Source organism: Rhinoderma darwinii, chromosome 5, assembly GCF_050947455.1.
Source record: "Rhinoderma darwinii isolate aRhiDar2 chromosome 5, aRhiDar2.hap1, whole genome shotgun sequence".
In the NCBI taxonomy this organism is placed as follows: domain Eukaryota; kingdom Metazoa; phylum Chordata; class Amphibia; order Anura; family Rhinodermatidae; genus Rhinoderma; species Rhinoderma darwinii.
In genome coordinates, this window is record NC_134691.1 from 281,186,318 (window position 1) to 281,474,675 (window position 288,358).

Sequence of the window (288,358 nt, forward strand, 5' to 3'; positions counted from 1 at the left end):
CCATATAACCTTTTTCATGGTCGAAATTCACCTGATTCAGCCACAACACAGAGCGGCAGAGCGGGGTTTAGGGGGCCCCATTCTGGAGATAGGTGTGGGTCCCAGAGATGGGACACGCATCTAACTGACATTTATGACATATCCTGTGGATATGTCATAAATGTTTCTCATGGGAAAACCCCTTTAATGTTATGTCTGATCGGTGTATAAATGTATACATAGTCTATATTCTTTTTAAGGCTTATGTATTGCTGAAAAATTTATTTCTTCCTCTGGTATTATAACTTATGATATAGAGACAAAGACGTAACTTGAAGCTTCTGTACCCCAATGCAAAATTTAGAAAAAGGTTCCCCAAGTCTTATGAGTAATTTATTGTACTGGTCTCCTCGGATGCTACAAATAACGGCAAACTAGTCAGATGAAGCAGGACTTGTATCTCAGGTTTACTCACTGTAACTCTTACACACGCGACTCAGAGATGCTGTGCTACATGGTTCCAATTGTTCACGGAACAGATTGCAGCATGGTGAGTGTCTGTTGAAACCGGGATTTAAAATCGCACAGGGATCAGGCAGAGGGATCTATTAGGCTTGAGGCCTGGGTATGAATGTAATCTTCGCACCCTCTATAATCATGTACCCTCTATAAACATGTTAATGCTACAGTACATCTTTGCGAAATATACCTAGGAATATATCTCTCTATCAGTTAAAAGCGAGAGCTTCATCCAGAATGGCAGCAATAAAAAGGATCAGTGCCCATTAATGTGTAGAGCAAAATGTGGTTACCATACTGAACACAGTGGTGTTATCTCTATCTATCTATCTATCTATCTATCTATCTATCTATCTATCTATCTATCTATCTATCTATCTATCTATCTATCTATCTATCTATCTATCTATCTATCGTTCTATTTTTCTATCGAGTAGCGTAGCTAGCAGTGGCCCCGGGCTCCTGAGATTGTGGGCCCACTGATCCTGCCGCTCCCGCCTCTCCGCCGCTCTCACCATGACCGCGCATTGCCACACTGTATTATTATTCAAGCTAGACTGCTAGACCTGCTAGGTCTGCTAGACCAAACTTCTGATGTTGTCCGCCAGGAGAAGAAGAAACCTGCATGTGAGGAGACGGTGAAAAAGCACCCCACCCCAAAGGATCCAGTTATGATGGGATTTATATACAGGGATAATGGCTGCTTTAAACAGGGATGATGGGGTTTATACAGGGATGATGGCTGGACTACCCATCATCCCTGTATATAACCCCCATTATCTCTGTATATATTAACCATCATACATGTATATGCCAGCCATCATTCCTGTGTATAATTCCCATCATCCCTGTATATACCAGCCAGGCTGGTATATACAGGGATGTTATATACAGTGATGATGGCTGGTATATATAGCGATGATGGCTGGTATATACAGGAATGATAGCTGGTATATAAAGGGATGATGGGAATTATATACATGTATGATGGGGGTTATATACATGGATGATGGGGTTATATACAGTGATGATGGCTGGTTTATGCATGAATGATGGGGGTTATATACAGGGATGATGGGGGTTATATACGGGGATGATAGCTGGAGCAGCCATCATCCATGTATATAACCCCCATCATCCCTGCACAAAACCCCCATAATCCCTCTATATAACCCCCATCATCCCTCTATATAACCCCATCATCCCTGTATATACCAGCCATCAGCCCTGTATATAACCCCCTATCATCACTGTATATACCAGCCTGGTTGGTATATACAGGGATGATGGGGGTTATATACAGCGATGATGGCGTTACACAATGCCCTATCATCCCTGCATATACGTGCCATCATCCCTGTATATACCAGCCATTATCCCTGCATATAACCCCCATCATCCCTGCATATAACCTCTATCATTCCTGTATATAACTTCCATCATCCCTTGATATACCAACCAGGCTGGTATATACAGGGATGATGGGGGTTATATATTCTTTCATTCACTTTCAGAGAGGTCTGCAATACTTTCTAATGCAAACTCCTTTGTCAGAGAAAAGATTAAACTTCAGTAAGAATGGATAATATAGCAGCATATACAGTACTCTTACTCATGCGCCTCTTCTGTTGTAAACATGCTTTGAGGGTTCAGGGGGCTCACTGGGTAAGGGTCCACTCGGATGTTTTGCCCCCCTGTGCTTAACCCCTAGCTACGCCTCTGATCTATCTATCTATCTATCTATCTATCTATCTATCTATCTATCTATCTATCTATCTATCTATCTATCTATCTATCTATCTATCTATCTATCTATCTATCTATCTATCTATCTACTGTATCTGATTTGTAAATTGAGAATAAAACAACATGAACATGTGGAGCTTTATATACATTTTAGGGAGGAATCAGTCTGGGATGTTGTACAAAATAAATCTTATTTTACAATTTCCCAGAAAACATAGATCTCTTTAATAAAATATACAATTGCTTCAAGATGGAATTTTTTCTAGAACCACATCAATTTAATTTCAAAAGATATTTGTGAATATACCTGAGCTATTTTACAATTACCATATTCAATCTTTTGATTTCTAGACCAAATAAAGCCTTCAAATGTAATTTACATTGACAGTGAACTAAAATTATGTTTCCGGAATGTTTTAACTATGTACATCAAGAACTAACTAAATACACATAATATGGTGGATATATAAAGTGGATATATAAAATGGATCTATAAAGGGTGAATTTGATTACAAAGTGTTGATTGGCAGATTTATCTTGTATGCAAGATATTTTGTCTTGTCAGATATATTGTACGCAATATATATTGTCTTACCAGGACATTTATGACTACATAAAATATATAGCAAATAATAAAAGGTCTATGTAAATTTACTGAATTAGTCAAATGGTTATGATCATGCAGCAAGGAGGAGCACAGGCTGTGATAGGGGCAAGCTTATAGGAGTAATCCTGATGAGTAACTGAGATAAAGAGTGAGGAAATCAACTCAAAGAAACCAGAGATTGAAAATATGTTTAAAAAGACAAAACACATATACAGATGTAGCCAAGATAAATTTGTCTTTTGACTACTAAGGTGTATTTTCTGTGCCATCTTATAAAGTGATGGCCTATCCCTAGGATATGCCATCACCTTATGATCAATGGGGGTCCGACCTCTGAGACCCCCACCGGTCCTGAAAATGAGGAAGCTGCAGCACTCCTTTAGTGCTGCAGCCACTTCACTGTATTTCCCTGCACTGTGGCTACCAACTGTGCAATTGAAATTGGCCGGCTACAGTTCCCTCTCTACACAGCCTGGAAGCCAGGAGCGCCACTGTGCAGGAAAATCTTAGAGGGGTCTCAGGAGGTCAGACCCTCACTGATCAAAAAGAGGATATGGATATGTTGTAGGATAAATATAAAAATACAACACCAGTGGAAAGACAAAGTTAATAACTAAATTGGCCAGAAAAAGCGTCAAATGAGCACACAAAAGGCAAAGATGTAGTCGAGTTAAAATTAGAAAACAATTTAAAAAAACACACAATATAATATTAAAAGCTGTATCTTCTTAGACAACCATTAGGTTATCTATTCGCTAAGCTGCCGGGAGAGCCTTGGTTTTGGATAGACTCATTAAAGTTTAATACTTCGTAAAAATATCCACGGCCGTATTCAACATAAGATTTAATTCAATGCTCTTTCAGTTTTTTTAACCCAAATTATCTATGTTTCCATGGCAATGAAAAACAAATTCTTCATATGTGTAATGTTAAATAGCTTCTCAGGAAATACAAAATTTGATGTACTCTAACATAAATAATACTCATAGATCAGTTGCACCACGGACACTAATGGCACCCGACGGAACCCATTAACTTTAATGGATTGCGTTGGGTTTCCATGAAGTAGTCCGTGGTTTTACCGAAATAAATATCACAGCATGCTGCGCTATTTCTTTCCACATTTTTCACTGGTACATCGATGAAGGCCCCTAATGATCCTCCGATGCAGATGTGAACGGAGAATAACATAGGTGCCTAGACAGAATATTGATAGTACTTTTAATGTATTCTTGGATAACCCTTTTAATGCCCTTATTTAAGGACTTACTCATTAAATTTTTCCAAGTAAGTATAGTATACTGTATATGTATTATTTTGTATACTGCATAATTCATGAAGCCGTAAATCTACATTTCCAATCTTTTGTTAAAACGTCTGCAATCAACATATGGGAAAAAAACAAAACCCACAGTAAACATTAATTGTAAGTACATTTTTGTTTAAACCAACTGTGGCACTTTTAGATTTTGAAATAATTTGTGCCTTTAAACACAAACTAACACTAAGAGAAGAAAAGAAAACATTGAACCTTTACCCTTGACATTTAAATTGTTTTCAATCAGATAATTTTACTCTTAATGGTATTTCATGGTAAAGCAAATTATGCAGTTCATTACGGAACAGCACATTATAATAGTTACAAATGATATTTAAAAGCTCAATAAAAAGCCTGGGACGGTAATAACAGATTAATAGGATAATTTATTAGGGTTTTTGTAGCCCTGTTGCCCTGTAATGAATGAAAACTGGTAGGTAAGCATCTTAATGTTGTCCATGTCGTTGCCTTATAAATATAGGTTTAATTTATCACTAAATAACTAGCTGTCAAGCTATACACTGAAAATAAGCATACGTTACATCTTGTTATAATACAGTCACCCTCATTATTCTATGTGTTTTGTTAGAATTGTAATCACTACTTTATGTTTTTAATATTAATTAGCATTTATTTTTTTATATATATATTAGGTGGTCCCTATTATTTATTCTATGTGCTCTAAAAATTGCATCTTATAAAGACATTATGCGAGATTTGTAAAATTAAGTTAATTTTCATTACATGCAATTTCTGTGAAATTGCTGCTCATTATTGCTTCTTGATGGCTTCTTGATGGCTCTAGTTATATTTGTATGTAAATTAAGTCCTAATGGCCGTACTTTGGAAGAAACATGGTAGACTTAATTTGCATATTTTCAAATTATTGCAACAAATATACTACAACATGAAATAATTTGACTGTATATTACTAAATGGCATTTGTTAATTCACTGGTAGGCACAGTCTGGGTGGTACAGACTAGCTGTAAAGGAGAGTACTAAGCTTAAGTAGACATTTAAATAGCGTCTAGAAAGTAAGATACGGCTGTGTTCACATCACGTTACAGCCCTACATCAGAGGTATATTTCAAGAAAATCTCTAATAGGCTCCCACAGTAAAAAAAACAAAAAAATGTATACCATGTGGTATGTATTTTTTTATGGTATCCATTTGTATAGAATAGCGTAGTCTACTACGCTATTCTATACAGCAAAAGAAAAGGTGTGCCGACACATATTTCTAAAGGACACTTATTTAACATATGTGGGGTGAATGGGGGCCTATATACATGCTCAGCATATGCTACAGTAGCTTTTCCAGTGCATACGCCGAACATACGTGGTATGAATACAGCCGTGTTTTATTACATTGCTTTTACAAAAAGGGTTATTCCAAACTCAGACATTTATAGCACATCCACTTGATATGCCATAAATATCTGACAGATGCGGGTCCCAGCTCTAGGGCCTGCACCTATATCAGGCATGGCAATTACTCGACCCTTGTCCTACCTGGTGAAGCGACTGCTGGCTGACGATTTTTGGCAGGGACTAAGTGGAGAGGGGGCTGCGCATGCGCGAGGCTCTCTCCATTATATTCTATCAGAGTTACGGAACAGTTGAGCAGCACTCCCCTCTCCACTTAATTTCCACCTGGAATTGGTAGCCAGCAGCTGCCTCACCGGGCGAAATTATGTTCTCAATATAGGTGCGCGTTAGAGAACTGGGACCCGCATCTATCAGACATTTATAGCACATCCTGTGGATATGACATAGCTGTCTGAGTTGGGGAAAACCCCTTTAACAGGTTCCCGACCGCTGGCCGTAAATATACGGCCAGCGGTCAGGGTCTCTAAAGTCCGCCATATAGACTATTTACGGCGGCACTTCAGAGACTGTGCACGCGCGATCGCGTGCACACAGCTCTGTGCCCTGGCTGTTGCTAACAGCCATGGGCACTGGGCAGAATGTCAGGGGTCAATCTTTTGGCCCCTGAACATGTGATCGCTGTGACAACCAATCACAGCGATCACATGCATTTCTGCATAGAAAACACTGTGCACGCGATCGCGTGCACACAGCCCTGTGCCCACGCTGTTACCAACAGCTCTGGGCACTGGGCAGAGTATCAGGGACCAATCTGATGGTCCCTGAACATGTGGTCGCTGTGAAAACCTATCACAGCGACCACATTTGTTTTATTTTGACTTTTCTGGCAGTAAATCTCCTGCCTCTTTTCTTCTCCTCAAACATTGTTTCAGTTTGAGGAGAAGAAGAGACTCGGGAGAATTGCTGCCAGAAGATTACAGTGAAACAAAATACAGTTATAACTCTAAAACATTCTCTGTATAGATAGATTTCTATCTATCTATACAATCTATCTATCCATCTATCTTTTTTTCTATATATCTACCTTTCTATCTTTTATTCTATTAGAATAGGCAGGTAGGGAGTATATAATTATATATATATCCACATATATATAATATATATAGCAATAGCGGTTTATTTTTTTGTTAGCGGTAGTGTAGATATATATAGCAGTTAGTTTGTGTGTTTTATATAAAAAAATAAAACAAAAAACAATTTGTTTAGTTAGTGTTAGTGTTAGTTACGTTATGGCGAGGAAGTTGTTTAGCGCCGAGGAGGCATACGCCATGCTGTGGTCTGAGTCGGAGACCGCATCAGAGATGGCGTCCGAGATGGAACCTGTTTTAGGTAGTGACGATGACAGCGTCACTTCAGGTTCATCTTCAGGGGACGTTGTCCCTGATGCAGTTGAAACTGCAGAACTTGAAAGCGCAGGGCCAAGTAGCGCTGTAGCACGGGACAGCCTGGTCCCTTCAGTCCAGGCTCTTGTATGGGCACCTGCCCCATCTTTTGGGCCTAGAATCCACGGATTTACTGCCACTCCTGGCATAACCGTGGACAATACAAATTTTGTCCAAATGGATTACTTCCATTTATTTATAACGGACGACATCCTAAATCAGATTGTCCATGAAACTAATTTATATGCCACTCAATATATAAGGCAGAAACCTTCATCCACCCATGCCAGAGATTGGACGCCCACCAATTTGCTGGAATTAAAAAAAAATTTGGGGCTCACCCTAAATATGGGTATTGTCAAAAAGCCCTCCATTAGGTCTTACTGGTCAACAAGACCCGCCCAAGCCACCCCAGTATATTCTGCAGTAATGCCCAGGTCTCGTTATGAGACAATAATGAGGTTCCTCCACTTCAATGACAACGCACAGGCCCCCCCAAGTACCGATGCAAACCGGGATCGGTTGTTCAAAATAAGACCGCTAATAAATTCCCTGAATAATTTATTTCTGCAACTCTACACCCCTGAGCAGAATGTAAGTGTGGACGAATCCCTCCTCAACTTTCATGGCAGACTTAGCTTTCGCCAATATCTACCTTCAAAAAGGGCAAGATATGGCGTTAAGCTCTACAAATTGTGTGAAAGCGGGTCAGGATATACCACCGCCTTCAGAATTTATGAAGGGCGGGACCGCACAATAAATGTTCCTGGATGCCCCCCTGATCTTTCCACCAGCAGTAAGATCGTGTGGGAGATAATGCAGCCTCTGCTTCACAAGGGGTACCACCTGTACTGTGATAATTTTTATTCCAGTGTGCCCCTGTTTAGGCATTTGCATGCTGCAAGGACTGGGGCATGTGGTACCATGCGCAAAAACAGAATTGGTTTTCCACAGCAATTAGTGGGGAAGCGCATGGTAAAGGGGGACTCCTGTGCTTATGCATCTGAGGAATTGCTGGCGGTCAAGTTCAGGGATCGCAAAGATGTGTATGTGCTAAGCACGATTCATACCGCAGGAACAGTGGCAGTGAGGGAAAGGGGGGCAACATCGGACAAGCACAAACCAGTGAGCGTGTCCGAATATAACAAGTACATGGGGGGGGGGGGGGTGGATTTAAGCGACCAGGTTTTACAGCCCTATTTAGTAAAACGCAAAACTAAAACCTGGTACAAAAAAGTGGCCATTTATTTGTTACAGGTGGCCATCCACAACTCATTTGTGCTCTACAAAAAAAACAGAGGCAGAGACACATACCTGGATTTCCAGGAAAAAATTATTGAAGGCCTCATTTTTGATGTTCAGGACACCCGAGAATGCCCCCAGTCTGAGGATGTCACGCGACTGACTGAAAGACACTTCATCAGTCGGATTCCCCCAACACCAACCAGAAGCAACCCTCAGAAAAAGTGCCGCGTCTGCAGAAAAGACGGGCACCGCAAAGATTCCCGATATTTCTGTCCCTCATGTCCCTCACAACCAGGCCTGTGCATTGAGCCATGTTTTAAAAAATACCACACTGTTCTGAATTATTAGATTTTAGTTAATTCGTTGAAAATATATTTGCCCTACATTACGTTTTTATTTTTCCCCTGATTTTACTCCAAGGGTGAGGGAGGGAATGGGTGGGTGGGGGGTGGATGTCATGTTTGCATATTCTCTAAAGTTCATCTGCTGGAGAGCTCCATTTGCATAAACCTGCAATTTCTTATTTTAGAAAACCCCAAAAAATTAATTCCCATTATACCCCTAGATGAATATTTTGGGATTTCTGCTTCAAGAGCAGATATTTTGGAAGTGCTATAGAAACTCTGTTGAGTTTTGTAAAACCAGCTTTGAAAAAAAGCGATTTGTGAAATAAGCTTCTTCTATCGTCCGCCCTCCTACTTCTCTATGTGATAAATAAGACACACATATTTGGTATCCCCATGCTCAGGAGAAGTGGAAGAATGTGAAAGGAGATTAATTTTGGCCGTGGTCTATGCCGTGTGTGAAAAATGCTGGTATAAACTGACGCATTTGCTAAAAAATTGCTAATTTTATTTTGATCCATCTTATTCAAGAAACTTTCAGAAGAAAACTGGACTGTCTAAAAATATGATAAACCCCTTGAAGAAAACCTTGTGGGGTCTACTTGCGTGAATGAAGTAATTTATGGGGTGATTCTAATCTTTCAGCAGCATTAGGCCCCCCAGAAAACAGTATGCGGCTATAAAATCAAGTGCAGAATTCCTGGACCGAAAAGGCCAAAAAGCCTCCTTTTATGCCAAGCCCTGGCACATGCCCGTGAATAAAGCACACATATTTGGTATCCCCATGCACAGGAGAAGTGGAAGAATGTGAAATGCGATGAATTTTGTCCGTGGTCCATTTTGTGTGTGAAAAAGCTAGCATAAACTGACGCATTTGTTAACAAAAAAGGTAATTTTATTTTGTTCCATCTTATTCAAGAAACTTTCAGAAGAAAACTGGACTGTCTAAAAATATGATAAACCCCTTGAAGGAAACCTTGTGGGGTCTACTTGTGTGAATGAAGTCATTTATGGGGTGATTCTAATGTTTCAGCAGCATTACACCCCCCAGAAAACAGTATGCTGCTATAAAGTCAAATGCAAAATTCCTGGACCGAAAAGCCTCCTTTTATGCCAAGCCCTGGCACATGCCCGCACAGTGAATAAGGCACACATATTTGGTATCCCCATGCACGGGAGAAGTGTAAGAATGTGAAAGGAGATGAATTTTGTCCGTGGTCTATACCGTGTGTGAAAAATACTAGCCTAAACTGACGCATTTGCTAAAAAATAGCTGATTTTTTTTTGTTCCATCTTATTCAAGAAACTTTCAGAAGAAAACTGGACTTGCTAAAAATATGATAAACCCCTTGAAGGAAACCTTGTGGGGTCTACTTGTGTGAATGAAGTAATTTATGGGGTAATTCTAATGTTTCAGCAGCATTACGCCCCCCAGAAAACAGTATGCTGCTATAAAATCAAATTCAAAATTCCTGGACCGAAAAGGCCGAAAAGCCTCCTTTTATGCCAAGCCCTGGCACATGCCCGCACAGTGAATAAGGCACACATATTTGGTATCCCCATGCACGGGAGAAGTGAAAGAATGTGAAAGGAGATGAATTTTGTCCGTGGTCTATGCCGTATGTGAAAAATACTAGCCTAAACTGACGCATTTGCTAAAAAATAGCTGATTTTTTTTTGTTCCATCTTATTCAAGAAACTTTCAGAAGAAAACTGGACTTGCTAAAAATATGATAAACCCCTTGAAGGAAACCTTGTGGGGTCTACTTGTGTGAATGAAGTAATTTATGGGGTGTTTCTAATGTTTCAGCAGCATTACACCCCCCAGAAAACAGTATGCTGCTATAAAATCAAATTCAAAATTCCTGGACCGAAAAGGCCGAAAAGCCTCCTTTTATGCCAAGCCCTGGCACATGCCCGCACAGTGAATAAGGCACACATATTTGGTATCCCCATGCACGGGAGAAGTGGAAGAATGTGAAAGGAGATGAATTTTGTCCGTGGTCTATACCGTGTGTGAAAAATACTAGCCTAAACTGACGCATTTGCTAAAAAATAGCTGATTTTTTTTTGTTCCATCTTATTCAAGAAACTTTCAGAAGAAAACTGGACTTGCTAAAAATATGATAAACCCCTTGAAGGAAACCTTGTGGGGTCTACTTGTGTGAATTAAGTAATTTATGGGGTGTTTCTAATGTTTCAGCAGCATTACACCCCCCAGAAAACAGTATGCTGCTATAAAATCAAATTCAAAATTCCTGGACCGAAAAGGCCGAAAAGCCTCCTTTTATGCCAAGCCCTGGCACATGCCCGCACAGTGAATAAGGCACACATATTTGGTATCCCCATGCACGGGAGAAGTGGAAGAATGTGAAAGGAGATGAATTTTGTCCGTGGTCTATACCGTGTGTGAAAAATACTAGCCTAAACTGACGCATTTGCTAAAAAATAGCTGATTTTTTTTTGTTCCATCTTATTCAAGAAACTTTCAGAAGAAAACTGGACTTGCTAAAAATATGATAAACCCCTTGAAGGAAACCTTGTGGGGTCTACTTGTGCGAATGAAGTCATTTATGGGGTGATTCTAATGTTTCAGCAGCATTACACCCCCCAGAAAACAGTATGCGGCTATAAAATCAAATGCAAAATTCCTGGACCGAAAAGGCCGAAAAGCCTCCTTTTATGCCAAGCCCTGGCACATGCCCGCACAGTGAATAAGGCACACATATTTGGTATCCCCATGCACGGGAGAAGTGGAAGAATGTGAAAGGAGATCAATTTTGTCCGTGGTCCATACCGTGTGTGAAAAATGCTAGCATAAACTGGCGCAATTGCTAAATTCTTGCATTTTTTTCCAATTTTGCCCACTTTAGAGAAAAAAATAAAAATGATATATACTGACAAATGCCACTAAAACAAAGCCCTATCTGTCCTTTAAAAAGAGTGTAAAATTCAAAGATGAACTTTATTCACCTGCTGAGTTATAGTCATCTAAAGAAGCGCATAGCAAAATTGTGAAATTTGCTCTGGTCATTTAGCTGTAAAACAGCCTAGTCCTTAACCGGTTAATATATGTTTCCATTGATCCCATTTCAGTAGGATTTCTCTTATGCCATCATTTCTCTTTAATTTTTCTTCTGTCAGATTCCCTTTTTTATTTTTTTTGGAGGGCAGAATGGCATAGACTTTATTTTTAGCACTGAAGTCAATGGAGTCAATAAGCAGCATGGTGGCTCAGTGGTTAGCACTGTTGCCTTGCAAATCTGGAAAAGGAAAACATCTGCACAGAGTTTGTTCTGCTTGTGTTTGCATAGTTTTCTTCCCACACTCCAAAAACACATACTGGTAGATTAATTGGGTTCCTACAAATTGGCCCAAATGTATGTGCAGCTGAGGGAAAATTAGATTGTGAGCCCAATTATTAACAGGGGGTTGTGGAAATAGTGACAATCTCTGTACAGCGCTGCGGAAAAGGTTCGTGCTATATAAGCAACAATAAATAAATGGAACAATGCATTGGTTAGCTTTTCAAGTAAATTCTCTGCCTAGGGTGGTCTCTCCTACTTGCCCTAAGTTTAGGAGTTTCCCGGCGTCACCGGATAATCACTTATAAAATGGCTCTTGCCTCTGCAATACAAATACGGATTAGTGGTACGCTTTCTTTGGCGTTCCTCTAAAAAGAGTTTTAGCCTTTCCACCAGAATAGGCTTGTCAGCATGAGTAGGAGCGGGGTCTAGTAGAGGTTTCTGAAAATAGGTTTAGCAGTCGAGGTACTCGACAGACACCATCTGTTTCACATTGCCTTCCACAAATCAATTGTCTATAGGGTTGGCTAAGGAGATAAAATGATCTAATGAAGCAGGTTAATCCCGACCTGCCAATTCAACCTTAATACGGACTGCCTGACCTTCCCAATAATTGGCCACAAGTGCCTCGTTACATTGCAACTTAGTAGGCATGGTACAGATGTAGCTGTCTTTACCTTGACTTTTGACGCATTAAATAAACAATGGCTAGATCTTGACTTTTTCAATGACTTTTCAATGGCTTTTGTTGTGTGATATCACGCTGCAGCAAGTTAAAGATGGCTACATCTGTATGGAGCCGGATGGCATATTGTCCAACAGATAAAGTTCCTTGACAGAGTCTGAGTAAGGAGCAAGATGCAGAAAAAGCCTGACCTAGACCAAAGACTTTTTCAAGTGGGGATAGGAACGTTTGTATATTAGATGGGATTAGGTTGCTTGGTTCCCATAAAGACAAGGCCCAGGCCATCACTTTTTCAGACAGTAGTGACAAGATGGAGGCCACCTTGGCCCTATCTGTAATGTCGGGGTAGGGAGACAGACAGGTGAGCCCTAATCTACCCGCCACTCAGTCATTGCCTATTTGCACGGCCCGTCCTAGGCGACGGCGTACAACTGGGCGACGGTCCCTACGCTCAATAAGTGCACGACAGACAAACAGACAAGGGTACACAGATGCTAAGGGAAATGGGGAAGTTGCCCACCGTGAGCAACAAGAGTAGTGAATGAGCCGAGTCAAACCAGGAGTGTACGAGGTACCAAACGCAGAGCAGGAGCGTAGTCAGTAAAGCCAGGGTCAATTTGAAGTAGAGGTCAATAGTACTAGCAGGAACAGCAGAGCCAGGAAACCAGACAGAATCACAGGCAAAGGAAGAGCAGGAAATGAAGGTATAAATAGACCGAGGGCGGGAGCTAGCTCCGTCTGGCCAGGCTGTGATAGGTTCTCCCACTCCTCAGCCTACCAGCCTGAGTGGTAGCAGATCAAGTCACTCTATCAGACCTAGAAGCAGATTCAGACTGATTAACCATGGGCGTCGACACAGAAGCTGTGTCTGGCTTATCCTTTATACTATCAAAAGCAAACTGATGCGCCATCACTTCAAAATAAATTGTGGTTTTCAGCCTTTAAAATTCGCACGGAGATGTGGAGTTGGCTGCTAGAATTCTCAGGTTGCTACCCCCAGAGTAGTCTACGTTGACAACAGCTGACTTGGACAGGCGAGGTATAAATAGCAGTAGACTAAGTGCAAGGTCATCATCACGATAATCAGGCAAAAGGTAAGGGCAGGCGGCAGAAAGGACAATAAAAAGTTTAAGAAGGGTTTGCAACAGATAATCCAATAGTATAAACAGCAGAGTAGACCTAGCAAGCTAGGCTAAAGAAACTAATTGCTCCGGCACAGAGCAAAGCAGGAGGGTACCTTTTGTACCCAGAAAAGCTTGGTGAATTGGCTTGCGCTGGCTCATTAAGAGAGGAAGAGTCAGAGCTCTCGCACCAGCAGCAACTCTGGGGAGCAGTGTTGCGGGAGCGGCAGGTTTCGGCCATGATACAAGGACAGTCTAGACTAATGTGTCTGTAGATGGTGGTTAATTAATAGGTGGCGTGTGTACTAATACATTTGAAATGTGTATATCTCAATAGTAGAATGTGTTGTTTAATAAGCATACATCATTTTATTATTGAAATATCATTCTTCAATCCATATGAGAACTGGTAAAAAAAAATATCTGGTTTAATTGTAGTCTTACTTTTATTCACTACCACCTATGAGAAAGGGGCTTGTACTAGCTCCAATAAGAAAAACAGGTGCGGTCCAAATATTAAATACCTCCTATTATATGGCAGCAACACTCACAAAATAATTATACATTTAAGGAAAACTTTATTGTTACATATAAACGGATAAAAATATATGAAAATATAAACATACCCACGATGAAGGATTAACCCCAAGGTCTATAATCAATCATATACAGTACATATAAAAAATGGAAAGTGCAAATGCTACAATCAATGTAAGCCAGATAGGTGTACTAGAACTAGAGCTAAGTATACAGTGCAAAATGCATACAATAAGTCAATCAAATACCTAGATAAGGAGAAGTGGAACATACAGACCAAGGAGACATTTAGTTGGAGGCACTTTTATTCACAATAAAAATGTTAAGTCTTTTGAGAAGTTGTCCCATCATGACAACCCATTCTCTAAATGTAGACCTGCTGGTGGGCACATGAAACCCTAGTGATTACGTTGTTATGGCCATTGAAACTGAAGGCCACACATTTTTCCTACCGCAACTGTTGCAGGAGAAAAGAGGTATTACATGTTTCTTTTTAAATTAATGATAGGTTCAAATAGCATATGTTTGAGGCAGTAAAATACGAGGCTGATGCGAAGAGAAAACAACCTCTGAATCCAGGCGTTTATCGAGCTTATTTTTTTTTTTGATCAAATATTTTTTATTGATGTTTCAAAAATTATACAATACAAAAATGATACGAAACATACAAAACCCTCCCCTAACCCTCCCCCGAGGCACCATCATATATGACAGAAAAGACGTATGCGGTTATAAATATTCCAAACAGCAAGTAAGCAAGTCACATGAGAATATTTACAGTACATTTTCAAGTCAGACATATATCTCCCTTGGACCCCCCATTCCTAGCCCCCCCAGTACGCAAGTTTAATCAGGGTACAATACAAAGCATCTTTATTTAGGAAATACATGTGATCATAACTATCATCCCATCAGCATTAAAGGTGCAAGTTCCGATACGCACAACCATGGACCCCATATGGATTAAAAAATTTTAATAGCTTATTTTAAAAGCGTTTTTTATTTTTGCAAGCATTGTTGTACCGTATTCAGAAGATTTGTTAAGTTTTGAACTTTTATTAAGAGTATTCTAAAGCATATTTTGAGGCATATTTTCGAAGTGTTTGTTGTAGTGTCAATGAAAAATTAGCTTGTAAAACATTTCAAAAAGTGACATGTCACTTCTTTTTTACGAAGCTTATTTTACGGAGGCATTTTTTAATTCATCAGTGCTAAAATATGCCTCATAGTGGGTAACGCAGGCGGCGGGTGCTGCTCCTGCTGGCGGTCACCACCACTGGGTTGCTTACCTTCTCCGTCGGCGTTCTGGTCCCTTTGCTACTCATGGCCGCCGGCGCTACTGGTCTGCCTACCATGGCAGCGCTCCTCCTCTTCTACTTGCTTGCTGCTGCTCTTCATGCATGCCCCAAAGGTGGCGCGCGTGTGCTCCCTGGATCTCTTATAATGCCATCCTGTACATTCACAATCCACCCCAACCAATCCCTGATGCCCTAGGCTTATTTAAGACAGCCCCTCTGGCCACTTGGTGTCTGAGCAACTTTGGTGAAACTTAGTTTGTTCCTGTATCCTGTTACCTGCTACCAGTTTGTATCCTGCTACCTGTCCGTATTCTGCTAACTGCTGCCAGTCCGTATTCTGACACCTGCTGTCAGTCTATATCCTGCTACCTCATACGAGCCCGTGTCCTACTACCTGTTCACAATCTGTGTCCTGCTGCAAGCCAGAGAACCTGCTACCTGCTATGAACTGTGACCTACCTGACTGCCATGAGTTTCTTCTGCCGGTGCCTGAACCCACAGTGTACTTCACAGTTATCTCCTAATCCACTGGGCCAGCTGCTACTCACAAGAGATCACCTTAAGAGGTAGCTACCCTGTAGTCTCCTCGCAGTTAAGTCCAGATCCACATACAGGGGTTAAAGGGTGAATACCATGGAGGGTACTTAGACAATGCCCTTAGAAGTGGCCCAAAGTCAAATCAGTTGAGTAGCACAATGGGTCCTCAACTTACTGTTCATTACAGTTTTCTCAGGGCATGGATCCCGCTGGCAATCCCAAACCTGTGTTGCAGGCCCTCTATGATGCCATCAATAACCTTAGCGAACGTCATGATCAGATGCTGCAGTTTATGAACACTCTGGCTGCGCAACTGGTAGTTAGTCCACCTCCAGCATCTCCCATCCCGCAGGCTGCAGTCAGGGCTGATTCGAGCTTTTCTGCTGCCTGTGGCGAAAATTGAAGTGGCGCCCCCTAGATCTTGAATGGCCTCCCCCTGGCTGTTCTACATCACTAGCAGCCTCCTCCAATACTTACGGATGCGCTGTTGCCTTGTACTGGCAAGCGCGGTGCAGCTGGGCAGAGTATACCTCGCTGCACAGTGTGTGCCCAAGTATTACAAGGCAATGCCGTATCCGAGAGAGATGGAGGAGACTGGTAGTGATGTATAACAGCTAGAGGGATGTCAATCAAACATGGAAAGGTGGGTTTGGAGGCAGTACTATGTGACTCTTCAGGATTGCGGCACCGCCCCATGACCCTTTAATGAGTAATTAGCATATAGTGTGCGCTGTTTTCAAAGTCGATTTTATAGATTTTGCTGCATCTGAAAAAAAAAAACATACAGGGAACTGTTTGGTCATATTGTCAGGTCATGTATTACTGTATGGTGGCGGTTCAAGGGGTAAAAACTACCCGACAGGTTCCCATTAAATAAACAATGAATTGAAAACAATTCCATCTTCCCTGCAATTTTGTTATTATAAATATATTCTATATAACTACAGCTCCACAACCAAATTCAGTACATACATACAGAATCAGAACCAAGCGCTGACATATACGGCTCTAGAACCAAGCTCAATACATATATACAGTGCCAGAACCATGCTCAGTACTCATATACAGCACCAGACCCAAGCTCAGTACATAAATACAACACCAGAACCAAGCTCAGTGCTTAAATACAACACCAGAACCAAGCTCTGTGCATATATACAGCACCAGACACAAGCTCAGTACATATATACAACACCAGAACATAGCTCATACATATACTGTATACAGTACTAGAACCAAGCTCAGTACATAAATACAACACCAGAACAATGCTCAGTGCATTAATACAACACCTGAACCAAGCTCTGACGGCTCCAGAACCAAGCTTAATATGTATATATAACACCAGAAGCAAGCTCAGGACATAATTACAGCTTCAGAACCAAACTCAATACATATATACAGCTCGAGAACAGTGGCGGATCATCATTAGGGTGGTTCGGGCGGCCGCCCGGGACCCATAGCCGCCCGAACCGCACATGACCGCACGGGTCTCCTCATGCCCGGTGGTGTCGCTAGTTACGGAGGGCGCCCCGGTGCTAGCGACAGCCACATTCACTTGTATCTGAATCCTCAAGAACTCAGATACAAATGGCGCTGGGAAGACTCCTTGCTCAGGTCGGCGTGATGATGTACTGCATCACGCCGGTCTGCACATGCGTCCTGCCCGGAGGATGCGCATGCGTCTGGTCGGAGTGTCCGTCGCGGGAACGGGGCAAGGTAAGTAAAATGTATTTTTTTATAGGGGGTAGCGCGGTGTGGCCCTATATACAAGAGGGCAAAGTGCTCTGTGACACTATACAAGGGGGAGGAGTTATACGTGACACTAAATACAAGGGAGGGGGGCAGTGCTGTGTGGCCCTATATAAATGGGGGGAGTGCTGTGTGGCCCTATATACAAGGGAGGGGGAGTGCTGCATGGCCCTATATACAAGGGAAGGGGGAAGTGCTGTGTGGCCCTATATACAAGGGGGAGTGCTGTGTGGCCCTATATACAAGGGAGGGGGAGTGCTGCATGGCCCTATATACAAGGGAAGGGGGGAGTGCTGTGTGGCCCTATATACAAGGGAAGGGGAGTGCTGAGTGGCCCCATATACAAAGAGGGAGTGCTGTGTGATGCTATGTACAAAGGGGAGGACTGTGTGACACTATGTACGAAGGGGGGATGGCTGTGTAGCACTTTATACAAAAGGGAGGGCTGTGTGGCGCTATCCACAGAGGTATGTGTGGGGCGCTCTCTACAGGTGGGCTGTATGGCGCTGTATATAGGAGGCCATGTGTAATGCTCTCCATGGGGGGATGTGTGTGGTACTAGCTAGAGGGGGATGTGTGCTATCTACAGGGAGGGTGTGTGTGACGCTGTCATTCAGGGGGCTGTGTGTAACGCTCTATACGGGGGGATGTTTGTGGCGCTATCTATGGTGTGTGATATCTACAGGGGCTGTGTGTTGCACTATGCACAGGGGGCTGTGTATATGGGGTCTTTACAGTGTATGGTATTATTATATTCAGCACCGGTTGAGCGGAAGGGGGGCCCAAGTTTGGGTAACAGCCCAGGGCCTATGGTCTATGTAATCCACCACTGCTCCAGAACCAAGCTCAGTACATAATTACAGCACCAAAACAAAGCTCAGTACATAAATACAGAACCAGAACAAAGCTCAGTACATATATACAGCACCAGCACAAATACAGCTCAATTTAGTGCAACCCCTGTCGTATAGGTTACAACGGCGTAAAACTACATCTCCCAGCATTGCCTGGACAATGGTATGTCCCATAGGGTGCACACCTTCTGGCCGTCTCTTAAAGGGCCGGCGCGCATTCACTATCCTCACCAGCCAATCCCTGATGCTCTTGGATTATTTAAGGCAACTCCTCTGGTCACCTGGTGCCGGAGCAACTTTGGTGCAACTTAGTTTATTCCGGCAAAGGTTCCTGTCTATATCCTTCTAGCAGTCCGCATTCTGTTACCTGATACCAGTCTGTATCCTATTACCCACTTCCAGTCTGTATCCTGCTATGAACTGTGACCGCTGATTCATACCTGCCTGCCATGGTATTATCTGCCAGTGCCTGAACCCACGGGGTGCTTCACCTTTGTCTTCTGATCTGCTGGGCCAGCTGCTACTCACATCAGGGAACCACTTCAAGAGAAAGCGATGTGGTAGTTTCCCTGCACAGGGGTTAAAAGCGAAATACCGGGGAGGCTACTTACACAGCTCCCTTATAGGTGGCCCAAAGTCAAACCGGTTCTGTAGCACAGTGGGTCCACAACCTGCTCATCATTACAGTATATTTTTAATTGAAATCAATGGGAAGCTGTTTCCAGGCGTACTTCAAGTGTTTTTCAGGGAGTAATGAAAGCATTTAAAACACTTTGAAATACGCCTGAAAATAAGCAGTGTGAGCATGCCATAAGTCCTCCAGAGGGGAAGCCATGCAGTAGATCACCCTCTATGATGTCCATTTGCCTTAATAGTATATTCAATGGACGGCACTCTGGTTGAATTGTGGTGCTATATGGTAGGGACTTCGACCATCACTTGTAACAATAGAAAGAACCACAGCACTCATTCCTTTGTACATAAAACATATTTCTTTATTCATAGGATATAGTAAATTCCATCAACGTAATCTACAATTATTGTCTTTGACATATATCATAGCAAATAAGGTTTGCCACATAGGTTTTCCAATGTTTCAGTCCTGCCAGGACTTTTCTCAAGGTAGCGACCCTAAAAAGTGCTTCGAAAGGTTTAAAGCAAAAGAGAACAGCACAGGTAACCGTCCAGAAATAGGACTCCTGCTTGTTACATATGCCATAATGGGGCGTAACCTTCACATGGTTATGTTATGCTGGGACGTTCATAGCCACAGATAAAACTAAACTTCTTGCAATAAAGTGAAACAAACCGAGTTTCTTCTCGAACATGGAAATTTGCCATTTAGGAAATCACTTTAGCTGTGTTATGACTAAAAATTCAGCTGCCAATCTACCTGCTGCTGCAGATTGGCAGCTGAATTTGCTTTGAAAATACTGATTATATGATTTCTACTAAATATTCACAATTCTAAATGGGTGGCAGATTAGTATTGAAGGGGTAAGTTTTTCCTGTACTATCCCTTTTAGTCTATTTCAGTCTGATGAAAACAAGGAGGTAACAGGTGTCTACAAAGTCTGTTATTTCCCAGAAATCTGCATTAAAATAAGTAGTTACCAAAAACTTTCAAGATGTATGTTTGAAAGGGCAGGCATATGTTTTACATAATCCTTTACTGCTTTCTAGACAAGCGCTATCTCACATAAAACACAATTCTTTGAAAACCAATTTTTGATGCCATTTAGAGAACATTAGGAATAAATTAAGATCTAAAAGACAAAGCATTTGGGTTTTAGCTCACAGCAAAGATACACTTTAAAGTCAAAATCTGTTTTTGAATCTCTCTTTGGGATTCACAGCTGGGCAGTTCAATAACTCCAGAAGGGAATGCACAGAAAGGCCTTATCAGGCACTTGCTTCTATTGCTTTCATCTCTTTGGCACTTAGTTCACTGAGACTGTACATAGAGAAGACAGATTGGTGTTTAAGTTCCCTGTGGACTCCACAATATTGCTCTTTCTGCTCTTTTCAGTGACTTCAATGAAGAAATCCTGACAGTTTCTTTCTTGCAATGATTCAGTGACAAATGCTGTTTGAAGAGTGAGCCAGGAAGGCCTTTTAAGATTTGGCATCTAAAATAATAATAGATTGTTCATAGCCATCATACGTCAACAATAGTTAGATCAGCAGGTAAATAAATGCATATGTGACATAGGCATAACTAAACTAGATGATTATATAAGACGACACTATTAGTTTATTTATATCTCGCTTATTTTCTCGAGGAACATATAAAACTGACCACATAGACTTGAATAATATTGTTCAATTACTCTTCTGAAGTAAATGATGAGCGACAAACCTTAAAGAACCACATGTCTAGCTGATCTGAATCTACAATAAACTTTGCTATATAAATACCCCAGTCACATAATATAGATTTCAGACTGCTGTCATTTCTATGAGTCTGACTGGGAGAGGGGAACATAAGAAGTTTGAATTTTCCTATAGCCAGGTCAACGATTTTGTATTTTTGTGTCTCTGTAACATTGCAACTGCAATTGCGGGAAAACACATAATATAAATACATACGTTTCTGGTACAGGTGAATATACCCTAACTTATCTTTTGGTTACACTTATTTTCAGGTCGTTCTCAATATGTGCAATATGTGAAAATATCTCCTGCCGCTACCTGCAGTGTATGGGCAGGTTTCACTCACTTTCTGCATCTTCCACTGCTGATTGATTACTTTTTAAATTTTGACAGGTGATTTATTGCTAAAATAAAAATTTCACATCAACCTTTTTGTTGAAAACACAGCTGATATTTTAAGCACAGTGTTCATTTTCTACCAAAACCAAACCGTTAATTAGTTTGATGAATGAGCTTCTTAGAAACCTTAATACTCATGGTACCGTCGAACATTAATAATCATTGTTCTTCTTTCAGAAATACTGTTTAAAACAATTAAGAACTTAAATAATGTATGTCATCCACGATTGTACAATTTATCAAGCTGACAGTTTTTGAATCCAAGTATGTGATTGGTCTATGATTCAGCTGAGCTGAAGAAGTTACCACGTTGCAAAGTGATCTTTTTATTATTGATTAAGTAATTTTAAAGGAGAACTGAAATCACAACATACTTCTGATATTTTATATCATAGAATAATTACAAAGACTTTTAGCTCAAAGGCTTTCAATACTGATAGGCTTTATATCAGGTAATAAAGCCTGTAGGTAAACGCCATTACTGTGTGTTGGGAAGCAAGAGAAGCAGTTCAGTGATGGACCTCCTCCCACCATGGTCCCCGTAACAATTGTATGTTCTGCTTATGGAAGGTACGCTACGAATAAAAGAGAAAACTTTTCTATATACGGTATGTTTTTTCTGTGATCTTGTGCTAATTTGTTTTTTTCTGAAGTAAGATTTTAGAAAAAACCTTAGAATGTTTTCTATTGAAGCTTCATATGTGGTACTGCATGTAGAAACCAGACATTACTACATTATGCAGTGGTTAGTACCTACCCAAACTGGACCAAGGTAGGACAACCGGTGAATCGGCAATAGGATCATGGGCGCACACGGCTCATTGATGCGCATGAGGAGTGAAGGCAAGCCCCACCTGGTCCAATCCCCCAGAAGAGCTACTGTAGCACAAATTGATGAAAAAGTTACTGCTGTCTCTGATGAAAAAGTTTTCAGAATACACTGTGTATCACAGCTGACTGCTTATGGGACTGCGTAGCTGCAGACTAATTAGAGTTTCCCTGCTGACTGCTGTCTACCGCAGAGAGCGCCTACGATAAGCAAATGAGCATTAGAACTAGACCAGTTCTGGAATAAGGTAGCCTGCTCTGGTGAATCACATTTTATTTTACATCATGTGGGTGGTTGGCTTTGTATGTATTGCTTACCTTGGGAAAACATGGCAGCACAATGCACTATGGGAAGAAGGCAAGCCGGTGGAGGCAGTGTGATGCTCTGGGGAATTGTAACGGTCACAGACCGCCGCCTTTTTCCTTCGGCAGGGACCGCAGACCTCTGTCTTCTTGCTGGCATCTCCCTCCCTGGAGACGCCAGTACACACGGCCGCACTGCTCTGCAGTGTCTGCTAGGGTGTGCACGTGCTCTTCCCCCGGGCCTTAAAGGGCCAGAGCGTGCACATGTAAAAAGATACCTAGCCAATACCCAGATCATCCTGGACTATAAAAAGGGCTCTGCCCTTCCACTCCTTGCCTGAGTGTTATTGTTGTATTCCCATGTTAGTTTAAGCAAATGGTCTTTTAGTTGCTCCCAGGGTTCCCGTATCCTGCTTCCTGCATCCTGTATCCCATAACTGTGTTTATTCCTGAGCTTTAAGCTAGTGTTGGAGTCGTCCAGTGTCATCTGCCACATCCAGTGTCATCTACCATGGCAAGCATTATCTGTGCCAAGTGTCTGCTACAGTACTTGCCTGCTACTCCGAGTATCTGCCTGATCATCTTCCCAGATACTCTTACCCCAGAGACTGTTATTCACTGTTGTTTGGCCAGCTGCTACTCCGCTACGGTGGAGCGGCCTAGTGGGTCCACATACCCCACAGGTGTGACAGGAATGTTCTGCTGGGAAACCTTGGATCCTGGGATTCATGTGGATGTTACTTTGACACGTACCATCTATCTAAACATTCTTACAGACTATTTACACCCCTTCATAACAGTGGTATTTCCTAATGGCAGTAACCTCTTTCAGCAGGATAATGCGCCCTGCTTCACTGCAAAAATAGTTCAGGAATGGTTTGAGGAACGTGACAAAGAGTTCAAGGTGTTGTCTAGGCCTCCAAATTCCCCAGCTCACAATCCGATCGAGCATCTGTGGGATGTGCTGGAAAAGTAATTCCAATCCATGAAGGACCCACCTCACAATTTACAGGATTTATCAGATGTGCTGCTAACGGCTTGATGCCAGATACCACAGGAATTCCATAGAGGTCTTTTGGAGTCCATGCCTGAAAGGGTCACAGCTGTTTTGGTTGCATTAGAGGTACCTACACAATATTAGGCAGGTGGTTTTAATGTTAGGGCTGAACTGTGTATAAAGTCAATTACAATGTGTAAATGGGATTTTCATAACCTTCTGTCTACTTATATTGTATATCTGGTCAATGCTGTAAGATACTCGACCAGCTAGATTGTTTTGAAAACACCTTGTGTAAGCATAATCTTAAAGGGGTTGTTCTATTTGTAAACCCCACTCCATATACCCCATTAGGACAAATGCAATTAATAGAAGGTTAGTCCTGGGAGTACCCTATATTATCTTGGCTAGAGAGCTGCAGCGATTATTTTTTAATGGGCATTGTGTAATGCTTCATTACCCCTAAAACAGAGGGATTACCCTAACTATAACAGTTTATCGGGGGTGAGGACAGGGGTTTCCAATAGCAGCAATCTCTTTGATCAGCTAGCCGCAGGGATTCATTCATAATTAAAAGAACTTGTCCACTTTGGTTGTCTAGAGGGGATAACCCTTTTTACACCTTGGTGACTTAGTGTCTTAAAGAAAGTTCTATTAATCTCTGATCCAAAATTGAAATAATAAAATATAGCTGCTGGAGTTGTGTTACTACCTGTATGCTTTAAAAAAACAAAACAGCGCTGTCCGATAAAACATAATAATTATTAATAATTGCATCTGAGCTTGTACATTTCTACAGTAATCAGCCATCTGTAGCAGATCTACCTCCAAGACATCAACAAAAATGTCAAATGCCTTCAAAGGAAAATCACAGCAGAACTGAAATGGTTTTGCAGATACATTTCTTATTGGAAATTTAAACAGCATTTTTACAATCAGTGTTATCATAAAGTTTTGGTGCTTCAGGGTGACTCATCAAGATTTTAATGTGGTAGCACATCCTCAAGTCACAAATCTCATTTAGAGTGGGCTGAAGCCTTTATGAAATGGATTCCCTCCTAAACTTTCAGTGCTACAATTGAGATGAAATTGATACAAAGTTTCACGAAGAGTTTATGTATACCTGAAAATTAAATTGTCAACAAGAAACATAATATACCAGTGAGTCGAAAATAAGATTTCAACCCTATGTTTCTTACATTTACACAATAATTGTTTATGAAGTATATCAATTAATGTACAAATTTACAATTAAGGATTAAACTTCTTAAGGGCACACCTTTGAAAACGTTTTTAAAAAATAAATACAAACTGTACACGGAGCAGCTGTATCTAGAGCTGAAATCTGTTATTGATCACATCTAAGTTATGAACTTTGACGTGATCTGTAACAGCTAGATATGACTTGCAGGACAGGCTGTTAGCCCACCTGCCACGACAAGACGACCTCTATAAGGGGGGTCCCTACGCTGCACATACATCCAGAACTGGGACTATGCCTTCATATTCTTGGGGATTATAGGAACCAGCATTAAACTAATTAAAATCACCCAGGGCAGAATGGGAGGAGTGCAAGATCAAGAAATGGAGGGACCCACCTTATAGAGGTTGCTGTGTCGTGGCAGGTGGGCTCACACAATTTGATCAAATTGTGCCCTAAGAACCTCACTATTGTTAGTAGATTCAGTAGCAATGCTTATTTATTTATAGTGTTTAGGTGGCATTGGTGTTCGCAGTATGCTGTTGCCATTTTCTTGTGTGATGTATAATAGTTTTCAAAGCTGTACATAGCCTTTAATATTTAGTTCCATAGGCTGAAGAAAAATTAACAGCTGTAATACTTTGGACAGCTTAGAATTTACTACACTTGTATCCAGTCTAGGCAAACCATATGTGATTTAAGGACCTCTTCCCAACTGCGTTAGTATTTTCGTTGCTCTGCTCCATCAGAATCGCAGAACAACAAAAATACAGGAAGCGCCAATTTTCGTTGTATGACGGACACCACCGGTGGCCAACAGAGCCTCCAACGCACATGTGAAGAGGTCCTAGGTACATCTACAACACAAATCTCTATCCTGTATAGTTTGCTACAGTGTATCAGTATAAGTAAAATGCAACAGCACTGAGAAGATTGCTTAGAATGGTTACAATTGTTACAAACCCTCAGCTGTGAGAAGTATTAGGTCAGGATGAGTTGTTAACCTCTTGTAAACAAAAATATTTATACTCCAGCAAACAGAGATCTCGACAATGATGATAAATGTAAATATAAACTGTATTAGTAAGTTGCAGAATTTGTATTATACAATGAATAAAGAGTACAGTACCTATTGTTCCACACAAAAAAAATCACCATCACTTACTAAGCAGCTGTTTATTTGCTGTATTGCAACCAAAAATGTTGGGCCCAACCTGCATTTTTTGGGTGTGTTTCCTACTCTCTTCTGTATTCTGTAAATGTTACTTTGTTCTCTCGGTGTGGGCTGAGCTTGTGGGCTCTTCCTGGTGTGATGAATTTTGCTCCCTAAGCCAATTAGATGTCTCCCTCCTGCTTCTCCTCCTCCCCTCTCACAGCATGCAAGACTCCAATTTCTCGTGAAACCAATTCAATGCAATATAATGACATGCTAGCAAAACCCTAGACAGGCTGTAACTCTCACCACAACCACTGGGTGGCTACACATATAGCACAGATACCATGTGACATAGTATCGCAAAATTATATTGTTTTTTTTAACTTGTTATCTCGCACCACACATCTCAGGATATGTTGAGTCAAGAGGAAAGGTAAGGAAAGACATCTGTATATTAGTGATTTGCTTCTACAGCAATTCTTTAATACATGTCTAATATTAAAATTACTCCCGTTATGAGAGTTATTCGATAATCCATAAGCAGAATTAATTTTTTTGTTAGAGTTTAACCCCTTCCCGCCGCAGCCATTTTTTGGATTTTCACTTTTGTTATTTCCTCTCCACCTTTCAAAAGCCATAACTCTTATTTTTCCATCAATATTGCCGTATGAGGGCTTGTTTTTTGCGGGACGAGTTGTAGACTTTCACAGCACCGTTTTTTGTACCATATAATGTAGTGGTAAACGAGAAAAAATATATATGTGGGGTGGAATAGGAAAAAAACAGCGATTCCTCAACCTTTTGGGTGGTTTTGTTTTTACGGTGTTCACCGTATGGTAAAAACGGCATGTTAACTTTATTCTGCGGGTCAATACGAATACAGTGATACTAAATTTATATTGTTTTCTTTATGTTTTACTACTTTTACAAGGAAAAAACTGATTGTTAAAAATAAAATTTGAGTTTTGTCGCCACATTCTGAGAGCCATAACGTTTTTATTTTTTTGTCAATTTAGCTGTGTGAGGGCTTATTTTTTGCGGGGCGAGCTGCAGTTTATATTGGTACCATTTTGGGGTACCTGAGACGTTTTGATCACTTTTTATTTCATTTTTTGTGGGAGAAGAAGGGACCAAAAAACAACAATTCTGATGTTCTTAATTTTTTATTTTTTACGGCGTTCACCGTGCGGACTAAGTAATGATATATTGTAATAGTTCAGACTTTTACGGACGCGTCGATACCAGTTATGTTAGCTTTTTAATTTTTTTACATTGTGCTTGAGGGAAAATGGGAAAAGGTTTTTTTTTTGAGCCTTTAATATTTTTTTTTTTTATTTGTTAAAAAACTTTCTTTTACTGTCTTTTACTTTTTTTACTTGTCCCCCTAGGGGACTTTAACTAATGTATTGCAGTATATCGCGTTTCCGACAGTCTCCTATGAAGCCGTGCCGGAGGCAGAGCTTCATAGGAGTACAAAGATGGCAGACCTGAGGGACTTCGTCAGGCCCCCAGGCAGCTGTGCCAACTAACGGCTCCCCCCGATCTCGCCCCGGGGGGGGGGGGGGGCGTTGGGACGTTACAGGGGGTCGCCCCCCTGTTTATAGTAATTTAAATGGCGCGATCACTATTGAAAGTGGCATTTAATGGGTTAAACAAGCGGGATCGTGCTCGAACGGGATCCCGTTCGTTACCCGGAAGTGTCGACTGTAACACATAGCCTACACACTCGCTCTATGGAGCGGGCTCAGCCCGTGAGCCCGCTCCATATTCCCCCACACGGCGTGCGCCATATATATACGGCGGATGTCGGGAAGGGGTTAATGCAATTATACTAAAATTCCTATAGAACAGCACATGATTGATAAATATAAGGTTATGCACTTAGGGAGGGAAAATACATGTCACCATTGCATACTAAAAACACTGGGTAAAACTGACATACAATAGAGCTTACTGTAGGAATTTTAGTTGACAGAAAACTTAACTGTAGCAACCAGTGTCAGCAGCTGCTGCCAAGGCAAAAAGGTCGTAAGGTGCATCAAAAGGGGCATAGATGCACATGATGAGAACGTAGTTCTATCACTTTATAAATCACTTATAAGACCACACATGGAATATTTTATACAGATTTGGGCACCATTTTATAAGAAAGACATAGTAGAGTTTAAGTGATTTTTAAGATGGGCAACTAAACTAATAAATGAAATGGTTGGACTACAGTTCCCAGAAAGATTACTAAAATGATGGTTATTTAGTTTAGAAAAAAGAGTGTCGGGGGGGGGGGTTACCTAATAACTGTGTATAAATATATCAAAGGTCAATACAGAAATTTCTCTCATGATGTATTCATACCCAGGACTGTTGTAAATTTAACAAGGTGGTATTGTCTTTGTTTAGAGGAACGAAGGTTTCTACTCAAATATAGAAGGGGATTATTTAGTGTAAGAGCAGTGACACTATGGAACCCTCTACCAAAGGAAATTGTTAAAGTAAATTACCTCAAAGACTTCAAGAAATGCTTGGATGTCTTTCTTAATTATAATAACATTACAAGTTATTTTCGCTAGATTACTGGAGATCAGTCGATGATCCCGAGATTTAATCTGATTCTAATATTGGAGTTGGGGAAGAGTTCTTCATTAAAATGAGGAAAATTGGCTTTTGCCTCACAGGATTTAACATACCTGTGGATCAAAATCGCAAATTAATAGGCGGAACTGGATTAACATATGTATTTTTTTTTAGCCTTTTAAACTATGATACTATGATACTCTGTCATTTCATGAAAATATTTCCAAGGTCACAATGGGGAACTCAAGAAGGTCAAAAGTGGCAAAGCACAGGTAATCTTTTGATCTGCCGAAGGATTCGCAGTCCATTAATTGCTGAAACATTATCTGCTCCAGACTGATAGGAGCATCGTGACCCCCAGAGGACTGGCAGTTTTTGTTCTAGGGTTTATTGAATATTAGTAATCTGTGAAATCTGATGATCTGTAGATCTTATATTTATGTCACAACCAGAAAGCTTTACTATCTATAGCATGTATTATGAATGATGTTGACTTTGGTTCTTTGCTAGTTCAGACTTCACATATGGGATATTATGATTCAAGCTCTGAGTTTGCAGGTTACTCAACCATAATAAAATAGACCATTATTATTACATATTTTGCAATTTCGCTTACAATCTCCATATTGATTCATATGAAAAGTTTGCAATAAATGTTAGTATAGAATGTACATTTTTAAAAATGAAGCCTGAGGCATAAGCATGGTTTTTAAAGTGGGGTTACTAATACGTTGATGCCTTAGGACAGAGATCGTAAAATTTCCCTACATCCAAATCTACTTAAATTATACTCATCAACAAATTGTGCACACAAAATTTAAAATAGTGTTTTGTTTTTTTAGAAGGTTAGTAAAAGTATTCCTGTAACATCCCAGTTCTAGAGTGGCTTAGTGGTTAATACCTAATATCTCTGCTAGTCTGGTGTGATGAAGAGGTTAATATTGGTATCTATTATACAAGGTGGTCTACAATAGTTATGGGTGAATATCTAATATACCCGGAGGTCTAGCCTGGTTTAGTGGTTAATACTTTTATTATTATATCATAATTTAGACATATGGTTCATTATTATTAAACTTAAATAAATTAAATACTTTCTAGGGCAAGAAAATATAAATATAATTTAACATGTAATTTGTAACATAAAAATGTACAGAATTTTTATAGAAGTTGGAGCTCTGTTTTTCTGACACAGAGCTCCAATTTTTATTTTCCTTTACACAACAATTTTGTCGACCTACAGCCACCACTAGGGGAAGCTCCCTGCAAAGGGATTGATACAGCCTAATTAAACGCAATAATACATCAGTATGTAGTAAGCTCCCTCTAGTAGCGACAGAAATAATTTGTTAATTTAACTTAATGTTTCTCCTAAATTAATCTGAGAGGGATTTCCGGGTAACCCACCTACTGTAAGTTTGTCCATGGAAGATATATATATATATATATATATATCAATCTTTTATTTTTGCAAGTTTAATGAAGATTATTGTATTTCTCTGGAAATGCATAGCACACTGACTGCATATTCTAAATGATGTATATGTTTACTTACGATTCAGACACTCATCCTACCTGCCCCATGACTGGTTTCTATTTATTCAGAGCAAAAACAAAAAAATGATATGATAAATGGGGAATATTACAACTTATAAATTTTTGTATAATTACAGTACAAGTTAATGTAGTTCACATGTCGTCCACAGCAAATATCTCAAATTTCTGTATATATTAACATATCATCATAAATTAAGCTAAACCGTAGTGCAAAACTCATAAACCATTTTGATGAAATACATATATAAACTTTATATGTAATGGGGCTATACACTGTATCGTACAGATAAAAATTCAACACACTGTCTCCAGGAAAAGTTCCTCACCATCCCCAATATCAAGGAGGTTAATTGTGGTAGATAAAGTATCAGAACACGCTTGGTGTTTCTACTGCATGGTGTCCCAGCCTTCACATAAAGGGGTTCTGCAGAGGATAAAAGCAGACAAACAAAGCGCAGACTGCAGCGTTGGATAAATTATTTCGGTATAATCCATTTACTCACAAAGTGACAACGTAAAAAGCGCTCATAAATTTTAAAATATCTTCGTTGTACTCCATGCCTCTCCTGCCCGACCCTGGGTTTCGCTTTTTTCGGCTTCTTCCGGACATAATCTAAAAAATAATTAAACATTTATTGGTCCTGTGATTTGGTTCTGTAGTAGTGGTACGGCTAAGACTATGTTCACACTGGCGTTTAGAGTCTCCATTTGCCATTTCAATTCCTTTTTGGTAAGAATAGCACAGTGTGCAGCGTTTTTCTTGATATTAATAATAGTAGAGCCGCTGTGGACCCAAATAAAGGTCTATGTGTTCCGTGAGTGTTAGGGTATGTGCACACACACTAATTACGTCCGTAATTGACGGACGTATTTCGGCCGCAAGTACCGGACCGAACTCAGTGCAGGGAGCCGGGCTCCTAGCATCATACATATGTACGATGCTAGGAGTCCCTGCCTCTCCGTGGAACTACTGTCCCGTACTGAAAACATGATTACAGTACGGGACAGTTTTCCTGCAGAGAGGCAGGGACTCCTAGCATCGTATATAACTATGATGCTAGGAGCCCGGCTCCCTGCACTGTGTTCGGTCCGGTACTTGCGGCCGAAATACGTCCGTAAATTACGGACGTAATTAGTGTGTGTGCACATACCCTTAGTTGGATCCATTGTTTAATGGATCTGTCAAATTGTCATGGGCTCCATTATGAATGTAAAAATACATAAGAATTCTATTCTAGTTCTTTGTGTGAACACCTATAGAATATGTAAGGGAATTGTACAGATGTAGTCAAGTTTACCTTGACTCTGATAACTTGCTGCAGCGTGATATCACCTAACAAGCCATTGAAAACCCACTGAAAAAGTCAATTTAAAGTTTCTTGCCACTGTGTATTTAATGCGTTAAAAGTCAAGATAAAGACGGCTACATCTGTATATAAAGGTATTATCAGATTTGCTTCCTTTAGCCATGAGGGCTATCTAATAAGATACAGAGGTGCTTTGAATTTCCCATTTCTAGCCCTGAAAATTATATCTATGCATTATAGATTACATGTGTCAGAAAGTAGGACTTACCTAATGATTTACTATTCTCATGAAACTATTAATGTATTAACAGTTCCCTTATTTATTCCGTAAATCTGTTTAAAAAATGTACCTTGATTTTTAAAAATGAAAACAATTCAGTTGTATTGCCAATTTTAAAAATGTTATACTAAAGTTTTATGTATTTTGATTTCACTTTCTTGAGTTTTCATTCAGTTACTGCTTTTATTTATTGTAATAGTGTTTAAGAAGTATACATACAGTAGCTCTTCTTCTCCCACCCTGCAACATTACCTATTGATAACATTGCAAATATAAGAATTCTATCACTGGAGTTTGCATACACTGTAGTCATTTATTTATATTTCTGAAGAAAGTGTGCAAAATAGATAAAACAAACAGAGCGTGTTTGCTAAACATTTCCATATCTCTGTAAAAGCTATTGCCATAGTTTGAGACTGACATTCACACCAGTCTTCATTGCTTCATACCGCTGAACTAAATCCAGTCTAATCTTTGCTGAGCAGGCTTATTCCTATATACAAACTGTGGCAGCCAATTACTTAGAAAAAAAAATTCAGGTCCCAAAACACCAGAAGGTCACACGATTGAGCACCAGCGGGAAAGCATATTATACAAGCAAATAGCATTTTTGAGGTTTGATATAGAAATGTGAATTATAGGCCAGATTAGTATTGGCAGTAAGTACACATATGGCTGTAAGGGCTCTGTCAGCAACAATCTCAGTTTTACTCAAGTTCATAGGCTAATCTTCAATGAATGTCTTATATTGGGTTTACAAAGTCATAGTGTTGTAGCTTACAATTCATTTGTATCAGAAGCAATTCATAATATGGATTATTTTTCCCAATTCTTTCCAGTTATCAGCTGTTAAATAGGAGAATACCAATCTAGTTTCCTACAAAATATATCGGAAAAATCATCTTTCAGCCTCTGCCTCTTAGGCAGACCTACTGTGGAGATAATGAGGTTAAAGGCTATGTGCACATTTGAAACCGTTTTTATTTTTTTAATAAAAATGTGTGACTTTGTGCAACTTTCTAGTTACATTTTATGAAAAATTATTTTTACTTTTTGAGATACAGCTGCTTTGAATTCCCGTATACAGAGCATCTGTATCTTGCGCTGAGACCGGAATCTGTTGGGTCAGCGTAATTGACGGGTTCAGTGACAGCGGGTCCTGCATGTCTCTGACATGCAGGATTGAGCTGTTACCGATCACATCTAAGTTATGAACGAAGTCAGAGACACGCAGAACCCTCTGCCAATGAACCCGTCAGTCCCGCTGACCTGACGGATTCAGGTCTCAGCGCAAGATACAGCTGCTCTGTCTACAGGCTACACAGCAGCTGTATCTCAAAGAGTAAAAAGAATTTTTAAGAAAATGTAAATAGAAAGTTGCACCAAACACACTGATACACATTTTTTTTTTTTAATAAAGAACATTTTCAAAAGTGTAGATAGCCTTAAAACAGAAATTCCGGTTTTACTCCCAGGACTAAACTTACAAATGTTGTTTTGACATATTTAAATAAATAAAAAGCATCATTGCCAGTCATATAAAAATGTCAGTGTAGTAGTGCCAGCAACATAGTACTGCCTGTTCAGTAATGCCAGCCTGTACAATTGGTATAATCTCATTGCAATGGCCACGGTCGCAAACCGTCAGCATTACTTACCCGCCAACGGTTGCGATCACTGGCGTCTGAGCTCTTGCCGGCGTCTCACTCGTCTGAGACGCCGGCATACAAGAGTGTCCTTGGCTGCTGTACTTAAGGTGCACGGGCTCGCTCTCTGCCTTAAAGGGCCGGCGCGCGCACTTGTATCAAGCTCCCTATCCAGTCCCTACTCACCCCTTTTATATAAAGGACCCTGCCCTCTTCCTCCTTGCCTGAGCATTGTTGTTTACTTCCCATGTTAGTTTAAGAAAATGGTCCCTTAGTTTTATCCTGATCCCAGTGTTCCTGTATCCTGCTTCCTGTATCCTGTATCCTGTAACTGTGTTTGTTCCTGAGCTGAAGTCTAGTGTTGGAGTCATGTTCATTCCATCTGCCACATCCAGTGTCATCTGCAACGTCCAGTGTCATCTGCCATATCCAGTGTCATCTGTGTCACGATTCATCTGTGCCAAAGCGTCTGCTACATCTAGTGTCTGTCTGGACTCTCATACAGGTACTCTTGTGCTAGAATTTACATTGACTGTAGTTTGGCCAGCTGCCACTCCGGCGGATCGGTCTTTTGGGTCAACATACCCCAGAATCGTGACACTCATACACCTCTTTTTAGCATAGTGAGAGACATGAAAATGTAACGCTCATGATCCTCCAGAATCTCCTGCCTTTCCCTTTGTGATTGTAGAGGGCACAAGCAGGTGAGAATATGAGATATACAGACTACCCACGTCATTGGCTTTAATACCTTGAAGACACAATCAATTTTTTATTTTTCTTGTCTTTCCATCGTCGCATTCCAAGAGCCATAACCTTTTTATTTTTTCATCAACAAAGCCATATTAGAGTTTGTTTTTTTGCAGGATGAGCTGTAGTTTTTAATGGCACCGTTTAAACGGGTTGTCCAGGCATGGGGCGTTTTTTCATACTGAAGACCTATCCACTGCAGCGCAGCCGCTATACTGTGACCAGAGCCATCTGCTTCTGGGACTGACCACTGCATAACATCCAGTACTCGGCAGCAGGAACAGCTGATCGGTGCGAGGTCCATGTGTCGGGCCCTTACCGATCATATACTGGTGACCTATTCTGTGGATAGGTCATTAGAATGAAAAACTGCCTCATGTACTGGGAAACTGAAAAAAATCTCTCAGTTATTCTTTCATTATTTTTTTGTTTTTGTTTTTACGGCGTTCACTGTACGGTAAAAACTATGTATTAACTTAACTCTGCTGATCTTTGTGGGGTGGAATGGGAAAAAAACAGTGATTCCTCCATTGTTTTTTTGGTTTAGCTTTTACAACATTCACTGTGCAGTAAAAACTATATGTTATCCTAATTCTGTGAATCAATACGATTGCAACGATACCAAATTTATATAGTTTTTTTTATGTTTTACTCCTTTTACAAATGATTGAGTAGAGTGAGGGTTTACTTTTTGCCGAGCAAGATGTCATTTCTATTGGCATAGTACCCTTTTGGGATGCATGCGACTTTTTGATCACTTTTTATTCCATTTTTATGGGGAAGCGAGCCGACCAAAAAACAGCAATGCTTGCATTGGGAATTTGCGTTTTTTAACATTTTTTTTTTTTTTTGCCCAAAGGCGCCTCTTCCACATCAGAAGACAGCAGTATTATAAATGGCACATAATAGGTGGGGCCCTGTTACAGATTTTGCATAGGGGTCCAGGAGCTTCAAGTTACACCTCTGGATTTATCATCATATTTTCAAATACTTTAAATACTCTTCTACAATGGTAGGTCAATGATGCAGATATGGCAACAATACCAGTGTTGAGGAATTTTAGAGACATCAAGTGGTGATGTTATAAAGATGTTTTTCTGCTTTGTGATAGTTTTAAGAAGATTTTTGAATCACATCACCAAGTAATTTGTATTAATTGCTTTACACGGAATCCGTCAGTCCCACGGACCTGACAAGTTCAGTGTCGACAGGACCTGCATGCTTGTGACATGCAGAATCCACCTGTAAACGATCACATCTAAGTTCATATTGGATCCTGATTGTCAGAGACACACACCGGAACCGCCAACACTGAACTTGTTAGGTCCGCAGGACTGACAGGTTCAGTGTAAAACGAGAGATACAGCTGTTCTGTATAGAGAATACAGAACAGCTATATTTCCAGAAGTAAAACGATTTTTTAATAAAGACTGTATATAAATGACTCCGCTTTAGCAGCCACCATCATCAGTGGCAGATCATCATAAGGGCGGTTCGGGAAGCCACCCGCGGTCCAAGGCTCCCAGCGGGCCCATGGCCACGCGGCGCATAACATTTATGGGCCAGCCGACATAGGCCCCCTCATGCCGGTGGCATCGCTAGCACCGAAGGGGACCCTGGTGCTAGCGACAGCCACATTCACTTGTATCTACATCCTAAGGATGCAGATACAAATGAATACTATAAACATTAGGCCTGCAGCCTATAAGGCGCTGGGAAGACTCCCTGCGCAGGCCTGTGTGATGACGTCACTTCATCACACTGGTCAACGCAAGCATCCCGCTTGGAGGCTGTGCAGCGCTCTGTCTGTCGCGGTAACAGGGCAAGGTAAATAAAACATTTTTTTGGGGGGGAAATGTGCCACTATATACAGGGGGAGGCTGTGTGGCACTACAAACAAGGGGGGCTGTGTGGCACTATATACAAGAGGGGGCTGTGTGGCACTATATACAAGGGAGGCTGTGGCACTATTTACAAGAGGAGGGGCTGTGTGGCACGATATACAAGGGGGGCTGTGTGGCAGTATATACAAGAGGGGGCTGTGTGGCATTATTTACAAGGGCGGGCTGTGTGGTATTATATACAAGGGGGAGCTGTTATGGCACTATATACAAGGGGTGCTGTGTGTTGCACTATTTACAAGGTTGGGAGAGTTGTGTGGTGCTATCTACAGGAGGCTGTGTGTGATGCAATCTACAGGGGGTCTGTGTTTGGCGCATCTATAGGAGGTCTGTGTGGTTCTATCTACAGGGGGTCTTTGTTGTGCATCTATAGGGGGTATGTGTGGCGCTATATACATGGGAGGGGTGCTGTCTGGCACTATCTACAATGGGAGGGCTGTGTGGCACTATATAAAAGAGGGGGCTGTGTGGCACTATATACAAGGGGGGCTGTGTGGCACTATATACAAGAGGCGGCTGTGTGGCACTATTTACAAGAGGGGGCTGTGTGGCACTATATACAAGAGGGGCTGTGTGGCAGTATATACAAGAGGGGGCTGTGTGGCACTATTTACAAGGGGGGATGTTGTGGTACTATATACAAGGGGAGCTGTGTGTGGCACTACTTACAAGATTGGGAGAGTTGTGTGGTGCTATCTACAGGGGGCTGTGTGTAACGCAATCTACAGGGGGTCTGTGTGGCGCTATCTACAGAGGGCTTTGTGTGGCGCTATCTACAGGGGCCTGTGTGTGGCGCTATCCACGGGAGGGGGGGTGGCACTATTTACAAGATTGAGAGAGTTGTGTGGTGCTATCTACAGGGGGCTGTGTGTGACGCAATCTACAGGGGGTCTGTGTGGCACATCTAAAGGGGATCTGTGTGTCGCTATCTACAGGGGGTCTTTGTGGCGCATCTATAAGGGGTATGTGTGCCCCTATATACATGGGAGGGGTGCTGTCTGACCCTATCTACAAGGGGAGGGCTGTGTGGCCAAGCAGCTTCAGGGCCTTATACGCGATGCAGCACTCAATGTCATCAGTACTGTGTCACATACAATATCCTGATGCTTCCCAGCTTTATTACGTTGTCGAAGCCGCAGCATGCGAAGCAAACGAAAATGAAGAAGAGCAGTGAGATGATGTATACATTTTTTTTTTTATTGTCTGACGGTCGAGTAATCTGGTGGGGGTAGTCTGATAGTGGGACAAGGTACAAGGCCCAGCATGGGCATCTATCTTGCTACACCCCACAGAGTGAAATCCGTAGATTTCAGCTATAATTTACACATTATTTCTGGCATAAATTCTAAAAATTTGTTGTGGCGTGGTAACCCCTTTTGTATGCCACACCCCTTTTGCAAAAACTAGCTAGGGTGACGTAAAAGTTGCAATTTTTAACCAAAACCTGGCGTAGATAGGTTGACAAATTCCTCCTTAAGTTTTGAAGCAGAGAACCTAGATGACCAGAATTCTATAGATTCATGCAAGAATGGTTGCCTCTATGTAGATATTCCTAATAAATGGCAACCCAATTTATAATCAAACCTACCCAAGCCATCATTATTGTTTTCAGGGTTGCTTATTTACAGTATCTTTATATTTTCTAGTTTACCTTTGTATTGTGTTGTATTCTCATATACCTAGTTTATCATATAGCATATATTTAAATTGTTATTGGAAAATGTTATGTTCTTATGTCTCAACATCAAAGCGATGAGCAGCTAGCAGAAATATGTACTATTAGCTGGATTTGCGGTATATGTTCACCACCCTTATCATTTAAATCTGAATTTAATTATGGCTTTAATTAAAGCACTCACAGCCATCTGGTTCAAATATTAAATATAATTGTGGGTGAAAATGCATCTTTTCAGAATCCACATAGAGCGAGTAATTGCTGGGGACAGCAGCACATTATCTTCTTGCTCTCAGAATGCTGCATGCACAATTTTTCCATGAGTTAATAGTGAGATTATATCTGGAACAAGAATTTGACATAAACTTCTGTTAGACCTTCATGCTTTCTGATTTCTTGCTAAACTTTTCACTGATATTTATACTGAAGCAGCAATGTCATTTCGTTTTCATTGTACATACAATTATACAGTAGAAAACAAAAAATACATTGTATTATAATTTTTTTATGCTGCAACAGGTGACACAATCTAAGAAAAAGTAATAAATAATGGAAGTGGACATACTGAACATAAATTGCACCATTTTTTTTTTAATTTAAATTTGATCTCAAATAATGTAAAAATTATGTGCTGATTAATTTTATAAGATTTTTTTTAATACATATGATGAAAGCATAGCAGTCCAGAGTCATGACTATGGGGAGTTTACTAAAGAAGGAATTTTATTTTGTTTTTAAAGGGCCAGTTCACACTAAGTTTTTTTTTAGCGCTGACTTTGGCGCAGAAACCGAATTATCGTCAAAAAACTTCTGAAACTGCCTGTCATTGATTTCAATGGGAGACAGAGGGGTTCCTTTCTGCGGCGGCTTTTAGCCGCTCGCGGGGAAAAAAAGCGGCATGTCCTTTCTTGTTGCAGTTCCGCCTCTGACCTCCCATTGAAATCAATGGGAGGCAGAAAAAGCGTTTTTTGCTGTGTTTTTCCTTCAGGAATTTTGAGGCAGATTTTGACCTGCCTGCACTTTCTTGCCGCAGTTTTCGCTGCGCTTTACACTGCATTTTTCGCCTGCGGACATTGAGGATTTCTGAAGGAATTTTGAGGCAGATTTTTTCTGCATGCAAATTCCTTCGTGTGAACTAGGCCAAATGGAGACTCTCTAAATCTATCTTCACTGAGCTCCCCTTAGTGGCGGCTGCAGGCAGCCAAAATGTTATCATTGAACTCTAGGTCTATTCAGGGGATTTAAAGATCTGTATTATGAAAAAAATGAGATCTGGCATCTATAAAGATCTATTACAAAATTAATCAGCACAAAATGTATTTATATTGATGAAAAACGCCTCACAAAACGATTTGTATTTTAAAGCAATGTTACTATGTCTATAGGGCTTTTTTTTTTTAAGGCTAAGCAGATGATATGCGGAAACCATGTAATTGAATTGAAATTGGTCTACAAGGTCAGATCGGAAAAAATATGTTTTCCCCTAATAATGGGCAATTTCCATTCACCTCATAGAAGTCTTGCCTTCCTCTAGATCAACAATGTAAGATTATAGGTTGGATTTGATGTACCTGTGTCTTTTTTTCAACCTTATCAACTATGTAGAGAATTTAATTGGGTCCTATTGTATTAAGAATTGATCTTGTGCTGGTCAGAAGCAGATCTAAAATTTTCATTTTGGGGTGAAACTTTCCACATTACCCACATTTTTTAATATTAAGGATTCTAACTGTTAAGCAGATGTTCGGCCTTTTCCTTAATACTAAAGTATCTATGTGGTTGTCACCCGATAATCTTTTTGTCACTGGTGGATTAATTGCTTGTAGTATATAACCTATAATTTCTTTAATGGAAATCAACTTTCTGTGCACTGATTCATAGTAAGCTTTTGCGTATCTATAGCAACCAAACTCAGGAGGCAGAGCTGCAGTATAAAGTTTGGGGGAGACAGAGAAGGATCATAAATTCCCTTTAGACAATGCATCTTGTCACTGATAACAGTTGTTTCATAATGGAATAAACATAAAAAGCAGTTAAGCAGCCTAATAGAAAAAAGTAAACTAATAAAAGATAAGCATTTTCTAGGTAGTGGTTTGCTTATGAAATATTAGGGTATGTTCACACGCAGAGTTTTCAGGCGTATTTCGGGGTGTTTACGCCTCGAAAAATATCTGAAAAAACTGAAGCAGAACCCCTACAAACATCTGCCCATTAATTTCAATGGGAAATACGGCGTTCTGTTCCCACGGGACGTAATTTTACGCCTCTTTTTCAAAAAACAGCGCATAAAAAAACGCCCCATTAAAAGAAGTGCTGGTCACTTCTTCAGGCGTATTTTACGGACCTAATTCCCATTGAAGTTTATGGAAGGCGTAAAAACAAGTTTGTAGGTGTTTGGCACACATTTGGAGCGTAATTTGTGCCATTTTGAAAGGACATTTTATGGTTCAAGCAAGGTGCTTTAAAAGCAAAGCTGAAGGAGCTTCCCAATGGCACCCAGAGCATACAGGCGGATGCATATTTATGTTGATGCAATGTTCTCCGAGGTAAGGACCACATTAAACTTATTATGTTGTTTGTTTTTGTGTATCCATGTTTTTAGGGCTAAAAATGTTTGTTTAAAGCTGCAAAGTCCAAATATGTGTCTAACCAATTTTATTAATTTAATGTAATGTGTTCCTTAAATGTGCGTGTATTCCTATACTTTCTTCAAATTTAGATGCCACAATGCAGCGTATACAATGTTAGCAACGGTTTGGAAGCATGCATCTACAGATGTCATTTTACACACTCAGACCTCACGGCGTATGTGTCCCAGTTATTAACTTTAGTCTCTGCGTTTTAATGTCGTTATTGTATATATTTCTAAACTCTATACCAGGATTCCCTTCGTTTAACTGGCTAGGCACAGTATTTTTTTACTTTTCGGAACATATTTGTGACAATTTTTTGGTGTGGTAAAGATTGTCCCAAATGTTCACTCTATGTATGTGCTTATTTTAAATTAGGAATTGAGCTAGTTTGCTCTGTGTTTGGAGCAGAGCAACGCGTAAACACGACACAATCGATCCTTTGTTTAGTTTAGTCGCACGTACAACCCCAGTGGCCGACATTACGCATTTTACAACACTAACCTTAGAAGGTTTAAAGTTTATTAAAGTGTTTGTGGTATTATGATAAACAAATCAATAGCTTAGCATGTTGCACAAATATTTGTGATTGTGTTTTGCGCCAGTCCAATAAAGAATCCCTGAGGATACAAAACTGGCCTTTGCTTACGCTTGTTTGTGAATTGTGAATTTATTTGTGAATTGTTGTTATATTTTTTTTTTTATTTTTTTTAGGTGCAGGCCTGCCCCAATCTCTGGGACAAAGGGATATCCGGGTACAGCAACAGAGCGCAAAGACAGGAGTCATGGGAGGAAATATGTGTTGCGCTGTACCTGGACTGTGTGGGCCGCACAAGCAAGGACTAGGGGGAAATTGGTGAGTGTTCATAATATGTACACATAGGTTATTATAATAATGAATAAAAGTCCTTTGAACAGCAAATGGTGTGTATCTGCGAAACAATGTTTTAGTGATGACAGTCTGGAACGCCTTTGAGGAGCAACCAAAATGTACATGCATACACACGCATCTTAGCAGTGTTTTGTTTATGCAACACTTATCTTTAAAACCAAACCAACAAATAAAGTGTGACTTCCAGAAAGGGATAGTATCATGTTTTGGTATTGAGTTTCTTGTATTTTTATTTGACAGAGAAAGACCTTCAGAATCGCTGGAAGAGTGTCCGTGACTGCTTCCAGAGGCATCTGAAAAAGGCTGAGAGGAGTGGGTCCTCCCCCTCACAAGGTGCACAGTGTCCATTCCATCAGCAGCTGCTGCTCCTCCTGCCCAACAGGGCACTCTGCCAGTAAGTTTTTGGCCAATTCAATTGTAAAGCAAAATTTTTTGTTAGGATGTCATGCTGGTTTTTTGTAGGCATACCTTTACATGAATACGTATTGCTCTCATATATGGCAGGTTTAGGAAAAACCAAACCATTTATTAATGTAGACTTTAAGAACCTTAAGGGCATGCCCACACGTGGCGGATTTCCTCCGCAACTGTCCGCATCAATGCCGCACAGAATCTGCGTTGCAGATTCTGCGGCGGATCTGCCCAAAATGTGCAGTAAATTGATGCGGACTAGCTGCTGCGGACTGCGGGAAAAGTGCTTCCCTTCTCTCTATCAGTGCAGGATAGAGAGAAGGGACAGCACTTTCCCTAGTGAAAGTAAACGAATTTCATACTTACCGGCCGTTGTCTTGGTGACGCGTCCCTCTTTCGGCATCCAGCCCGACCTCCCTGGATGACGCGTCAGTCCATGTGACCGCTGCAGCCTGTGATTGGCTGCAGCCGTCACTTAGACTGAAACGTCATCCTGGGAAGCTGGACTGGAGACAGAAGCAGGGAGTTCTCGGTAAGTATGAACTTCTATTTTTTTGACAGGTTGCTGTATATTGGGATCGGTAGTCACTGTCCAGGGTGCAGAAACAGTTACTGCCGATCGCTTAACTCTTTCAGCACCCTGGACAGTGACTATTTACTGACGTCTCCTAGCAACGCTCCCGTAATTACGGGAGCCTCATTGACTTCCTCAGTCTGGCTGTAGACCTAGAAATACATAGGTCCAGCCAGAATGAAGAAATGTCATGTCAAAAAAGCAAGACGCATCCGCAGCACATATAACATTTTCATGACAGCTGCGGACTTCATTGCGGAATTTAGAATCTCCATTGAAGTCAATGGAAAAATTCCGCCATGAGTCCGCAACCAGTCCGCCACAACTCCGCAACAGCCCTAGCATGCTGCGGACACCAAATTCCGCTCCGCAGCCTATGCTCCGCAGCGGAATTTTACGCATCGTCTAAACGAACACTGCTAAATAAAAGTGGAAGTCAATGGACAAACGGCTCCGCTGCGGATTAACGCTGTGGAGTGTCCGCTGCGGAATTCAAGAGGAATTCCGCCACGTGTGGCTTTGCCCTAAGACAGCTGTTGTTTGTCCTTTTGTGCTTTCTTCATGATCGCGACCTTGGAACTGTGTCTTCACAAAATGCAATGTGTGTGTGTGTGTGTGTATATATACATATATATGATCCATATATGTGGGTTTAGTGACTGCCTCCATTTTTGTTCTTGCACTCCTCCCATTCTGCCCTGGGTGATTTTAATTAGTTCAATGCTGTATCCTACCATCCCCAGGTATATATATGTAGGCTTAGTCCCAGTTCTGGGTGTATGTGCAGCGTAGGTTCCCACCTTACAGAGGTTGCCTTGTCGTGGCAGGTGGGCAAACACTTTTTGATCAAAATGTGCACTAAGAACCTCCCTATTATAAGTAGATCTAGCTTTAGTGCATATTTATTTATATTTAGTGGTTTAGGTGGAATTAGTGTCGCAGTGTGCTGTCGCCATTCTTTTTCTGCTGTATATTTGCAGTCACAGGTGATCCTGCACCTGCATACACATTTTATATCATTTAGTTGGAATGTGCTGTTCAAATTTTTGTTGTTTATGTGATCCATATATGTGGGGTTAGTGACTGCCTCCATTTTTGTTCTTGCACTCCTCCCATTCTGCCCTGGGTGATTTTAATTAGTTCAATGCTGGATCCTACCATACCCAGGTATATATATGTAGGCTTAGTCCCAGTTCTGGGTGTATGTGCAGCGTAGGTTCCCACCTTACAGAGGTCGCCTTGTCGTGGCAGGTGGGCAAACACTTTTTGATCAAAATGTGCACTAAGAACCTCCCTATTATAACTAGATTTAGCTTTAGTGCATATTTATTTATATTTAGTGGTTTAGGTGGCATTAGTGTCGCAGTGTGCTGTCGCCATTCTTTTTCTGCTGTATATTTGCAGTCACAGGTGATCCTGCACCTGCATACACATTTTATATCATTTAGTTGGAACGTGCTGTTCAAATTTTTGTTGTTGATGTGATCCATTTATGTGGGGTTAGTGACTGCCTCCATTTTTGTTCTTGCACTCCTCCCATTCTGCCCTGGGTGATTTTAATTAGTTCAATGCTGGATCCTACCATCCCCAGGTATATATATGTAGGCTTAGTCCCAGTTCTGGGTGTATGTGCAGCGTAGGTTCCCACCTTACAGAGGTCGCCTTGTCGTGGCATTTTGGGCAAACACTTTTTTATCAAAATGTGCACTAAGAACCTCCCTATTATAAGTAGATTTAGCTTTAGTGCATATTTATTTATATTTAGTGGTTTAGGTGGCATCAGTGTCGCAGTGTGCTGTCGCCATTCTTTTTCTGCTATATATATATATATATATATATATATATATATATATATATATATATATATATATATATATATATATATATATATATATATATACACAGTGAAGGAAATAAGTATTTGATCCCTTGCTGATTTTGTAAGTTTGCCCACTGTCAAAAACATGAACAGTCTAGAATTTTTAGGCTAGGTTAATTTTACCAGTGAGAGATAGATTATATTTAAAAAAAAAACAGAAAATCACATTGTCAAAATTATATATATTTATTTGCATTGTGCACAGAGAAATAAGTATTTGATCCCTTTGGCAAACAAGACTTAATACTTGGTGGCAAAACCCTTGTTGGCAAGCACAGCAGTCAGACATTTTTTGTAGTTGATGATGAGGTTTGCACACATGTTAGATGGAATTTTGTCCCACTCCTCTTTGCAGATCATCTGTAAATCATTACGATTTCGAGGCTGTCGCATGGCAACTCGGATCTTCAGCTCCCTCCATAAGTTTTCGATGGGATTAAGGTCTGGAGACTGGCTAGGCCACTCCATGACCTTAATGTGCTTCTTTTTGAGCCACTCCTTTGTTGCCTTCGGGTCATTGTCGTGCTGGAAGACCCAGCCACGAGCCATTTTTAATGTCCTGGTGGAGGGAAGGAGGTTGTCGTTCAGGATTTGACGGTAAATGGCTCCATCCATTCTCCCATTGATGCGATGAAGTAGTCCTGTGCCCTTAGCAGAGAAACACCCCCAAAACATAATGTTTCCACCTCCATGCTTGACAGTGGGGACGGTGCTCTTTGGGTCATAGGCAGCATTTCTCTTCCTCCAAACACGGCGAGTTGAGTTAATGCCAAAGAGCTCAATTTTAGTCTCATCTGACCACAGCACCTTCTCCCAATCACTCTCAGAATCATCCAGATTTTCATTTGCAAACTTCAGACGGGCCTGTACATGTGCCTTCTTGAACAGGGGGACCTTGCAGGCACTGCAGGATTTTAATCCATTACGGCGTAATGTGTTACCAATGGTTTTCTTGGTGACTGTGGTCCCAGCTGCCTTGAGATCATTAACAAGTTCCCCCCGTGTAGTTTTCGGCTGAGCTCTCACCTTCCTCAGGATCAAGGATACCCCACGAGGTGAGATTTTGCATGGAGCCCCAGATCGATGTCGATTGACAGTCATTTTGTATGTCTTCCATTTTCTTACTATTGCACCAACAGTTGTCTCCTTCTCACCCAGCGTCTTACTTATGGTTTTGTATCCCATTCCAGCCTTGTGCAGGTCTATGATCTTGTCCCTGACATCCTTAGAAAGCTCTTTGGTCTTGCCCATGTTGTAGAGGTTAGAGTCAGACTGATTAATTGAGTCTGTGGACAGGAGTCTTTTATACAGGTGACCATTTAAGACAGCTGTCTTTAATGCAGGCACCAAGTTGATTTGGAGCGTGTAACTGGTCTGGAGGAGGCTGAACTCTTAATGGTTGGTAGGGGATCAAATACTTATTTCTCTGTGCACAATGCAAATAAATATATATAATTTTAAATATGTGATTTTCTGTTTTTTTTTAAATATAATCTATCTCTCACTGGTAAAATTAACCTAGCCTAAAAATTCTAGACTGCTCATGTCTTTGACAGTGGGCAAACTTACAAAATCAGCAAGGGATTAAATACTTATTTCCTTCACTATATATATATATATATATATATATATATATATATATATATATATATATATATATATATTTTAGATATCAAACATGCTCATGTCACCCCCTCAGTGGCATGCTCACTAGAACCTAGGTATTGACGTGCTTAGAAACACCAGGTGTTCCCCCTTTAAACATTGTACCACAACCCTGGCAGTCTCATGAAGGAGCAGAGGTTTTCCTTTTTATAACCATTCAAACAAATAGTAATTTGGGCACTACATTCGTCATGCAAGTTGTCATTCTAGCAAACTAGAATTTGCTGGTCCTTCTCCCCTAGGTGTTTGTTTTGGGAAAGTTTTTCATTAGTGATTAAGTTACATATCTTATTTAGGATTTTGGGTTATGGTGGGAAGGCCAAAATTTATTAGCTCAAAGAAACATGTCAGTAGCGGGAATGGATGAAAGTGATCTAAGCTCACAACGACCATCATATTATTTTTGGACATTCTCATAGATCCTCTGGAAATGTAGCAGGAAGTAGGGAAGAGCGACTTGCTGAACAAAAGGAACAGCAGCAGAGGGAGAGGGAACCCAATCCATCTACATCTCAGCAAGAACCTCTGGAAGGCAAGGGCCACTCGCAAGATCAGGCCAGACCTTCATGGACGGCCACAGCAGCATAGGGGGACGAAGAAACTTCAGGAGCACCTACTGCCGCCCCTTTGCCTGTGGCCACCCCAACATGTCCCCCCCCCCCACCCGGACACCTTCCACCCGACAGCAGACTCGGAGAACTCTCCGAACAATGGACAGGCAACTAGAGGTAGAGACAGATGCCATGTTCTTTATCCGGAGCGTCGACGGTGATGTCGAGTATGATTTTTTTGCCTATGGGATTGCATCTTGCTGCCTCCAGCTGCAACCGCAACTAGGGCAGTACTTAATGTCTTATGTTCACGCCGCGGTGGCAGTATTCAAGTCTGCTGACCCCCTGCCCGAACTCGGACATCCAATCACCAGCCTCCATATGACCTCTGGCCTTAGGGAGGCTTCTTCCCAAATGCCCCATAGCCCAAGATGTCTAAACGCCTCCACCCAGACCGAGCAACCCAACCCCTCGCCCTCCCATTCCATTCCCTCTGCTGTTTCCCAGTTTCTACAATCATTGTACCCTAACCCACCCTCCCAAAACACAAGCACTGGTTATCCCCCAAGTTATCCACAAACTTATCTCCCTATAGACAAAGGAAGAACAGAGTCTGTAGCCAGTATTATCAAAAAGTATCAATACAAAACTTTATTCAAATATGCAAAATGACAAACATTTAAAAGGATATATCAATTAGGAGAAACTCCAATAAAATGACATAGAGACAGAACAGGAAAGCCAAGATAAGTATAAAGAACCCTTATAAAGTATAGGTTTATGGCAAGACCATCACTAGTATGGCATAACATAGTAACATCTCATATCCTACTTTGACACTGTTTGAAAGGAGTAAGTATTCCTAAAAACAAGCATCAGGTGATGTGGGTAACGGGTCTAAACCAGGCCCTGAATGTAAAGATAACTATGATGATCTTACCCGTAGGCGTCCTAGGCTAAGTCCCGATCGTCACTGTGTGCGCCCCGACGCGCGTTTCGCGAGTGTCCGCTTCCTCAAGGGGGTGTAGTGTGTCTGACCAGGAGGCACCCTATATACCCTGTCTATCCAGGTGTATTCCATTACATTCTATTCCACTCAAAAGTATGTGGCGCGCACCCGACGGCGAAACCGGAAGTGTGGCGTGCCCCACTTCCGTCCTCCAGCGCTGCGGCGCACATCCAGTCTCTGGTCGCGTACCAGAAGATCCGGACATGCGCACCGCACTATTGGAGGTACGGGCGTGGCCTCACCCAGTCCCGGCCTCGGAAGTCGGGAGCGCGCACCCGATTGGGCGGAGCAGAACGAGATAAGGTAAGTGAATTAAAGAATCCAGTGACCCATTCAATGTTGCAAGATCTCTAATTCTCGCAGTTCAATGTAATCAAACTAACCAGGGAATACAAGTGTTTTACATCTGATTCGTTTTTTTATTTAAAAGGGCAGTTATAATTTGTACCTGAATAAAAACGGAAATCGAGAAGAACATTGCTCATATGACATAAGAGAAAAAAGGAAAAAAGGAAAGGAAGCATTTAATAATTAGAGTGATGAATGTCAACAAATATCCCAATTAAGTTGGGTGCATAGATAATTAGTTATATGTATTCCACTACGAAGGTAATATATTCAGTATACATCCACAGATCGAAATGTTTAATTTGATGTAACATTCATAAACATACCGATACCTCACATTTCATAATATAAAAACCTTCAACATTGTAGGTACATAAATCTCCAAAACGCATATGAAAAATAACACATGTAGTAAAGAAGTGCACAAAATATTAATATGTTAGAGACTGTTATCAAAAGGGACAGTCATGTAAGGTTGTCTGTAGAGAAACAGGCAACTATAGAGTGCTTGTATGAACATAGAAAGAGAAATAGTAAACTAGTTGCAAAAAATAATGTATAGGAGACTGTTACAACCAAGAACAGTCTTGTGAAGTTGTCTGAAAAGAAGACAGGCAACTATGCGGTGCATTATTAGACCATACCGACGAGAAAATAGAGCTTATAGTCAAAAATTATGGAAATATATAAATTTTATTACACAAAATAACACACATTTAAAAACACATGATAATAAAGACTCTAGTACTAACACTGTGGTACATGGTTCAGCACGGAGACATAATAGTTAAACGTTATATTGGCATAGAATGCAGGCTATATACACTGCCCACATAGATACTGCACTATCACATCAGATGGATTGTGTATTGGTAGCCCATAGTGACCTCACAATCTTATAAAGTTTAAAGGCAAATGCCGGGTATAGGGAGGATCAACAGGGGCCAAACAATTGTTTAAGGTGGGCACTATAGCAATGCAAACTTACCCATTTTGAAGGGATGAAAAATATCTATGCACATCCGTGCAGGATCCACCACAGGGAACCCCAACGCGCGTTTCGCTGTTAATGGTTGCTTCCTCAGGGGGTACATAACACCCAGCATGTATATGGTCCTTATATAGTGTGTATGTTGTGTCTCAATTGAGTCCACGTCAGCGCCGAGACAAGGAGCGGCGCCTGCCCGCTGACGCGGCCGGAAGCGAGGCAGGCCCCACATCCGCCCCCACATGCTGGAGCGCATATCCGGAGTCCCGACGCGTAACGGGAGCTCCGGACACGCGCAGTGCATGTATTGGAGACGGAGGGGGCCAAGCGTCGCCGCAAGCCACAGCAGCACGCATGCGCACGTCATCACGGAGGTGAGTGGACTCCAAGTGGAAAGATCAGAGTCCCGAGCATAATGCATAATCAGATCCACTATTCTCAATAGTTCTGTCCGAAATTTAATGTGACCCTAAGATAACCTAATAAAGTACCGTATGTAGGGTATGGATCATCAATTAGTGAAAAACTAATAATATGCGAGGATACATAGACAATGAAGCAATAAAACAATAAAAGAGTTGTGTAAATAGACAGAATATATATATATATATATATAGAGCATCAAAAAAGTTTTAATATTATATAGGATGAGTACTACACAAGTAAACAAATAACTAGTTATGATATGGCAGCGCACATACTCAGTATTGCGCTGTCATAAATTAAGTGAGTGCAAAAAATAATAACAACATATACTACCCCTAACGGTAACATAATTGTGATAGTGTGGTTAAAGAATTATTGCCAAATAAATCATAATATAATACCCCAAATGAAGTGTAGGGTCAAAGAAAGAAAGAAAGTGTAGGGTCAAAAAAAGGGTATAATTTTTTGTACCTGAAAACCGTATTTGAATATATGGGGAAGTGAAGAAAATTCCTTTCCCCACTATATCAAACATAATAGTAGAATATATAATACTACATATACAGATGTATCTAGATCGTTAAAAAGTTTTCACATAACAGATTTAGCATAACTTTTGGCCCTGTTGTAATTGAAGACAGATTAACATCATAATAAGCCATTAGATGCATTATACAGGGGACATTACCTACACAAGCGTAATAAGACACATTAGCGCCATCTACAGATAATATTACATCACTGCATAGCAATAGTTGTATCAAGGAGAGTCACTGTATCTTCATTATTCGTAGTCTTTTGTTCTCCTAGAAATTAGATGGGTCGCATCATACTTCCACCATACACGGTGATCAGACATATGGGAAAAGTAGAAAAATATCTAAAAAGTTAAAATATAAAAACATATAATTAATAGCAGATAAACTCAGCAGTAGGAATTAGAGGAAAGGGGCAAAGCTCAATGTCTCATTCAGTCCATCAGGTTTCATTGATCCCAGTAGGACAATCCACTTGCACTCCTTTTGTGCAAGTGTCTTCTTCATATTACCCCCCCTGATGCCACAGTGTACTTTCTCAATCCCCCGTATTTGTAATGTTCTGGGGCTACAGTCATGGAATATTTTAAAGTGTCTTGGTAGTGTCTTTAATTGTGTTAGGTCCTCAACCTCTCTTGCCCCCATAATGTCACGTACGTGTTCCCTCGTGCGGACCCGTAATTCTCTGGATGTGAGTCCTATATAAATCTTGGAGCATCCGCATGTGGCGTAATACACCACATGGGTAGTGCTGCACGAGATGTACTCCCTAATTTCAAAAAGCCTTTTGCCATCAGCCGTTGAGAAGTCAGTTGCACGGCAAATATTGGCACAGGATTTACAGTCTCCGCATGGAAAACAGCCCTTTCTAGGTCCTCGCGAACCAAATGGGCAGGTTTGTTTAGGTACATAGTGGCTATTGACAAGAAGATCCTTAAGATTTCTTGCTCTTCTTGCTGTCATTAGAGGTCTTTCAGGTAATCCCTGTGCCAGCTGTGGTTCTGATCTCAAAATAGGCCAGTGTCTAGTTAGGATGGTTCTCATTGCATCCCATTGCCCATTGACAGTTGATATGAATCGTACATTTTGCTCACCAATATTTCGTTGTTTAGATTTAAAGAGGTCGGTACGTGGAGTAGATCTTGCTCTCCTGTATCCTCGCTTGATGTTCCTATTGCTATATCCTCTTTCTCTAAATCTATTGGTGAGAACAGTTGACTGTTGTTCAAATAAAGTCTCTGAGGAGCAGATCCGCCTCATCCTGAGAAACTGGCCAACCGGGATGGCTTTAATGGTGGATGGGGTGTGGGCCGATGAAGCATGCAGCAACGCATTGACCGATGTAGTCTTGCGAAACACATCTGTGTGTAGAAAGCCCACAGTATCTGTGAAAATCTGTATATCTAGAAATTCTACACGATGTAAGTGATGTTTATACGTCAATTTAATATTGAATGGATTATCATTCAGATGCTGCATAAACTCCATCAGCCCAGACTCAGATCCTTGCCAAATAAAGAAAATGTCGTCAATATATCGTGTCCAGGAAAGCACATGGTCAGCGGCGCAGGCCCCGTCCTCATGAAAAACCTGCCTCTCCCAAAATCCGAGAAACAGGTTCGCATAGGACGGAGCGCACGCCGCCCCCATTGCAGTACCCTGTTTCTGTAAATAAAAAGAATCTTTAAACACAAAAAAATTGTGACTCAAAATAAATTGTAATAATTCTATGACCAGATCGCATAATTGGCCATCCCGGTTGCTGGTCCCCAGGAAGAAGCAGACCGCCCCCAGCCCATCATGATGTTTAATGCTGGTATATAACGATTCTATGTCAGCAGTCACAAGATACATATCTTGTTCGATTTGGATCCCATCGATCCTCCTCAGGACGTCCGTCGTATCCCCGACATATGAAGGTAGCTCTGCGACCAATGGTTTTAGGTAGTAGTCGATAAATTTACATATCGGGTCACAGAGTCCATCAATGCCGGAGACGATCGGACGTCCCGGGGGGTCGGTGGGATTCTTATGTATTTTGGGCAAAAAATATAAGGTCGGTATTTTTGGATCTAAAGTCATCAGCCCATCATATATTTTTTTAGGGATGATACCTTTTTCATAGGCTATATTGAGGATCTTAACAAGGTCCCGTGAGAAGGAGACTAATGGATTGTATGACAGTTTCACATACGTCTGCTTGTCCCGTAGCTGTCTGAATGCCTCTTTCTCATATTTGATTGTTGGCCAAATTACCACATTTCCCCCCTTGTCCGCGGATTTAATAACAATATCGTCAATTGCTTGTAATTCGCTTAATGCTGTCCTTTGATTAAATGTTAGATTGTCATTGGTCCTGTATGTAGATAGCTTTTTAAAATCATCAATAACTAGTTTGGTGAAAATTTCCACCTGAGGACACAGGGACAAGGGGGGAAACTTGGCAGATTTCGGCACAACAGATGTTGGGAATGTACCTGATACATCAGTACTTTGTTCCCGTAGTAAATCTTCTAAAGCTAGAAGTGCTTCCCTCTCCATCAGGCTACTGAGTTCCATAGGTATATCTCCCCTACTGTGCAGCTTTTTAAGCACCAATTTCCTTGCAAATAAATGTAGGTCTTTTAAGGCTGTAAAGAAATTAAAGGGATTTGTAGGTGAGAAAGTTAGACCTCTGCCCAGAACCTCACACTGGGCATCAGAGAGGGTATGTGAAGATAGATTTATTACCTCAAGATTACGCCTGGGTTTCTTGTCCCACAAGAAACCCAGGCGTAATCTTGAGGTAATAAATCTATCTTCACATACCCTCTCTGATGCCCAGTGTGAGGCTTTAGAAGATTTACTACGGGAACAAAGTACTGATGTATCAGGTACGTTCCCAACATCTGTTGTGCCGAAATCTGCCAAGTTTCCCCCCTTGTCCCTGTGTCCTCAGGTGGAAATTTTCACCAAACTAGTTATTGATGATTTTAAAAAGCTATCTACATACAGGACTAGAGATGAGCGAACTTATCAAAAGTTCGGTTCGGCTAGTTCGCCGAATTTCACAAAAAAGTTCGGTTCGGACCGAACTAGTTCTGACCGAACCTGTCACTTACGTGCGCCGAGCATGCTACTGTCCAGGGTGCTGATAGAGTTAATGGGCTGCACTAACTCTTTCAGCAACCTTCACAGTACATGCTCGGCGCGCGGAAAATACCATTTAAATGTAATAAAAAAATAAAAATTATACGTTCGTACTTACTTTCCTCCTGTCCGGCCTCCAGCGATGACGTTTCATCCCTTTCGCCGCTGCAGCCAATCACAGGCTGTAGTGGCGGTCACGTACGTCAGGATGACGCTTCATCCCACGTGACCGCCTCTGCAGCCAATCACAGGCTGCAGCGGCGACATGAATGAAACGTCATCGCTGGAGGCCGGACAGGAGGAAAGTAAGTATGAACGTATTATTATTATTTTTTGGCATGTATGTATGTTGGCATGTATGTATGTATGTATATCTGTGCATGTATGTTTGCATGTATGTTGGCATGTATGTATATATGTGCATGTTTGTATGTATATTTGCATGTATGTATGTATGTATGTATGTTTGCATGTATGTATTTTTGCATGTATGTTGTCATGTATGTATGTATGTTGTCATGTATGTATATATGTGCATGTGTGTATGTATATTTGTATGTATGTATGTTTGCATGTATGTTTGCATGAATGTATGTTTGCATGTATGTATGCATGTTTGTATGTATATTTGCATGTGTGTATATATATATATGTATGTATGTATGTTGTCATGTATGTATGTATGTATATATGTGCATGTATGTTGGCATGTATGTGCATGTGTGTATGTATGTATGTATATTTGCATGTATGTATGTATATATGTGCATGTATGTTTGCATGTATGTTGGCATGTATGTATACATGTGCATGTTTGTATGTATATTTGCATGTATATATGTTTGCATGTGTGTATGTATGTTTGCATGTATGTATGTTTGCATGTATGTATGTTGTCATGTATGTTTGTATGTATGTTGTCATGTATGTATGTATATATGTGCATGTATGTATGTTTGCATGTTTTTATTTTTGCATGTATGTTTGCATGTATGTTTATATATATATATGTGCATGTATTTATGTTTGCATGTATATTTGTGCATGCTTGTATATATGTATTATGTATCTTTGCATGTTTGTTTGTATGTATGTTTTCATGTGTGTGTGTGTATGCATGTATGTATGATAGTTTGCATGTATATATGTGTGTATGTTTGCATGTATGTATATTTGCATGTATATATGTGCATGCTTGTATATATGTATGTATGTATGTTTGTATATATGTATGTATATTTGTATATATGTATGTATGTATGGCCATGTATGATACTGTCTGCTGGCGCCCTGTATCTAAGTCAACTTCACGGCAGGCTTCTATACATGGTATAACAGTCAGTATCACACATTAAACTGAATCTAAGCCTACGACATGTTTTATTTCATTATTTTATTTTTTTACAGGTTTGGTGTTTGGACTACGTCGGTTTCGAGGACTACTTCGATGACGTTTTTTTTTCTACAATAAAATGGTTAATGAGGGTTGTGTTGGGGGTGCTTTATTTCAATAAAATATTTTATCTATATCTTTGTCTTTTTCTTTTCAAATTTTATTATTACCACTTTAGTAATGGCCGCTGTCTGAGTGACAACATCCATTACTAAGGCGAGGCTTAGTGTTAGCCGGTGCAGAGGCTAACACTAACCACCATTATTACCCCGGTACCCACCACCAGCAGGGGTGCTGGGAAGAGCCAGGTACGATCCAGTACCCGACCATCTGTTGTGATGGTCGGGCTCTGGGGCGGCCGCAGGCTGGTATTATGAGGCTGGGAAGGGCCAAAAACAGTGGACCTTCCCACCCTTGTAATGCTAGGCTGCTGCTGCTGTGTTGTATCTGGCTGGTTATAAAAGTGGGGGGGACCCCACGTCATTTTTTTAAATTATTTATTTATTTACATTTTTTTTTTTTAAAAAGACATGGGGTTCCACCCAATTTATCATAACCAGCCACATACAACACAGTGTTATTAGCCTGGGAATGGACAAAACCAGTGGCCCTTCCCACCCATGTAATGCCAGACTGCTGCGGCCTTGTATATGGCTGGTTATTAAAAATGTGGGGGACCCGTCTATTGCTAAATTTGTTAAATTCCAAAAAAAAAACGACGTGGGGGTCCCCCCCATTTTTATAACCAGCCCGATACAACACAGCAGCAGCAGCCTAGCATTACAAGGGTGGGAAGGTCCACTGATTTTGGCCCTTCCCAGCCTCATAATACCAGCCTACGGCCGCCCCAGTACCCGACCATCACAACAGATGGTCGGGTACTGGATCGTACCAAGCTCTTCCCGGCACCCCTGGTGGTGGTGGGTACCGGGGTAATAATGGGTGGTTAGTGCTAGCCTCTGCACCGGCTAACACTAAGTACCGCCTTAATAATGGACGCTGTCAATCAGCCAACTGCCATTATCTAGGCACTAATAAAGTTTGAAAAAAAAACACAAAGACAATTCTTTTTTATTGAAATAAGAAATCCCCAACAAAACCCTCGTTAACCATTTTATTAAAATTTGAAAAAACGCAGATCTACGCAGTAGTCCAACGAATCGAAGATGTAGTCCAATCGGTACATCAAAATCTGCAACAACATAAAAAAACAGTTATCAATGTGAACAATACCAATACTTCTACTCTCCTACACACACATATATACACGCACACACACACAAACAACCATACACAGACACACATATATACACAAACACAACAAGATATACACACACACATAAACAGACAAACACATATACACGAACTCACACATATCCAAACACACACACACACACACACACAGTTATACACACATACACGAACACATATACACAAACACATATACAAACAAAAACACACATACCCAAACACACATATACACAAACACATATACACAAACACACCCATATATACACACAAACACACACCCATATACACACATATACACATATACAAAAACACACACAAACATCTACACACAAACATATACACAAATACACCCATATATACACAAACATATACACAAAACACATATACACAAACACACCCATATATACACACACACATATAAAAACAAAAACAGACAAAGTCACATACCCAAACACACATATATACACAAACACACATACACAAACACAGTTTCTTTTAAATGCTGCTGGGGAACCCGCTCGATCCACTATATAAGGCTGCGCTACAGTGCAGCATTTAAAAGAAACAGGATCCTGACCTGTCCATAGAGTTTAAGGCAGCACAGAGTATTTCAGGAGATGAGCGTGCAGATTCAGTGCTGCTGCGAACTCTGCTCTTACCATTACGTAGCTCTCAGTCTGTTACCTCTCCTCCACTCCTGTCCTCCAGAACACCTTCACATGATTGGCAAGTCACCACGTAATGGTAAGAGCAGAGTTCACAGCAGCACAGAGTATTTCAGGAGATGAGCGTGCGGATCTTGTGCGGGGTGGTGACTTGCCAATCATGTGAAGGTGTTATTGAGGACAGGAGTGGAGGAGAGGTAACAGACTGAGCTACGTAATGGTAAGAGCAGAGTTCACAGCAGCACTGAATCTGCACGCTCCTCTCCTGAAATACTCTGTGCTGCTGTGAACTCTGTTCTTACCATTACGTAGCTCAGTCTGTTACATCTCCTCCACTCCTGTCCTCTATAACACGTTCACATGATTGGCAAGTCACCACCACGCACAAGATCCGCACGCTCATCTCCTGAAATACTCTGTGCTGCTGTGAACTCTGCTCTTACCATTACGTGGTGACTTGGCAATCATGTGAAGGTGTTCTTGAGGACAGGAGTGGAGGAGAGATAACAGACTGAGAGCTACGTAATGGTAAGAGCAGAGTTCACAACAGCACTGAATCTGCACGCTCATCTCCTGAAATACTCTGTGCTGCCTTAAACTCTGTGGACAGGTCAGGATCCTGTTTCTTTTAAATGCTGCACTGTAGCGTAGCCTTATATAGTGGATCGAGCGGGTTCCCTAGCAGCATTTAAAAGAAACAGGATCCTGACCTGTCCACAGAGTTTAAGGCAGCACAGAGTATTTCAGGAGATGAGCACGGGCAGCCGTTCGTTTTTCCGAGCCGTGCTCCCATCATGCACACGACCGTAAAAACACCCGTTATTGCGGGTCGTAATTACGACCCGCAATAACGGGCTCATAGACTTCTGTTACCCACGGGTACCTTTCCGTATTCTCACGGGAAGGTGCCCGTGCCGTTAAAAAAATAGAACATGTTCTATTTTTCTATTTTACGGTTCGCAAAAGCGGCCGGCTGCCCGTGGCCGGCCGGCCGTGCTCGTAGTTACGAGTCGTAATTACGAGCACGGCCCGTAAAATAAAAAAATAGAACATGTTCTATCTTTTTAACGGCACGGGCACCTTCCCGTGAGAAAACGGGAAGGTACCCGTGGCTAACAGAAGTCTATGGGCCCGCTATTTCGGGTCGTAATTACGACCCGTGATAACGGGTGTTTTTATGGTCGACTCGTGTGCATGAGGCCCCGTAATGACGGGTGGCTACATGTGTGCACCCATCATTACGGCAGCGTTGCTAGGTGACGTCAGTAAGGGTATGTGCACACACACTAATTACGTCCGTAATTGACGGACGTATTTCGGCCGCAAGTACCGGACCGAACACCCTGCAGGGAGCCGGGCTCCTAGCATCATATTTATGTACGATGCTAGGAGTCCCTGCCTCTCCGTGGAACTACTGTCCCGTACTGAAAACATGATTACAGTACGGGACAGTTGTCCTGCAGAGAGGCAGGGACTCCTAGCATCGTACATAAGTATGATGCTAGGAGCCCGGCTCCCTGCACTGTGTTCGGTCCGGTACTTGCGGCCGAAATACGTCCGTCATTTACGGACGTAATTAGTGTGTGTGCACATACACTAAATAGTCACTGTTCAGGGTGCTGAAAGAGTTAACTGATCGGCAGTAACTGTTTCAGTACCCTGGACAGTGACTACCGATCACAGTACCTGTAAAAAAAAAGACGTTCATACTTACCGAGAACTTTCTGCTTCCTCCAGTCCGGTCTCCTGGCCGTTGCCTTGGTGACGCGTCCCTCTCGACATCCGGCCCGACATTCCTTGATGACGATGCAGCCTTGTGAGCGCTGCAGCCAATCACAGGCTGCCGCGGCCTCTGCAGCCAATCACAGGCTGCAGAGGCCTCTGCAGCCAATCACAGGCTGCCGCGTCAGAAAAGGTCGGACTGGAGGAAGAAGAGGGACTCGTTAACAAGACAACGACCGGGTACGTATGAAATGCTTTTTATTTTATTTTTAATCAGCAGCCTCTTTTCTCTATCAGTGATTGATAGAGATAAGTGGCTGCCGATTTGTATAATGTTTTTGACCGGGTTCGGTCAAAACGGGTTCGGCCGAACCCGGTGAAGTTCGGATTCGCTGCGAACCGAACTTTACCGGAAGTTCGGACCGAAACCGGGTTCGGTTGTCCCGGTTCGCTCATCTCTATACAGGACCAATGACAATCTAACATTTAATCAAAGGACAGCATTAAGCGAATTACAAGCAATTGACGATATTGTTATTAAATCCGCGGACAAGGGGGGAAATGTGGTAATTTGGCCAACAATCAAATATGAGAAAGAGGCATTCAGACAGCTACGGGACAAGCAGACGTATGTGAAACTGTCATACAATCCATTAGTCTCCTTCTCACGGGACCTTGTTAAGATCCTCAATATAGCCTATGAAAAAGGTATCATCCCTAAAAAAATATATGATGGGCTGATGACTTTAGATCCAAAAATACCGACCTTATATTTTTTGCCCAAAATACATAAGAATCCCACCGACCCCCCGGGACGTCCGATCGTCTCCGGCATTGATGGACTCTGTGACCCGATATGTAAATTTATCGACTACTACCTAAAACCATTGGTCGCAGAGCTACCTTCATATGTCGGGGATACGACGGACGTCCTGAGGAGGATCGATGGGATCCAAATCGAACAAGATATGTATCTTGTGACTGCTGACATAGAATCGTTATATACCAGCATTAAACATCATGATGGGCTGGGGGCGGTCCGCTTCTTCCTGGGGACCAGCAACCGGGATGGCCAATTATGTGATCTGGTCATAGAATTATTACAATTTATTTTGAGTCACAATTTTTTTGTGTTTAAAGATTCTTTTTATTTACAGAAACAGGGTACTGCAATGGGGGCGGCGTGCGCTCCGTCCTATGCGAACCTGTTTCTCGGATTTTGGGAGAGGCAGGTTTTTCATGAGGACGGGGCCTGCGCCGCTGACCATGTGCTTTCCTGGACACGATATATTGACGACATTTTCTTTATTTGGCAAGGATCTGAGTCTGGGCTGATGGAGTTTATGCAGCATCTGAATGATAATCCATTCAATATTAAATTGACGTATAAACATCACTTACATCGTGTAGAATTTCTAGATATACAGATTTTCACAGATACTGTGGGCTTTCTACACACAGATGTGTTTCGCAAGACTACATCTGTCAATGCGTTGCTGCATGCTTCATCGGCCCACACCCCATCCACCATTAAAGCCATCCCGGTTGGCCAGTTTCTCAGGATGAGGCGGATCTGCTCCTCAGAGACTTTATTTGAACAACAGTCAACTGATCTCACCAATAGATTTAGAGAAAGAGGATATAGCAATAGGAACATCAAGCGAGGATACAGGAGAGCAAGATCTACTCCACGTACCGACCTCTTTAAATCTAAACAACGAAATATTGGTGAGCAACATGTACGATTCATATCAACTTTCAATGGGCAATGGGATGCAATGAGAACCATCCTAACTAGACACTGGCCTATTTTGAGATCAGAACCACAGCTGGCACAGGGATTACCTGAAAGACCTCTAATGACAGCAAGAAGAGCAAGAAATCTTAAGGATCTTCTTGTCAATAGCCACTATGTACCTAAACAAACCTGCCCATTTGGTTCGCGAGGACCTAGAAAGGGCTGTTTTCCATGCGGAGACTGTAAATCCTGTGCCAATATTTGCCGTGCAACTGACTTCTCAACGGCTGATGGCAAAAGGCTTTTTGAAATTAGGGAGTACATCTCGTGCAGCACTACCCATTTGGTGTATTACGCCACATGCGGATGCTCCAAGATTTATATAGGACTCACATCCAGAGAATTACGGGTCCGCACGAGGGAACACGTACGTGACATTATGGGGGCAAGAGAGGTTGAGGACCTAACACAATTAAAGACACTACCAAGACACTTTAAAATATTCCATGACTGTAGCCCCAGAACATTACAAATACGGGGGATTGAGAAAGTACACTGTGGCATCAGGGGGGGTAATATGAAGAAGACACTTGCACAAAAGGAGTGCAAGTGGATTGTCCTACTGGGATCAATGAAACCTGATGGACTGAATGAGACATTGAGCTTTGCCCCTTTCCTCTAATTCCTACTGCTGAGTTTATCTGCTATTAATTATATGTTTTTATATTTTAACTTTTTAGATATTTTTCTACTTTTCCCATATGTCTGGTCACCGTGTATGGTGGAAGTATGATGCGACCCATCTAATTTCTAGGAGAACAAAAGACTACGAATAATGAAGATACAGTGACTCTCCTTGATACAACTATTGCTATGCAGTGATGTAATATTATCTGTAGATGGCGCTAATGTGTCTTATTACGCTTGTGTAGGTAATGTCCCCTGTATAATGCATCTAATGGCTTATTATGATGTTAATCTGTCTTCAATTACAACAGGGCCAAAAGTTATGCTAAATCTGTTATGTGAAAACTTTTTAACGATCTAGATACATCTGTATATGTAGTATTATATATTCTACTATTATGTTTGATATAGTGGGGAAAGGAATTTTCTTCACTTCCCCATATATTCAAATACGGTTTTCAGGTACAAAAAATTATACCCTTTTTTTGACCCTACACTTTCTTTCTTTCTTTGACCCTACACTTCATTTGGGGTATTATATTATGATTTATTTGGCAATAATTCTTTAACCACACTATCACAATTATGTTACCGTTAGGGGTAGTATATGTTGTTATTATTTTTTGCACTCACTTAATTTATGACAGCGCAATACTGAGTATGTGCGCTGCCATATCATAACTAGTTATTTGTTTACTTGTGTAGTACTCATCCTATATAATATTAAAACTTTTTTGATGCTCTATATATATATATATATATATATTCTGTCTATTTACACAACTCTTTTATTGTTTTATTGCTTCATTGTCTATGTATCCTCGCATATTATTAGTTTTTCACTAATTGATGATCCATACCCTACATACTTTATTAGGTTATCTTAGGGTCACATTAAATTTCGGACAGAACTATTGAGAATAGTGGATCTGATTATGCATTATGCTCGGGACTCTGATCTTTCCACTTGGAGTCCACTCACCTCCGTGATGACGTGCGCATGCGTGCTGCTGTGGCTTGCGGCGACGCTTGGCCCCCTCCGTCTCCAATACATGCACTGCGCGTGTCCGGAGCTCCCGTTACGCGTCGGGACTCCGGATATGCGCTCCAGCATGTGGGGGCGGATGTGGGGCCTGCCTCGCTTCCGGCCACGTCAGCGGGCAGGCGCCGCTCCTTGTCTCGGCGCTGACGTGGACTCAATTGAGACACAACATACACACTATATAAGGACCATATACATGCTGGGTGTTATGTACCCCCTGAGGAAGCAACCATTAACAGCGAAACGCGCGTTGGGGTTCCCTGTGGTGGATCCTGCACGGATGTGCATAGATATTTTTCATCCCTTCAAAATGGGTAAGTTTGCATTGCTATAGTGCCCACCTTAAACAATTGTTTGGCCCCTGTTGATCCTCCCTATACCCGGCATTTGCCTTTAAACTTTATAAGATTGTGAGGTCACTATGGGCTACCAATACACAATCCATCTGATGTGATAGAGCAGTATCTATGTGGGCAGTGTATATAGCCTGCATTCTATGCCAATATAACGTTTAACTATTATGTCTCCGTGCTGAACCATGTACCACAGTGTTAGTACTAGAGTCTTTATTATCATGTGTTTTTAAATGTGTGTTATTTTGTGTAATAAAATTTATATATTTCCATAATTTTTGACTATAAGCTCTATTTTCTCGTCGGTATGGTCTAATAACTATGGAGTAGTCGATCCGATAAATTATGGGGGGAAGTTGGTGTCTTAAACTTTACCCAGCCTGTAACAAATATGTGGTCATAGTCTATTTTCTCATGCGGTGCATTATACGGACATAAGAGCAATGTCATCAACAGGTTGCACAGATGAAGTCCAGGGTATGCACTATCCACATCGAAATTCACAACTTTGGAGGGTCGTCGAATTATACGAAATTTTGATCAGGGACACAGGGATGCCTTTACTGGAAACTGGTCAGTAAATCTCATGCCTACTAAAAAATATATATGTTAAAAACTAAACACAAAAAAAATGCACAGTTTAAAAGTCATAAAATATTCTGCAGGCAGTGTGGTGGTTACGACTTCCTCATAGGAAGCGTGCAAAACTCAACTGTTCGTTAAGTCCAGCCGGTGACATAGATCCTAATTGCACAATCCACCTACATTCTTTTTGTGCTAGGACCTTCTTCACATTACCCCCCCTGATGCCACAACGGATGCGTTCAATCCCCCGAATTTTAAGGGATCTTGGATTACACCCATGATACGTTTTGAAGTGTCTGGGCAGGGTTTTGAGTTCAGTGGGGTCATCGATCGCTCCTGCTGCAATAATGTCTCGCACGTGTTCTCTAGTGCGTACTCGTAGTTCCCTCGACGTCAGACCTATGTAAACCTTTGGACACCCACATACAGCGTAATACACTACGTGTGTGGTACTACACGATATGTAGTCTTTGATCTCAAAAGACTTGGTACCATCCACTGATTCGAACTTAGTAGTTCTACTGATATTGGGGCATGCAACACAATTGCCACATGGGTAACAGCCCTTTCTTTGTCCCTGGGGATATAGTGACTTTGAACCAGGATATCACGGAGGTTCCTACTCCGCCTGGCCGTCATCGTTGGTTTATCACTTAGACACAGGGACAAAGTGGGTTCAGACCTCAAAATTGGCCAGTGTCGCCCTAAGATGGTCCTCACTTCATCCCATCTACTGTTGTAGGTGGAGATGAACCTAACGACTGTTTTTCCCACTGTAGGGATCTTATTCCTCAGCAAATTTGCACGGGGAGTCTTTCTGGCTCTCCGGTACCCTGCCTTAATGGACCTATTACTGTACCCCCTGTCTTGAAATCTATGTCTCAGATCCTGAGAGTGGTGTTCGAACAGGTGGTCAGTGGAGCAGATCCGCCTCATCCTGAGGAATTGGCCAACCGGGATGGCTTTGATGGTAGAAGGAGTGTGAGAAGATGATGCATGCAGCAATGAATTGACGGATGTTGACTTGCGATAGACATGCGTCTGCAAGAAGCCACTTGCATCCGTAAATATCGATAAATCCAAAAACTCAATCCTGGATGAGTGGAATGAGTAAGTCAATTTTACGTTCATCTGGTTAGTATTGAGTTGCTGCATGAATTTCCTCAGCTCACACTCCGAACCCTGCCACACAAACAGTATGTCATCAAAGTAGCGGAGCCAGCACTGCACATGGTCCGCGGCGCGAGCGCCATCCCCATGGAAAACCTGCCTCTCCCAGAGACCGAGAAACAGGTTTGCATAGGATGGCGCACACACCAGAGACCGGATGTGCGCCGCAGCGCTGGAGGACGGAAGTGGGGCACGCCACACTTCCGGTTTCGCCGTCGGGTGTGCGCCACATACTTTTGAGTGGAATAGAATGTAATGGAATACACCTGGATAGACAGGGTATATAGGGTGGCTCCTGGTCAGACACACTACACCCCCTTGAGGAAGCGGACACTCGCGAAACGCGCGTCGGGGCGCACACAGTGACGATCGGGACTTAGCCTAGGACGCGTATGGGTAAGATCATCATAGTTATCTTTACATTCAGGGCCTGGTTTAGACCCGTTACCCACATCACCTGATGCTTGTTTTCAGGAATACTTACTCCTTTCAAACAGTGTCAAAGTAGGATATGAGATGTTACTATGTTATGCCATGCTATAGGATATGAGATGTTACTATGTTATGCCATGCTAGTGATGGTCTTGCCATAAACCTATACTTTATAAGGGTTCTTTATACTTATCTTGGCTTTCCTGTTCTGTCTCTATGTCATTTTATTGGAGTTTCTCCTAATTGATATATCCTTTTAAATGTTTGTCATTTTGCATATTTGAATAAAGTTTTGTATTGATACTTTTTGATAATACTGGCTACAGACTCTGTTCTTCCTTTGTCTATATGTGTATTATAGAGTTGCCTCATTAACATATGTGGGAGGATGTTCTTTGGAACACAACCTAGCCCAATAACATTGTTTGCTCTTGGAGACCACTAGTTATAAAACTTATCTCCCTGCCTCAAACTATGATTCTCCTACCCGTTTTACCCAAATCTAAATTGACATTGTGTCTTGGTGGAGGTGCTGTAAATATGCCAAATTGTATTTACATTTCCTAAAAATTTCAAATGGGTTTGTTGTTTTAAATGGTGATTGTGAGGGTGGGGGTGGGGGGGGGGGAAGTGTTTAAAGAATAATCATGCTAAGTTGTTTATGTTCTAATGACTAAAATTATTTTACGTTCTTAAACATGTGAGTTGAGTTTTATTTCAAACAACAAGGGACACAAGAAGAAACCTAGCAAAGTAACGTCCAAGGAACAATTGACACAATACATACATTTAGCTGTCTGAAGAAATTTACTTCATTTAGTAAGAAATGTCAAAAGTAAAGTAAACAAATGTATTCACTTTCAAAGTAACATAAGACATGGCAAATATATACAACACATAGTGGATACAAAGGGGGGAAGGATAAACAGTTTGCATTGGGGACAAAATTGAAAATGAATCCAAACAATACAAATTTTTACCTAGTCTTGGATCGGCTGCTGAACACTGTGGATGGAATCCTGCTGGGGCACTGCACCTTCAGGACTCATGAAGTAGTTTGTGAAGTCATCTCTCACCTGTACTCCATGGTTGGATGGTCTTCATAAGCCGCAGTTGATGTGGGGATCACGGAAAGCTGTAGGTGTCTCCACCTCCACGTCAGCTCGCTCGTGATCACGAACATAGTTGTGAAGAACACAGGCAGCTTTAAAGTTTCCATCAACTGTGGATGCATCCAACTGAAGTGCACAGGTGAAGACCCTCCACTTACTCACCATGATCCCAAAGGTGCACTCCACGAAGTGTCGTGCCTGGCCCAGCCTCTCATTGAAGACTCTCCTCTCCGGGCACCTAGTCTCCTCCATGGGTATGGGCGCAGCAGGTTGGGTATCAGTGGAAAAGCCTCATCCGATACCATCATGAAGGGAACTGGATGTGTGGTACCCGGAAGAGGTTGAGGAGGAGGTAGAGTTACCTGATATAGCAGGATTTGCTTCCCTAAATCCCATGTCAGTAGCGCCCGGGAGTCACCAGAGCTTCCATATGCGCCAACATCAATAGCCACAAACTTGTACGAGGCATCAGCCACCGCCATCAGGACCACAGAAAAATACTTCTTGTAGTTGAAGCAATGTGATCCTGACCGCGGTGGCTGCTGCACACGTACATGCTTACCGTTGACGGCGCCTATGCAATTTGGGAAATTAGCCACAGATTGAAATCTCCCACGTCGGACTGGGCATCGCGATGGGCTGCAAATAATGCCAGATCACCTGGCATGCGCTCCTGACAATTACGCGGATGGTTGATATTCCAACCCGGAATTGCAGGTGCAGGGATAAATAACTCTCCCCTGTTGCAAGTAATCTGTAAAGAAAAGAAAACAAAAATTAGTATCAACTAATTACAAGGAACAGCAGCATAACTTTCACATTAATATTACAAAAACATGATTGACTTTTAAATAGATTCACATCCACCATTATGTTAAATGGTGAAACAATAGCTTTAAAGAAATACAAACACACCGCAACGTGATCAGCAGCCTCTCTGCAGGACTAACGGCCGTCCTCATCACTGTATCCTGCCTCCTTAGATGAACGGACAGAATATCCTCCAGACTGTCAAATGCGGGTATTGACATCCTCCAGAAGTCTTGGAATTTCTCCAGGTACCTGTAGATACATAGACATTACAACACACACACACACACACACACACACACACACACACACACACACACACACACACACACACACACACACACACTCTAAAGTACCTGAACTAAGCTTTAAAAATAAATAAATGGGACATTCCAATCCAAATTGAAGAACATACCATGTGCAGCATACATACATGAATGCTTACAAAATGAACCATATGTACCCAGATTTTACTAATTGAATATGTATTCTGAACGTAACTTCACATTTAAAAATTATTGGTTAAACAATGAATAAGGTAGTTTTGAATAACCACTGTTGTAAGCCATGTAAATTAAGGTTAATTTCTTACACATTTGTCGTTAGAAACTAAAACACATTGTCTGATGCAACAATTGTAGCCTGATGCAAGGCAGAATTTACATTAAGTAAAAAATAAATTGTGAAGAAATATCATCAATGTACTTTTGCTTCAAACACCCCCAAAAAAACTCACCGTCTTAATTCTAGGTAAAGGTGGCCAATGTGTCCCCTTTCATTATGGAGGAGATCAATGGGGTGCACCCAATACCTCCATTGCCTTTCATGCCCCTGAGAAACATCAAGTGTGACCAAATGTCCATTATAATGTTCAATAAAATAAAAACCAAAAACATTCACAATATTATCCCTAAATTAAGAAACATACCTCACGAATTCTTCTCCGTCGTATTACATTGACCACAATTTGCATCAATGCCGCCATATGGCGGCGGCGAACTTAAATTCACCTTTCGGGCACATGTTCTCCCTGCTGCTCCTGCTGGGATGGCCCTGGTAAGTTCTGGGAACTCATTTTACAATCAAAATGCAATAGGATAAACTGTGTGCTGCTCCTCAATAAACACTGCTAAGCCAAAATAGAGAAGTTGATGATTTTGGGCTGAGTTTTTGTAGGCCTGGGCCAGAAGTACAGCCCCTAGCAGGCTGTTTTTTTAAACTCCTGGATTACGCCTCAAAAAACGCCTTGGAAATCTGCTCAATTATGCGTAAAAAAACATTGCAAAATACGCCTCGAAATGAAAAACGCTCGCAAATACGCTTCACAAACGCCTCAAATTCAGAGGTTGATTTTCTCAAAACAGCTCCGTAATTTACAGACGTTTTTTGCTAAGCATGTGAACATACCCTGAGGGAATTTTCAAACGTAAACTCAAAAACGTCTGAAAATACGGAGCTGCTTTCAAGGGAAAACAGCTCCTGATTTTCAGACGTTTTTTAAGCCACTCGCGTTTTTTGCCTAGTTTTCGCAGCGTTTTTTTATGGCCACTTTTGGAGCTATTTTTCTATAGAGTCTATGAAAAATGGCCGTGTAAAAAAACAGCCCATCGGAACAGAACACAGTTTTTCCCATTGAAATCAATGGGCAGATGTTTGGAGGCATTCTACTTCCGACTTTTCGGCAGTTTTTCTGGCATTTACGGCCCGTAAAACGGTCGAAAATAGGTCGTGTGAACATACCCTTAGGGTTAGATGGCCAAGGATGAATTTATACAGGGGCCAATCTAATTAACCCCATATGCTCATTGTTCTTGAATTCCACAATATGTTCCTCAGGATGTTGAGGCTTTGAAAGCTGCAAGAGAAATGAATGTGGTGAACAATGGGGCCATGGAGACAGAAATACAATACTTACAATAGGCTAATGAAAGAAAATATTTATAATTGTATTATTAAAAAAAACAAACATTCTTATTCCTTGTTTTTTTTTTATATAACTCAGATTAACAGATGAAGTGTCATGCATACCCTTAGAGTGAGACTAGAAGTCATATTGAAGCAATTCAACATTTCAGTACGATGATAAATGTATGTTACATAGTGAAATAATTAACGTGAGAGAATTTTGACAGGCAAAAGAAGGCAAAATGACCTAGGGCATGGTCAGAAATATTATTTTAGCTTTGATTTATTTCAGTTTGGTGTTTGACTTTGTTAGTATTACACTAGATGACATCACTTCTCCATAGTGGGTAGAAAATGAAGAATTTTTTTCACTTAGCTTTCCAACTTGCATTCTTGGTTGAATGTTTTTATTGGAGATGTGTATGTACTAAAAAACATTTGGGTATAAGGCACATTCCTATATTAATTATATTATAAGATTCACAAAGTATTGCTGTTGGTCATATATGCAGCTATATTAATAAACTCTTCTACCTCTAATTTTAAAGAACAAAAAAAACAGACTTTTTTTTTATACATTTAGACAAATTTTTATATTGTTTTGTTTTGTATGGAGTCGTAATAGGGGTTACATGAGGTATCTACTGTTCCTGGAGGTTTATTTGTATGAATCCGACAAAAGAAATTGTGGCATACTCCTGCAGATGCTTTATGCATTCTGACCCCTTTTACTGCAATACAGGCTTCGTGCCGTGGGCTCTACTGTGTTCTTGAGTAGTGATGAGCAAATCTCCCGAAATTCGTTTCAGGGCCGATTCTATCGAGTTGGCCCTGAAATTCGCTTCAGTCTGAATAAATGTGCCGCAAATCGCAAAGCTCACTGATAGCCTTGTCAGACTCAGAGAGTCAAACAAGACAATGGGGGCACCTTCAATTCCACACATTTTTTTTTTAAAAATCCCTACATCCCAAACACAGGTTGCAACAATCACATGGAACAGCTACATCATCTCACCTGTCAGCAGGGACACATCACTACAGAAGACCAGGGAAGGTGGTGAGTATGGTATTTGTTTTTTTTTAAATCTCCTCCTCTCCCCTTTTTTTCTATGATCTGCAGAATGGCAGCAGGCGTGTGCCGCGAACCCCAAAAGTTTGGGTTTTTGGCGAAACTGAAACTTTGGAAATACAGACCGAATTCGATTGTGCAGAATAAGTTTGCACATCTCTGTTCAGGAGGATAGGTGATCAATACCTGAATGGTGGGTGTCCGACTCTCGGCACCCCCGCCAATCAGCTGTTTTGATGGGACCACGGCACACGTGTGAGCGCTGCTTTCCCTTTATTCCTTACCTGCTCCTACTGTGCTCCTTCCGCCGTAGCCCTTTATAGCTGCCGATAGGCGGGGGTGCCGGGAGTCGTACCCCCACTGATCAGGTATTGATGGCCTATCCTGAAGATAGGCCATCAATTCCTTAGGACTGGAAAACCCCTTTAAGTGGATAACTAGATAGGAAAAGAAAGAAGTGTTAATGTGCTTTAGGCCTCATTCACATATGGGAACGTATTATTAAGTCATATTATTTTCATATATTTGGAAATCTAAGAATATGGAACTAATCAATTCATTTGTTAATGCAGGTATTTACGCAGCTATATTTTTTTCAGCTCTTTATAAAGATATATAGCACATATTCCAAAGGCTGGTCCCATACAAACGTATTTTGGTCAGTACTTTGTATCAATGTGTGCATGCCAAAACCAGGAGCATAAAATGCAGCATGATCCGTCTTTGTTCATATTCAACCCATATTCTGCTCATACGGCCATTTTAAGCCTATATTCACACAGAGTTTTTTGTAGGCAGAAATTCTCCCTCAAAATTCCGTCTGGAATTTTAAAAGCAGATTTTCATCTCCCTGTAAGCGTTTTTTTGCGTCGTTTTTCACTTTCTCTGCCTCCCATTGCTGTCAATGGGAGGTCAGAGACGTAAACGCCCGAAGATAGGGCATGTCGCTTCATGTTACCGCTAGACGGTTTTTCCGCTCGCGTTTTCCGTAAAAAAAAACGTGGAAAAAAAACTGTGTGAACTGGCCCTAACACGTCAGTATTTTGGTTAGTATTTTGCTTCAGTACTTGTAAGCAAAAACCAGGAGTGGATCCTGGAAAAAGTATAATAGAAACATTTTCTCCACTTCCATGTTTTAGACCCATTCATAGTTTTGGCTTTGTAAGCAATATTTTAGGCAAGCACACTTTTAGAGCACACACTTACACATTTTGAAACGTCTAATTACAAAACTTAAAACTACATAAATTGGTATTCAATTTATTAAGCATTTAAATGATTAGGCAGTACAAAGAAAACGTATAAAAAATGTACAGTATAGCTAGCAAAAACGAAACATTTACATAAACCTTTAATAGATCTTTGTTTTTGTTTTTTGCATATAAGAGGCAATTTATTAATAATGATACATCAAATCTGTTTTGTATTTCAAACCGTTCGAATAACTAGTATTAAGTATAAAAATCCCTCCAATCACCTCACTTCTTGAGCTTATGACTCTTTTTATGCCAAAAAATCCCAAAGTTGAAATGCTTCTATCATGTACAGAGTGAAAATGCTTTGCTGCTCTTATGCCTGCGGTCGCTGACCGCCGGCTTGTCCCACTTACCGCCAGCCATGACCGCATCTCCCTCCTCAGAGACACTGACACACATGGCTGAAATGCTCTCCTGTGTCCTGTAGGGTGCGCGCGCGTGCTCACTCACGGCCTTAAAGGGCCAGCGAGCACCCCTATCTAAAGTTTCCCAATCAACCCAGTAACACCCTGAACTTTAAAAAGGGCTCTGTCCTGCCTCTCCTTGCCTGAGCGTTGTTTGTATCCCTGTGTTCTTCTATGCAAATTAGTCCCTTAGTTGTATCCTGCTCCTAGTGTTCCCATTTCCTGCTTCCCGTATCCTGTTGTGTTTGTTCCCGAGCCTAACTTTATTGTTGGAGTAGTGTGTGCCTCATCTGCCCCGTCTGTTGCCATTTGCCACATCTGGTGTGATCTGCCACGCTCAGTATCATCTGCTACGTCAAGCATCATCTGTGCCTGCTTCACCACGTGTCTGCTACTTCGAGTATCTGCCTGATCATCTACCCAGGTACTCATATCCGAGAGACTGTTATTGACTGTTGTTTGGCCAGCTGCTTCTCCGCTATCGCGGAGCGGCCTAGTGAGTTCACATACCCTAAAGCCAGGACAGCTGCACCCAAGACATTACCATTCATTTCACCAGTGGCGTCTGAAATGTGCTCCGTGATGCAATTTTTTTATTAACTGATGGTGTAACCAACATACAAAAGATTATAGGTAATGCATTTAATGAGATATATCACATGATGAATGGTATTTAAATGGACAGGAACTTTCATTGTGCAGTATACATTTAGTGCTATATAAAGCGTTGAGCAAAAAAGCAGAACTTCAAAACATCATAAAAGGCTATGGTAATGATTCACCAGCGCATTTGCTCTGGTGAATAAACAACATATTTTTTTTTAGCTGTTTTAAACTGCTGAGAATATCCACTGACCGGGACGTTGACTGCTATGCAACCCCTCACAGAATAGACTTCTGTGGTTGTGCTGCTGACTTCTGTTACACTGATAAAAACCCTTAAATTCAAGACAAGTCAGAGTTTTGGTCTAGCTAGAAAAGAGGATAGGCATCAACATGTTACCCATGAAATTGCCTTTTTTGAGAAAATACGACAACCTTCCTGAAGAATAACATGCAATAAGTCATACTGTTATAGAAACAGTAAATATTCTTAATAATTTGTATGATCTGTGTATACTCTGTACTATAGCATGTTGAAAATTCAATCAGTGAGTCAGTGACCAATTTTTTGGGTTGGCCATTCTTTTCTGTATTAAAACAGATTGACTGGTTTCCCCAGAAATATTGGACCCTCTCTATAACATCTATTTAAGATACCCGCTAACTCTGAGATGATGTTCTATTTTTTAAATTGAATATCAAATGTCACATTGTGTGAACATGTACATTTAGCTCTAATAAGTTCCTTAACTGGAACAGATTTAAATTGAATCCTTCTTAACCCCTTAAGGACGCAGCCTAGTTTGGGCCTTAAGGCTCAGAGCCCATTTTTCAAATCTGACATATTTCACTTTATGTGGTAATAACGTCGGAATGCTTAAACCTATCCAAGCGATTCTGAGATTGTTTTCTCGTGACACTTTGGGCTTCATGTTCGTGGTAAAATTTGGTCGATATATTCAGTCTTTATTTGTGAAAAATTGCAAAATGTAGAGAAAATTTACAAAAAATAGCATTTTTCAGAATTTAAATGCATCTGCTTGAAAAACAGACGGTTATACCACCCAAAATAGTTACTAGTTCACATTTCCCATATGTCTACTTTAGATTGGCATCGTTTTTTGAACATTATTTTATTTTTCTTGGACGTTACAAGGTTTAGAACATAAACAGCAATTTCTCATATTCTTAAGAAAATTTCAAAAGCCTTTTTTTGAAGGTGCCAGTTCAGTTCTGAAGTGGATTTGAGGGGCCTATCTATTAGAAACCCCCATAAAACACCCCATTTTAAAAACTAGACCCCTCAAAGTATTCAAAACAGCATATAGAAAGTTTTTTAACCCTTCAGGCATTTCACAGGAATTAAAGCAATGTGGAAATGAAATTTGCAAATTTCATTTTTTCTGCTGAATTTCAATTTTATTCAATTTTTTTTTAGTAACAGAGAAGGTTTTACCAGAGAAACACTACTAAATATGTATTGTCCAGATTCTGCAGTTTTTAGAAATGTCCCACATGTGGCTCTAGTGCGCTCGTGGACTAAAACACAAGCCCTAGAAGCAAAGAAGCACCTAGTGCATTTTGAGGCCTCTTTTTTATTAGAATATATTTTAGGCAGCATGCCAGGTTTGAAGAGGCGTTGAGGTATCAAAACAATGGAAACCCACCAGAAGTGACCCCATTTTGGAAATTACACCCCTCAAGGAATTCATTTATGGTTTTTGTTATCATTTTGACCGCACAGTTTTTTCACAGCACCTATTTGAATTGGGCTGTGAAATGAAAAAAATGATATTTTTTCCAATAAAATGTCATTTTTGATCAAATTTTCTTATTTTCACAGGGAACAACATACCCCATTTTGTTGCCCAATTTGTCCTTAGTGCGGCAATACCCCATTTGTGGTGATAAACTGCCGTTTGGGCCCATGGGAGGGCTCAGAAGGAAAGGAGCGCTATGTGTTTGTTGGAGTCCAGATTTTGCTGGATTGGTTTTCGGGTGCCATGTCGCATTTGCAGAGCCCCAGAGGTATCAAAGCAATGGAAACCCACCAGAAGTGACCCCATTTTGGAAACTACACCCCTCAAGGAATTCATTTATGGTTTTTGTTATCATTTTGACCGCACAGGTTTTTCACAGCACCTATTTGAATTGGGCTGTGAAATGAAAAAAATTATATTTTTTCCAATAAGATGTCATTTTTGATCAAAATTTCTTATTTTCACAGGGAACAACATACCCCATTTTGTTGCCCAATTTGTCCTTAGTGCGGCAATACCCCATTTGTGGTGATAAACTGCCATTTGGGCCCATGGGAGGGGTCAGACGGAAAAGAGCGCTATGTGTTTGTTGGAGTCCAGATTTTGCTGGATTGGTTTTCGGGTGCCATGTCGCATTTGCAGAGCCCCAGAGGTATCAAAGCAATGGAAACCCACCAGAAGTGACCCCATTTTGGAAACTACACCCCTCAAGGAATTCATTTATGGTTTTTGTTATCATTTTGACCGCACAGTTTTTTCACAGCACCTATTTGAATTGGGCTGTGAAATGAAAAAAATGATATTTTTTCCAATAAGATGTCATTTTTGATCAAAATTTCTTATTTTCACAAGGAACAACATACCCCATTTTGTTGCCCAATTTGTCCTTAGTGCGGCAATACCCCATTTGTGGTGATAAACTGCCGTTTGGGCCCATGGGAGGGCTCAGAAGAAAAGGACCACCATTTGGCCTACTGGAGCTTTTCTGGTGCTAAGTCATGTATGCAGAAGCCCCTGAGGTACCAGTACAGTTGAAACCCCCGAGAAGTGACCCCATTTTAAAAACTACACCCTTAAGACATTCATCTAGAGGTGTAGTGAGCATTTTGACCCCACAGGTACTGTGTAAAAGATAATGCGCAGCAGATGGTGCAGTGTGAGATTTGCAATTTTATATATGTATATGCCATTTCAGTGTCCAATATAGTGTGCCCAGCATGCGCCACCGGAGATATACACCCCTTAAATTGTAATGTGGGTTCTCCTGGGTACGACAATACCCTACATGTGGCTGTTATCAGCTGCCTGGGCATACGGCAGGGCTCAGAAGGGAAAGATGAGGGCGGTAAGCTGTGCGGAGTGCATCAGGGTAAATTAAAAATCAAGGGATGTATGATACATTTTAAAACAATCTTTTATACAGAGCCCTGGTTTTTCGGGACACGTGTCACATTGGTATATTGTGACTTTCCTTATCCCCCTCTTATAGCAGACTCTGCACCTCTTTTGACTCTTTCCCTTTCCACCGGTTTGGGGAACTTCTCCTGGAAAGTGTTGCCCTGGTACGATGCGTGTGGCCTCGCTTCCAGAAGTACTGGGTGCCCCCCCTTCCTGGTCCCTAAAGATTAGATCTTGAAATTCCAGGAAAGTTCCCCTCTGGCCTGCACATCGACGTAGCACATACGAATTGTACAAAGCCATCTGTATGATGTGCCCGGCCAGCTTCTTATACCACACCGCATGGCGCTGTAGGGCTTCAGGACTTGATTTGACAAGTCCATCCCTCCCATGTACCTATTGTAGTCCAGGATGCAGTCTGGTTTGGGGGTGGCCTTTCCTTCATATATCCTAAACCTGTAGGTATACCCTGATGCACTCTCGCACAGCTTATACATCTTCACGCCATACCTTGCCCTCTTACCTGGCAGGTACTGGCGGAATTGAACCCTCCCTTTAAAATGTACCAGGGACTCATCAATAGAAAAACACTTCTCGGGGGTGTATGCTTGGGAAAACCGGGCACTGGAACGGTCTAATAGGGGTCTCCGTTTATACAAACGGTCAAAACTGGGGTCATCTCGGAGTGGGCACTGCTCATTATCAGTATAATGCAAGAAGCGAAGTATTGCCTCATTTATTTATTTTTTTAGGTTCCAGTTCATTTCTGAAGTTGCTTTGAGGGGCCCATATATTAGAAACCCCTATCAAACACCCCATTTTAGAAAATAGACCCCTCAAAGTATTCACAACAGCATGTAGAAAGTTTATGAACCCTTTAGGTGTTTCACAGAAATTTAGAGCAAAGTAGAGGTGAAATTTACTCTTTTTATACCATTTTTTTTATAACACAAAAGGATTTATCAGAGAAACGCAACTCAATACTTATTGCCCAGATTCTGCAGTTTAGAGAAATATCCCACATGTTGCCCTCGGGCGGTAATGGACTGAAGCACCGGCCTCCGAAGCAAAGGAGCACCTAGCGGATTTTGAGCCCTCTTTTTTATTAGGCACCATGTCCGGTTTGAAGAGGTCTTGTGGTGCCAAAACATTGGAAACCCCCCAAAAGTGACCCCAATTTGGAAACTAGACCCCTTGAGGAATCCATTGTAGTTTTCATGGGGTGCATGCGGCTTTTTGATCAGTTTTTATTCCATTTTTAGGTGGCGTGGTGACTAATAAACAGCAATTCTACTATTGTTTTTGTATACTTTTTTTTTTACAGCGTTCACCGTGCGCTATAAATGATATATTCACTTTATTCTGCGGGGCGATACGATTACGGCGATACCAGATGTTTATAGTTTTTTTTTATGTCTTATGGCGTTTGCACAATAAAATACGTTTTGTAAACAATCATTCACTTTTGGTGTTACCTTATTCTAAGAGCCAGAACGTTTTTATTTTTCAATCAATAAAGCCGTGCGAGGACTTATTTTTTGCGTAACGAACTGTATTTTCCATCAGTACCATTTTTAGGTACATGCGACTTTTTGATCTCTTTTTATTCCATTTTTTGGGAGGTGAAGTGACCAAACAATTGTGATTGTGGTACGGTTTATTAATATTTTTTTTTACGGCGTTCACCGTGCGGGATAAATAACAAAATAATTTTGTAGTTCAGGCCGTTACGGACGCGGCGATACCAATTATGTATAGTTTATTTGTTTGTTTATATATTTTTATTAATAATAAATGACTGATAAGGGAAAAAGTGGGACTTTTACTTTTATTACTTTTAAAACTTTTATTTTCTTATTTTTACACATCTTTTTTTAACTTTTTTTTAACTTTATTACTTTGTCCCACTAGGGGACATGAGGGCAGGAGGCCCTGATCGCTATTCTAATACACTGCACTACATGCGTAGTGCAGTGTATTAGAACTGTCAGCTACTCACTGACAGCAAGCATAGTGGGTCCTGACGTTGTCAGGACCCACTAGGCTTCCGTCTATGGCATAGCCGGACGCCATTGTTTGGTGTCCGGTTGCCATAGTCACCATCGCCGGCCGCTGTCGCGTAGCAGGCCGGCGATGGCAGCTTAACCCCTAAAAAGCTGCGATCTCTATAGAACGCAGCTTTTAAGGGGTTAATCAGCGGGGACACAGCGATCGGTCCCCGCTGTAGGAGCTGTGACAGCTGCTGAACAAGACAGCAGCGTCACAGCTCCTGTATGTGTCGAGAGGACGGCCGAAACGGCCGTTACTCCTGAGACGTACTATTACGGCATGGAGCGCGAACGATACAGCTGCCATGACGTAATAGTACGTCAAGGAGCGGGAAGGGGTTAAATTAAATTCATTATGATTGATGTATTAAATAAATGCAGGTATGGATGCTAGATCACCATCCCAAATGGTTAGGATTTCATTTATGTAGCATCCATACCATCGTAACCTCAGGAAGAGGGATTGTCAATACTGTAAATTAATTTTTCTTCCCACCATGACATGTTTAAATTTTTTAAGGACGGAAACAACTTGCCGAGCATTCTTGTGTCCGTAAAACTCTGGAACTAATTGCACGCCAATACTGGCGGCCCACGCTTTCTAAAGATATTGTGGACTTTGCCTCCTCTTGCACTGTCTGTTCCTCTAATAAAGCTGCTCATTCCAGACCTGCTGGCCTGCTCCAGCCCCTACCAGTGCCCGATGCTCCCTGGCAACATATTGCAATGGACCTTATTATGGATCGTCGGCCTTCGGCTGTATCCACTACTGTCTGGGTGGTGGTGGACCATTTTTCTAAGATGTCACATTTCATCCCACTAACACCTTCAATTTGTTAATAGAATTGTCCATCAAAACTGAAAAACATGCATTAATAAAAAAAATTAGTGACACTTAAAATAAATATAGTTAAATCAGTAAAATATTTACAATACATTTTCAGATAATAGGAAACCGCCATAAGGGCATTGTAATGGGAAATACCCGAATACAAGGACGTCACATCACACATGACCCACATGTATTCACCAGACCATTCAAAAGTTCTCCGAATTTATCCAAATCTGCTTGTTTTTGTTGAAACCCCCAAACTCACTCCCTCTCCCACTATACTCCTTTCTGAAATAATCCATTGGATTACTCATCAATTTTCTGTATGTTCTGGTATCTATTAAAACATTTAAATTTAGTGCAACACTACTACTGCTCCCCCTTTGTCAGCGATTCTAACCCCCAGACGAAGGCAAGTGTGCCGAAACACGCGTCAGGGTGGACGCTTATCAAACTACTCCAGCACCTTTTGGGTCAGTATGGTTACTTTTCCTCTTGCATTATCTTCTAATGTAGACCTATATTGAATATGCATTCATAGCATTGTTATGTATAATTTCTGTCTGCATTTGTATGTTACATCCTATTTTTTCTGACCTTTGTAGACATTGTTCATTACTCTATGTGCAGGACTTTTTTGATTTGTGTCTTTTCTTTAGTGTGTCTGTGGCCCTTTTAAAATGTTACATTTTTTTAACACAATTTTTATTAAAGGTTTTTCAAAGTTATACAAAAATAAACAAGACATTAACATTGGAAATATTGAAATGTTTTTTTCCAAATTTATGAGATCGCAAAAAGCATAAAGATTTAAAGTTAATCTAATAGTCAGTATACACATACATGTATTAGAAACATACTGGGTACATAATAAGATAATCATAGTGTCGTTAATTAATAATGTAACCAGAGTTGACCTTCCATAAGTTTAATTTTTACTATTTTACACCTATCTAATGTAAAAAAAAAAACAAAACACAAAAAACATAAAAACATACAGACAAACGTAAAGTCCCTGCTCTAGGATTTAGAATATACATAAGGACCCTAATACACTTTTATGAGGTCTTTCTATAAATGAAGCTGTGAGCCATTAAAAGCAAGCCATTTAGACAATTTGTAAACAAATTCCTGTGTCTTATGTAGTCTTGTGGAAATTAAATGTTCCATAATACAATTGTACTGAACCTTGTCCAAGATTTCTACCTTAGACGGAATAGAAGCGCTTTTCCATCTCTGAGCAATACTTGTTCTCGCTACATATAGCACATGTACCATAACCGTACTATTCTCAATGCCTATATCCTCTAATTTCAAAGAAAGCAGTGCTACTTCTGGTCCCCAAAGAACCGGAAAACCGATTATGCTGGTTAACATTCGTTGTATCTCTACCCAAAACGGAGCGATGACATCACAACTCCACCAAATATGTAATAATGAGCCAACAGAAGCGTTGCATCGCCAACAGATATAGGACACCATAGGAAACATTTTAGATAGGCGGTATGGAGTCATGTACCATCTATAAAGCAATTTTTGAGAGGCTTCCAGATGATTTACACAGTGGGAAGACTTAGAACAGATTTTAAAAGCTGCCTCCCACTGTTCAATACTATATGTACCTTCCAACTCCAATTCCTATTTTTGTATAAAATTAAGGGTAGGCAAAGAAGATTCATCCTGATGAATTGCCTCATAGGCTTTAGATATTCCTTTAGTTATCAACTTGGGGTTATAAAAATATTTTTCATAATTAGAAGTGGGGGCATTGACTGTAAACTTAACAGTGGAAAGAAAATGTCTCAACTGAAAATATTTATAAAAATCCTTAGGGTTTAGATCATATTTAGAAGAAATTATAGAATAGGGTAACAATAAATTGTTATCGTATAATAATTCCAATGAACTAATACCTTTAGGGCGGGTTCACACATAGCGGAATTTCACTTAAATTCCGCTGCGGACACTCCGCAGCGTTAATCCGCAGCGGAGCCGTTTCTCCATTGACTTTCACTTTAATTTAGCAGTGTTCGTTTACACGATGCGTACAATTCCGCTGCGGAGCATAGGCTGCGGAGCGGAATTTGGTGTCCGCAGCATGCTCTGTCTGTTGCGGAGCAGTGGCGGACTGGTTGCGGACTCATGGCGGAATTTCTCCATTGACTTCAATGGAGAGTCAAAATTCCGCAATGAAGTCCGCAGATCTTATGTGTGCTGCGGAGCGTATTGTTTTTACTACCATGACATTTCTTCATTCTGGCTGGACCTATGTATTTCTAGGTCTACAGCCAGACTGAGGAAGTCAATGGGGCTCCCGTAATGACGGGAGCGTTGCTAGGAGACGTCTGTAAATAGTCACTGTCCAGGGTGCTGAAAGAGTTACGCGATCGGCAGTAACTGTTTCTGCACCCGGGACAGTGACTACCGATCTCAATATACATGTATCTGTAAAAAAAAATATAAGTTCATACTTACCGAGAACTCCCTGCGTCTGTCTACAGTCCGGCCTCCCAGGATGACGTTTCAGTGTAAGTGATGGCTGCAGCCAATCACAGGCCAAGCACAGGCTGCAGCGGTCACATGGACTGGAGCGTCATCCAGGGAGGTCGGGCCGGATGCCGAAAGAGGGACGCGTCACCAAGACAACGGGCGGTAAGTATGAATTTCTTTGACTTTCACTAGGGAAAGTGCTGTCCCTTCTCTCTATCCTGCACTGATAGGGAGAAGAGAAGCACTTTTCCTGCAGTCCGCAGCGGCCAGTCCGCATCAATTTTCTGCACATTTTGTGCAGATCCGCTGCAGAATCTGCAACGCAGATTCTGTGCGGCATTGATGCGGACAGTTGCGGAGGAATTCCGCCATGTGTGGTCATGCCCTTAGTAGTCCATTCTGAAAAATTTGAATTAGGTATGCAACGTTGCACCATAGCTAAGGAAACCATACTACGTCTAAGAGGAAGAATAGAGGCATTATCAGACACACCCTTCCAAATCTGAATAGATGCTTTAATTGTAGGGGATAATTTACCCAATATGTGTTCCCCCATCCTCACAGAGCCCAACACATCCTTTAAGTCTGAACTGTGTAATATATGCGCTTCTAACTCCACCCAGCGCTTATTTTTATCATATGACCAGCAATGTTTTAATTGGTCCAGAATAGCCGCATTATAGTAAGCAACAATATTCGGATATCCCAGACCTCCTTTAGCTACAGACAAATGCAGTATTTTTGCTGCAACCCTTGGCTTCTTCCCATTCCAAATGAATCTTGTAAACACCATTTGAATACGTCTTAGAATAGATTTGGGAATTGGGATTGGGAGGTTTCGAAAGTAATACAACACTTTTGGGAGAAGTAGCATTTTAGAGGCTGCAATACGGCCCATCCAAGATAAAGGAAATCTAGAGTAGGATATGATGTCCTTATTCAAAACCTGCAGTAAAGTGTTATAGTTAACCGACATCAACTTACCACATGGGTAGGTAAGAGAAATCCCTAAATAAGTAATTGTTCCTTCAGCCCATTTAAAGGGAAATTCCTTTTGTAATTGCAACTGTGTATATTTTGGAATGCCCATGTTTAAAATTAAAGATTTTGATGTATTGATTTTATAATAACTGATCTCCCCAAATTCCTGGATGAGTCGGAGTATATAAGGCAAAGTGTCTCCAGGAGAGGACAAACACAATATAACGTCATCCGCAAAGAGACCTATACGATGTTCAGTGTGTCCTATGGAGACTCCTCTAATACAGGATGATATTTTGACCGCCGCAGCAAAGGGCTCCATCGCCAATGTAAATATCATGGGCGATAAAGGGCATCCCTGTCTTGTACCATTGGTTATAAAAAAGGGACTTGATAACGCACCTGTGCTATAAACCTGAGCCGAGGGAGAGAAAAAGAATTTCGGATCCCAAACTTCCCCAATACCTCCCTTAAGTACCCCCAATGAACCCGATCGAATGCCTTCTCCGCATCCAAGGTAAGAAGCAGAGAAGGCATTCGCCTAACCTCAACCTCATAAATAATATCTATAAACCGTCTGGTACTATCCACTGTTTGTCTCCCTTTTACAAATCCCACTTGATCAGGACTGATCAGCTGGGGAAGAATATCTGCCAGTCTACAGGACAAAATCTTTGCATAGATTTTTAGAACTGTATTTAGCAAAGAAATAGGTCGAAAATTAGAGGGGACGTCCGAGGGTTTACCCGGCTTAGGTATGGGGACCACAAGGGCCTTTAACATTTCAGAGGGAAAGGCTTCATTTTTAATTGCCTCATTAAAAGTTTTAACCATATAGGGGGCTAAGATCGTTTTATAAAGTTTAAAATATTCACCAGTTAGCCCATCAGGCCCAGGGGATTTATGGGCTTTAAGTGACATAATAGCTTTAAGAATCTCTCCCTCCGTTATAGGTATAGAGAGGCTTTGTAATTGGGTCTGAGAAATAGAAGGAAGATCTATTTGAGCTAAAAAACTCTTAATATTATCTAGTTGAGGCTGCACAGTAAGAGGGTCATTTCTTAAATTATAAAGTGATTCATAATATTCTGCCAAAGTATTAGCTATCCCCTTGGGATCCATGATACGGTTTTTCCCCGCGTTATACATAAAGGGGATTCGAGATTTTACATCCCTTGTTTTAAGTTGCCTAGCCAATAATGCCCCAGCTTTATTACCACTCCAATAGAATGTCATTTTTAATTTTCGTAAGGCCAAGTCATATTTATAAATATTCAGCTCATGTAATTGATGAGTAAGCTCTGAAATTTCGGCTGCCTGTTCTACTGAGTAAGAATTTTTATTTAATCTATGTAAAGTGCTTAGCCTAAGAAGTAGCTGACTTTCAGTATTTTTTGTCGATTTTTTAATATGTGAGGCTATTTTGATAAAGTGGCCTCTAATAGTTGCCTTATGGGCACACCACACAGTAGTATCTTTGACTTGACCATTATCATTATAAAGGAAGTATTCTTCTAACTGAGATCTAGATTGAGAGGCATATTTAGGATGACTGAGGACAAAATTATTTAGTCTCCATACAGAGTCCTGCGGCCGAGTAAACTGCTCTTGTATAGACAGTGATATTGGGGCATGGTTCTATCGAGACAGAGTGGATATGGTCTAAAAGATCCCTATTTATAAGAAAAAAGTAAATCCTCGTGTATATTTTATGAGGATTTGAAAAAAAGGTGTAGTCACGGTCACTATAGTGATGCACTCTCCAAATGTCAAAAAGGCCATGTTTGTGTAATAAAGAAAAAGCCGACGTAGGTTCCTTACATTTTACAGTAGATGTTGAATCCATAGTAGGCCATAATGTCAAATTAAAGTCACCCACTAGTATCATTGAGCCCTTTTTGTATTGATTTGCTAATTTAATCATCTTTCGCAGAAACCTGTCTTGTTTACAATTAGGGGCATATACCGATAGGATAGTGTACTGAATATTGTTCAGAAGACAATTTAACAAAACATAACGACCATTTTCATCCACAATTTCATTTTGCAAGTTAAAATGCAACCGAGTCCCTTATTGCTATAGAGACCCCACATTTTTTGCCTACCGCTAGGTGCTGAAAATATATGTGGAAATTTTTTATGTTTAAGTCTGCAGGCGTCTTCTTTATTAAGGTGTGTTTCTTGAATACATAACACATCCGCTTGAGAAAGTGAGGCCTCAGACCATAATTTTGAACGTTTAAAAATGGGGAATTTAACCCCTTAACATTATGGGAAACAATTTTGAAAACCATTCCTAACAAAGAAGGGTTGTTTACCCCTTATTAAGCACCTAGCTCTTAAAGAAGGAGAAATCTCCACAGCAGACCCAGTTCTAATTTCGTATACAATGTTTACACATTTCCCAGAAATAAGATAGATTATCCATGAACAGAAGGACCACATACCACAACATAACAACAGAGAAAAAATAAATAAAAAAATAATAACAAAATAAGAGAAAAAATAAATAAATAAATAATAAACGGGGTTCTTGGCGTTCCCACACCAAGAGTCCCTACATATAGGGTTACGTTCCAAATCGGGGTCCAAGTATAACATACCTGGAAAGAAAAAATATATAATATGCCATTCACGGCTTTTAGCTTCGTGCCTTTATACAGATTTATACAGATCTAAAAAATAAAAAAATAGATGAGCTGAAAAACCCCTTTCCGTACAGACATCTACAAATATGATTCAGAATGATTCAGAATAAGCAACATTGGTTCAAGGAGTCATCTTGACATTACGATCTACAGTGTCCCACTCCTTAGGTAAAGTAAGAAGAGCCGACCCAGTTCTTTTAGGAGAAGATCCGGGGCTGCTCATTAACCCCCATTCTTGACATAGACGCTCGGCATCCCTTGGAGATGTAGCCACAATTTTTGTTCCGTTTTTTGAAATGACAAGTTTAACCGGAAATCCCCATTTGTACGATATACCTTTATCTCGTAGAATCTTAGTACTGTGAACAAATGCTCACCTCTTAGCCAAGGTAGCTGCAGATAGATCCGCAAATATAGAAATCAGATGGAATTTTGCAGGCAGGGTAGGTTCAGAGCGTGATGCTTCCACCAACTTTTCTTTAATATGGAAAAAGTGAATACGTACTATGACGTCCCTCGGAACTGTGGCAGGCAAGCTTTTAGGCTTTGGTAAGCGATGAGCTCTATCAATGGTTAAATCAGTGGGAGAGGCAAGCGGTAGTAAATTTTTAAAGAAATCCACCATAAATTCTACCAACTGATCTGCCTTAATTTGCTCAGAAATACCTCTGAACCTCAGGTTGTTCCTCCTGGAACGATCCTCGATATCAGCAAGTTTTGCTTTAACAAATTCAAGTTCCTTTTCCATAGCAGTAGATGCATCCACAAGATCATTATGGGCTATAGTAAGCTCAGACATTTTATACTCTATATGGGAAGTCCGTTTTCCTATTGAAGTGACCTCAGTTTGACGTTTCCCCATAGCTTTAAATAGATCAGTGTGCAGTGATTTATGCAGATCTGCCAATAAATTTTTCATAGTGGCTACAGTGACAAGATCATCTGAACCAGGGTCTGTATTATACTGTAATGGGGAGGAAGGAGAGCTTGAACTATCATCCCCCATAGTTATAGGCAAAGCAGAGACAGAGGATACCTGAGCACATGAGCGACCATGTGCGACAGCAGTAGTAGCAGCAGTCCCACACTTCGTCTCAGCCAACAATCCTGGACGTGCAGGAGGGCCCAAAGTCGGACTCCAAGCCAGGTCCAATAAGGCTTCAGGTAAGAGGGGATCCCCCTCTGCTTGTACAGTCCACCGGTACCTTTGAAAAGGTGATTTATCTTCCTGTCCTCGGGTCTCAGCGTCATCTTGGAGTGAATCTGAAGCTGGAAAGAAGCTTGTGAGCTTCAGAGGGCTCTTTCTTTTCTGACCTCTCACCATGCTGTCTCTCTCCCCCTCTGGTCGTCTGATAGCAGGAAAAGGGCTAAAGCAATGCAGAGATCTGCAAGATCTGTAAGGCTAACGAGCCGGGTGGTGCTGCTTAGTATGCTGTCCAGCAGGAGGTCAGACCTCACATGTCGACCTCATGCACTGAGAGCCACACCCCCCAAAATGTTACATTTTAATATTATTCAATAAATTTATATATATATATTTATATATTTGATACTGTACTATTGTGTTTTGCATCTTTTTTCGTTTGTGGTTTGGTCATTCAGTTTGGATGCAGGCAAACATATATTGAATTAGGTAGGCTTATTCCACATCACAGACCAAGATCATGAATAAACAATAATCTGTTGCCAAGTCGGTAAATGCCTCGATACTTTCTATCTTTGATATATTGAATTACTTTCTCTTGACCAACCCCCCTAACAAAACTATTTTTTGATATATAAATTATATATAAATGTATTTGGTGGGTGATCACTACTATTCTCTTTGGTTAAAAGCTGTCACAAATTATTTAGCTAGGCACTGAGACTTTCACTTAAAGATATGATTCTTAATATTAAAATGCACAATGTTGGAGAAAACACATCTTTATGGACTTTAGAGAGCTCATGAAATATTGGTATAGCCAGGTGTTCCAGTATTAGAAAATCTGCTTGTTTTTGTTGAAACCCCCAAACTCACTCCCTCTCCCACTATACTTCTTTCTGAAATCATCGATTGGATTACTCATCAATTTTCTGCATGTTCTGGTATCTATTAATAGATTTAAATTTAGTCCACTAAACACTACTATTGCTCCCCCTTTGTCAGACATTCTAATAACACATTTGTATGCTTAGATATATCGTCCATTGCTTTACTTTGTTCAAGCAATGAGTTATAAGTGAGGACGTTATGTCTGAGTTCGCAATTCTGGCTTGAAAAACTTTCATACAGTATCTCTTTCAACTAGCTGCTGTAAACAGTCCAATGTCAAAACTTTGTAACTGAGCAGGGCAAAATTAAAGATTAGGATCTGGTTAGTATCAAATGCATTATCATGAATCTCATCTTTAAATTCTTGTAAATTGAAAATACACAGTTGTTCAGAAAGATGTAAACGTAAAAACTCATTATTGTAAACTAAGTCCATAGATGTTTTCGTATTTACTGGCACATTGTCATAAATTGTGATAGAATGTCTCTTTGTAATAAATAACCTAGCAAACCTATTTACGTCCCGTATTATTTGAAATTATTTAAAATAACATGATGGAACAAAATCATGTCATTTGACAAAACCTCAATTTGCTCACATGAAAGCACAGTAGCAGATAAGATGATAACACTGTTGAAATTTACATCTATGTTGTTTCTTTTCTCTTGAGGACAGTGTATCTTTAGTTTTTTTTACATTTCCTCCCTACACGGGGGCCTTCAAGTTTTTTGGCAGAATTGTTCTAGGAGATCGACAGATATGTGTTGAACTTGCAGCACATTGAATCTCATGAAATATCTGTATTAGTATCAGAAGTTTCCATATCAGATGAGGTGGTATAAAGATCTGTTCTTGTTGGATTAAATATGTCAAATCATTTGATAGACTTCTTTAAAGAGGCTCTGTCACCAGATTTTGCAACCCCTATCTGCTATTGCAGCAGATAGGCGCTGCAATGTAGATTACAGTAACGTTTTTATTTTTTAAAAACGAGCATTTTTGGCCAAGTTATGGCCATTTTTGTATTTATGCAAATGAGGCTTGCAAAAGTACAAGTGGGCGTGTTGAAAAGTAAAAGTACAACTGGGCGTGTATTATGTGCGTACATCGGGGCGTTTTTACTACTTTTACTAGCTGGGCGTTCTGATGAGAAGTATCATCCACTTCTCTTCAGAACGCCCAGCTTCTGGCAGTGCAGATCTGTGACGTCACTCACAGGTCCTGCATCGTGTCGGCCACATCGGCACCAGAGGCTACAGTTGATTCTGCAGCAGCATCAGCGTTTGCAGGTAAGTAGCTACATCGATTTACCTTCAAACGCCGATGCTGCTGCAGAATCATCTGTAGCCTCTGGTGCCGATGTGTCCTCGCTCGTCTGACACGATGCAGGACCTGGGGAAGTGACGTCACAGCGTGATCTCTCGAGAACACGGCTGTGTCTGCACTGCCAGAATCTGGGCGTTCTGAAGAGAAGTGGATGATACTTCTCATCAGAACGCCCAGCTAGTAAAAGTAGTAAAAACGCCCCGATGTACGCACATAATACACGCCCAGTTGTACTTTTACTTTTCAACACGCCCAGTTGTACTTTTGCAAGCCTCATTTGCATAAATACAAAAATGGTCATAACTTGGCCAAAAATGCTCGTTTTTTATAAATAAACACGTTACTGTAATCTACATTGCAGCGCCTATCTGCTGCAATAGCAGATAGGGGTTGCAAAATCTGGTGACAGAGCCTCTTTAAGGCTATGTGTAAAGGATCTGCCAGGCACTACGTCTGTGGATACTCCCAGGATTAATCAGTCGACACCTGAGGCCAGACCTCTTAGACTGACACCAGCTCCCACCAATCAGGCTGGCAGGCTCAGGAGTGGGAGAGCCTATCGCGGCCTGGTCAGTCGGAGTTAGCTCCGCCCCCTGTCCATTTATACCTGCCGTTTTCTCTTCCTCATTGCTTGTTATTCTTCTTGGATTCCTGGCCCCACTGCTGCCTTGCTCCAGCCTGCTTCTGCCGTGCTTCTGCCTTGCTTCAGTTCCCGCTTATCCTGCTTCGCTCTGCCCCTGGCTTGCTTCCTGCTCCGTGCTCTGCGTTTGTATACTCCACTACATCCTGATCCTGACTGGCTCGTTCACCACTCCGTTTCCTCACGGTGTTCCGTGGGCTACTGCCCCTTCCCTTGCTTGTTCCCTGTTTGTATCCCCTTGCATTTAGTCAGCGTAGGGACCGCCGCCAAGTTGTACCCTGTCGCCTAGGGCGGGTCGTTGCAAGTAGGCAGGGACAGGGCGGTGGGTAGATTAGGGCTCAGTTGTTCCCTTCACCTCCTTCCTGCCATAACACTATGTTCACATGTTCAGGATTTGCCATAGGCAAATATGACGTGGATTTTTTATTTTCTGACATGGATGTGCTAGTGGATCTGCCTTTGGATTAGTCATATTGCAATTTAATAAGTCTATTGCAGAGCTTTTCCTTGCAGAATTTGTGACACTAAGTAGCATGCTACTTATTTTCTTTATCTTGAGTGGAAAATATCTACACATATTTACAAATATGGATCACTTGTATTGGAGGGGAATTTGCAAAATCCATGCCAAAATCCTCATCAAATCTTCAGTTTTTGAACTTAGCATAAGATAGACTTAGGTGTTATATTCATACATTTTTATCTACCAGTTTGTAAGGAGGGTGAATGGAGAACACGCATTTACAGCCTATGGACTGTCTATGTATCCTTTTGAAAATAGTTGCCTGCCACTTTAGAGGGAATGTGTCGCTAGAAAATTATTATTATTTTTTTTTAGTTGAACAATTATTATTGAAGTGATTACACATTGTTTTAATTTTTTAATTTTTTCACAAGTCAGGAAATATTATAATTTAAATTCTAATTTATAACATTTCCATGTGCTGAGCACTAGAGGGAGCAGTTCCCAAAATTGCAGCATGGTCAATGTGTAAAAGCAACCACATTGATTTATGTTGCAAATTTGGGGTGGACACACTCTCTCTAGTGTCCTCACACAATCCCCCCTCCCTTCTTCTGGCTAGTGCCAGGAGAAGGAGGGGTTTGAATCTTCAAACCTCCTACACTGTGTGCCGCCATTTTCTGAGCGACTGCACAGTGTAGGAGGATTAGATACAGTGCTCAGCAGACAGTATAACATGAACATACACGAACATAATACACACATCACATACACGAACATAAATTACCTTCTCCTGCCGCCAGTGCCGCCTCTGCTCCTATTCCTTGCGCCTTCTCTTCCTTGAACATATGGCCGGAAGCTGCGGCCGGAAGTCGTCATCATACTGTCCGGCCGCTTCTGGTCCACATGAAAAAGGCGCCGGATTTAGCTCTGCGAACGAGCTTCGTTTTGGTCTGTGTGGGATCGGCACATGTGCCGTTCCCACACAGACGGTGTACGCTTCAGAGAATGGAACGGCTCCCGTTCGCATTCTCTATGGGGTTGTATGTGCCGTATTCCATCTCTGTATGTGTTGTTAATCGACACATACAGAGATGAAAAAAAATGGCAGCCCCATAGAGAAGTAAAAATAAGAAGTGTAGTGTGTGGTTTTGTAACTGGACAAGGAATAAGAGTCTTCTAGATGACAGTTACAGGGGTGGTTCGCAGGACTGGCCAGGTCTAGGAAGAGCCTGTAGCCGACAGGGGATGGAGTGTGGTGACTACGCTTACAGGAGGTGGCAAAGTTGAGCCCATATAGAGAAGAGTTTTGGCCTCAATAAAAAGGAGAGCGAAAGAACCGCGTGAGGTGTTAAGTGCTGTTGGTCTGTGTTGAAGTCAGGCACGAACCTGGTTTCCAACATTAGAGCCCTATCCCTTTGCGTTAAATCAAGGGAATCTGGAGGCTGCAGCTGCAAGGGTAGTGAACCAAAGGTTGGGAGATGTGACAGGGATCTATGCAGAGCTAAGATGTTGGTCACCTGCTGTGAAGTGAGCGAGTCCTTGGATGAAACACTATGGCTGCTTTGCCGAGCAGTGCCTGGAGCGTTTGTCCCATAGCAGACGGTGAGCTAGCAAAATGACCCTTAGTAGTCTGGGGGAGATAGAGGCCATACGTGGATGAGGGTGTCTTGCAACTGTTCCGAGGAGGTCACCAATGAAGCCATGAAGGTTGCAGTGCATCGTTGACCTAAAGGGTTAGCTCTGGGGTGTCTGCTGAGTCTCTTAGACTATGTTCTATACATATGAGGCACTGTGAAACTCTGTGGGGGCACAAAGGAGTACTATTACTGTTTGATACCCAACAGAGGGCACTATTACTGTGTGGGGGCATAAAGAAAACTGGGTGTGTATGGACAAAAGATTGGGCGGGTGAAAGGCGTGGCTTAACATTAAAACATTTTAGTAATGGTACTGATCAGACGAAATCACAGGCAGTAGAATAAGTGTCCTCTACAGTTATCAGTGCCACACAAAGTGTTCTCAAAATAATTGTGCCCAGTAAAAAGTGCTCTTGACAGTAATAATGCCACATACATAGTGTCCCCAGAAATATTTGTGCCAAGCACAGTGCTTCCCTTCAATTCCCCTAAAATTAACTGTCAACCAGAATGCTCTGAACATTATTAATGCACAGTGCCCCAAACCTAACTTGCCTTGGTTCCACTCCATAGTAATAGTGCTCACCTATAGTGCTCCTGAGCTTTAAAAATAACTGTGCCAGGCAATATCTATAGTAATACTTCTACCCCATAGTGCCTACAAAGTATCTATGCCAGAGTATCACCCATAGTGACCCCAATAGAGGAAATAAATCCAATAGTAACCGAACTTCCATTCTATGTGGATTCCAGTGGTGCGTGCAGGCCGAAAGCCTCTTCCGGGATGTGGCATGAGCTGTCTGTGGCTCAGCACAGAAAATCCATCCTCTCATAGGCAACAGGCATAAAAAAAAAGCCTGTGGCTTAGGAGGGTGAATGGCAGGGAGTCTAAGGCTTCCCTACCCCATGGCAGTATTACACTGTATCTGCAGCCGTAGATTCAGAGGACTAGGCAAAAAATCAGTTGCTAGCGACACCGCTGACAGGATGTATCACTATGTAACTAGGCAGATTTGCCATTTAGAAGTATAACAAAGTTGGGTGGCAATCTAATATGGAGTCTTATATGAGGACAATAAACCCAGCCTTCCCAGAAACAAATACTTATTACTAGAAATTTAGAAACAAATTACTTATATTTACATATTTAAGTTTTTTGTGGCGGTAAAGTATATTGTTTCTATCGATTATTATTAGTAAAGTAAAAAACTGGCATCACTCCAGGATGTCAAGGTAAAAATCAAGTGTAGAACTTTTATTCCATAGAAGGCAACTTTCCGTTTCAACACAAGTGAACCTTCCTCAAGCAAACAATGAGTAAGTATATATATATATAGGGCATCACCAAAGGGGCGGTCCAGCAAGTAATTAAGTGTATATCATAAAATAGAATTATATACATATCCAATACAGTGTAAAAATAAAGTGGTGCATGGTCAAAAATATCCGCACGCGCCCTGCGGGAGACAGTTTCGGATCCAGGAAGTGAGTGCCGATGTCTCACAGGAGGGAGATGCCGCAGAGAACTCACGTGTCCATGGCCGCGGCCATCGGAGGGTAAGTCAGAACGACGGGCCGCGTCCGTAGACGTAACACTTACTGCTAGGAGATGTGCAGTTTAACGTTTAGAATGTCAGGTTAATGTGCACTGATTGCACCAATTAAGAAATTAACTGTATTTTATGTATTATTTGCACTGTCTATGCTGATTCACTTGCTGAATACTGTATTTTGTATATTTTTGACCATGCACCACTTTATTTTTACACTGAATTGGATATGTATACGATGCTACTGTTTGATATGCACTTAATTATAGTATGAAAAAGGGAGGAAACCTCCAGCTCACCGGTCTGTTGCGTCTCCGGACTCCTCGCTCGGATCCCCGCTACGGCATTTCTCTGCCATGAGTAAGAGCACGGTACGTGCTTGAAACGCGTAGGCTAGGGCAACGGACCACAACCATCATACGTCTTGGGACTGCGTCTCCTTTCAATTTTTAACTTCATCTCTCCAATAAAAGTGGGAATATTTCTTCCTTTTTAAACAAGAGCACGACTCAGCGCTGGATCATTTTCTCGTTTCCTCCATGCACTTAATTACTTTCTGGACTGCCCCTTTGATGATCCCATATATATACTTTGTATGTACACTTATTGTTTGCTTGAGAAAGGTTCACTTGTGTTGAACCGGAACGTCACCTTCTAAGGAAAAAATGTTTTTTACTTTATACATGGAGGTTCTATAGCCTGGATACTGAGGCTTGCACCCAACCTTTTACTTTATACACAGTGCTGCTTTGGAGTTTTCATTTGATGTACTATTATTATTACATAGAATTGTTTTTTTTATAGGCCATGTGTTGTCAAATTTCTACATTTAGACCTTAGTGAACTTGCAGGTCTTGTGGTTAAAATGTACCCCATATTTAAAGGATTTCATGTTAATTTATGAAACATGAATGAGGAAAAGTTTAAAAGTTCAACTGTCGAATAAAACCGTAACTGAATTGCATCAGCCGGTTTCATCACAATCAGAGTCGTAATTCTAGCAGAGAAAAGACAACCCGGATTTAATCCCTATAGATAATGAGTTCTAGAGCAGTATTGTACTCGGTGATAAATTTGTAATTAATTTTAGATTTTGCACAGCCATTCATATTATCATTTAATTACCTTTACCTCAATATTAATAAGTCCTATTATATCGTACATTTAATTTTATTTGCACAGCCTTATTGGTCATACGGAATGTTCATTCTTGCATTGCTTAAAATTTAGTTTTGCTCTGTTGGGATTCCAAGCAATTGCACAAATTTAATTGATGCTACATCAAAGCATTTTCATCAATCTTGTTTTGTTTATATTATCTGTGCTTGAATATAGAAGAATTAAGGAATAATATTTTATGCAAGCAGAAGAACAATGACTGCTCAATATCATTTATGATTTTTATTAAGTAAGTTAAATATGAAAGTTAATTATTTGGCATAGTGTATAAACCTGCTAAGCATAGTTAATATCCAAGCAGTGAATCATAAAATTTCAAATAAGATAGTTTGGTAATACCTCATATAGGACTAATCATGCCTCATTTTGCAGGTTCTATGTGGATTCTACTGAACTTATTGATAGAGATGAAATGATGAATGGGGAATGAACATCTTTCCTGACACAGATATACAGATATTTTTACTATCACATTGATTATAATATTTATATACATTTTTATTACATTTTCAAAACAAACATAAAAACATATAAAATATGTTTTTACATATTTATCATGTTGGTTACCTTTGCACAGCCAGAGCATGATCACAAGAAGTGCATACAAGCTATATGCAGGTATGTTATGACATACAGTATATCTTTCAGTCTCGGAGAAAGACTCAATCCCTCTGAAGGAAGTAAAGACAAATGAAGCCTAATCAACAGAGGTGGCAAAGGGAAAATATTTATAAACCAAAAACATTGAAGAAAAAATACTTTCTGAGAAGGAAGAGAAAGAAATAACTAAAGAGAAGAGAGAAGGGTAAGGGCAGGTCAATTAGTGAGAAGGCACAGGAATTGTGATCCATGCTTCCCGGCTAGTCGTCAGCCATTCTAACAAGCTCCGTGACAACCTAGGTTTTCAGTCCTTCAATTCTTTACATATGAAGATAGCAAATCCAAAGGAACCAGACACATTCCTGGTGGTCATGTTGGATATGTGATTTTCATTTATCCATGAGATCTTCAACTGGCTGAAAGTTAACAGTAGAGGTCTTCCTTGCATGAGCTAAAAGGAGCCGCCAGGAACATCTGCAAAATGCCGGGTGGCTGGTTTATTAAGGACAGTCACTATTGTATCCTTTTTTTATATTATTAAAGGAAGTAGTAAAGAAAGTTTTTAATCTGTATTTATAGGTAGGTCTTGGCAACTGGAAGGGCATTGGCTGTTTTTAAAGTGATTTATTGTGTTACTACACAGTTGATCAGACTGTGTTAGCTTTACCATGCAATTGCCTTTAAGCACGATGGCAAGGCCAAGAATTGTAGGCCTGTTTGACTGGATACCATAACCTACAGAGAGTTCATACTTTAATAAAGCAGTATATATGTAATGTTCATATTATATATATTTGCTTGATCCTACATTGTCAATTAGGCCACTACCCTCTTGGCAACCTTGTAATTGGACTCAAAACAGGATTATTCAGGGATCTGCAAATATTGAGTTAATGAAGTTGATGATGATGATGATGATAAAGTTGATGTATTTGATTATAATTTGATTTTGAGATAATAAAATACTGTTTACTGGGTTTGGGCTGAGTGTTACAAGCAAAAGGCAATGAATAAGTAGGCAGTATGTTTAATGTTCTATACAGGAATCATCTATTGTAGGATATTAATCATGTTCTATAAATTAGATATTTTTTTAGTTTATTAGATTTATTTTTTGCTTTTCTAGCGTTTCATGCATGTTCTGATCTATTTTGTGCTCACATGCATTGACAACATGAAGACCAGATAAACATATTGTATAATTACACACTGTTGTATTTTTTCTTATTACTATAAATATATGATTAGATCACACATTTGTGTATAAATAATTCCCAAAATACACAATTTCACTATTACAATTTTTTTTTTTAAATTATATTCATGGTAATAATATAGTAATTTTTATCAGTGTTAATAAGATAATTCCCCCTTATATTGTAGTAAGAGTTATTCCGTTTTTTGATTTGGTAAATTCAGTACAGAAATAGATCAGAAAGATCATTATTGTGTATCGTTTTCAGGTCCATTGGAAAAGACATCCATGGTATTAAAATACCTGGATAACTATATGGCTGTTTCTAACTAGAAAAAGAAGGCTAATCATGTTGGAAATAACCCAGTTGTTTAGGCTGTTGGTTCAAATGTCCAAAAGTCTTCTGGCCAAGGCTGGTTTCACAGAATTGTAATAGGGCCACATTTGGACACCTTTTATAATTACTGAATTTAGATGTTTCAGCCACACACAGGTACATAAAATCAAGCGTCAGACTCCGGGGTGGGATCCGGTCGGTTCACCCCGGTTCTTCCGAACCTGTTGTTAAAATTACAGCTGGTTTGCAGAACCGGGGTAAAGCGGGAAACCGGAACCGGTCCCATGCACTTGATTGTATCCCCAACTGTCACGAAAGGTCTGTGGACCCACTGGGCCGTACCGCCGTGGCGGTAAGGCAGCTGGCCAACAGGGAGCAGGTGAATGTGTATAGTTCTTATAGGTACCTGTGGCAGCTCAGACAGCGGCAGGGCAGGCTCTGCTTGTGCTAAGTAGCAGGCGGACGTCAGGCGATGTGAAGCAGGTCAGACGTGGATGCAGCACGACACGACTTTGGCACGGCTCCATGCTAAACCAGGAAGGTATGGATTGCTAGGAACAGGAATTGGAAACAAGTATAGGTACAGGGACTAGAACAGGGACTGGGACTGGAACAAGAACAGGAAACATCTAGGAGGCCATCACATAGACAAATTTAGGGGACACAACAACGCTCAGGCATAGAACTAGGGGGTTGGACCCCTCTTGTAGTCCAGGGTACTCACAGGTCAAAGTTCGTCCATGAGGTCCTCCGGTATCCGGCAGAGATGAGTGGATGCGAGTGCTGGCGTCTCCTGAGGAGGAGGCTAGGGCCAGCGCTTGCCGACTCCTGGCTGTGGCTGTCAGGGGGAGGTTGGAGTTGACAGCCCGCAGCCATGGACATTACACCATCCTTAGGACTTGGATACAATTGAGTTGACTAGAGCTGCCCTGGCAAGGCACATGATGCCTCGCTATTCGGTGCTTTAGTGATAATGCATTTGGCGCGATGACGTCATTGCGCTGCTGCGTCATTCCACTGGAGGAAGACTGGCGTCGTAGGAGGATGGCGCGGGGACGGGACAGGTAAGCATATAATGTTTATTTTCTTTCCTTTTACTGTGGACAGTTTTGGGGGCCTTATCTATAGTGGATACTAACCACAGGGGAGGACTATATAGGGGACACTAACTACAGGGGAGGACTATATAGGGGACACTAACTACAGGTGAGGACTATATAGGGCCACTAACTACAGTAGGGGACTATATAGGGGCAATACCTATAGGGGAGGACTATATAGGGGCACTAACTACAGGGGAGGACTATGTAGGGGGCACTAACTACAGGGGAGGATTATATAGGGGGCACTAACTACCAGAGAGGACTATATAGGGGGCACTAACTACAGGGGAGGATTATATAGGGGCTCTAACTACAGGGTAGGACTATATAGGGGAACTATCTACAGGGAATGCTACAGGGGGCACTATCTACAGGGGACGCTACAGGGGGTACTATCTACATGGAACGATAATAATAATAACGCCACAGGGGGCCCTATCTAAAGGGGACGCTACAGGGGGCACTATCTACAGGGCATGCTGCTACCTACAGAGGGCTCTATGGGGTGCACTATCTACAGAGGGCTCTATGAGGGGCAGTGTCTACAGGGGGCTCTATGAGGGGCACTATCTACAGGGGCTCTACGAGCGGCACTATCTACAGGGACACTGTTTGTGTGTGTGTGTGTGTGTGTGTGTGTGTGGTGCATTACTTTACAGTGTTTAACACAATTTTATTCATGGGCACAGTGTATGGTACTGTAATGTCCGTGGCTGCGGGCTGTCAGCTCCAGCCTCCCGCTGACAGCCGCAGCCACGAGTCGGCAAGCGCTGGCCCCAGCCTCCTCCTCAGGAGACGCCAGCGCTTGCATCCACTCACCTCCGCCGGAGCCCGCAGGGTGCGAGCGCATGCTCGTCCCCGCTCTTAAAGGGGCAGCGCGCGCACCCGACATCTTGAACGACCTTTGACCCGTGAGTACCCTGGGCTATAAGAGGGGTCCAGCCCCCTAGTTCGATGCCTGAGCGTTGTTAGTTTTCCCAGTCTGTCTTGCAAATGGTCCCTTAGTTTTTCCCGTTCCTGTTGTTACCCGTACCTTGTTCCCCGTTCCTGTTTCCCGTGCTTTGCCCTAGTATCTAGCCGTGCCACGTCCTGTGTCATCTGCCACGTCCAGAGGAATCTGCCATGTCCTGTGTCATCTGCCACGTCCGGAGGAATCCGCTACTTTCTGTGTCATCTGCCACGTCCGGAGGAATCTGCCACGTCCTGTGTCATCTGCCACGTCCGGAGGAATCCGCCACGTCCTGTGTCATCTGCCACGTCCGGAGGAATCCACCACGTCCTGTGTTATCTGCCACATCCGGAGGAATCCGCCACGTCTGGCGCAACTTGCGGCTGCAGTGTCATCCGCCACGTTTGGCGCCATCTGCTGCACCCATCTCATCTGTGCCAGAGCTGCGGCCACCATCTGGACTATTCAGGTACCCTTGTGCGGGACATTGTATTTCTGGGGTGTCCTGTTGTTTGGCCAGCTGCCTCCCCGCTGCGGCGGTACGGCCTAGTGGGTCCACTAACCCGCTTCGTGACAGGTACTATTATATTCAGGAGCATAGTGTGATGCACTATTATATTCGGGGCATAGTGTATGATACTATTATATTTAGGATAAACAAGAGAAAAAAAGAGTCCATACATATCAACATATGGAAGAATTAAACATCTTTATTGATAACATAAAATACACTAAATGACATAGACAGAGAATCTAAAATAAATCCTTGTACGGATCACAATTGTATACATTGATGGCAGTACATATATATAATACACTAATGGTATGCACAGTTAATGTAGTTCAATGTAGCTCCAACACAGGGTGCATTAAAATAGGAGTAAATTAAAATGTAAGCAGTGCAAAGATGGACAGAATGCCTAACTCAAAAGGCCTGTAATAACTCAAAAGTGATTGGTGCCTTGGAAAAACGGCATAAAGCCAAATTAAGTCCGATAGATGCACTTACCCATATATGGGAGATTGAGTGTGACCCAGAGGTATGGAAGAGCGCCCCTATTATATTTAGGAGCACAGTGTATAGTACTATTATATTCAAGAGCACAGTGTATAGTATTATTATATTCAGGGGCACACGGTGTAGCACTATTATATTCAGAGGCACAGTGTATGACACTATTATGATTATGGGCATAAAGAATGGCACCATGACAATTTTCACTTCGTTTATAGGTGCGGAAATGTTAGAAAAGTGAGGAGCCGAAGACATCTGAGCGGCAAACTGATCACCTGATCAGTACTGTAGTCACTGTATGATCTGCAGCGAGATGATTGGTGTATAATTCTTTTTTGTGAAACAGCAGTGCCCAGCATATCCTTACCATTGTTCTGGCTATACTGGGAGCTGTAGTTTTACAAGCTTATATGACAGTTGTATTTGTGTATTTATGTACTGAGCTTTGTTCTGGTGCTGTATATACAGTGAAGGAAATAAGTATTTGATCCCTTGCTGATTTTGTAAGTTTGCCCACTGTCAAAGTCATGAACAGTCTAGAATTTTTAGGCTAGGTTAATTTTACCAGTGAGAGATAGATTATATAAAAAAAACACCAGAAAATCACATAGTCAAAATTATATATATTTATTTGAATTGTGCACAGAGAAATAAGTATTTGATCCCCTACCAACCATTAAGAGTTCAGCCTCCTCCAGACCAGTTACACGCTCCAAATCAACTTGGTGCCTGCATTAAAGACAGCTGTCTTAAATGGTCACCTGTATAAAAGACTCCTGTCCACAGACTCAATTAATCAGTCTGACTCTAACCTCTACAACATGGGCAAGACCAAAGAGCCTTCTAAAGATGTCAGGGACAAGATCATAGACCTGCACAAGGCTGGAATGGGCTACAAAACCATAAGTAAGACGCTGGGTGAGAAGGAGACAACTGTTGGTGCAATAGTAAGAAAATGGAAGACATACAAAATGACTGTCAATCGACATCGATCTGGGGCTCCATGCAAAATCTCACCTCGTGGGGTATCCTTGATCCTGAGGAAGGTGAGAGCTCAGCCGAAAACTACACGGGGGAACTTGTTAATAATCTCAAGGCAGCTAGGACCACAGTCACAAAACCATCGGTAACACAATACGCCGTAATGGATTAAAATTCTGCAGTGCCCGCAAGGTCCCCCTGCTCAAGAAGGCACATGTACAGGCCCGTCTGAAGTTTGCAAATGAACATCTGGATGATTCTGAGAGTGATTGGGAGAAGGTGCTGTGGTCAGATGAGACTAAAATTGAGCTCTTTGGCATTAACTCAACTCGCCGTCTTTGGAGGAAGAGAAATGCTGCCTATGACCCAAAGAACACCGTCCCCACTGTCAAGCATGGAGGTGGAAACATTATGTTTTGGGGGTGTTTCTCTGCTAAGGGCACAGGACTACTTCACCGCATCAATGGGAGAATGGATGGAGCCATGTACCGTCAAATCCTGAGTGACAACCTCCTTCCCTCCACCAGGACATTAAAAATGGCTCGTGGCTGGGTCTTCCAGCACGACAATGACCCAAAACATACAGCCAAGGCAACAAAGGAGTGGCTCAAAAAGAAGCACATTAAGGTCATGGAGTGGCCTAGCCAGTATCCAGACCTTAATCCTATCGAAAATTTATGGAGGGAGCTGAAGATCCGAGTTGCCAAGCGACAGCCTCGAAATCTTAATGATTTACAGATGATCTGCAAAGAGGAGTAGGCCAAAATTCCATCTAACATGTGTGCAAACCTCATCATCAACTACAAAAAATGTCTGACTGCTGTGCTTGCCAACAAGGGTTTTGCCACCAAGTATTAAGTCTTGTTTGCCAAAGGGATCAAATACTTATTTCTCTATGCACAATGCAAATAAATATATATAATTTTGACTATGTGATTTTCTGTTTTTTTTTTTAAATATAATCTATCTCTCACTGGTAAAATTAACCTAGCCTAAAAATTCTAGAATGTTCATGTCTTTGACAGTGAGCAAACTTACAAAATCAGCAAGGGATCAAATACTTAGTTCTTTCACTGTATGTACTGAACTTGGTTCTGGAGTTATATACATCATAAATACCAAGCTCAATTCATACAGTTAGGCCCAGAATTATTTGGACAGTGACAGAATCTTCATTATTTGGGTTCTGCATGCCACCACATTAGATTTGAAATGAAACAACTGAGCTGCAAGTGAAGTTTAGATTTTCAGGTTTAATTCAAGGGGTTGAACAAAAATATCCTGTGAAACGTTTAGGAATTGCAACCATTTTTCTACACAGCCTCCTCATTTCAGGGGCTTAAAAGTAATTGGACAGATTAACATTACCATAAATAAAGTGTTTATTTTTATAATGCTTTGTAGAGAATTCTTTGCAGGCAATGAATGCCTGAAGTCTGGAACCCATGAACATGACCAAAATGCTGGATTTCCTCCTTTCTGCTGCTTTGCCAGTCATTTACTGCAGCTGTCTTCAGTTTTTGCTTGTTTGTGGGTCTTTCTGCCTTAAAGAGGCTCTGTCACCAGATTTTGCAACCCCTATCTGCTATTGCAGCAGATAGGCGCTGCAATGTAGATTACAGTAACGTTTTTATTTTTAAAAAACGAGCATTTTTGGCCAAGTTATGACCATTTTTGTATTTATGCAAATGAGTCTTGCAAAAGTCCAAGTGGGTGTGTTTAAAGTAAAAGTCCAAGTGGGCGTGTATTGTGTGCGTACATCGGGGCGTTTTTACTACTTTTACTAGCTGGGCGTTCTGACGAGAAGTATCATCCACTTCTCTTCAGAACGCCCAGCTTCTGGCAGTGCAGACACAGAGCGTGTTCTCGAGAGATCACGCTGTGACGTCACTTACAGGTCCTGCATCGTGTCGGACGAGCGAGGACACATCGGCACCAGAGGCTACAGTTGATTCTGCAGCAGCATCAGCGTTTGCAGGTAAGTCGATGTAGCTACTTACCTGCAAACGCTCATGCTGCTGCAGAATCAACTGTAGCCTCTGGTGCCGATGTGGCCGACACGATGCAGGACCTGTGAGTGACGTCACAGCGTGATCTCTCGAGAACACGGCTGTGTCTGCACTGCCAGAAGCTGGGCGTTCTGAAGAGAAGTGGATAAAACTTCTCGTCAGAACGCCCAGCTAGTAAAAGTAGTAAAAACGCCCCGATGTACGCACATAATACACGCCCACTTGGACTTTTACTTTAAACACGCCCACTTGGACTTTTGCAAGCCTCATTTGCATTAATACAAAAATGGTCATAACTTGGCCAAAAATGCTCGTTTTTTAAAAATAAAAACGTTACTGTAATCTACATTGCAGCGCCTATCTGCTGCAATAGCAGATAAGGGTTGCAAAATCTGGTGACAGAGCCTCTTTAAAGGGAATGTGTTGCCAGCAAAACATGTTTTTTTTGTTTTTGTTAAACAATTAGTGTGTAGGTGATTAAACATTGTTCTAATTTTTTTTATTTTTTTCACGAGTCAGGAAATATTATAAATTGGATTCAATTTATAATATTTCCCAGCACTGGTCACTAGATGGAGCCATTCCCAAAATTGCAGCATTGCATGTGGTAAAGCAACCACATTGCTTTATGCTGCAAAATTGGGAAAAAATCCCTCGCTCTAGTGAGCTCTCAGAATCCCCCCCTCCTTTATCCTGGCTAGTGTCGGGAGAAACGAGGGGTTTGAACGGTCTAACCTCCTACACTGTGTGTCGCCATTTTTTGAGCTAACACACAGTGTAGAAGGTTTACATACACTAGTAAACACACACTGAAACACGAACATACATAGAAATCACTTACCTGCTCCAGTCGCCGCCGCTCCCTCCGGTCCGTCCGCTCCGTCTGCTGCCGCTGCTCCATGTGCACAAGTCCGGAAGCCGCGACCGGAAGTAGTAATCTTACTGTCCGGCCGCGACTTCCGGTCCACAGGAAAATGGCGCCGGACGGCGCGTATTTCAAATTGGACTGTGTGGGAGCGGCGCATGCGCCGTTCCCACACACACGGCGTACACCATAGTGGATGGAACGGGCCCCGTTCGCATTCCCTATGGGACTGGAGCTGCCGTATTCCATGTCTGTATGTGTCGTTAATCGACACATACAGAAATGGAAAAAAAAATGGCAGCCCCCATAGGGAAGAAAAAGTGTAAAAATAGAAAAAAGTAACACACAAACACACAAATAAATATAAACGTTTTTAATAAAACCCTAACATAAAACTGATATAAAAAAAAACATTTTGGTGACACTGTTCCTTTAAGTTTTGTCTTAAGCAAGTAAATTGCATGCTTGATCGGGTTGAGATCTGGTGATTGACTTGGCCATTGCAGAATATTCCACTTCTTTGCCTTAAAAAACTCCTGTGTTGCTTTCGCAGTATGTTTTGGGTCATTGTCTGTACTGTGAAGCGACATCCAATTAACCTTGTTGCATTTGGTTGAATATGAGCAGAAAGTATATGCCTGAACACTTCAGAATTCATCCGGCTGCTTCTGTCTTCAGTCACATCATCAATAAACACTAGTGCCCCAGTGCCCAGTAGCGGATCCCCATATGGGCGTTTCGGGCGGTCGCCCGGGGCCCAAGGCTTGCAGGGGGCCCATAGCTTCCCACACCGCACACAAGTGAACCAAAACTCTCCAGGGCTGCTGCCGGCCGCATTCTAGTGATCATCGGTCCCACGTGCTGATGAAGAGGCGGGGGGAATGTGCAGGGGGAGTCAATTGCAGCCAGGGAACAGGGGCACAGCACATCAGCTGTAGAGAGCAGACTGTCAGAGATTGTGATGGGCAGGTGAGGAGTCTCCCTGACAGTCTGCTCCTCTGTGCTGCTGTGCACTCTCCCTCCTGTCTAAACCTCCAGCAGCTGCCTGATAACGGCAAAACTGAAACTAGAGGGTGAAGGACCTGTGGTGACGTCACAGTCACATGATTAAGGTCCTGGAGGCTGCCAGAGACAAGCACCGCAGAGGAAGAGGCTGGTAAGTAAGTAAGTAAGTAAGTGTGTGTGTGTGCGTGTGTGTGTGTGTGTGTGTGTGTGTGTGTGTGTTAATGTAAGTCTATATAGTGTGTGCTGTGTATATAGTGTCTATAATGTAAGTCTATGTAGTGTGTGTGTGTGTCATAATGTAAGTCTATATAGTGTGTGCTGTGTATATAGTGTCTATAATGTAAGTCTATGTAGTGTGTGTGTGTGTGTGTGTGTGTGTCATAATGTAAGTCTATATAGTGTGTGCTGTGTATATAGTGTGTGCTGTGTTTATAGTGTCTATAATGTAAGTCTATGTAGTGTGTGTGTGTTTATGTGTGTGTGTCATAATGTAAGTCTATATAGTGTGTGCTGTGTATATAGTGTGTGCTGTGTATATAGTGTGTGCTGTGTATATAGTGTGTGCTGTGTATATAGTGTGTGCTGTGTTTACAGTGTCTATAATGTAAGTCTATATAGTGTGTGTGGTTTGAATATATAGTGTTTGGTGTTAGTGTGAATTGTATATGGGGTGTTTAATGTCACATTTTTTGTGTGCAAAATAATTTCCCACCCATAGAGCCCTCTGCAGTAAGTCAGATGCTCAGAACCCCCCCCCCCCTGCAGTATAATCTCCCCCATGGAGCCCTCAGTAGTTATTATACTGAAGGGGGGGGGTCAGAGCGTTTGATTGACTGTTCAGGGTTCTATAGGGGAATAACTCCTTCCCCCCCCAAGAGCCATAAGGGCGGATTTACACGAACGTGTAATACGTCCGTGCAACGCGCGTGCTTTTCACGCGCGTCGCACGGACCTATGCAAGTATATGGGGCAGTGCAGACTGTCAGTGATTTTTGCGCAGCATGTGTCCGCTGCGTAAAACTGACGACATGTCCTATATTTCTGCGTTTTTTGTGCATCACGCACCCATTGAAGTTAATGGGTGCGTGAAAATCACGCATGCCACACGGAGGCACCTCCGTGGGACGTGCGTGATTTGCTCAACAGCAGTATAACTATGATTGCAAACAGAAAAGCACCACGTGCTACAAACATACAAACAGAGTGTCATAATGATGGCGGCTGCGCGAAAGGCACGCAGCCGCGCATCATATGGTGATGACACACGGAGCTGTTAAGTGCCTTTTGCGCGCGCAAAACGCCGCATTTTTTTGCGTGCGCAAAGTGCACACGCTCATGTAAATCCGCCCTAAGTGTCAGACACTTAGACCCTCCCATAGGGCACTCAGCAGTCAGTCAGATGCACTGGGGAGGGGTGTCTGACTGCTTAAAGGGTAACTAACGAAAAATTTAAAAAAAATTACATGTCATAGTGACATGTCAAATGTTCTAATCGGTGGGGGTCCGGGCACTGAGACCCCACCAATCGCTGAAACAAAGTGGCAGAAGCGCTCAGGTGAGTGCTTTGCCACTTTGTTTCTGATCGTCTTTCCTCTGATAGCCGAGCATGCGGTGTATGGGCACAACAGAAAGTCTATGAGTCCGTACACCGCGCAGAGAAAAGACAGTCAGAAATGAAGTAGAACAGCGCTCACCCGAGCACTCCTGCTGCTTTGTTTTAGTGATCGGTGGTGGTCTCAATGCTGGGACCCCCATCAATCAAAACTTCTGACATATTACTCTCACTATGACACGCCAAATGTTTTTTAAAAGTTTAGTTACCTCTTGGGGACTGAATTTATTGGTTTGAGTTAATGTATGGGCCTGGGTCTTAATTTGCTTAGGGGTCTGGGGTATAAGACAATTTATGGTGTTTATTTCTGAATTTTTATGTTGCTATAGATGCTGAAAATGGCTACAGAATCAAGGGGAAAAGATGTCTCATCAGGAAACTCTGCAGTCATCAGGAGAAGTCGCCATAACGGTCTGTGTCAGATGGAGAAGAAAAGAGAACGACCCATCAGTGAAGACATCACCTGTGAGTCATTGCATTTATAGATCTGTCACCTCTCCTGACATCTCTGTTATCGGAAATCCTTGTATTCCACATAAAGTCTTTGTGTACCCAGGACTAATAGACAAATGCGTGTTACCATTCCCCTTGTCAGGAGGATGTGTCCCTACACAGTGTGATACTGTCAGCGATGGTTGGAGACTGTCAGTGTGTAGGGACACAGCCCTTTGACAAGGGGAATCGTAGCACTCATTTGTCAATGCTCACACAGAAAGGTGGTGTTTAATATAGACATGACGTGGCAGGGCGGTGGTGGAGAAGGGGGCCCAAGCTTGTGGAACAGCCCAGGGCCCATGGTTTACTTAATCCACCACTGCCAGTGCCTTTGGCAGCCATGCATGCCCATGCCATCACACTGCCTCCACCATGTTTTACAGAGGATGTGGTGTGCTTTGGATCATGGGCCGTTCCAAGCCTTCTCCATACTTTCTTCCTCCCATCATCTGTCCAAAGAATGCTGTTCCAGAACTGGACTGGCTTCTTTAGATGTTGTTTAGCAAAGTCTAATCTGGCCTTTCTATTTTTGAGGCTGATTAATGGTTTGCACCTTGTGGTGAACCCTCAGTATTTTGTCTCATGAAGTATTCTCTTTATGGTAAAATTTGATACTGCTACACCTACTTCCAGGAGAGTGTTCTTCACTTGGGTAGATGTTGTGAAAGGGGTTTTTCTTCACCATGGAAAGGATTCTGCGATCATCTACCACTGTTGTCTTCCGTGGACATCCAGGCCTTTTGGAGTTCATGAGCTCACCAGTGCGCTCTTTTTTTTTTCAAGAATGTAGCAAACTCTTCATTTGGCCACTGCTAACACTTGTGCTAACTTTCTGATGGATTTCTTCATTTCTTTCAGCCTAACTATGGTCAGTTTCACTTGCATTGAGAGCTCCTTTGACCTCATGCTGTAGGTTCACAGCAATAGCTTCCAAATGCAAATGCCACACCTGGAATCAAGACCTTTTACCTGCTTAATTGATGATGGATTAACGAGGGAATAGCCCATGCAGCCCATTAAATAGCTTTTGAGATAATTGTCCAATTACCTTTGGTCCCTTGAAAAAGAGGAAGCTACATATTAAAGAGCTGTAATTCCTGAACCCTTCCTCAAATTAGGATGTGAATACCTTCAAATTAAAGCTGGGGGTCTGCACTTTAAGCTCATGTTGATTATATAACTGTATATTTAATGTGTTTTGGTAAACAGCTAAAATGCCAAAACTTGTTTCACTGTCCAAATAAAGCTTAGTACATATATACAGCACTACAACAAAGCTTAGTACATATATACAGCACCATAACAAAGCTTAGTACATATATACAGCACCAAAACAAAGATCAATACATAAATACAATACCTAAACTAAGATAAGTACATAAATACAGCACCAGAACCAAGCTCATTAGATAAATATAACACAAGAACCAAGCTCAGTACATATATACAGCACTAGAACCAAGCTCAATATGCGAATACATCATACCAACCAAGCTCATCTCCACTGAGTCTCTGTCTGACCTGTTTGGGGGATATATAAATTGTCAGTCAACGCTTCACTGCAAATGTTTGTATCATAAGTATGTCAGCTTATGCAAGATAAATTATACAATGTATTAAGAATATGTGTCTAGTGCTTTCGCACTTTGCATTGACACAAAATAAATTAATCTAGTGTGGTTGGTAATAATGCTAAAAAATCACATATCACATATATTTATGTCCAGTTTGTACTTTAGTTACTATCTATTTTTATTTGTTTTTATATATGTTTGTAAACTGGACATAGAATATCAGAGATATAGGTGGGGCCCAATAGCCACACCTATAGAGATCTGCACAAGGTAGTTAAATTCAATCCAAGTCCAGCACATCCAAGTTAGGTACAAGGAATATTGTTCAAGTGCTAAGACCCTTAATTCCTATGCTACCCACTATTAGCCCTATGCGTTTCTTTGCTATCTATTTCTGCCGCAAATCTTCAGGGGCCTACAGCAATCAATATATTAGATCTTCTAGCATTCTAGAAGTCTAAGTGCACATTGCACTGAATGCAACAAATCGTGCTACAACGTGGACATAGTAAGCTAGCCACTAATCAAGCTCAGTACATAAATACAGCAGCCGAACCATGCTCAGTACATATATACAGCAGCAGAACCAAGCTCAATACATCAATTTATCACCAGAACAAAGCTCAGTAGATATATACAGCATCAGAACAAAGCTCAGTACATAAATACAGCACCAGAACAAAGCTCAGTACATATATACAGTACTAGAGCAAAACCCAATACATATATACAGCACCAGAACTAAACTCAGTACATAAATACAATACCAAAACCATGCTCATTACATATATATATATATATAGCACCAGAACCAAGCTCAGTACATAAATACAGCACCAGAACAAAGCTCAGTACGTATATACAGAAGCCGGAAAAAAGCTCAGTATTTCGTGCCTTGCTTCCTTACAAAGTATGGGAGCACGGCCCGCAAAAAACACTAAAAGTCTTACATGCTCCATATTTCCCAGGACACGGTTCTACAGCACGGACACCATTCCGTAGCGATACGGAAAGGTGTCCGCGGCTAATAGAACTAGGTAGGTCCGTAATTGCAGACCGTATTGCGGTCTTTTTTTACGGTCGTGTGCATGGGCCTTAGGCTGGGTTCACACTACCTATTTTCAGATGTAATGGAGGCGTTTTACGCCTCGAAGTACATCTGAAAAAACGACTCCAATACGTCGGCAAACATCTGCCCATTACTTTCAATGGGCTTTACGATGTACTGTGCCGACGACCTGTCATTTTACGCGTCGCTGTCAAAAGACGGCTTGTAAAATTACAGCCTCGTCAAAAGAAGTGCAGGACACTTCTTGGGACGTTTTTTGGAGCCGTTTTCTCATAGATTCCAATGAAAACAGCTCCAAAAACGGCTGTAAAAAAACGCTGCGAAAACGCTGCAAAAAACGGGAGTTGCTGAAAAAATGTCTGAAAATCAGGGGCTGTTTTCCATTGAAAACAGCTCCGTATTTTCAGACGTTTTTTGTTAAGCGTGTGAACATACCCTTACAGTTTTAAGTTACACATTCAATTAATTCTTCCAGATTAACAATTAAGTATTATGGCAATTTGTTGGTATATAAAATTGATTCTGCATCTTAGACAATTTTATGGAATAAGTTTTGTCTACTTTTTCTTTTACAGCTTTTATGATAATTAAATTCTGATGAAAGAAAGTCAGATAAAAAGTGATAGATTTACTCCACTCCCGGTTATTTTTGAGAAGTCTCTGAGACATAAAGATCTTGATTGCATTAGAACAAGACGTGTTTGCTGTTAATCAAAGAGCTGTAACTTGTTTGATTTTAATTATTACCTCATCCACTCATGAGTTAGATTGTGCAGGTGCTCTGTTTAAGTGGTGCACTGTGGTTCTGCTAAGCTTCATGCATTGATTAATATCTCATTTCCATGAATCATGTAAAGAGCTAATCAAACTTTAATATGCTGATCTTCTTTTTTTTGGGTTTGATTAGTGACACTCTCATCATTTCAGAAAATTAAACATTAAATAGATGTCGCTACAAAGACATGTCTCCACCGTTTATTTTACAACTTATGATTCATGGACTTATCCAAGTAACATAAAATTACAAAAAATTGAAATTAACTTATAATAATTTATGTGAATTTGCGTTCTAATTGTGAAAATACCTGTGACATGAAGGGATATGCTTCAGAATTAATATGACAAAACATTTACCATTTAATGCTAACTCATTAATAGACACTACAGTTTAGTTAATATGCCAATAGACATTATGGATGAAATATATCAACCACTCTGATGACGTAGAAAGTCGCAAAATTGCATAACATTTTTTTTACACTGCCCTCGCCACTTTTCTTGAAAAAGGCATGGTTTCCTAAAAGGGGACGGAGCCACACCGGGGCAACAAATTTATTATAATTTATTGTGGAAATCTACGCTCACCTATAAAATTATTTTTACCTTACCTCTCATCTTCTCCCTTCATGTCCCCTCAGACTCCTCCAGCGTGCAGAACAGAAATTCAGCACAGATAATCAACGTCATGTTGCGCATTTTTTTTTTTTTTGTTTTTTTCCAGGTTTCATACAGGAGGCAGATACAGTTGAATCCTAGGGTAGAGCAGGGCGCCGTCCGTTCCCTGCTCTACTGTTCACTGTGGAACACCAACTGCTCATGGCTCGGCGCCGACAGGCGAGATGACGTCACTGCCTTGTACCTGTTTGTGCCCGGGTCAGCACGCATATTTTCAGATTCTGATGGATTTTTTAAATATACTGTTTTTTAAGGCATCCTATTGGTGCACGGTATCCTCGATGCCCGCCCTATTTCCTGTTTTTTCCACCTCAATGCCTGCCCTATTTACTTCTTATTTAGCCTCAATGCCCACACGCCAGGGCGAGCGGACAGTGCCCGCCCCAATCTACACGGATGATGGGGGTTATATACAGTGTTGATGGAGATTATATACAGGGATGATGGTCGGGCTGGTTTATACAGGGATGATGAGGGTCCCTTTATATAGGCCCCATCATTCTTGTATATAATCCCCATCATCTCTATATATAACCCTATCACCCCTGTATATTACCCTCATCAACCCTGTATGCAGGGATAATGGGAGTTATATACAGGAATGATGGGGTTATATACAGGGATGATGGCTCTCTAGAATATGCAGGTATAATGGGGGTTATATACAGGGATGATGGCTGGTATATACAATGATGATGGGGGTTACATACAGGGATGCTGGTGGCTGGTATATACAGGGATGATGGGCGTTATATACAGGGACCCCCATTATTCCTATATATACACCGAGATTATTATATATAATCATTTGTGTATATACCATTGGTGTGGGCACTGTCCGATTGCCGTGGTGCGTGGGCATTAAGGCTAAACACAAAGTAAATGGGGCAGGCATTGAGGATGAATAGGATGCCTGAAATGCTGCTATGTGGCAGAAATCCAGGGATCTCCACCACTCGTCGTTGGAACGGGGTTAGGTGAGTATGTATTTTATTATTTTTATTGCTGCTGTATGAGGGCATTATACTGTTTGGGGGCAGCTGTGGGGCATTATACTGCATTGAGGGCAGATATATAGACATTATACTGTGTGGTTGCAGCTTTAGGGACATTATACTGTGTGTGGACATCTATGGGGGCATTATAATGTGTGGGGGCAGCTATGGGGGCATTATACTGTTCGGGGGGCAGTGTCAGGGGGCATATTATATACCATAGTATACATCAGGCTCAGGGGATCTATATTAATTCAACAGCGTGGCACACAAAAAAGTGTGTGATCTAAAATTGTTTACTAATCGTAATCAAGGCTACATGTTCAATTAATCGTGATTTTGATTTAGGGTATAATTGCCCAGCCCTAATGTGACGCAGCACTGATTACGTAGAGTGCTGTGTCACCTATAAAGCCCTGATGCTGCTCGGCGTTAGGAACTTGTATGAGCCGCCACATGCTGAGGAAGCCTGAGGGGAAACTTAGGGGAGAAGAGGAGCAGTGAGGTGAGTATACTTATCTTTTATATTACTGAATTTGCGATAGCGGGGGGTGAATGGCAAACGGCCACGGTCGTTGCACCGAAATTGTGTTCAAAATTCACTTGAGTGGGACAAAGCTTCAATACCTTGCGCAGCTTCTACAAAAGTGATGCAAGTACGAACAGAAATTAAATCGATGTAGTGGCTGCAGCGTTTGTACAAGCGCCGCTGCCCCTTTAAACAGTTGATCGGCAGGGGTTCCGAAGGTTGGACCTACATCGATCTAATATTAATATTAATAGCCTATCCTGAGGATAGGAAAAAAATGTATAGATCCGGAGCTAATATATAAAATGTAACTTTTGCTGTATTTTTATTTTTTTATTTTTTTATATACAGAAAAATACAGACAAATGTAAACTTGTTGCTTCTTGTATCATACAGAATCAGGATGTGCTCTTGCGGTATTTTTTATCTTTCAGCAAATCAGATTGCATCATCAGACAGCGAAATATTCACCCAAATTAGATTATATATTTCAATGCATAGAGAGCTCCATAAATCTCCCATTTGGTATAACTCCTTGTATAAGTTATAGATAAAAAATAAAGAGCCAAGTGGTCAATGCCCTTCTACCCGTTTGGTGTCAAATATCATTAACTTTCATCAATGCAGGGGGTTCGTGGAACCTCTCCTTGAATAATTTAAAAATTCTTCCAACGCGTTTCCCCACAGCCAAACGATTCTTCATGGGAGGTTGGCCAAAATCAGCTAACTCCTTTAGGTGGTAATAAAAAGTGATTAGGCCTGTCACTTTAAATAGGTTTGCTTGCTGTGGCAAGGGATCAAGTAGCCCATAGGTACAGGCTTAGTTAGTGGCGCCTGTTTCTAGGTATCAGACGCCTAAACATATTTAAATAGACAGCGCTGAAGTTAGGAGTTAGCTGATTTTAGCCAATCTCCCCTGAAGAATCGTTATAGGACCAATATGTCAGGGAGGACTGTCAGTCCGGTGGTGGACTGTAAATGATACCAGCATTTGCATGTTCTATCCGATCCTTTCACACGAGCGTGAAAAATGCGCGTGAATTTGGTCCGTGTGTGTTGCCTTATGCATCATTGTGCTTTTCGAGTGGCATGCATTATTCACATACTTGCAAAGCACATCTTTTTTTTATTATCATTTTCAATTGAATTGATGCGCAAATAACGCACCGCACACGGATGTGCATCCATGTGCGGTGCGTGGTTTTCATGCACTCATTGACTTGAATGGGCATGTAGGTGCGTGATAACGCACCAATATAGGACATGCAGAAGAAATGCCTCCCGATCTGACCCCCTTAGACTTTTATCTTTGGGGTCATCTGAAGGCAATTGTCTATGCTGTGAAGATACGAGATGTGCAGCAACTGAAACTACGGATACTGGAATCCTGTGCTAGCATTTCTTCTGCGGTGTTGCTATCAGTGTGTGAAGAGTGGGAGAAGAGGGTTGCATTGACAATCCAACACAATGGGCAGCACTTTGAAAACATTTTATAAGTGGTCAGAAACTTGTAAATAACTCATGAAAGAATAAAGTAACGTTAAAACCAAGCACACCATTGTTTTTCTTGTGAAATTCTCGATGAGTTTGATGTGTCACATCACCCTCTTCCCATTGAAAAAACTAAAGTTGGATACAAAATGGCCGACTTCAAAATGGCCGCCATGGTCAACACCCAGCTTGAAAAGTTTCCCCCTTCCCATATACTAATGAGCCACAAACAGGAAGTTAATATCACCAACCATTCCCATTTTATTTAGGTGTATCCATATAAATGGTCCACCCTGTACTACCTTAATACTTTTTTTTTTTTGCGCTAAATTTACAATGTTACGTGCGTCATTTCGATGAATATGGGACAAAAAAACCGTCTTCAAATATTCCTCTAATTATAAATGTGCCTTTCTTTCAAGATGCTTGCCTGGTGAGAGTGAGTAAAAACATTCAGGCTATGTTCACACAGAGCAGATACTGTGCGTAAAAGCACACAACGTATCCGCCCTGGGTGCCGCAGGGAATTCCGGATGAAAAACTGCAACAAATTGTAATGCAGTTGTCCGATGCGGAAAACTGCACTTAAAAAAAGTTTAATGCTTACGTAGCCATGGCGATGCGTTCCTCTGACGTTCTGCAGGCCAGCCTCCTGGGATAAAGTTTCATCCCATGTAACTTTTGCAGCCTGTGATTGGCTGCAGTTGTCACATCACCCCAGGAGGCCGGCCTGGATGATGAGGCACAGAATTCTGGGTAAGTATAGGATTTTTTTTTCCTGCGTTTTGATTTTTGCGGCGGAATCGCATCTTTTCCGCTGCAAAAATCGCAACATCTGATATTTGTTGTGGGTTTTAACTCCCCATTGAATTTAAAGAGGCTCTGTCACCAGATTTTGCAACCCCTATCTGCTATTGCAGCAGATAGGCGCTGCAATGTAGATTACAGTAACGTTTTTATTTTTAAAAAACGAGCATTTTTGGCCAAGTTATGACCATTTTTGTAATTATGCAAATGAGGCTTGCAAAAGTCCAAGTGGGTGTGTTTAAAAGTAAAAGTCCAAGTGGGCGTGTATTATGTGCGTACATCGGGCGTTTTTAATACTTTCACTAGCTGGGTGCTCTGAAGAGAAGTATCATCCTCTTCTCTTCAGAACGCCCAGCTTCTGACAGTGCAGATCTGTGACGTCACTCACAGGTCCTGCATCGTGACGGCCACATCGGCACCAGAGGCTACAGTTGATTCTGCAGCAGCATCAGCGTTTGCAGGTAAGATCGACTTAGTAAGTAAGCAGCGATTACACAAATACAAGTGACATTCTGCGGATTAAAAAACAGCATCGCAGGTCAATTTCTGAGAGGTTTTTCCGCTCATCATTTATGCAGCGTGTGGATGAGATTTGTTCAAATCTCATCCACCTTGCTGCTACTGTATTATGCTGCGGATTTTCCACAACAAAATCCATTGCGGAAAATCCGCAGCTACCTGTGAACTTTGCGTTGGGCTTCCGTTCAAACCAATATATACCTAGTCCCACTCTCAGCTGAAAGGTAGATACAATTATATACAGTCTAGGCAATGAATATGTGAGCTAAACCACCTTGATTCCAGACTGATACATTGCAGCAAACTACCAAAGAGATGTGTACATCTACTGCTGATGTATTTAGCTTACAGCACATTGCTTAGATTGGATACAACTGTACCCACTTCTCAGCTGAGAGCAAGGCTAGCTATGTAAAGGTTTGCAGTCTGTGAATGTAAAGAAGAATGTTCTCATTCACTGACAGAAATCAAATATCTTGAAAATTATGAATTGAAACATTGGTGCCCAGATGTACTAAGACTGGCATTTCATAAGCCAGTCTTAGGCTGGGTTTAGAGATGAGCGAACTTATGAAAAGTTCGGTTTGGCTGGTTCGCCGAATTTCACGAAAAAGTTCGATTCGGACCGAACTAGTTCTGACCGAACCTGTAATTTCCGTGCGCCGAGCATGGTACTGTCCAGGGTGCTGAAAGAGTTAATGGGCTGCACTAACTCTTTCAGCAACCTTGACAGTACCATGCTCGGCGCGCGGAAAATAAAATTTTAATGTAATAATAAAAAAAAATATACGTTCATACTTACACTCCTCCTGTCCGGCCTCCAGCGATGACGTTTCATCCATGTCGCCGCTGCAGCCAATCACAGGCTGTAGTGGCGGTCACGCACATCACGTGACCGCCTCTGCAGCCAATCACAGGCTGCCGCAGCCTCTGTAGCCAATCACAGGCTGCTGCGGCCGCTGCAGCCAATCAAGAGGCTGTCTCATTCAGCTGTCTCATTGATTGAGAGCTGTCAAAGAGCTGTCTCATTGATTGATGCTCGTTTACACGACCCATGTAAGAGGACCCTTAGATTGGATGAGGTTCAGTGCTGAACTTTCTATTGACACCTCCCCTCTTGTATCTCCTTGTACCATGCAGTGCCTAAATGAGACAATAATTTTTTTCTTGTCGGCCTTTAATATATTTTAAAAAGGTTTTACAATTTCCTCTCACTTATTCAATAAGTCTTTAAGCAAGCAATACAGTCAAAATGACCTTCTAATGTGTTAGACATATCAGAAGGAAAAGCTTTCTGTTACCAAAAAATCTGACAAATTCTAATCAAAGGTCCAATTTCACCAGAAACAATGTGTTTAGAATGTTGTGTCAGATTTCCAATAGCAAAAAACCTCTGTGCTGTGCCAAAGGGGTTTGATCTATAGATCCCCTTTGTTCTGGAATTCACTGGTGGTCTTAGATTACCGACAAAAGTGATCACCAGTATGGAATTAATGTAGTATCAGAAAGCCTAAGGATAGCAAATCAGTTTTTAAATCCTGGATAACTTTCTGTGGGGCCAATCACAGGCTGCCGCGGCCGCTGCAGCCAATCACAGGCTGCCGCGGCAGGAAAGAGGGTCGGACTGGAGGAAGAAGAGGGACTCGTCATCAAGACAACGACCGGGTACGTATGAAATGCTTTTTATTTTTATTTTTAATCAGCAGCCTCTTTTCTCTATTAGTGATTGATAGAGACAAGTGGCTGCCGATTAGTATAATATTTTTGTAATGTTTTTTCTGCCTGGCCGGGTTCGGTCAAAACGTGTTCGGCCGGGTTCGGTCAAAACGTGTTCGGCCGAACCCGGTGAAGTACGGATTCGCTGCAAACCGAACTTTTCGCGATGTTCGGACCGAAACTGGGTTCGGTTGTCCCGGTTCGCTCATCTCTAGCTGGGTTCACACTGAGTTTTTTTTACGAGTTTTTTGGCGCGGAAACCGCTCCTCAAAACTCGCCAAATACCGGCCGAAAATGCCTCCCATTGAATTCCATGGGAGGCGGGGGTGGTTTTCTCCCGAGAACGGTAAAACCGGCTCGCGAGTGAAAGAAGGGTCATGCCCTATCTTCGCATGATTACGCCTCTGACCTCCCATTGACATCAATTTGAGGCAGAGTAAGCGTATATTTCGCTGCGTTTTATGCCCGCAGCGCTCAATGGTCGCGGGCGAAAAACGCCACAAAAAAATGCGAAAAACGGCATGCAGGCGGAGGAAAATCTGCCTCAAACTTCCTAATGGAATTTTGAGGCAGATTTTCCGCCTGCAAAAAAACTCTGTGTGAACCCAGCCTTAAGCTACTTTCCCAGTATTTTGGTCATTATTTTGCATCAGTATTTGTGAGCCAAAATTAAAAATGGATCCAAACAAGGAGGAGGTGCAAATGTTTCCATTAGGGCACGTTCAAACGTGGCAGAATTTTTCCGCTGCAAATGTTGGTGCAGATTTGGAGCAATTACGCAACAAATCTGCACCAACATTTGCATATTTGACAGGTAATTCAGACGTTGCAGATATCAAAGCGGACTTGCCACAGATTTAAGTTTTTGCAATGCAAATGCTGAAATCCACAGTGAAATTTTGCTTCTTCTCCGCAATGACTTGAGCATGCTGCGGAGGGAAAATTCTGCACCGCAGTCTAAATTCCGCACAGTTATTTTCTGCAACGTCTAAACTAACTTTCCTAAAAATGTATAGAAACAAATGTAACAAACGGCTGCTTCAGCATTCCACTGCGGACTGTCCGCAGCAGAAATCAACAGCAATTCCGCCACGTGTGAATGTGCCCTCATAGTTTTTTGCTGTGTATATTCCAATACTGGTTTTTATTTACAAATACTGATGCAAAATATTGACCGAAATACTGCCGTGAGAAACTTGCCATAGTCAGAAGCCTGTAGGCGTAAAAGGAAAATAATATATTAAGGCCCGATGCACACGACCGTAAAAAAACCTCACTTTTTGCGGACCGCAATTGCCGGGAATACGGATCAGTAGACATCCGTATTCCATCCGTATATACGGATCCCTACAAAAAGGGGGAGGTTGAAAATGATATCATCAACATGTTGCCTAGCAATGCTTCCGTAAATATGGACGGATTATGGATGAACATTAGTAGCCGTCCGTATTTACGGAAGCTCCCACAGACTTCTATGGGAGTCCTTGACGATATTACTGACAAGAATAGGACAGGTTCTATAATATTTTCAGTAGGGACACACATCAGTAAAAATACTGAAAGGTGTCCTTGGCCAATAGAAGTGAATGGGTCTGTAATTACTGTCTGTAATTACTGATGAAAAATATTGTCGTGTGCATGGGGCCTTAGTTACATCTTGTGCTGTCCGTGTGCCTGAAAGTGAAATCTATAGCAGCTCCAAACTGCTGTCGATTTTCGTTATAATTTACGCCATTTTCTGGTCTGCCCCATTTTGCTAAGCCGCACCTCTTTTTTTTAAAGGAAAAAGGTAAAAAAAATTATAAGGACATAATATAGGTTATAGAATTACAATTACATTGCATTATCAATTATAATCTATCGGTGCCTGTGGACATGCATAAATTTATTATTTTCCAATATGCATATCACTGTTGCTACTTGTTTTCCACATGTTAGCATAGGACTTGCTGAGTGAACAGATTGCATCTTGAATGTGACTTTTTCCTTCGGGGGCGAGCTATCCTGCCACTCTAGTGACACAATTTATTATCTTGATAGCATTGGTTATTAACAGCAGAAAGACTTTGTTTTTCTCTACAGAATTATTTTTTCTCTACAGATTATTATAAGCTTTCCAAATTACAAATCAACATAAAGACACTAAACAAGCAAAGAATGTTAGTAGATTTTAGCATAACTGTACCTCTAAAATAAAAACAAAAAGGCATTATATAACATAAATAATACATACAATAACATTTAAGATAAATTGTTTACCATTTATATGAAAGTAATCATTCCTACAAAAGTCTATTTTAAGAATAACATATTTAAATCTATCTATCTATCTATCTATCTATCTATCTATCTATCTATCTATCTATCTATCTATCTATCTATCTATCTATCTATCTATCTATCTATCTATCCATCCATCCATCCATCCATCCATCCATCCATCCATCCATCTATCTATCTATCTATCTATCTATCTATCTATCTATCTATCTATCTATCTATCTATCTATCTATCTATCTATCTATCTATCTATCTATCTATCTATTTTTTTTTCTCTTTTAATGTTGAAGATTATAGCTAACAGGTAATGAAAACCCAAAATTGAGTCTCTCAGAAAATTTGAATATTAACCATTTCATGACCAAGGTTCATTGATGCCCATGGGTCCAGGTCAAATTTTCAATTTTTGATATGCACTTCTTTAAACGATAATGTCTTTGGAACTGCTTTGAATATCACAACTATTTTTACTTTGTTTTGTTTTTTTTACAAGACTTATGAGGCTTTCATTTTCTTGATTAGTCTAATTAGTTCAGTGTTTTAAATTTTATTATTAGCAGACAAATCACAAAAAATATTAAAAAAACACTTTTTTTGTAATTTTTTATACGTATATTTATTTATCAATCAATCAATATATATCTATCTATATATGTATCTGTAACGACGGGGGTAGGGAAACGAACAAGTGAGCCCTAATCTACCCGCCACTCTGTCCCTGCCTACTTGCAATGACGCGCCCTATGCGACGGGGTACAACTGGGCGGCGGTCCCTACGCTCAGTAAGTGCACGAGACAAACATACAAGGGAATACAAAGCAAAGGGAAAGGGGCAGTTGCCCACGGCAACACCATGAGCAACCAGAGTGGTGAACGAGCCAAGTCAAAACAGGAGAGCACGAGGTACCAAACGCAGAGCAGGAGAGTAGTCAGTAAGCCAGGGTCAGTATGGAGCAGGATCAAATAGTTAGGAGCTGTAGCTGGGCCAGGAAACCACACGGAAAGAATCACAAGCAAGGAGGAACAGGAAAGGCAGGTATAAATAAACAGAGGGCGGGAGCTAGCTCCGTCTGGCCAGGCTGCGATAGGCTCTCCCACTCCTAAGCCTGCCATCCTGAGTGGTGGAAGATGGAGTCAGTCTCAGAGACGTAGATTCAGGTGTAGACTGATTACCTATGGGAGTTAACCCCGAAGCTGTGCCTGGCATATCCTTTACAGTATCTATATATATCTATACCTATATATATATATATATATATATATATATATACAGTGAAGGAAATAAGTATTTGATCCCTTGCTGATTTTGTAAGTTTGCCCACTGTCAAAGACATGAACAGTCTAGAATTTTTAGGCTAGGTTAATTTTACCAGTGAGAGATAGATTATATAAAAAAAATAAAAAAAATAACATTGTCAAAATTATATATATTTTTTTGCATTGTGCACAGAGAAATAAGAATTTGATCCCTTTGGCAGACAAGACTTAATACTTGGTGGCAAAACCCTTGTTGGCAAGCACAGCAGTCAGACGTTTTTTGTAGTTGATGATGAGGTTTGCACACATGTTAGATGGAATTTTGGCCTACTCCTCTTTGCAGATCATCTGTAAATCATTAAGATTTCGAGGCTGCCGCTTGGCAACTCGGATCTTCAGCTCCCTCCATAAGTTTTCGATGGGATTAAGGTCTGGAGACTGGCTAGGCCACTCTATGACCTTAATGTGCTTCTTTTTGAGCCACTCCTTTGTTGCCTTGGCTGTATGTTTCGGGTCATTGCCGTGCTGGAAGACCCAGCCACGAGCCATTTTTAATGTCTTGGTGGAGGGAAGGAGGTTGTCACTCAGGATTTGACGGTACATGGCTCCATCCATTCTCCCATTGATGCGGTGAAGTAGTCCTGTGCCCTTAGCAGAGAAACACCCCCAAAACATAATGTTTCCACCTCCATGCTTGACAGTGGGGACGGTGTTCTTTGGGTCATAGGCAGCATTTCTCTTCCTCCAAAGACGGCGAGTTGAGTTAATGCCAAAGAGCTCAATTTTAGTCTCATCTGACCACAGCACCACTCTCAGAATCATCCAGATGTTCATTTGCAAACTTCAGACGGGCCTGTACATGTGCCTTCTTGAGCAGGGGGACCTTGCGGGCACTGCAGGATTTTAATCCATTACGGCGTAATGTGTTACCAATGGTTTTCTTGGTGACTGTGGTCCCAGTTGCCTTGAGATCATTAACAAGTTCCCCCCGTGTAGTTTTCGGCTGAGCTCTCACCTTTCTCAGGATCAAGGATACCCCACGAGGTGAGATTTTGCATGGAGCCCCAGATCGATGTCGATTGACAGTCATTTTGTATGTCTTCCATTTTCTTACTATTGCACCAACAGTTGTCTCCTTCTCACCCAGCGTCTTACTTATGGTTTTGTAGCCCATTCCAGCCTTGTGTAGGTCTATGATCTTGTCCCTGACATCCTTAGAAAGCTCTTTGGTCTTGCCCATGTTGTAGAGGTTAGAGTCAGACTGATTAATTGAGTCTGAGGACAGGAGTCTTTTATACAGGTGACCATTTAAGACAGCTGTCTTTAATGCAGGCACCAAGTTGATTTGGAGCGTGTAACTGGTCTGGAGGAGGCTGAACTTTTAATGGTTGGTAGGGGATCAAATACTTATTTCTCTGTGCACAATGCAAATAAATCTAAATAATTTTGACTATGTGATTTTCTTTTTTTTTTTTTATATATAATCTATCTCTCACTGGTAAAATTAACCTAGCCTAAAAATTCTAGACTGTTCATGTCTTTGACAGTGGGCAAACTTACAAAATCAGCAGGGGATCAAATACTTATTTCCTTCACTGTATGTATATCTATCTATCTATCTATCTATCTATCTATCTATCTATCTATCTATCTATCTATCTATCTATCTATCTATCTATCTATCTATCTATCTACCTATATATATATATATATATATATATATATATATATATATATTTGTATATAAAGATATATACATACACTGTAGAGCTCTGTAACAATTAGTCTTCTTCTCTCTCCGTCACCCTGGATCGCTGTGAGGGGAGAGGGAAGAGGGCTATTAACACAGGACCGTGGAAAAAATGGCAGTCAAAAACGGAATAGCTATCAGTTTTTCATGGCTGTTTTGCATCAATGTGTCTCAAAATTTGAATCCCTTTAGCGGCCGTCTGACCAGTTTTAACCACCATTCCCCATCCATTTTTCATGGATGTTAAAAAAAATGGATGAATTTTAATTGTTAGGGTTTTTTTGTTCCAACCCCCTGAAAACACCACAGTGCCCATGTAGATAGTGACGCAATACCACTGTAGATAGTGCCACTTTGCCCACATAGATAGTGCCAGTGCCCACATAGATAGCGCCCACTGTAAATAGTGCCACAGTGCCCACATAGTGCCACAGTTCTCCCTGTAGATAATGCCCACATAGTGCCACACACAGTGCCCATGTAGATAGCGCCACAGTGTCCCCTGTAGGTAGTGCCAATATAATGCCACAGTGCCCATGTAGATAGTGCCACACCCCTGTATATAGCACCACCTCCCTGTACATAGCGCCACCCCCTGTAGATAGCAACATTTCCCTGTATATAGCAACATCCCCCTGCAGATAGCGCCACCCCCCCCGTAAATGGCACTCCCTTCCTGTAAATAGCACCACTGTAGCTCCCTGAAGGAGCGGAATCCCTCTGGCCGAAGTTTCCGCTCCTAGAGGAAGCCCCTAATGTCTCTGTCCATATATGGACAGTGACGTCAGGGGTTAACTCTCAAAGCGGAATCCCCTGCCGGAGCGGGGATTCCGCTCCAGGAGTAGCTCCTGACGTCACTGTCCATATATGGATAGTGACACCAGGGGTTTCTCCAGTAGCGCACAGAGCGATGTGACATAAGGGATTCTGGTCCTTGAGAGGGCCACTGACGTCATTGTCCATATATAGATACTGACACCAGGGGCTTCTCCAGAGTGTCGGCTGGGGATTCCGCTCCTAGGGAGAGCCACTAACGTCACTGTCCAAATGGAGAGTGACGTCATGGACTCTCTCCAGAAGTGGAATCCCCGGCGAGTGCGATCTGACACCCGGGATTCCGCTCCTAGAGTCAGTTCAGGTTGTGCTATCTACAGTGAGGGGTGCAAAGCTATCTACAGCGAGGCGGATGCTACCTGCAGGGGGTTTGGCACTATCTGCAGCGGGGATGGAGAGATGTGGGTGCTCCCTCTAGGAGGTGAATTCTCGGCCAGAGCGCTGGCCGGGGATTTCTATGCTGGAGGGAGCTTAGGTGGCGCTATTGCTAGAGGGTTTGCGCTTACTACAGTGGGTTGTGGGTGGCACTGTCTACAGTGGGGGGTGTATTCTGGGGGTTCTCAAAACCCCGGCCGACATGAGAGTGCAGCGCTGCTCACACCGCAGAAGAAATGCCTCCCGATCTGACCCCCTTACACTTTTATCTTTTCGGGTCATCTGAAGGCAATTGTCTATGCTGTGAAGATATGAGATGTGCAGCAACTGAAACTATGGATACTGGAAGCCTGTGCTAGCATGAGAGTGGGAGAAGAGGGTTGCATTGACAATCCAACACAATGGGCAGCACTTTGAACACATTTTATGAGTGGTCAGAAACTTGTAAATAACTCATGAAAGAATAAAGTAACGTTAAAACCAAGCACACCATTGTTTTTCTTGTGAAATTCTCGATAAGTTTGATGTGTCACATGACCCTCTTCCTATTGAAAAAACTAAAGTTGGATACAAAATGGCCGACTTCAAAATGGCCGCCATGGTCAACACCCAGCTTGAAAAGTTTCCCCCCTCCCATATACTAATGTGCCACAAACAGGAAGTTAATATCACCAACCATTCCAATTTTATTTAGGTGTATCCATATAAATGGCCCACCCTGTATACTGACATTATACACAGCACACACTATATAGACTGACATTATACACAGCACACACTATATATACTGACATTACACACAACACACACTGTATAGACTGGCATTATACACAACACACACTGTATAGACTGACATTATACACAGCACACACTGTATAGACAGACATTATACACAGCACACACTGTATAGACTGACATTATACACAGCACACACTGTATACACTTACACTATGTTTACTATACACAAACCACACTTACCACAGCCTCTTCTTCTGCGGTGCTTGTGCTCGGGTGCTGCCACCAGGATCTTGATGATGTGACTGTGATGTCACCACAGGTCTTTCACCTCCTACTTGCAGTCTTGCCGTTATCAAGCAGATGCTGGAGGTTTAGACAGGTGGGACAGTGCACAGGAGCACAGAGGAGCTGACTGTCAGGGAGAGAGACTCCAGCACCTGCCCATCACTCTCTCTGACAGTCCGCTCTCAACAGCTGATTTGCTGTGCCGCCAGCTCCCTGTTCCCTGGCAGCAATTGAGTGCACATGCCCCCTTTCATCAGCAGGTGGGCCGATGACCGAAACAATGCGGCAGCCAGCTGCCGGATAGTTCTTTTTTAACTGATGTGCAGTTTGGGCAGCTATGGGCCCCCTGGGAGTCTCGGGCCCCGGGCGGCCGCCCAAACCGCCCACATGAGGATCCGCCACTGGGAAGAACAAGTGTCATTAAACTTGTAGATACATTGAAAAGCAACATTCTTCTTTTTAAAAGATCCATGAGATCAGTAAATCTAGAATTTATATCCTGGAAGTATAAGGATCAATCAAAACATTGACCAAATTTTGGCAAAATGTCTGGACAACTGTTCATTGGTTTTCCAGATTGAAAAAAGTCACGCTATGTTAAACATTATTCAACACAACTAGAGCCTTTCATTAATAAAGAATTACCAGACAAACAAGATGGATCTAGGGAGGAACAAGAGAACATACTGCTGATGCATATTGAATAATTTAAGAAACCAGGGATTACAAGATGGCAATTAACCTCTTAAAGATGTACAGTAATCTTGCAGGAACTGTAATGTAGGCCCGGGTGCTGGTAAGGCCAATGTGCAGGATACTCTGGAAAAGATGGAACCAAGAACAGGAATTTATGCCAATAGCAAAATCTCTTTACTCAGGCCGGTGTTGCTCTCATACACTGCAGTTATCAGGCCACACGACAGGTAGATACACTTTAAACACACTTCAACTTCACTCTGGTTTAACTTGGTTCAATCAATGATGTCTGGCTCACCACTCAGTTGTACGACCGAATGTAGGGCCCTTCTCCCTGATACGGGGGTATGTATTCTTTGAATATATATATGTCTTCAGTTGACAACCTGACTTTCAGCCCATCCAAATTGTCTTGCTTGCTTGCAGTGAGGCTCCTGACTGTCCCTCCACCAATAATGCGCTGTCTCTCACGAGGAGGCTCCTGCCCTTCACCCAACCAACAGTAATACCCACACATGTGAGGAAGCTCCTGACGACTCTCCAGAGCCATTCTAACTTTGGGCATTCACTTGTGCCGCCTGTCGCCATCATCTTTGCTTGACTCCTGGGCATAGCCTGTACAAAAACCCACAATATTTGTTTATATAGTGCCATCATCTTCAATGCTGCTTTGAGATAAGAAATGGGTGAAAACGTGAGGACCATTATCAAAGCCAAATAGTTTCAAAACATAAGTAAGAGATATATTAAAAGACAGCCCTGCCCACACAAGCTCACAATCTAAAGGAATGAAATGGCTATGTCACTGCTTTTATGAAGAAACAATATGTTATCTATTCATGAGTCATTAAGTTGATAAAAGTGCAACCTTTCCCTGAACTGAGCAAGATAGAGAAATAATTGAAAAAAGAATAGCTGTATGAAATGCCCTACATTTGCTAATCTGATGGCGGAAGATTATATAGAAATGTATGACTGTGAAATCTTTATAATTCCCTTATAGTTTTTTTCTAGAGCCATTATAAAATTCTATCTCCCTAGTTATTTTCTACTTTATTCTTTGAACTGTGGGAAAGCGTAATCTGGCCATCTGTTGTCATTAATGAGACAGGTTTGACTACACATTCGCTCCAGTAGTATTTGCTCTTTTGCGACTGCCCATGTTGGTAGATCAGGACCCCACAGAGTATCATTACAGCTGCTACTGAGAAGAGTCTCTTGACAAGTCATTTCACTGCTTTGACTCTGTAGATTTTATAGACCACAATCTGTTGAACATTCTTTTCGATTGTCTCAGCAGTAGCAACATAATAACTTGAAGTAAATTTTATCAACACTGGGAAGGAAAACTTTTCAAACAAAGATTCTTGCAAGCTGAAAGTTAAACTTTTTGAAAAACAGAATGCTAAAATTTTAGGAAGGCAAAAAAAACCTATCTTTATTTTCTTGTTCATTCATCATTATTAACTATTGCACTGATTATATTCCTAAATTATTATGACCCTTTGACTGAAAAACTAGCTATGCTTTTTAAAGAGGCTCTGTCACCACATTATAAGTGTCCTATCATGTACATGATGTGATCGGCACTGCAATGTAGATTACAGCAGTGTTTTTTATTTATTTTTTATTTTATTTAGCCAGGACGTCATGTGTATTCATTCTCCTGACCACTTCTGTAGCATCTCTGTGATTTAAAGCACAGCACAGCGATATCTCACTGTGAATGACAGTTTACAGCGTAATCTCGCAAGACTACGCCTGCTGTGGTGTAAATCACAGAGACGCTACAGAAGTGGTCAGGAAAATGAATACACATGAGGTCCTGGCTGGAGGTAATGTATATTCATTGTCATGACACATGAGTAGCATTATAGTGTGTTTATGTGGCTGCACATAGTGATATAGCTATATTGCTATGTGCTGTGTAAATGAATGGAGAGCAGTGTATGACGCTGATTGGTCAACGTCATACACTCCTCTCCACAACGCCCACTTGGTCATATAGTAAAACACGCCCAGTTGTCCATTGAGAAACTCATTAGCATAAAGCTAATATAGGTCATAACTCTCTAAATAAAAAACACTGCTGTAATCTACATTACAGCGCCAATCACATCATGTACAATATAGGCCACTTATAATGTGGTGACAGAGCCTCTTTAAGGAAAACTCCAGTGTAAAACATAGTTTCCATTAAAATTATTAATTAGAGAGTGTGTCATTCTGTAAACCTCATAATAAATAATTTTTAACCCAAGCTTCTTGCTAACAGAAGCTGAGATTTATTTGGGCTGCTACTTAGTAACAGATGACTTAAAGGGGTTGTCCATTTTAAACGATCCCTTTTTGTTAGAAGGGTCCTCTAGTCACAGGATGTCCTGCTGTTGGGATCCTTAGTAATCAGTCGTAATATGTAGGAAAACATGACAGCAAGTGTTCAAATCTTCAGCAGCGCCACCACTGGGGAAATGAAGCATTACACAGGTCCTTCTTTTTTTATATAATGGAAGTCAATAGCTGACAAAGGCAATTTAATAGGCATACAGTTGAATGTTGTCAACTATATGGCTGAAACGTGGTATAAGCTCAGTCTTAACAGACACTTAACTGGGTGGACAGCACATCAAGAAATAGCAGCATGATCTACTTTTGACAGGTCATGTATTACCGCATGGTGGCGGTTCAAGGGGTTAAAACTACCAGACAGGTTCCCATGAAGTATACAATGAATTGAGAACAATTCCATCTGCCCTGCAATTTTGTTATTATAAATATATCTTATTATATAATATAATATATCTTATTTAATTAAGATCCAGAACCAAGCTCTGACATATATACAGTACCACAACCAAGCTCAGTACATAAATACAGCACTAGAACCAAGCTCTGACATATATAGAGTACCACAACCAAGCTCAGTACATAAATACGGCACTAGAACCAAGCTCTGACATATATACAGCACCAGAACAAAGCGCAGTACATACATACAGTACCACAACCAAGATCAGTACATAAATACAGCACTGGAACCAAGCCCATATATATATACAGCACTAGAACAAAGCCCATACATATATACAGCACCAGAACCAACCTCAGTACATAAATACAGCACCAGAACCAACCTCAGTACATATATACATCCCCAGAACCAAACTTATTACATATATACAGCACCAAAACCAATCTCATATGTATATACAGCACCAGAACCAAGCTCAGTACTTACATACAGCATCAGAACCAAGATCAGTACGTATATACAACACCAGAATAAATACAGCTCAATTTTAGTGCAACCCCTGCTGTATAGGTTTGTACGGCAAAAAAACTACAGCTCCCAGCATGGCCCGAACAATGGTGAGAATATTCTGGGAGATGCTGTTTCACAAAAAAAATCATATCCTAATCATACCACCATCATCTCGCTGCAGATCATATAGTGACTACAGTGCTGATTAGAGGCAGAATAAACATTTACATTAAGTGACTCACCGGTGACGTCTCAGATTCTTGTTCTTTTCTTCTCCCTCCGATCCAGACATCTATGGATCTACCGGCCATGACCAATTTCTGCAGTTTTCCGCTCAGATATCTTCAGATTCTCACTTTTAAAACATTTCTGCACCTATAAGGCTGGATTCACAGTCCCTGCCTCTCCGTGGAACTACTGTCCCGTACTGAAAACATGATTACAATACGGGACAGTTGTCCCGCAGCGAGGCAGGGACTCCTAGCGTAGTACTAAACTATGATGCTAGGAGCCCGGCTCCCTGCAGTGTGTTCGGTCCGGTACTTGCGTCCAAAATACGTTCCGTCCTTTACGGACCGAGCATGCTTATGTGAATTCAGCCTCAACGAAGTTAAAATTCTCAACACCTCTAAATATAATAAAGCGCAATACAATTTCACCTCTAACTATAATAGCGCCATAAACTGTCCCTGATTATAATAGTACCATACGCTGTGTCCCACACACACCATGCCCAGTGTAGATAGTGCCCCCATAGCCCCCAGTAGATAGTGACCCCCATAGAGCCTCTGTAGATAGTGACCTACATAGAAGCCCCTGTAGATAGTGTTCCACATACAGCGCTCTGTAGATAGTGCCCACATATGGACTCCAGAGCTGCAAGGCAATAGTGCTAACCACTGAGCCACCGTGCTGCCCTACATATGGCTTCCCTTATAGCTAGTGCTCCACATATAGCCCACCTCTGTATATAGTCTCACATATAGTTCCCCCAGTATATAGTGTCCCACATATAGCCCACCCCTGTAGACAGTGCCCTACATATAGCCACCCTGTAGCTAGTGTCCCACAGGTAACCCACTACTGTATATAGTGTCCCACATATAGCTCACCCCTATAGAAAGTGCCCTAAAAAAAATAGCTCCCCTATAGATAGTGCTCTACGTATAGCCTTCCCCTGTATAGTGTCTCACATATAGCTTCCCCTGTATATAGTGCCCCACATATAGACCCCCCCTGTAGATAGTGGCCCACATCCTCACATATAGACCCCCCTGTAGATAGTGGCCCACATATAGACCCCCTTGTATATAGTGGCTCACATCCCCACATATAGACCCCCCTGTATATAGTGGCCCACATCCCCACATATAGACCCCCTGTAGATAGTCGCCCACATATAGACCCCCCTGTAGATAGAGGCCCACATCCCCATATATAGACCCCCTGTAGATAGTGGCCCACATCCCCACATATAGACCCCTCTGTATATAGTGGCCCACATACCCACATATAGACCCCCCTGTAGATTGTGCCCCACATACCCACATATAGACCACACCTGTAGCTAGTGCCCCACATGGCCCACATATAGACGACCTCCCTGTAGATAGAGCCCCCACTATAGATAATGCCACTCACAGTTTTATGAGAAAAAAAACAAAAAACTTTACATACTCACATGATCCCGTTCCCACGCTGTGGCACGTCTGCTGGAGCTGAATGACGCGTCGTTCAATTATGCTGATTGCCGGCCATTCATCGGTAATGCATGTATTTGGCTGTCGCTAGCGCCAGGGCCCCCTTCGGTGCTGGCGTCGCCTACGAGCATGAGAGGGCCTGTGTCGCCTGGCCCATACTTGTTGGAGGCTCTGCGGCGCGGGCCCCATAGTAGCAGCGCTAGCGCTGTAGCAGCCTTAATGGCTGCTAGCGGTGCCACCGGGCATATGGGGGGGCGTGTCGGCTGGCAGCACAGGCCCCCTCAAGCCGCGGGCCACGTAGCAGCCGCTGCGGCTGCGACCGCGGTAGTTACGCCACTGACTTATGTACTCCACAAAGCTTACATATACCCTGATGTACTCCATACAGCTTACATATACCCTGATGTACTTCGCACAGCTTACATATACCCTGATGTACTCAGCACAGCTTACATATACCCTGATGTACTCCGCACAGCTTACATATACACTGATGTACTCCGCACAGCTTACATATACCCTGATGTACTCCGCCCAGCATACATATACCGATGTACTCCTCACAGCTTACATATACCCTGATGTACTCCACCCGGTTTACATATACCCTTATGTACTCCACACTGATTACATATGCCCCCACATTATAAGCTGAAATAACAGTAAAGCCCAAACAAAACTACTACCAAGCAAAATCTATGCTCCAAAAGCCAAATGGCGCGCAATCTGAGCCTGACAGTGTGCCCAAACAGCAGTTTATGACTACATATCGGGTGTTACTGTACTCTGGAGAACCAGCTTAACAGTTTATGGGGTGTGTTTCTCCAGTGGCACAAGCTGGGCACAACATATTGGTCACTGAAATGGCATATCAGTGGAAAAATTTCCATTTTCAATCTGCAACATCCACTGTGCACTAATTTCTGCAAAACACTTGTGGGGTCAAAATGCTCACAATACCTCTAGATAAATTTCTTCAGGGATGTAGTTTCCAAAATGGGGTAATTTTTCGGGGCTTTTCACTGTACTGGTACCTTAGCTCAATCACCACTCCAAAAACAAAATTGCGCTCCTTCATTTTAGTGGCTTGCTTTTAGTTCAAATAGCAGGTTTTGACCACATTTGGTGTATTGCTGTACTCGGGAGAAATTGTTTTACAAATGTTCGGTGGCTTTTTCTCCTTTATTCCTTGTGAAATTGAAAAAATGCAACTTTTTAGTGGAAAAAATGTGATATTAATTTTTACGGCCTAATTCCAATATATTCTGCAAAAGACCTGTGGGGTCAAAATGCTCACTATACCACTAGATAGATTCCTTAAGGTGTTTAGTTTTCAAAATGGGGTAACTTTTGGGGGTCTCCAACTGTTTTGACCTCGCAGGTCCTTATGAAATTTGACATGGCACCTGAAAACCATTGCAGCTAAATTTGAGCTCCAAATGGCGCTCCTTCCCTTTTGAGCCCTGTCCAAACAGCAGTTTACGACCACATATGGGGTATTGCTGTAATTGGGAGAAATTGCTTTTCAAATATTGGGGTGCTTTTCTCCTGTATTCCTTGTAAAAAATGTAAAAATGTTTTATAGGAAAAAATTTAGTTTTCCACTAAATTTGGCAAAAAACCTGTGGGGTCAAAATGCTCCCCATACCCCTAGACAAATTCCTTCAGGGGTGTAGTTTCCCAAATGGAGTCACTTTTGGGGATTGCCACTGATTTGGTCCCACAGGGGCTTTGCAAATGTGACATGGTGCTGCAAACCATTCCAGTAAACTTTAAGTTCCAAAAGCCAAATGGTGTTTCTTCCCTTTTAAGCCCTGCCATTGGTCCAAACAGCAGTTTATTGCCACATATCGGGTATTGCTATGCTCAGAAGTGGTTACTGTACTAATTTTGGGGTGCTTTTTCTCCTGTATTTATTGGGAAAATTGAAAAATCTGAGCTAAAACAAAATTTTATTAGAAAAAACGTTGATTTTCATTTTCGCGGCCTAATTCCACTAAAGTCAGCAAAAACCTGTGGGGTCAAAATGCTTACTATACCCCTCAATAAATTCCTTGAGAGGTCTAGTTTAGCAAATGGGGTCACTTTTGGTGGTTTTCCCCTGTTTTTGTCCCACAGGGGCTTTCCAAATGCGACACGGCACTCGAAAACCATTTTAGCAAAACTTGAGCTCCAAAAGCCAAATGACGCTCCTTCCCTTCTGAGCTCTGCCGTGTGTCCAAGCAGCTGTTCATTACCACATATGGGGTATTTCCGTAGTCGGGAGAAATTGTTTTTCAAATGTTGGGGTGTTTTTTGTCCTTTATGCGTTGTAAACATTGTACATTTCTATATTTTATTGGAAAAAAATTAGATTTTCATTTTGACGGCCTGATTTTACTAAATTCAGCAAAAAACCTGTGGGGTCAAAATACTCACTATAGCCCTTGGTAAATTCCTTGAGGGGTTAAGTTTGCGAAATGGTGTTTTTTTGGGAGTGTTTTCACTGTTTTGGCCCCACAAGACCTCCTCACACCTGACATGGTGGCCAAAATATATTTTAATAAAAAGAAGGCTCCAAAATCCTCTAGGTGCTCCTTTGCTTCTGAGGCCTGTGTTTCAGTCCATTAGCACACTAGGGTCACATGTGGGATATTTCTAAAAACTGCAGAATCTTGGCAATAAATATTCAGTTGCGTTTCCCTAGTAAAACCCTCTGTGTTACAGAAAAAAAAGGATTCAATATGAATTTCTGCAAAAACAATTTGTAAATTTCACCCCTACTTTGCTTTAATTCTTGCGAAACGCCTAAAGGGTTAATACAATTTCTTAATGCTGTTTTGAATACTTTGAGAGGTGCAGTTTTTAAAATGGGGTGATTTATGGGGGTTTCTATCATGTGGACCCCTCAAAGCCACTTCACAACTGAACTTGTCCCTGAAAAAATAGTCTTTTGAAATGTTCTTGAATATGTGAGAAATTGCTGCTAAAGTTCTAACAACATCCTGGAAAAAGAAAAGAACGTTCAAAATTCAATTTTTCAATGAAGCATCTTTCTACTGTAGAATAACTCAACAATTTCACACTTGCAGCTGGGATGAACATCATATGATGATGGTGGTCATATACGTTCTGCTGAAGAAATTAAAATTATCACAGCACCGGAGAGAATATTTGATGTAATATGATGGGTGCAAGCCTTTACAGGATCCTGATCCATGGTTCCACAAATGGAAACAACAATGATCAAGGAAGAAAGCAAGACATCCAAAAATAGGAATTTTATTTACCCACAAATGCGACGTTTCAGTCCAGCAGGACCTTTCTCAAGTATCATGCTTTTTGGATGTGCTGCCTTGTTCCTTGAAAATTGTTATATACGTTCTGCTGACTAGCCAAAAAGGATCCCTGAAGAAAAGGATAAGAGAGACCATGTGCGAAGATTGGTTGTATTAAACCTGAAGACTTGAAGCAGGTCTAGTTTTATATTATGAACTATTCATAAAATAATATAAAAAAAAATATATAATATCCTAAAATTCGTTTGTCTGTGTTAGAAATATATGGTATGATAGTGTTTATTACAGAAATTTTTCTCTTATTAGACAAAAGTGTCTTTCGGGCTGATGCTTGGCATTACGCTTGGTGATCCTAGGCTTGTGTGCAGCTGCTCGACTATGGAAACGACTTCCAGTTCTGCTGATGTCACTTCCAGAGGCAGTGTGGAACTCTGCAGTGACTGATGCATCAGAGGACGTAATTTCTTAATGGCACTGTGCTTTAACACTCTGCGGACCCGCTCTGTGAGTTTGCTTGGTCTACTATTTCCTGGCTGAGCTGTTGTTACTCGTAGATGCTCCACTACACTATAATAGCACTGAGGCTGCCTGTACACACTAGTTGAAAGTTGCCAAAACCACCCATTTTGGCGGGGCTAGTCGACTATCTAATGTGTATAGGGCTCAGTTGGTTTGAGGAAAGAAGAAGCTGGTATGTTGGATTTCAACATGCACAATTCTTTGTTCCTATGGGAGATAAGCCACTGCCAGAGGTATCTGGCAGAGGCTTATTCCCCTCTCCCCATTGAAAACACATGCATGCTCGGCTGAGATATTGTAAGCGTATAGCCAACAGCAGAGCCGTAGCTAGGGGTTTAGATGTGTCCCCCTTTTCTAAGTGGGCCCCAACCCAGTATAATGACCGCTTAGTGGCCCCCACATAGTTTGATGCCCCTATAGCTGCCCCAACAGGGTAATGCCCCTATGGTTGTCCACACACAGAATAATGCTCCCATAGCTGCCTCCACTTAATATAATGACCCCTTAGTGCACAACACATAGAACAATGACCTCTTAGTGACCCCCCACACAGAATAATATCCCTATAGCTGTCCCCACACATTATAATTCCCCTATAGCTGTCCCCACACAGTATAATGCCCATATAGTGCCTCTCACACAGTATAATGCACCATTACTGCCCACATACAGTATAATGCCCCATAGCTGCCCACATACAGTATAAGGCTCCCATAGCTGCCCGTACAGTATAATGCCCCCATAGCTTCCTCATACAGTATAATGACCCCATAGTTGCCCCCATACAGTATAATGCCCACACAGCTGCCCCATACAGTATAATGTCCCCAAAGCTGCCCCTATACAGTATACTTCCCTATTGTGCCCCCCATACCCAGTATAATGTCCCCTTAGCTGCTGCCACACAGTATAATGCCCCATAGTGCCTAATAAAAAAATAATAAAACAAATATTGATCTATCCCCATTCCCACGTTGAGTGGAGGAGATACAGTGCAGTGTGTGGCTCGGCACAGACAGGCACGATGAAGTCACTACATCGCGCCTGTCTGTGTTGAGCTGCTCACATCTGGAGCTGGCATTACACAGTGAATGCTACAGCAAGGAGCCGTCAGCTCCTTGCTTCAACATTGGATTCAACTGTATCTGCTTCCTGAGGATGCAGATAGAGCTGAAAGCAGCACACACCACTGCTGGGGGACCGGCCCTGGGCCCTACCATCTCAGTGGGCCTGGGGCTACCCCCCCTGCCCCCCACTAGCCACTCTACTGGTTAACAGCTATTGTAAGTTTATGGGCAGCTTTATAGTTGACTAGGGCAGGTTTAGCAGATCAAAAAATTCCTAAACTTACTTGTGGCAAAGGTGGCATCATATGACAGTGCCACGTTTGAAGTCACTGAGCTTTTCAGTATGACTCATACTACTGCTATTATATGTCTGTGGAGATTGCATGGCTGTGTGCTTTATTTTATGTACCTGTTCACAATAGTTGTGGCTGAAACACCAGAACCCAATAATTAGGTGGGATGTTTGCATACGTTTGGCCATATAATGTACAATACTAAGAAGTGTTTACTCAATATGCAGAACAATAAAATAAAAAACATTACACTGAGAAATCTGTCCTTTTGTAAAAATGTATATATTTTTTTTCTTTCTATCTGTCTCCTTTTCTGTCTCTCTTCTGTCAGTCCCCTTTCTGTCCTCTTGGACCAGAGACGTATGTCACAAAATAGCTTGAATTCACATGGATACCATCAATAAGCACTATAGTTGAGCCTGGGCCTTACTGTAGCTTTTCTTAAACAAAAGGATTTAATTTGTTTAATGTTTTTTTATGTTTACTTTCTGTATTTTACATTGTTATTATAAAAGGTATATTTCCAGAAATATTATATACAAGTACCCATGTTGAAACAGTTTAGAGGAAGTCACATCAAGATTTGGTTTCTGCAAAAATACATTACAAAATTGCAACCAAATAAACCAAATAGTGTAGGTAAACCAACCTGTTGTTCAGTCAAAGAAAATTTTGACAAGATATTTTTTAGTATGTAATTCCCCTTTTAAAATATTTAGCATCATATTAGCTTTGATAGCAAATACTTGGACATTTGTTTCTTTTGTATTAGCACCAACATGAACTCAAGCTATCACTAACATGAATATGAATTATCTAACACAAACAAATACAAACCAATATGTGTTACTTTACCTTTTCTGTTCATACTGTGAGTAATTGCAGAGCGGAGCTATCCACAGCAATGAACCATCTGGCTATGTGTGCCTCTGCCAGCCCTCGCTTAGCTAACACGAATTTGTGGGATTTTCTTTATGGAAAGCCCAGATTAAATAAAACGTATGATTTAAGTAATCAAAGAAAATGAATTTATTTTTGCATGGTACAACTATATACAGGAGCCTGGCAATCTGTTATGGTAATGTTCTTTTCCCATAACTATTATTTTTACTATGATTTAATTGGTTCCCGACTGCCATCTGTACATAAATGTCCAGCGGTCGGGGTCCTTAAAATCCGTGCAATAGTTTATTCATGGCGTGGGTTTTAGCTGGCTGCCCTAGCGATTGGGCAATTGAATGTCGGGTGCACAACCTTTTATGCTCCGAGGGCCGCATTGAAAAATTGCACCCCTCCCAATGGCCACAATAAAAGTTAAAAGGGTGTTCCCACCTGCGACATTTATAGCATATAGAGAGTTTCTAATATAAATGTATAATAGAAATAAATGTCAGCCACGCAGTGCACCATTAGCACTTATTAGAGATGAGTGAATTTGTTCTACATGAATTGAATGCAGCACAAATTTCCAAAAAGTTTTGAATTCAGTAAATTCTGAAACTTTTGGAGTCCGTAGAGCATGAATCGTGGCAAAATGACGGTCATCGGGGAGTGCCGGCTGCCATTTTTTACAGATTACAAAAAGGATCATGTAACCGCAGACGGGCTTCCCCATTATGCCTTGCCAACAGCCTTCCCAAAATGCACTGCGGTTATCCCTTCCTCTACCCAGAATGTTGCTGTCAGTTTAACATTACTAATGCAGACTTGGCATTAAGAACTTGAAAGCGGTTTGAATCGGACACCAAATGAATTTTGGAAAATTCGCTCATCTTTAGGGTAGGGCCACATGGAGCGGCCCTGACACGGTCAAAATGCGGCTAACAATCGCGCTGGCACCATGTTCGGTGCGGGTGTCAAACAGTCTGTTAGTGGCCGCATGTTAACGTGTGTAAACCGTCCTTTTATCTGCAAAGTCGTGCGGCCATGAATTAATCCATGCTTTACGGCTGCACGATTTAGCAAATTACAACAACTTACCCCCTATTCATTCTCTATGGCAGCGCCGGAAAAAGCCGTACACTGCACTCGGCTATCTCCGGGGCTGCCATAGAGAATGAATGGAGCGGCAGTGCGCATGCGCATGTAACCGTAATACCCCTTAGCCTGTGCGGTTATTGGCCGCGTTGCGACCGTGTCAGGGCCGCTTCGTGTGGCCGTACCCTTAGTACTTAGCTGTTCCTTCTCCGCAGGCTATACCTCTTTCCAGCTCATTTTCTCTCTGACATGGAAGCCACTGTATTTTTTTAATTTTTTAACATTTCAACAATAGCCATATGTCTGTCCCAAGAATTCTTGAATGTTTAACTGTATGTGTCCCCACAATAGCTTATTAATAATAACTTTTATATACAGTGCTTAAAGAGGCTCTGTCACCAGATTTTGCAACCCCTATCTACTATTGCAGCAGATCGGCGCTGCAATGTAGATAAGAGTAAAGTTTTTTGTTTTTTTTAAATGAGCATTTTTGGCCAAGTTATGACCATTTTTATATTTATGCAAATGAGGCTTTCTAAAGTACAACTGGGCGTGTTTAAAGTAAAAGTACAACTGGGCGTGTATTATGTGCGTACATCTGGGCGTTTTTACTTCTTTTACTAGCTGGGCGTTGTGAATGGGAGTGTATGATGCTGACGAATCAGCATCATCCACTTCTCTTCGTTAACACCCAGCTTCTGGCAGTGCACAGACACAGCGTGTTCTCGAGAGATCACGCTGTGACGTCACTCACTTCCTGCCCCAGATCCTGCATCATGTCGGACGAGCGAGGACACATCGGCACCAGAGGCTACATTTGATTCTGCAGCAGCATCGGCGTTTGCAGGTAAGTCGATGTAGCTACTTACCTGCAAACGCTGATGCTGCTGCAGAATCAACTGTAGCCTCTGGTGCCGATGTGTCCTCGCTCGTCCGACACGATGCAGGACCTGGGGCAGGAAGTGAGTGACGTCACAGCGTGATCTCTCGAGAACACGCTGTGTCTGTGCACTGCCAGAAGCTGGGTGTTAACGAAGAGAAGTGGATGATGCTGAGTCGTCAGCATCATACACTCCCATTCACAACGCCCAGCTAGTAAAAGAAGTAAAAACGCCCAGATGTACGCACATAATACACGCCCAGTTGTACTTTTACTTTAAACACGCCCAGTTGTACTTTAGAAAGCCTCATTTGCATAAATAAAAAAATGGTCATAACTTGGCCAAAAATGCTCGTTTTTTAAAAAAAAAAAACGTTACTCTTATCTACATTGCAGCGCCGATCTGCTGCAATAGGAGATATTGGTTGCAAAATCTGGTGACAGAGCCTCTTTAAATATTTCTATCTCTGTTGCTTCTCTCCTCCTGAAAACATATACAAACGTGTACCATTTGCTTTTTACGTCTGTGTTTTTTATAGTGTGTACGTTTCGCTTAAACTTATAGGTCGGTATACGTTTCTGTCTGTTTTTTACCTAAAAAAAAGTATACATATCTATATAAATATTGTAAGGACGCACTCCTATTTTCTCGTGCTATTCAGGTTCGGGTTGGAGTACCCAAATATGTATATATAAAACCTAAATAAAAAGCACTTCAGGAATACTTGTTTGGTTTGGTTTTCAAGAAATTGTTACTTTATTATTTTTTTATTTCCAAAGAATAGTAACATAGGATGTATTTTTGAAGCAAGCGATGTATAGTTGAACGTTTAGGCCCAACCTAGGCCTTTCTCACAATCGCTGCAAAGAAATAAGACAAAGTAAGGACATGGTATATATATATATATATATATATATATATATATACATACAAAAACATTGGCAAGGGAAAAATATTACCAACAATGTAAGATACATAGAAACTAGATTCCAAGATCTATATTATGAATCCAGTACGAGACATGAGACTAACAGACCTAAACCTATCTATAACATGTCTCAATCAGAGAAATATATGGTATAAAATTATTATATATGACATGCATGTATAGTAAATCATCAAATGAAGACAAGTAACATATAGTAAATAATAAATGCATGTATGCAGGAGACTCCTAATCATGTATCCATCGAAAAATCTCAAGGTATAAAGCATATACAACGTAAAAACACATTATAAATTGACAAAAAATTACATATAGAAGCTATAGGAGAGGCATTAGCAAAATGCCTCTCAAGACCATACCATAAAGTACCGGTAATGAAATAGTGACCAGAATAAATTGCAAGGTAAAGTATAGTATAGGACATATCAAAATGGAATAGTGACCAAAAGCAGAAGGGTAGAGTAGGGCAACATGAAATAGATCTGAGGCTGCGCAGTATGTGTTAAGTCAATAAGGTTTACATGGAGAAGCTCCAGGGGGTGTAGCGTATACAGGGATCGTTACAAGACATACCTGCATAGAATGTGGACAGAGGAAATCCCGGCGTCATCCAGACGCTCCTGGTAAGTAGTGTGAGTCCAAGGGTGTTGGACGGCCCTGATATAGGGCGTGAAATCTCTAAGCCGGATATCCGGTCCCGCTGTGGAACGCAAACCTGTGAGCTCTATAAGTCCGTTTACATTGTTCTAGCTGCTCGAACATTATTAAGGGTGACACAATCCAGCATCCCCACAGCAACAAAACTTTTCCGGTTAGGGGTTTCTTCACATGCGACTCTAATTTTGTGGTCTATTTGATCAAATGCCCATGCGGGCTAACCTATGTGGGAGAAACCACCCAGCAATTAAGAGATCGATTGTCAGGCCATAAATCCACTATTAGATGCAAAAAAACGTGGCTACCACTCCCTGATCATTTCCTGAAATCTAACCACAATATCTCACAATTAAGATTTCAAGTGATTGATTTCAAGTGATACTATATGGTATGGTCTTGAGAGGCATTTTGCTAATGCCTCTCCTATAGCTTCTATATGTAATTTTTTGTCAATTTATAATGTGTTTTTACATTGTATATGCTTTATACCTTGAGATTTTTCGATGGATACATGCTTAGGAGTCTCCTGCATACATGCATTTATTATTTACTATATGTTACTTGTCTTCATTTGATGATTTACTATACATGCATGTCATATATAATAATTTTATACCATATATTTCTCTGATTGAGACATGTGATAGATAGGTTTAGGTCTGTTATTCTCATATCTCGTACTGGATTCATAATATAGATCTTTGAATCTAGTTTCTATGTATCTTACATTGTTTGTAATATTTTTCCCTTGCCAATGTTTTTGTATATATATATATATATATATATATATATATATATATATATATATATATATATATATATATATATATATATACATATACCATGTCCTTACTTTGTCTTATTTCTTTGCAGCGATTGTGAGAAAGGCCTAGGTTGGGCCGAAACGTTAAACTATACATCGCTTGCTTCAAAAATACATTCTATGTTACTATTCTTTGGAAATAAAAAATAATAAAGTAACAATTTCTTGAAAACCAAACCAAACAAGTATTCCTGAAGTGCTTTTTATTTAGGTTTTATAAAAAAAAGTATAATTTTTTTTTTTCAAAGTGAACAGTGATAGAAAAAAAAAAACAACGGATAGATTTACTGTATGCAAATGGATACAAACGTAGCATTACGTTTGCATATGTTGTCCTTTGAGATCAATGCTAAAAAAAAGTTACATCGCGTATACCTTTTTTTTTTTAAGTAAAGAGTAGCGTAGCAGACTACACTTTTCCATACTTTAAAAAAACAGTATCCCAACTGCTATTTTGGTCTACATTCGACAGATTATAGTCTATGTGTACGCCGAGCTATACATTTCAATACTTTTTTAGTGTTTAAAAACGTATATGCTCGGCGGATAGCACAAACGCAATGTGAATAGAGCCTAGGCTGTACATGTTTAATTCTTTAAGTCTTTCCTGATATGTTTCAGTATGCAGCCAAGGAACCATTTTAGTTGCCCTCAGAATTTTCTACATTTTCTCTATTGTTGTCTTTCTTTAGAGAGGGTCTCCAAAACATAGGATCAGTCACAAAAGAGTGCTCACATATATCTGTTCGGGTACTAATCAGTCTCAACCGGCAGGGATAATACGCTGAGTTCGTACGAAAGGAATCACACCACACAGAGTCTGGTACAAAGCTCCTCACTCAGCATCAGGCGTCGCTGACTTATTTATTAGACACATTTGTTCTATATATCCCCTTTCTCCTGGGGGTGGGTACATGTTATCACACTTTTATAAAAGCACGTATCACTGTAAGCCTCTTGATACTTGTGTCATCCATGGATAGGTTCACCCTTATCTGGTCCTTTAGATATGTCTTCCTAGTTCATAGTTCGTTCATACCAGGAAGTGACTTGTTATTTTATTAGTGCGTAGTCCCTGTTCAGGGGCCATCTTGCCACGTATACTTATCTAATCCTATTACTATTGCTTCATCACAATTATGTACACAACTCTATAGTCTATATTTTATTAAAGAAAGAAAATTATTATAAACATTAACTTCTGTCCACTCCATCCTTCACATATCTTCCAAGTCCTGCGGTTATACCTATGATCAATGCAGGGAAGAGTGAATGGAGCTCCTGTCTAATGGTGGCACTTCGTACTTTGCATCAGCAGTATGCATCTGTCTTTTGGTAACCGTACCGTTATAAACTACATGCTTATTTGTGTCCTCATGACTGGGGGCATATAGAATGGTATTGAGGGCCACATGCGGTCTGCGGCCCACAGGCTGTGCAACCCAGGTATACACCATGGTTTAGATTGGCTCCTTAACACCCAATGTACCCTGCTGCCCATCTCCTGCTGACATAATTAGAATAAGATGCAACAGCTACTATTTTATTACAAACATGAAAATAAATAAAAGCAGATTTTATATTTACAGACTCTGTAGCTAAACATTAAGCTATGCTGTCTCTACAATAAAACAAAATTTCATTCTTTCTGATTAATAGGTATAGATTTTATAATTGTCCCAACGCATTTAAAATGAAAAATGTAAAACAGTAGGGTACAGATGGAAGGGAGTATGGCTGTAGGATCCGACTACAGAGGGCATGTTTGTTGTCTGTTACCATGGAGACACATGGGTTTGCATAGAAACTGTAGACACAAAACTGTAGGACATTCTCAATGAAGATTATATGCAAAGTTGCTTAATTTTGTCTTTCAGGTGCATTTGGACAATGGCTGTGAAGATGCACATTGCCTCTTTAGTATACATATAATCAAATCAATAAATATAACTCTATTTTTCTAAGAAACTAGATTTTTTTATACTTACAAATATAATTTATTATTAATAATTATATCCGTATAGTGTCCTTTTAGACAAAATTGTAACTTAAGTTAGAGTATAAAGAATAACTGTTCTGTTACATCTTTGCACCGTATGTGTTTAATCTCTGTGTAGAGGTCACCATATGTTTATATGAAAGTAAGAGTCTGATCCTTAAAATATTAGACATCTGCCATTTTTCAAATAAGAAAATGTGATGCATTCAGCATCTTTGAAACTTGCCCTAAGCTGAATGTCAGTTTAGTAGCTGTGAATCACACAGATTTGTTTCTTCTGCCTTTGAATTTGGCCCATGGCCCACATTCATAAAGAGTTTAGAAGCATATTTTTCTCTATACCACAAAATGTCTGTTTTCCAATTAGTTTTCTCTGAAACAAATCTACGGTTGAATCATTTCTCCTACACCAAATATAATCAGCTCAAAATATGACAATTGTTATATAAATATATTTGATATACTGCAGTGCGCCTAAGCAGAAATGTATCTTCTTTACTGTCCTCCCGAGGTCTCACTGAGTTTAAAAGTAAGCTTCACTGAGAAATATTTGTGATCATGTGAATTGTATAAAGGTTTACTAGAGTTTGAACTTGAGCGGTCATTATCATTATAAAGGTACTCTGCAAGGGGTGATTAATAAAAAAAATTCTCAAATGCACTCTCACAGTCCAAGAAATTGTGTGTAGAAAAAGGATATGACAACTGGTGCTCTGTACACAAAAAGTGTACCCAACAGCTGCTGCCACCTTTTTAACCACACTGGCCATTGCCTGGGGCTGGGTCCATATGGTTATGAAAGTGTAGAAAATGTTTCTTTCAAGTTTTAAGAGCCGTAACTTGTTTCTTTTTCTGTCAATATAGTCGTATGATGGCTTGCTTTTTTGTGGGACAAGTTGTAGTTTTTATTGGTGCCATTTATTGTACTACATAATGCACTTGGAAACTTAAAGAAAAAAATCCTTGGGGGGGGGGGGCGTGAAATGGGAAGAAAACAGCCATTCCTCCATTCTATTTTGTGTTTTGTTTTACGGTATTCACTGTGCGGTAAAAATGAAATTGTAACTTTATTCTGTGGATTAATATGATTATGGCGGTTCCAAATTTACATAGTTTTTCAATATTTTATTACTTTTACGGTTTATGGCTTTGGATGCTATTTTTCTTTTAACTCCTACCCTCTTGGCCACTTTTGACTTTCGGGACAGAGCCTAATTTTTAAAATCTGACATGTTTCACTTTATGTGGTAATAACTTGAGAATGCTTTTACCTATTCTGATATTGTTTTCTTGTGACACATTGGACTTCATGTTAGTGGCAAAATTTGCTCCATACATTCAGTATTTAATTTTGAAAAACACCAAAATGCAGCGAAAAATTGCAAAAATTAGCATTTTTCTAAATTTAAATGTATCTACTTGTAAGACAGGCAGTTATACCACACAAAATTGTTGCTAATTAACATTCCCCCATATGTCTACTTTGGATTGGCATCGTTTTTTCAACATCCTTTTATTTTTCTAGGATATTACAAGACTTAGAACTTTGGCAGCAATTTCTCACATTTTCAAGAAAACTTCAAAAGGCTATTTTTACAGGGGCCAGTTCGGTTGTGAAGCGATTTTTAGGGCCTTACATATTAGCGATTTTTAGAACCTTATATATTAGAAACTCCCAATAAGATCCATTTTAAAAACTTCACCCCTCAAAGTATTCAAAATAGCATTTATAAAGTTTCTTAACCCTTTAGACATTTCACAAGAATTAGGGTATGTTCACACGCAGTCACACGAGTCAAAAACTTCTCAAAATACGGAGCTGTTTTCAAAGGAAAACAGCCCCTGATTTTCAGATGTTTTAGCTGCGTTTTTTACGGCCGCTTTTGGAGCTGTTTTCAATAGTGTCTATGAGAAAACAGCTCCAAAAACGTTCCAAGAAGTGTCATGCACTTCTTTTGACAAGCCGTCATTTTACGCACCGTATTTTGACAGCGACATGTAAAATGACAGCTCATTTGCACAGAACATCGTAAGACCCATTGCAAGCAATGGGCAGATATTTGCCGACGTATTGGAGCCATCTTTTCAGGCGTAATTCGAGGTGTAAAACGCCTCCATTATGTCTGAAAAGAGGTCGTGTGCACATACCCTTAAAGCAAAGTAGAGGTGAAAATTAAAAATTTTTTTTTGTAACACAGAAAGGTTTACCAGAGAAATGCAATTTAATATCTATTGCCCAGATTCTGCAGTTTTTAGAAATATCCCACATGTGGTCCTAGTGTGGTAATGTACTGAAGAACAGGCCTCAGAAGCAAAGGAGCATCTAGAGAATTTTGGGGCCTCCATTTTATTAGAAAATATTTTAGGCTCCAAGTCAGGTTTGAAGGGCTCTTTTGGTGCCAAAATAGTGGAAATCCCCCAAAAGTGACCCAATTTTATATACTATATAGTGAGCATTTTGACCCCACAGGTTTGTTGCAGAAATTATTGGAAGTAGGCCGTGAAAATTAAAATCTACATTCTTTCAAAGAAAATGTAGGTTTAGCTATTTGTCAAGAAAAGGGCATTCAGGAATCTGAGGGAGATTACTAAGGAGTGGACTGCGGCTGGAGTCAGTACTTCAAGAGCCACCACACACAGATGTATACAGGACATGAGCTGCAACTGTCGCATTCCTTGAGACAACGTCAGAAGCGTCTTACCTGGGCTAAGGAGAAAAAGGACTGGTATGTTGCTCAGTGGTCCAAAGTCCTGTTTTCAGATGAAAATAATTTTGCATTTCATTTGGAAATCAAGGTCCCAGAGTCTGGAGGAATAGTAGAGAGGCACTCAATCCAAGTTGCTTGTGGTCCAGTGTGAAGTTTCCACAGTCAGTGATGGTTTGGGGAGCCATGTCATCTGCTGGTGTTGGTCCACTGTGTTATATCAAGTCCAGAGTCAACGCAGCCGTCTACCAGGAAATTTTAGAGCACTTCATTCTTCCCTCTTCTGACAAGCTTTATGGAGATGCTGATTTCATTTTCCAGCAGGACTTGGCACCTGCCCACACTGCCAAAAGTACTAATACCTGGTTTAATAACCACAGTATCACTGCGCTTAAATGGCCAGCAAACTCACCTGACCTAAACCCCATAGAGAATCTATGGGGTATTGTCAAGAGGAAGATGAGCGACACCAGACCCAACAATGCAGACGAGCTGAAGCCCGCTATAAAAGCAACCTGGGCCTCCATAACACCTCAGCAGTGCCACGTATACAGGCACTGTCCGTATACATACTTCCAGCAGAGGGCTTGTTTGTATTTTTAACATATATGTGGTTCGTCAGTTTGCTGAAATAGCATAATAAAGTTATTTATTTTATAAATAAGGATAGTTGGGAAATAGGTTTTTTTTGCCGGTGGCAATTTTGTATATATATATATATATATATATATATAAAATGGTCCAATTCCCGCCAACTATCAGGGTCCCCTTTTTTGTTTATAAACTTTGTACTCCCTACACAGTAATACCTCCCTATGTGTTCCCATACAGTAATGCTACATATCAGAGATAGCATATCTATAAGACTAAGGCTCCTATAGCTACACCGCTGGATAAAATTGGATGCATTATCTCAGCAGACATTATCATACATGATAGGCTTAGATACATGGCCCAGCAGACAGTATCACACATGATATACTTAGATACAGGGCCCCAGCAGTAAGTATCCTTGTACTAACATACGTCCACCCCCCAAAAAAAATGTGTGTGTATATGTATGTAATTGCTTTGCTTTGTTATGTGTTACAAATTTTTTGTGTATGTTTGTGTTTTTTACAGGTTCGGATGTTGGACTACTTCGGATTCGAGGACTACTTCGATGACGGATTATTTTATTCTCAATAAAATGGTTAAGGAGGGATGTGTGTTTTTATTTTTATTTCAATAACAAACACTAACCCCCATTATTACCCTGGTACCCACCGCCACCAGGGGTGCCGGGAAGAACAGAGTACGATCCATCACCCGATCAGCTGCAGTGACGGACGGGCACTGGGGCGGCCGCAGGCTGGTATCATTGGGCTGGGAAAGGCCAGAAACAGTGGCCCTTCCCACCATGGTAATGCTGCCTGCCGCTGCTGTGTTGTGTTTGGCTGGTTATGAATAATGGGGGGGTCGTTTTTAAAAAAAAATTAATTTCGTGGGGCCACCCCCATTTTTAGATACATGGTCAATCAGCCAGTGGCCATCACTGAATTGGTAGTAATAAAAGTTTAAGAGAAAATACAAGGACAGAGAAAAAATATTTTATTGAAATAAAAAAAAAACACACAACCCTCGTTAACCATTTTATTGAAAATAAAAAAAGCGGTTATCGAAGTAGTCCTCGAATCTGATTTAGTCCAACAACCGAACCTGTAAAAAGCACACACAACTAAAACCCATTAGTAACACATGTGGTAGGCTTAGATACAGGGCCAATGTGTGATACTGTCTGTTAGACCATGTATCTAAACCACAAGGTAGGCCTAGATACAGGACCCCAGCAGACAGTAATCTTATACTGTATAAGATTACAGTCTGCTGGGGCCCTGCATCTAAGTATCTTACCATAACCACATGGTAAGCTTAGATACAGGGCCAATATGTGATACTGTCTGTTAGACCATGTACAGGGTGGGCTTAGATACATGGCCCATGTGTGATCCTGTCTGATGTGTCCTGTATATAAGCCTACCGCATGGTGGGCTTATATACAGGGCCTCAGCAGACCATAATCTTATACTGTATAAGATTACGGTCTGCTGGGGCCGTGTATCTAAGAATCTTACCATAACCACATGGTAAGCTTAGATACAGGGCCAATATGTGATACTGTCTGTTATACCATGTATCTAAGCCTACCACAAGGTAGGCTTAGATACAAGGCCCATCAGACAGTATCATACATAGACATACATACATACATACATACATACATGCCCCCATATAGAAGTTAGTCCGTTGTTCTCCCATGTAAAAGTCAAGCGAGCACCCAGTTTCTGTCCTGCTTTGCCCTAGTTTGGTGCCTTTGCTTCAATAAAAATAATTAAAACAAACTCACCTAACACGTTCCGACCACAAGCTGAACGTTCCCGACTCCTGTCACTGTCTTCTCACTGGCACTTGACTTGGGGCCGCTCGCATCCACAATAACATAGCGATGCGGCGCAGTCGCACAGATGACGTAATCGCGTCAGCGTGACATGAATATGTCATCTGCGCAGCAACGCTAGGTTGTTATGGATGCGAGAGGTAGGGTCTCCGCTCTGCTCCTCTGCAATCTGCCACCACGGACGGGTACAGTTCGTTTAAGCAGGTGGGCGTCGTAAAGCACGCGGCAGCCGAGTGGACCCCTACAAGAGCAGTGGGCCCTGGCACTTGCCCAGGTTCGCCGGGTGCTGACGCCGGCCCTGTCTCTGACTATTTTTCATCTTTCCAGACAGTAGTTTTAGCAACATTCTGGATAAAAGTGCTTACCAGTTTTGAGCAGAGAAACAAAATACTTAAAGAGGCTCTGTCACCAGATTGTGCAACCCCTATCTGCTATTGCGGCAGATCGGCGCTGCAATGTAGATTACAGTAACGTTTTTATTTTTTAAAAACGAGCATTTTTGGCCAAGTTATGACCATTTTCGTATTTATGCAAATGAGGCTTGCAAAAGTACAACTGGGCGTGTTGAAAAGTAAAAGTACAACTGGGCGTGTATTATGTGCGTACATCGGGGCGTGTTTACTACTTTTACTAGCTGGGCTTTCTGAAGAGAAGTATCATCCACTTCTCTTCAGAACGCCCAGCTTCTGGCAGTGCAGATCTGTGACGTCACTCACAGGTCCTGCATCGTGTCGGCACCAGAGGCTACAGATGATTCTGCAGCAGCATCGGCGTTTGCAGGTAAGTCTATGTAGCTACTTACCTGCAAACGCTGATGCTGCTGCAGAATCAAATGTAGTCTCTTGTGCCGACACGATGCAGGACCTGTGAGTGACGTCACAGATCTGCACTGCCAGAAGCTGGGCGTTCTGAAGAGAAGTGGATGATACTTCTCTTCAGAAAGCCCAGCTAGTAAAAGTAGTAAACACGCCCCGATGTACGCACCTAATACACGCCCAGTTGTACTTTTACTTTTCAACACGCCCAGTTGTACTTTTGCAAGCCTCATTTGCATAAATACAAAAATGGTCATAACTTGGCCAAAAATGCTCGTTTTTAAAAAATAAAAACGTTACTGTAATCTACATTGCAGCGCCTATCTGCTGCAATAGCAGATAGGGGTTGCACAATCTGGTGACAGAGCCTCTTTAAATCAAGATCTATTCCCATGGAAATTGGAGCCGCCAACATTAAAGCCCTCTCTGTAGAAATGAAACTGCTTCGGGAAAAGTGGCCTGCTCTACTCTCTGAAGCTAAATCTGTTGCTGATTGTATGGAGATTCCAAAGGAGCTACTGAATTCTCAACAATTGCGCCAAAGGAAGTCAAAGCACCATGAAGCTATACATCCTGAAGATCATTTCAAAGCTAATGTCTTCCTTGTGGCAATGGACACAATAATTTCTGATCTTCATCAGCTCTTCAAATCGATGGACGATGTATGCAAATTATTTGCTCCAATCCTGAAACTGAGAACAATGAGTGAAGAAGACCTGATGACATCCACTGGCGAATTGATCTCTGCATACCCTGATGACTTCACATCATCTTTACTCTGTGAACTGCAACATCTCTGTAAAATGTATGAGGCTACATTCCCAGAAAACTTGGGTCCACTAGATTTGCTAAACACTATTTATGAACTAGAGCTTCATGGAATATTTACAGAGGTGTGTATTGCTCAGGGCTGGCCTTAGGGGTGTGCGACTTGTGCCATTACACCGGGCACATCACTCCAGCATGTCCCCTGCTTGTATTTCAGAACAGGGTTGCCAACCATCCATTAATTCACGGACAGTCCGTGAAAGTACTTTTAGAAACTGTCCGTTGTGTTCGGAATAAATAAATAGAATGTGTCCGTGGTTTCTAGTTTCTTTTTTTGTCCAAAGAGCTGCGCATGTGCAAGTTACGTTGGTTAGAGGAAGGAGAAGTATGTGCTGGGTCACATGCATGCTGCGTGATGACCTCAAGAAGTAACTTGTGAGCCTTCTCCGCCTCCGCGCACCATGTCTGGTATGTACTGCTAGCAGGGCCCTCCTGCCCGCCAGTGAGGAGGAGGAGGAGGAGGAGAACAGAGTACAGCAGCAGAAATCGAATTGGCTGAGACCTGACAGGAGGCACAGGAGAATATATGCAGAGCAGGATGCTGGGCTGCCATTACTTCAGCTTATACTGCTGATGTGTGAAGCCACCTGTATAGCTGCTGCTGCTGCTAAAATTTCTCTTAAGCCCTGTACAACCCAGTACTCCAGTCCTTGAGAGCCTCTTCAGCTCCTAATCTCCCCCCGTACACGCTTCCCCCTAGCACTGGGGCACCCCTCCCTGCTGAAAAAATGAGAGGAGACGGAAGTTGCAGAGAAAGAGGAGTCGACTACAGGAAGGAGATAAGTGCCAACGTATAAAGCCAAAGGGGTGACTGGAGTTTGCAATTACTGTGTGTCTCAATGTATGTATGTATATGTGTAGTATGTATGTATGTATGTATGTATGTATGTATGTATGTATGTATGTATGTATCTATGTATGTACAGTGAAGGAAATAAGTATTTGATCCCTTGCTGATTTTGTAAGTTTTCCCACTGTCAAAGACATGAACAGTCTAGAATTTTTAGGCTAGGTTAATTTTACCAGTGAGAGATAGATTAACTAAAAAAAGAAAAAGAAAATCACATTGTCAAAATTATATATATTTATTTGCATTGTGCACAGAGAAATAAGTATTTGATCCCTTTGGCAAACAAGACTTAATACTTGGTGGCAAAACCCTTGTTGGCAAGCACAGCAGTCAGACATTTTTTGTAGTTGATGATGAGGTTTGCACACATGTTAGATGGAATTTTGGCCCACTCCTCTTTGCAGATCATCTGTAAATTATTAAGATTTTGAGGCTGTCGCTTGGCAACTTGGATCTTCAGCTCCCTCCATAAGTTTTCGATGGGATTAAGCTCTGAAGACTGGCTAGGCCACTCCATGACCTTAATGTGCTTCTTTTTGAGCCACTCCTTTGTTGCCTTGGCTGTATGTTTCGGGTCATTGTCGTGCTGGAGGACCCAGCCACGAGCCATTTTTAATGTACTGGTGGAGGGAAGGAGGTTGTCACTCAGGATTTGACGGTACATGGCTCCATCCATTCTCCCATTGATGCGGTGAAGTAGTCCTGTGCCCTTAGCAGAGAAACACCCCCAAACATAATGTTTCCACCTCCGTGCTTGACAGTGGGGACGGTGTTCTTTGGGTCATAGGCAGCATTTCTCTTCCTCCAAACACGGCGAGTTGAGTTAATGCCAAAGAGCTAAATTTTAGTCTCATCTGACCACAGCCCCTTCTCCCAATCACTTTCAGAATCATCCAGATGTTCATTTGCAAACTTCAGACGGGCCTGTACATGTGCCTTCTTGAGCAGGGGGACCTTGCGGGCACTGCAGGATTTTAATCCATTACGGCGTAATGTGATACCAATGGTTTTCTTGTTGACTGTGGTCCCAGCTGCCTTGAGATCATTAACAAGTTCCCCCCGTGTAGTTTTCGGCTGAGCTCTCACCTTCCTCAGGATCAAGGATACCCCATGAGGTGAGATTTTGCATGGAGCCCTAGATCGATGTCGATTGACAGTCATTTTGTATGTCTTCCATTTTCTTACTATTGCACCAACAGTTGTCTCCTTCTCACCCAGCGTCTTACTTATGGTTTTGTAGCCCATTCCAGCCATGTGCAGGACTATGATCTTGTCCCTGACATCCTTAGAAAGCTCTTTGGTCTTGCCCATGTTGTAGAAGTTAGAGTCAGACTGATTAATTGAGTCTGTGGACAGGAGTCTTTTATACAGGTGACCATTTAAGACAGCTGTCTTTAATGCAGGCACCAAGTTGATTTGGAGCGTGTAACTGGTCTGGAGGAGGCTGAACTCTTAATGGTTGGTAGGGGATCAAATACTTATTTCTCTGTGCACAATGCAAATAAATATATATAACTTTGACTATGTGATTTTCAGGTTTTTTTTATATAATCTATCTCTCACTGGTAAAATTAACCTAGCCTAAAAATTCTAGACTGTTCATGTCTTTGACAGTGGGCAAACTTACAAAATCAGCAAGGGATCAATTACTTATTTCCTTCACTGTATGTATGTATGTATGTATGTATGTTTATATGTAGTATGTGTGCATTGTGTGTGTATGTATGTATTTATGTATGTATGTATGTATGTATGTATGTATGTATGTATGTATGTGTGCAGTGTTTATGTACAGGTATCTCCCTGCTCTGCTATCTATGAGGCCAGTGGTTCCCAACCGGGGTGCCGCAAGAACCCTCCAGGGGTGCCGCGACACTCCTCTGAACCACGGCCATTTTTCTCTCCTCCTCATAGTGCAAAGTGCATGTGAGGAGGAGGAAATTTTTTGCAGCCTCCGTAGATGGCACCCTTCACACCCCTTCCTGTACATAGTGCCACTGTAGGAAGGAAGGTTTCAACTCCTGCATGGAGCGCTTGATACCTCTGTTCATATTTGGACAGTGACATCAGGGTCAACTCCTAAAGTGGAATCCCTGTCCACAGGGTTGCTGGCACGGTGATTCGGCTCCAGGAGAAGCCCCTGACGTAACTGTCCATAAATGTATACTTCTGTCTACAGGAGGGGGGCTGTATAGCACTGTCTACAGGGGGGCTGTATAGCACTGTCTACAGTAAGGGCTGTATAGTACTGTCTACAAGGGGGCTGTATAGCACTGTCTACAGGGGGGCTGTATAGCACTGTCTACAGGGGGGGCTGTATGGAACTGTCTACAGGGGGGGTCTGTATAGCACTGTCTACAAGGGGGTTGTATAGAACTGTCTACAGGGGGGCTGTATAACACTGTCTACAAGGGGGACTGTATAGCACTGTCTACAAGGGAGGGCTGTAAAGCAGAATCTACAGGGGGGCTGTATAGCGCTGTCTACAGGGGGGGGCTGTATAACACTGTCTACAGGGGCCTGTATAGCACTGTCTACAAGGGAGGGCTGTATAGCAGAATCTACAGGGGGGCTGTATAGCATTGTCTACTGGGGGATGTATAGCACTGTTTACAGGGGCCTGTATAGCACTGTTTACAGGGGGGCCTGTATAGCATTGTCTACAGAGGGGGCTGTATGGCATTGTCTAGAGGGGGGCACTTTCTACAAGGGCGGCCTGTGTGTGGCACCCAGGGGAGTGGTGCCCAGTCAAAAGTTTGCTATGGTGCCTAGTGTTTCCTAGTTTTGCCCCTGCTGATGACCTATTCTGTGGACAGGTAATCAGATGGACAACCCCTTTAGGGAAAGAACATGGAATATCATTGATGCACCATACAGTAGCACATGGAGCACCTTTGAGTCTGTAAGACATTTATAACTTGTAAAGTGAACTGCCACAATGCGGGTTGGGGTAGGCGAATTATGGATAGGTAAGAGGGACCAGTAGCAATTTGGTAAGCTTGAGGTATTTCACCATTAAATGGACTGCAAAATTGATGTTGCCTGCTATAATTAGTACAGAAAATTTCTGTTGCTAAAAACACACAGTAGTTTTAGTGAAAATTGGTTTGATAGATTTCTTCATGTTCTTCCATGTATCTTGTGACAGATTGACAATTAAAATAACCTGCCAAGGGCACCAAAAGTGATTGAAATACCATAAATTTAGCCAGAAACAAATAACCTTTTCAAAAAGGCACATGAATAATTTTGTACTCCCTGAAGATTTTTCTTCTTTTAACCACTTATCTCATAGCATGCAATTAAATTGAAATTATTTCTATTCACAATATCTAGCTTCCTGTACTGGCGTCCCATTTTCAGCTGTAAAATAAGTTATATTCAATCTGTCACATTTAATATTTCTATACTCTGCACATTGTATTAGAAGTTTACAGTGCAATTGTTTAAGATCACATGCCACATGCAAAGTACTTACATAGCGACATAATGTAATGTGATTGTCTCATAGCAAAGTTGTGTACAATATTTTGCCCCAAGTGAAAGAAAATCAAATACTAATGGTTATTTGAGCAGAGATTAATATGTCAATGTGTTAGTACATTTCTAGCCCTTTGTTCAGCACATTTATGTAATGATTGCTGCTGGGATGATAGGATTTCAAAGAAAAAGTCTTGAGTTGTCGTATTTGTAATTCAGATGTCCAGATCAAGGAACGTTAGGAATAATAAAAATATATGATTCTGAGAAAATTTAGTTTTTATAACTCAGTTAGATTTATTGCAGGCTTCGTTCTTGCCTAGTAAGGTCTTTTACCCTTGGGGCACAAAACAATGAAGCAATGAAAGGCAGTTTTTTTTTAGTTCCTTTTTAGTTTTCCCTCAAGCTAATGTCCAATATATTTCACACAGAAAAAAGCATTGTAATCAATTTTCTCACAACAAAATATCAAAGGTTGAAGGAAACCCAACAAGGCTAATTGGCTTTCCATAAACATATAATAGAAGATAACATATTAGGCATCTGCCAAAGCAACAGAGAATAATTGCTGTATTATTGATGAATGGCTGAGCTGCAACAAATATGCTGATCTATAATCAAGTAATTTGTAGGAAGAATTTCATAGTAGCGACTCACAAGGAACAGTTCAGCTCTAGATCGAGGCGCTTATGAGCTTTATCTTAATAACTGATATTTATAGATACTGTAAAACAGTCCTAAATGTGTACTTATGAACATCCACATTTAACCCCTAGCCGCAGTCACTTAAATTTTTTTATTTAAGTTTTTTCCTCCCCACATTTTAAGACCCATTACTTTTTTATTTTTTCGGCGGGATGAGTTGTAGTTTTTAATGCCACCATTTAATGTACCATACAATGTACTGAGAAACTTTTAAAAAGTATTTTGTGGGGTGGATTGGTCACCTGAAAGTCACGACATATTTTCAGCCGTATTATGGAGTGTAAAATGCTTGCTCTGATCAACACTTAAAATATGCCTGCAGACAGCTTCCTATTGTTTGCATTAGGAAATACACTTTGTAGTTCATCGGAGAAGTATTTTTACTTTAAACGCTTCGTAAAACCAGAAGTGATATGTCATTCTTGAAGCGTTTTATAAGCTTATTTTTCCCATTTCCCATTGACACAAAAAAAAAAACACCCCAAAAATAGGATTCATATGCGCTTCAGAAATGCTCTCAAAAATCAAAAACGCTTTGAGAGTCTTCTAAAAAAAAAACACATGGATTTAAGAAGCTGTTTTCTCTTGAAATCAGCATTGTTTTTACAGCCTGAACATGGCCAAAGGAAAGGTACACTTTGAGTTGCATTTATATAAACTATTTATTTTTACACCAAAGGAAAAAATGGATGAACAAGACCTTCGGAAATAGTAAAATTTTGTTTGGCTAAAGGCAGTTTGTACAGCTAAAAAGGTGTTTATATTTTTTTTGTGATATGTTTATATTCAGTAAGATATTACATTGTATCTGTAATCTGAGATAAAGTGATATATATTCTAGCTGTATACAAATCTTAGCTTTTGCTACTTAACCAGTGTGCTGTGGGTTAGCCTTTGACATTGGGAAGGAGAGAAATACAAAACTATTACTTAAAAACGATTTGAAATGAATATTTGATCAACCGTTTCTATTTCTCTATAACCTACTGTATACATTTGAAATATTGTGCAATCTCTATTTTGCCATGTTATATGATGCATCAGTAGGCAGGGCGGATTCCAGCTTTTCTGCTGCTTGAGGCAATATGTGGAATGCCCACCCTTATTAACTAAATCAATGTTGCCATATGCCCACGCCCTTAAACAGATTTTCCAGCCCCATAAAACGCTTTCAAATATGGTATAAAATAGATGGGGGTGTACTCTTGTAAGTGTGCCTTTCGAGTCCCCTACCACTCCCACATTGACAGTTAATTGGTCCCTCGCTAGCCTTTGCCTACTGGCTACAGCAATGATGTGTCAATTTGACATGCTGCCAATTACTAGCCAAACCAGTGATGTTAGTGATGCTGACCCATCATTACCTGAGACGGGTAAACTCGGACTTTGCGTGAGCCAGTGAACTGTCCATATAGAAATGGCAGGGTATTAGAAAGGTAAACACAAATCCTTTTGTTATTTTATACTAAATGTCAAAATAATTTTAGTGTAGATTTAGAATTTATGTCTCAACTAAATAAGTGCCCTATATTGTACATGATGTGATCGGTGCTGTAATGTAGATTACAGCAGTGTTTTTTATTTAGAAAAACAATCATTTTTTACGGAGTTATGACCTATATTAGCTTTATGCTAATGACTTTCTTAATGGACAACTGGGCACGTCTTACTTTTTGACCAAGTGGGCGTTGTGGAGAGAAGTGTATGACGCTGACCAATCAGCGTCATACACTTCTCCCCATTCATTTACACAGCACATAGTGATATAGCTAGATCACTATGTGCAGCCACACAGGACGTGATGTGTATTCAGAATCCTGACCACTTCTCTGCACTTCTCTGTGATTTACAGCATAGCACAGCGAGATCTAGCTGTAAATGACAGTTTACAGCATAATCTCGCGAGACTATGCCTGCTATGCTGTAAATCACAGAGAAGTGGTCAGGATTGGGAGAGCATGGTGTACAGATGTCTGGCATTGCATGCAGGGCAGCCTGCACTCTTACAGCATGGGCGTTCTAAATAGGCTGCTATTTGGCGATATATGCTGTGCCTCACTATCCAAACACTATGCCTCCATGTTTTACACACTACACTCACGTTTTTGTATCACTCACAGCCCCTCAAGGTTAGTGGGAGTGGCTATCATTATTTAAACACACCTGGGCACTTCCCTTCATCAGCATTCTCTGACCCGGCCGCGTCCTGTTTGGAACAGGTTTTTACCCTCCTCCTAATTTGTCAGTATGGCCTTTTCTGTGGTTTTAATTTTTGGGTACAAAACACTTTTTGATTACTTTTTACTCCTGATTTTGGGAGGCAAGATGAACAGAAAACAGCTATTCTGGAATTGTTTTTTTAGTTTCTCTTTATGGTGTTTATTGTGCAGGATAAATAACACTCATTATATAATGCGAGTTGTTACAAATGCAGCAATAACATCTATGTGTCTTTTTTTTTTCTTTTTTTTCAATAATAAAATGCAAAAAGTATTTTTTTTAGATTTTTTTTCTGTAAAATCACTTTCGCGGTCAGCATTGTGATATTCTCTTCCCTCCACATGGATGTCCATGATAACCTTTTAGTGCTGGCTCAGATTTCATAGATAAAGACTCTGTATGTGAGATGTGACCCTGCACTGACACATTATCACTGATACATCCTTACTAAGAGAAGAGTAACGCCCAATGTATAACTGCTAACCCCCAGCCGGAGCAGCACTGGTACTGAGGATTGATTACATTGCTGTGCTGCAGACCTCCCCTCCAGGGTCTTTGTTGGAAACGCTCTTCATAAGGCAGGGGTTGGCTGGCAATTTTATCCTGGGGGCAAGCACTGGCCCATGAATAGTGGCCCATCCTTGACCTGTTTATCTCTGCCTGAGGTATAAAGACTTCAGAGGTAACTGGGCTTTATATCAAGCTTCTGTTAAAAGATGGCGGCTAGTGGTGTGGTTTTCATTAGGATCGCATATGAATGTGCAATTCCAGATACATAACTGAGCTGTAAGCAACACCATAATCATTTAGAGGGACCAACAACTAAAAACTTTTGGTTCCTCATCGCTGTGATAACAAATCCCCCCCCCATTAATGTATATTATATGTAGTCTATTCGAACCCCCATAGCAAAATTAACAGTGAGTGGGTCCCCACTTTGAGAATGGGCCAAATTGTGATGGCTAAACAATTGGATTAGAGTATCTTCAAAATGGCAGGTCTTGTGAGGTACTTCCGGTATACAGTGGTTTGTACAGGGGTGGATCAAAAATTGAAATATTTGAATGGGGGTGAAAAGCAACACTTTTTTCGGTTACAGCTCTTGCCACTCCCTTAAGTATGTAAATCATACCATCAACACAAGGAGGAAAATAGAATTGGAACATAGAAACCCCTAATCATATGGTTAAGGACAGAGCTACATTGATTTTTTTCAGTCAGGGACAAGTGTATGCATAACCAATCGTACTGCCATACAGTGACCATTTAGTGGTCAGATACCAGTACTATAGTGCACTTTAAAGAGTATTATTATGCTCAGACCATACAGTGACCATACAGTGGTGAGACACCAGGTCTACACTGGTAGTCTCCGGAGTATTATCGCGCTGTAGACCATACATGAGAATACAGTACTGATCAGACGCAGTTACAGACAGAATACATAACAATTAAACAGGACCTTTCAGCTCTACAGACCTGTCTATTTTAGTAAGCACTTGTATTAAACAATAAATAACAATTCTGGAACATCTTTTCTTAGAACTCTTCATTGTGCTGTTTCTCTATTAATCCTCTGGAAAATATATAAATAAATTGACAACTGGGTGTTACTATTCTCCCTGTCAAGGGAGCTGTGTCCCTGCACTATCTGATACTGTCCAATCATTGTATCAAACTGTGTCGAGATACATCTTATTGACAAGAGGAATGGTAGCCCTCAGTTACGTTAAGTAGACCTGGGTTACATGGAGACTTTTTAATAGCAGTACTGATTGATTTTAGTGCAGTTCACAAGATTGCATGCAACTCTATGTATGGCTTTATACTGCAGTTATAGTTCTATAGTTAAAATTAATTTGTAGCATTCTAAAAAGTCTCCATATAGGACAGGCAGTATTCATACATTTTCAGGAGAAATAACAAAGGAATGTCACAACACAGAAGATTCTCCAGAATTGTTATCTCATGGGAAATACAAAGATTTAATATAACAGACATGTCAGCAGAGCTTCTATATAAATCCAGTGACTCACAGGTGACGTCTTCTCTGTTTATAGACATTCACTTTCCATTTCTTCTCCATCAGGTCCAGAACATTATGACAACTATAGAGTTTGCTGCTGGCACATCTTTGTCTCCCTGCTTCCTCATCCATCCCCAGCATCTATAGCAGCACAAATAAATTCTGACACCGAACCCCTTAAAGCAAATTTATTACCACCTTTATGCTGCGCTCTCTAAGGGCAGCATAAGGTAGTGACACAGATGCTGATTTCAACATTGTGGGTGTTATGTTTGTCTGTGGTGTAGTTTTGCAAAACGTACACTTTATTTGTCTCAATGCTCGCCTCGAAGTGTGTGGAAGGAGTAGGTTGTATTCATGAGCTTTCGCTCCCCCCACCCAGCGGCCGCTTATAATGATATGATGATGGAGGGCAGAAGAGGAGGAGAAGAGGCCTGGGGAGTGGTGAGTTATTGCAGCTATGCTGACTACTTCCCATGCCCTATTTTGGTGCCGCTGTTAATTTCTACTGGGGAACTGGCCTGTCCCTCCCTTAAAGATTGGCTGATTCTCTATTTAATTTTCTCGATCATTGTCATTGTATGGTTGCATAACTCAATGTCTCTTGAGCTTGAGATCATGGATAACTGCCCTTACAATCTCCTGTAAAATGTTTTGATACACCTATGAATTAATTGTTGCCTCAATCATTGCAAGGCATCCAGGCGCTGAGGCAACAAAGCAGCCCCGAACCTTGATGCTTCTTCCACCATGTTTCTCAGTTGTGATAACGTTTTAATGTTGGTGTGCAGTGTTCTTTTTCACCAAACATAGCGTTGTGCATAAAGATGAGCGAATTTCCCAAAATTTGTCTCGGGTCTGATTTGTTCAAATTGGCTGTCCTTTTCTGTCTGAAAAAATTTGCCTTGAATTCAAAGTGACACATTTTCCCTGAAACCTGACTCTCTGATGTCTTCTAGGACTGTATTCAACCTCTTTCGAGCCCTTAACTCCAATCTGTTATTGTGAAAGTGACAGCAACATACATATATCAGTAGAAAGATGGAAAACTACAGCACATTTTTGGGAAGAGTGCCTGCAAGGAATTATGTGGAAGGCTGCCCGAGGTCATCTAATCTTTTGTCTAATCTATAAAATGGTGTCCGATGCTCTGTATCATCTATGCTGATGGTTTCTTAGAAAATAAATTGCAATAGTAGGTACCATTTAGCAATAAAATTGTATTAATATCGAAACAAAACTTTGAGCTGAATTATTTGACCCGTCTTGCAACATTATAGTTTACGAAAATCTGCAGAGAAATCCACTCAATTGAGTGAATTGACAATTTCTATTAGGATAATGTAAGTAAGTAGACTAATTCCTGTAAGTCTCATGCATTCATGTGCTTCCTTTTAAGAAGTCAATATTTACTTTCACATTTAATAAGGTGAATGTAAATTGCATCCATTGAGCTTGCAGCCACTTTCCCAATTAGCCTGGGAGAAGCGGTCAAGTTCTCATTTAACAGAGAATCGTTTGAACATAAAATCAGCCTAATAAAAATGATCTATTAAATGATACTTACACATTCGTAAAACACCTTGTTACATGCAGAAAGGGAAATAATAGAAAATATATTTTTTATATTAATATGTAATGTTTTTATACTGCTGATCAGCATCACAGTTCATTCCTATTACAGACCCTGAGGCTATGTTCACACGCTTACTAAAAAAAGTCTGAAAATACTGAGCTGTTTTCAATGGAAAACAGCTCTTGATTTTCAGCCGTTTTTTTAGCAACTCGCGTTTTTTCGCTGCCTTTTTTACTGAAGTTTTTGGAGCTGTTTTTCTATAGAGTCAATAAAAAATGGCTCGAAAAACGGCTCAAGAAGTGACATGCTCTTTTTTTTTACGGGGGAACAGCTTTTTACTCCCTGTTTTTTTAAAATGAGGCGTAAAAAAATGCCCCGCCGGAACAGAACGCCGTATTTCCCATTGAAATCAATGGGCAGTTTGTAGGCGTTCTGCTTCCGATTTTTCAGCCATTTTTCGGGACGTTTACGGCCCCAAAAACGGCTGAAAATAGGTTGTGTCAACATACCCTAACTGTTGACATGTGGAGCTTTAGTTAATTCATTCATTTCCTATTTCAACTTGTACAATATATTGAAAGCTGCTATTTATAAATTATTATGTATATCGGTAAAACTACACCTCATATGAAGTGACATTTATAGTACCAGTACATGAAATTGTCTTCATACTGCCTTCATTTGATATTTATTAGTTAAAGTAAAAAGTTGGCAAGATTTATGCGATGCAGATACATAAAAACCTTCCCACCTCTAATCTAGCCCACATTATAGCAGTGTCCTCCTATTTCCCGACAAGCCGCTTAACTTGATATTTAGAAGAGAATAATCCAACTCCATTCCCCCATTTTTATTGTACAAATCACTATCTGCAGGCAGTAGTTCTGGTAAATACATGTCCCATTATGCCTTTCTGAGGCATTGCATAAGTTTGTATAGTTATATAAACCAGGATTCCTCAAACATTTCCTACTGGGGCCTCACGATTAGCGGTCAAAGTCCATTCCAAAATGAAAAAATATTGCTCAATTTACCTTTCATTTGTCTACAGAACACAATATAACATTGAAATAAGCACAAAAGGTGCAGCCAGACAAAGACCTGTAACAGCATAGGATCAGTCCTGTGAAAACGGCCTCTTCAGCTGCACCCCACCAACAACTGGGGGGCGCCTCACTGGTGTGACCCACCTCAGTGTTTGAGAAGTACTGATATAGAGCAATCCAAACAGGGATGCAGGTTTAAGGTATAGGTAAGGCCCATGAGAGGCCGCAGATTGTGCCCTGTGCAATTGCATGCATGTCACAGGTAGAGTGCAAACTCAAGGCCACTGCCGGGGTTGATGGTTTTGTACTGTTAGCATAAGGCTTAACAAAGGCACCCAGGGCTGTCCAGTAATATTTCCTTTTAGGGAATTTATAAAAAAGACAAACTTTTTTTCTCTCAAATAAAATATTTTTATTAAACAGTACAAAACACATGTATATTTGGTAATCCCATACTTGTAAAAATGCAATACTATAAAGTTATTCTATCAGTTAAAGTGAATTGTAAAATGTATAAAAATAAAAAATATATACAGAAATATAATAAAAATATAAAAAATAGCTGTTGTTTTTGTTCATTTTTCTCACCATTATAACATTTAATATAAATGTAATGCTAATTTATATGTACTTCAAAATAATGCTTAAAAAAATCTACATCTTGTACAGCAAAAAAAACCATGATCTTAAATATCTTCTAAGACATTATAATTCAAAAGTTATATCTTATGGAATGCAATGAGGCATAAATAAAAAAAAATCCTATTGTCCTAAAGTTGTCTCAAATGGGTTGGCTCCAGAAGACAATCACTGTCTATACAGCCTTATCAGTGCATATGGACATTATACAGGGGGTTCCCTCACTTGGGTTCACACCTCTATTAACCACAGTGGAGAGCCGCTCTGTAAGAGCGGATCTTACTCTGGTGGACCTGCCTTGTCCATGCACTACATATTTTTGAATGGTACATTGTAATGCTATGTTTACAGAAGCTAGATCCTTGGCATTCAGATTTCATTTGAAAAAGAGTTGTCTTCATGAGACAACCCCTTTAATGGGTTTAGGCTACAACAGCATGGCAAGGATAGTAAAACAAATCCCTAAAAATCCTTAAAGTATGTAAATACAAAAAAGCCAAGGTCTGAACATGTAGGTGTAATGGCCGGAAGGAGGTGAAGGGAAAGTGAGCCCTAATCTACCCACCGCCCTGTCCCTGCCTACTTGCAACGACTCGCCCTAGGCGACGAGGTACAACTGGGCGGCGGTCCCTACGCTGTCTAAGTGCACAGGAAAACAAACAGGGAACATGCAAGGGAAGGGGCAGTAGCCACGGAACGCCACGAGGAAAAGGAGCGGCGAACGGACAGTCAGGACCAGGACGAAGTGAGTACACCCAAGCGGGCAAGGAGACAGAAGCAAGCCAGGGGCAAAGCAAAGCAGGTCAAGCAGAACTGCAGCAAGGCAGAAGCACGGCAGAAGCAGGCTGGAGCAAGCAGTAGTGGGGCCAGGAATCCAAAAGAATTACAAGCACTGAGGGAGAGAACAGGGCAGGTAATAAAGGACAGGGGGCGGAGCTAACTCCGACAGACCAGGCCGCGATAGGCTCTCCCACTCCTGAGCCTGCCACCCTGGTTGGTGGGAGATGGTGTCAGTCGAACAGGTCTGGCCTCAGGTGTGGATTGATTAATCCCAGGAGTATACCTAGATGAAGTACCTGGCAGATCCCTAACAGTACTCCCCCTTTTATGAGGGGCCACCGGACCCTTACTAAGGGGACCCGGTTTAGTGGGGAAGAGAAGGTGGAACCTCCTGATCAATACCCCAGCGTGAACATCACGGGCAGGTACCCAAGTCCTCTCCTCCGGCCCGTATCCTCTCCAATGGACCAGGTACTGGAGGGAGCCCTGGACCATCCTACTGTCCATAATCTTGGCCACCTCGAATTCCACCCCCTCAGGGGTGAGAACGGGAACAGGAGGTATCCTCGAGGGGGACCAGGACGGGGAGCAGCGTTTAAGGAGGGAGGCATGGAAGACGTCATGTATGCGAAATGATGGGGGGAGCTCCAGACGGAAGGATACAGGGTTGAGGACTTCAATGATCTTATAAGGTCCAATAAATCGGGGAGCAAACTTCCTGGACGGGACCTTAAGGCGCAAGTTCCTGGACGACAATCAGACCAAATCCCCGACGACAAACCGGGGGTTAGCAGAACGTCTACTATCCGCCTGAATCTTTTGTGCGCTCTGGGACGCCTCTAGGTTCTTCTGAACCTGGGCCCAGACGGTGCACAGTTCCCGATGAACATCCTCTACCTCAGGATTATTGGAACAACCAGGGGAGACGGAGGAGAATCTTGGGTTAAACCCGAAATTACAGAAAAACGGGGAGACCCCTGACGAGTTACTGACCCGGTTATTCAAGGAAAATTCAGCAAGGGGAAGGAATGAGACCCAATCGAATTGACAGTCAGAGATGAAACACCTTAAATATTGTTCCAGGGATTGGTTGGTCCTTTCCGTTTGGCCATTAGTTTCGGGATGGAAGGCGGAGGAGAAGGACAGATCAATCTCCAACTTTTTACAAAAAGCTCTCCAAAATAAGGAAACAAATTGTACCCCTCTGTCAGAAACGATATTGACTGGGGCCCCATGGAGACGCAGGATGTGTTTCACAAACAAAGAAGCTAACGTCTTGGCGTTAGGTAGCTTCTTAAGGGGCACAAAGTGGCACATCTTGCTGAAGCGGTCGACTACCACCCACACCACCGACTTGCCCTGAGATGGAGGCAAATCGGTGATAAAATCCATGGAGATATGGGTCCAAGGTCTCTGGGGAATGGGCAAGGAACGTAGTAGGCCCGCAGGTCGGGACCTAGGGGTTTTGGACCTAGCGCAAACCTCACAAGCAGCGACGTAAGCCCTAACGTCTTTAGGCAACCCAGGCCACCAATAGTTTCTGGTAATGAGGTGTTTGGTGCCCAAGATGCCAGGATGACCAGATAGAGCGGAGTCATGGTTTTCCCTGAGTACCCTCAGCCGGTATTGCAGGGGAACAAACAGTTTGTCCCCAGGGACGTTCCCGGGAGCTGCACCCTGATGAGCCGCGATATCAGAAGCTAAATCAGAATCCGTGGCAGAGACGATTATACCAGGGGGTAAAATACAAGCAGGATCCTTCTCAGAAGGAGGATTGGCCATGAAACTACGTGACAGAGCATCAGCCTTAATATTCTTGGACCCAGCCCTATAGGTAACCAAGAAATTAAATCTGGTAAAGAATAGTGCCCACCGAGCTTGTCTAGGATTAAGCCTCCGGGCCAATTCTAGGAAAACCAGATTCTTGTGATCCGTAAGGACCGTTACCTGGTGTCTGGCCCCCTCCAGGAAGTGCCGCCACTCCTCAAAAGCCCATTTAATGGCTAGAAGTTCGCGGTTGCCAATATCATAGTTACTCTCCGTGGGCGAAAACTTCCTAGAGAAGTAAGCACAGGGGCGGAGATGGGTGAGGGAGCTGGTACCCTGGGACAAGACGGCCCCCACTCCCACCTCGGAAGCGTCAACCTCCACAATAAATGGCTCCTCTTGGTTGGGCTGAATCAGCACGGGGGCCGAGATAAAGCACTTCTTGAGGGTGTCAAAGGCCTGGACGGCCTCAGGGGGCCAATGGAGGACATCAGCACCCTTGCGGGTAAGGTCCGTAAGAGGCTTAGCGACGACCGAGAAGTTGGCAATAAATCTCCTGTAATAGTTGGCGAACCCTAAAAAACACTGTAACGCCTTAAGGGAGGCAGGTTGGACCCATTCCGCCACAGCCTGAACCTTGGCAGGGTCCATGCGGAATTCATGAGGAGTGAGGATTTGCCCTAAAAATGGTATCTCCTGTACCCCAAAGACACATTTTTCAGTCTTAGCAAACAGATTATTCTCCCGAAGGACCTGGAGCACCTTCCTGACATGCTCCACGTGGGAGGACCAGTCCTTGGAAAACACCAGTATGTCATCAAGGTACACAACAAGAAAATTACCCAGGTACTCTCTCAGGATTTCATTAATAAAATTCTGGAAGACAGCAGGGGCATTACACAACCCAAAGGGCATGACCAGGTATTCGAAATGACCCTCGGGTGTGTTGAACGCAGTTTTCCACTCATCCCCCTCTTTGATGCGGATAAGGTTATATGCCCCCCGTAGATCGAACTTAGAAAACCATTGGGCTCCCTGAACCTGATTAAAAAGATCCGGAATCAAAGGAAGTGGGTACTGGTTCCTTACGGTGACCTTATTCAGGTTACGATAATCAATGCACGGCCTAAGACCACCATCCTTCTTCCCCACGAAGAAGAAGCCAGCACCTACAGGAGAAGTCGAGGGGCGAATGAAACCCTTGGCCAGGCATTCTTGGATATATTCCCTCATAGCTTTACGTTCAGGACATGAAAGATTAAATATCCTCCCCTTAGGAAGCTTGGCACCAGGCACCAAATCGATAGCGCAATCGTAATCTCTATGGGGGGGCAACACCTCGGAGGCCTCCTTAGAAAACACATCGGCGAAGTCCTGAACAAACTCAGGAAGCGTGTTTACCTCCTCCCGGGGAGAAATAGAGTTAACAGAAAGACATGACATAAGACATTCATTACCCCATTTGGTGAGATCCCCAGTATTCCAATCAAACGTGGGATTATGCAACTGCAACCAGGGAAGGCCTAAAACCAGATCAGACGATAATCCCTGCATCACCAGTACAGAGCACTGCTCCAAATGCATGGAGCCAACAAGGAGTTCAAAAACAGGAGTATGCTGAGTAAAATAACCATTAGCAAGGGGAGTTGAGTCGATTCCTACTACAGGGATAGGATAAGGTAAATCAATACAAGGCATCTTTAGAGACATAGCAAATTCCACAGACATGATATTAGCAGATGACCCTGAATCCACGAAAGCACTGCCCGTGGCAGCCCGGCCAGCAAACGAGACCTGAAAGGGAAGCAAAATTTTATTGCGTTTCACATTAACGGGAAATACCTGTGCGCCCAAGTGACCTCCCCGATGATCACTTAGGCGCGGAAGTTTTCCGGCTTCTTATTCTTGCGCCTGGGACAGGTGTTCAGTAGATGCTTGTCGTCCCCACAGTAGAAGCAGAGACCATTCATTCTGCGAAACTCCCTACGTTGTCGAGGGGACATGGAGGCCCCGAGTTGCATAGGTACCTCCGAGTCCTCCGTGGAGGGGCGAGGAGACGGGACCTCGGGGGGGATCGCAGAAAAGTCAGAGGGGAGCACACTGAAGCGTTCTAGCTGACGTTCCCTGAGACGTCGGTCAAGTCGTACTGCTAGGGCCATAACCTGGTCAAGGGAGTCAGACGAGGGGTAGCTAACCAGCAGATCCTTCAGGGCGTCAGATAATCCTAACCTAAACTGGCACCTTAGGGCCGGATCGTTCCACTGAGAAGCTACGCACCACTTCCTAAAATCAGAACAGTATTCCTCAACCGGTCTCCTACCCTGACGTAAGGTCACCAGCTGACTCTCGGCTAAGGCAGTCCTGTCAGTCTCGTCGTAAATGAGTCCGAGGGCAGAGAAAAAACGATCAACAGAGGAAAGTTCAGGGGCGTCAGGAGCCAAGGAGAAGGCCCACTCTTGGGGCCCTTCCTGGAGTCGGGATATGATGATACCCACCCGCTGGTTCTCGGAACCTGAGGAGTGGGGCTTTAGGCGGAAATACAGTCTGCAACTCTCCCGGAAGGAGAGAAACGTCTTACGGTCCCCTGAGAACCGGTCAGGTAACTTGAGGTCGGGTTCTAGAGGTGAGGTGAGGGGTACTACTAAAGCAGCGTCACCCTGATTGACCCTTTGGGCCAGGGCCTGGACCTGTAGGGAGAGGCCCTGCATCTGCTGGGCCAGGGTCTCAAGGGGGTCCATGATAGCGTCAGCGTAGGAGAAATGGTAGACTAGGTAAGGGCTTGTAATTATGTAATGGCCGGAAGGAGGTGAAGGGAAAGTGAGCCCTAATCTACCCACCGCCCTGTCCCTGCCTACTTGCAACGACTCGCCCTAGGCGACGAGGTACAACTGGGCGGCGGTCCCTACGCTGTCTAAGTGCACAGGAAAACAAACAGGGAACATGCAAGGGAAGGGGCAGTAGCCACGGAACGCCACGAGGAAAAGGAGCGGCGAACGGACAGTCAGGACCAGGACGAAGTGAGTACACCCAAGCGGGCAAGGAGACAGAAGCAAGCCAGGGGCAAAGCAAAGCAGGTCAAGCAGAACTGCAGCAAGGCAGAAGCACGGCAGAAGCAGGCTGGAGCAAGCAGTAGTGGGGCCAGGAATCCAAAAGAATTACAAGCACTGAGGGAGAGAACAGGGCAGGTAATAAAGGACAGGGGGCGGAGCTAACTCCGACAGACCAGGCCGCGATAGGCTCTCCCACTCCTGAGCCTGCCACCCTGGTTGGTGGGAGATGGTGTCAGTCGAACAGGTCTGGCCTCAGGTGTGGATTGATTAATCCCAGGAGTATACCTAGATGAAGTACCTGGCAGATCCCTAACAGTAGGACCCCTAAATAGTGGTAATGGGGAGTTGGTCACAGGGGATCAAGAGAAGGCAGAGTTACTAAATGGGTTCTTTAGCTCTGTATATACAACAAGCTCTGTATATACAAGAGAAGAAAGAGCAGCTATGTAGCCAGTGCCAGTGCTGTTAATACATCAATTAATATACTGAATTGGCTGAATGTAGACATGGTCCAGATGGGTTACTCCCTAGAGTTGTTAAAGAGCTTAGTTCAGTTATTTCTGTCCCCCTCTTCATAATATTTAAAGATTCTCTAGTGACTGGTATAGTGCCAAGGGACTGGCGCAGGGCAAATGTGGTGCCTAATTTCAAAAAGGGCTCTAAGTCTTCCCCGGGTAATTATAGACCAGTTAGTTTAACATCAATCTTGGTAAAAATGTTTGAGGGGCAATTGAGGGACTATATACAGGATTATGGGACAAAAAATAGTATTACAAGTGACAGCCAGCACCGTTTTACTAAGGACAGAAGTTGTCAAACCAACCTGATTTGTTTTTATGAAGATGTGAGCAGACGCCTAGACAGAGGGGCCGCTGTGGATATAGTGTTTTTGGATATTGCAAAGGAATTTGACATTGTCTCTCATATACGTCTAATGGGCAAATTAAGGTCTATAGGTTTAGAAAGTATAGTTTGTAATTGGATTGAGAATTGGCTCAAGGACCGTATCCAGAGAATTGTGGTCAATGATTCCTACTCTGAATTGTCCCCGGTTATAAGTGGTGTACCCCAGGGTTCAGTGCTGGGACCACTATTATTCAACTTATTTATTAATGATTAGACAAGAAGTCTCACAGGACAAATACGTGTCAAGGTGGGAGACAGCACTCAACCACCCATATAAATAATTAGAGATAAGGACTCTAACAATACAAGATAAACAAGAGAGAAAAAAAGAGTCCATACATATCAGCATATGAAAAATTTAAACATCTTTATTGATAACATAAAATACACTAAATGACATAAACAGAGAATCTAAAATAAATCCTAGTACGGATCACAGATGTATACATTGATAGCAGTACATATATATGTAATACACTGATGGTATGCACAGTTACTGTAGCTCAATGTAGCTCCAACATAGGGTGCATCAAACAGGAGTAATTTGAAATGTAAACAGTGCAAAGATGGACAATATGCCTAACTCAAAAAGGCCTGTGATAGCTCAAAGGTAATTGGTGCCTTGGAAAAACGGCATAAAGCCAAGTTAAGTCCGGTAGATGCACTTACCCATATATGGGAGATTGAGTGTGACCCAGATGTATAGAAGAGCGCCCCGACGCGCGTTTCGCCTGTGGCTTTCTCAAGGGGTGCAGATGTTATAGAAGAAAGATAAAGAAAATGGATCCAGCGCTGAGTCCTCTGAAGTCTTTTAAAAGGAAACTATTTCCAAGTTTTATTAAAGAATTGTCAAAAAATTAAAAACAATAGCATGGTAGGAAAATATTCTCAAATGGAATGAGGATTTATGGCAGTGTAAGCGGTGCCTACGCGTTTCTGACGCTTGCAGCGTCCTTAGTCATGGCTTTTATCATAAAAGCCATGACTAAGGACGCTGCAAGCGTCAGAAACGCGTAGGCACCGCTTACACTGCCATAAATCCTCATTTGAGAATATTTTCCTACCATGCTATTGTTTTTAATTTTTTGACAATTCTTTAATAAAACTTGGAAATAGTTTCCTTTTAAAAGACTTCAGAGGACTCAGCGCTGGATCCATTTTCTTTATCTTTCTTCTACTCCATACGTGTGCCGACACGAGGACCCGTGCGCAAGTCCATTGATGCGATAAGGTGAGCTGGAGGAATCCTCCCAAACTTTTTTCTGTGCAGATGTTATGTTAGTGCCCAGTTTAAATATAAATCAATGAGGTCATCTGATCTATCCTGTACCAATCAGGCGCCGCTCTCAGTGGCGCCTGACTATGACAGACGTGGATACACGAAAATACCGCCGCCGGACGTCAGTAACCCACCGCGCATGCGCGAATCCCGGGACGTGTCACCAGGGAAACAGCGCAGGCGCAGAGCGCCGTGATAGACGACCGGCGGCCGAAATCCGTGCCCCACCTACCTATTTCATATAGGTCCCATGTAGAGAACCAGGAGATGTATGTACATTTAACAAAATTTGATTATTTGAGAAACTAAACCTAAACTCACCAAATATGACCATTCTTTCTCTATATAAAGTAAAAAATTGCTGACTAGTAGGATCACTATGTACTAGCGCCATCTAGTGGTTAAATTTGACAATAGACAATTATGTACTAGCGCCATCTAGTGGTTATATTTGACAATAGACAATTATATTAACAAATAAAATATATATTACATGTTGTGAACAAAATGTGATTGTGAACAAAAAGAATAAAATTTATAATATAAATTATGTGCACATATGAATAATTGTAAATAGTTATAAAAATACATATACAATACATATATATACAGAAGTGAATATAAAAGGATTTAATCATCAGATTAAAAAATATATACAACAATATAGTATGAGGAGTCGCATGACATAATTTATGAAAATAAAGTGATTAAGGCAATAAGCAAGAAAAGAGACACGTGTTAAAGTGCATATTAAATCACAAACAAAAAAATAATAAATAAACCATATAAATATAAAAGCAATAATAAGGGATAAAAAGGAGAGTATTGGTAGAGCATTCTTTATTTCTTTTTTTCTATCCACGACAAATCCTGGAATCCATATTGGTGGCAAAGACAAGAGTATCAGACTTTAATAGAAGTTCGAATCTGAGCACTATCAAAAAAACAACAGAAAAGCACTTTATTAACAATTTAAAACATAAAAGGATTAAAAACCGGTAGAGATATCATAGAAAAGCTGCAAAGCTCAAACTTTCATTTAAACCCAAAGGGGTCATGGTACCAAGAACTGCAATCCATCTGCATTCTTTTTGGGCCAACATGGTCTTCGCATCTCCACCTCTGACACCACAGTGTACCCGGTCGATCCCCCTAACCTTAAAACTTTTGGGGTCTCCCCCATGACAGAGCTTAAAATGTTTGGGGATGGTTTTAAGTGTGGTTAAGTCCTTAATTTCCCTTGCCGCCACTATGTCCCTGACATGTTCTCTAACTCGGATTTTAAGTTGTCTGGTGGTAAGGCCCACATAGATTTTAGGACAGCTACACGTGGCATAATAAACCACATGGCTAGTGTTACAAGATATGTACTCCAGAATTTTAAAGGTACGTTCACCACTTGTGGATGTAAATGTAGTTGATCGAACTACATTCGCACAAGCCACACAGTCACCACATGGGTAACAACCCTGAATAGGGCCTCTGGTCGAAAAGGGATGTACTTGTTTGGGCACATAATGGCTTTTAATAAGGATATCTTTGAGGTTCTTGGACCTCCTTGCCGTCATCTGAGGTTTTTTTGGTAACGAGGTCAAAAAGGCCTGTTCAGTCTGTAATACAGGCCAGTGTTTCTTTAAAATTGACCGCATCAATTCCCATTGGTTGTTGAAGGTTGAGATGAACCTGACCACATAATTATCCTTTATCCCGGCCTTAGCAGGATGTAATAATGTCCGCCTGTCAGTATTTTTGGCCCGTCTGTAACCGTTTTTAATACATCTATTACTGTACCCTCTTTCCTGGAATCGTGATTTTAAGTCTCTGGCCTGATTCTCAAAATTGGCCTCTGATGAGCAAATCCGCCTCATCCTGAGGAACTGACCAACCGGGACAGCCTTAACTGTGGAATGTACGTGTGCCGATGTAGCGTGTAGTAGTGAGTTGGTAGATGTCTCTTTTCTGAACACATCCGTCTGCAGCACCCCATGGGTGTCTGCCTCGATGGATATGTCCAGAAAATTGACCTTTTTGGTATCGGCCACGTACGTCAATTTTATGTTGCGGTCATTGACATTCAATTCCTGCATGAACTGGAGAAGTGATGTCTCCGTCCCTTGCCAAATGAATAATATGTCGTCAATGTACCGCAACCAACACTGCACATGGTCCACGGCGCGGGCGCCGTCACCATGCAAAACCTGCCTCTCCCACGCTCCGAGAAACAGGTTAGCATAGGACGGCGCGCACGCCGCCCCCATGGCAGTGCCCTGTTTCTGTAAGTAGAATACATCCTTGAATACGAATAGATTATGAGTCAGGATGTATTCCAATAATTCCACAATAAGGTCACACGTTTGGCTGTCCCAGTTGCTCATCCCCAGAAAGAGGCGGACCGCCTCAATTCCATCCTCATGTCTAATGGAGGTATAGAGGGATTCAACGTCAGCCGTCACTAAGAACATGTCGGGTTCTAAAGTGATCTCATCCAAATGAGTAAGCACGTCTGTCGTATCCCTCACATATGAGGGAAGACATTCAACCAAGGGTTTTAGGTAGTAGTCGACAAACTTACAAATGGGTTCACAAAGTCCTCCAATTCCCGACACAATTGGTCTTCCAGGGGGGTTTGTCAAATTTTTGTGGACCTTGGGCAGTAGATAAAAGGTCGGGATTTTTGTATAGATCACAATCAGACCTTCCAGAATTTTTTTAGAAATTATCCCTTTTTCAAAAGCCAAGTTTAGAACGTGTTTCAATTCAGAGGAAAAAGACCCCACTGGGTTAAATGTCAATTTGGAGTATGTGTGTTTATCTCTAAGCTGCCTGAATACCTCTTTCTCATATAGTGTGACGGGCCAGATTACGATGTTTCCCCCTTTGTCAGCTGCCTTGTACACCACGTCATCGTATGACTGTAGTTCTTTTAAGGCAGTCCGTTGGGAGGCTGTTAAATTATCATAATGCCTATTGGTTGAGATGAGTTTAAAGTCATTTATCACCAATTTTGTAAAAATCTCCACTTGTGGGCAGATAGACAAAGGGGGAAATCTCGTCGAACGGGGTAGTACTGATCGTGGGAACGTACCTTGATCTAAGGTCTGTTCCTGTAGCAGGTCCTCAAGAGCTAACAATGTTTCACGCTCCACATCGCTATTCAGTCCCAGATTTATTTCACCCCTGCTGTGTAATTTTTTTAGAATCAATTTACGAGAGAATAGGTGCAGATCTTTTAATGCTGTGAAAAAATCAAAGGGGTTACTGGGGGAAAAGGTTAATCCCTTGCTCAAAACAAAATGCTGTGTGTCAGAGAGGACATGCGAAGACAGGTTGATTACCTCGAGGCTGTTTTTATATTTCTTCCCTCCTTGGAATGCAGATGTTGTTTTGCGTTTTGTTGCCTGTCTTTCTCTGTTTCGTCTTGGAAAGGTTATTTCTTGAAAGTTCTGGGATGTGTCGCCACTGCGTCTATCCCTTGCGAATTCATCATTAGAGGCGACGGAAGAAACCGAACCTGACCTTGACCGAGAGAGTGAGTGTGACCGTTGTCGTCGCCACTTATAGACTCTATTTTGTTGAAAGTCGTTGGTATCTCTCTGAAATGTAGTAGTTTTTATGGTGCAAATTTCCTGCTCCCATTTTTGAAATTCTTTGTCAAGGTCAGTATTCAGTTTCTCCAGTGCCTCATTAGATAAATCTTTTTTAATCTTATTCTGAATTTCTTCAATCTCGCTCTCCAGTTCAATTAAAGTTTTTGAATTTGCTTGAACTAACAGACCCATATAGCCTTTGGAACATGTAGCGGACAATTCCTCCCATTTATTTTTGAAGGTTTCATCCTCTATAGGGAATGAGGGAAAGACCTGGACTCTCAGTCCTCTAGGTATAAGGCCTTTAGTCAAATATTGATCCAAAAAGGCCCTATTCCACCATATTCTGGTTCTTTGTTTAAGCAGCTCTTTTAATCTATTGATACACTCCCTAATATCTCTACCGTTGGTATCTAAAAGCACATTTGGATTCTCTTTAAAAACCTCGTTAATTTGCGAGAGCCAGGATTGGTCTCGCGTACGGAAGTCCATAGTGGGCCTGGAGCCAACTGCTGTGGAAAGCACACAGAAAAACAATATTAATTAGACAAGAAGTCTCACAGGACAAATACGTGTCAAGGTGGGAGACAGCACTCAACCACTCATATAAATAATTAGAGATAAGGACTCTAACAATACAAGATAAACAAGAGAGAAAAAAAGAGTCCATACATATCAGCATATGAAAAATTTAAACATCTTTATTGATAACATAAAATACACTAAATGACATAAACAGAGAATCTAAAATAAATCCTAGTACGGATCACAGATGTATACATTGATAGCAGTACATATATATGTAATACACTGATGGTATGCACAGTTACTGTAGCTCAATGTAGCTTCCACATAGGGTGCATCAAACAGTAGTAATTTGAAATGTAAACAGTGCAAAGATGGACAATATGCCTAACTCAAAAAGGCCTGTGATAGCTCAAAGGTAATTGGTGCCTTGGAAAAACGGCATAAAGCCAAGTTAAGTCCGGTAGATGCACTTACCCATATATGGGAGATTGAGTGTGACCCAGATGTATAAAAGAGCGCCCCGACGCGCGTTTCGCCTGTGGCTTTCTCAAGGGGTGCAGATGTTATGTTAGTGCCCAGTTTAAATATAAATCAATGAGGTCATCTGATCTATCCTGTACCAATCAGGCGCCGCTCTCAGTGAATAGAGAGAGAATAGGTGCAGATCTTTTAATGCTGTGAAGCTGTATCGTTCTCTCTAAGTCAAACTGACCAGGATCCAGCTAACATTGATGACATCTTAAATCATAACTTAAAAAATGTAAACATCTTTTCTAAATAAAAGTCAATTAGAAAAGTCCATAAAAACACATGATTTAATAAAAAAGAAAAAAATATCCATCAAAAGTTGTACATAGTCTTTACTCCTCTTACTATTGGAACATTCCCGCAATTAAAAATAGTGATTTTGATTAATTAATTTATATAAAATTTTCAATTTGTGAAAATTCATATAGTACTAGATGAAACATCATAACGTTAAAACGTTGGCTCTAGACTGGCCTCTTCTCAGTATTACTTACTTCATATATTTATTTTTATTTTCTTCTAGACAAAGGTCACAGTAGTCTACAGTACAGCATTCTCCTATCACAGCGTATCAGGATTACAATTTAAAAGTGTTACTGCAGACATGACACTTCAGCCTGATGCATTTATCATTTGTAAGTTGAACACTGTGTACAATAGAGTTCAAGTTCATATTTTCTTATATTTGTTTACTTGTCAGAAATAATAACTACTTCAGGCTGCAAACTTGAAAGTCAATCTATTACCAGAGCCAACAGTGTAAGATAAATTACTTGTGATTGCGTAATCATTTATGCATGGTATTTCCCTAACACTGAAGTGATAACAGAGAAACATGAACTAACACAACCAGGTGTTAGAAAAATGTTAGGTTAGAGCCGGAACACAAACCAAAGAAACAAGATAGGCAAACACAGTGTGTAAGTGATAAGAATAGAAATATGGACTTCAATATGTAATTTATATATCATTGTGGTATTTTGAGATGACGACATTGATGGCACATCTCTATGCTCTGCTTCTGGAGGTTGTATAGGCGCCATTGACTTTAATGGGTCCAACCATGCAGCATCCAGTTTTGGTGGCTGCCAGGAGAACACTACCTACCGGAATGCATAGTGCCTACTGTAAAATTTAGCGGTAGAGGGATAATGGTCTGTGTTTTGTTTTCAGGGTCGAGGCTAGTCCCCTTATTTCCAATGAAGGATAATGTTATTGCTTCTGCATTCAAATACATATTAAGCAATTGTATGGTTTTAACTTTACGGAACACTTTTGGGGAAGGCCCTTTTCTGTTCTAGCATGACCGTGCCCCTGTGTATAAATAGGTAAAAAAATTGATTAGACGAGTTAGATGAGTTTTTGCTGTGAATGAACTCAAATGGCCTGCACAGCGCCGTTACCTCAACCCCATCGTACACCTTTGGGATAATTTGGAACACCAATTTTGCCACATCAGTGTCTGACCTCACAAAGGGGTTTTTGCTGAATGGGCAAATACACACACATGCACACACACACACACACACACACACACACGCACACACACACACACACACACACACACACACACACACACACACACACACACACACACACACAAGCTTGTGGAAAGCCTTCCTAGGAGAGTGGAGACTGTTATAGCCACAAAAGGGGGCCCAACTCCACATTAACACTCATGGTTTTGGAATAGGATGTCCAATAAGCTCGTATACAGTACAATGAAAAGCAAAATTGAGAACCCTTCTGCAATGTACAGGATTTTATTTACTCTGATTTTATTTCAGCAAACTGTCTGTTATTATAGTCCGAACGACCTTGAACAACTGCTTGGTCTAAAGGAATGAAAAAAATATTATATAACCTTTGCATGAGTCAGCCTTGTTGGTATTAGCATTTAAATGGAAAAGATTTGACTTGTCTTTTATGTCCCACACAATTAAAGAGCAGTAATCCTAAAATACACAGTGCTTAAAACATTTACAAATATATATGTATATATGCAAATACCTTAACTTGCTGTATTTCCATATAAAGAAGTAGAAAGTTATTTCGTACAGAAGTAATTTTTCCACTTAAAATACGAAAAATATAATGCAATTTGTATTTTTTTACATTCAGTCAAGATATGGAAACATATGGAGAGAATACACATTTAATAATCCTGTATTAAGGCCATATCTGGAGCAATGTCAAAATTATCATTAATTTATAGAGTAAACTTTTAAAAAACTTTTGTTATGTCATAGTGACATGTCAGAAGTTTTGATCAGTGGGGGTCCGAGCACTAAAACCCCCACCGATTGCTAAAACTAGGAGGCAGAAGTCCTACAGTGAGCGCTGTACTGCTTAGTTTCTGATTGGCTGTATGGACTCAATAGAAAGTCTTTGAGCCCATACACCGCTCACTCGGCTTTCAAAGTAAAACCGATCATAAATGATGTGGCACAGTGCAAACCAGAGTGCTTCTGCCACTTTGTTTTAGGGATCGGTGGGTGTCTTAGTGCTTGAACTCACACTGATCAAAACTTCTGACATGTCACTATGACAAAAGTTTTTTAAAAGTGTGTGACATATTTACTAAAATGTTGCATGGTTCCATTGCAAAACATGAAAATGAGCCCCCAACTATTAAGTATAATCTATATTACAAGTTACCTCATAGGTGGATCATATGTGGCTCTGGGGCCCAGTTGTAATCTCAACCACTGCACCCTGTATAGTTACAACGCTGCAACGAACTTGTAAGACTGGGTCTTCAGGCTGCAGTTTTGGTGCACTTTTATTGTACGATCAGAGAGAAAGTAAGGCAAAAAAAAGCACCAAAACCGCAATGTGAAAACCCAGTCTAAAGGTAAGGCCCCACGGTGCGGCCACGTTGCGTTTATGTTGCGTTTTTAAACCGCAGCAATTAATTTTTCAATAGAAGTCAATGTTGAAATTTGTGTTATGGACAGACTGCTGCTATTATATTACAATGTGTTTTTTGTGTGGTTGAACGCATCTTCATAATGTCCGACCGCATGCGGGTAATGACTGCGCTGCCATTGTTGTTGGTGAACTGCTTGCGTTTTTGCTAACTGTTCTGCAATGTCTTGTAATGAACTATATGCAGGAAACACCTAACAAACGTCAACACCAGTGAAAACTATGTCCATAAACTATGTGTGTAAAAAAACGCAACAGAACTGAAGCATTACAGAGACAAAAAATGCATGCAGTTAACCACATGTGGTTTTCAAACGCAACAAAACCGCAACTAAGCCACGTCAAAGACACAGCATGTGGCCTTACCATAAGGCAAATTAAGCTCTAGGCCAAGACTGATCTGTCGTTCTTATCTTCTTCTAATCTGTAAAATGGTGGCCGCCATTAGTGCTGTTTTTTTTTTTCAAATAAATTGATTTTAATTTAAATTTAAATCCTGGTGCTGACAGTGTGCCGCTGCCTGCTGATACAGATGTCACGGATGTGACAACACTCATTATTTTGCATAACTCTAATTGCTATTAATAGTGCCTCTAAAAACCCATTCCCGTTATTGGGCATAACTGTACGTCCCGATTTACAGTGCATTTCCACAATAGGGCGTACAGTACTAACAACTAAGCTATAACACAAGGTATTTTCGGCAAAATTATTTACTTTTCAATTTAAAATTAAGTTACATTTTTTAAAGAAATAAAATCCCAGAACCTATATAATTTGGGACATCTCAATAGAAGATGATCCCAATTAGCTGAACTGTCCAGACATTGCTCATTGTCTCAATATCTCCTTTTAACCAAAAGCTTGGGACTAAAATATAGACGATGTGTAATAAACAGCTGTTTTTCTATATAAGACAGAAGAGTTAGAATTTTTAGAGTTCACTTATTATTGCTTATAGGCTTAAAAAAACAAAACATTGCACTAACATTTTTATCAGGCTAACTCTGGCCATAAATGGGACGTTAAGTTTTCTCCTGATTTGTATTTTATTCCTAATCAGAGTCACTATGGGGTAGAGATTTAGTTTTTCGTAGCCTTTAAGATTTGAAGTGATATGAATTCCTAGATACTTAAGATGCGATTTTATCGGGACTAACGTATGCATGCTTAGTTAAATAGCTTCCTTTGAAATTTCTCCTAAGGCTGGTTTCACACTGCTGTAACACCCCCACATTTTGGTGTCCTTTTTACAGATGCATTATAGTTTATGTGGAGATATGTAAATATATAGCAGTGAATGAGTCTGTGGAACAGAAGACTCTATGTAAATAGGAGTCTATGTAGACAGGACATCAGAATGTGCAACATGCCAGCAGAGCACGTGCAAAGAGCTGTGTACACTGTACAGTAGTGTGAGGCAGGTTTCACTGGTGAGGCGACCCCCTGTTTTTAGAGTGGAGCATTTGGGGAGGACGTTTTTACAGAAGATATATGATTCACAAGCCTTTCTATGGTTGCAGAAATCTCTGGTTTGGCAACATAGTTGACTCCTTTTGTGCTTACTTTAATGTTCCACTGGGTTCAAAAAACAAATTGTAGGACAAATTGAAGTTGTTTTCAGACATTTTGGCATAGACTATGACCAATGGTGAGGCCCGGACATCACCATGTTCTGACTGAGATGCCCCTGTAAATAAAGATTGAGAAGCCCTGCTGTTCAGCACACAGATAAAAAATGGAAACCTGTAGAAGACAGCTATTACGACTTTAAATGAGCCAAAGTAAGGTAAAACCCAGCACAGTTGATTTAATCCAATACTGACACCATTTTAATGGATATATTATATTTTTCTAAAAACTGATCATATTAAAATATTTTGGGAAGATTTTTTTTTGGTGGGTACTGTACAGTTTTTTTTAGCATTTGCAAATATCAGTATATGTATGTTTCTTATGTTTCAATGGTAGGTTCAGAAGGATGTACAGTATGTTTTAAATATTACTTTATTTATTGAAATGTCCAGATTATTAGACATTTCTGTAGAGGGAGAGCCTTTGACCCCAGGCATTGCAGTGTAGTGAAGTCCTATTTTACAATTTGGTTACTTCCTGGTACTTAGTGGAGGTGAGTACTATGAGGAGAAGGAGTGAAGGTAGGAGAATAACATAACATCTAAAGAAAAAAATTGTCCTTTTTATCCCATTTTTGAACCCCTGTACCCATTGAGTCTGTATGGAATTTGTATGTTCTCCCCATCTTTGCGTGTGTTTTTCCAGTTCCCAGCCATACTAAAAAAACAAAAACATTTTGATTGGAGTTTTTAAGATAGGTAATTTAAATTCTGATGTGAGGATGACAATCCCTGTACAGCACTGTGGAATATGTTGGCGCTATTTACATAACAAGTAATAAAAAAAAAATTATTAGTATGCGGTATAATAAGCTTAGTAAAAATTCTTAGTATGCGGTATAATCAACGTCAGAGCTCTGTCATCCATCACCTCTATCTGCCTTCTGCTCGTTAGCAAACATAAGGTAATAGGCACAGTTTTCTATATATGGCCCAGTACCCTTTCCACTTTTCATATTTGCAATTTTTTCCATCCTAATTTAAAGGGGTTTAAAATTGGCCAATGAAGGAAGGATGCAAAAAAAAAAGAGAGCCATTACTTACCTCACATATACCTGTCGTTCCAGCACCGTCGCACCATTCCTTTTCTGCCGCTGTTTAATGACATTGCTGTAGCGATGGCGTGCCCATAAACCAATGTGATCGCTGCAGCCAAGCACTGGTCTCAGCGATCTTGTGCTTGTGAGACAAGTGATTTGCTGCAGATATCATGTGGTTATACAAGCACACCATCGCTTCAGCTATGTCAATACCTAGCCGCGGCGCGATACGGAAGCGGTGGCGCTGGAACGACGGGGATCCATTAGGCAAGCAATGGCTCTTTTTCTTTTTTTTTTTTACATCCCTCCTACCATGGCCAATTTTTTAAAATTTTCCCTTTAAGTGGAAAAATTTCATATTTAGAGAGAAAAACAGTAAAATAGTATCTTCTGCTGTAACTTAAAAAAACATTTTACAGAGACAATTATTTATGAAATGCTGATATTTATATTTAATGGTTGTCTTTCCAGATAACAGTGTCTTAAACATCAAAAGTTACTGAAATTTTTCTTTAATGGGGCATATGATTGTATAAGACACGTTCGACGGTGAAGATGTAACTAAACATTTTATCAAAGACTCATATTTATATTAAAGAATGTAGCTTTAATTATTAATGTAACACATGAAAGCCTAACAAATAGCTCAGAATTCTGATACCTTCTTCTATTACTTTATAAAGCCATCATTTCTATTTTCACAAATCTTCTCAGAAGTTCTTGAGGCTGAAGTGCTGTTAACAATTACATCTAAAGAGAGAAGTTCTTTTATAGTGATATTCAATGTGATTTACTACAGTGAAAAATTGGTAAAAAAAAAACAAATTCGTTTTTTTCTGAACTTTATTACTTTACATTTTCTTTCAAGTCTACTATCGATCTGTGTGATTTTCTGATGCACTGCTTGGGCGGTAAATTATTTATAGTTCACTAAGGCAGCCAATGACCCAGATCAGCCAGAGGACGCTTAAACTAATGTTCCTTTTGCTTGCTATGGGCATGATGCATTGACGTGGAGGCCTCCAGACTACATATATCAAATCCATGTCTGAACAACCTACAAATTGTGGAATTCATCTAAAGATAGATACATGTAGAGGAATATATTCGTATTATTAAATGTAGTACTGTATTTTTCCAGTTAAATAATTGCTGAGTTAAGGGTTTATTCCAGCACATCAGAAGCAGTTGCGGTACTCACCAGAGATTCCTTAAAAGCAATTAACTATATTATCTTTAAAATAAGAGATCCAGCATGGTGGATAAAATCAAAGAAAGGGCCACAGCCATTTTGCACTATTCACGCTTCATCTGGCCCTCTGGATTTATTTCTTTAGAATACGTGCAGTTGTTAATTCCATTTCATTCATAGGTGGAAAAACACAGATTTCTATCAAGTTCACTTTTTTTTTTAAAAGACTTGGCTGTTTGATCAAAAAGTAGATGAAATAAACCCCTTCAGAGTAATTGTAGTTCATTTTGCCTCGTGTATAAAAGATTTGTTCCAAATAGCAGTAGGCTCATTTCCCTGTTAAATTAAAACATCATTCCCCCACTTAACTATAACTCTCAAAGCCATTTTTCACTAAATAAATATCTAGCCCTTTGTTAAATACTGTCATTGTATCGAACATAACTATGTCTTTGGGTAAAGCATTCCAAAGTATGACTATTTTAATTGTATAGAACACTTTCCTTTACTAATGTTTGAATCTCCTTTCCTCCACATGTCCCCTGGTTCTTTGTACAGTTCTGAGAGTTAATAATTTATGTGCTAGTTCTTTGTAATGTCCATACAATATAAACAAATAAAAAAAAATTAACGCAAAAAACAAAACATAAAAAGGGAATAGCAGCAATTAAATTGTAATGGCCGCGGTCGCAGGGGACCGCCGGCATCTCTTACCCTCTAGCGACACATAGGGCAGCACACAAATCTGTAAAAACCTCTCTATCCTATCCCAACGCACCCTGGATTATAAAAAGGACTCTGCCCTCTTCCTCCTTGCCTGAGCATTGTTGTGTCTGCCAATGTTCGTTATTGCAGATGGTCCCTTAGTTTTATCCTGTATTCGGTGTTCCCGTATCCTGTATCCCATACACTGTATCCAGTAATTTTGTTTGTTCCAGTGCAGATAGTATAGTGTCGGAGTCGAGTTCATCATCTTTACCAAGTGTCATCTGTGCCAAGTGTCATCTGTGCCAAAAGTGTCTGCTACCCCAAGTGTCTGCTATGCCAAGTGTCTGCAACGCCAAGTGTCTGCCAAATCTTCTATCCAGGTATTCTTGTCCTAAAGACTATCATTGACTATTGCCTAGTGGGTCCATGTACCCCATAGCAGTGACATAAATGTGGACTCAAACATGGTTGAGTAGTCATATATGAACTTCAACATATGTGAATAGTGGGATACACTAAATATTGACATGGTTTTACATTTACACTTGGATGCTGTTAGCTTGCAACCTTTACCATGATCATAAAATGACTGCATACAAAGGCCAAATTCATAATCTTCATGGTTCATCTGAACACACTTTAATTCTGGATTCTTTGACCAATGCCCTGTGCCCAGGCAACAGGGCTGTCCTTGTTTTCGGATGCTTGGATTGTATAGATATGTATAGTAACCCAATTTCTTCCAAAAAAAACAAAACATGGAGAAAGAGAAGAGCTCATTTAGGATACAGTATATCTTCTCACAATACCATGGGGACAACTTGAAACCTGTAATGTCTAAATGGCTTTAGAGTTCCATCCCACACATTTTGGTCTAAAGTGATGATTATCCACCCTCAACTGAGCCCCACTACTTAACTTTGTATGGTTCTTTCAAAGGTCCCATGTGAGATTTAGTCATTTAATTTAAGAAATCTATAACCTGAGAGTAAACTTGCCTCTCCCCCTATCTGACCACAATCTACTTACATTCTCTTCCCCTTTCTCTTCAACTGCACCCTCAGTCCACAAACTAGCACACCTACTAATGAACGTTAAATGTCTTGATATTCAAAAACTCTCTGACTCTTCTACCACTCTCTACCAAATCTGTAATGTCGGGGTAGGGAGACAGACAGGTGAGCCCTAATCTACCTGCCACTCAGTCCCTGCCTACTTGCAACGACCCGCCCTAGGCGACGGGGTACAACTGGGCGACGGTCCCTACACTCAATAGGTGCACGACAGACAAACAGACAAGGGTACAAAGAAGCCAGGGAAATGGGGAAGCTGCCCACGGGGACACCGTGAGCAACAAGCGAAGTGAACGAGCCGAGTCAAACCAGGAGATGAGCGAGGTACAAAAACGCAGAAGAGTGGTCAGTAAAGCCAAGGTCAATCACAAGCAGAGGATCAGTAGTACAAGAAGCTGCAGAAGGGCCAGGAAACCAGCAGAGAAGAATCACAAGCAAGGAGGAACAGGAAAGGCAGATATAAATAGACAGAGGGCGGGAGCTAGCTCCGTCTGGCCAGGCTGTGATAGGCTCTCCCACTCCTAAGCCTGCCATCCTGGGTGGTGGAAGATGGAGTCAGTCTCACAGACATAGAAGCAGGTGCAGACTGATTAACTATGGGCGTCGACACAGAAGTTGTGTCTGGCAGATCCTTTACAAAATCTTTATTTTCTGAGTCTGAAGCCACCACTGTTTTCTATAACACCACAATTACTTTTCACAAATGCTATGACTATGGACTAAAGTTACAGTTCAAACTCACCAGAGCATTTGGTTTCTGACAGCAAAGAGGAGTTATTTTAATCAGGCAAGCCAGGTCCTAGTGCAATCGGAATTACAATCATCTGGCATAAGCTTAAATTATAATAAGGTGAAAATTTGGTAATTTAATTAATAAATCAGAAGCATAAGTAGATCCCGGGAAACAAACAGAAGTAATAGGACAAGGCTTGTCAGTATGGAGTTATAGGTCAATTAGAAAAACAAATTTTCACATAAATGTGAAATATTTGAATTCTGTGTGCTATAGAATTATATAATGGAAGATGCAGTTTGATTGGATGGAAGAGAGATGACTAACATGCAAGCCCCCCAACCAAGCATCCAATGAGCATAAAGCCTAGTGTGGTATCGGTAGCCAGGCCTAAAGAGCACCTCTGGATCAGGGCCTGGTAAATTGAGAGCTGTGATTTTTCTGTTTTAGTGTTTTCCCAATTTCAGTTTAATCTCTTTGTTTCATACTATGGAATGTGTAGGCATATTCAAAATAACGCTATTTAGTTAGAATATTAGGGAAAAACATGTCAAGTTTCTAACATCGTAGCTACTAAAGCCACATTATTATCATGGGAATGGCCCTATAATTTTTTGCACTCTGAGCCCAACATCACACAAGCCTATAATTGACCATACTGAACATTAACTTTGAATTGTGACATTAAAGAGGCAAGACAGGTGCAGAACCTGTCAGATTTGCTGTTGTTGAAAAATGATATGGCAATTGCAACATTTTAATATTCATAACATGGCATGACTATGAAATTAACATTGCATTGTAGTCTTTAAAATATAAAGTATAAATGAGATTCAAAACAAAATCTCTGCTATGTAAAATGCTATGTAAGATGTAAAAATGCATTCTCATAACTTTATATATGTTGAATATAAAATGTAACAGATATTTTAAAACCAATTAAAACAATACTGTATATAATAATCTACTGTACTATACAGAAACCAAACTACAGATTCAAAGCAAATAATTTAATTCAAATTTATTTAATTTATTAAAAAATTGTTTTAGTTTTGGAGATCGAGCTGTTCTGTATTCTCAATACAGAGCAGCTGTATCGTTCGTTTTACAGTGAATTTGTCAGTCCCGCAGACCTGATGGGTTCAGTGTCAGTGGATCCTGCGTGTCTGTAACACGCAGGAGCCACCAGTAAACGATCATATCTACGTTGATACACACTGACTAATATATTTATTAAAAAATAAATAAAAAATGAATACCCTCAAAGGTGTCCATAGCCTTTAAGGCTCTGCTCATAGTAACATCATGGTTTCTGTTTTTACAGGATCCATGACCCAGACAGATAAGAGGGGTACATAATGATCTGTTATGAGTTATTTTTATCTGTTTTGATCCTTGAGTATCCATTATGATCCGATTTTTCTAGTTGTTTGCCTGGATAGAATAGTGTTCCATGCTGCGCTAATATGGTCATCAAACGTGACAAAAAATAAACTAACATAAATGCGAACGGTCTAAGAATATTACAAGTCTCCATGACTGTAGTTATGAAAGCACCCTTCGTGACTTCTTATTTCTTATACTACATATAATCTTGTGTGGCATGGTGGCTCAGTAATTAGCAGCGTTACCTTGCAGCTTTTGGGTTCGAATGCAACCAAGGGCATCTGCATGGAGCTTGTATGTTCTCTCTGTGTTTGCATCGGTTTCATCCACACTCCAAAAACATGCATGCAGAATGTATGAAAATACAAAGTTTATAGACCTCAAATGAGCCAATCCTCTAACTTTGTGAATTAATGGTGAACTATCTGAACCAATTATGTTGTCTCGGGGAACACGGCAGGGCTGCCCCCTCTCTCCGCTTCTATTTTCTATTTTTATAGAACCATTAGCCATGTTGATTAGGGGCGATAAAGAGATTAAGGGATGCGGCTGTGGTGGGGAAGGGGATAAAATGGTTCTGTATGCTGATGATATTTTATTATGCTTGAAAGAAACCCCAACTTCCGTTCATAGAACGATGCAGGTACTGGAGACCTATGGTAGATTTTCGGGTCTTAGAATCAATTGGTCCAAATCATGTCTTCTCCCATTGGATCAGGAACAGGATTCCCCTTTTGGAGATCTTACTATCCTAAGATTGGGCCAGTCATTTGAATATCTGGGTATAACTGTCTCAGGAGTTGTTGAGAGATTTAGTGCCTTGAATATGCTACCAGTGATCAAGAAGGTCAGATCAAAAATAGCGGTATGGCAGAAACTTCCCTTATCCAGGGCTGATAGGATTGGTCTGGTTAAAATGGTGGTGCTCCCACAGGTCTTATATGTACTGACCGCAACACCAGTGTGGATAGACAACAATACATTTAAGATGTTGGAATCTTTACTAAATGAATTGATTTGGGGAAGAAAACGTGTTAGGATGAAACAGGTTTATTTGTGCAAGAATACGTCTGAAGGGGGATTATCCTTTCCTTACTTCTGGGGGTACCTTGTGGCCGCCGGATTGAGGCTTCTGATTCAATGGGAGAAGGACCCGGCCCTCAGGAGGTTGCTTGATTCAGTGGGAAAGAAAGCTGGAAATATTTTTGAGTTATTGGAGACAGGCCTACTGGAGATGGAACCACTGAATAAATGGCCCCTGAGTCTGATGTTGTCCCGTTCATGGCGAGCACTGAGAGAGATGTTAGGTTTTAAAGGAATTCTCAAGTTTACTCCAATTTGGGATAATTATAATTTTAGAGAATTTGGGACAATTCCGGATATACATTTCTGGAAAAATCGAGGGATTATTTTTATCTCACAGATTATTATGGATAAACAAATAGTCACTTTTGATAACTTGAAAGAATGGTATCGTATTGAAGAGAAGTATTTATTTAGATATTATCAGATTCAGCACGCATGTAAGCAAATTGATGTAGCATGGATTCAATTGGAATCTCACAGGGTAATTGATTATTTATTAGTAGTTTCACAAAGGAAAAAATCACTTTCACATATTTACCGCTCTATTATGAGCACATTTGGAAAGCAAATTCACTTTAGAGCACAAGCCAAATGGGAAAGAGATCTAGGACCAAAGGATGAATCTCACTGGGATCATTGTTATAGGAGTATTAGCACGGTCTCTGTCAGTGCCGCCCATAGGATGGTTCAATTCAATATAACGCATAGATTGTATTATACGCCTATATCCCTACAGTCAATGAATTTGAAGGCAAACTCTTTCTGCCTACGTTGCCAACACCCTCAGGCGGCCTTTTTGCATTTAATTTGGGCTTGCCCTGGAATAGCCCAATTTTGGAGGGAGATCTGCTCGGAGATCAGCGGTTCTTATGGACTGGTTGTCCCATTAGAGGTTGAGTACCTGATTTTGGGCAATTTAAGTGATTTGCAGATGTCAAAGGACAAAAGAGCTTTATTGGGGAAATTGCTCTTCTTGGCCCGTCTTCTGATTGCTAGACTGTGGGGGTCTAGCTCTCACCCAACACTGCAAAACTGGCTGGGCTTGGTTGGTAAAATTAAGAAATATGAAAGGGTATGGTATGGCAATGCCAACAACATCGCTAAATGGGAACGAACCTGGCTATAGGCTAGGGTAAGTTGTCAGAGTAACAAGTAAGATGGAGATAAGAGGCATATTTTTATTTATTATGAGTTATTTTTTTTTTGTTTGTTTTTTTTTTCCTTCATTTCCCTACCCACTCCCTCCGACCTCCTCTCCCACCAAGGGTATCTATAGCATTGCATATTTTTTTATTATTACATGTTTGTATGTACTATGTACTTCTTTCCCTTTTGTACTGCTGTAGAACAAAATAAAGATATTTAAAAAAAAAACTTTGTGAATTAATGACCATTAGATTTGTTGCTTAGAAAAAACAGTCCTATTCAATATAACACTTGTATGTGATCTGACATTTAACCAAGTTGTTTACTGGCTTTTGAATATTTGTAAAATAACACATTTTTGTCAACATTAGCCATGTCCATTTTTGCTACAATAATTGTGTACCTTTCCTTTTTTTGTAATCAGCATCATAAATTATTTTGAGTATTTTCTTAGTATACTTGATAAGATTATGGTGGGATATTTCTTCAGTGCCGAGCACATTTTTATATTTTTCCCTTCACACATATAGCCATATACAGCTGCACACAGATTGGCCCATTAGTAGTGACAAGTAATATTTTTTTTTATTTTTTTTTTACGTGAGTGAACACTTCTCTATACCAAAGAAATGGGGCACTGTACCCTTATGAAGTGTATTCACACTCCAAATCATATTTGCTGCTCAGTTTATATGGGAAAAAAGTTAAGAGAAGAAGTAAACATCCTGCTATGGTTATGAAACAGATTTGCATGCTTTGTTTACTGTGATGCTCTTTAGAAAGCTTAAAAATTATTTCCTTTACCAAAAAAGTACCTTGCTTAGTCATATTTTAGGTAAGTTTTCCATAATATAAGGCTAATAGATAAATTATCAACTTGGCCCTGGGTCCTTGAGAAAACCATTTTCTTTTACTTTGCAGTTTTTCATTTTACATTCATTAAATTCTCATCATGATTCAGTACTTTTGAAGTGTGAAATCATCTTTTGTTATGTCATCCTCTCTGCCATAGATAAATTACCCTATAATTCTTTCAACTACCTCTACAAATTCTGAGCTTTATCCAGATTTTCAAGGATATATGTGGCATTATATACAACAACCAGTTAAAGAATGTCATTGTTTTCGGATTAATGAGAAATGCATTAGACATGGAAAACAAGTATTGGCATGTCGCCCAAAGTGATAAATTTTTCTTTCTTTTTTTTTAAATCTATTTTTTATTACAAAAGTGATATGTGGTTTACTTGTTATTTACTTCTGTTTCTCAGATACTTCAATGAGATGTCCAGGCTGGCATCTGAACGATGTTGTATAGTATTTGTCTTTGTCTCCAGGCACTTCAAATCATTTAATTCACTTATACCATTCACTTTATCGCCTGATATGTTTCTACTAAAACTTGGGCTCTTTCCAAGGACAAAATAAGATCTGTCCTTGCTAAACAGTATGCATTTACTGTTGCAATCGAGACATTTAATAGAAAACTGTCCTTCAGTTTATCCAGTATACATAAATGTTCACTTACTTTTCAATGTGAACCAACCATCCAACTAATATGAACCATATATGATATAACCAATCTGAACTAATATAACCAATGTAAACCATAATGCCATCTAACTAATATACTGTAGCTTGATTCTAGTAAAGTTAGGTAGGGTCAATAAAATAACACTTATCTGTGCTATACAGATTCCTCCATCTGGCTGCTGATGGCGGTCCTGTTCAGATTGGCAAAGGTTTGCCAAGGTAAATTGAAAACATTAGAAATTAAGGCTTTTAAATATACATAGATAGTCTGGTTGATACAACTATATCTATAGTAATAAAATTATTTCTAACCACTGGTCATGAAAATATAGAATTACTTGTATGAGCTGTAAACGCTAGTATGTTGGGTTTACAACAGGTTCTTTTAAGGTTAGAATCAGAAAGCACTTCTCGGATACGTCAAATCCTAATGTTAAAAATATGTCCACACAACTCCTTCATTCTTAGGCTGGGTTCACACGACCACATTAACGTCCGTAATGGACGGACGTATTTCGGCCGGAAGTCCCGGACCGAACTCAGTGCAGGGAGCCGGGCTCCTAGCATCATAGTTATGTACGATGCTAGGAGTCCCTGCCTCTCCGTGGAACTACTGTCCCGTACTGAAAACATGATTACAGTACGGGACAGTTGTCCTGCAGAGAGGCAGGGACTCCTAGCATCGTACATAACTATGATGCTAGGAGCCCGGCTCCCTGCACTGAGTTCGGTCCGGGACTTCCGGCTGAAATACGTCCGTCCATTACGGACGTTAATGTGGTCGTGTGAACCCAGCCTTAGTGCAGGACATAGAAAGGTTAAACTACCTCTGCTGGGTGGAACCATCTGCACAAAATTATTAAACCGCAAAGCATTTTGGATATTTATGCTAAACACTCGTACCTAAGCTAGTACAAATTGTCAACATGACTTCATTGTACATCATTAACCCCCTTCCCTCTTTAGCCACTTTTGACCGAACTGACAGAGCCTCATTTTTCAAATCTGACATGTTTCACTTTATGTGGTAATAACGTCGGAATGCTTTCACCTATCCAAGCGATTCTGAGAATGTTTTCTCTTGAGACATTGGACTTTATGTTACTGGCAAAATTTGCTCGATACGTTCAGTATTTGAATGTGAAAAACACCACATTTTTGCGAAAAATGAAAATTTTTTTTATTTTTCTAAATTTAAATGTATCTGCTTGTAAGGCAGGCAGTTATACCACACAAAATTGTTGCTAATTAACATCCCCCATATGTCTACTTTAGTTTGGTATCATTTTTTGAACATCTTTTTATTTTTCTAGGACGTTACAAGGCTTAGAAGTTTAGCAGCAATTTCTCACATTTTCAAGAAAATTTCAAAAGGCTGTTTTTACAGGGGCCAGTTCAGTTGTGAAGTGGCTTTGAGGGCCTTATATATTAGAAACCCCCAGTAAGTCACCCCATTTTAAAAACTGCACCCCTCAAGTATTCAAAACAGCATTTAGAAAGCTTCTTAGCCCTTTAGACGTTTCACAGGAATTAAAGGAAAGTAAAGAGGTGAAATTTACAAATTTCGTGTTTTTTTGCAGCAATTCATGTATAATCCATTTTTTTTGTAACACAGAAAGTTTTACCAGAAAAATGCAACTCAATGTTTATTGCCCAGAATCTGCAGTTTTTAGAAATATCCCATATGTGGCCCTTGCGTGCTACTGGACTGAAGCACCGGCCTCAGAAACAAAGGAGCACCTAGTGGATTTTGGGGCCTTATTTTTATTAGAATATATTTTAGGCACAATGTCAGGTTTGATGGGCTCTTGCGGTACCAAAACAGTGGAAATCCCCCAAAAGTGACCCCATTTGAGAAACTACACAGCTCAAGGAAATTATCTAGGGGTATAGTGAGCATTTTGACCGCACAGGTTTTTTACAGAAATTATTGGAAGTAGGCCGTGAAAATGAAAATCTAAATTTTTTTCAAAGAAAATGTAGGTTTAGCTAGTTTTTTCTAATTTCCACAAAGATTAAAGGAGAAAAAGCAACACAAAATTTGTAAAGCAGTTTCTCCCGAGTAAAACAATACCCCACATGTGGTCATAAACGGCTGTTTTGACACACGGCAGGGCTTAGAAGGGATGGAGCGCCATTTCGCTTTTGGAGTTCAAATTTGGCAGGAATGGTTTGCGGAGGCCATGTCACATTTACAAAGCCCCTGAGGGGACAAAACAATGAAAACGCCCCACAAGTGACCCCATTTTGGAAACTACACCCATTGAGGAAATTATCTAGGGGTATAGTGAACGTTTTGACCCCATAGGTTTTTTGCAGAAATTATTGGAAGTAGGCCCTGAAAATGACAATCTAAATTTTTTTTAAGATAATGTAGGTTTAGCAAATTTTTTCTCATTTCCACAAGGACTAAAGGACAAAAAGCACCATCAAATTTGTAAAGCAATTTCTGCCGAGTAAAACAATACCCCACATGTGGTCATAAACGGCTGTTTGGACACACAGCAGGGCTTAGAAGGGATGGAGCGCCATTTGGCTTTTGGAGTTCAAATTTAGCAGGAATGGTTTGCGGAGGCCATGTCACATTTGCAAAGCCCCTGAGGGGACAAAACAATGAAAACGCCCAAAAAATGACTCCATTTAGGAAACTACACCCCTTGAGGAATTCATCTAGGGGTGTATTGAGCATTTTATCCCCACAGGTGTTTCATAGAATTTATTAGAATTGGGCAGTGAAAATAAAAACAATCCTTTTTCTTCAATAAGATGTAGATTTAGCTCAAAGTTTTTCGTTTTCTCAACAAATAAAGGAAAAAATGAAACCCCACATTTGTAAAGCAATTTCTCCCGAGTACGGCAATCCCCCATATGTGGCCATAAACTGCTGTTTGAGCACACGGCAGGGCTCAGAAGGGAAGGAGCGCCATTTGGAGTGCAGATTTTGCTGGATTGGATTCTGGGAGCCTGTGGGACCAAAACAGTGGAAAGCCCCCAGAAGTGACAACATTTTGGAAACTACACCCCTCAATGCATTCACCTAGGGGTGTAGTGAGCATGTTAACCCTGCAGGTGTTTTGTAGAAATTAGTGTGCACTCGATGTTGCAGAGTGAAAATGGGAGTTTTTCCATATATATGCCAATATGTGGTGCCCAGCTTGTGCCACCATAACAACACAGCTCTCTAATTATTATGCTGTGTTTCCCAGTTTTAGAAACACCCTACATGTGACCCTTATCTTTTACCTGGACATTCGACCGGGCTCAGGAGTGAAAGAATACCAAGTAAAATTGAGGCCTAATTTGGCGATTTACAAAGTATTGGTTCACAATTTCAGAGGCTCAGATGTGAAATAATAAAAAGAAAGTGACCCCATTTTGGAAACTACACTCCTCAAGGCATTTATTAAGGTGTGTAGTGAGCATTTTCACCCCACAGGTCTTTTCCATAAAAGAATGCGCTGCGGATGGTGCAAAATAATAATTAATATTTTTCCCTAGATATGCCATTACAGTGGCAAATATGTCGTGCCCAGCTCATGCCACTGGAGACACACACCCCAAAAATTGTTAAAAGGGTTATCCCGAGTATGGCGATGCCATATATGTGGAAGGAAACTGCTGTTTGGGCACGCTGTAGGGTTTAGAGGGGAGGGAGCGCCATTTGGCTTTTGGAGAGCGGATTTTGCTTGGTAGTAGATTTGTTTGAGTATTGCTGCTGTTTTTGTTTATAATGTGGGGGTACATCTGAGCTGTGCAGAGTACATCAGGGGCATAGTCATGTGGTACAATAATGGGGTAAAAAAAACAAAAAATGATCCAGAGATGTGTGTTACGCTGTGAAGCAATCCTTTCTGCACAGGCTAGGGTCGCACTGATATATGGCATCCTTTCTTATCCCCCTTTTGGTCCACACTCCGCACCTTTGCAGTTTGGGGAATTTTGCTGGGAAACGTTGTCCTGGTATAATACTTTTATAATATTTTTTATTTCCTGACATATTGGAGCCTTAACCAATTTTATATTTTCATAGACGTAGTGGTATGAGGGCTTTTTTTTTTTGCGGGACGAGCGGTAGTTATTATTGGTACCATTTTGGGATACATGCAACGTTTTGATCACCTTTTATCCTATTTTTTGGGAGGCCAGATAACCAAAAAACCGCAATTCTGGCATAGTTTTTTTAGTTTTTTTTTTATACAGCGTTCACCACGCGTTATAAATTACATGTTACCTTTATTCTGCGGGTTAGTCCGATTCCGGTGATACATATTTTATAGCACTTTTTTATGTTTTACAACGTTTTGCACAATAAAATTACTTTTGTAAAAAGAATGTATTTTTTCTGTCGCCAAGTTGTGAGAACCATAACTTTTTAACTTTTTCGTCGACAGAGCTGTATGAGGGCTTGTTTTTTGCGAGACGAGCTATAGTTTTTATAGGTACTATTTTTGGATACGTGCGACCTTTTGATCACGTTGTATTCCAATATTTGTAGGGCAAAGTGACCAAAAAACAGAAACTCTGGTATAGTTTTTACGGTTATTTTTTTTACGCTGTTCACTGCGTGCAATAAAAAAATATTATATTTTTATACCTCAGGTCCTTACGGTTGTGGCGATATCAAATACGTATGGTTTATTATTATTTTTCAATAATAAAGGACTTGATAAGGGAACAGGGCGATTGTGTTTTATTTTATTACTTGAAACTTTTACTATGTTTTCAAACTTTTATTTTTTTCACTTTTTTATACACTTTTTAATACTTTATATTTTTTTTACACTTTTTTTCAAATCCCACTAGGGGACTTGAAGGTTCAACTGTAAGATATTTTTTTTCTAATACATTGCGCTACCTACGTAGTGCAGTGTATTAGATCTGTCAGTTATTCACTGACAGCAAGTCGATTAGGCTTCACCTCCTGGCGGGGCCTAATCAGCTTCCGTAATGGTAGAGCAGGAGGCCATTGTGTCTCCTGTTGCCATAGCAGCAGTCGCCAGTCCTGATTGCCTGTCAGGGTTGGCGATTTGCTAGCAACTGCTAAGATGCAGCGATCGCTTTCGATCGCTGCATCGTAGGGGTTAATGGCAGGGATCGGAGCTATCTCCGGTTCCTGCCATTACAGGTGGATGTTAGCTGGGGCTGGAAGTTTTTCCGTGCTAGTCAGACCGGGAGGCCAGTATTAGGCCTTCGGTTGCCATTGCAGCCATCGGAACCCCATGGCGGAACCCCATAGCTTTCCATGGCGTACCCATACATCAAATGTCGGGAAGGGGTTAATAGTCTATATGTCTTGATTGTGCATTTGTAACTTGTCATTAGATGTAAGCAATTATTATTTTTATTAAATTGATCAAAAATTAATCAGAGTTATATGTATCCCAAAATGGTTCAATTGAAAAGTATAACTCGTCCTGCAGAAAACAAGCCTTCATAAAGCTACGGCAATGGAAAAATATAAATGAAATGCGGCAATGCAAACACAACTTTTTTTCTATGAAAAAGGTTTTAGTGTTCAAAAGTAGTAACATTTTTTACAAAAAATATGCAATACATATCTGGTATTGGCGTAAACTTAACGACCCATAGAAAAAAGTTTTAATGTTATTTATCCTGTATGATTTATGGCGTAAAAATGTTGTTGTTTTTTTTATCCTGTATGTTTAATGGTGTAAAAATGTATGAAAGTTAATCAATTAGATATATGTACCCCAAAATGGTACCATTAAAAAATGCAACTCGTCTTGCAAAAAATAAGGCAGTATACGGCTACGTATATAAAAAAAAACAAAAAAGTTATGGCTCTTGTAATTCAGTCGTGAAAAAGTGAAAAATATAGCTGCATCCTTAATGGGAATCTGTCAGCAGCTTTGAGCCCTCAAAACTACTGACAGTGATATATGCAGTGTGGGGAGTGTAGAGTATCTATACCGCTTGTGTTGGCTATGCAAGTTGCATGACCGAGAAATTAACATTTTAATGCCCCCAGCGCTGTGATCTCAAGCGCCATGAAGGCGGCACCTTGATGATCCAGTGCTCCAGGCTCTACTCACTGAATGCTTTCAGCCCCTCCTTTCAGCTCTAAGTGACAGCTCTAGTGGTGTTTTGATTGGACGCTAGAGCCGTAACTCAAAACAGAGGGGAGGGGCTGGCAGTGTTCAGTGAGTAGACCCTGGAGCACTTGAACATCAAGGGACACTTGCAAACATGGCGCGGAGAGCATGAAAAAAGCGATTTCTCGGTCATGCAACTTGCAAGACTGACACCATTGGCATAGTTAAGCTACACTCCCTACCATGTGTATAGTGCTGACAGATTCTTTAAGGGCTTAAACTGCTTCTAAAAAAGCTCCTTCATTGGTGCCATTTCCACATGATATCTATCTCATAATAAAATAATCTGTGTTAGCGCCACCCTATCAGAACCCAGGGGCGTAGCTAGGGTGGGCAGATGGGGCACGTGCCCCGGACGCAACTGGGAGGGAAGGTGGGGGGGTACCAAAGCTCTGGCCGGGGCTCCCTCTAGAAGCAGAATCCCCGGCCACAGCGTTGCCGAAGCTCTGGCTGGGGTTTCTGCTCCTAGAGGTAGCCTGTGTTGTCACTGTCCATATATGGACAGTGACATCTTGGACTCCACCTGGAGCGCAATCCCCTGTCAGAGCGTTGCTGATGCTCTGGCCGGGGATTCCGCTCATGGAGAAGCCCCTGATGTCACTATCAATATATGGACAGTGACGTCAGGGGCTCCTCCAGGAGAGGAATCCCTGGCCAGAGTGTCGGCAATGCTCTGGCCAGTGATTCCACTCCTAGAGGGAGCCCCTGATGTCCCTGTCCATATATGACCAGCCAACAAGAAACCTCAAAAGAAGAACAAGGGGGTCCCCATCAAACTGCAGAAACAACCTAAAAGCACAAAAGCACAGGGAACCTAGCACCCCAATGAAATGTATGAATATATAACTATCACTTATCGTCAAAAATAGAAATCTTTATTGATATAAATAACAACAATATATGGTATCACAAAAATTTATAATAATGCACTAAATAAAACAGGTCATACACGGAGAGCAGCATCAGTACGGTATAGATGTAATTATACCCAGAGGTAAACAAAGGCAACCCATCTCAAAAATGACGTCCCATTCCCTACCACACCATAAATATGAAAGATATAGCTGAAAAGCAGTAGCCAAAAAACCCAAATAGAGGACTTATAGGTAGGCAGAGTAAATCCTAACTGGTGAGAAGTATGGCAAGACCAAAATACAGTGTGTAGCAGATGTGTGTGGCCCTATCTACAAGGGGGTTGTTGCCCTATCTACTGACGGTGAGTGTGGCAATATCTACAAGGGGGGGCTGTGTGGCATTATCTACAAGGAGGATGTGGAACTGTCTACAAGGGGGGTTGTGTGGCAATATCTACAGGGGGGCTGTGTGGCACTATCTACTAGGGGGGCTGTGTAGCACAATTTATACGTGGAGGCTGTTCATTATGTCACCATATAGTCTCACTAGCCTCAGTTATACAATCTGTTTTAGTCAGGCACTCACCTCTTTAATTTATTTTCTTTTGAATTATTGTTATGTTGACTACTTTATATAACTATATAACTTGTAAAATGTACAAATGATTTAAAAAAAAATTGGACTTCATTGATTGGTAGAGAAAGCAAACATGGTGAGGGGGAAGAAGATGTCGGAAAAGAGGTTCGGGGAGGGGGAAAACTGAATCTTTGCCCCGGGTGCAGGCGAACCTATTTTGTTATTAAAAATTTAACGAGGCAAGAGAATCCATTATAACCTACTCTTTTTAATTATAGAGAAATTTTTACAAAGAAACAGGTAAAATGCCCACATTTATAACTTGACCATAGGAAAAGATTTGATTATACTGGTTCCAAATCGTGATACACTTTTTGGAGCAGTTATACTGTATAAAAATAAAGTGGAATGAAAAGAATGCCTTATTATTTTACTAGAAAGCCAATGATTTATAAAGAAATAAAATTGAATAAATAAATAACTCATTGCTTTTTACTGGAAAGAATAATGCAGCATGCTGTAAACGCTGTACATTATTTATTAGCTTTTACATTTTTTTTACATTATATTCAATGGATGATGGATTGCATAACTGGTGCAAAAATGCATGAAAAATAAATTTATGTTTTAATAAAATGGTAGTAGCCATTTAGGAGGCAATGTGAATCGAGTTTTGCCATTTATCTATATTGTCATAAAAATATTGTCTCCAGGATTAATTTAAAGATTGTAGTTTCAGATGATCATTAGTAGAAATTATATATTTTTTAAATATATCTATATATTAGTCCTTCTCAATGAATTAGAATATCATCAAAAAGTTAATTTATTTCAGTAATTCAATTCAAAAAGTGAAACTCATATATTATATAGATTCATTACACACAGAGTGATCTATTTCCAGCATTTTTTCCGTCATGGGCAGCATCCCTGTTTTGCGTTTTGACCAAATATCAGCCTTAACTACACGGTTTCTTGAAACTCACTAATCTCTGTCACGAATCATAGACATGACCTTTTGAGTGGGAATACAACTAAGGCCTGATTCACACGAGCGTGTGCGTTTTGCACACGCAAAAAAACGCTGCGTTTTGCGCGCGCAAAAGGTCCGTTTGTCATCAGCATACGGTGCGCGGCTGCGTGATTTTCGCGCAGCCGGCATCATAATGACACTCTGTTTTTATGTTTACAAACAAAAAAGCACGTGGTGCTTTTCTGTTTTCATTCATAGTTTTGACTACTGTAGCGCGCATCACGCGCGGCACCCGGAAGTGATTCCGTGTGGCGTGCGTGATTTTCACGCACCCATTGACTTTAATGGGTGCGTGATGCGTTAAAAACGCACAAATATAGGACATGTCGTGAGTTTTATGCAGCGGACATACGCTGCGTGAAAATCACGGACTGTCTGAACGGCCCCATTGACTAACATAGGTCCGTGGGACGGACGTATTATACCTGCACCTGAATAAGCCCTAAGAAAAAGAAGGTTCGTATACCCTTTATCACAACCTTCTCTCAATTAGTCCAGAGATTAGTTTGGTCAAAATGCAAGATACAAACATTTCTGACTCCTCCAAAACAGGGATGGTACCCATGAAGAAAAAACTGCTATATATATATACAAAAGTAGAGATCTTGCAGCACTCAAAGTGGTGAAAATAAAGTGGTTTATTCAGCCAACAAACAGCGACGTTTCTGTCCAACAATAGGACCTTTATCAAGCATGGTAACATACTGAGTGAGCATGGTATATAAAGAGTGAAAGAGCATTTGCATAATTAATCTCAATAGCATACATGTGACGTGCAAAGTGCAAGAAAAAAAACAAACACAATGTGTTTAAATAGTATCAAGACTGATCAAAGCATTGACACATAAGAAGCACAAGTGTGAATACATACATAGAATACAAATATCGCATGCAAAAACATATAAATATAAAATTACGGCATAAACATATATGCAACAGTTGTGTTGAACCAGATCACGTTGCTTTTCCTCACGAATCAGAGCTTCAGGACCTTCATAATGCAAACACATACAGGTTATCCAAATAGCAATAATAAATGCACCAAATGTGGTCTTGCAACATGTGTGAATGTGTGTGTATATATATTGCCAACTTCCGGTTGATAAAACCGGAAGTATTACCGTGACCTAGCAACAGGACGCTGTAGGAACATAGCGGCAGATACGTAATCTTGCCGAAGGCATCCCTCTCGCAGCGCGTCCATCGTTGCCAGGTAACATCCAATCACACGACTCCATGTGATTGGAAAGGTAAATATAGTGACGCAATCACCATTGTTGTCAAGTGTAGTCCATATAGAAAAAGGATCAAAACTTGATCACAAATATGCTCGTAGGTGTAGTCAGTAATGATGCAGCAGTATTTCTAATAGTACGTATATATCGAAAGGTACACCACAAAGTCCAAACGCGGGTATACCCGATCCCTGGCCACACTTCCGTGGTCAGGAGGGAACGGTTCCCCAGAAACTCCAGAATCACTCCAACCGCAACTTAATGTATATGGGGGATCCAAAGAGATCGTGAACGTGTAACGGACCTATATTGTCGATGTAATATCAAGTCCGCAGAAACAATGTCTGTAATAAGAGAATATGAATCTGGGTAATCAGCCCAGTATTGTTTACTGACAATCCACATACGAGACAAGAAAAAAATATAGTAAAAGCTATCTTTATATGGAATAGATTGGGACTAAACAAGACAGCAAGAGTACATTATTTTGGCAAGTGCATACAATACAATAGGACTGAACACGGAAGAAGATGGTCCCGAAGTTGGTATCTAGAGTGATACAAAACAGAGTATATTAGTAACAGAAAAAACATATCCATATAGTATAGTATTTTAAAATCATGTCACCAAATTTAGTGTCCGATGAGAGACATATACAAAAAACCTAAAAAAGGGGGAGAGGGAGAGGGAGACAAAGCGCTACACAGTGATTCTATCCACATTAAATTCTACATTAGGTCTCAATGTGTTAAGTGAAAAAATCCATTTCAATTCTTTCTTGTGCAGGACCATGTGTCTATCACCACCATTGGGTAATGGGGGAACATGGTCCAAGATCATATATTTTAGATCTCTCTCGGTATGTCCCTTCTCAACGAAATGTTTTGCAACGAGTAGGTCTAGTTTTTTCTTCCTAATTGAAAATCAGTGGTTATTAAAACGAGTTTTGAACGTATATATATATCTATATCTATATATATATATATATATATATATATATATATATATATATAGAGAGAGAGAGAGAGAGAGAGAGCACAGTGACGGCACCAGGACTTCAATATAGATGAAGGCAAAGTGGATTTATTCACCTCAAAAACAGCAGCAACGTTTCGGTTCAACAGGAACCTTTCTCAAGCCATGACAAACTAAGAATGGTGCCAAGTATATATAGGGAGGACGTACATCAATTGGCAATAGAAAAATTGACTGTACAATTCTCATTAAATACATCAGAATGTGGTTATCACAGTGTATTACAAATATTTAAATAAAGTGCAACAATAAATCTTCAAGAAGATATCCATAGATAATAATATATTTAAAAAGATGATAAACACATCATGAGTGATGAGCAATAAGTGCAATTGGATTAATTAGGAGGACAGCAGAGGCCAATTATTAATTAGTTTAGATCCATAAACGTACAGTTCACGATCTCTCCATGTACTCAGCGTGTAGTGTTCGCGCGCATCTACTGCGCATGCTCCAAAATGGCGTCGGAGCCGGATATTAAATCCGGTGGAACGCATCATGCAGCGAAATCGCTACTGCGCATGCGCAGAGACGGAACTTGCGTTCCAGTCCCATTGTGCAGGCGCAAGTGGCGATATAGATAGACAATGTAAAATATATTGAATGTGCAGAATAAAACCCTGTATACAGTCTGGAGGATAACGTCAAAGCTGCACTGCCTCATCCAATATATCTAATGTATTTCGCAGTGCAGTGCTAAAGATAACAGATCAGGATATAAGAAATAATTAATAGAAATAGCCATAGACTTCCAAACAAGGAGGTTTCATACACTATTGACGTCCCATTGAGGCATAATGTGACTGTGGTCACCAATGGGATCGATAGAGCAGCCATGTTGATAAAGATTAGTGATCCCAGCCAGAAGTGCCCAATTACTGTGGCAGTATCTACAGAGGGCACTGTGGCATTATCTACAGAGGGCTCTGTGGCACTATCTAAAAAGGGGCTGCCCAATCTTGACATTCGTGTGTCTGCCAAACGCTGCTAACTGAGCCACTGGACTGCATTTAAACTTAAACTGGAAAACTGGATTGTTAAAATAAGCATGTGGAGAAAACTCGCAAATTTCTGTTAAGTTTAAACCCAGCGCTATTATTATAGTAATGTAGTATTGTTATAGTAATGTAGTATTATTATAGTAATGTAGTTGTAATGACCGGGGGGTAGGGAAACGGACAAGTGAGCCCTAATCTACCCGCCACTCTGTCCCTGCCTACTTGCAACGACCCGCCCTAGGCGACGGGGTACAACTGGGCGGCAGTCCCTGCACTCAGTAAGTGCACGACAAACACGACAAACATACAAGGGAATACAAACAAGGGAAAGGGGCAGTTGCCCACGGCAACACCGTGAGCAACCAGAGTGGTGAACGAGCCGAGTCAAGCCAGGAGTGTGCGAGGTACCAAACGAAGAGCAGAAGAGTAGTCAGTAAGCCAGGGTCTGTATGGAGCAGGAACAAAATAGAAGGAGCTGTAGCTGGGCCAGGAAACCACACGAAAAAGAATAACAAGCAAGGAGGAACAGGAAATGCAGGTATAAATAGACAGAGGGCGGGAGCTAGCTGAGTCTGGCCAGGCTGCGATAGGCTCTCCCACTCCTAAGCCTGCCAGCCTGAGTGGTGGAAGCTGGAGTCAGTCTCAGGGATGTAGATTCAGGTGCTGACTGATTAATTAAGGGAGTTAACCCTGAAGCTGTGCCTGGCAGATCCTTTACAGTACCCCCCCTTTTATGAGGGGCCACCGGACCCTTTCTAAGTGGACCTGGCTTACTGGGGAAACGCAGGTGGAACCTCCTGACCAATACCCCAGCGTGAACATCCCGGGCGGGTACCCAGGTCCTCTCCTCGGGCCCGTAACCTCTCCAATGGACCAGGTACTGGAGGGAGCCTTGGACCATCTTGCTGTCCACAATCCTGGCCACCTCGAATTCCACCCCCTCAGGGGTGAGGACGGGAACAGGAGGTCTCCTCGAGGGAGCCAAGGACGGGGAGCAGCGTTTAAGGAGGGAGGCATGAAACACGTCGTGTATACGAAAAAACGGGGGTAACTCCAGCCGGAAGGAGACAGGATTGAGGACCTCAATGACCTTATACGGCCCAATAAACCGGGGAGCAAACTTCTTGGACGGAACCTTGAGACGCAAGTTCCTAGACGACAACCACACCAGATCCCCGACCATAAACAGGGGGTTAGCAGAACGTTTTCTATCAGCCTGAGTTTTTTGTACGCTCTGGGACGCCTCTAGGTTCTTCTGAACCTGGGCCCAGACTGTGCACAGTTCCCGATGAACGACCTCTACCTCGGGATTGTTGGAACTACCAGGTGAAACGGAGGAGAACCGTGGATTAAACCCAAAATTACAGAAAAAGGGAGAGACCCCTGACGAGTTACTGACCCGGTTATTAAGGGAAAATTCGGCGAGGGGAATGAATGAGACCCAATCATATTGACAGTAAGAGATAAAACACCTTAAGTATTGTTCTAGAGATTGATTAGTCCTCTCCGTTTGACCATTGGTTTCAGGATGGAAGGCAGAGGAGAAGGACAGATCAATCCCCAACTTCATACAGAAGGCTCTCCAAAACAATGAAACAAATTGTACCCCTCTGTCCGAAACAATATTGACAGGGACCCCATGGAGACGCAGGATGTGTTTGACAAACAAGGTAGCCAACGTCTTGGCGTTGGGTAGTTTCTTGAGGGGCACAAAGTGGCACATCTTACTGAAGCGGTCTACCACCACCCACACCACCGACTTGCCTTGGGATGGAGGCAAATCGGTGATAAAATCCATGGAGATGTGTGTCCAAGGTCTCTGGGGAATGGGCAACGAACGCAGTAAGCCCGCTGGTCGGGACCTGGGAGTCTTGGACCTAGCACAAACCTCACAAGCGGCGACGTAGGCCTTAACGTCTTTAGGCAACCCAGGCCACCAATAATTTCTGGTAATGAGATGTTTGGTACCCAGGATGCCTGGATGACCAGATAGTGCGGAGTCATGATTTTCCCTAAGTACCCTTAGCCGGAATTGCAGGGGAACAAACAGCTTGTTCTCAGAAAGGTTCCCGGGAGCTGAACCTTGATCAGCAGCAATTTCAGAGACTAAATCAGAATCGATCGAGGAAATGATTATACCTGGAGGCAAAATACAAGCAGGATCTTCCTCCGAAGGAGGGCTGGCCATGAAGCTACGCGACAGTGCATCAGCCTTAATATTTTTAGACCCAGCCCTATAGGTAACCCAAAAATTGAATCTGGTAAAAAATAACGCCCATCGAGCTTGTCTCGGGTTTAGCCTCTGGGCAGATTCTAGGAAAACCAGATTCTTGTGGTCGGTAAGGACCGTTACCTGGTGTCTAGCCCCCTCTAGGAAGTGGCGCCACTCTTCAAATGCCCATTTAATGGCTAAGAGTTCGCGGTTGCCAATATCATAGTTACTCTCAGTTGGCGAAAACTTCCTGGAGAAGTAGGCACAGGGGCGGAGATGGGTGAGGGACCTGGTACCCTGGGACAAGACAGCCCCCACTCCCACCTCAGATGCGTCAACTTCCACGATAAATGGCTCCATTTGGTTGGGCTGAACCAGCACCGGGGCCGAGATAAAGCACTTCTTAAGGACCTCAAAAGCCTGGACAGCCTCAGGAGGCCAGTGGAGGAGATCAGCACCTTTGCGAGTGAGGTCCGTAAGAGGCTTAGCGATGACCGAGAAGTTAGCAATAAATCTTCTGTAATAATTAGCGAACCCCAAAAAACACTGTAACGCCTTCAGGGAGGCAGGTTGGACCCATTCCGCCACAGCCTGAACCTTGGCGGGGTCCATGCGGAATTCATGAGGAGTGAGGATTTGACCCAAAAATGGTATCTCCTGTACCCCAAACACACATTTTTCGGTTTTCGCAAACAGTTTGTTTTCCCGAAGGACCTGGAGCACCTTCCTGACATGCTCAATGTGGGAGGACCAGTCCTTGGAAAACACCAGTATGTCATCAAGGTACACTACAAGAAATATCCCCAGGTAATTTCTCAAAATCTCATTTATGAAATTCTGGAAGACCGCAGGGGCATTACACAACCCAAAGGGCATGATGAGGTATTCGAAATGGCCTTCGGGAGTGTTAAACACAGTCTTCCACTCATCCCCCTCTTTGATGCGAATAAGGTTATACGCCCCCCGTAGATCCAATTTAGAGAACCATTGGGCCCCCTGAACCTGATTAAAGAGATCAGGAATCAAAGGAAGGGGATACTGGTTCCTTGCCGTGACCTTATTCAGGCTACGGTAGTCAATGCATGGCCTAAGACCACCATCCTTCTTCCCCACGAAGAAGAAGCCAGCACCTACCGGAGAAGAAGAGGGACGAATGTAACCCTTGGCCAGGGATTCCTGGATATACTCTCTCATGGCTTCACGTTCGGGACAAGAAAGATTAAATATCCTACCCTTAGGAAGCTTAGCTCCTGGTACCAATTCGATAGCGCAATCATATTCTCTATGAGGAGGTAACACTTCGGAGGCCTCCCTAGAGAAAACATCAGCGAAGTCCTGAACAAACTCGGGTAGCGTATTCGCCTCCTCAGGGGGAGAAATAGAATTAACAGAAAAACATGACGTACAACATTCATTACCCCATTTGGTTAGCTCCCCAGTATTCCAGTCAAACGTGGGATTATGCAACTGCAACCAGGGAAGGCCTAGAACCAAATCGTACGATAATCCCTGCATCAACAGTACAGAGCATTGCTCCAAATGCATGGAGCCAACAAGGAGTTCAAAAACAGGGGTATGCTGTGTAAAATAACCATTAGCAAGAGGAGTGGAGTCGATACCCACTACCGGGACAAGTTTAGGCAAATCAATCAGAGGCATAGCAAGAGACATAGCAAATTCCACAGACATAATATTAGTAGAGGACCCTGAATCCACGAAGGCACTGCCGGTAGCAGACCTACCACCAAAAGAGACCTGAAAGGGAAGCAAGATCTTAGTACGTTTCCTATTTACTGGAAATACCTGTGCGCCCAAGTGACCTCCCCGATGATCACTTAGGCGCGGAAGTTCTCTGGCTGCATTCTTACGCTTAGGACAGTTGTTCACTTGATGCTTGTCATCCCCACAGTAGAAGCAGAGACCATTCTTCCTGCGGAATTCTCTACGTTGTTGGGGGGACACGGAGGCCCCGAGTTGCATGGGTATCTTGAGTCTTTCCTGGAGGAACGAAGCAACGGAACTTCGGGACGCATCATGGGGGAGTCGGAGGAGAAAACACATAAACGTTCATGTTGTCGTTCCCTGAGACGTCGGTCAAGTCGTACCGCTAAAGCCATAGCCTGGTCTAGGGAGTCAGAAGAGGGATAGCTAACTAGCAGGTCTTTCAGGGCATTCGACAGACCCAACCTAAACTGGCACCTTAAGGCAGGGTCATTCCACCGAGAAGCTACTCACCACTTCCTAAAGTCAGAGCAATACTCCTCAACAGGTCTCTTACCCTGACGTAAGGTCACCAGCTGACTCTCGGCAAAGGCAGTCCTGTCAGTCTCGTCATAAATAAGTCCGAGAGCAGAAAAGAAACAATCAACGGAGGAAAGTTCAGGGGCGTCAGGAGCCAAGGAGAAGGCCCACTCTGGGGGCCCTTCCTGGAGCCGGGACATAATTATACCCACCCGCTGGCACTCAGAACCTGAGGAATGAGGCTTTAAACGAAAGTAAAGCCTACAACTCTCCCGAAAGGAGAGAAAAGCCCTCCGGTCCCCTGAGAACCGGTCGGGCAACTTGAGGTGGGGTTCAAGAGGTGAGGGGAACTACCAAGGTAGCATCAGGCTGGTTGACCCTCTGAGCCAGGGCCTGGACCTGTAGGGAGAGACCCTGCATTTGCTGAGCCAGGGTCTCACGGGGGTCCATAGTGGTGTCAGGGACCAGGGTAGACTAGGTATGGGCTTGTTATTATGTAATGACCGGGGGGTAGGGAAACGGACAAGTGAGCCCTAATCTACCCGCCACTCTGTCCCTGCCTACTTGCAACGACCCGCCCTAGGCGACGGGGTACAACTGGGCGGCAGTCCCTGCACTCAGTAAGTGCACGACAAACACGACAAACATACAAGGGAATACAAACAAGGGAAAGGGGCAGTTGCCCACGGCAACACCGTGAGCAACCAGAGTGGTGAACGAGCCGAGTCAAGCCAGGAGTGTGCGAGGTACCAAACGAAGAGCAGAAGAGTAGTAAGTAAGCCAGGGTCTGTATGGAGCAGGAACAAAATAGAAGGAGCTGTAGCTGGGCAAGGAAACCACACGAAAAAGAATAACAAGCAAGGAGGAACAGGAAATGCAGGTATAAATAGACAGAGGGCGGGAGCTAGCTGAGTCTGGCCAGGCTGCGATAGGCTCTCCCACTCCTAAGCCTGCCAGCCTGAGTGGTGGAAGATGGAGTCAGTCTCAGGGATGTAGATTCAGGTGCTGACTGATTAATTAAGGGAGTTAACCCTGAAGCTGTGCCTGGCAGATCCTTTACAGTAGTATTGTTATAGTAATGTAGTATTATTATAGTAGATCAAATAACATTGATTAACAATAATTTTGTAACGTATCAAATTTGAAAGTAATACGGCTTTCAACGACACATTTTTTCTATATGTGGCCCACTTACCTTGCCGAGTTCAAGACACCTACCCTAGACCATCATTGCATGATGTATGCTGCAAGATTTCTTCTTCTATGACTTACTACTTACATAGACTTTGCTATTGTACATTTGCCTACTGAGCACCTTGACGTTACTCTTCATATTGCCCAAAACTTGTGTATAAGGTGTGCCAGTCATTCTGCTCAGATTTCTCAAATGTACTAATAGATCAGGGCTACAATGTCTCAGTAGTAAGTTATGCTAAGAAACTGAACTGAAGCCAAGGCTGTGACGTTTGCATGTGTTTTTCATATTATATGATTTCCTGAAAACAATTAGTTTCTTAGGAAATTGTCCTTGTTTATGTATCACGTTTGGGGAGATTTGAGTAGGCATATAGTATATTAGACTGAGTATATATACATTCTGTGAATACTAATGATGGATATACTGTAATGCTCCTCATTTATGAAAACTAGTGTAGACTAAAAAGGCTAAGTAGTGCTTAGCAGTCAGACTACAGCTGTCCTTTGTCTAAGGGTATGTTCACACAGCTTATTTTCAGGCTTATTTTGGAGCGCAAAGGGCTCACATTACGTTTCAAAATACACTTGAAATAAGTCTGCAAACAGTTTCCCATTGCTGTTCACGAGGCTAATTTTTACGCTGCTGAATTAAAAAAAAGCCTCATAAAAAAAAATTTGCAACAATAATTCGAATGTCACTTCTTGAGGCATTTTTGGAGCTGATTTTCCATTGGAACTACAAAGAGAACACCTAAGAAAAAAGGTTTAAAATGAGCCTCAAAATAAGCTTCAAATAAAAAAAAAGATATATTTTCAGCTTCAAATACGCCTTGAAATCAGAGGCTATTTTCCATTGAAAACAGCCTCGTCATTTTCAGCCATTTCTCTTTGTACGTGTGAACATACCCTAAAGCAGGCTACAAAATGAAGGCGTGATGCTAATATTGCATTGTGCAGTACTTTCCTTTTGGTTGTGCTAGTTTTGAGGCACAGTATAACGGCACTGTATAGAATCTATTTCTTTAAACTGAATGTCTCATAATTTGGTCTCTCTCAGCATAATGCTCAGCATGTTCTGAAACTAATAGCTACTGTTAAAATTCTGCAAACAAATTTGATAAAATTCTGCACTTTTTTATGTAACAAAACAATAAATTATTTTTTTTTGAATGTTCTTGTTATTTTGCTACTTTAAAGCACGGTTGACAGAAATAAGGGCTATAATCCACTTAACGTTACCACCAGTATTTGCTTCAATTTGTATTTCTTCTTTTAGAATTGCTAAGGAATACTGCAACTGCTATGTGCGTAAAAAACTAACAAATTAGCATTGGCAAGAAAAAGCATCATCTACTGGCAGCTGGCCTTTAACTATACTGAAAAATATCATTCAACTGATATGTCTGTTAACAATTCTACGCTTTTAGCTAAACCTCAAGCAGAGCGAGTTCAGCAATGTTAGTCAATGCCAGTCGAGAAAAGTTGTACATCATGCAGAGTGCAAACATCGCCTTGACAGCTAGTGCTTCAATAAAATTTGATGCTCAGTAATTGTCAAGCTCACATTTATTTTTTATCGAATGCAGACTGCCGAAATTTACTTACAACTATTTTGGTGACGCAACTTCAAAATCAATCCCTTTAATGGGTTATTAAAGTGAATGTTCACCTCTTTTTATCTGTGCACATGTCATTAGGACATATCAGAAGATAATATTAGTGATGGTTTGTGTGATTGTAAGGTGGAGGTAAGGGGGGAGGGCGACGCACCACCCACAGGAACTTTGATGTCGCGGGGGAATGACAGGTGGACAAGCAGTTAAAATGTAGCAACTTTTATTCAGTACTCAAATATCTCAGTACCCAAATATATACACAGTTTAACAAGCTTACGGTTATAGTCTCTCACAATTAGGGGACAAGCTTGAAAGTTGTAATACACATGGCGGTTGATTGGTGGTGGTTATTCACTTAGGCACAATACGCTTGCTGGTTCTACAATGGTCACAAATCTTAGTTACTGTCTCTTGGTTAAATTGGCTGGCTGTGGTGGTTTTCACAAAGCTCTCTCACAGTCTCCGGTGTTGACAGGTCAGTGTGATGCGCACAAACAGCCTAAGGCCCAAGGCACGCAACAGTATTTTTCATCAGTAATTACGGACAGTAAATACTGACAGTAATTACGGACCCATTAATTTCTATTGGCCATGGTCACCTTTCAGTATTTTTACTGATGGGTGTTCGTGCTGAAAAAATTATAGAACCTGTCCTATTCTTGTCAGTATTTACGGCAGGGACTCTCCCATAGAAGTCTATGGGAGCTTCCGTAAATACGCACGGCTACTGATGTGCATCCGTACACCTTCCATATTTTCGGAAGCATTGCTAGGCAACATGTTGATGATATAATTTGCAACCTCCCTCTTTTTGTAAGGAATAGGATCCGTATATACGGATGGAATACGGATGCAAATCGGACCGCATTTACAGACACCCTTCCGTATATACGGATGAAATACGGATGCCTACTGATCCATATTTGCGGACAGTATTTTGGGATAGATGAAAATACTGTCGTGTGTATGGGGCCTAAGGGAGATAGGATGGTTTTCTCACACCTCAGGTCTCTGTAATTCTCTTACTTGTTGTGGCCCTCTCCATCCAATTAGTCGTAAACTTACTCCTTGCGTCTCCCACTCCTGATCACGACATTCAGTCTCCTCCAGTTTGTCTCTCATGTCACGTGCTCCTTATGCTACCGCGGCCTCAGACGCTAAGACTTCGTTCAAGTCACAATGTCTCTGGCCCACTTTTGGCCTGCTTCACTCCGCTGCATTACCACTTTCAACCTGGTTACTGTCAGGTGCTAAGGCCACTTACTTTAGTAAACTGGTGTTGGTCTCACCACCTGAAAGTACCCATGTCTCCACATTCCACAAACTGCAGAGTTGAATTTCAAGGGATCTGCCACCTAACAAACGGTGTCCAGGGCTGCATTTCCCACTACCAAGGGAGCCCCAGCCCAGTCTGCAAACCACAGCATCTTTAGTATAACACTGACTTGAGGACCTGCATATCCTAGTCATGTAACCACAGGTCCCATCTATGTTAGAAAAAACATCACAATATCAAATACTAATGTAGTTTTGCCACTAGTTGACAGCAACACAGTAAAATTGCTACTAAGACCAACATTTACAGACACATCCTTAATCTTGAACATGATATATAATTATATAAATAAAAGTACAATGACATTCACATTTGGAACCCTGAGCACACCTTAAATGCTTAGACCGCCCCACTTATCCTAAGAATGAAAATGTAACAGTGCTCTAAGGATTTTTATTCTCTTTATTTTTTTTATCTTAATGCCAGTGGCGTCAACATTGTTTGGAGATAGAAAAGGCTTCATGTTTAGCCGAAGGGGGTACATCAATTAGCAGATTGTCAGAGCCTCATTATTTTAGTGATTTAAAGGGGTTGTCCACGACCAGACAACTGATGACCTATCCACAGTTTAGGTCATCAGTATATGATCGGTACGGGTCTGGCACCGATCATCTGCTCCGGCTGCCTCCAGGAGCCAGATGGTTTGATTGGTATGCAGTAGTTGGAACCGGAAGCAGATGGCTCCAACCACTGCACAGTGGCCGTTCTGCAGAACTGCAGCTCTGCTTCTATTCACTTGAATAGGAGCAGAGCTGCAATACTGCAGCTTGGCCGCTATTCCGTGACTTGAGCCATCTGCTTCCAGCATGGATGTCTGGGGCCCGGAGGCAGCCGGAGCAGCTGATCGGTGTGGGTGACTGAGTGTTGGACCCCCACCGATCATATACTGATGACCTATCCGGTGGATAGGTCATCAGTTGTCTGGTCATGGACAACCCCTTTAAGTCTGCAGCTCACAGATCTCCTCTAATTGTATCTGCTAATATCAGTTAGACTTTAAAAAATGTGTCCTTATTTATGTGCTGTAAGCTATTTTTTATCACTGTATTCCTCTTATGTCAGTCAGTTATGCCTCTAATCCCTTTTTCCATGAGTAGCTAAGTTACAACAGCCATTTTAGCGGCTTTGTAGCAGTTATTAAATCACTAAGTTGCGTAGGCTTTACAGAAATGCATAGCCCATTCTATCTCCTCCCTCCTCCCCCCTCTCTCTATAGTTTCTCCCATTTACACTAAATTCAATGCAATGCCTGATCTTTGGCAGACTGTGAAAAAGCTAGAAAAATCCTGTAAGGCAAAGCTTTATGCAATAATACCATAATGTATTAATACAGGAACCAGAGGGGCATTTCCACATGCAGTTTTGCAACTATAACTGGACTTACACTGGAGAATAATTTAACTATTATACTAGTATTAAACAATCACTAAATCAATGTGTCTGAGTATTATTATTTATTCACAGTACTGGATTTACATTTTAGGAGCCCGTAGGCACAAAACGTCAGACACCTTATGGTCACACCGCTACAAATAAACACATAGGGGAAAGTTAACAATGTTCCTACATCAGTTTTCTGGGAACTACTTTTGGGCAGTTCCCCCTGATCACCCTGATCACGGCACATTTCAAATAAGTGGGTGGGGCTTAGCAGAAGGGTGTGGCCACAACACATTTACTACAATTTACGGTAGAAACTGGCATAAATTAGTTTGAAAATCTGCGCCAGCTCCTGGTTAAATTTAGTGGCGCACAGACAACCGAAGATGCAACAAATTTATTAAGAGGCCACTTAATCTAAAACAAACTAGAGTAAAATGTGCACAATCTTAATACATCTCCCCCATAATATTAATGTTAAGAAGGCCAAAAGTCAATAATTTTCGAGAAATCAAAATGGAAAAAAAAAACACCAGTTAAAATTCCCAGATATGTATAATATTTAATAAAAGTATAAACTGACTGATATTGCTTAAATACAAAAATAGACACACGTATTGTTTATTTTAAATATTGGCATTTAAAAAAAAGATGTATTTTTTTAAATTCTCAACATGCATAAAATCTTATAGCCTAAGGCCAGATTCAGAAGAATGTGGGGAAACTCGGACGTGAAAAACGTGACTAGTTCACGTCCAAGATGCCCCCGTGCGTGTTCCGTTTTCAAGGATCCCCATTGACTTGAGGCTATGGAGGGATCCGTGGAACAAAATAGGACATCTTCTATTTTTCAACGGACCATTCACACGGTCCGTTAATAGAACGGCCGTGTGAACGGCCCCATTGAAATACATGCGTCCGTGTGACGGCCGTTGTTTTAACGGCCGTCACATGGATGTATTCTACATTCGTCTGAATTCGGCCTAATGATCAGTTTAGTATTTCTGGTTTAAACATGCTAAAAGTTGTTGCCTTGTGATACAGTAGTAAATGAGCCATCAATACAAGTACTGCCCTTGAGGAAAAGCTGCCCTGTCTCACATGTTCTTATGCTGACAGCAAAACATACAGTATAGGAGAAATTAAAAAAAAAAAAATTTAAGTTTTTTTTACTTACAGTCTCTAATGATGTTTTTGTTTAAAGACTATGGGTAGTAGGACATGGAATTGGGAATTTTAAACTGGTACATATAGTTTTCTTGATGCAAATACATATTCTGAAGCTTCCAACAAAAATATTTTAAGACGTGTTTGTCATTGTGCAAATACAGTATGTAAACACTTTACATTTCATAGAAAAAAAACTCAAAAATCTGCTACAGCAAATAGACATCAATAGTCATGCATCATATGGCATGTCACATTGCTAAGAAAATGTAAAGGAGTTCTCTCATAAAAGCAACTCCTCTCCATCTGCTGCCGTCACCGAACACTGCATATCTTCCGGCGCCCGGAAGCAGCTGAAAAAGCTGATCGGTGTATGGCCTGGGTGTCATACCCCCACCAATGACCTATCCACGGGATAGGTCATCAGTATGAAAAAACGCTCCCTGCCTGGACAACCCCTTTAACAGCTAATCGCCAGGGGGTTTCTGAAGGTCGCCAGGGGGTTTCTGAAGATGCAAAATAGCGGCAAGCCAGGGGCGTAGCTAGGGGGGGGCAGGCGGGGCATGTGCCCCGGGCGCAACTTAGAGGGGGCGCCAGCGCAACCTCCTCCTGCACTATAATTGTACCTGTGTCTATAGGACACAGGTACAATTAGAAGCAATGAATAGCCGGGTACGTTCCGTTCCCGGCTATTCAGCTCTTTTGTACCAGAGAAGCGCTATCGCGCTTCGGTCGATGAAAGGCGCTGAGTGACAGGGAAAGTCATCCTGCCCAGCCTATCAGCGCCTTTCATAGACGCTTCGTTCAACCCCCAGGAGACCTGCGCAGCAGAGAGCAGGTCTCCATGGCTGCCGGACGGCGTGGGAGCGGGATTAAGGTGAGCTTAAATTGTTTATTTTATTGTAATAAAAAGTGTGTGGCATTATCTACAAGGGGGGCTTTATCTACAAAGGGGCTTTATCTACAGGGGGGACTTTATCTACAGGGGGGCTTTATCTACGGGCGGGCTTTATCTACGGGGGGGCTTTATCTACAGGGGGCTTTATCTACGGGGGGCTTTATCTACAAGGGGGGCTTTATCTATGGGGGGCTTTATCTACAGGGGTGGGCTTTATCTACGGAGGGCTTTATCTACAGGGGTGGGCTTTATCTACAGGGGGCTTTATCTACAAGGGGGGGCTTTATCTACAGGGGAGCTTTATCTACGGGGGGCTTTATCTACGGGGGGCTTTATCTACAGGGGTGGGCTTTATCTACACGGGGGGCTTTATCTACGGGGGTGCTTTATCTACAGGGGGCTTTATCTACATGGGGGCTTTATCTACATGGGGGCTTTATCTACGGGGGGGGGCTTTATCTATGGGGGGGGGGGCTATATACTGGGGTGGGCTATATCTACAGGGGAGCTATATACAGGGGTGGGCTATATCTACAGGGGGCTATATACAGGGATGGGCTATCTATGGAGCACTATATACAGGGTGGGATATATCTACAGGGGGGCTATATACAGGGGTGGACTAGATGTGGAGCACTATATACAGGGGTGGGCTATCTGTGAAGCACCATATACAGGGATGGGCTATATCTACAGGGGGGCTATATACAGGGGTGGACTATATGTGGAGCACTATATACAGGGGTGGACTATATGTGGAGCACTATATACAGGGGTGGACTATATGTGGAGCACTATATACAGGGGTGGGCTATATCTACAGGGTGGGCTATATCTACAGGGGTGGGCTATATCTACATGGGGCTATATACAGGGATGGGCTATCTGTGGAGCACTATAAGGGGAGCTATTAGTGGGACACTATATACAGGGGTGGGCTATCTGGGGGCACTATCTACAGGGGGCTCTATCTACAGGGGGAATGGTGTGTGTGTGTGACATGGTGTATGGTGCTATTATAATTAGAGGTGCAGTGTATGGCGCTATTATATTTAGGGGCGTAGTGTGTGGTATAATGATAACTTTATCTTTATTTATAGGTGTAGAAATGTTGGGAAAGTGAGAAGCTGAAGACATCTGAGCGACAAACTGCAGAAATGGGCTGTGAGCGGGAGAAGTCATCATAGAGGTCTGGACCGGATGGAGAAAAAGAACTAGAATCTGAGACGTCACCGGTGAGTCACTTAATGTAAATGTTTATTCTGCTTCTAATCAGCACTGTAGTCACTGTATGATCTGCAACAAGATGATTATGATATGATTTATTTTTTGTGAAACAGCATCTCCCAGCATATCCTTACCATTGTACGGGCCATGCTGGGAGTTGTAGTTTAACGCCGTACACACCTATACGGCAGGGGTTGCACTAAATTGAGCTGTATTTGTGCTGGTGCTGTATATATGTACTGAGCTTGGTTCTGGGGCTGTATTTATGTACTGAGCTTGGTTCTAGTGTTGTGTATAGAACTATATTGCTTGTAAAATGTACAATTGTTTTTATGCTCGAGTTACATAAAAAGAAATGTGGAAAAGAAATGACACGTCATTGATTGGTAGAGAAAACAAACACGGAGAGGGGGAAGGATATGTCGGGAAAGAGGTTGGGGGGGGGCGCCAAACTGAATCTTTGCCCCGGGTGCTGGAGAACCTAGCTACGCTTCTGGGCAAGCAGTTATTCACCGGGGTTTGTCTTGAGTAAACTTTAGACATGGATAATTGTGGATTATTATATAATTTTTTAGGCTTGCATAGTAAATGTTTTGTACAAGTGTACCTTTCAATTTTAATTTGTGGAATCGCTTGTTAATGCCTAATGTTAGTTGTGTTATGACATGGTAGGGTGGGTCTTATTAGCTCTTTATACTCAAAAGCCATCTTTTCTGGTTGTAGTTATAAATAATATGAAAAGAACAGCTGAACTTCAAGGGAAACTAGCAAAAACCATAAAGGGCTATGATGAAAAAACTCTCATGAGGATTGGGAGAAAAAAGAGCAGGTCCAAAAGTTACCTGTGCTGCATACCATAATATAAATATACTAACAGCATTTAGAAATCATATATTAACTGGAACTCCGTTGAGAAGCTAAACAAATGCTTCACTGAGTTCAAGCAGGAGACACCTGTCAACATCACCATCATGTCAACATCAACTGTTCAAAGGAGACTGTGTGAGTCTGACCTTCATGGTAGGAGAGCTGCATAAAAAAGAAGATAAATAATAAGAAGAGACTCGCTGGGGCCAAGGTATAAAGGCAGTGAAAATCTGTTCTTGGCTCCAACCACCGTATTTTCATGAAACTCAGATGTGATGGTGCGTGGTGCTTTACTTGTGTTAATGTTGGTGAATTATTCATATTTTAAGGCACACTTAACCAGCATTATTACCACAGCATTCTGCAGCAACACACCATCCCATCTGGTTTGCCATTATTTACGTCAAGAAGAAGGAAAATAATTTCTCCAGTGACCCTTATTGGAGGTAGCTTCCCTGTAAGTCAAAGTCCGACCCGCAAAGGAAGCTTGAAAAATGATTAGGGATTTCAGCCAGAATCTCCTTCAAAAGGAAGAGAACCCCATCAGTAGACAGCTGCTTCTGTTTTTTTGCGCCATGTCAGTACAGAGCAAGGGGCTGGCTGACTGGGTGAGAAGTCTTCAACGTAGTGCTCCGGGGGTGCCGGTTCTCATTTTACCTTACTCGTTTACTTTTTCACCTTCAGTTCAGCCCACTGGATTCATTGAAAAAAAAAACTTAAATCTTTTAGATGTAGTGAAACCATAAAGGATGTTCTAGTGAAGAGCGGTCGCATGACACGTTTAAAGAGGATGATCCCAAATAGCAACTATAAATGTGGTCACTAAAATTATTGCCAATCTTTGGTTCAATCTAGACATTGGACTATTGGGGGTGTCGGAGTCACGGTCAGGCATTTCATAAGCCGCAAAACTACTTTTGTAGTTTATGTCATTTTTTGCCTATTTTTGCACTATTCTTACATAGACAATACGTTGCCTGCATGTAAGGTTCAGGGTGCATTGTAGATCGATTACTAAAGGGGAGGTATCCCCACGTCTCATCGAACATGTAAAGAAGATACAAGAATTAAAAATCACACTTTTGAAATTGCTGTAACTTGCAAACTCACTCTTCGTACCTCTTTTTTATAACTGTCATTTTATCAATAAAGGAGAGAGAGAATTCGACCAGGGTGAGTGCCACTTTTTCCTTTTACTTCTTTTGAATGATTTGTAGACTTTGTTGTATTGCTGAGCACCACCTCAGGTCATATAAGGGACCATTTTCTCTTTTACTATGTGCTGCAATATTTTTCTCTTTCATTTTTTTGTGACTGTATATATTTTATATTAAAATAAAATCCCTTAAATCTCTACTGTATGATTGTACAAAGTTTAGACTAATATAAGTCATTAATGCAATGCAACAGTACAATTAAATGTACAGATTGTCACTCCTGGATTTTCATTGTTTAGACATTTGTCTAGTATTTATTCCATTTTCTAGAACCATATTTGTCTATGAACAGATTTACACAGCTGCATGCATTGTTTGTAAATCTCACATTGGGACCATGTCCAATATTATTGTGTAGCTAGAATTCGTAACGGATAAATATAGGTGTCTTTAACAGAATTTTGCAAATATGTGAAATAGTAGGCAAGTTTACATTTTTCTTTAGCATTTTTATTTTCTGATAATTGTGAAGATAAAAAAAATGCTGTTTTGTAAGTTGGATGGATCTCAAGAACACCCATTTCTGAGGGTCTATTTTTCTTATAAGTAACTTAGTTGGTACCAGTTCATAATCATTCTATCGTAGCTTGTGCTGGGCTTGTGCTCATGCACACGAGCCAATCTTAAGAGGCCGAGCTGCAGTGTAAAATGTAAGGACAAACAGATAATCATCACTCTGAGCCTTCCAAAAGAGAAAATGTGGATTCCAGACAACCTAAGGCTTCGTTCACATCTGCGTTAGGGCTCCATTACGACGTTCCGTCTGAGCTTTCCGTTGGAACGAAGCCCTGACAGACACAAGCGGAAACTTTTTCCATAACCATTGATTTAAATGGTGACGGATCCGGTGCCAATGGTTTACGTTTGTCTCCGTTGTGCAAGGGTCACATCATTTTGACAGAATCAATAGCGTAGTCGATTGCCCTAGCGCAGATGTGAATGAAGCCTTAGACTCCCTGCAGGCACTCTAGTTTCTAATCACATATAATCCCTAATGATGCAGGGCTAAAAAGCATTCTAGAAGATAAACAGAAAGTTTGCTTTTATGCTGTCAATAGCTGTCAAGGAGGGATGCCAACCTATTCTAGGACACCTACAATTGGCTGGCTTTTACTTCAGTTCATAGTTTGCCTATAGGACACAAGCTACATGTTGTAGCAACCATTGCATGACAACTGTACAGCTCCACAAAATGTACCTTTCACATCAGTTAGAATAGGACTGCCATGATATGGTGTTTCTTTGCACAACAGTTGCAGTAAACCGCCTAGTTGGTGTAACCCATTGTCACTGTCCACAATTAGTGTAACTCACTAGTCACTACATTCATTTGGAACTAACTGTCATTCTCTAGTGTGAATCCCTTCTATAAATGTAGCACCTTTGATAATCAAATGTAATGACATATGGTTCGCACTAATCTGTATTCAGTGGAGCACCCAATTGCAGTGAATAAAATCCAGCAATCCACTCAGAAATACATATATAAAAATTATATGCAATGGGGCTACACACTGTATGGTCCGGATAAAAATTCAACACACTGACTCCAGGAAAAGTTCCTCACCATCCCCAATATCTAGGAGGTTAGATGTGGTAGATGAAATATCAGAACATGCTTGTTGTTTCTACTGCATGGTTTCCCAGCCTTCACATAAAGTGGTTCTGCAAGGGATAAAAGCAGACAAACATAGCGCAGACTGCGGCGTTGGATAAATCTTTTGGTACTTTATTTCAATCACAGAGTGACAGAATAAAAAGCACTCATAAATATATAAAATCTCCACGTTACACGCCAAGCTTCCCCTGCCCAATACCTTTAATAATCAGCTGTAAAAGCATCTTGCAACTTCCATTTCTCTGGTAGTGTTAAAATGTTGTATAATAACATGCTCATTCAAGTTAATGAGCAACCACTCTGGCTGATAAGGGGAATCCTGAATGAGGGACCCCAACCATGATGTCTATATATGCTCTAATAGGGCATGGGTTAGCTTGAGTAAACAACACCTTTAAGTCACTATGTAGCCATGGTCTGATATAGGTCTCCCACAAAATATCTCAATGGGACTGAAACATAGTGTGAACAGATTATATATATATATATATATATATATATATATATATATATATATATATATGTATATATATATATATACATATATATATACTTCCTTTCCATATGCCCCTTAAATTGTCTAGCCAATGTGTTTTGTTTTGATTTTTCTTTCCTAACCCTTATCAACTTTATTCAGTAAAACTTTGAGTCACCTGCCAATCATCATTAAAAGCTATGTACACATTTGAACAAAAATTTTTGTTTTCAATTGACTTTAATTAAATATATTTTTTACTTTTTAAGTTGCAGTTTTTATATATCCTATATACGTAGAAGCTATATTCTGCCATCAAAGCCGATTCCATCAGGTCCGCTGCACTGGCGGCTCAAGTGAAAGCTGGTTCTTCGTGTTTCTGACATACAAGATCCAGCTTAAAACGATCACATCTAAGTTCAGATCTATTAAAACAAATCTGCTGCTTCTCCACAACAGACTGAGCATGCTGCGAAATGTAAATTCTCCACCGCAAGCTATTTTCTGCACCATTGTTTTCTGCAACATCTGCACTAAGTAAATTAAAAAGCTATAGAAACCAAAGAAAGACAAGTCTGCTACGGATTTCCACTGTAGCCTGTACGCAGTCAAATTCCACTGCAAAACCGCCACATCTTAACATGCCTTAAGTCCCTGTTAACACCTGCGACAGAGCCACTGTCGCAAATTCTGTCTTCATGCAGCACTATTTTGTATGGCAAAATGACGGAAACAATGACGGAAACCCTAACGGAACCCATTAAAATCAATGGGTTCGATTAGGTGCCATTAGTTTCCATCCTGCAATGGATTTAGCACTTCCGTTTTTCTCATTATTGTATTCCTATGACGGAACAGAATAATGGAACACCTAGCGCAGATGTGTGTATGGCATACAGCAGCCTTTGAGAGTAAAACAAAGAATATAAAAATATTTTGAGTTTTGTTTTTCAGGACATCACGAACATCAAAGCCAAACCACCTAACGCTTTACATCTCAACATTTACATTTAAATTACCTCAATTTATGTGGGCTAATCTGAACTGTGAAGGGACATGTGGACTGTCTTTAGTACCTGACGGGTATAGCAAAAGTTCATACCCATAAACACAAACGTGCACTAAATTGGAAGTGGAAAGTAGTTAGCTGTATTACATCCATAGGAGGGCACTGCAGTACATTATTTGGCACTAAACTGTCCATCTCCGAAAGAAAAAGCTTTTGCTGATCAAAAAGAGTGACATATTGAACTGGAAAATTACTGAGAGTGCATTTTATCTACCTTCAATCACACTGCCATCTATGAACATTGAGGAATTATTGTACAGCTAGCATTTTTTAGTTATAGTGTAAAAAAACTGACAGCTGAGCTTTTACACAACTGACTTATTATCAAATGTTTCACAGAGAGCGTCATGAAAACCAGAAAAACAAATATTGGTATTTTTTATTTTTTAACAAAACCAACATTCGCTTTTTAATTTATGTTTGTGCTGTAAAAGGAGCATATTCCTTCTATTAGTTCAAGATATCAAAAACAATTAATTTGAATGTAATCTGACGTGCCTTGCAGGTTATATTTGAAATGCTCTGTGTAGCGTGGGTAATGGGTAAGGCTCTGTTCATATCTGCGTTGGGGTCCGGTTTCCATCTGTGTCAGTTTGTGTCTGATCAGGGTCCCATTCTGATGGAAAGCTACGATGGAACGTCAGAACGGGACCCCAACGCAGATGTGAACAGAGCCTAACGCTATCTTAGGTAATAGCTTTTTATGCAATTCTATAATATATTTGTACAGAACACTTTACAAGTGGTGTTTTTGTGGCATTTCTAATTTGTGTCTTTCAAGTACTTAAAACCGTAGAAGCCAGGCATATGTAAGTGACTCACAATATATAAGTTTGAATTCACAAATTAATACATTTTAAAATAGCGTTTAATGTGTCATTTTTGTGGTAATATTGTGTGAATTTTTGTAGCATTTTTTCCATATTATCTTATTTTTTACATGCCGTACTGCAGATGCTTTTTCTATTGTTTTTGGTACTATTTTAATTTACTAAAACGCTCACCCTTTTAACTGCTGGTATTCTCATCCTCTCCACTATGTGAATCTGGCCTGCATAAGTAAACAATTATATAATGTAAAGACTTAAAGGGGTTATCTCATAAAGACAACCTCTGGGCATATTGACGTCATAGAAGGGGGAACACTTTCATGAGTTAGAATGGAGAACCACTCTGTAAGAGAAACTTCTACTCTCATTTACCCAGCACGTCAGACATGGTCAGACATTAATTTGAATGACTGACATTTAGTGCTACATTTTGCCTACAGCGGACAGGGAATTGCAGGGAATTAGAGAAATCGGACACGTGTGTAATGTCGGGGTAGGGAGACAGACAGGTGAGCCCTAATCTACCCGCCACTCAGTCCCTGCCTACTTGCACGGCCCGTCCTAGGCGACGGCGTACAACTGGGCAACGGTCCCTATGCTCAATATGTGCACGACAGACAAACAGACAAGGGTACACAGAAGCTAAGGGAAATGGGGCAGTTGCCCACGGCAACACCGTGAGCAACAAGAGTAGTGAACGAGCCGAGTCAAACCAGGAGTGTACGAGGTACCAAACACAGAGCAGGAGCGTAGTCAGTAAAGCCAGGGTCAATATGAAGCAGAGTTCAATAGTAATAGCAGGAACAGCAGAGCCAGGAAACAAGAGAGAATCACAGGCAAAGACAAGCAGCAAATGAAGGTATAAATAGACCGAGGGCGGGAGCTAGAACCGTCTGGACAGGCTGTGATAGGTTCTCCCACTCCTCAGCCTACCAGCCTGAGTGGTAGCAGATCGAGTCACTCTATCAGACCTAGGAGCAGATGCAGACTGATTAACCACGGGCGTCGACACAGAAGCTGTGTCTGGCAGATCCTTTACACCGTGGCAATCAGCTGGCTTCTTTTTAAAAACGGATTGTTTTTGTGAGATAACCTATTCAAAGCAACTAAAGGCCCTTTTACGTGGTCCAATGATCAGGCAACGAGCGTTCAGGTGAGCAAACGCTAATTTATCGGCTGGTCGTATTGTTTATGCAGCAAAAAATATTATCCTTGTCTACAGCACATCTCCCTGTGTAAGCAGGGAGATGTGCTGCCGACATGATGGTATTGCATGGGGACGAGCGATCGTAGTAACTATCGCTCGTCCCCATACATTACTGATCGTAGCTCCTTGTGAAAATTGATCGGCCCACATTGTTATGGCCAAAGTTGGCCGGTGTAAAAGGACCATTAGAAATAGCAATTCTATTGTGAACTGTATCATTGCTTTGTTATTATGACATATTAATTTGCAATTGCTGTAATTGCAAAATTGGCAAAATTTGCTTCTCTTCATCCTATTTTAATTTCTATTTTTACAACTGGCCCTGTTGGAAATGTTGAACTTCAAAGAGAAGAAACAGGTAATTCCCTTATTAGTACTGGCTAATTAGTTTCTAATGCAAACTAATCTCTTGTGATCAGTTTATTCTCAGAAAAGGATTATGCTTGTCGAATGTGTTGAAAATTATACTATATTTATACACATATAACAACTATCAGGAATATATTCCAAAACTCATCTACTCTCACAGCCTTATACATCACATTCTTCATTTAGGGTATAACTTTCAAAGCTGTCATAATATCATTAAAAACACTTCCTTTTAGCATAAATAGTTAATGTGACACATAGACATTAGTGGTAGTTATGACTTTGCATAATATGGAAAATTAACACGAAAAATAAATTATGTTTTTAATAAAGATTGGTCGATCCAACATTAAGGACATGTTACTATATTTGGAGCTCTGTTCTGTTACTTACTATCTATTTACAACCAAGATGAGTTTATGTACTATGTATAGATAGCATAGTATATGTATTAAGTTTAAAATGACTGCCATTATATATTTATGTCTATTTCATTTCTTGAATGAGTAAAGCTTAAATTTGAAATTGTTTACTTAAGTCTAAAGCCTATATACACCAAAAATAATTTCTTTCATATCGGTAACATATCAAAAGGTCCCAAGAGTTACAGTCATTAGCAGATTGCATTGATTAGTCAATTATCCACTAATCCATAGTATACCTATGTATCTACATTCAATTAGTTGTTCATATATATTACTTTCCTTTCAGAAGAATATACCAAAGATCTAATAAGTATGAGGGTTGCCAGACACCCTAAATTGTCTCTCAAGAGTACAATTATATTGACCATGTTCAATATTCACAGCTGACCTTTGCCCACTCTAATCATTAATCAATCTACCTCCCTTCTCTACAGAAATTAATATGCACATTTGGCTAAACCAAATGTCTATAATGTACTGTACATGATAATGTGAGGAGCAAGAATAATAACTGTTGGCGGAAACAACATTGGACTAATATTTTCCATATGTGTATGTTCAGATTAATAGTTTGCGACTTTAGAGCTTTTTGTCTAGTTAGTAAAAGGTTACTTCTACCCCTATGTATTGAATATGATGAAAATATTAAGAATGAACACTTTTAAAGGCACTAACACCACATCTGCTTTGCATTATGTAGTATTTTCCTTATTGGTCTATTCCCTAGATTCTCAACATGTGGGTGGTACTTGTACCCACCTCCCCCCCCCCCCGGGTATATTTCGTGTCTCTAGGGTTGTACTTACTTTGTCCTTATGCTGTGCTTTTAGTGAACAGCACCATTTTAGAATAGCCTTTGGGTTACTTAAATATTATTTACTTAACTAGTTGCAGGACCGAAATAAGGTTGGTGAAGTCCCCTAGGCAATCATTTAGTGGGGGTCAATTCCATCACTGGAAACCAGACCACTCGACCCCTTAGGCCTCATTCACACGGCAGGGTTTCCCGGCCGGGTGCCGGCCGTTCATAAATCGGCCGGCACCCGGCTGCATTAGGAATGATAGACACCTAATGGGGCTGTTCACACGACCGATTTTTTGACGGCCGGGAAATCCGGCCGTCAAAAAATAGGACATGCTCTATCTTTGCCCGGGCACCCGGCCGCCCGGCTCCCATAGAAGTCTATGGGGCCGGGTATTACACGGCCATCACCGGAATGTGTTCCGAGTGATGGCCGGGTTTCCCGGCGCTTGCGCTCTATCTCCTCCTCCTCACAGCGCAGAGTGCATGTGAGGAGGAGGAGTTGATGCCATTCTGACGAATGGCATCGCTGTACACGGTGTTGCAGGGCCGGGGTGTACAGCAGGTGGAGGGAGCGCTGCGCTGGCTCCCGTCCCCTGCTTGTTAACAGCACCCTGGCCCGGCGACACCTTCGATGGCGCCGCTAGTAGCAGCAGCTGCTGCGGCTGCTACTACTGCAGCGACGCCACTATAGCAGAGCGGGGAGGTATCTCCCCGCTCTGCTATGTGCTAGTTGCACTTTAGCTCCTTGAAGGAGCGGAATCCCCGTGTTTTCGGGGATTCCGCTCCTGGACAGAGCGCTTGATGTCTCTGTCCATATCTGGGCAGTGACATCAGGGCAAACTCATGAAGCGGAATCCCCGAACACATGGGGATTCCCCTTCAGGAGCTGCCGCTGATGTCACTGTCCGGATCTGCCCGGCCCGGCACGGATGCATAACTTTATGCAAACCGGCCGGGCAAAATGGCCGATTTTACCGGCCGACACTCGGGCTCGGGAACGACCCGGTCGTGTGAATCCCGCCTTAAAGTAATCGCATATAGGAGAGGTGGAAGGTCCTCTCCAAAGAAGTCTGTGGGATTTTTGGAGGTAGCCAAACCAGTGACTCCCTTAGACTTCAAAAGAGAGCCATGCGCATATGTCTTCACTGCTTTTCGGCTGTATAGGATTGATAATCAGCCTTTGGGGGATTCCCATTTTCCAAAGGTGAGCAGTGTATATACTACCCAGTTAAATAGTGACTGCCAGGGGAGTAACTAGAAAATGCTAGATAGATAAAACAGGCCTGTGCAGGGAGGTTTGGTGTTGATGGTTTCCAAGGTTGTATAGACATCAGGGTGCATTACTCTTGAGCCCTCTCAATAATCCAGCTTTAACTAAGGTGTACTATTTTCAGAAATACTGAGAAACACTGATCTAGCCAATAAAGGGGGTGTCATAGTCTATCCTTAATTTTTTTATTTTGTTTAATTATTTCTTATTGATAATATAGCACTAATTAACCATGACACAACCATCAAAGATAGGGCATGCTGCCGTTTTAGAAAACTGCAGCATCTTATAGGAACGTATGTCACGGTGACACACTCTATGAACAGAAAAGTTAAAAATACCATTCACTAACGGTATTGTGGAAGTGTGATCTTAATGTGATCTAACATGAAAAAGGATAACTGACATTCAATAAGCAAACAAGGTCTACTAACACATGAATGTTTATATGTCCACACACTTTTAAAGCTGTTCTTATTCAACATAAGTTTATCAATATTGTGACCTAAAATTTAAAACAGTTGATGTATTTGTCATGCTATATCTACTACGAAAAGTGTAAGATATGAGAAATACTTTGTAAACTTAATCAGTTATTTCCACATTATAACACATTTATCCTTACATAAGAATAATAGGTGATAAAGTGTAAATGAACACAAAAGTAGGGTCTACTAAACCATTATGTGTAATATAGATTGTAATTCAGTGTATTATAAACCCAAAGCACACAACTTCAAACAACAAGTGCAGGAATGCACAACAAGTGCTTTTAAACATCACGTGGATCCACCAATGTATTTTGGGGTTGAATATATGCATTAAGAGTAGCACATTTTATTGCCCTAGCACAGGCGTACTCAAGTATTTTTACTGTAGGTGCATTTAGCTGAGTCTGCCGTCAGGTGAAGGTCCAAGCTGAGCATGAACAGTAAAGCTAAATTGATACGGGTCACATTTGCCATAGGAAATTCCAACCTGTGGATCTGTAGCAGAAATCTGAGACTTATTTTACCCCTGTAAAAAGTGCCACACAGTGCCCCTTATAGAGAGTGCCACACAGTTCTTGTGTAGATAGCGCCACACATAGTGCCCTTTTTAGATAGTTGTCATGCGGTGCACCCTATCGGCAATGCAACTCAATGCCCCTTTTGGATAGGGCCATAGTGTCCGCTGTATATATTGCCACACACACCCTTGTAGAAAATGCCACAGTGCCCCCTGTTGATAGTGCCCCCAAACAAATAAAACAAATCTAGCCCTGTTCCCATGACAAACAGAGCTGCTCTGTAGGCCTCCTCAGCCATGATAGGCCTGCAGCCTTTGAGACACCAAGGCAGAAACCTTGCGTAGGCGGGTGCGATGTATTGACGTCATCGCACCAGCCTGTGCATGGATCCTGTCTCGGCGTCATATAGGCTGCAGGCCTAACATCGCCTGTAGCCGGGCTGGTAGCTCCCTACTCCGCCATAGTATTCAATTGTATCTGCTTCCGGAGGACGCAGATACAATTGAATGTGGCAGTCGGCCAGGGCACCAGGCCCAACATTTCAGGCTTCTGCGCCAGATGCCCAGTGCTAGCATCGCCACTGGTCCGGACAACTGGCGTACATGGTCTGGGTTCGGGTCGAGGTCCACCAATTGCCCTAGCATATTACCTTAATTATTAGATAGTGGAATATTTATAATTTATCTGCCCAGCAGGCATCAGATTGTCAGCTAATACCTGTAACCTATGTGAGCACTGAGCTGTCTATACATTTAATTACCCATAATTTAAACCTTACATTTTAGTGTTCTTTCCTTCTTTCCTGGGGGTGCCGTATTTTTCATGGTGTTCTACTAGCATTATTCCTTTGAGACTTACTTAGACACATATGCTATTCATATATAAATATTCTAAAACATGTATAAGTCAAAAATAATTCTGGGTTGGAAGCCTTTCAAGCCACAAACCTTTATTTTCTTGATAATGACAACTGAAGTTGGCTTGCTATGGATCACTGCTATCACTCTGACAAAAAATGGAAAATATATCAAGTATATGACTTTTTGCAGCCAAGATAGTTAAAATGAATTTTAAATGAACACATTTAAAATCAGATTCTTCTGGCAGAGTGACAGGTGTTAAATAATAAAATGACCACTATAAAATTAAATTACAGTCATCTGACTATGCAGCCTTTGCAAATTCATTTGTTTTAATTATGGAGATTTAAATTTTACAATTGATGTGGTGGTTTCCTGTGACCACCAATCATTTTACGTTCTCCATCTGCTATGTAATCCAGAAATAGGCTAACATATTATATTACGGCTATCCAGATGAACTGCAAGAAAAGGATTAAATATACAGTGCTAATACATGGTAACACTATAATCCCTTGCAGAGAAGGGTACATTTTACTGTTAGATTAACACTATAAGGCCGGATTCACACGAGCGTGTGCGTTTTGCGCGCGCAAAAAACGCAGCGTATTGCGAGCGTTGCAGATCTGTGTGTCATCAGTGAATGGTGGCTGCATGATTTTCCCGCATAGGCCATCCTTATGACACGCGGTTTTGATGTTTAGAGAAAGAAATTAAGGAAGTGCTTTTATTTTTTCCTTCATTTCTTTATCTACTGTTGCGCGAATCACACGCGACACACGGAAGTGCTTCCGTGTGCTGCGCGTGATTTTCACACACCCATTGACTTCAATGGGTGCATGATGGGCGAAAAACAGCCAAGTATAGGACATCTCGTGAGTCTTACGCAGCGTGAAAATCACGGACTGTCTGAACGGCCCCATTGACTAACATAGGTCCGTGCGACGCGTTTGATTTTCACGCGCGTATCACGGACGTTAAACACGTTCGTGTAAATAAGGCCTAAGATTGAGCCTAATTTGTCCTTCACATCTATTTTAGTTTTTTTTTCCAATGATGTTTTCTCTTAATTATAACTCAATAGATTCCATGTTATGATGACTCATAAAAATATAAATAAAAATACTGAGTGTGCTACCTTATTTTCTTGTTTCGGTTCCCATGATATGCAGGGCCACCTTTCCAAATAGGTAGGGGCGATGCATGCCTATAGATACACAATATCTGTCACATGATGACTGAACTCAGAGATTGTTGCAAAAGCAGGAGGCTACATACAGCAGCTGGACGATTGTATACAGTTGGAGAATGTTGTAGGTGAGTTTAAAGGTTCTGATCACATTTGAAAGGAATTTTTTTTAATAAACCAACATTTTTAAACAACTTGAATTGACTTTTAGCAAAATTTTTGTTACTTTTTACGATCCAGCCTGAATACATAGAAGTTGTATTGTTCTGTCTGAACAAAGTCCGTTACATCAGCTGAATGGACGGCTCGTCTGAGATTGGTTCGTGCCTGTCTCTGACACACAAAATACACCTAATGACGATCACATCTAAGTTCCAGGAAATCTTCATAGAACAGTCTATGTTCTGTAAAAACCACAAGTAATAATTTCTAAGATTAGGAGCATGGCCTATAGCTACAGTACAAACATTTTGTGCTTTAAAGCTCATGATATGTAAATTTGGCACTGATTATATGTCATGTGACAAACAGTAGTTGACTCTATGTGTATATTGTTAAAAAAAACATTGTTATGTTATAATTATGTGTCAAATACTCAGCTCTGCTACATCTGACAAACAGCTCTGCAATATTGTATTTTTAATATCATTTTGTATTGGGTGATTAAGGAGTGGTGCCATCTGTTATAAGGTCATAATGGTCTTTGCAGGCACTAGAACTTAAAGGGAACCTATGACATTGAACATGAGAGCAGCATGTTATTGAGCAGGAGTAGATGAAAAGATTCAGTATAAATTGTAATTTATAGGTTTAAATCCCTGCTCACTGCGGGCCTAAAAATGTTTTATCTTTAGATGCCATTTATGATCTATGATTTTCTAAAATTTTCTCTGAGTGCAGAGATAAACTCAGATTAGAGAATGTCCGATATCAAATATAAAAATGTGGTGGTTCATGCCAGCACCCCTTTATCCTGGTACAAGAGGGAATGTGCATGTGGTCAACACCCATCCCTAGGCAAAGGACCTTGCAGGCTTACATTGCCTATAGGAAAGGGGAATATAGATAGCCTGACCTTCCCTAGATCTTACTTATGAGACCCGTAGCAGCTGCTTGGGCTATTTCTGTGGTATTTAATCATCTTCCATATTTATATAAACATAAAGGTGCTTAGGACAATGAAATATCATAAACGTAAATACTATATATATTTATTCTAACACAAAATGCAAAATACGTAACATCCCTAAGAAATACGAATACATATTAAAATCATACAGAAATAATCCTAAATGGTGTCTTGCGCAATAATTACATGTAAAATATACTAGTGTAGAATTTGGATCAACTAAATGGCAATGTATTAACAGGAAGTAACAAAGGTCGGATGTTTATATAACAATAAATTCTTCCATGACTGTAAGGCCACGTTCAGTCGTGGTGGAATTGCTGTTGAATTCGGCTGCGGACAGTCCGCAGTGGAATTCTGCAGCACCCATTTTTTACATTTGTTTCTATACATTTTTAGGAAACTTAGTTCAGACGTTGCGGAAAATAACTGTGCATAAATTAGGCGGCGGTGCAGAATTTCCCCTCCGCAGCATGCACTGTCTGTTGCGGAGAAGCAGTGCAAATTCACTGCGGATTTCAGCCTTTACAATGCAAAAACTGAAATCTGTGGCAAGTCCGCTGTGATATCTGCAACGTCTGAATTACCTGTCAAATATGTAAATGTTGGTGCAGATTCATTATGCGTAATTGCCCCAAATCTGCACCAACATTTGCAGCGGAAAAATTCTGCCACGTCTGAACATGGCCTAATAGTTCACCACAGTAGGCAATCACAATAAGCACAACAAATAAAAGTGACTGTCAATAAAAAAAAAAACTGAACCTGACATGCTACCACAGTGTATCTAACCGACTCAGCTTTCTGGAGCCATCTTTTCATATTTGCTTCTGGCTTCTTGGAGGGAGATTCCATTTCCTATGCTTTTCTGGGCCACTATTGGAATTATTGTCTGTGACCCTAGAAGTTGCACCTAATAGCAGACTATTAGGTGCCGCTATGGTCACCGAGACAGGAAGTGATGTCATTTGATGACAGATACAGATATCATATGTAGCAGAAGGGAGGGATACACAGGAAAATAACTGTAATCATGTTATGTGACATATTGTTTCTTTTAGGCCTGACCTTAGGCTTTTCCAGGCTTTCCACAGCTAGGCTGCCAATAAACATAATGATAAATGTTAACAATACACTTTGAATAAATTACTATTTACCTTAGGATTGTCCATTGTAAATTTGCAATCACATTTGCTAGACTTTGTGGAACACCAACATATATTTACATCTGTTCTTAGGTTGGCATTTGTGTCTCAAAACAGCATCACCGAGAATGGAATGCATCTGGGCCTGATGTCATAATCGGGACCTGATCAGTTCATATCCCAATTACGTAATCATCATGACAACCAATAATGGCACTCACAGGAAAAGCAACAAATTATCCTGGGGTTTGTGCTGTACAGAATCCTCTGTCTCACCTCCAATCAGAGGGAGGTCAGAGGAGTGAGAGATGCTGTTAAAAAAAGACCATACATACATTTGACTTAAAATAATAAGCTATTAACCCCTTCCTGCCTGTCCTATGTAAATTAATGAGCTAATGGAGTAGTCCCTGCCATTGGTACTCAGTTTGATGGCACCTGCGTGTAAGAGGGGTGAACATGGCTGGGATAAATTATTGTAGTCTGTGTAACCTGTATTCTGCTGTACTATGTGTATACTGTTAGTTTGTTATTACTGTTATCTGTCTGGTCATATTTGTAGAAGGAATATTTTTACTAATGAGTAATTTGACAGATTGTACTGAGCATGTCCAGAAAGCCCAGCATAGGAGACTGAGGAAACTTCTAGAAAACAAGGGAAGGAGCAAGAGGCGAAGCTCTGTGCTAGAGGAGCAGACAAGAGAGTGAAGGAAGAGAGACTGCAGAGAAACTCATGAAAGGAGAGCATAAAGAGAGACTACAGAGACACCCCTGAAAGGAAAGTCTGGAAATCGAACAGAACTTAGAGAAAACTGTGGAGACTGAGACAACTACAGGAGTGGCTAAGAACTGCAGGGACTGTACTCACTGATGTGGCAGGTGGGAGCTGAGGAGAAGCCTGTGACTGGGGCATGTGGATATTTGCAGAGACTGATATAGTGTCACTGTATAACCCACAGGTACTAATTTAATTTCTGAAGTAAAGTTCTGTAAAATCTGCCACCTGTCTGGTTCCTGTGCGCATATATTGCACTGGACGTGCCACCCTTAAATGCACACAACAGAGCACTTATCTAAAACTAAAATGGGTGCTTTGTCTATGTAGCGACATTATACGTGGCAGCCCCTGCACATGAGAATTAGGGGATTCATTTTGGGGGGTAAGTATTATTGATTGAACCAACTACCAATGAGCAAATTGAAAAAAAAATTGGGAAAAAAAAGAAGAAACATTTTTTGGGAAGACTAAGAAATAAAAATTTTAAAAAATCACATTTAGAATACAGCATTTCAAAATGAGAACTTACGCTCTGGGCATCAAGGCCCATGACACCATGGGCATGAAATGGTTAATAATTGTCATGCCTATGTTGCTAAAGCGATTGGTTTCAACTAATGCAAATTTGCTATATATTGTATGGCACTTAAAGGACCATGTCCCGATACTAAAAAAAAATTTCAGAATTTTTATAGGATAAGAGGCACGTTTTTTGGCCAAGCTTTAAATACATCACCATTGTAATCCGACATAAACAGCATAGCTTGATAGCATCAGGCTGGTTAAATACACAGTATTCTCTATAAATAGAACGTATTTTGCTCAATGATCCAATTAGCTAGAATTCATCCAACCAAACCACAAACTTTGCCATTGTTTTTAAATTAGCACAAACAGCAGATTGTAATAGGCAATGGATCATGATTTTTATCACACAATGCCAAGCAATTCATTTGCAATAGGTTACATGATTATATTCAATAAAACCATTCAAGGTTGCGAGATGAGAATAACATGAAGTCGTTCTTGTTAATGCAGTCTATATGCGTGCATGAAGAATTTCATTCTTGTTCCTAGCATCATTCTTTCATACTGCAAAGGTAGATCATTAACTTGGGTGTTTATCTAGATTTCATTGCAGTTTCCTCATAATTTCTCCTGATAAATTCTTCATTTCATTTTTTAATGCATAGTCATTACCTTTCCTTTGAGAATTTACAAACGTAGAGTACTGAATATTTGTTTTCCGTTAATGTATTTACAATTCATCAATAAAATTGCTCATCCTTGCATTATATTGTGTATACTGAAATGTTGTAAAAATGAACAATCAGGGTATATGAATGGATAATAAACGCATACAAAATTTTAACGTTAATTGCAAAGCTTGCAATAATAAATGTCTGGACAAGCAAAATCTTGGCACGTTTTCTTAATATGGCATCCCAGGAAAAGGCATAAGCTAAACCATGAAGAAAGATTTTCAGACATATGCCACACCCCTTCATATATAGGCCACACCCCAATCCCCCCAACCTAATTATATTGAATTTTAACTAATGCACATGACTGTTGACCCCTAGAAAACACATAGGGGTATTTTCACAAATGGCAGATTTAATTGCAGTAATATCTGCAACTGAAAATCCATTTTGCATACAGTATCTGAATATTTAAATGGTGCTGTTTCTGCAGCATGGAATCTGCAAACCCCATTCAGATGTATGAAACAACTGCATAAGGGTATGTGCACATGATGAGAGGCTTTTACGTCTGAAAAGACAGACTGTTTTCAGGAGAAAACAGCTGCCTCGTTTCAGCCGTAAAAGCTCCTCCTCGTATTATGCGAGGCGTCTGTGACGCTCGTAAATCTTGAGCTGCTCTTCATTGAGTTCAATGAAGAATGGCTCAAATTACGTTGCAAAGAAGTGTCCTGCACTTCTTTGCCGAGGCAGTCAATTTACGTGTCGTCGTTTGACAGCTGTCAAACGACGATGCGTAAATTGCAGGTCGTCTGCACAGTACGTCGGCAAACCCATTCAAATGAATGGGCAGATGTATTGTAGCCCTATTTTCAGGCGTAAATCGAGGCATAATACGCCTCGTTTACGCCTGAAAATAGGTCGTGTGAACCCAGCCTAAATGTTTGCCACGTGAATATACAATAACAATGAGAGCCACAGTGCCCCATAAGACTGCCCATCTTAGTGCCACAATACGAATAACAGTCACAATGCCTCCATAGGAGAAACAGGCACATAGCCCCTTTTAAAGTGCCAGTGACTATTCTAAGAATCGGACCATGAAAATCCATATTTCCTTGCAGGGCTAAGGGAGAAGAACAGGGAGATTCCTTTGCACCTCAGTATAGCCAAAATAACTGTGGCTTAATGGATCCACTTCTCCAGTGAGGATCCTAACAGCACTGCAATGTCTGTAGCGTCCATGGCCGCGGACTGTCAGGATTAGTCACCAGTCGGCGGCCGCAGCCTTGGATCTATGAGCGCTGGCCCACATCTCCTCCCCAGGAGACGCCAGCGCTCACCTCCGCTCCAGTCCTCTGTGTCGCATAGGGTGCGTGGGCACGCTTGTGTCCGTCCTTAAACGGCCAGCGAGCGCACATGGGAATCATCATTAATTAGCCCATGATCACCCTGGACTATAAGAAGGGCCCTTCCCCTTTGCTCATTGCCTGAGCGTTGTTAGTATTCCCATGTCAATCTTGCAAATGGTCCCTTAGTGTTATCCTGTTCCCGTTGTTACCAATGCCCTGCTACCTGTATCCTGTATCCCGTGCTGTGTCCTTGTTCCTAAGCCTGTTAGTGTTTGGGGTTGTGGCCTACTGAACCTGCTGTCATCTGCCACGTCTGGCGCAACCTGCTGCACCTGCTGTCATCCGCCACGTCTGGTGCAACCTGCTGCACCTGCTGTCATCCGCCACGTCTGGCGCAACCAGCTGCACCTGCTGTCATCTGCCACATCTGGCGCAACCTGCTACACCCACCTCCATCCATGCTAAAGCCTCGGCCACTGTCTGGACTATTCAGGTACCCTAGAGCGGGACTTTGTATTGATTGGGTGCTCTGTTGCTTGGCCAGCTGCCCCTCCGCTATGGCGGTTCGGCCTAGTGTGTCCACATACCCACAGACCGTGACATTGTCTACACAATGCGTGCAAAGCCTTTTCTAATCCGAAGGTCACATTGTCAGATTATACCACTCCCAAAGGCAACAATAAAACATAAAGGGGATTTCCCATATGAGACATTCATTACATATTAACATTCATAAATGCTTGATAGGTGAGGGTTTCACATCTATTGAGAGAATAGGGGTCTCTTGCACTCCAGAGAAGAGACTAGGGATGGGCTTTACGGAAACAGCTGAGCATTTCTTTTTAACTCCCATAAACTTCAATGGAAAGAGCCACATGCATGCACAGCCACCTCTCCACCTCGCCCCCTCTGCTCTTATGTGCCGAATCTATCAGACATGTATGGTGGATCAATAGGCCATAAATGTTTCAGATGGGAATACCACTTTAAATCTGGGAAAAACTGATGGTTATGGTCTGCACAAGGCATAACACAGTAACAGTTTTGTTTGCTCCTTTAAGTTACTTAAAATAGAACTTATACAGCCCAACAATTTCCCCCATATCAGTTCCAGCCACGCAGTACCTTCTATCAGTACACTTGTATGCGGCTGTTAAAAGATCATGGGCCGCACACCCTGGTCTACGAACTTTCTTACCAAATACCGCAGCAAGAAAAATGGCATCAGATTATCTGTCCGCTCCAGGGAATAATGACTTTGCTTGAATGCTTTCCAATCTGCACCTCTAGCTTAATCAGAAGAGTCTGCTTTCCAGCATACAACCATTGTACCTTCCCCTACTACTGGGCCTGCAATCACAGCACCGTCACTGTATCTATCTCCTTCCCGGTTTAATTCTAAGGATTGTCATGGATTTATCAACCAATGCACTATACAGTTTAAACTTTGTTCAGTGAAGGTTTCTGCTATTCTAGACTAGCCTTATCCTACGGGTCTTAAGGCTCTTCAGAGATTCCTGTGCTTTATCGTCAATTTATTTAAAATTTATCTTAAGTGGTCTCTCCTCTCACTGCCCTAACCAAAAAAGGGGCTAATATCTGGGATTGGCCAGCTTCTGCCATACAAGCCCTCTGCCATCTCAAGACATGCATTTGTTCAGCTCCAGTAATCCATCATCCTGATCCTAATAAGCCATTATTGTTGGAGGTCAATACTTCTTCAACTCGAGTTGGAGCAGCCCTTTTCCAACAGACCAAGGGTAAGAGACACATTTCATGGGTCGTCATCTACAAAAAGTTCTCTGCTAAAGAGAAAAACTATTCCATTGTAGACCGAGAACTATTGGCAGTGAAACACAAAATTTTGGAGTATCTCCAGTCCAGGATAATTGGTCTGAATTGCTACCTTGGGCTGAGTTTCCTCACTACAACCACTTCTCCGAGTCCTCAGGTAAATCTTTATTTGAGATTTTCAACGGTGGAAGTCCAAACATTCCTCCTCCTAACACTGCACGGCCTCAGTTACCTTCTGTTGTGGAAGTTTGCAATAACCTTCAGGACATTTTGGATTGGTGTTCTCAAGAATTTGGAGCTTTCTGCTACTAAGTCCAAAAGGTATGTTGATAGGTTCCGTCACCAGGGTCCCAAATTTGTTCCTGGAGATAAAGTCTGGCTATTCACGAAGAATATCCAACCTAAAGTTCCATCCCATAAACTTGCTCCACGATTCATTGGTCCTTTCCAAATACTTAAACAGGTTAGCCAGATCCACCTCTTGTGTGATAAACATAAAGTAACATCCAGCTAAAACATTGCCCAGAGCATCACAGTGCCACCGCCGGCTTGCCTTATTCCCGTAGTGCCTGCTGGTGCCATCTCTTACCAAGGTAAGAAACGCACATGCAACCAGTTGTCCATATGATGAAAAAGAAAACATGATTTATCAGACCAGACCACGTTATTCCATTGCTCTATAGGTGCTTTTATTGGTGGACAGGGGTCTGCATGGGCATTCTGACCGGTCTGCGGCTACAGCTTTGGGCAATCATTACCTTGTTGCCGAGTCATTATTTGTCCTTCTATTGACCACTTTTGTTAAGTACGAATCACTGCATAGCAGGAACCAGAGATGTAGCTAGGCTTTCCTTCAACCAGGGCAAAGATTACGTTTTGCGCCCCTCCCCATCTGAAACTTAACTCCTTTCAATGATAACCCCTCTTTCATTTTTGGACCTGGGATGTAGTTCACTGCACAGTTGTGGCTATGAGCACCGCTGTGAAGCTAAAAACTGTGAAGGGGCCACAACGCTACAGAGCTTCATTCTGCCACCACTTGGTAATAATGGCATCAGTAAAAATGCCCTCTAGTACCCACACTCAGTAATAATGCTTCCTAGTGCCCCCACTCATTAATAATGCCCCCCTACTACCCCCACTCAGTAATACTGCGTCCTATTGCCCCCACTCAGTAATAATGCCTCCTAGAGCCCCCACTCAGTAATAATCCCTCTATGTGCCCACACTCAATAATAATGCCTCATAGTGCCCCTTTCACTAATAATGCCCCCAAGAATCCCAACTCAGTAATAATGCATCTTAGTGCCCCCACTCAGTAATAATGCTAGAGCCCCAACTCAGTAATAATTCTACCTATTCCTCCCACTCAGTAATAATGCCTCCATGTGCCCACACTCAATAATAATGCCTCCTAGTGCCCCTCTCACTAATAATACCCCCAAGTATCCCCACTCAGTAATAATGCATCTTAGTGCCCCCCACTCAGTAATAATGCCTTCCATTGCCCCCACTCAGTATTTGAGCCCGTATAGTGCCCCCACTCAGTAATGTTTTCCCTTCAGCCCCCCACTCAGTAATAATGGGAAATTACATACAACTAAAACTCACCTAGTCCTGTTTCCATGGCAAACAGGCCTGCAGTGAACAGATGCTGGGTGCACAAGCCAGTGCGACGGTATAACGTCCTTGTGCCAGCCTGCATAGGAGTTCTGTTTTGACGTTTCATAGGCTGCAGGTTTAAAGTGGTCTGTAATCTTTTAGAGTTAGGGGTGGAACAGGAAGTTCCATTCAACTGTATCTGCATCCTGAGGATGAAGATACAGTTGATAGTAACAGTGGCTGATGGTGTAGCTACCAGGCAGACTTTCAGTGTGTAAGTGTGCTAGACCTGCTGGGACACTTAGGGTATGTTCACACGGCCTATTTACGGACGTAATTCGGGCGTTTCAACGCCCGAATTACGTCCGAAAGTACGGCTTGAAAGTGTTGACAAACATCTGCCCATTGAAAGCAATGGGCTGACGTTTGTCTGTTCACACGAGGCGTATATTTACGCGTCGCTGTCAAAAGACGGCGCGTAAATTGACGCCCGCGCCAAAGAAGTGTCATGTCACTTCTTCAGACGTAAATGGAGCCGTTTTCCATGGACTCCATGGAAAACCAGCTCCAGTTACGTCCGTAATGGACGCGGCGTTCAAGCGCCTGCACATGCCGTTACGGCTGAAATGATGGGGCTGTTTTCTCCTGGAAACAGCCCCGTAATTTCGGTCGTTACGGACGCTGCCGTGTGAACATACCCTTACAAATCAGTGACTTGTGTTTGTGCTGGGCAGCTGCTGCTTCAGTTGATTTGTTGGTGGGGCTGGCCGGCTCCCCTCCCCCTCAGTTTTTACTGTGCTATGCACATGCCCCTAGCTATGCCCCTGCTGGGAACAACCCACAAGTCCTGCCATTTTGGAAATTCTGTGACCCAGTCATCTAGCCATCACAATTTGGTCCTTGTCAAAGTAGCTCAGACCCTTTCCCATTTTTCTTGCTTCTAACACATCAATTTCAAAACCTGACTGTTCACTCGCTGCCTAATTATATCCCGCCCTTTGACAGGCGAAATTGTAATGAGATAATCAAAGTTATTTACTTCACCTGCCAGTGGTTTTAATTTAATGGCTGAACGGTGTATAAATAACAGCATGAATGTATAATGACTGTATATTTATAGCTCTAGAGTTCTTCCTGGATTATTTCTGTATATACAGTACTGTATGCAATAAATTAACTGTAACATGCCAGAATTTGTCAACCCTCCATCATTTGAATGTGAATCCTGCTAGACCTTTGGCAAAAGCACCTTATAATGACCTTCATTTATTGATTTAAAAAGAAAATAACCCATTTCAAAGAAACGAGTCGCAAACAGTTTCAAAATGATGTCCGTGCCAATTAATATAAAATACAATTCAGCAAACTGAATATGGCCAAGAGAGATTAAAGACTATGTACACTTTTGAAAGCAATTTTTTTTTGTTCAATAAATCAATGTTTTTGAACAACTTTTAAATTGACTTTTATTAACATATTTTTATTTACGTGGTAAGATATAGCTTCTATGTATCCAGTTTCGATCCGTCGGATCGCGTCTGTTAGTTCAGCTACACTGACGGTTCGACTGTAAACTGGTCCTGACACACAGGATCAAGTTAATAACGATGTAATAGTTATTAGCTGGAACCTGTTTCTCAGAAACATGCAGGACCAGATTTTAGCCGAGTCGACAGTTCAGCTGAACTGACAGAATCAGATTTGACAGAACGATACAGCTTTTATGTATACAGTATACATAGAAGCTGTATCTTGAAAAATATGAAAAATTTTAAATAAATGTAAATGTAAAAGTTCAGATTAAATATTGATTTATTAAAAAAAAAATCCTTTGAAAGGTGTACATAGCCTTTAGATGAAAGCCAATGTTTAAAAATAAAACTCATTTGATATTAATAGTGGAGACGTTTTTAAAAATAAATAAATAAGGATACAGGTAGCAGGATACGGGAACACTGGGAATAGGATAACACTAAGGCTAAGACGTACATGGGAATACACAACAACGCTCAGGCAAGGAGTGAAAGGGTAGGGCCCTTTATAGTCCAGGGTGATCTGGGTATAATTGCTAATAGTTTGCATGTGCGCTGGCCTTTTAAGTCCAGGAACGAGCGCGCGCGCGCACCCTAGCGGATACCTCAGAGCAGAGAGGCCGCGCGTGCTGGCGTCTTTTGGGAGATGCCGGCAAGAAGACAGAGGTCTGTGGTCACGGCCGTCGAGGTTTAAGTGAAGGCGGAGTTACAGAACCCCCCTTACGCCCCCTCTTCTTGGGTCCAGAGCGTGAGAGGAGGTTTTTTTTTATGAGGGTAGGGGCATTAAGGTTCTCTTCTGGCTCCCAAGACCTCTCTTCAGGACCAAACCCACCCCAGTCCACTATATAGAAAGTCCTTCCTCCTACTTTCTTATATTCCAGGAACCCCTTCACCTCAAACACATCAGAAGAACCACTATGAGCAACTGCATAACTATGAGCTTTAATGTAGCGGTTAATAAACAAAGGTTTCAGGAGAGACACATGAAAGGAGTTAGGGATTCTGTGGGTAGGAGGCAGCCAAAGCTTATAGGAGACAGGGTTTATCTGTTGCAGAATCTCAAAAGGTCCTAGGAACCTGGGAGAAAACTTTTATGAGGGCACCTTCAAACGAACATTCCTTGAGAAAAGCCAGACTTTGGTTCCAGGAAGAAACTGAGGCGGCTCTCTTCTTCATGTATCAGCCTTTTGCTTCATGTGATCGACTGCCAGTAGTATAGAGGACCTGGTCTGTTGCCAAATGTGAAGAAAGTCCCTGAATGCAGAGTCAGCTGTGGGTACCTGAGATGTAGCAAGAAGAGAAACTCATGGATGTTGGCCGTAGACTATGTAGAATGCCATGAAAGCAGTGCACTCACTTGTGTGGTTGTTATAGGAGAATTCGGCCCATGGTAGAAGCTGTACCCAGTCGTCATGCTGCATGGAGATAAAGTGATGAAGATAATTCTCCAAAATGTATTTAATCCTCTCAACTTGACCATTAGACTAAGGATGATAGGCCGAGGAAAAGTTACATAGTTACATAGTTACATAGTTAGTACAGCTGAAAAAAGACACATGTCCATCAAGTTCAACCAAGGGACGGGAAAAGGGAAGGAAAACATTTCTACACATAGGAGCTAATACTGTTTTGTTCTAGGAAATTATCTAACCCTTTTTTAAAGCCATCTACTGTCCCTGCTGTGACCAGCTCCTGCAGTAGGCTATTCCATAGATTCACAGTTCTCACAGTAAAGAAGGCTTGTCGCCTCTGCAGGTTGAACCTTTTTTTCTCCAGACGGAGGGAGTGCCCCCTTGTTTTTTGAGGGGGTTTTACATGGAACAGGATTTCACCATATTTTTTGTATGTGCCATTAATATATTTATATAAATTAATCATGTCCCCCCTTAGTCGTCTTTTTTCAAAGCTAAATAGGTTTAATTATTTTAATCTTTCCTCATAACTTCAATTCTCCATGCCCCTAATTAGCTTCGTTGCTCTTCTTTGTATTTTTTCCAACTCCAGGGCATCCTTTCTATGAACTGGAGCCCAGAACTGAACTGCATATTCTAGATGAGGCCTCACTAATGCTTTGTAAAGTGGCAATATTACATCCCTGTCCCGCGAGTCCATGCCTCTTTTAATACACGACAATATCCTGCTGGCCTTTGAAGCAGCTGATTGACACTGCATGCTGTTATTTAGTTTATGATTTACAAGTACACCCAGATCCTTCTCAACAAGTGAATCCGCCAGTGTAGCTCCACCTAGGACATATGATGCATGCAGGTTGTTGGTACCCAGATGCATAACTTTACATTTATCTACATTAAACTTCATCTGCCAAGTGGATGCCCAAACACATAGTTTGTTTAAATCTGCTTGCAATTCACGAACATCTTCCATAGACTGAACTATATTACATAGCTTGGTGTCATCTGCAAAAATAGAAATAGTGCTATTAATCCCATCCTCTATATCATTAATAAATAAGTTGAATAATAGTGGTCCCAGCACTGAACCCTGGGGTACACCATTTATTACCGGGGACCATTCAGAGTAGGAATCATTGACCACAACTCTCTGCATACGGTCCTTGAGCCAATTCTCAATCCAATTACAAACTATATTTTCTAAACCTATAGTCCTTAATTTACCCATTAGGCGTCTATGGGGGACAGTGTCAAATGCCTTTGCAAAGTCCAAAAACACTAAATCCACAGCGGCCCCTCTGTCTAGGCTTCTGCTCACCTCTTCATAAAAACAGATTAGGTTAGTTTGACAACTTCTGTCCTTAGTAAAACCGTGCTGGCTGTCACCTATAATACTATTTTTTGTCACAAAATCCTGTATATAGCCCCTCAATAGCCCCTCAAACATTTTCCCCACAATGGATGTTAACCCCTTAACGCTCAGTGACGTACTATTACGTCATGGAAAGCGCCCTGTTCGCGCTCCATGACGGAATAGTACGTCTCGGGAGTATCGGCCATTCCGGCCGTCCTCCCGACACATACAGGAGCTGTGACAGCTGCTGTCTCGTACAGCGGCTGTCACAGCTCCTACAGCGGGGACCGATCGCTGTGTCCCCGCTGATTAACCCCTGAAAAGCCGTGTTCAATAGCGATCACGGCTTTTTAGGGGTTAAGCTGCCATCGCCGGCCTGCTACACGATAGCGGCCGGCGATGGTGACTATGGCAACCGGACACCAAACAATGGCGTCCGGCTATGCCATCGACGGAAGCCTAGTGGGTCCTGACAAAGTCAGGACCCACTATGCTTGCTGTCAGTGAGTAGCTGACAGCTCTAATACACTGCACTACGCATGTAGTGCAGTGTATTAGAATAGCGATCAGGGCCTCCTGCCCTCATGTCCCCTTGTGGGACAAAGTAAAAAAGTTAAAAAAAAGTTAAAAAAAGATGTGTAAAAATAAGAAAATAAAAGATTTAAAAGTAATAAATGTAAAAATCCCCCTTTTTCCCTTATCAGTCCTTTATTATTAATAAAAATATATAAACAAACAAATAAACTATACATAATTGGTATCGCCGCGTCCATAACGGCCTGAACTACAAAATTATTTTATTATTTATCCCGCCCGGTGAACGCCGTAAACGAAAATAATAATAAACCGTCCCAGAATCACAATTCTTTGGTCACTTACCCTCCCAAAAAATGGAATAAAAAGAGATCAAAAAGTCGCATGTACCTAAAAATGGTATTGATGGAAACTACAGTTTGTTACGCAAAAAATAAGTCCTTGCACGGCTTTATTGATGGAAAAATAAAAACGTTATGGCTCTTAGAATAAGGTAACAGAAAAAGTAAATGATTTTTTACAAAACGTATTTTATTGTGCAAACGCCATAAGACATAAAAAAAACTATAAACATCTGGTATCGCCGTAATCGTATCGCCCCGCAGAATAAAGTGAATATGTCATTTATAGCGCACGGTGAACGCTGTAAAAAAAATAGAATAAAAAAACAATAGTAGAATTGCGGTTTTTTAGTCACCGCGCCACTTAAAAATAGAATAAAAACTGATCAAAAAGTCGCATGCACCCCATGAAAACTGCAATGAATTTCTCAAGGGGTCTAGTTTCCAAAATGCTGTCACTTTTGGGGGTTTTCCACTGTTTTGGCACCACAAGACCTCTTCAAACCGGACATGGTGCCTAATAAAAAAGAGGCCTCAAAATCCACTAGGTGCTCCTTTGCTTCGGAGGCCGGGGCTTCAGTCCATTACCACACTAGGGCAACATGTGGGATATTTCTCAAAACTGCAGAATCTGGGTAATAAGTACTAAGTTGCGTTTCTCTGGTAAAACCTTTTGTGTTATAAAAAAAAGTGGTATAAAAAGGATTTTCTGACAAAAAAAAAAGTAGATTTCACCTCTACTTTGCACTAAATTCCTGTGAAACACCTAAAGGGTTCATAAACATTCTATATGCTGTTGTGAATACTTTGAGGGGTCTAGTTTCTAAAATGGGGTGTTTGATAGGGGTTTCTAATATATGGGCCCCTCAAAGCAACTTCAGATCTGAACTGGAAACTAAAAAAATAAATAAATGAGGCAATACTTCACTTCTTACATTATACTGATAATGAGCCGTGCCCACCCCGAGATGACCCCAGTTTTGACCGTTTGTATAAATGGAGACCCCTATTAGACCGTTTCAGTGCCCGGTTTTCCCAAGCATACACCCCCGAGAAGTGTATTTATATTGATGAGTCCTTGGTACATTTTAAAGGGAGGGTTCAATTCCGCCAGTACCTGCCGTGTAAGAGGGCAAGGTATGGCGTAAATATGTATAAGCTGTGCGAGAGTGCATCAGGGTATACCTACAAAATTAGGATATATGAAGGGAAGGACAGCAGTATTCAGCCCCCAGAATGCCCCCCCCCCCTTACTGGGAATTAATGGAAAAATTGTGTGGGATTTGGTGCACCCACTGCTGGACCAGGGTTACCACCTCTACCTGGATAATTTTTATACCAGCGTCCCACTCTTCAACTGCCTCACTCCCAGAAGTCCTGCGGCATGCGGCACTGCTAGAAGAAATCTGAGAGGCCTCCCTAAGACTCTGTAGGGCAAACGCTCAGAAGGGGTGAGAGCAGGGCACAATCTAGCAGCAACATATTGTGTGTCAAGTACAAGGACAGGAGAGATGCCACACCAGTACCCATGTACCTGTACGAGGTACCAGTACAGAGACCCCCAAACCAGACTGCATCCTGGGCTACAATAGGTACATGGGAGGGGTGGACTTGTCAGATCAAGTCCTGAAGCCCTACAGCGCCTTGCGGTGTGGTATAAGAAGCTGGCCGGGCACATCATACAGATGGCATTGTACAACGCGTACGTGCTACATCGATCTACAGGCCAGAGGGGAACTTTCCTGGAATTTCAATAGGTGGTTATCAAGAAACTAATTTTTATGGACCAAGAAGGGGGGTGGCACCCAGTACTTCTGGAGGCGAGGCCACACGCATCGTACCAGGGCAACACTTTCCAGGAGAAGTTCCCCAAACTGGCAAGAAGAGGAAAAAGTCAAAAGAGGTACAAAGTCTGCTATAAGAGGGGGATAAGGAAGGACACAATATATCAATGTGACACGTGTCCCGAAAAACTAAGGCTCCGTATGAAAGAGTGCTTCAAAATGTATCATACATCCCATGATTTTTAATCTACCCCAGTTTTACTTACCCTGATGCACTCCGCACAGCTTATCCCCCCTCGTCTTTCCCCTCTGAGCCCTGCTGCGTGCCCAGGCAGCTGATAACAGCCACATTGAGGGTATTGCCATACCCGTGAGTACCCACATTACAGTTTATAGGGTGTATGTCTCCGGTCAAAATGCTCACTACACCTCTAGATGAATGCCTCAAGGGTGTCGTTTTTAAAACGGGGTCACTTCTTGGGGGTTTCAACTGTACTGGTACCTCAGGGGCTTCTGCATACATGACTTTGCACCAAAAAATCCCCAGTAGGCCAAATGGTGGTCCTTTCCTTCTGAGCCCTCCCATGGGCCCAAACGGCAGTTTATCACCACAAATGGGGTACTACCGCACTCAGGACAAGCTGGCCAACAGAATGGGGTATTTTATTTCTTGTGAAAATTAGAAATTTTCAGCCAAAACTACATATTATTGGAAAAAATAATTTTGTTTTAATTCCCAGCCCAATTCAAATAAGTTCTGTGAAAAAACTGTGGGGTCAAAATGGTCACAACACCCATAAATGAATTCCTTGAGGGGTGTCGTTTCCAAAATGTTGTCACTTCTGGTGGGTTTCCATTGCTTTGATACCTCTGGGGCTCTGCAAATGCGACATGGCACCCGAAAACCAATCCAGCAAAATCTGGACTCCAACAAACACATAGCACTCCTTTGCTTCTGAGCCCTCCCATGGGCCCAAATGGCAGTTTATCACCACAAATGGAGTATTGCCGCACTAAGGACAAATTGGGCAACAAAATGGGGTATTTTGTTCCCTGTGAAAATAAGACATTTTGATAAAAAATGCCATCTTATTGGAAACAATGTCATTTTTTTTATTTCACAGACCAATTCAAATAGGTGCTGTGAAAAAACTGTGTGGTCAAAATGATAACCACAACCATAAATGAATTCCTTGAGGGGTGTAGTTTCCAAAATGGGGTCACTTCTGGTGGGTTTCCATTGCTTTGAGACCTCTGGGGCTCTGCAAATGCGACATGGCACCCGAAAGCCAATCCAGCAAAATCTGGACTCCAAAGAACAAATAGCGCTCCTTTCTTTCTGAGCCCTCCCATGGGCCCAAACGGCAGTTTATCACCACAAATGGGGTATTGCTGCACTCAGGACAAATTGGGCAACAAAATGGAGTATTTTATTTCTTGTGAAAATAAGAAATTTTGACCTAAAACTACATATTATTGGAAATTTTTTTTTAATTCCCAGCCCAATTCAGATAAGTTCTGTGAAGAAACTATGGGGTCTAAATAGTCACATTACCCATAAATGAATTTTTTGAAGGGTGTAGTTTCAAAAATGGGGTCACTTCTGGTGGGTTTCCATTGCTTTGATACCTCTGGGACTCTGCAAATGCGACATGGCACCCGAAAACCAATCCAGCAAAATCTGGACTCCAACAAACACATAGCGCTCCTTTCCTTCTGAGCCCTCCCATGGGCCCAAACGGAAGTTTTTCACCACAAATGGGGTATTGCCGCACTCAGGACAAATTGGGCAACAAAATGGGGTATTTTGTTCCCTGTGAAAATAGGAAATTTTGATCATAAATTACATCTTATTGGAAAAAATTTCATTTTTTTAATTTCACAGCCCAATTAAAATAGGTGCTGTGAAAAAACTGTGTGGTCAAAATGATAACAACAGCCATAAATTAATTCCTTGAGGGGTGTAGTTTCCAAAATGGAGTCACTATTGGGAGATTCCTACTGTTTTGGCACCTCAACACCTCTTCAAACCTGGCATGCTGCCTAAAATATATTCTAATAAAAAAGGGGCCTCAAAATGCACTAGGTGCTTCTTTGCTTCTAGGGCTTTTGTTTTATTCCAGGAGCGCAGTAGAGCCACATGTGGGACATTTCTAAAAACTGCAGAATCTGGACAATACATATTTAGTAGTGTTTCTCTGGTAAAACCTTCCGTGTTACACAAAAAAATTTGAATAAAATTGAAATTCAGCAAGAAAAATGAAATTTGCAAATTTCACCTCCACTTTGCTTTAATTCCTGTGAAATGCCTGAAGGGTTAAAAAACTTTCTAAATGCTGTTTTGAATACTTTGAGGGGTCTAGTTTTTAAAATAAGGTGTTTTATGGGGGTTTCTAATACATAGGCCCCTCAAAGCCACTTCAGAACTGAAGAGGTACCTTAAAAAAAGGCTTTTGAAATTTTCTAAAAAAAAAGAGAAATTACTGTCTATGTTCTAAGCCTTGTAACGTCCAAGAAAAATTAAATAATGTTCAAAAAACAATGCCAATCTAAAGTAGACATATTGGAAATGTGAACTAGTAACTATTTTGGGTGGTATAACCGTCTCTTTTACAAGCAGATGCATTTAAATTCTGAAAAATGCTATTTTTTATAAATTTTCCCTAAATTTTGCAAATTTTCACCAATAAGCACTGAATATATCGTCCAAATTTTACCACTAACATAAAGCCCAATGTGTCACGAGAAAACAATCTCAGAATTGCTTGGATAGGTTTAAGCATTCCGACGTTATTACCACATAAAGTGAAATATGTCAGATTTGAAAAATGGGCTCTGAGCCTTAAGGCCAAAACAAGGCTGCGTCCTTAAGGGGTTAAGCTTACTGGTCTATAATTACCCGGGGAAGACCTAGAGCCCTTTTTGAAAATAGGCACCACATTTGCCCTGCGCCAGTCTCTTGGCACTATTCCAGTCACTAGAGATTCTCTGAATATTAGGAAAAGGGGGACAGAAATAACTGAACTAAGCTCTTCAAGAATTCTAGGGTGTAACCCATCTGGTCCCGGTGCCTTGTGCACATTTATTTTATTTAATTTAGCTTGGACCATATCTACATTCATCCAATTCAGTATATCAACTGATATATTAACAGCACTGGCACCGGCTACATTAGCTGCTCTTTCTTCAGTTGTATATACAGAGCTAAAGAACCCATTTAGTAACTCTGCCTTCTCTTGATCCCCTGTGACCAACTCCCCATTACCATTATCTAGGGGTCCTACATGTTCAGACCTTGGCTTTTTAGCATTTATATACTTGAAGAATTTTTGGGGATTTGTTTTACTATCCTTGGCCACCTGCCTTTCATTTTGTTTTTTTGCTAATTTTATTACATTTTTACAGATTTTATTAAGCTCTTTATATTTTACAAATGCTGCAGATGTACCCTCAGATTTGTATTTTTTAAATGCCCTTTTTTTGTCATGTATTGCCCCTTTCACAGAAGGTGTAAGCCATGTGGGATTTAATTTTAGTCGTTTGTACTTGTTACGTATAGGAATACATTTTGCACTATAATAACCCAAAGTAGATTTGAAAATCTCCCATTTATCATTTGTCCCATTATTTGACATTAGTTCTTCCCAGTCTATATCCTGAATTGCAGCCTTCATCCTGGAGAAATTGGCTTTCTTAAAATTAAATGTTTTTGCCCTCCCAGCCTTTGTTTTTTACAGTATAGGTAAAATGTAACTATATTGTGATCACTGTTACCGAGGTTTTCACGAACATTGACGTTCCCAACAAGCTCTGCATTATTAGAAATGACCAGATCCAACAGAGCTTCACCTCTAGTTGGGTCTTCCACAAACTGGCCCATAAAATTTTCCTGCAACAGGTTGAGGAAATGTCTCCCCTTTGCAGTTGAAGCCGAACCATGACACCAATTAATATCCCGGAAATTAAAATTTCCCATTATCACTACAGTACCCGCCTGTGCAGCCTGCTCCATCTGTTTATATAGCTGACCTTCCATCTCCTCAGTTATATTGGGGGGTCTATAGATTACACCAAAAGTAATTTTTTCAGTGTTTACCTCCCTTTCTAGTTCCACCCACAAGGTTTCAACCTCCTCACAGTCTTCACCCACTATTGTCTCTTTCACACTCTCCTTCATATCACTTCTCACATACAGACATACACCTCCACCTTTCCTATTTGTCCTGTCTTTCCGAAACAGTGTAAAACCCTGTAGATTTACAGCCCAATCATGTGAAGAGTCCAGCCATGTTTCAGCAACACCAACTATATCTATATTTTCTTCCAGTACCAAGGCCACCAGCTCCCCCATTTTGCTTGCTAAACGTCTGGCATTTGTAAACATACACTTTAACTTGCCTTTCAGTTTTCCACTTTTATTATCAGAAATGTGATTTCACATTATTTGGGCATTTTTATTTACACTGCTGTTTTGTAACTAAAGGATCTCCTTATCCTGTTGTCTAGTCCTCTCCCCACATTCTGTTTCTCCCCCCACCAATATAGTCTGACCACTCTCTAACCTGGCTACCCCTTTTTTTCTACATTGACCTCCCTCCTCAGCCCTAGTTTAAATACTCCACCACCCCAGCTAGAATTCTCTCCCCCAGCACAGCGGACCCCCTTCCATTTAGGTGCAAATCATCTGCAGAATACAGTTTGTACCCCAATGAAAAGTCAGCCCAGTGCTTTAGGAACCCAAATCCTTCTCCTCTACACCAAGACTTAAGCCATGCATTTAACTCCCTGAGTTCCCGCTGTCTTTCCTGTGATGCGCATGGTACAGGCAGTATTGCTGAGAATACAACCTTGGATGTCCTTCCCTTCAGCTTGTAGCCTAGTTCTTTAAAATTATTCTTAAGACAGCAAACCATTCGGTTGAGGCGGTCTTGGCGACAAATTATTCTATCCGTCTTCCTGATTATAGAATCCCCTATGACTATCAATTGCCTTGGCTTACCTGCAATGCCATCCCGCCGACTACTAGCTGGGCTGTTCTCCCGGCTGTTAGGGAGATCAGTATCCACTAGGGCTGCCATTTCTGAGACTGACACCCTCGCATCATCACCCAACTTGGCAATTTTGCTTGGAATGTCAGAAACCGGATCGGCCTTCCTTTTCTTTGACCCCTTTCTACTGTCCCTAACTACATTAACCCAGCTACTTGCCTGATCCTGCTCACCCATGTCTTCACCCTCCAGTTCTAACCCACTAACTGCATGCTCCGTGAGCAGCATGCTTCGCTCAAGATTGTCTTCCAGATCTCTAATGCGAGCTTCCAGGTGACCAACATGCTCACATCTGCCACAGAGGTATTCACCCTGGAACTCCGGCTCCAGTCGTGCATACATATGGCAAACTGTGCACTGAAGAAAACCTTCAATCTTGCTGGCCATTATCCCAGTTACAAAAAAACAGCGAACAGTTGTTACTGCAAAAAGAATAGAAGAGTACTTACTGGGGCTTTAACTCCTCTTTTTAACTCCGGTTTTTGTAACTCCACTTGATATACCAACCACTTGTTTTACAAGCCCACAGAGCAGGCTCTACAGAGTACTGAGGCCTAATTTATACCACCTGGGACCAGCTAACCCCTCCCCCTAGTCAGCTGCTCAGCAGGAAGTAAGCTGCAAAGAAAAAATGGTTTTAAATTATGTCACTTTTGCAAACTTTTTAGCAAGCAAGCAATCAATACATATATCACATACAATGGCACCCCACTTTTTCACACACAACACAGTAAGTCAATCCGGTTTTTGTAACTCCACTTGATATACCAACCACTTGTTTTACAAGCCTATAGAGCAGTAATCTCACATCGAGTAGTTTACATAGGGCTCTCCAGAATTTTGAGGTGAACTGGACCCCCCGGTCACACACGATATGAAGAGGCAAGCCATGCGGGAAGATGTGTTGAATGAAGAGATTTGGCAGATGAGAAGCTGAAGATAGGCCGGTTAGTGGTATGAAATTTGCCATCTTAGAGAACCGTTCCACCACCACCCAGACAGTATTGCATCCTGCTGAGGGAGGTAGATCTGTGATAAAGTCCATTGCAATATGCTGCCAGGGAGCGTTGGGCACAGGTAGAGGTTGAAGCAGACCGGCAGGTCTGGAATGGGCAACTTTATTAGAAGCACAGACAGTGCAGGAAGCAACATAGTCCACAATATATTTGGGCAGCGTGGGCCACCATAAATGATGAGCTATCAAGTCTCGCGTCTTATGGACACCAGCGTGCCCAGTCAGTTTGGAGTTGTGCCCCAGCGAATAATTCTCCTCCTGTCTGCCAGTCAAACAAAAGTCCTCCCCGGAGGGATGTCTCTAACTTGCAGGGGATTAGCAGTAACAATACAGGATGAGTCTATGATACATTGGGGGGTCTCCACAGTGTCCTCTGTTTCAAATGACCTGGACAGGGCATGGACCCTCAAATTTTTGTCAGTGGGATGGAAGTGGAGCACAAACTGGAAACCAGTGAAAAACAGCGACCACATGGCATGACGGGGGTTTAACCGTTGAGCCGACTGGAGATAGGTGAGATTCTTGTGGTCAGTGTATATCAGGATGGGGTGAACTGCGCCCTCTAGCAGACATCTCCCCTCATTCAGTGCCAGCTTCATGGCCAGTAACTCCCGATCCTCAATAAAGGTATTGCGCTCTGCGGAAGGAAAAAGTCTTGCATAATAGCCACAGCCTATTGCCTTTCCCTTGAAGCTTCTCTGGAACAGAAGTGCACCTGCACCAACAGACAAAGCATCCACCTCGAAAGAGAACTGTTGAAATACAGCTGGATGAAATTCCGGTCAATAACTGGGGCTTGCAGACGGAGCCAAGGCAGGCCCAGCAACACAGGATTGATTGCTTCATGCAGAACAAGGAAAGTGTGAAAAGCTCAAACTTGGAGCCTCAGTGGCTTAGTCTCAGGCACGATAGGATCAGGCAGGGGAAGTCCATTCACCGAGGCAACAGCCAGGGGCGTCTCCAGGGGAACCGTGAGCAACTGGAGACGATCTACTAGGTCCAGTTGTATAAAGATTGCTGCGGACCCGAAGTCCAGGTAGGCAGATACCTGGTGCGTTCTTTCGCTGGACATTATGGTCACAGGAATAGACAGTTTGGGAGAGGATTTCTGATTTAGCAACGTCCCACCTTGGGTTGTCTCTTCAACCAATCCTAAGCACTGGAGTTTCCCGGTCTATGGGGACACAAACGGACAAAATGGCGTCCGAGTTCGCAATACAGACAGAGTCCCGAAGTTCGTCTGCGTTGTTTCTCCTATACTGACAACTTGAGTCGGTCCACCTGCATGGATTTCTCTGGTGAAACAACTGATGAGGGCAGCAGGGGTCGCTAGAATGTAGGAGCCAGTCTAGGAAATCGTCTGCTCCACTTGGGCCCGTTCCTGGATTCTCATGTCAATCCGAGTGGCCAGAAGAATGAGAGCATATAGGGTAGGTGGCAGATCTCGAGCGGCAAGCTCGTCTTTAATGCAGGAGGACAGCCCCTACCAGAAGGTAGCCACCAAGGCCTCGTTGTTCCAGGCCAGTTTTGTGGCCTGGGTATGGAACCGAATTGCATACCCGCCCACGGAGGTGTCTCCTTGGCGAAGAGTCAGCAGAGATGCAGCTGCTGAACATTTTCTCCCAGGTTCCTCAAATACCAGACCCTCACGTTCCCAAATGGAGTTTGCCCATGCCAGGGCCTTGCCAGTAAGAAGAGAGATTATGCAGGCGATCTTCGTGTCGTCAGAAGGAAATGACCTCGATGGCAGTCTGAAGTGGATCTGGCATTGATTTTAAAAATCCCCTGCAGGGTTGTTTTTTTTTTTAATAAGTTTTTTTTATTTTAATTTAACAAATAAACAAAAAACAGAATTACAAATGTGTGTCCAATTTGTATATACCCTCCCCCCCCCACAATTAATACCACACAAGGAAACAAATAAATAAATAAAAATAAAGAACAAATAAAAAAAAAAAGACCAATAACTCTCACTTTGATCCCCAAATCTTCACCCACCTTCCAGTGTGCTCATTTTTACTAAACTTGATCTTCTCAAATTCCTTTATTTTGCTCATGAGATTTCTCCACTCCTGGACTGTGGGGGGTGCAATGGCGTTCACCACCTGGAGGAGTTAGTCCTGCCGTGACCGGAGGTCTCGCGTGTCTGCCTGCATTACTTGTGAAGCCATCAAGGTCTTAGGCTGGCCAGCGGGATCCATGGCCTGAGTATACTGTCACGATCTGTAGGTATGTGGACCCACTAGGCTGCACCACCGTAGCAGAGTAGCAGCTGGCCAAACAACAGTCTATAAAGTCTATGCAAAGTCTTTAATACAAGAGTACCTGTAAGAGTCCAGACAGTAGCAGAGGCCTTGGCACAGATGGAACTTGATGTGGCAGATGACGTCATACGCGGCGAATGATACCAGATGTGGTATATACAGCAGGCGTGACAGATGACACCAGATGTGGTGTATTACAGCAGGCGTGGCAGATGTGGTGTATTAAAGCAGGTGTGGCAGATGACAGCAGGCGTGGCAGATGTGGTGTATTACAGCAGACGTGGCAGATGACACCAGACGTGATGTATTACAGCAGAGGTGGCAGATCACACAACACGACTCCAACACTGGAGAAGACACAGGAACAAACACAGCACGGGATACAGGATACAGGAAGCAGGATACGGAAACATTGGAAACAGGATAACACTGAGGGACCATTTGCTAAGACTAGCAAGGGAATACACAACAACGCTCAGGCAAGGGGTGAAAGGGCAGAGCCCTTTTTATAGTCCAAGGTGATCTGGGGATAATTGAAAATAGCTTGCATGTGCGTGCGCGCTGGCCATTTAAGGCCGGGAACGAGCGCGCGCACCCTAAAGGGCACTTCAGAGCAGAGTGGCCGCATGTGCTGGCGTCTCCTGGGAGGGAGATGCTGGCAAGAAGACAGAGGGCTGCTGTCGTGGCCGTCAAGGAGTAAGTGACCGCGACGGTCCGTGACCGCGGCCATTACAAACTGAATGATAGTACTGATAGTTTCTAGATAGCACCACAGTACAGAATGTTCGGCTAGGTCATATTCAATGTTACATGGACGTATTTGCATTCTACAGGTGGTCATATAACATTTTTATTAATTCTGGGTTTGATATTGTATCTATGTAACAAAATATCTATCTATCTATCTATCTATCTATCTATCTATCTATCTATCTATCTATCTATCTATCTATCTATCTATCTATCTATCTATCTATCTATCTATCTATCTATCTATCGTCTATTATCTATCAACCTTTTATCTATTGACGCTATCTCAAATACAGTTAGTTGAATTGATTCTTCTAAGTTCAAAATAACACTTTGCAGTAAATTCATCTTCATAGCTCTACTAATTTGTATTACATGTCTTACAGAATCTAAGTGCATTTCTTTTCTTGCAGCTCCCTTGGTGTTTACTTCTGGTTACATAGCAACTATCTGAATTCCTCTATAGGAAATCACTATTTCATTACATGTACTGTAGGTACATGTACAGAAGTGAACAAAGAGTTCTATCTTCTGTACAATACTCTGCTTCTCCATGCAACCAAGGTCTGATTTAGGACCATCCTACCTAGACAATAGAAAGCAGGAAAATCATCAGACTTCATCAGTGAGAAGTCAGGTGTCATGAACAAATACACAGTAAACAGTGAGGTCCCTGTTCTTCCCAAACCTCTGTCCCTACCTATTTGTACGACCCGACCTAAACGACGGCGCACAACTGGGCGGCGTTCCCTATACTGGTACAAGTGAAACTGACAAATGGATAAGACAGAGACAGTACGAAATAACAAAGGGTCACCTGGAAAGACACGGAGGGAGAGGCAGGGCAATTGCGCCTCGGACAAGTCCGGGCGCAAAAGGCGGAGTCAGGCAGGCAGGGTCAAACCAGGAGAGTGCGGAAAAAACAAAAGTCAGAAGGCAAAGAAAAGTCAGGAGTCAAGCCGAGGTCAGGTCACAGGAAGTCAAAATGCAAGTCGCTCAGGGGAGTCTGAAACAAGGGAAAGCACCAGGAAAGGAAACTCTAATTACAGACAAAGGCCTACTATTCCAGGCTGAACTAAATAAGGAGAGGACGGGAGCTCAGGAACATCAGCCAGGCTTTGATTGGCCTGACGCTCCTGAGCTCCTATTGGCTACAGACTGCCTCAGTCTGCCAAGCCGGGCGACGCCCGAGCTAGTAACTCTCGATGTCCTGGAAACCGAGGGAGCCGCAGGCAGAGAGTACGTGACACCAGGTGGTAGGAAAGATATTTGACCATCTGTTAAGGTACTACATACGGGGGGGCATGTGACAAAAATAATGACTGATAACCAGCAAGGTTTTATAAAAGACAGAAGTTGTTTGACAAATCTAATTTGTTCTTATTTGGAACTTATTAGAAGCTTGGACAGAGTTGTAGCTGTGGATATGGTGTTTTTGACTGATTTTGATACTCTTACTTATAGATGTCTAACGAAGGTCTTTAGAAAGTAAAGTTTGTAATTGGATTGAAGTGACTCATTAACTGTTTCCAGAGAATTGTGATCAATGATTTATACTCTGAATGGTCCCTGTTAATCAGAAAAATCTGTGCCCTATACGGGCAAAAGGTCAAGACCCCTGAACTTCCTAATGCGTCTATTTGCGTCTATTTGCTGGGCACCTGATTAAGGCTGTTATACATGTTCTCAAGCATAATGACACACTGATTTTGAAATGAAAGGAAACCTTTTAATCCCATTCCATATAATTAGTGGGTCCATGGGGTAGAGGGAACAGAATACCAATTGGGGCCTATACATTTACATTTATGTGAAATAAAGGTCACCATGTTGGGAACCAGGCTTGCTACTTTTAAGTAGGGCTCATGCCTTGTATAAGTAAAAATTTGTAGCGCCCATGCAGTGTCTGGAGTGTACCAGTCCACAGATGAGATTGGGCCTCTTATTTGCCTGGTCCCCTGACTCCTATACTGCCATGGTGGCTGTCCTGCCCAGTTACGTGTTGTATTTCAAAGTTGAGTTATTATTTAGAAACCTTATACAGCATAGTATTAATAACACTATTTCTGTCTCTGCAGGTGACACCAAGCTATATAATGTAACACAGTCTATGGAAGATGTTTATATGTTACAGGTTGCCAAAAGACCTACTGAGTGTTTAGATATCCACTTGGCAAATGTAATTCAATGTAGACACGTGTACAGTTGCATACATTATATGACTGATAAGGGGGCTGGCAAGGTAAAACTGGAAGAGTCACTAGTAGATCATAGACTTAATAATCTTACTGCTTTCCAAAGCATTGGTGCAGCCTAATCTAGAATACACTGTACAAAATTCCAGTTCACAAAAATTCTGCCATGTATTTGCAAAAGGTGCAAAGAAGAGCAATATATGTAATAAGTGGCATTGAGCAAGTTAGTTATGAGTAAAGATTTAAAGAACTACATTTATTTAGTATTTAGAGTTCTAAGGGGGCACATGATATGTTTGTACAAATACATAAATAGTAAAAACACTGTGAGTAGCTATTCACTGTAAGGTCATGTCAAGGGACAAGAGGACATCTACTCTGGATATATGACTCCATTGCCAAGGCTTTGTTAAACGCTTGAAAAAATGTATAAAAATACTTTGCTGATTGTGGATCCAGTCTGGTTTTTAATGTGGAAGCAGGAAGGAATTCATTCTATTTGCGACAAACTGGCCTGTGCCTTTTAAGAATTGTTTACCTAATTTTGGAACAATAAACGTAAACTAGGACAACTATGATTCTTTTTATTTTTATTCCTTGCACTGCCCTTCCTATCTCTTGTTGAACTTGACAAATTTGTCTTATGTTATTATGTTCCAATGTAACTTCTACAAAATCATAACCTACCTTACTGGGGTCCTTGAGAATAAGCTATAGGCTATTTTTAGTAATACCATTATAAAGTTACGACTTCGGTTTATACAGAGTAATGTATTCTCAAAGTTTGCTTGTATGCCGGAGATATAATTGCAAATTGTGTGCATAATTTTCCAAATGACAAACAAAGATCTGTTATCTATAACCAGAGCTGTCTTGCTTGCTCAATATCAGATTATGGGTCCCTGGGATCCCGGGGATCCTCTGTAATTATCTATTATTGGTGGAGGAACTTCATTGTATTTGATTTTGATCATGTGTTATTGGTGGAGAAACCTTTTTTTTATTTTATTTTAATTTTTACAGCATGAAGAATAAAGTATTACAAACATTACACATAGAAATCAACTAACAATCATTGTTTTCAATGGAGGTCTTTGCGCCCTTTGAATAAAGAGCCTCCATATACCAGGATGATGGTACGCTGCTCTTTCATAGCTATCACAGATCAGAAAAAAGCATGTGCAGATGTAGAAGGGTTGAGTTTGTCTTATGCGTTTGAGTTTAGAATGTAATCTAAAGTGTTTAATGAATGGTTTTAATATATAACTTTAGGTAAATCTACTACATTATCTTAGAAATGTGTTACTATGTACAAACAATGCAGCCAAAAAATGTAAAGAGCAAATTTAGCCCTTCATCTTTAGCAAACAGACGAACACAACTGATATATGGGGTCTTCAGCTAATGAGATCGGGTGCACAGTTCATCTCATGCATGAATGTAGACAATTCATGTGTGACCTTCACAGAGAAGATTGTTCCAAGCAGCGGAAATGGTTCTATTAGAGACAGACTATGTATACATTAAAACAACTACTGAGTATAGCTGCAAGAAAAATAGGTTATGTGTAACAATTAGAGTTAAATAGCAGATCTTGAAGGTTAATTTTTTTACTGTACAGTATTATATGGACAGCCATTTATATGAATGGCCACAATGTAATACTACATTTCCTCTACAGCATCCACTGTCCAGAGCTTCAGTTACGATGGCTTCAATATAGAAAGATTTACACAGTTTGGCAGCTGGTGTATGTATGTCATGGTGCAAGTTCAGTGACCACTATGAAGACCTAAAGTAATAATTAAAACCACGGCCAGCGGCAAACAACAGAGAAAGAAATAGAACTAGAATCCAGCGCATGAAGTAGATAAAAGGAACCGAGGTTCCACTTTTCTTGGTAGTATATCAAACTTTAAAAAGGAGTAGTTAATAATAAAACAGAGTACAGAATTGAGTAGAAGGGGGAAGGTTGAAATTGCCTTTGTTAATTTTGCCTACGCGTTTCTGACACGTCCTGTGTCCTTAATCATGGCATGCGTTTGAGTCTGAAACATTGTACTTCTGTTTCTTTGACTCTAGGGCACCAAATAAATTCTTCACATATTTGCAACACACCAATTGAGGGCTGTTCAGCATTTCTCTTGGTTTTATTCATTAGCGAAAAGGTTTGTCATACTGAGACTACATTTTAAGTATCACCTGCTTTCTGACAATTTCTCTGGGTATTGTTTAATTTCGAACAGAAGCCGGCTTCTTTCACTCCGGTGGTCAGCTATTATCGCCAGGGAAAGTGGCAACCAGTGAAACAGAAATGGCCGTCCATGTAATGTCAAGTACATACAGGGCCTGCCGGAGTGGGAGCCACTTTTACAGAGAGGCTCTTCATTCTGGCACATAGAAGGGGTCGTAAGCAGGGGACCCACCTCTATAACATCCATATTACCTAATAGGGTATGTGGACAAGGGTTGTCCTGATGGGACAAACCTTCTAAGGGTCAGAATCATTATAAGTTATCTGCTATGAACTCTAATACTTTTCTATATTATTGTAGATTGGCATTTTAGGACGACTCAATTTTAATATTATCTTTCACAATGCTCTTTTGTAGAGTAGTGTTGGAAAATTTAAAAATTTGTTTTATAATTGTACTCCATTGCTACTAACCAATGATGTTTGCCTGGGGTCAATAGTGTCAAGACGCAATCCTGCTGCATGACTCTTTTTCTGTTCAGTGCTACTGCCTTCATGGCATCATTCTAACATTCCTTCCAAAAAATATTACTTTACAACACTATTATTAGACAGTGAGCATCACATATTATCTATTATCAAGAACTTTATAAGGTTTATTTATAGCTTTTAAAGGTAGGAACAATTTTAGTCAGATATTCTGTGTCTTTCTGAAATAAGTGTCTCTATGATACTTCTGTGTGTAATTCCTCACCATATTTTTGCATGCTCTGTTAAATTTGTTTGTTATTTCTGGCTTTTAATTTGAATTACATTTTAGAAATGAATATTTTGCACTGCTGTTTCATGGTCAGCAGATCATAAGGCTTAAAGCATGAATTTTATTTATACATCATAATATTTTTGTCTAGTAAATAAGAATTTGCCACCTGTTTAGCTGCTGATTCAAAATCACTTATCTTAATTTGTCACAGTGCTGAAGGTAATGTCATTCATTCTCTGACAGAAAGCCGTTTAATGTTTGCAGCAAGTATTTGATTAGTTTCCCTAGCAAAATGCAGATTTATTACGATGCAAGTATCAGTGAAGCTTGTTTAAAAGACTGTACACTTAAACTGAAATATATGACCCATGCAGTTGACTATAAATTGAAATAAACTTTTATTATTTGAATGGAAATCTGTTAGCATTGTGCAATGTATCTCTACACAAACTATGCGTGCATGAAAGTATGAGTAGTCATCAGAAGAAAAGCTAAATTTCACATGAAATAACCCCTCGGCGCAAAACAATGTAAATGTACGGCGCTATGTAGTACATCACAGCTGACACTCTGCTGCAATGACCTGATCAGAGATGAAGATAAGTTAAAAAGTATGTTCAGAAAAAATATTGATTTTCAAATCTGCATTATGCTTTATAGTGTGTGGATTCTTCCTGAATTTTGGCAGTGGATTTTACTACTTGAAATACATTCAAATTTTGTATGGATCTAGGCCCATATCTGCTGCTGAAATATTCCGTCACGTGTGTGAAGCGCTGTCACCATGTGCTGAAGTACAGGCTCTGTCAGGTGCACCATGTATTGCTCTATACATGTCAGTATTCTTTTTCTGTCATATTTATTTGGAAACATGCACTTGAATGGGAGCCCTAATAAAGCTCTATACAAAATGAAGCCGTATCATAAACATGTCCAGCATACAAGCAGCTAAAGGCTCATGGGCCCGGGTGCAAGAATTCAGCTTGGGCTCCCCTACCCCTCCCCAACACCACCATCATCAGACCCCTGCGCGTGCCTATGCCCAGACGCCTTGCCCAACAGCCCCCATAGTATAATGCCCCCACACAGTATAATGCTCCCATAGCTGCCCCCACACAGTATGATGCCCCATAACGTATAATGCCCCCCCATAACAGCCCCATACCGTATAATACTTCCCATTTCAGTCCCCACAGTATAATTCCCCACATAGCTGCCCCATACATTATAGTGCCCCCATATCAGCCCCCATACAGTATAATGCCCCCCATATCAGCTCCCCATACAGTAAAATGGCCCCATATCAGCTCCCCATACAGTACAATGCCCCCCATATGAGCTACCCATACAGTATAATGCCCCCATATGAGCTCCCCATACAGTATAATGCCCCTCCATATCAGCTCCCATACAGTATAATGCCCCCCATATGAGCTCCCCATACAGTGTAATGCCCCCATATCAGCTCCCCATACAGTAAAATTCCCTCCATATGAGCTCCCCATACAGTATAATGCTCCCCCCCATATGAGCTTCTCATACAGTATAATGCCCCATATGAGCTCACTATACAGTATAATGCCCCCCATATGAGCTACCCATACAGTATAATGCCCCCCATATTAGCCCCCATACAGTGTAATTCCCCCATATCCGCCCCATGCAGTATAATGCCTCCCATATCAGCCCCCCATACAGTATAATTCCCCCATATCAGCACCCATGCAGTATAATGCCCCCCCGCAATATCAGCCCCCCATACAGTATAGTGCCCCCATATGTGCATAATAGAAAAATAGCATAATTACTTACCTATCCCCGTTCCTTCGCCTCCTCCAGTTTGTGCTATGAGTGATTCAGCGCAGGCACGCGCGATGATGTCGCTACAATCCGCCTGCCTGCGTCGAGCCGCTCAGGGCACAGTGAATGCTGGATCAAGGAGACGTCAGCTCCTTGCTCCAGCATTGAATGGAACCGGGACCTCGGTGAGTGACTCGCGACCCCCCGGAGGTCTTCACACAAATCCCCAGGGGGATGCGACCCACAGTGTATAATGTATTGTGTTGTATTGTTCAATTTGCGGTGGAGAGAGGAGGGAGGGCTATAATTTAACGGGCCACCAGTCTCCACCGCAATTAGCACAATACAACACAATACATTACAAGGCAACACAATACATTACATTACATTACAAGACAACACAACACAATGCAGACTCTGCAGCTAACCTGGAGTCCTCCGCACTGGCTCTTCCACTGCACTGGCTGGAAGACATGTCACGTGACAACACGGTCACATGGTACACTAAGTGTACTATGTGACCGTGACCAGGAAGGGCCGGCTTCACGGCACAGAAAATTAATTTTTAACAAGCATTCTGTATGGCAACGGGGGCTTAGGGGCCTGGTCGCAACTGCGACCGCTGCGACCCCTATAGCTATGCCACTGAGTATTTCCTATAGTATATCTTTCATTGGAAGTGTGACATGATGTGATCTTCTTTTCTGTTTGCATGTATACTGTGTTATACCTCTGACTACCTTACCCACATGCATCCTTCCTTTGGAGCCATTTTAGTATTGATCAACATCGCAAATTCTGAAAGTACTTATTTAAACCCGTTTTATATGCATTAATAGGCTCTTTCCCGATTACTAACAAATATATTATTATGTCCGCCGTCACTTCTCGTTCCCACGTGTCATGGACATCTTCTGTGTCTGGGCCATTGCCGCGCCACTTCCCCTGGCCGCCCAGCACAAAGACTCCTTTGCCGCTTCTCTCCTTCTGCTTCTCTGACTCCTGCTCTCTTAAAGGTCCAGTATGCGCCACCTAGCTAGCTATCCCTTAGACTCTGTTCTCCAGTTTAGCCCTATGCCAAATCCATTGGCAACACAGTCCACCCCAGTCACTTTTGGCCCCGTGATAATTTCTAATATCTACGAGCCCCGTAACACATTTACGATTCTTATTAATGTATCTACTATTATGTATGTGCCATGAAGTTGCCTTCTCCAGCATTGCAGTCTTCTGCTTTTATGTCTATGACTTATTCCTTTTTTTCTCTTTAAAGCAAATCTTTCTTTTCCAATGATGAAGGACTTCCAATAAGTGTGAAATACGATACTCCAGGTGAAAGAATGAGCTTGATTTTGTAAATGATCCTTTTAATTGCTTTCTTGCATAATAATCTCAAATGTTCCACGAACAAACTAAAGTTCAAAGGGCTTTTCCACTTTTTGACAACTGATGACCTTCCGCACCGGTCCGCTACTCCGGCTGCCTCCAGGCACTGGACGATATTGCTGGAAGCAGATGGCTACGGTCAAAGAATTACGGCCAAGCTGCAGTACTGTGAATAGGAGCAGAGCTATGCAGTGGTCGTAGCCATCTGCTTCTGGCTCCAACTACTGCATACCGTTCCAAACATCCAGTGCACGGAAGCAGCCGGAGTGGCTGATCTATGTGGGGTCCAGGTGTCGGACACGCACAAATCATATACTGATGACCTATCCTGTGGATAGGTCATCAGTTGTCAGAAAGTGGAAAACCTCTCTAAAGGGGTCAGTCGTTTTTCAGTCCTGCCTTGCAAGTTAGATATGCTTCGAAAAAGTCTGCAGCGTATCTGACTCAGAACATGCAGGGAAATCCAGGCCAAATATTTGCCCTAAACGATGCTTTAATTTAGTGTTTATATTTGGCTGGATTGACCGCTGCGCATTAAAGTCTGACAGAAAACAAAAAGGCTTGTACTCGACTCTCCATAGCAACACGGCCCTGCTCTTCCAGCTGCTCTGTGTCTCGGCGACCTTCCATAATGAAGATTCATCACATGTGAACGCTACAGCCTGTGATTAGAAACGTCATTACAGGGAGCAGCCTGAACACACAGCAGACGGTAGAATAGGGACGCATTGCTGTGACAGCGCTGCAAGAGGCAAGTATGGGTTTAATTTTTTTTACCTGCGGGATTTGCGGCGAATACATAGCGTAATCGCAGAAAATTCTTAAAAAAATTGCATTTGCATAGGATTTTAACTTCCCTTTTAAACTCAATAGGGAACTCAATTCCCTTTTAAACTCAATAGGGAAATTCTGAAACAAATGCGTAGTGAATCCGCAGCATAAGATCATATGCAAGTAAATTTATGCACGTATTCTGTGCAGGTTTTTTTCCGCAGCTTGTGGTTAAGATTTGTTACAATCACATTCAATTTACTACTGCTATAATACACTGTTGTTTTTCTGCCGGCAAATCCAGACATAAAATCTGCAACGTATACGCTACGTGTGAACATACCCTTAGGCTTCCTTCAAACAGGGTTTTTGTCTGGCGCTTTAAACTGCATGAAAAATAATGCACAGGAAAACCCTATGTTTTTTTTTAATGTAATATGCGTTTTTTAAGTAATTTTTCACGTGTTTTTGGTGGCGTTTTTTTTTAGTAAGTATTATCTTGTACATGCATTTTTTTACTGGCTTTTTTAAAATCCTATAGAGAAGCCAATGAGAAAAAAATACTGTGTATTTGCATGGAAAATTGTGACTTTTGGGCCTTTTACTCAGTAGACGAGTTTGCATTAAGGACAAATATATTGCTGCAGTTTCTGAATGTGGACTTGCCTCTCAATGCTGGCTTTATGCCTGGAGTTTATGTTATAAGCTGCAGTGGAGAAACAGCCAATTTATACACCAGAAAACTCAGCTGTTTTTTTCTAGGTCACTTGATGTTTATGTAACTTGGCCCATAGTGGACTGGGCTATGAAATAGATAAAACTTGCTGAAACGATGTAGTCATGCTATAAAATATAGAAACTACGATGGAAAAAGAATCAATATGTTTCTTATTTACGGATAAAAGATAAATGAATAACATAAATATGATTGTATTTTCAAGTCAAAGTCATATTAATGCCTTAGGTACAATATCTGATCAATAATTTTATAGGAATGGAAATTAAATCTGCACCCATATTGTGATCAATGTATGTTGTAAGTACAAAGCAGTAACATATCACATTTTAAGGTCCTGTCCATGTATCTATGACAATAAAAAAGTAAATACTTGACTAGCCTAAGAAAAAAACAGAAATCAAATTTGTAAGCAACAAGTAAGTCAATACTATTAAAAATATTTACACAAAACGTTCTAAAAAATTTTTGGTGTCTTAAATACTTTAAATGATTTAGAATGCCTGAAGATTGTTAACACAATTTCCTTGCCAATAGGAATTATTCAATTCATGTAAATGTCACATGATTCTTTCACATCTAATCATGTGAAGAATTCTATAGCCAGGAGTGTGTGCTTGAACAGTGTGCCCTGCCCAATGGCATTAAAAGATATCTCAAAAACAAAAAAAGGAAAACCTGGTGAACCTAAGTGCAGGGGCGTAGCTAGGGGGGGCAGGTGGGGCATGTGCCCCGGGCGCAACTAGGTGGTAGGGAACGGGGGGCGCCGCAGAGCAGCTGATCACTGCTGATTGGCGCCCTGTATGTCGGACACCTGCAGCAGCTTTCGGAAGAGCCAGGAAATCACCCTGCACGTTCTGACTGGGGTCTGTGACGGCCAGGAAGTGGACCAGTCCAGTCACCTTACCTGTCACCTGACCTCACGTCGGTGACGTGAGGTCAGATGACTCAGGTCAGGGGATTGGTCCACTCCCGTTCTGCGCCCTCCCAGCATGTAGGGGCGCCACTGGGCTCTGCCTCTACTCTGTCCTCTGCTGTTACACACATGGAGTAAATAACAGCCGAGAAGCAGAGGAGTAAGCTCCGCCCATAGCCGGTCCTGAACTGTGAGCCTAGCCTCTCAGCAAGGATACATGGTGAGTGTCTCTGTGTATACAGTGTGTGTCTCTGTCTGTATACAGTGGGTGTCTCTGTGTTTGTATGTGTATATGTTACAGTGTGTGTGTCTGTGTGTGTGTGTGTGCGTGTGTGCGTGTGTGCGCGTGTGTGTGTGTGTGTGTGTGTGTGTGTGTCTGTCTGTGTGTGTCTCTGCATGTGTTTGTCTCTTACATCTACTACATTATCTGTACTCAGAAAGTTATCATTGTGTTATCTGTGGTGTTACATAGGACTGCAGGCAACATCTACCACATTATCTGTAATCAGAGAGTTATCACTGTGTTATCTGTGGTGTTACATAGGACTTCAGGTGACATAACTACATTATCTGTACTCAGAACATTATCACGGTGTTATCTGTGGTGTTTCATTATCCGCAGGTAACACTAATACATTATCTGTACTCAGTTATTACTGTGTGTTATCTGTGTTGTTACATAGGACTGCAGGTAACATCTGCTACATTATCCATGCTGTGTACATATGTGCCTGTGTGCGTATATATGGGTCTGTTTGTGAATGTGTATTTTTGCTTATATATATATGTGCCTTTTATGTATTTGTATATGTCCCTGTCTGTGTATTTATCTGCCGGTGTGTGTGCGTATATGTGTTTGTACATCTATATATTTACCTGTATGTATGTATTCCAAAATGTGTGTATGCATATTTGCCTGTATGTATAAATATCTGTCTTTATGTATGTACTGTATATATATTCCAGCGTGTCCATATATGGGGTTAATTTTTGGTTTGTGTAGGGGGCGGCAATAGAGATGCCCGCACAGGGCGCCATCCAAGCTAAGGCCGGCCCTGGCTGTCACCAACCCTAGTCAGAAGGAACTCCGCCGCTGTCTGCGCCACATGACCTCCTCGGCTCCTCCGGTAAGTCACACCAGGCAGAGCGGAGAGTGGTAGCGGTAGGCTACCGCTCACCGCTCTGTTCACAGTGTGGCGCTAAGTACAAGGGGGGGAGTGTGGTGCTATTTAAAAGGGGGGAAATGTGGCACTATTTACAAGGGGGGGGTGTGGCGCTATTTACTAAGGGGCAGCGGGCTGTGTGTGGCACTATCTACAAGGGGGGGAGTGTGCCACTATCTACTAGGGGGGAAGGGGGCTGTGTGTGGCACTATCTACAAGGGCGGCTGTGTGTGGCGCTATCGGGGGCTGTGTGTGGCCTCTTTAATTTATTTTCTTTTAATTTATTTTTATGTTAATTACATTATATAACTATATAGCTTGTAGAATATAGAAATGCTTTTTTGCTCTAGCTACATTAAAAAAATTGTGAAAAAAAATTACACCTCATTGATTGGTAGAGAAAGCAAACATGGTGAGGGGGAAGGAGATGTCGGGAAATAAGTGTGGGGGGGGGGCGCCAATCTGAATCTTTGCCCCAAGTGCAGGAGTACCTAGCTACTTCTCTGCCTAAGTGTAATAAAATACCCAACTATACTCACTTCCTGTATCCAGGCTCTCTAGTTAGATAGACCCCTTTATAAGTGACTGTGAAATTAACTATGTGTAAGGTGAATGCTTCAGGTATAGTTATCTTTTATAGATGGATATGTAGACGGTATCACAAGTGGCGTTATCTTACAGGGCACTGTAATGCATTGCTCCAGATAATTAGCAAGTGATATTGCTTGATACTAACCTGCGAAAAGCGTTTTTCATGGGATAAAAAAAAAACAGAAATAGCTTAAAATGAGAATATAATAAGCGTCTCAATATACTTTAGAATTATTTTTATTCTCCTGATGCTGCAATTTAGGTCCTTCGCTGTATCTTTGTTTATGCTCTAAGTAACAACTTGTCCTCTGTCACATAAGTCGGCCATCTACTCACAGTCTGCTTTAGTGACATCACTATAGTCAACAAGTCACTCCAGTGCACCATGACTTGACAGCCCATTAACGTGAAACATCATTACGCACAAGTATAAACATACAGCGGGAGATCCAAACAGCGGCAGCTGGGGAATGCTGAAGAATTCTGAAGGTAAGTATATTGTGGATTGTATTATTTAAGCATTTTGGGCTATTTTATTTGTATTATCCCTGAAGAACCCCTTCAAGACCAACTTCACATGGCTGTAATACGGACGCATTTTAGCATCCATTTTACAACTAAAAACACTAGGACCCCCCCCCCCCCCCACGGTTCGGCTGAACTGAACGTTTAGGGTAAGTTTACACGTTGGGAAAATACTGCAAATTTAGCACAACGTATTTCATTGCGGAAAATCTGCAGCATAATACAGTAACAGCAGAGTGGATGAGATTTGAACAAATCTCATCCACACGCTGCATATATGGTAAGCGGAAAAACTACTCAGAAATTGACCTGCGGTGCGGTTTTTTAATCTGCAGCATGTCAATTGTATTTGTGTAATTGCTGCTTTTTTGTTGCGGGTTTTCCAAATTGAATTCAATGGGGAGGTAAAACCTGCAACAAATAGCAGTTGTTCCAATTTTCCAGTGGAAAAGCTGCGATTCCGCCACAAAAAACGCAACTCAGAATTAAAAAGAATATACTTACCCAGAATTCTCTGCTCCTGCGTCCAGCCCGGCCTCCAGGGATGATGTTTCATCCCATGTGACTGCTGCAGCCAATCACAGGCGCAGTGGTCACATGGGATGAAACATAATCCCAGGAGGCCGGGTTGCAGGACGGTAGAGGGACACGTCGCCATGGCTATGGGTAAGTATGACATTTTTTTTTTTTCACATGCAGTCTTCCGCAGCGTTTTTTCGGAAGGAATTCCTGCAGCCGCCTGTGTACTTTTACATTGCGTATCTGCCTTGCGTGAACATACAGCTAGACTGATCTAAGTACACTTAAATACAGTTACATGTTGCGGCCATAATACAGGCACTAAAATGCGGCCATGTTATGACCATGTGAAACCAGTCTAAATCACATGACGATAGCCCAATACTCCTATTACATATGTATTTGGTTTCAGGTTGTTGTCGGGAATTATGTGATAGTTCAGTATTCTTAAAAATAGATCTGGATCTCATGAGCACTTTATTACAACAGAGAATACAGATAGGATTTTATATGAAACACAGAAAAATAATTAAATTAAAGGATTCATTTTTAGGGAAAAAAATCTGTTCCATTATTGGGAATTTATCCATAAAATAAACTGTGTGAATCTTACTCAATTCTCGCTGCTTGTAATAGTTTAAACAGAAGCTTCTCCTTGTAGTTTATTAGTGGAAAAGTAACATTTTAGATCCTTAGGCTTCTCCCTTTGTCAGATTGTAAACTGGATGTAATACAGATATAGCTTTGGATTATTTTCACAGTGAAAAGGTCCATAGAGAAAAGGGACACAGAGCAAACATTAATCACATGGAAAATTTCCACCTGCAACAAATTAAGTTTTTTTTTTTCAGTCATGGGAAACCCGCTTTCTTTCCACTTAGGATTTGTAAGATAATTTATATCATGTTGACTAGAATATTAGCAACAAAATAATTTTTACATTTGTTTATTTGGTTATCAAAGATGATAAATAAACTGACTATAAACTGAGACAAATTTTGTATTTAATTTACTCTCAAAAGCAAATATCTGATTTATGCAAATAAGTTGGTCAAATTGGTTTATTTTAGTACTGGATATAAGAATGTGAAATACAGCTTTTTCTCTACATAATAATAATCTTTATTTATACAGAGCCAACATATTACGCAGAACTTGACAATTTAAAGGGAACATGAACATACAATATCAGACATTACATAGTGACAAAGTAAATTTACAATTCAAACAAGAGGAGTGAGGACCCTGCTCGCAAGAGCTCACAATCCATGAGGAAATAAGTGAGACACAAAATGTAAAAGTGCTTGTTCAGTCCAATGGTCCAGCCATCGTTTATACACATGGGGTGGTGCACATAAAGCTGCATGAACCGGTCACCAGCCAGTATCTGTGTATGACGGACATGAAGTGCAAGGAGTGTGAGGGAATCTTATTCTGATGACTAATGTAAAAGGGGGGCCATGGAAAGAAGTCAGATTAGAAGATGTTATAGGCCTATCTAAAAAGATGTGTTTTCAGGGCATGTTTAAAACTTTGTATATTGGGAATTCATCTGATTGTCTGTGGTAGCACATTACAGAGGACTGATACAGCACAAAAAAAATCTTGGAGACGGGAGTGGGTGGTTCGGATTATGGAGGATTTTAATCTAAGGTCGTTGGCAGAACATAGAGCACGAGTAGGCTGGTAGGCAGAGATGAGGGAGGAGATGTAAGGAGGTGCAGCACTGTGGAGAGCTTTGTGGGTGAGAGTAATAAGTTTGAATTTAATTCTGAAGGGGATGGGCAACCAGTGCAGTGACTGGCACATGGTAGAGGCGTTGGTGTAGCAGTTGGTCAGAAAGATGAGCCTGGCTGCTGAATTAAGGATAGATTGGAGAGGGGAGAGTTTAGTGAGGGGAAGACCGACTAGTAATGAGTTACAGTAGTCAAGACGAGAGTGAATCAGCGCAACAATGAGAGATTTGGCTGTTTCCACAGTAAGAAAAGGGCAGATTCTGGAGATGTTTTTGAGGTGAAAATGACTGGAGTGTGAAAGTGATTGAATGTGAGGAGTAAAGGAAAGATCTGAGTCAAAAATAACCCCGAGACAGCAGGCGTGCTGCTTAGGAGTTATGGTAGTGCCACACACAGAGATGGAGACATCAGGTTTAGGTAGGTTAGTAGATGGTGGGAATGCAAGGAGCTCAGTTTTAGAAAGATTCAGTTTCAGATAGAGAGAAGACATGATGTTAGAGACAGCGGACAAACAATCACTGGTGTTTTGTATTAGAGCAGGGGTGATGTCATGGGAAGAGGCATATAATTGGGTGTCATCACCGTAGATATGGTAATGGAAGCCAAATCAGCTGATGGTTTGTCCAATAGGGGCTGTGTAGAGTGAAATGAGGAGCGGACCTAGAACTGATCCCTGAGGAACCTCGATAGCAAGTGGAAGAGGAGAAGAAGTAGAATCAGCAAATGACACACTGAATGAGTGGTCAGGGAGATAGGAGGAAAACCAAGAGAGAGCTGTGTCATTGGGGCCAATAGAGTGGAACATGTTAAGTAGGAGTTGGTGGTCTACAGTGTCAAAGGCTGCAGAGAGATCCAGAAGAATCAGGAGAGAGTATTTACCGTCCGATTTAGCCGCCAAGAGATCATTTGAGACTTTAGTAAGGGTAGTCTCTGTGGAGCGTAGAGTGCGGAAACCAGATTGTAAGGGGTCTAGAATTGAGTTAGCAGAGAGATAGCGGATAAGGCTAGAGTAAACTAAGCTTTCCAGGAGTTTGGAGATGAAGGGCAGATAAGACTGGTCATTAGTTAGTCACGCTGGATGGGTCAAGAGTTGTTTTTTTCAGTAATGGGTTTATAATGGCATGTTTAAAAGAGTAGAGAAAGATATCAGAAGAAAGAGAGAGGTTAAATATTTTAGTCAGATGACTAGTAACAGCTGTGGAGAGGGACTGGAGGAGGTGTGAGGGGATAGGGTCACTAGGGAAGGTAGTAGGACAAGAAGATGAGAGGAGCCTAGAGACTTCTTCTTCTGTTATTGGGTCAAATGCTGAAAGTGAAGAAGAGGGAGTGCGGGAGGGAAGGGGATTGATGTTACTAGGGGACTGCGAGATAATATGATCCCAGATGTTGTCAATTTTAACTTTAAAATAGGTGTCCATGTCTCCAGCACTGAGATCTGTGATTGGTGTCTTCACTTTAGGACTAAGGAGGGAGTGAAAAGTATCAACGTTTTGGATTATTAGATAGTGTGGAGATGAGAGAGGTGAAATAGACTTGTTTGGCGCGGCAAAGGGCAGAGTTGTAAATTTTGAGCATAAATTTGTAAGGGAGGAAGTCTGCAGCCAAATTCGATTTTCTCCACAGACATTCGGCACATCTCAAGCACCACTGAAGAAAGCGGGATTGAGGCGTGTGCCAGGGTTGTCGTCATCTTTGTCGGGTGGTTTGGAGTGTAGGGGGGCTGCTTCATCCAATGCATATTTGAGACTGCTATTGTAAAGTTTGGCAGCCAGATTGGGACAGGAGTGGGAAGAGATGTGGGACAATGAGGACTGTAGACAGTCTATGAATTGCCGAGTGTTAATGGCATGTAGATTTTTTGTATGTCTGACAGGTAGGCATGACCTGAGTAGGCAGTGAATATTTGATAGTAAAGGAGAGAAGGTTGTGGTCAGAGAGCGGGAGAGGAGTGTTAATAAAGTCATAAACTGTGCAGATTCGGAAGAAGACCAGGTCAAGCGAATGCCTATCTTCATGTGTAGGAGAGTTAGTAAGTTGTGACAGACCTAGGGAGGAGGTTAAAGATAGTAACTGGGAGGCAGATAGGGAGATTGGGTTATCAATGGGGATGTTGAAGTCACCCAGGATGAGAGTGGGTGTTTCAGAGGATAGAAATTGTGGAAGCCAGGCAGCAAAATGATCCAGGAATTAGTGGGGTGAGCCCGGGGGGTGGGGCACTAGATAACTGTCACTTGGAGGGAAAACGGGTGAAAGCGTACAAGGGTGTGGACTTCAAAAGAAGGGAATGTGAGCGAGGGTACCGGTGGAATGACCTGAAAAGTGCAGTGTGGGGAAAGAAGTATACCTACTCCTCCACACTGCCTGTTCTGAGGTCTGGGGGCATGAGAGAAGTGGAGACACCATAAGATAGAGCAGCTGGGGAAGCAGTGTCAGACAGGTGTAGCCATGTTTCTTTAAGAGCCAGAAGGTTCAGAGAGTTAGAAAGGAATAAGTCATGAATAAAGGTGAGTTTGTTGCACACGAACAGAGAATTCCAGAGAGCACAGTTAAAACAGACAGGAGAAGACATACAAGAAATGTTAAGAAGATTTGCAGGGTTTCTATGTGGGGCAGGAGTTTGGCAGAAGAAAAGGGAGGACCAGGGTTGAGAGAGATGTCCCCTGCAGCTAATAGCAGGAGAATGGAGAGAGACAACAGATGGTTCCGTGATTTATGAGAGCGATTTTTCTGTTTAGCGGTGGGATGAGATGGTTTAAAGAGGCTCTGTCACCAGATTTTGCAACCCCTATCTGCTATTGCAGCAGATAGGCGCTGCAATGTAGATTACAGTAACGTTTTTATTTTTAAAAAACAAGCATTTTTGGCCAAGTTATGACCATTTTTGTATTTATGCAAATGAGGCTTGCAAAAGTCTTAAGTGTTTAAAGTAAAAGTCCAACTGGGCGTGTATTATGTGCGTACATCGGGGCGTTTTTACTACTTTTACTAGCTGGGCGTTCTGACGAGAAGTATCATCCACTTCTCTTCAGAACGCCCAGCTTCTGGCAGTGCAGACACTGCGTGTTCTCGAGAGATCACGCTGTGACATCACTCACAGGTCCTGCATCGTGTCGGACGAGCAAGGACACATCGGCACCAGAGGCTACAGTTGATTCTGCAGCAGCATCGGCGTTTGCAGGTAAGTCGATGTAGCTACTTACCTGCAAACGCTGATGCTGCTGCATAATCAACTGTAGCCTCTGGTGCCGATGTGGCCGACACGATGCAGGACCTGGGGCAGGAAGTGAGTGACGTCACAGCGTGATCTCTCGAGAACACGCTGTGTGTCTGCACTGCCAGAAGCTGGGCGTTCTGAAGAGAAGTGGATGATACTTCTCATCAGAACGCCCAGCTAGTAAAAACGCCCGATGTACGCACATAATACACGCCCAGTTGGACTTTTACTTTAAACACGCCCACTTGGACTTTTGCAAGCCTCATTTGCATAAATACAAAAATGGTCATAACTTGGCCAAAAATGCTCGTTTTTTAAAAATAAAAACGTTACTGTAATCTACATTGCAGCGCCTATCTGCTGCAATAGCAGATAGGGGTTGCAAAATCTGGTGACAGAGCCTCTTTAAGGTGATTCAAGAAAGTGAATAGTGCATGGGAGCTGTACATGGGCGAGGGAAAGAGAGAGGGACTTATTTGGACTGATTTTTCCAAAGGCCTAAATGGGTGGCAGGATTGTAAACCAACAACAGCTACAATGATGAGTGCGGTAGTGAACATGTTTGTTTGTATTTTGTTTGAAAACAGTTAATCTATGAAATGTAATAATTCGAATGTGTGCAAGTTTGTTGGTTTTGTCAATGCAGCTTACCTGTCACTTACCCTGTCTAACTGCCATGTATAACTGCCAGGACACTTTGACAATATGACACTTAGACAAAGATGACTTCTGCACCCGTGCCACCCCTGCAGTGTGTGCCTTCCCCTTATGCTACAACTAAATTTATAGTGGAGTAGATGCTCAGATCTAGGCCTAATTAAGCTCGTTCAGCTATTAATCAAATAAACTAGACACATGAGATGAAAAAGGTATGCAGAGATAAACAAACAAAGTAGGTGGTCTGGAGGGACCATGAAACTTAACGACGATCAAACACTTTGACAAAAGGATATAAATAAGGAGAAAAAATAGGACCAAATATACTAGACGCTGGTATTAAGAAACACATTTAATGGAATAGAGGTAAATACAGGCTACGCGTTTTGACGCAGGACATGCGTCTTCATCAGGCCATAAATATGTGATAACAACCAAACATCTAATATATATACATATATTTATGGCCTGATGAAGGCGCATGTCCTGCGTCGAAACGCGTAGCCTGTATTTACCTCTATTCCATTAAATATGTTTCTTAATAACAGCGCCTAGTATATTTGCTCCTATTTTTTCTCCTTATTTATATCCTATACCTGGCGGTAAATTTCCGTTTACCGGCTTGGACCTGCAGCAGCTGTATCTCAGATCAACCTACACACACTCTGGGTGTGTCTGCTTCTAACACATCCCAAGTACCGGTGATTACCACGTAGGCTGTGTTGTGCCTGCTCAGCAGAACCTCTCTAGGTGAGTACAATTCACCTTCACTTCTGTGCAACTACTCGTGGGTAATCTACACTATGTGGCGCCGTGTTTTTGTTCTTTTTCTCTCTATTCAGTACACTTTGACAAAAGTTATAGATAACATTAGACTATATAGGAAGACAGGAAAGCATAGTTATGTACCATAAAATAAAACTTTCAGCGTTTTGAAATGCAGGTTCAGCAGAGATATATTTAATGGCAGGATTGGAATGAATTATGTACCATAAAACAAAACTTTCAGCCTTTTGAAATGCAGGTTCAGCAAGCATATAATTAATGGCAGGATTGGAATGGATTAAGGTAACTGTATGAAGAGAAGAGAGATGGATGTTAGATCTGTGCCATGTATAACTTCCAGGACGCTTTGACAATATGACACTTAGACAGAGATTTCATTTGCACTCGTGCCACCCCTGCATAACTAAAGTTAGCAAATCAGGAACTTAAATAGAGGGGAAATATCACTGCCACTTATAAAGTTAGTATTTGAAGCTCAAAATGGACTATATACACTCTTTTCTCCAGAGGTTACAGGGGGACCTTTATAGGACTTTATGGCTCAAGCACATGGCACAACCATTTTAACAGACCATGTACAGTGGTGTACAGAGGGTCTATGGGTTCTGATTAAGGTACCATAAGCACTCCGTGTGCCACCTTAGAGTATTCTGTGTATCTCCACATAAGAGTTTGTGCCACATGAAGGTAAAGTATGGGTTTGTAGAATGTGATAAGGATCTAGAATACGGCAATGTGCATGAGGCCTAGACCTCAATATAGGCACATGTCTGTGTGTCAGTGTATCCTGGATAAAACAAAGATCCAAATTTAAAAAAAGACTCAAATACAAGCTTTCTCAAGCATAACATTTTGATCCAGGGGTAAACAAGAGTGATTGTGGCCATTTTTGTCTCATGTGGAAAAACTACCGATATGACCCACAAGAAAATTGGGAAAGTTTCCTATAACAAATAAAATCTATACTTCCTATTTATTAGTTATATCCCTCAGTTTTAACAGTTAAAACATAAATGTGTAGTCTTTAAAATTAGATTTTTGATTTTTTCATTACTACTTCTTATATTTCATATTCCAATGTTGTGTTCTAAAAAAAATTCTGTAGTTCAGTTGGAATGAACAGTGTGCGTGCCAATCTGTAAAAGTAAATTTTTTTTGCAAATATTAACATGCTCGATATTTTAGCCTTATATTACATTAGCTTTATCAATATATCTTTTTAGAAGTCATTTTTGTAAAATCCCATCTAATCTGACTTTATTATTAAAAGTTTGGAATTACTTACAAAATCAGTAAAACAATTAATTAGAATAAAAATATATTAGTCAATTAGAAAACACAATGTAAATTAAGCATGCTTGTAATATATAAGGATATATAGGATATACTAGTATATCATACATCAACAAATTAAAATAATGTTATATTTTATTTTCATAATAAACTAATAACGTTCAGTCTTTAAAGGGGGGATTTTTTCATGACATGCATATATTTTCACCTAAAAAAAAAATCACTTTTGTATATTTTATTAAAAATGTTACACCGTTCAGCTTTTGAAGTTTCTACTGTATGTAACACAGTATAGTAGCTCTCTGACAGACTCTGCTGTGAACGGGATACTGCAGCTTGCTATGTACTGTGATACATAAAAGCTGCAGAAGCTAAACCGTGCAACATTTTTTAATAAAAGCCAATTACAGTACAAAAAGTGTTTTAAGAGTAAAAAAGCCTCCAAAAATGTCCATAGCCTTTAATTTTCCATTAAATTTTAATCACAGAAAAAAAAAAAACAAAGCCTCCTACGGCTATGTTGAAGAAAAAATAAAAACATTTATGCTTGCCAGAATAAAAAGAGGAAGAATAAAAAAAAAATTCTAGCCCCCAAGCCAAAATTGTCCCTATCCTCAAGGGGTTAAGAGTATAGTATGTAATTTCCTCTACTATATGAAGACCTGTGGATCTACAATGACGCATTCTACAAAAGTTTTACAGAATCCAAAAATTATTAGTGTAGAGACCTAATCTTGGGATGGAGAAAAAAAATATTAAAATAAGTGGAGGAAAATGTTGGAAAAATCTCAAGAATGTCTAGTAAAAATCATAATACAGATACTATTACAGTCGTCATCTATAGTTGACAATACAAAGCTTCCCCCCCCCCCCACTATTTCTGTTTCTAGTCTATCTACTACATTGTCCTCCCACATGTGAATATCTGTCCTTACCAACATTTGCACAAGACTAAACAGGTAACTTTCTCCACCAAGAGAATTATTGTTAGCTTCTACTAAGCCATTTGTTTCATTTATTTTTTATGACCAACAACAAGCAGAGTGGACAAAAGGTTATGAGACCCTTCTCTAAAGATTGTACAAATCACGCATTTCAGTGTTCACAAAAAAACATGGTGAATGTGCAGAATGATGACCTATGACAAAACAGAGTGTTTTTAGCAAAAATTTAAATTTTTGATGTAACCCTTACACTATACATGCTGCAAACACGGTAAAAAAGTAGAATCCATCTACAATGGAATCGTAATATATTGTACAAAGCTAAACCAACATTCTGGGAATCCAAAAATAACTAACTAAGACAAGTTTGCTGGCTTTGTCTATTACATAATTTCTTAAAGTATTGAAATGTAATACTGTGGTTAAGCCAGGCGGGGGGCGACAGTCACAGTGGGAATATAGTGTTGCATATATTGCTAAATATAGTATGACATTGTATAATACATGTCCCTTAGGTCCCTGAGAGCGAGAGCCGTAATTTAGAAAGGAAAGTCTTGAGTGGGAGAACCCCCTCTATGACATTCAGATGCCCTAATAGGCTTATGGATTATAGTCATATTAATATCTAAAATGTAAAATCTTATGCAAGAAGCAGATTTTAAATTTTTTACCTTTGTTTAGATATTTGCTGACATAGAGTAAAATGTTGTCCTTGAATCAGCTTTGCCTACATGTGTTAAGACGTGAGAAATACTGACTAAAAAAATGTATTTTATTATTGAGATAACATGTTAGAAACATTTCAAAGAAATAAAATAATTTATAAACTGTTTTTATTGTTTTTCAAAAAAGGTATAAAAGAATTTAGATGGCATTGCATGTTATTTAAATGTACAAAGTTGCCGAAACATGGAAGGCTTATTATTCAGCTCACAAAGGATGCAATGGTTTCTCTTTAAGGTACCTAAACCCCTTAACCCCTTAAGGACGCAGCCTAGTTTTGGCCTTAAGGCTCAGAGCCCATTTTTCAAATCTGACATATTTCACTTTATGTGGTAATAACGTCGGAATGCTTAAACCTACCCAAGCGATTCTGAGATTGTTTTCTCGTGACACATTGGGCTTCATGTTTGTGGTAAAATTTGGTCTATATATTCAGTGTTTATTGGTGAAAAATTGCAAAATGTAGAGAAAATTTTCAAAAAATTGCATTTTTCAGAATTTAAATGCATCTGCTTGTAAAACAGACGGTTATACCACCCAAAATAGTTACTAGTTCACATTTCCCATATGTCTACTTTAGATTGGCATCGTTTTTTGAACATTCTTTTATTTTTCTTGGACGTTACAAGGCTTAGAACATAAACAGCAATTTCTCATATTTTTAAGAAAATTTCAAAAGCCTTTTTTTTAAGGTACCTCTTGAGTTCTGAAGTGGCTTTGTGGGGCCTATGTATTAGAAACCCTGATAAAACACCCCATTTTAAAAACTAGACCCCTCAAAGTATTCAAAACAGCAGTTATAAAGTTTTTTAACCCTTCAGGCATTTCACAGGAATTAAAGCAAAGTGGAGGTGAAATTTGCAAATTTCATTTTTCTTGCTGAATTTCAATTTTATTCATTTTTTTTCTGTAACACAGAAGGTTTTACCAGAGAAACACTACTAAATATGTATTGTCCAGATTCTGCAGTTTTTAGAAATGTCCCACATGTGTCTCTAGTGCGCTCGTGGACTAAAACACAAGCCCTAGAAGCAAAGAAGCACCTAGTGCATTTTGAGTCCTCTTTTTTATTAGAATATATTTTAGGCAGCATGCCAGGTTTGAAGAGGTGTTGAGGTGCCAAAACAGTAGGAATCCCCCAATAGTGACCCCATTTTGGAAACTACACCCCTCAAGGAATTCATTTAGGGTTGTTGTTACCATTTTGACCGCACAGTTTTTTCACAGCACGTATTTGAATTGGGCTCTGAAATGAAAAAAATGTCATTTTTTCCCAAAAAATGTCATTTGTGATCAAAATTTCTTATTTTCACAGGGAACAAAATACCCCATTTTGTTGCCCAATTTGTCCTTAGTGTGGCAATACCCCATTTGTGGTGATAAACTGCCGTTTGGGCCCATGGGAGGGCTCAGAAGGAAAGGAGCGCTATATGTTTGTTGGAGTCCAGATTTTGTTGGATTGGTTTTCGGGTGCCATGTCGCATTTGCAGAGCCTCAGAGGTATCAAAGCAATGGAAACCCACCAAAAGTGACCCCATTTTGGAAACTACACCCCTCAAGGAATTCATTTATGGTTGTTGTTAGCATTTTGACCGCACAGTTTTTTCACAGCACCTATTTCAATTGGGCTGTGACATTAAAAAAAATGACATTTTTCCAATAAGATGTAATTTTTTACCAAAATTTCTTATTTTCACAGGGAACAAAATACTCAATTTTGTTGCCCAATTTCTCCTGAGTGCATCAATACCCCATTTGTGGCAATAAACTGCCGTTTGGGCCCATGGGAGGCCTCAGAAGGGAAGGAGCGCTGTGTGTTCTTTGGAGTACAGATTTTGCTGGTTTGGTTTTCGGGTGCCATGTCGCATTTGCAGAGCCCCAGAGTTATCAAAGCAATGGAAACCCACCAGAAGTGACCCCATTTTTGAAACTAGACCCCTCAAGGAATTCATTTATGGGTAATGTAACCATTTAGACTCCATAGTTTCTTCACAGAACTTATTTGAATTGGGCTGGGAATTAAAAAAATATATATTTTTTCCAATAATATGTCATTTTAGCTCAAAAATTCTTATTTTCACAAGAAATAAAATACTCCATTTTGTTGCCCAATTTGTCCTGAGTGCGGCAATACCCCATTTGTGGTGATAAACTGCCGTTTGGGCCCATGGGAGGGCTCAGAAGGAAAGGAGCGCTGTGTGTTCTTTGGAGTACAGATTTTGCTGGATTGGTTTTCGGGTGCCATGTCGCATTTGCAGAGCCCCAGAGGTATCAAAGCAATAGAAACCCACCACAAATGACCCCATTTTGGACACTACACCCCTCAAGGAATTCATTTATGGGTGTTGTGACCATTTTGACCCCATAGTTTTTTCACAGAACTTATTTGAATTGGGCTGGGAATGAAAACAAAATGGTTTTTTTCAAATAATATGTAGTTTTGGCTGAAAATTTCTTATTTTCACAAGAAACAAAATACCCCATTCTGTTGCGCAATTTGTTCTGAGTGCCGCAATACCCCATTTGTTGTGATAAACTGCCGTTTGGGCCCATGGGAGGGCTCAGAAGGAAAGGACCACCATTTGGCCTACTGGGGATTTTCTAGTGCGAAGTCATGTATGCAGAAGCCCCTGAGGTACCAGTACAGTTGAAACCCGCAAGAAGTGACCCCGTTTTAAAAACTACACCCTTAAGGCATTCATCTAGAGGTGTAGTGAGCATTTTGACCGGAGACCTACACCCCATAAACTGTAATGTGGGTTCTCCCGGGTATGGCAATACCCTACATGTGGCTGTTATCAGCTGCCTGGACACACAGCAGGGCCCAGAGGGGAAAGACGAGGGGGGATAAGCTGTGTGGAGTGCATCAGGGTAAGTAAAATTGGGGTAAATTATAAACCAAGGGATGTATGATAAATTTTAAAACACTTTCATACAGAGCTCTGGTTATTCGGGACACGTGTCACATTGATATATTGCGTCATGCATTATCGCCCTCTTATAGCAGACTTTGCACCTCTTTTGACTTTTTCCCTTCTTGCCAGTTTGGGGAACTTCCCCTGGAAAGTGTTGCCGCCCTGGTACGATGCGTGTGGCCCCGCTTCCAGAAGTACTGGGTGCCCCCCCTTCTTGGTCCCTAAAGATTAGGTTCTTGGTCACCTCTTGAAATTCCAGGAAAGTTCCCCTCTGGCCTGCACATCGACGTAGCACGTACGCATTGTACAAAGCCATCTGTATGATGTGCCCGGCCAGCTTCTTATACCACACCGCATGGCGCTGTAGGGCTTCAGGGCTTGATCTTACAAATCCATCCCTCCCATGTACCTATTGTAGTCCAGGATGCAGTCTGGTTTGGGGGTGGCCTTTCCTTCATATATCCTAAACCTGTAGGTATACCCTGATGCACTCTCACAGCTTATACATCTTCACGCCATACCTTGCCCTCTTACACGGCAGGTACTGGCGGAATTGAACCCTCCCTTTAAAATGTACCAGGGACTCATCAATAGAAATACACTTCTCGGGGTGTATGCATGGGAAAACCGGGCACTGGAACGGTCTAATAGGGGTCTCCGTTTATACAAACGGTCAAAACTGGGGTAATCTCGGGGTGGGCACAGCTCATTATCAGTATAATGTAAGAAGCGAAGTATTGCCTCATTTATTTATTTTTTTAGGTTCCAGTTCAGTTCTGAAGTTGCTTTGAGGGGCCCATATATTAGAAACCCCTATGAAATACCCCATTTTAGAAACTAGACCCCTCAAATTATTCACAACAGCATTTAGAAAGTTTATGAACCCTTTAGGTGTTTCACAAAAATTTAGAGCAAAGTAGAGGTGAAATTTAAATTTTTTTTTTGTCAGAAAATCCTCTTTATACCATTTTTTTTATAACACAAAAGGATTTATCAGTGAAACGCAACTTAATACGTATTGCCCAGATTCTGCAGTTTTGAGAAATATCCCACATGTGGCCCTCGGGCGGTAATGGACTGAAGCGCCGGCCTCCGAAGCAAAGGAGCACCTAGTGGATTTTGAAGCCTCTTTTTTATTAGGCACCATGTCCGGTTTGAAGAGGTCTTGTGGTGCCAAAACATTGGGAACCCCCCAAAAGTGACCCCAATTTGGAAACTAGACCCCTTGAGGAATCCATTGTAGTTTTCTTGGGGTGCATGCGGCTTTTTGATCAGTTTTTATTCTATTTTTAGGTGGCGTGGTGACTAAAAAACAGCAATTGTACGATTGTTTATTTTTTTTTACAGCGTTCACCGTGCGCTATAAATAAAATATTCACTTTATTCTGCGGGGCGATACGATTACGGCGATACCAGATGTTTATAGTTTTTTTTTATGTCTTATGGCGTTTGCACAATAAAATACGTTTTGTAAACAATCATTCACTTTTTGTGTTACCTTATTATAAGAGCCATAACGTTTTTATTTTTCAATCAATAAAGCCGTGCGAGGACTTATTTTTTGCGTAACGAACTTTAGTTTCGATCAGGACCATTTTTAGGTACATGCGACTTTTTGATCTCTTTTTATTCCATTTTTTGGGAGGTGAAGTGACCAAACAATTGCGATTGTGGTACGGTTTATTATTATTTTATTTTACGGCGTTCACCGTGCGGGATAAATAATGAAATAATTTTGGAGTTCAGGCCGTTACGGACGCGGCGATACCAATTATGTATAGTTTATTTGTTTGTTTATATATTTTTATTAATAATAAAGGACTGATAAGGGAAAAAGGGGGATTTTTACTTTTAATACTTTTAAATCTTTTATTTTCTTATTTTTACACATCTTTTTTTAACTTTTTTTTTACTTCATTACTTTGTCCCACTAGGGGACTTGAGGGCAGGAGGCCCTGATCGCTATTCTAATACACTGCACTACATGCGTAGTGCAGTGTATTAGAACTGTCAGCTACTCACTGACAGCAAGCATAGTGGGTCCTGACGTTGTCAGGACCCACTAGGCTTCCGTCTATGGCATAGCCGGACGCCATTGTTTGGTGTCCGGTTGCCATAGTCACCATCGCCGGCCGCTATCGCGTAGCAGGCCGGCGATGGCAGCTTAACCCCTAAAAAGCCGCGATCTCTATAGAACGCGGCTTTTAAGGGGTTAATCAGCGGGGACACAGCGATCGGTCCCCGCTGTAGGAGCTGTGACAGCTGCTGAACAAGAAGGCAGCGTCACAGCTCCTGTATGTGTCGGGAGGACGGCCGAAACGGCCGTTACTCCCGAGACGTACTATTACGGCATGGAGCGCTAACGATACAGCTGCCATGACGTAATAGTACGTCAAGGAGCGGGAAGGGGTTAATGACCAGCCTATTTTAGACCTTAATGACCAAGCCATTTTTTACGTTTTTCCATCGTCTCATTCAAAGAGCTATAACCTTTTTATTTTTGCGTCGACATAGCTGTATAAGGTCTTGTTTTTTGCGGGACAAGTTTTTATTTTTAATAGCACCATTTTGGGGTACATATTATTTATCGATTAACTTTTATTAACTGTTTTTTTGGAGGGAATAGAAAAAAAACAGAAATTTCACCACACTTTTTTGCGTCCTAAATTTACGCCGTTTACCGTGTGGTATAAATAACACAATAACTTTATTTAACGGGTTATAGCGATTGCAACGATACCAAATTTGTATAGTTTTTGTATGTTTTACTAGTTTTACACAGTGAAAACACTTTTTTTTTCAAAAATTTTTTTTTCGTGTCTCCATATTTGAAGAGCCGTAACGTTTTTATGTTTTCACTGATGCAATTGTAGGAGGGCTTTTTATTTGTGGAACGACTTGTAGATTTTATCGGTACCATTTTGGAGTAGATGCGACTTTTTGATCACTTTTTATCAAAAAAAATTTAAGGCTGGATTCATAGAAAACACCAATTTTTGCATTTATTTTATTTTATTTTTTACAACATTCACCGTGCGGATTAAATGATGTAATAAGTTTATAGTTGGGGTCGTTACGAACGCGGCGATACCAAATATGTGTAACTTTTTTACTTTATTTTGTTTGTTAATAATAAAGCAGTTTGTAAGGGGGAAAAGTGGGTTTTTCATTTACTTTTTTTCACTTTTTATTAAACTTTTTTTTTCACTTTTTACTAGTCCCACTAGGGGAATTCACTATACGATTATCCGATCGAATTTATAATACACAGCAATACTTCTGTATTGCAGTGTATTATGCCTGTCCGTGTAAAACGGACAGGCATCTGCTAGGTCATGCCAGAGGCATGGCCTAGCAGGCATTTACTACAGGCAGACCTGGGGGCCTTTATTAGGCCCCTGGCTGCCATCGGAGACACAGACACTCGGCGATCTTATCGCCGGGTGTCAGTGGGATGAGAGGGAGCTTCCTCCCTCTCTCCAAAACCACTCAGATGCGGTGCACGCTATTCAGCACCGCATCTGAAGGGTTAAACGGGTGAGATCGATACTAATATCGATCTCACCCGGTCGAGCAGGGACGCTCCCAGCCCTCAGCTACCTCTGGCAGCTGAGAGCAGGGAGATTTGACAGCTCCCTGCTCTGTTTACTAATTCCGATGCAGCGACGTAAAAAGTCTATTGCATCGGAATTAAGCCCGTTAGTGACCGACGTAAAAACACTATGGGCCGGTCACTAACGGGTTAATGCTTTCACTTTTTCAGTATTTTAAGTCTAGGACATATGCATATTCGGAGTATTACTTCTGGGAACATTTGTAATTTAACTAGAGCTGAATTTTACAATCACTAAACAAATTATTAATCTTCTGAAATGCACAAAAACGCAACAAAGTTTTGTAACTGTAATTCAGTCTTTGGCCATAAATCACTAGGACAGGTATTCCACAGGGGAATCACATATAATTCCAAAATGTTTCTGCTGCAGCTGTTTTCCCTAATGTTGAAAAAACTTAGGATATTACTGTTGCAGATCATCTTCTGGTTCCAGCTCACAGTAAGCAACTTTCTAGAAATTAATTATGTTCCCATACACATGTTCAGACTATATATGTATTGTAACATGGGACTTCCCAACTGTTCAACTTGTATTCTATGAGATTTGTCTAACCAGAAAGGTACATTAACTTAAATGGATTCTCTAGTTTTACATAAATATATCTTATTGAGTGGATGATGAAAAGTGAAACATACTAAATTACGTGAATGCTGGGCCATTAAGACGACTTACTTATATGTCAGTCTGCAATGGCTTCTTCAAGCTCCTGAAATAATGCTGTAAAACTCTATCATAGTAACATGGGCTTTGAGCACCTTGATTTTCTTAATGTTTCGATTGATCGGTTTGAGGAAAATGTGTGGAATATAGTTTTTATTTGTGTCAGTTGCAGTCAGAACAGTTTGCAGGTTTATTCGACTCCCAACCAGAGACAAGATAGTCTAAGCCTGACACTTTTTTCATACCTTTTGTATGGAGGAGGAGGGGGAGATAAAATAAACAGCTCAAGTCAAATATAAAAGGAGAATATAGAAAACTTCTTCTTGACCCCTTTGGTTTGCAATTTTAAACAGAACAGGTTTAAGAATGAGGGTATGTGCACACGATAACGGCATTTATGTCTGAAATTACGGAGCTGTTTTCAGGAGAAAACAGCTCCGTAATTTCAGACGTAATTGCATGTACTCGCGTTTTGCGAGGAGTCAATTACGGCCACAATTTGGAGCTGTTCTTCATTGGAATCAATGAAAAACGGCTCAAATTACGTCTCAAGAAGTGTCCTGCACTTCTTTTGACGAGCCGTCTTTTTTACGCGTCGTTGTTTGACAGCGACGCGTAAATGACAGGTCGTCGGCACAGTACGTCGGCAAACCCATTCAAATGAATGGGCAGATGTTTGCCGACGTATTGGAGACGTATTTTCAGACGTAACTCGAGGCGTAAAACGCCTCGTTTACGTCTGAAAATAGGTCATGTGAACCCAGCCTGAGGAGTGTATCGTGATGTCAGGTCTGTCTTATTTTTATTTAGTGTCCCAAAAAAACAAAAACAACTATTGTTGGTTTCTATAACATTTTTATCTGCTTTCCTCTACATTAGGTTTGTGCATGAACCCCAGTGTTCTAAAACACTTCATATTAAAATGCGAAATAATCTTCCAATCAAGTTTGAAGCAGACCTCTTGGGTATGTATTTTGGAATAAAATAAACCCTTAAACATAACATAGGCCCTTATGAATCTAAACGTTTTTGTGATTACTCAAAGGACTACAATGTAAATGATGTAAATGTAATTTGTCGGAAAATAATTAATTGATTATAGAAAATGTCTTGAAAATCTTCACTAAGCAGCTCTTATTATTGTTTAATTGAAGAAGACAAAACACAAAATGAAACACTAGGAAAATGGCAATATATAAACTGATCCTTCATCGACAACATTTATCCTTTTGGCTCTTCAATGGAATCGACCAAATAATGGATGCACTCTTAATTCTTGTTATTGCAATTTGTAGACTGTCTTGTGAGAGATGTCACTTCTGACTGCAATTTCCACACAATCTTATAACGATCCTCTTGATTTTGAGAGTGTAATTACCGGGAATTATAGTAATTTAAAGTACATGCATCCTGATATTGACTGTCATATTGGATTGTGTAAGTGAATCTTTACTCTATGGTCCTATATTTTCTTGAATAGACAAGGTCAGATCAATAAATTAATAGTTCCCCAATTAATGACTATTTAAATGCACTTGCCTTTTAAGCTCAATTAAATGTGAGATTATTTTTTTTTGTTCTTTAAATACCCATGTCATGGTCCTGAAATACAGGACTATAACCCTTTGTAGAATCACAGAAGAAAATCAAAGCCCAGCTCACTGATGCATGGTGCAAACATTTTTGAAATAGCATGTGATTCATGTTCTGAGGACTTATTTTGCATGTACAGATGTAGCGATCTTTAACTTGACTTTTACAGTAGACGGACACACTCTTCATTGGCATCTCATGAACATGCATGGGTTAATTAACACCCAGGTTTTGTGCATTAAGATATATTGAAATACCTGATGTAGGTGTTTGACATGTGTGATATAATTAAGAACGCTGTCGACATTTGAAACGTGTAAGCGATTATGTCTCTTTGTAATTGATGCTGAAATGGACTTTTAATGTATTAAAATAAAGAATGAATTTTATCTCTGCAGGGCTGGAAGGATCTTCTATTCTCTATGATGCTTTGTAGTAAGTCCTGTCCAAGGTACAGCAGTTTGTTCTTGCGACACGGGAGGTAACAACTGGTTTAGAGTTTATTAAATGGTGTTTGCACAAGACTAGGGCTCCATGGTGACATGCAATTGCCTGCGATTTAGGCTAAAATTGCAGCAGTGTCATTACTCACAGGTTACTCCAGCGTTTCCCTATGGAAAAAGAATTGTAAGGAATTTCCCGACTTTCTTTTTTTATTTCCCATATGGAAACATAAATGTCTCTTGTCATTTACAGTACTGCTGTAATTTTATGACGCTTTATGGCTGACTATGTAGCTGAGGAGTCCTAGCTGTTAAGCCAATGTAAGAATTTACGCCTTACACAATACATGAGCACATGGTATGTTATAAATTAGCGCATGTTCAAATGGAGCAATGCACATCAAAGTTTTTATTAAGGCATATGTAGCATGATACAGTACACCACTATCTAGTGGTAGAAACATGCAAAGAAGAAATATGCATTTTGTTTGCATACAGCACTGGATGATCAGAAAGGCGTTCTGCAGTTACTTGAGCCAAAGTAATGAGTCATTCATCAGATTGATTACAGTACTAGAGGTCAGAAAACACACTTCACTAAATATAAATCTTGTTGTTTTTTTTATTAAGCTTGTACTACTTTTACGTCTGAAATGACAGACTGTTTTCAGGAGAAAACAGCTGCCTCGTTTCAGATGTAATTGCTCCTCCTCGCATTTTGCGAGGCTTCTCTGACAGCCGTAAATTTTGAGCTGTGCTTCATTGAGTTCAATGAAGAACGGCTCAAATTACGTCTGAAAGAAGTGTCCTGCATATAATGTATATAAGTGTCCTGCACTTCTTTTGACGAGGCTGTATTTTTACGCGTTGTCGTTTCACAGCTGTCAAACGATGACGCGTAAATGACAGGTTGTCTGCACAGTACGTCGGCAAACCCATTCAAATGAATGGGCAGATGTTTGCCGACGTATTGTAGCCTTATTTTCAGACGTAAAACGAGGCATAATACGCCTCGTTTACGTCTGAAAATAGGTTGTGTGAACCCAGCCTAAGAGTGTTCTTGTGAGTAAAACTAGCAATAGAAATTTAAAAAAGGAATTATCAATGATTCAGAAAATGCATGTACTATTTTTGTTCACTTTTTTTTATAGTTTTGCTGATTTTACATTACTTTCCGCACTTTAGTTCCAGCTGCCTGATCTTTTGTTCCTTCCCTTTTTGTTGGTCTACTTTCAGATTTAATTCGAGATAAATCCTAAAAGGTGTATATTGAAGAATCAATTTCTCTCCACATGTAGCAGAATTGAGTAATATATTAATGTGTATATAAAGTACAGTGAAGTTTACCGTACAGACGGCACTGGTAACAGTCCAATATCATTCAGTATAGACACTCTCTCCCAGAAAAATGCAGTGGACAGTCCGCAATCCAATGAGGGTGTGGATGGTAATTCTTATCCTTGTAGTTCCACCAAGCTCCTTATCGTCTCCCTCCACATTCAAAGAACTCCTGGTAGGAAAAGGATCTTATGTCTAGAAGTAACAAGAAATAAAAGCATCAAGGTAAGTAAAAATCTTAAAAATTCCTAGGCGGCACGCCAAACACTCTCGCCCGACCCTGGGTTTCGCCCTTCCGGCTTCCTCGGAAGGGCGAAACCCAGGGTCGGGCGAGAGTGTTTGGCGTGCCGCCTAGGAATTTTTAAGATTTTTACTTACCTTGATGCTTTTATTTCTTGTTACTTCTAGACATAAGATCCTTTTCCTACCAGGAGTTCTTTGAATGTGGAGGGAGACGATAAGGAGCTTGGTGGAACTACAAGGATAAGAATTACCATCCACACCCTCATTGGATTGCGGACTGTCCACTGCATTTTTCTGGGAGAGAGTGTCTATACTGAATGATATTGGACTGTTACCAGTGCCGTCTGAGCGGTAAACTTCACTGTACTTTATATATGCTATTTAGGGTATTTGTTGGATCATACCCAATTTAGTTTTGCCTGCTCCGGTCTGAGAGAGATTTTGTGGGTATTTGAGCCAAGAGAAACCACCATTATATTAATATATTAATGTGGCCTGGTCATCAGAGAGATAAAGCAATACATTTAGTCTGTTAGCGGAGTCTCACTGCTTCCACACATTAATGAATGGATCTTCGCAGGCAATGCATTAAGTAGCGGTTATTATTTTTTTTTTACAAGAACTAAAGGCTGCATTTTGCCTAGATATTTTTTGCCTCAACTATCTTTTCAAGGTGTGATCAATAGCTCTTACCTATCCTTCACACACGTTAACAGCTTTGACCAAAAGAAATTCCCTGTTCCCAGCCTCGAAACTCTAAGCAGCTTATAGAAAATATGACATTTACAGCAATTCAGCGAATTGCAGCAGTAAACCATCAAGTCAAATGTTCTGGTATTATATAAAGATACATGGACAGTCAAAAGCTTTACTGAGAAAAGCTTAGATCCCAGTCTGAGTAACAGAGATAATCTAGACAATTCACATTCAGCCATAATTAACACGAACGTCTTCACTGACAATAAACTAAACATCGAAACTGTTGCCAGCCCCTATGCAGCCGTAATGTCAAAAGGACAGCGTGAGGATTGTTATGGCTTATATTTTCTATCGGTAAGTTAGTTTCCAGGCAGCACTGTATTTTGGAAAATGAACAGTTTTATGTTTACAGATCATTTTGCATCTGTTACATACAATTTAGCCATTTGAACATTGCTGAGTGAATAATTGGGAAACCACATCATAATCACATTGCTTTAAATCAGCTCATAAATAAAAAAATTATCTTTTTGGAGGAAATTAACTAGGCATTATGCACCAGAATTCTGGCAAAAACTGCACCAAAAAAGTAAATACATGCTAAAAATTTGTATTTATGCATTCTAGTCACTTTTTTGTACCTACCTAGAGTTATAGAATTTTCCAATATGCTTTTCCTCATGGTTTTCCAAATCTCTGCTAGCTAATACTTTATAAGAAACTATATTGTTTACTTTCAGTGAATAAAAAAATGTGTCCTAGTCATGTGATGGACACGCAGGTGCAAAACTCGTTACATAGGACCACATTTGATAACTGTACTGTACCTGTAACCAGTTCTGCACATGTGTATATTGGACAATTGGAAAACTTTTCGTCACACAAAGAATAACCTTTATTTTCTGAAACCGGAATACCAATTTCTTGTTAGTTATTGTTCCTTATTATGTATCAATATTTTTCGTGCTGCAGGAGGCCACCATGTATGATGTCCATATAACCTAATAGGGACAACCCCTTTAATCCTTCAATGCCATAAAATAATTTTACTACAGTATATATTTGTATGATTGTCCAAGCCATCACAAACTTTCATAGCATTGTGTATGATCTGGCACTATAAATGAACAAAGACTTTGGGCCACATTTACTAATGCTTTCTAATAGCTAGACATTGTAAACTTGGACCAGACAGGCGCAAAATGCGCCAAATTTATCACAGTGTTGCTTGCTGTATGATAATTTCGATGCATCTTGCATGACCTGTTAGACAATTTTCTCTTCCTTAAACCACTTTTGATTTAGCTTATTTTGTGCCAGAATTTGTGCCAGTTTTTGGTGTACATTGGTGCAATTAAAAGGGTCTAGTGAGATGCAAACATCAAAATTGCATCAAACTGCGACAATTTTTGTTAAAATGTGGCACATTTTTGTACATTTTCTAGACCCAGAAACAGTAGTAAATCTGCCCTATTGTGCAGTATTTTGTTTAGACTGTAAAAATGTTCACATTTATTGAAATATTTTGTAATGTGTAGGGTTGCGTCCTAATATTACTCACATGCAATTACAGCCAAACAAGTTGGATATTTATTTTCCAAACACTACAGACCTATTGGTACATTCAGGAGAATCCTGCCAAAATACATGTAAAATCAATATGTAAATCATGTATAGACAAGAACAATATGTAAGTCAAGTAACCTTGGTGCATTGACCCTACCAATGAACATGAAACCTACAGGGCAGAAACTCGCGTCGGGTCTGGCGTCTCTCTTCTGCAGGACAAATTACATGGGTATGTTATGTTAGTTCCAATATATTCAGGCACAGTTGTACTCTGCATTTGTTACTAGCAGCTGATATAGTCTATGACTAGCTGCTGACATATAACACTCTGCACCTTGTGCTTTATTTATGCCCATGCATTACATAGTTTTGTTAATATACATTTCCTGCAATGAGTGACGCCTTGTTCATGCTCTGCATGACTCATCTTTTAATCAATATTGTTACATTTTGTGAATAAAGTTTGTATTTTTTCTAAAAAAACATTGTTATGTGCTAATTGAACCCCACACCCTGTAGGTTTTATTTTCCAAACACTGTAGACGGCAACCCTGGCACACAATCAAAGCCTATTACCTGCAAAGCTGCTCTAGGTCTTAGATCTACCAAATGGCAATATTCCACCACTGCTGTATACTTTTACCTGCAGTTTCTCTGTGTTTGCCCCTATGACATTGTATGAAGTCTCTGTACTTATATCCTCCTAGCGTCCACTCGATTTCACTTGTCATATCTTGTTTATTCTCTCCCCCGATTTGACTAAATGTTTTGACCTTTCCTATTCATCTGTGTAAGAATGTGGGGATAATCCACATCCCTAAATGGGCTATAGGTTGTACCATCTTTTAAGTGATGCCATATGTGAAGTGTTAACCTGCTTTTTCCTCTCCAGGAGAGCTATTCAGGTGGAAAACAGACAGATCATGGGCAGGAGCCTCCCTGAAGTCCTGAATCACTGAGTGTTAGCTGGTGACGAACAGGAGCCTCCGCGCAGATGAGAAATAAAGTATCACTAAAGGCCTAGTGGAGGGCCTGAAATTTGGAAAGGATGTAACCTGAATCAGAGATGAGTGCCCAAAACTCTGTCTTATTAAGAGCCATCATTGCCGCCTGAACCAAGTTGTAACGATATTAAAGAGACTGTGCCTCTCTGCTGTTGAATTTCTATTGCTTTAGCTGTGTTAGTTTAACACCAGCCTGAGTACAAAAGAGCACCTTAGCCTAACATAACATCTTGGCAGGATTAGTCACGGACCAGGGGAAAATGGCCGACAGCATGAGACCACTTACCCGGCGATGGTACTGCGACGACAACAAAGAAGAGCTGGAGGAGCTGCAGTAGCTGCAGTGGGAGACGAAAGAGTGTCCCTGAGAAAAAGGCAGTGGTCATGCCCTGTTGTGGTCCATGGAGGAGGCCTTGGTTGGCAGGAAGACACCTGGTTGCCATAGGAAAAAGGTGGGTTCGTGCGAGGCTGCGGGCATAGGCCTGGGGGAGGCCGAAAGAGCTGGCCTGAGTGAGGCCTTGAAGGCAGGCCTAAGCACGGATGCTCAAACGCAGCCTCCACAATTAGTGGGAGTTCCAGTTGAGCCATGTTTACTCCACAGCAGAGACCAGCAGAACACCTTGACCAGATTCTGTACAAGAGGTTCATTGGATTCGAAGAGAGCAGCAAATGAGAAAACAGCTGATGGGCCCAGCATGCCAGGGTGAGCAGAACCAGAGGGTCCAATGAACTGGGACCTGGTTCAGCAGCAAGAAGGGCTTTGGGTTTGATGCCATGCATACTACTGATGAAGAGGTCTTCTTCTACAGGAAATTCCTAAAGAGGCCTGGAATGCCGGAGAGGTTGAAGAATCTCAAGGCGGATGAGCCCATCAAACTAACCCTAACAGGAGGTCCTAAGGGCCGCTTGTTTCACAAGGCCCAGGAAGATGGTTGACTCTCCCAGCTAGGCTTGTACCTTCACCCGGTGAAAGCCTGCTTCTCATCTTATGGCTCATTCGGATTCAGAGCCGAAGGATGATTCTGCTGCTGTTCTAGAGGGGAGATCCGTTTCCAGAGGATTTCTGTGCTTTGGCACGGGATGACCTAATCTATGTGGACTGCATGTTTGTGTACTATTCATCCAATATGCCGGTGCATGTTGATGTGACTGTGCCAGTTAATGCCCAGCATGTCATCCATTCCGGGTCGAACCTCTCAGACCAGAGATTCTACTGAAGTAAGGTGTGTTCCCCTTTAAGGGACTGTTCATGTTCCTGTTGTGTTCCAGTTTTTTTTCTACATCTGGCCTGTTGTTTTGTTTGTTCCTTTACTGTGGATGGAACAGATTGTACCATGTGGTGTGTGTAAGAATGTGGGGATAATCTTTGTTTCTAAAAGGGCTATAGGTTGAACTGTCTCTTTAAGTGTTGCCATATTTCATGTGTTAACCTGCTTTTCCTTCCCCAGGAGAGCTATTCTGGAAAAATATATGTTGCATTGTAACATATGCATGTCCTCACTGCGTCATTCGTATTGTGGGTTTTAGGCGGAGGTGACTGGCTACTGTGACTTTAAATTGTTTGGCGCAGGGAGAAATGGCCTGGATGCCATCTTGGTTAGAATGTCTGCCACACCATAACAGCATTAGGGACATACTAGTGTGGCTTAACACATAAAAGGTTGCTGTTTTTGCCTAACAGGGTTTAGTAAGTTGCTTTTGGTGCCGAGAGGCACAGTCAAGGGCCCTGAGTTTAATTGGGTCCAGGAGCATTGGCAGGTAGCAGGTAGGAGCCTCCCCGCGTGTATGAGTCATAGAGTATTGGCGGTTGATAGGCAGGAGCCTCCCCATGTGGGACAGCGAGTACAGTCTGATGGACAGGCAGGAGCCTCCCTTCAATATATATATATACTCTACTATTCTATTTACAGGTCAGCAGGACAGTTGAGGGTAGTGCAACACTCCCTTGTTGGATTCCCATCCTCTCAATTGGACTCCATGCCTAATTTCAGCAAGTAGCATTAGGTTGCCATATAGAGTTTAATAATGACCTGATAGATACAGTATGCTAAAAGAAAAGA